At 54.3% G+C, this 241697-nt stretch overlaps 5 protein-coding genes and 2 long non-coding RNA genes across 15 annotated transcripts; 3 read left to right on the forward strand and 4 right to left on the reverse strand.

The window, feature by feature from the left end:
• Window positions 1-14007: 14007 nt before the first annotated feature.
• LOC122468436 (cholesterol side-chain cleavage enzyme, mitochondrial) lies at window positions 14008-42112 on the forward strand. Of its 3 annotated transcripts, XM_043555024.1 has the most exons (11): window positions 14008-14120; window positions 19021-19118; window positions 19254-19805; window positions 31833-31988; window positions 34668-34867; window positions 35721-35924; window positions 36593-36750; window positions 39881-40047; window positions 40548-40626; window positions 41114-41311; window positions 41757-42112. In XM_043555024.1, exons 4-11 carry the CDS (start codon window positions 31849-31851, stop codon window positions 41886-41888), a joined length of 1278 nt encoding a protein of 425 aa, XP_043410959.1. In that variant the 5' UTR covers window positions 14008-14120; window positions 19021-19118; window positions 19254-19805; window positions 31833-31848; the 3' UTR covers window positions 41889-42112. The 3 variants fall into 3 exon arrangements, with proteins under 3 accessions (XP_043410959.1, XP_043410957.1, XP_043410958.1); XM_043555022.1 differs by lacking the exons at window positions 14008-14120; window positions 19021-19118; window positions 19254-19805 and adding an exon at window positions 27920-28217; XM_043555023.1 differs by lacking the exons at window positions 14008-14120; window positions 19021-19118; window positions 19254-19805 and adding an exon at window positions 28536-28698.
• Window positions 42113-43638: 1526 nt separating this feature from the next.
• On the reverse strand, window positions 43639-152251 carry CCDC33 (coiled-coil domain containing 33). Of its 4 annotated transcripts, XM_043555028.1 has the most exons (21): window positions 150072-152251; window positions 148858-149183; window positions 146631-146633; window positions 127620-127774; window positions 113758-113891; window positions 109592-109701; window positions 107909-108025; window positions 104640-104731; window positions 103671-103791; window positions 97545-97674; window positions 96783-96916; window positions 95761-95832; window positions 83766-83954; window positions 48220-48385; window positions 47870-47958; window positions 47572-47703; window positions 47386-47476; window positions 46266-46432; window positions 45154-45240; window positions 44690-44803; window positions 43639-43847 (listed from the first exon to the last, which is right to left on the reverse strand). In XM_043555028.1, exons 1-21 carry the CDS (start codon window positions 150379-150381, stop codon window positions 43740-43742), a joined length of 2847 nt encoding a protein of 948 aa, XP_043410963.1. In that variant the 5' UTR covers window positions 150382-152251; the 3' UTR covers window positions 43639-43739. The 4 variants fall into 4 exon arrangements, with proteins under 4 accessions (XP_043410963.1, XP_043410960.1, XP_043410962.1 ...); XM_043555025.1 differs by lacking the exons at window positions 146631-146633; window positions 148858-149183; window positions 150072-152251 and adding exons at window positions 45806-45907; window positions 132904-133345 and having other exon boundaries at window positions 127620-127783; XM_043555027.1 differs by lacking the exons at window positions 146631-146633; window positions 148858-149183; window positions 150072-152251 and adding an exon at window positions 132904-133345 and having other exon boundaries at window positions 127620-127783.
• A 344-nt stretch (window positions 152252-152595) lies between these two features.
• LOC122468441 lies at window positions 152596-154547 on the reverse strand. The gene is made up of 2 exons (XR_006293243.1): window positions 154125-154547; window positions 152596-152923 (listed from the first exon to the last, which is right to left on the reverse strand). It is a non-coding gene; the product is annotated as an uncharacterized LOC122468441 (long non-coding RNA).
• Window positions 154548-162281, forward strand: LOC122468442. The gene is made up of 2 exons (XR_006293244.1): window positions 154548-154759; window positions 162140-162281. It is a non-coding gene; the product is annotated as an uncharacterized LOC122468442 (long non-coding RNA).
• Window positions 162282-163018: 737 nt separating this feature from the next.
• On the forward strand, window positions 163019-184626 carry STRA6 (signaling receptor and transporter of retinol STRA6). 3 transcript variants are annotated; one of them, XM_043555030.1, is made up of 19 exons: window positions 163019-163193; window positions 164189-164372; window positions 167841-167907; window positions 168222-168307; window positions 169499-169638; window positions 170279-170302; window positions 170509-170675; window positions 172004-172126; window positions 174291-174358; window positions 174529-174605; window positions 174877-174938; window positions 175883-176045; window positions 179169-179244; window positions 180250-180383; window positions 181512-181629; window positions 181713-181814; window positions 182514-182677; window positions 182938-183087; window positions 183722-184626. In XM_043555030.1, exons 2-19 carry the CDS (start codon window positions 164260-164262, stop codon window positions 183868-183870), a joined length of 1983 nt encoding a protein of 660 aa, XP_043410965.1. In that variant the 5' UTR covers window positions 163019-163193; window positions 164189-164259; the 3' UTR covers window positions 183871-184626. The 3 variants fall into 3 exon arrangements, with proteins under 3 accessions (XP_043410965.1, XP_043410964.1, XP_043410966.1); XM_043555029.1 differs by lacking the exon at window positions 163019-163193 and having other exon boundaries at window positions 163834-164372; XM_043555031.1 differs by lacking the exons at window positions 163019-163193; window positions 164189-164372 and adding an exon at window positions 167467-167687.
• A 2435-nt stretch (window positions 184627-187061) lies between these two features.
• On the reverse strand, window positions 187062-190313 carry ISLR (immunoglobulin superfamily containing leucine rich repeat). Of its 2 annotated transcripts, none has more exons than XM_043555032.1 (2): window positions 189862-190313; window positions 187062-189059 (listed from the first exon to the last, which is right to left on the reverse strand). In XM_043555032.1, the coding sequence occupies exon 2, from the start codon at window positions 189049-189051 to the stop codon at window positions 187765-187767; it is 1287 nt and encodes a 428-aa protein (XP_043410967.1). In that variant the 5' UTR covers window positions 189052-189059; window positions 189862-190313; the 3' UTR covers window positions 187062-187764. The 2 variants fall into 2 exon arrangements, with proteins under 2 accessions (XP_043410967.1, XP_043410968.1); XM_043555033.1 differs by lacking the exon at window positions 189862-190313 and adding an exon at window positions 189261-189356.
• A 32560-nt stretch (window positions 190314-222873) lies between these two features.
• ISLR2 (immunoglobulin superfamily containing leucine rich repeat 2) lies at window positions 222874-227974 on the reverse strand. Its single transcript, XM_043555034.1, has 3 exons — window positions 227557-227974; window positions 226844-226950; window positions 222874-225417 (listed from the first exon to the last, which is right to left on the reverse strand). The coding sequence occupies exons 2-3, from the start codon at window positions 226938-226940 to the stop codon at window positions 223163-223165; spliced, it is 2352 nt and encodes a 783-aa protein (XP_043410969.1). The 5' UTR covers window positions 226941-226950; window positions 227557-227974; the 3' UTR covers window positions 222874-223162.
• Between the last annotated feature and the right edge of the window lie 13723 nt (window positions 227975-241697).

Raw genomic sequence — 241697 nt, forward strand, 5'->3', positions numbered from 1 at the left:
GGTGAGAGGCACTCAGGGCCTGAGAGAGGCTCCAATGGGGGTACTCAGCACACGGCCTGCTTCTCAGACAACGCTCAGTCCCCACGCACCCCACTGGAGACTTGGGATTGGCCCCTGAGGGGGCTAGTGACCAGAGCCTGGAGTCCACACATGGTGGCTCGATCTGCCCCCCGCCCCCCCCTCCGCCCATTGTGATACCCAGAGGCCAGCTCTCTGCTGGTCCCTAGCCTCCCACAGATGCCCTAGCCAGAAATGCCTCCCACTCTTCTCTGCCTGCTTAAGAGCAAAGGGTATAGGCTTGAGGCTCAGAGTGAGGCTCTGTGTGACCTCGGGCAAGGTCTGTAAGCAATTGGAAACTTTTCTTTTTCTGCAAGAAAGGAGTGCAAACAATGACAATGCGCCCAGAAGATTCCTGAGGATTAGGGGAGATTCTTCCAGAGCCTGGCTCATAGAAGGTGCTCAGTTAGTACTACTTCCTTTCCCCCAGGACCCCAGGCTCCTGGAATGCTCCCCCACTGTCAGCTGCTAGGTGCTGGGACTGAGTCAGCTCTGGAATGAAATGGAGTAGAGCTTTAGGACTTGGTCCCTGCTTCAGGGAGTTGATGGTCTAGCCTGGGCGTTTGGGGTTCATGTCCCTCCCCGGCATCCTGGAGGAAAGAGACCATGAACTTCAGAGCAAGCATGAGGGACCATGTGGTGGGGGGCCCTGCAGGAAGCGCCTCTGCAAGGCCCACCCCTAACATTTGTGGGGCTCAGAACAGAAGCACAAGGGGAGGCCCATATATGTCTAGATATTTAAAGGTTATACATCAAGCTAACAAATTGCTAAATGGAATACATTCTAGCCTCTTACGTGGATAAATATGCCCGGAGAACAACCTGGAAAGTCAGAGTGCAATTTAGAACTCTTGGACTCCTGGGGTCCAGTGCTGGAATGTGGCAGGGCGGGGAGATCCCCTCCCCCAATTCCTCTCCTGGCTCCAACTTTGGATACTGCCCAAGGCTGCCCCAGGCCATCCAGCCATGTTTCATTCACAGACCAGGCAACAGCTGCCCTTGGCTACCCCTTAGGCCTGGGGTGTGCATACCAGCCGCAGGGCCAGGGGACAGGCCCACGCAGACTGTGGGGCAGGGAGTTCTGGGGTCCTGCATGCGGAGGAAGAGCATGGGCCTTGGGTGGGCATGTCCCCTTGGCTCACGGGCATTTTGCCCCTCGATTGTGGGGGTGAAACCAGAGGAGGATCAGAGTGGATTCCTCTAATGTGCAGGGCCCAGGACAGGAGCCCTTCCTGCCTGGGTCTAAGTTTGAAACTAGGACCTAGCTCCAGAGTCCAGTGCCTGCCCTGTTTGCATCCAGCACTTGAGCCCCACTGGACCAGGGAGGCGCAGGCCACTGTGCCTTGCTGAGCTCACAGTCTAAGGAGCGCCCCCCCCCCCCCGCTCCCCGGACATCAGGGATTCCTTCCTTCCTACCTAGTGAACCTCATTCTCCTCATGTGGGATGGGGGAGGGATGTCTGCTGCCACACGCCCGCCCCCCTCTCTGAGCCCTGATCTCACGCTGCCTCTTCTGACTCTGAGGACCACGCAGTCCCCGACCCCGCGGGCAGTGGGCAGCCCTCCCTAGCTCGTGCCGGGAAAGTGGGGCACTTTAACCCACGTTTCTCGCTCACTCAGCTGAAAAGCTACAGCTGCCCTGAGGCTCCTCCCTGGGTACTGGCCGCTCCTTCCCTGATGCTGTGTGACAGGCCTGACCTCGGGACGCCTGCACCTGTCCTGCCGCCCTGCTGCCGGGTGCCTCCCTCACCGCGGGGAGGGGGCACGACCCCTGCCACAAGGCTGTCGGTGTCTAAACTCCCCTCCCACGTTGCTGCCGCCTGCCTTTGGGCTCAGCATGGCCCCTGCTGGGTCCCCTTAATGTATGTTCCCCCTCCCATCCCAGAGGGGACCAGGGGAATTGGGGGTCCCTGCTACCAGGGTTTGGAGGCAATTCAGAGACCTTTTCCATTAGGATAGAAAGGCCCCTGGCAGGGGGTAACAGGGATTTCCCGGGAAGGCTGAAGTATGTCCTGAGCTGCAGCCGTGAGGCCGAGTCTCTGGTCAGGAACTCTACACTTGGCGGAGAGGCGATCTTATGCTTCCTCCCTCAGACACGCAGCCCGTGATGCCCGCCGCCGCCACCTCAGGAACGGCTCCCGCACAGGCAGCCGCCTTTTCCCCTCTCCCTTTGTTCACTGATAGCTCTGCTCTTGCTGTGTCCGCATCATCGCTGCCCCCTGCCAGGAGAGCCCCTGGGGTGGGGGGCCTCCTGTGGGTGAGGACCAGGTCTGGGACTGGGTGAAGGGGGTGCCCAGGCAATGGAGGGAGGGAGGGGCACCCATCGCCCCTGGGCACCCATGAGCCACCCCGGGAGGCCTCTACTTCTCTTTCACCGGGATGGCCTTTGTCTTCGTCCTGGAAGCAGTCCCTCCCTGCCGGCCCCATAGGGACCGAGAGCCAGAGCCTGACTTATCAGTGAAGAGACTCCAGGGGGCAGCCCCCGGGACAGTTACCACACCTGGGGGCCCACTCGTGTCAAAACTGTGGTGGGCCCGGAGCCCAGGGTCTTCCCCTGCAGGCTAGTCTAGCCAGCTGAGGCCGGCGAGGCCAGGGGCGTTCATCTCAGCAGGGATCCCTGAGCCCATCCTCCCCTCCACGCCTTTGCACCTGCTCTGCCCTGTCTCACTGCCCCACGGTGCCCCCTTTCTGAGAAGTCCTCCTGACCACAGAGCTCCCCAGCCTGAGTCTGGGTGAAGGACCTACCACAGAGGGTCCTTGTCCTGTGAGCTGAGAGTCCTGGAAACCAGCCCAGGTGTCCTCTTGTCTCACCCACCACCCTCCTGGGCCCCTGGGGGCTCAGGGCATGCTGAGTTTATTCATTTTGAGTGTGAGAGAGCAAGAATGAGAGCAAAGGGAAGGCAGAGAGAGAGAGGGAGAGAGAGAGACTCCCAAGCAGGCTGAGCACTGTCAGGAGCCTGACACAGGGCGGGGACTCGGGAACTGTGAGATCAAGAGTCAGGGGCTTAACCGACTGAGCCACCCAGGCACCCTCGGTGCAGGCTCTTACTGGAGGTGAGGGGCATGGCATTCTGGCCTGTGCCTCGGTTGCCCATTTGAGAAACAGGAGCTCTGCCCCAACCCATTTCCCTGACAGAATAGCCCGGCTGCATCCCAGTGGGACGCACCTCTCTCCTCCAGGAAGGTCACAGGAAGCAATCGAGGATCTGACATCATGTTTGAGCCCAGCCCTGTCTGGTGCCACCGGATGTCCCCGGAGCTTCTGCAGGGGAGGAGGCAGCGGGCAGGAGATGGGGCTGTAGGACAAGAGGTTGGACCTGACTTTCTATCCCTTCTTGGGACAAGGCTGTCCTCCATTCTTTTTTAAAAAATGTTTATTTTATTTTTGAGAGAGAGAGAGAGAGCGCTTGAAGGGCAGGGAGAGAGGGACAGAGGATCTGAAGCAGGCTCTGTGCTGACAGAAGAGAGCACAACGTGGGGCTCGAACTCACGAACTGTGAGATCGTGACCTGAGCCGAAGTTGGATGCTTAACCCACTGAACCACCCGGGCACCCCAAAGCCGTCCTTCATCCTAGCTGGGGTCCTGAGATGGGGGGCAGCCCAGGCTATAGAACTAGGCTGCCCATGCCTCTTTTCCCAGAACTATCCTTTACATGTGCTACAGATTCGCAGGGAAAAAAAAACCCTACCCAGTGGATACCAGCCCTCAAAGCCACCTGAAGCCCAGTAGGTATGAGGAGGCAGGTTTGGGACTGAAACCAGCATGGAGTGGGGACTCCCAGGGGCGGGAAGCTGACTTCAGCTGGGTGGGTGGAGTTGGTGGCCCTACAAGGACAGCAGGCCACCTGAGACACTCTGAGTCAGGCCCCGGACAGACAGACAGACAGACGTAGGAGCCTCTGGGACATTGTGGCCTCAGGGAGCATCGCTAAACTGAGCTGGTGGGATAGGCTGAAGGACCAGTCACTTCCTCCTTCCTGACCACACCTTTCTGATGAGATCACCTCCTACTTCACTGCTTGGTCCTTCCGCTGCTGCAGGAGCAAATGAGGTGATGCAGAGACTGAAAAGCATAAAGGTGGTATTATTATTAGCAGGAGTCATATTTGACTTGCTAATTAGCTTCCTAAAAATAGCCACATTTATATAGCGCGGGGAGAACCCTAAGCTGGAGCCGGCGCCCTGGATTCTTGGTATAGCTTTGTGGCGGCCTTGCTGTGTGACCTTGGGCTAGGCCCTGGCTGTCTCTGGGCATCTGGTTCTAGTTCGGGCTCCTCCAGTTGGGGGGCTGGGTTCCGGAGGACTGGCTTCCTCCGAGTCACTAGGTCGTGGCAATTAGTGTCACGGGGCTATCCTTGGTGCCTGTTGGGGAACTTGCAAGGGTCTTCAGTCTGGCCTTGGTCTTGGGGTCTGGGGGCGCTGCCCAGTCTCTACCACAGAGCCCAACCAGTAGGAGGCTCCACGGACTGCAGATGACAAGCGTTACAGGGAGGAGCTGGGGTCTGGCAGGGTGGGAGGTGAGGGGCTGCAGACCCACCACAGGACGTCCATCCATTCAGCGCCTGTTTACCGAGTGCCTGGCCCCGTGCCACATGCTGTGGAGACGACGGAGGGCAAACTAGATCCGGTTTTGACCTAGTGCTAAACCTCATAAGATACACGCAGCTCCCACAAGGGCTAGAGAGGGGTGTGTGGTGCCAGGGGCACACGGCATGGGGGATTTGACTTAGTTGGGGGGGCAGGGAAAGCTTCTAGGAGATGACTTAGCTTGAACCTGAAGAGTAGGTCCAATTAGGCAAAAATGAGTGGGAGGGGGATTCCAGGCAGAGGGAACAGAGGGGGCGTCGGTGGGAGGGGCTGAGGAAGAGCCCGGTGGCTGGGGAGGGGATGGGGGCCTCAGGAGGCCCACCTTTGCCATTTGAGGGATGAAAAAGCCCCCAAAGGGGGCGGAGAGTCATGAGCGGAAAGGTTGGAAGAAGCTCTTACCGTGGTCCAGGACAGAGGTGGTGGTGGCTGACCCGGGGTGCTTGTGGCAGTGGAAGGGGGTGGGGTATTCTGACTGGAATCGAGAGCCCCAGACTCTGACAATAGCATGAGGCAGCAGGGCAGGAGGGTCACAGTGATTCATGGCAGGGCCGACCTGGAAGTGTACCTGGGCGAACAAAGGCTTCAGGATGTGTATTCTTTCCTCCCTGTCTGGTTTCGGCTTTGGGAGGAAATGCCCCTCTGTCGTCCTATCTCGTGAGTCACACACGCCTCTAGGCAGTACAGCCTGCCACCTGCCAGGATGCTGTCCCTCCTGTGTGTCCCCATCTCCGTTGTCCTTGCCTCGCGGTCTCCGGGGTGCCCGCTGGGGCACCCAGCTCCCTGCCCACCTGGTCTGCTTTCTTGGGCAGAGGAGCCCGTCAGCTTGTGAGGACCGCAGGGTTAAGTGTAGGACAACTGGCCTTTACAGGGGGGCTTTCCCGCAGACTTCGCCTGGATGTGGGGATGTGGGGGCATCGGTGGGAATCTCTAGGGCCGTGATGCTGGAAGGGGCCCCTGGAAGACCATATGGTCTGTCCCCGACAAAGCACAGCCAGGCTGGGTGCTGAGGACCAGAGAGGGTACGACTTCCACAGCAAAGCACACAACACCTGGATGGCAGCCTCCAGCCTCCTGGGCATTTTAAGTCTCGGCAGGGGCAGGGCCGGTGGTTCTTTCTGACCCCGGGGATCTCAGTACCCTCAGTGCCTCAGACCCTGCATTGCCTCCTGTCCCAGGACTTTTGTCCCTAGAAGCTGGACATCTGGGATTTGAGAGGAGGCCTCAGGGGATATAGTGAGCTCTCAGTCAGAGCAGGGATTCCTGCTGTGACCAGATTCTAGAAGACTGGGAATAGGAAACCTCACCAGTGGGAAGGGTCTTGGGCTGTTAGCGGCGACGTGGAGCTCTCCCACAATGGGCCAACTGCCCTGTGCTGGGATCTCTTCTGGGGCCCGGAACGGTTCATCACCCCACTCCCCACCCTCGGTGTCCTGGGGAAAATTGTCTCCCTTCACCTAAGGGGGAACTGAGACAGTACAGAGACATCCGACCCTTCTCGCCCCACAGCAGTCTGACCATCTTCCCCGCCCCCCAGAGCAGGCTTTCGGTACTAGGACAATCCTAGAGTCCATCAGGGACACTCTGTGGAGATCTTGGGAAGTTCCTCCTTAAGTCCAGCCTCCTTTGCAAGACAACTTTCTATGTAGGGCTGCAGCCTAGGATGCATTCTCTTTTCCAGGGAGCAGAGGTTGGATGGAGCTGGGTGCATATCCAAAATGTTCTCTAAGCCGTGGGCATGTAAGGAGGGGAAGAAGGGCCGATTTTCTCCAGTGCTCAGTTGGGGAAACCGGACCCTTAGGCAGGAGGAGGGGACTGCATCGGTCCTGATTTTCAGCCCTGCAAGTTCTTCTTGCTCCTGGGAACTCAGTTCCTCCTCTGTTCGCCCCTCCCCTACACCTGCTCTGGGACCTGGGGATGGACGTTGGGGAGGTGGCTGGGCACCTGGGAGCTTTTACTCTGGGTCAGCACCACCCTCTGCTGGTCGTCCAGAAAGGCCAGAGATTTCATCAGTGCCTGCTGGGCAGCCCAGTGCGAGCTGCTGGGGCCTCAAGAGAGCCTGGATCCTCGGTTGTCCCCAAGGCCAAGCTGGGTGTGCCCTGGGACCCCGGCCTCAGCCAGGCCTCCCTCCCCACCAGCATCCCCCCAACCCTGGCCAGTTCAGGATACACCGGGTAGGGGTAGAGCCACAGCCAAGAGACAGGTCCCAGCTCGGCCTCTGGCAGGCTGAGTGACCTTATTATTCAAGTTTCTGTTCCTGCCTAGACCTCAGTTTCTCGATCTGTACAATCATCAGGGTGGCTCAAGGAGGTTTCCCCCAGACCTCAGCTTGAGAGCCCTCTCTCCGCCTACCCCTCTTCTTGGTGTCTGACAGGCCTCAGCCCTGGGCAACCCCTCTGAGTCTCTGTGACCCCTCTCCCACCTGCCGGCCTCCACGCTCTCCTCCAAGCCTCGCTGGCTTCAGGAGCAACCCTCAGCCTCCCTCCTACCCCAGCACCAACTATTCGAGCGGGGCCCTCGACGGGTGTGTAACAGCACCACTGCTCAGTATACCTGTAGTAAAATGGGATAAACACGCCCAACTCCCGGAGCTGCCATGAGAATTAAACAGGCTAACAATATGTTTACAGAAGAGTTTCGTAGGTGGCGGATATGTGTCAGAGGAGGGGCGGTGAGTAACTCTGGGAGGATACTGTCCCCAGACTCCTGCCCCTAGGGCCGTGCCGGCACAAGTGGCACTCGCTGGCTACAGGCACACCCTCCCAGGTTGGGAGTCAGGTCGGACCCCTGGTTGTCTCGTCCCGGCCCCTCGTGGTGAGAGAGGCCTGAAGCCTGGTGACAGGACAGGCCTGTGACCGGCAGAGCTCTAGAGCCGATGTGGGGGCTGCGGCCAGACCCTCCCTGGGGCAGAGCCGACTCTCAGCTCTGCGGGAGAGGAGGTAGGACGTCCCTTGGGCACCAGCTAGGATGCAACATTGGTGGAAGATTTTATCCTGAAGGCTCTCCAATCATCTCAGGAGCAAGTTCACGGGCCTTCGTCGGACACAGAAGTTCTCAGAGCCCTCGCTCCTGCCTCGTTTTATCCCCTTTGCCCCCAGCCCCTATCGGCCGCTCTGAATTCCTTGGGAACCATACCGTTCACAGGCACCCTGGGAGGCAGGTGCTAATACGACAGCAATGTAGCACAGAGATGTTCAGTAGCTCGCTCATGACCTGGAGCCTCGCTATGAGCGGAGGAGCCAAGAATGGAACCCACTGAGCCTTGCACCCGATCTCCAGGCTCCGCTGCCTCGTGGAACTCAGTGGGGAGACCAGCTAGGGGTCTTGCGGTGTTCTAGGTGACAGAGGATGGTGGCCTGAGTGGGGCAGGACCAGGGTTCTTGAAGAGGGATGGAATTGGGATATACTTGGGAGGAGGAAGTGCTGGAGTTTGAGGCTTTGAAGCCCGGAGGTCAAGGGGACAGGGCAGAGGAAGCTCATGGGGTTGGGTTGGGCATGGGGTGGGGGTGGGCCAGGGGGCTGCTCAGGATGGCCGGGTTGTGGGAGGGGGTAAGAGGCGATGGTCAGGGGCTCAGGATGGGACCCCCTCGGGAGTTGTCAGCTGTGGGACTGGCCGTGGGCACCCAGGAGCACGTGTACAAGGGGAGCTCCAGGAAGCCACAAGTCAGGGTCCTCTCAGAAAGTGGTTTGGCTGAGGAGCCAGGCAAGGTCTGGGGGCCAGACACCTGCCTGGGAGAGAACCGAGGGGCAGCAGCAGCCGTTGGGACCGAGGGACGTAGGGAAGAGTAGCTCTAGGGGGCTGAGATGGGACCCCCTGGGTAGGCTTCTCTTTCTCATAAATGGAACCCTCACGGAGAAGACAGACTTGGGGTCCTGGGTTCCCTGTCACAGGAGGCATGTGACGCAGGCTGAGGGGGTTTTGCAGTAGGTGGTGACGGACATGAGACCAGAGAACCTGCATCTAGTCGGGTGGCCACTGCTTCCTAAATGTGAAACGGCCTCTCGCTGGCTCCGGCTCTGACTCGTGCTGCGGTCGGGTCTGTGCACCTGCCGTGTACATGGAGACCTCCTGCGTTGCCAGAGAGAGCCTCTGTCCCTTTCTGGGTCTCAAGCCCCGCGTCTTGGGGGCTGCCTCCCTTCCTCCCACGCCCTTCCCCCCACGCCCCTTCCAGGGCAGACCTCTGAGCCAGTGTTTCCTGCATGGTCGGGCATGAAGGGAGGCATGGAGGGAGGTCTGGCAGCAGCTGCCGGCCCGCCTCCCCAATTCTGGATGGCCTGGGGCTGCAGCTGACAGGCTGGCCGTGGGAAGGGGGCTCCCGAGATGCTTCCTTAGACGTGTAATTGGGATTGCATGGCTTGGTAATTAGAAGGAGCACACTCTTCTGTAAATGACTGTAATTATTGCTACTTTCTGCAGCCAAACCAGGAGTTTCGGGCATCACCTGGGGGAACCGGGGTGAAAGGCAGAGGGGAAGGGAGGGGATGGCTTGGGTGCACAGGGTCTGCTGTGGGCCAGACACCCCCCCACACACACACACACTGCCCAGGCCCCTCCACAGACCCCTGGGGGCTCCAGACAGCCAACAGGCCTGGAGGCCATCTGGTTCAAAGCCCCAGTCTGACAGAAGGGAGAAGCCTGGAGAAGGGAAGGGACTTGCCCCAAGTGACAGGGGTGCCAACAGCAGAACTGGCACAGGACCCCCCCCCCCCCCGGTTTCTGGTCCATGCCAAGCACTCTCTCCTCTCCTAGTCTTTCCCTGGCACTCCCTTCAGCCTGGCACACTTCCCACCCTTCTCTGGGATCCTCTGAACTCTTCCCTCAGGTTTCTGTGTGGCACCACCTCCTCCAGGAAGGCTTCCTTGAACCTCTGGGTAGAGCCAGTGCCTCCTCAGGTTCTCCATGGCCCCACTGTGTTCCTTTGTCCCTCCCTGACAACCCCACCCTGGGTGGGCCTGCCTTCCTTACTCAGCTAGGATGATCTCGGGGTCACAGACCACACTCGATTCCTAGTGGGGGACTGGAGCTGGCTGGCAGTGGCTTTCGAGAGCTCGTTAAATTTTTAGGAATTTTGTGAACGGATTGTTAAGCTCGGCCATTGTTAATAATTACATTTTACAAACTTACAATTAAAACCAGTCTCTTCAAAAGGGAAATACATGCTAAAAACTCACCACTTCCCAATTATCTTCCTGATAAGATATCAGGAACTAAGATATCTAAACTAAGGTTATTTAGGGACGCCCGGGTGACTCGTCGGTTAAGTGTCAGACTTTGGCTCAGGTCATGATCTCACAGTTCTTGTGGGTTCGAGCCCCATGTCAGGCTCTGTGCTGACAGTTCGGAGCCTGGGGCCTGCTTCGGATTCTGTGTCTCCCTCTCTCTCTGCCCCTTCCCCACTTACACTCTGTCTCTCGCTCTCAAAAAATAAATAAAACATTGGAAAAAAAATTTTTTTAACTAAGGTTATTTATGGCTATCGTGTCGAGTGTGGACACGCACGTTACAAAGGTGTGGACCAACTTGGCGTTCAGCGACATCACATTGGTGCCTTGATACCTGCCATGCTAGGAACGAGCAAATGCCACGTATCGGGGCCCTTCACCCCATCCCAGAGAGCTGGCTGTCAGACATTTCTCAGTGCACTGCTGAATTCACCTCTGACCTCCTGGCCCTTCCCGCAGCGCCGAGTGAGACGAGACAAGACGAGACAAAGAACGTACCCTTCGCCTTGGGAAGCAGGATTATAGGCTTCCAACATCTGCCGCCAAGTGCTGGCTCTAGCCCTTGCCCTGTTTTCTTCCTGGGGCTTTCACGGGGACACAGGTCAGGCTTATGGCTGGGGCCTGTATCTGCGGGTACTGGGGTGCAGGGGAGTCAGCTTTCCCAGGCCAGGACCGAGGGGCCCCAGAGAGGCGGTAGGTGTGGGCGGCCTTGGCAGGGTGCACAGAGAGCAGAGCCCAGAGGAGGTCCCGCTGCTTCCCCTCCCAAACGGTCCATGGCAGTGTGCCACCTTCTTGCACCCCTCCCAGCCTGGCCGCGGCAGAAGGGGAGGGCAGAAAGGCCATGTGGCTGGGTGGCTTCGGAGAGGGTGCCTGAAATGCTGCCCTCCCTTAGGACTGTGGGTAAGAACTGGCCTTTTCGGGTTCTTTCTCTTTTCTTTTCTTTTTTTTTTCTTTTCTTTTTTTTAGAGACAACGTGCATGTGCAAGGGGAGGGGAGGGGCAGAGAGAGAAGGGGAGAGAGAATCCCAAGCAGGCTGGGCTTTGTAGTGTCAGCACAGAGCCCCACACAGGGTTCAATCCCATGACCCTGGGATCATGACCTGAGCTGAAATCGAGTCAGCTGCTCAACTGACTGAGCCACCCAGGTGATCCTGAGGGGGTGCCACTTTTAAGAAAGAACATGGGGGAGAAAAAAAAAAAAGAACACGAGGGACGCCTGGGTGGCTCAGTGGGTGGAGCGGCTGACTCTTGGTTTTGCCTCAGGTCGTGATCCCAGGGTCGTGGGATCGAGCCCTGTGTGGGGCTCTGCCCTGGCAGCGTGGACTCTCTCCCTCTTTCTCCGCCCCTCTCCCACTTGCACGTGCGCGCTCTTTCTCTCTCTCTCAAAATAAATAAACATTAAAAAAAAAAAGGCCACCCTTTGGGCAGCAGACCCTTTAACATCCCAGAAAGTCAGGGATGAGGAAGAAGACAGGTGGAGCACTTTCTACCCACTGCCTCATCTAACAGTCCTGCTCTCCCCTCATCATACAGAAGGGGACACCCATGAACTTGCAGCTCACCTAGCCCAGGGGTTTCCTGCAGCTCTTCTACAATGTTTCCGAACCAGGGGCAATGTTGCCCCCCAGGGCACATTTGGCAACACCTGGAGACATGATTTTATTGTCACAACTGGGAGGGGGACGCTACTGGCATCTAGCGTGTAAAGGCCATGGATGTTGTTATTAAACATCCTACAATGCCCAGCCGCCCACCCCCCACCCAAGAAAGGATGGTTCAGGCCAAAACATCAACAGTGTTGAGGCTGAGAAGCCCGGATCTGGAAAGATGTACTCAGACACACCTGTGCAATGTCAGTCCCCAGTAAAGAACCCTGGTCTCCAACCTCTTAATTTGTAGAAGAGGAATGCACAGAGGGCAGAGTGGATACATGGCTGGTTCAAGGTCACCCAGCAAGAACCCCTTGCAGCCTGTGCAGTGAGCACAGCACCTGCACACAGCAGCAGCTCAGTAGGGAAGAAGGCCAGGAAAGGACTGGGTTCTGGCCTAAAACTCCTCAAGGTCTTCCTGGGAGGGACCCTCATCATGTCTTCTTCATCCTTGTTGGACCCCAACCTTCCCACAGCCGGCACAGCCCCTGAGCAGCCCCTTCTTGACTGCAGTGAGGAGGCCTGAGCCAGGCTGGGGGTGGGCGGGGCTGCCAAAGGGACAAGGGAGGGGGTGGCTTGAAGCCAACTTCACACATCTAAGCCAGAGAGGCCACAGAGGTTGACAGGGTATGCCATGGCAGTGGGCACTGGAGGGCTGGGTCCAGTTTCAGGTGGTGATGGGGCGGATATAGCCACCTCCCCACGGCTATGTCCCCAGCAAGTCACGTGGGGTATCTGTGTCGGGAAGGTCAGATTTTCCGACCTTACTTGACAGATGACTCGAGGTCCTCGATTAGCTAAAAGCCCTTGTGTGGTGCCTGCTTCTGGAACTGGACTTGGGGAGCCCACTGGAGTTATGTCTGCGGGGACCCCAGCTGCCTCCTCCATTCTCCATCCTGCCCACCATCTTCACAGGAAGCAGAATTGCATAGTGTGGGCGCACAGGCTCTATAGCTCCACTTCAGGGTTCATATCTGGCATTTATTTACTGGCTGTGTGTCCTTAGGCAAGTTATTCAGCCTCTCTGTTTCCTCATCTGTAGAATGGGGCTAACACCATTGCACCCCCCCTCATTCATAGGGTTGGTGGAAGGATCAAATGAGGTAATTTCTTTATAAAGCCCTTAGGATGCCTTAGAGTAATCACTCAATAAACGTGAACTATTATTGGTATTGTTTTTATTAGGCTACTCAGCGTCCTCTGGAGTGGCTGTGAACTAATCTAATCCGTGGTTCTCTCTAGCATCTCCGTCTCTCTGCTGCCCTCTAGTGGACGCTGGCTGCACTGTCCTGAGGGGCGCTTGGTTGTGTCCACATAGGTAATTTCTTCCTTCAAATTTCAAAGGAAATCTGTCATTGAAGGAAACGTTATGATTGATTCTTGGATAGAGTCAAACAACTAATTACTTCCCCTTCCTCCCAAGTAGAAGTCACTTGGGGTTGGTGTTCGCATATTGGTTTGCTTGAAGCAGCACCCTGTTGTAGTGGAAAAGCTACAAGGGGGGGGGGGGAGGATTTTGCTTTTTGACATTGACGTTAATTGATCATTTTTAGTTTTTGCAGGTGTGATTACCTTTAACCCCAACACATTTCTGCAAACTTCCTCATTCGACTGTTGAAGCCAAACGTGATCACCCACACCCCCAGCGTGAGGATAACTTGTTCATTTCCTCAGATTCTGTCTCTTCCTCTTCCTCCTACAGTTGGGTGTGGAAACTGGGGAGCAGCAGAGACCATGTCTGTTTTGCTCACCGCTCTATCCCTGGTGCCCATGACAGGGTCTGGCACATGGTAGATGTTCAGTTCCTCTCTGTGAAATGGGTAAGGCACTCATGGCAACCACGTGGCCTTGTTGCTCCCTGCCCCGCTCTCCTCCTATTGAAGGGGCCACCACACAAGGGTGGGGGGATCTTCTGAGGCATTACTGGGGGAGGGGAGGCCCTGTGCTGAGCGCTGATGGAATCTGGGAAGAGACTTATTTAAAAGGAAAGATGAAAGTAAGGGGAGGGCTTGGCTGTTGGTGAGAGGGGGCGAGTGGGTTGGAGAAGGTCTGGACACCGACCTGGTTTGGCTGGTGGGAGGTTAGACCACGGGGAGGGGCAGCAAGAGTTCTGGACTCAGGCTGTCCCGTATGCCCCCCAACAGGGGGAGTCTGAGTTATGGAGCTGACAAGGCTACCCGAAGGAGCCTGGAACTTGGTCTCCCGCGGCACACCTGTGCCTGGGGACAACATGGCCAATGCTTGCTTACCCCGGATGCCGGATCAGCTCTGCAGCTCGCGTCCTGGCCTAAAAAAGGAACGCGCAACACCTGCGCCAGGTCTGTTGCCCTTCCCCACGCAGTCTTTATCCAGGTTTTTGTCTCTCAGCTCCGCCCTGGCCCCGCCCCTCACCCCCAGCCAATCGGAGAGCCCCAGCAACCCCCACGTCCAATGCGGAGCCTCTCGGCCCAAGCCCCGCCCCGCCTCCACCTGCAGCCGCGGCAGTGGACACTTTGCGATGCTGGGTCACCTGCGCTTGTTCGCGGAATCCTGGGCCTCTCCTCCGCTCTTGTGGGTGCTGGAAGGGATGGCGACCTGGGTGCCTGACGCGGAGCCAAGCGTGTACCCGGTCAGTGCCCGCTCTCGGGATCGCCCTATCTGGGGGCGGCACCTTCTTCACGTGCGCCCTCCTCCCTGTCCGCTCTGGGACTATTTAGCCTTGACTGCTGAGGCAGACTTTGTAGCCCCAATAAGTCCACCCTGAGCTGGGGCTGGCTGTCCCGTCCCCTCGCTGGCCCCGTTGTGGGGTCCAGACGTAGCCCCTTTCTCTCGGTCCTCTGCCTCCCGAGCCCATCGTCGTCTTAATCCCAGGCAGTTTGGGTGTCCCAGCCCAGCCCAAGGCCCTTGCCATGGGCTTTGGCTCCACCTAGTGGCACAAAGTGTAACTTCAGAGGCACTGACAGGCTGGGGCGAAGGTGGCGGCGGCTGGTATGCAGGGGATACCTGGACACGGCCCGGTGACAGCGGAGTGAGCCCAAAGTGGCCTTTCTCTCCTCAGCCCATCTCCTCCCTCCGCTTCCGAGGGGAGGCCGGGGTGCTGCGGAAGGTTCTTGCCAAGCACAGATGCGCCTTCAGTCCCCTCTGCCCCCAGAAGGCTTTGATGACCTAACAAGCAAGGACTCTCAGAGGAATTGGTGCCCCTGCCCCCCATCTCTGGGCTGGCCCTGACACCTGGCTGCTGCTGCTGCTGCTGTCCCAGAGCTCCCACAATCCTAAGAGATCCTGGTTCCGTTCCCCTGAGTACTGGCACTCAAACCAGCCCTCTTTCCACTTTTCTCCCTGCCTTCATGCCGGCTTCTTCTCAGCCATTTGCTCTCTGCCCTATCTCATCACCCTCTGTCTGTGCCACTGTGTCTACATTTCCCGCCCTCCTGGTGGTGCGCTGCCCTAGTGCATGGAGAAGCTTCTCACAGCCCTCTGGCCCCTGCGTCCACCTGCCTCTGTAGTCCCCAAATACGTTTGCCTCCAGTACCCACACCCTCAGGAGGGACGAAGTGCCTGTGCCACCCTCTGAGGCTGGCTTGTGTCAGCCTCTGTGCCCTCAGCAGCTCCAGCCGCTGGTGGCAGTAAAGAAGTCCTTTCTCACATGACAGGGCACGACGGGACATGACATTGCTTCCTGCCCTGCTCTTAACTGGTTCTGTTGTCTTCCCGATCTGGAACTGGACCCTGCCTCCATAGTCCAGCCAAGGCGATGTTTGTCCTTAGGGTGTGTGTGTGTGTGTGTGTGTGTGTGTGTGTACGTGTGTGTGTACGTGTGAAGGGTCATATGCTTTGGGTGGAAGTTAGGGAAGACCCGCCGGCCCAGGTTGCTTCAATGTTGCCCATCAGAGGAACCCATTGTCCGAGCCTCCAAAGGGACCATTTGAATATTTGACAGGAAAAAAAAAAAAAAAAAAGATTGGCTCTAAAATAAGAACACTGCAAAATTGAAATCAATAAATTCTTAATCAAATGTCCAACTGTAACATTATATCAACCTCATTAATTGTTAAATTTAGTATGCATAAAATTTTTATTACATTTGAAGGAATGTGTGGGCTGGGTTTTACGAGAATTCCCAATTGTAATTTAAATCAGTTACTCCTGGCCAAACGGTTTCAAGAGCAAAATTATAAATATCCTTTCAAAAATATTACAGCAGGTTTTTAATGTTTTAATATGTTTGCACTGATATAGGGCAAAGCTGTCAGAAACAGAAATGCCAGGGCTTGCAGAGGTCCTACAAACAGCTTTTTGTCTTAGGGTGAAGCAGGAGGCAGGCGTCAGTGAGGATGAGGGGGTGGGGGTGGTGATGGGGCACAGGAAAGTCTCAGGGGACAGGATGGGGACAGTGATGGTGACAGGGGGAGGGAGGTGTAATGTCTTCTTTTACTTCCTTTGTTTTTAAATTTTATTTTTTATGTCTTCTTCAGGAAGTGTTACTCAACCCCTTAAGTTGGGGTGCAGGGGCTCCTCTGGACTTGTGGGGTCATGGGGTCTTATAGGAGCAGGGAAGGGCCACACTGTCGCTGAGTGAAGATTAGGGTTCAGGCTTGAGCTCATCCACGGGGAGTCCATGTGCCCAGTCCTCAGCCCAAGAGGAATAAGTTCTTCTAGGAGGGTTGTGATGAGAGGCATCTGGGGCCAGCCCTCAGAGGTGCCTTTTGCAGGGACCCCCAAACTGGGAACACTCCTTTGCTAAGGGCTCTGGGCCCTTGGCTTCTGGGTCCTGTCTTCCTCCCACCCCCACCCTACTTTACTGCCACCTCAAAAGTTCTGTCAAGTCAGTCCCATATTTTCCTTCATTTCATTCTCTCTGGTTAGAAGGACTAGCCCAGGATCCACCAAAAGTCCCCGAAGTGGGATCCCCTTTCCTTCAGGGCACAAACACTCAGTCTTTATAAACCCTGGTTATGTGATGGCCAGCCTGGGTGGGGAGGACAGATGTTGTCATTTCTGCCTGGGAAGATCTCATGACCCACAAATGGCCACATGACCCCTCCCAAGGCCAAAAAAAAAAAAAGGGGGGGGGGGTGGGGAGAAGAAAGAACAGTGAACAGCAAAAGGAATTTAGTGTTAACAATAATAAAGTTTTGAGTTGCATTTTGCTACTTAAAATTAGATAGGTCACAACCTTGTGGCCTGTCACTGGGCTGGTTTCTCTCCAAACTGTCTGGGTCCTGCCTACTCCTCACCGCAGACCCTTTGTTGGAGTGCGGGTCGTGGCATGAGAATGTAGAAGAAACTCCCTCCCTCTGAGAAGGGAGTGGGGAGGGTGCGGCTTGACCTCGGGGTGGCCTGATGCAGCCTGGAGCTGTGCATGAGTAAAGAAACAAGGAAAGAAGCAGAGTGTTCATGTATGGTGTTTATATCCTAACCGAAGCCACAAGACAGTGGGAAGGGGGTATTAAATTCAGCGACGTTAGCTTGGCTACTCCGAGAACCTACACAGTTTCTGAAGGTGCTCTTCCAACACCTAGAAAAAAGCAGAAGTGAATAGGCCATAAAAGCCCAGGAAGAGGCCCACGAGGTGGACCTGCTTCTGAATGTTTCATTATTTTGATCCTTGCAACAATCCCAAAAGCAGATATGATTCCCCATTCTAAAGATAAGAAAGTTAAGGCTCAGGTAGCTTGCTCAAGGCCGCACTTGGATTGGAACCCACATTCATCCGGCTCCAAAGCCTTTGCCCGTTTCACGACGTGCACGTGTATTACTGGGGCGTCTGCGTGGCTCAGTTGGTTCAGCATCCAACTCTTGATTTAGCCTGTGGCCAGGATGCATGAAAGGAGAGGCGAGAGACAGGAAGAGAGTTACAGAGAGAGTGTATGAGCCCTGGAGTACTATGGGATCACCAGCTTTTTACCTTGACTTTTCAAATTTATGTCAATGAATTTTTATTTATTTATGTATTTATTTTTGTTGAAGCCCGTTTGAGCTGGATTTTTGCCACTTGCTACTGCAAGAATTCTAGCTAATACTATTCTACAATTAAATGTGGTACGAACACAGAGCTCTTCCCTCCTGGAAAGGAAAAGGTGACTGGGGTAGTCACAGTTCTTGATGGCAAGTGACAGAAAGCCAGCTGGAGTTAGACGATGCAGACTGGGGGTTTATCAGAAGGCCAGAGGAGTAGCTGGGCCTCTAGGGCCCTGGGAACAGGAGCCAAGTCCTGGCTGTGACTAGTGTTCTCTGTGGTGCTATTCTCTGAGTTGCTGTGGCTCTGGCTTCGTCCTGCCTGTTGGCTTTTCCCCCTCTGGGCGGACAGAACATGGCCTTCTATCTCAGCATTTGGCCACTATGGAAAGACTGATGCTGTTTCCTCACTTGAACTTCAGAATGTTCATGAATGGCTCGGTCTGGGTCAACTGATACTCAAGGAGAACTGTCATTTGTGACCAGAGGGGAGGGTTACTTGGGACTCACCTCTGTTTTGAGGGTCTTTTCCAGAGGAGAGGGGCTTCTCATGAGACGGGGAGCCCCCTTACAAAGTGTCTTCCACAGGAGTGCAAGTACTGGTCAGCTAGTCTGTCTCAGACACCGTGCTGGGGGCCATCTGGGGTTCCAGGAGCATTCTTGCTCCCTGCAGATTTTGCAGAGATTGAACGATAGACCCAGATGTCAGACAGGGTCAGGTTCTTGGCTTCACTCTTGGAGAAAGTGGATAGAAGGACCAGGCTCCCTTCCCGTTCTTTCCTGACTTGGCCTAACTTACTGTCACCAAGACTGCTAGCTGGCCATGTTATCACCAAAGGGAAAAACTGCATTTCCCAGCCTCCCCGTAGCTAGGTGCACTCGTGCGGTCAGGTGCAGCCAATGAGACGTACTTGGACCTGTGTGGTACCTCGAGGCTCCCTTTCTGTGGGAGAGAATAAGCTCCTATCTTGGGTAAGCCTGTACTTTGGATTTGCTGCTTATCCATCTGAATCTGATCCCAGTCAATATAATCGCCATCTTGGTCCCAGACAACATTCTAGATGGATCTAAACGTGTACTGGCTCCACTCTGAGGACTGCAGGGAGGCTACGGAATGCGGGAAGCAGGAGGGGGAGGAGGGGATGTGGGCTTTGTAAGCCCCGGCCAGCCCTCCCGAGAGAGCCAGGAAGGATTCCGGCTCCCGCTCACTGGTCCAACCTCACCCATCAGAGAAGTCGGGGGTGAGATGGGTGCTGATTTTTCCACGAGAAGATGAGGGGCCTGAGCATTTGCCAAGGGCCCCAGAGCTGGTAGGGGGTAGATATGAAATTGACCACGTATTTGGCAGACTCTTAAAATTGTTGACGCTTTTCCTGCTACTTGTGGGTGTTTGTCTGAGACGGAGGTCGAAGGCGTAGGGAGGCGTGTCCAGAGCAACCTGGTGTAGTGCGGAGGGTGTGAGGCCCATGCAAACCTGAATGCACGAACCTGTCTCATTTCTGGGGCCCGATTAGTGTGTCTTCCGGGCTTTGGTTTGAGCTCAAAAATCTGACATTTAAGCATTCTCATAGGGAAGCAAAATGAGAAAATGCCGTCTGTGTGACTGTCTCAGAGTTTCTCCTGAACCGAGTCTCCTCATCAGCCTCCTCCTGGGCTAGTTGTCACTTAGGTAAGAGCCCGCCGGCCCCTCTGCTCAGGGCAGCCTCGTGAGTGGGTGGGCAATATCCTGGGTCCCTTCTAGGCCATGGACGTGCTTGCCCTTGTGGACCCTATGACTCTGTACTGTCTTCTCCGTTTCTACAAGGCCATCAGGAGCCATTCAATTCCAAACAGCAGAAACCCCAACTCAAACCGGCTGGAAGTATAAGAGGACTCATCAGCTTATGTCCTGGAAAGGCTCAAAGTAGGCCTGGCTTCTCGACACCTTTCTATGAAACCCCCTGTTGTAATTCCAGGATGGTTGCCAAACATCTCCGGGGCTGCAGGCTTCCTCCGTGCAGATTAAAATATGCCCACGAGTGCCCTGACACTTCCTTTAAAAGGTGGAGCCAAGTTCCCTTCTCCTTGAGTGCTCTTCCAACACCTAGAAAAAAGCAGAAGTGAGTAGGCCCTAAAAGCCCAAGAAGAGGCCCACGAGGTGGACAACGGAGGCCTCTGACCAACAGCCAGGGAGAACCGCGCCCCCGGCCAGTGGCCACTGAAAGGTCTTGAAGCAGGGCCACTTTAATCCAATGAGCTTGGCAGTTGGTCCTCAGCCCCGGCCGGACCTCAGGTGACAGCAGCCCCTCGTGAGAGACCCTGAGCTGCAGCCACCCAGCAGAAGCTACTCCTGGATCCCCGGCCCATGGAAACTGAGGTAACAAACATTTGTTGTCTTAAGCCACAGTTTTGGAACAATTGGTTAAGCAGCAATAGACAACATATTCAGCTTGTCCAGGGAAGACGATGTGCTTCTAGAAGTTTGTTCAGGAAAGAGAAGAAGCTTCTGTCTCAGAAGCCTCCAGCAAAACCTTCCTCCTAGAGGAATGTGGGGGCCACTCAAAGTACTTGGCTCTAAGTCAGGAATTCGTGAATTTTACCTTGGTTCTGCAATTCTGTGAAGGAAAACAAGTTGATTGCTTTTCTTTTCTGTTCTTTTCTTTTTTTTTTTTTTGTGGAAGCTCATTGCCCCAGTGCTGCCTGTGAGACATGACCTTCCCCGACTGATGTCATTCCAGGCTCAAGGTCATCAGTGAGGCAAAACAGCTCCCTCTAAACTCTCTTTATCAGAAAGTTCATGCCTGGATGGGGCAGTGGTCCCTCCTCTCCTGGGAGAGCAGTAACCACTCTTGATAAGTGCAAATATATATGTATATACACACGTGTGTGTGTGCGCGTGTAGATATATGTATTTTATTTATTTATTTATTTATTTAGCTAAAAAACTGCTCTAAGTTGTTGTTTTTTTTTAATGTTTTTATTTATTTTTGAGACAGAGACAGAGCATGAGCAGGGGAGGGGCAGAGAGAGAGGGAGACACAGAATCTGAAACAGGCTCCAGGCTCTGAGCTGTCAGCACAGAGCCCAACACGGGGCTCGAACTCACAAACCAAACCGTGAGGTCATGACCTGAGTGGAAGTCGGACGCCCAGTCGACTGAGCCACCCAGGCGCCCCTACTGCTCTAAGTTTGTTGAAAATGGTCCAACACTATGTGAATCCTGGGTCAAGTGACTGTATAGGGACAACATTCACTGTCATGGGTGATCTATGGGCTGCCAAACGTAACAGAAGGGGTCAGGAGGACAACAGTTTGCGTGTGTGTGGTAACAGCTTTATTGAGATATAATTCACATACCACACAATTTATCCACTTAAAAGGCACAACCCAGCATTTTTTAGTATATTTGCAGAGTTATACAACCACCACCATAATCAATTCTAGAACATTTTCATGTTCATCACCCCAAAAAGAAACTTCATACCTTGTAGATATCATCCCCTCTACTTTCTGTCTCTTGTTGGTGTGTTTTAAATATATCTTTTGTTTGCCAGCAGATAAGATTCTGAGAAAAATGGAGAGAAGTTACATTGTCCAATGTAAAATATAAGATATAGTGTAGATTGTTGTCAGGAAATGTTCTCCATGGCATGTGTGTGCTTTCTGACATATACATTTTTATCCAATGGGCTGTAGTTTTGTTGAAAGTCTATTATGATTGATCTTTGTCATCTGGGAAGGTGTTGGGTGCAGGGAGGGGATATGTGGGGGGTGCTGGCCTTGGCTGGGATGGACCTTGTGGTGTAGTATAGTGGTAGGGGTTGTCAGGGCAGTCCAGAGAGCTTGTGTGGGGACAGGGAGAAGTTGACATTCCGGGTTGGGTGGTGACCTGATTTGCCAAGATCTTGGAGTGAGTCCAGAGTGGCCTGACCACAGACCTCACTCAAGAGACCCAGGGCTCCTTCTGAGTCAGCCATGTTGAATCTTGGCTCCAGATCAGGGCCAGCTGAGGAGGAATGACGAGGATTGGGGTTCAAGGTGAAATTCTTTTGTTTTGAGTTTCTTCAAGGCCTAGTGCATGAAGGCCTTCTCAAACCTCCTCTTCCTCTCCGGACTTCCCACCTGTCATCAGCCAGGGGCCTACTCTGTGAAAGTCTGCAGTGATCGCTGAGTTAGCCTCACACAGGCTGGGGGTAGGAACTAGCCATGCCTCTCCAAATGGCCACTCTTGATTTGGGTCCCTGTAGCTCTTTGCGGTTGGGTGGGTGGGCTCAAGGCCTGGCTTCAGGCCTGCCGCTGTTTCTGCTTTGTTCTAGTGACTCAGGGCAGGTCTCTGCCCCTCTCTGGATCTCGGTATTCTTCTCTCTATAAGGGGAGACCAAAGAAATGATACCTAAGGGCCTTTCTCACAGGTCTCAGCCTGTGAGACCTAGTTCAGTTTAGGGGCACTGGTCACTGGTCTACAGTCACAGAGTGACACAGAGTCACAGAGTGCTTATCATTTGCCTTCATTTGGTTCCCTTAGGCCTTCTCAGCAGCATGGCAAGGGGACTGAGAGTCCAGGTCTGGGAGAAGGACCCCGTGGGATTTTTTTTAAAGTAGGCTCCACACCCAATGTGGGGCTTGAACTCACAACCTTGAGGTCACGGAGCCAAGGGACCAGTCTCCCTAAGGGAGTCCCTCCCCAAGGACTGAGCTCCCCAAGGGACCACCTGGGTTTTGATCTCAGCTGTGCCTCTGGTTAGTGTTGTAACTTCAGGCAGATACCCATGCTGTCTATGCCTTGGTTTCCTCATCTCTAACACAGGGAAACTATTAGGACCTACCTCGTGGTGAGATAACGAATAAGCGGAATAATGCACGTAGGTACTCTGCACACAGGAAATGTCCAGTATGTTCTAGGACACGCACGTGGAAAGTTATGGGGCTTGCCCAGGGGTAGAAATGGAAAACCAGGATCTTCTCAATGTTCCCAAATCCAGATGCTTGTGAGGCAGGGGGCCTGGGAGCACACCTCTCTACTTCTGTTGGGCACTGGTCTCGTTTATTTCCCCTTGGCAGTGTGTTGACAGGGGCCGTGGGGGATTCTGGAGCCGTGGGCCAGGGTACTGGGATGCGAGGGATGTGGGTAGCCTGGGGAGTGAGCTGTAGGTAGTTGGACAAGGCCATGTCCTGCTCACGGGGGGCCAAGTTCTTCACTCTTATAGGGGTGCAGTGTGGCGAGACACGGTGCCTAGGGCGTCACTTTCCTTCTCGCAACTGTCTCTCCCCACCGTCATCCCGAGCCCTGCTCATCATTGCCAGGCATAGTGTGACCCAGAAAGAACTTTCTGTGGAGCCCATTTCCCTCCTGTCCCCACTGGCCTTGCCCCACTCCCTCAGTCCCCTCCACCCAGGCTCTGGGCCTGCTCCCCGCTCTCCTACCTGGGCTCTCTTCCCTCTGCTGCTCGCCACCTGAGCAGGTTCCCCTTATTTGGCCCAGGCACCCTGAGGTCAGCTGAGGAGGGTGCTGCCCCATCCAGGCCCTGTCCAGGTGCCCTTCTCCCATGGACGCACTCCTCCAGGGGGAGGTCCACGCCCAGGAGTCATGGAGCGCAAGGCCTGTGGACAGGGTTCCGAAGACAGTGTCCCCCGACTTCCAGTTGGACCCTATCGGGGGTCCAACTCATTGGACAGAGGTGGACCCTCAGAGATGCATCCGTGTCTCAGGGTAGCCAGTCGGTAAGAGGTGGCGCCCTAGTCCGGGCCGGTTTCATTCCGAGCTGCGATCTACCTCCCTCTGTTCCATGCGTCATTTGTTCTCTAGAATGATCCTTCGACGGCTGCCTTGGAGAGTGCACGACGGACAAGAGCCCAGCAGGCTGTGGATGGTGCCCTCAGCTGGCCTCAGTAAGGCAGTTCGGGGTACAGGACACAGACGGCACAAAAACTGACAGGAATGAGAAGTGCCAGCTCTGGCTGAGCCTATCCGCTCTCCCCTGGAGATGTGGCCCTCTCCTGCCTCTTGCCAGCCTTCTGTACATGCTCCTTCTTTGTCCTCTTCCTGGGGTTCTCATCTTCTCCCACTCCCACCCTTGGGGGCCCCTGAACTTCATCCTTCTCCTCGGAGGCTGGAAGCCTCCCTGCGGCCTCGATTTCATGCTGCTCCCTTGGACTGTACCCTCCATGAGGACAGCGCCCGTGTGTCCCTCCCCTCTGTGTCATCACCTAGCCCAGTGCCTGGAATAGAGGAGTGGAGCGCTACAGGTGTGGGAACAAATCAATACACCTGTCCCCACTACGGTCTGGTCCCACCCGACCACCCAAGTTGACCTCGAACCTTAGAGTTTTGAACTTAAAAGAGTAAGGCACAGATAAGCCCAATCACAGCGTGTGATGTGGCTTTTCTAAGAGATAGTTCAGGAGCATTGAATAATACATGGAAAGTACGAATGCCAGTTTTGGTGCAAATGCAGTAGGACATGAAACTGTGCAAACCCGATGACCCCGGCTATGTGCACAGACCCCCCTGAAGGGCTTCTGGGTCAATGTGGTGAGGTTTGCTCTCTGGAGACATCAGCCATGGCGAAGCACGTGAGACGTTCCATACCGAAAACGTGGAAGATTGTTCCTCAGGGCAAATGACCAGCCTAAGTGAAGAGTCATGTAGCCGCTGACTTTGGAGATCTGTCAGAGTCCTCCCTAATGAGCCTGCCACAGCGGGACGAGTGCCACTGACGTGCTCCAAACTCACCAGCCTTCTGGGTTCTGCAGGACTTCTAGCAGACTGCCCCAAATTGGTAGGCATTTCAGGAAACTTCTAACATGAAAGACAGGGTCCAAAACAAACAGAAAAAGGAACCCAGAGGAAACAGGGACAATACAGAGAGCAAAAGAAAACAAAAACACCCAAACAAACAAAAATCCCAAACAACTAAACAACAACTGTATGATTAATATCTTTAGAGAGTTTTGAGGAGCCGTTATGTCCATATCGTGTCCATAATCCAGTGGAGGGGTTGGAAGCGAGAGCAGGGAATCTCCCATTAGGTGGGATGAGAAGACATGGAAGAGAAAAGAAAGAATCAGCAGCAGGTAAATCCAGGAAGTTCGTATATGATGAACGGGAGTTCCAGAAATAGAGAAGAGAGGAAATGGAGGGGGAAATTCTGAAATAAACCGTACAAGAACGTGTCCAGAAATTTGAGGACGTGAGTCTCCAGATTAGGACCCGATGAGTTTGACTGTGTTGAGAAGAGAGTTCCATTCCCCTCTGGGACATGGCATCAAGAGTTGCGAGGGCCGGAGCAGAGGACTGCTATTTTCCCCTGTAAGCTTTGTAGTAACATGATGGTCAGCTGCAGATGTTAGCCTAGTGAGGCTGCCATCCTCGGTTATTCAAGCACGAATGTAGGTGCTGCTGTGAAGGCAGTTTGTAGATGTGATTCAAATCCACAATCGGTTGACTTTAAGTAAAGAAGATCACCCTAGACAATCTGGGTGGGCCTGGTTCAACCAGTTGAAGGGCCTTAAGAGCAGAGCTGAGATGCCCCTGAAGGGGAAGAAATTCCACCCGTGGGCTGCAGCTTCCGCTGGTGCAGAGTCCCGCCTGCGCTTCTAGCGGTGCCACCTGTGGATTTCAGACTTGCCCAGCCAGCCCCACATTGCATAAGCCAATCCCTTACGTGCCTTCTGCTAGTTCTGATTCTCTGGTTGAACGTGTGACAGACTTTTAGCAGTATCATTGTATATTATTGTATCATTCAGAGTTGCTAGTTATCAAGAACAGAATTCACTCCGGCTAATATTTCCTAGGGGAGCGTTTATCAAGAGATACTACGTAGTTCACAGACTCTCGGGGAGGGTGGAGAATCGGGTGTCAGGAACGTCACCCGAATCCCATCCCAGAGCTGCCTCGGTGGCCACCCCCTGACCTGCACGGGTCTCCCGTGCTGCAGCTGGCCCTGGCTGAGGGTCTCTGCCATCACATGTGCCATAGCGGGTTTCACGTGGCGCTCCCCTCTTCGTGTCACTACCTGCTCAACCAAAATTTCATGAGAGGACGCCTGACTGGGGAGCCCCAGCTATCTGCCTGCATCCCAGGCAGGGTTCCCTGCATTCCAGGGACACTGGAAAAGTGAGTTTCCGGTTTCTGCCTTGCGTGTGGAGTCCTTAGTTGGAGAATCTCCAAAAAAAACCCAATTTGTGAGCATTTGTGCCTGGCAGCCCCACCCTGGATACCCAGCAGGTTTTGATAAAAGCCAGGACCACATTCAGCAGCCCCGACTACAGTGAGAGTCTGCCGGCTGCCACCAGAGCCAGCCGGACAGATGTTCGGGTGTGGCGATGCTGTCACCACTGCTGGGACCCGCTGAGGGAACTGCGGCCTCTTCCCTGCCAGGTGGCAGTGCCCCGCACAGTTTCTGGAGGCCCAGGCTTCCAGTACTCCTTCCCATTCTCGGTGTGGGGTCAGGGTGGCCCATGCTGTGCCCCAGTGACTATGTGCTGTCCCTTGACCCAGGGACTTCCTTCTCCCTCCACCTTAGGAGCAGGGAGCAGCACCTAGCTTGAGTCAGGTTTAACTCCTACTTAGTGAGGCTGTGTCCTCTTTGTAAAGGCCCGTTGTTTTTTTATAGGAAAAAGAATCTGTTAGAAAAAGACGACTTTTTTTTTTCCTTTACATTTTTATCACGGTAACTTATATTCCCTAAAACGCAAATATCACAAATTCATGGCTCAGGTGAATTTTCACACATGTGAAAACACAGATCAGGACAGAGAACATTTCTAGCACCCCAGAAAGTTCTCTCATGCCTTCTCCCAGTCGTTATTCCACAAGAGAACCACTTCTTTTTTTTTTTTTTTCAACGTTTATTTATTTTTGGGACAGAGAGAGACAGAGCATGAACGGGGGAGGGGCAGAGAGAGGGAGACACAGAATCGGAAACAGGCTCCAGGCTCTGAGCCATCAGCCCAGAGCCTGACGCGGGGCTCGAACTCACGGACCGCGAGATCGTGACCTGGCTGAAGTCGGACGCTTAACCGGCTGCGCCACCCAGGTGCCCCGAGAACCACTTCTAACACCACACGTTCATTTAGCCGATTCTTGCACTTGACTCGAGTGGAGTCCAACAGCATGGACTCTTCTGGGTCCAGCTTTTTTCACTCAACATTAAAGACTCAGGAGATTTTAATTTTTCTTGTTTGTCCTTTTCCTCAGTGTTCTACAAGGAACAAACACAACTGTAATTTAGTTTATTTTTTTATTTTAGAAAAAATTTTAAATGTTTTTATTTATTTTTGAGAGAGAGAGCGTGAGAGACAGACAGAGCACAAGTGGGGGAGGGGCAGAGACAGGGAGACAGAATCAGAAGCAGGCTCCAGGCCCTGAGCTGTCAGCACAGAGCCTGACTCAGGCCTTGAACTCGTGAATTGTGAGATCATGACCTGTACCGAAGTTGGATGCTTAACTGACTGAGCCACCCAGGCGCCCCTAGTTTATTTCTTAAAAAAATTTTTTTTTATATATATGTATTTTTGAGAGAGAGACAGAGTGTGAGCAGGGGAGGAGCAGAGAGAGAGGGAGACACAGAATCCGAAGCAGGCTCCAGGCTCTGAACTGTCAGCACAGAGCCTGACGCTGGGCTTGAACTCACGATCTGTGAGATCGTGACCTGAGCCGAAGTCGGATGCTCAAACAACTGAGTCCCGGGAGCCCCGCTCCTAGTTTGTTTTTTATAGATAGTATCTTTAAAAATAAATGATAAGTCCTGGGGCCCCTGGGTGGCTCAGTTGGTTGAGCGACCCACTCTTGATTTCAGCTCAGGTCATGATCTCACGGTTCGTGGGTTCAAGGCCCGCTCTGTGCTGACAACGCAGAGCCTGCTTGGGTTCTCTCTCCCTCTCTCTCTCTGCCCCTCCCCTGCTTATGCTCTCTTTCTCTCCCAAATAAACATTAAAAAAATAACGATAACAACACCTGCCATTTTCAGAAAATATAGATTTTTTTTTTCCAAGCAGAAAAAGTAGAATTTTAAAAATCAGGGAACTATACAAAAAACAGTTTATAATTACCTCTCTCTCTCTCTCTCTCTCTCTCTCTCTCTCAATCAGCAATGGGGCCGCAACTAAGATGCAGGCTGGCCCAAAGCTGCAGGGTGGCTCTGACCTCCTCCTCCTGGGTCCCAGGTTGTCCGTGTATGCTGAGGGATGTCTGCCAGCGGCTGGGTCCCTACAGCAGGGCTCAGCCGGAGGCCCCAACACCCCAGCAGAGGAAAGGCACAAACCTGTACCATTTCAGGGATCTGCTGGAGCTGTAGTGAGGACAGAGGCAGACGGGTCTTCCTGTGCTTCGGGAAGCCTTTCTGGCTGCAGAAATCCCAGACTGAGTCTCGGCACCCCAAGTCTGGGAGGGGCTGTGTGTGGGCTGGAGCCAACAGGCCAAGGAGGGAGGCTGACAGCTTTGTCAGCTCGTTTAGCCTTGACTTGCTGCTTATAAGCTGGGCCTCAGGGGCCCAGGGCCAGAGTCACCCTGGGACAGCATGCTGGCCAAGGGGTTCCCTCTTCGCTCAGTCCTGGTCAAAGGCTGCCAGCCCCTCCTGAACACTGCACGGGAGGGTCCAGGGCATCCCAGGGCGCCCACTGGGGACGGGGCTGGGATCTCCACTCAGATTCCCCGCCCCTTCAGCGAGATCCCCTCCCCGGGAAACAACGGCTGGCTAAACTTGTACAATTTCTGGAGGGAGATGGGCTCACAGAAAATCCACTATCACCAGCTCCAGAACTTCCAGAAGTATGGCCCCATTTACAGGTAAGCCTGGCAGATTGTGGGGCTCATGGGTTAGGGTAGAGGGCTGCCCATCCTAGATATAACAGGGCTCCATTAGGAAAAACTGTTCAAGAGAGAGGTCTCAAACATAAAGCCATTAACATGAACTTAAAGTCAAGAAATTTAGGATGATAAATCTGCTTATAGGCTCAAAAAAACAGCCAGCAACTCAAGGTTATGTGAAACAGGAAATACCAGACATCGCACTGCTGGTTTAGGCCGGGGGTCCCCTTCCCCAAAAGTCCTGCCCTCCATTCCAGGCTCTGGTCTACTTCTGACTTGTTTGTTCCTTGCCTGGGGCTGGTGGCAGGAGAAGAGAGAAGGCTTCCCAGACAATGGGTTCAGTTCCCAGCCCTGAGGCCTCAGGTCCTACACGCTATGAAATTGACTGGGGGGAGGTGATCAGGGCCGAAGCCCTGTTAACTGCCTCCCTGCCTCAGCCGTCCTTAAGACAGCTTGGAAGGTAAGTTTGTCATCCCACTGTGGGAGGAAACTGAAGCTGGAGAGGTAAGGATTCTTGCCCTGGTCTCCTGCTGGGGTGCCGGCCTCACCCCTCAGCCCTCTGGAGCAGCTCTGGAGCAGCTGATTTTGTCCCTTCCCCTCGGCTGGGCCACAGCTCCTCTTCTCCAGGCATCTGCCTTGATTTCTGCCTCAAGGAAGGGGCCTTTGGTCTTTTAGCCTCTGAATGTACTCCCCCCCCCCCTTCCCCTATTCCGAGGGATGGGGTCTGCGGGCTGCCCTTGGTGGGAGGCCTCACTCGTTCTGATTTAGCTATGCACCTTCCAGGCACACCTGGGCTTTGTTCTGAGCAGATACTTAAGAGACTGGAGGTGGTGGAGGTGCGGGTTGGGGGCAAGGAGGGGACCCAGGGAGGGGCGGTGCATTTTCCTTTAAGTGAAAGGGTCAGGATGGGGAAAGGGCATTGATAGGATATGTTGCCTGTCTTGAAGGGGGGGTCGGGACGGGAGGGCAGGCAGGGCAGGCGTGTTTGTGGAGGGGTGCAGCTGCTCATTGGTCAGGGTTCCTTCCTCCTCCTCTCCCGTCAGGGTTCCTACCTCCTTCTCTCCCAGAGCTGGTTGGAAGCAGGGAGTCCCATCCCGCCCCCCCGCCCCCCCCCCCCCCCCCCCCCCCGCATTGCCCAGCACAGAGAAGATGGATCCTCCCTTCCTGCTCCCTTCGCTCCTCCTCCTTCCCTGCTTCTTCTCCCTCGGGTAGGAACCTAGGAACTCGTATTTTATCAAGCCCCTTCTGTTTTCTGAGTCACTATCATCTGAGGCTCTCGACGCATCCTTGTATTTGATGTTACTATTCACATTTTACAGATGGAGAAAGTGAGCCAGGAAGGAGAAGGTCATTCCTGCGTCTTGCCAAGGTCACACAGCTTGTCAGGGCAAAGCCAGGGCTATCTTTGGAACCCCAATTGTCTGACTTCTAGTTCAGTGTCACTGTTATGTTCTAACTTATAGCCCAGAAATGATACATTTGTGAATAAATGAGAATAAACAATTCAGAAAATATAGACAAGCACAATGGAAAATTGCAATCAGACACAATCTCAATTTTGATAATATGTATATTTTTTATTTGAGAGAGAGACAGTGCACGATGTAGGGGGAGAGAGGCAGAGAGAGTAGAGAGAATCTCAAGCAGGTTCTGCATTCAGAGGGCTCAAAGATGCAGGGCTCGATCCCACAACTCGGATCATGACCCAAGTGGAAGTCAAGAGTTGGACGCTCAACCTACTGAGCCACCCAGGCGCCTCTCAATTTTGATAATATTTATGTAACATTAAGAATGTGAATATATTATGTATGCTGTTTGTTGGGGTCCCACAACGACATATGGAGGACTTCTTTCCTCTTCTCTCTCTTTAATATAATTTTAAAAGGCAGCACGGTAGTCCGTAGTGTGGATAAGCCTTATGATGGTAGCCAGTTCTTTAAAGTGGACACCCAGCCCTCTCTGGGGTTTTTTGCTATTAGACACGAGGCTTATCCATCAGGCATCATTGTCACGCTTCAGATCACTGCCTCGGGCTAGATTCCCAGAGTTGGAATTGATAAGAATGGCAGTTCAAGGATTTTGCTGAGCTGGTGGGGGGAGGGGGGGATGGGGCTAGTGGTGTGAGGTCGCTTGGTAGCTGGAAAAACACGGAGGGGATTTTCTGGGAGGCCACAGACAAAGCCCAAAGGGACCTGGGAAGGTAGGCTGGGGTGCAATGGGTCAGTGGTTAATGAGGGACCGCTCCCTCTCCCCTCTTCCTCTTTCTTCCCCTCCTCCCCCCTCCCCCCCATCTCTTTGAGGAAGGGGGAGGGGAGAGAACTTGGCTTGGACCTGTGTGTTTTTATATGTTGTCTTATAGGGTACCTTGAATTAAGTTTCTTAGGCAAAAGGCAGATGCAAGTAAGAAGTGGACTTTTCTGCTGTTTCCCCACAGTTGTGGTTTATGTTTTTCAATTTTTTACTTAAATGTTAGTTAGCACGCAGTGCAATATTGGTTTCAGGAGTAGACTTGAGGGGTTCATCACGTACGTAGAACACCCAGTGCTCATCCCAAGTGCCCCCCTTAATGCCCATCACCCGTCTAGCCCATGCCCCTCCCCCCATCAACCCTCAGTTCTCTATCTTTAAGAGTCTTTTGTGGTGGTGTTTTATTTATTTATTTTTTCAAATTTTTTTTTAACATGTATTTATTTTTGAGACAGAGACAGAGCATGAATGGGGGGGAGGGTCAGAGAGAGAGGGAGACACAGAATCTGAAACAGGCTCCAGGCTCTGAGCGGTCAGCACAGAGCCCTACACGGGGCTCGAACTCACGGACCGCGAGATCATGACCTGAGCCGAAGTCGGACGCTTAACCGACTGAGCCACCCAGGCGCCCCTGTGGTGGTGTTTTAATAGAGACTGTAAAGTGCTTTGTGACAGGTATCTATGCCCGAGGCCTGATATTTTACCAGGGTTTTGTTTGAATAGAGACAAAGTGCTTTGTTGGAGTCTGAGGAGAGGCAGGGTGGCTACTCCCAGAATTGCAATCCTAGAGCCTAGAAGGGACTGGCTGGCCGGGCCTATGGACTACCTAGAAATCTACACCGAGTCCCTCCAGTAGTGACAGGACCACGCTGTTTCTGAGCTCTGCGGTGGGTGCGAGGCGGGGAGGGTGCTGAGGCTTTGGATGCCCAAGAAGAAGGGCGTGGGAGCGAGGATCTGATGGTCCACGGTAGACCCTGGGTGGGGGCAGGCTCGTCCTGGGGCCAGGCAGCAGCTACCATGATGGCAAGAGGAGCATAAAGCTGTCACTTATCCAATGCCTGACTGGAGTCACTTCCATAGACTGTATCATCTTGTCCGTCAGCAACCCTGTGAGACAGGTACTGTATCTCCATTTTATAAAGAAGGAAATGGACTCAGAAGGGGTGAGCGCCTTGCCTCGGGTCACACAGCAAGGAGTGCTGTGGGATCGGGGTCCACTCCCAGGACTGTTTGCTCTGCAGTCTTGGCCACGAGGCGGTTATATGTGAGCTGGGCCCCGTCCTGATTGCCCCGAGGCTGCATGGCTCTCCGGGAACCCACCCTAGCTCGTCTCCTCTGTTCCCCCAGGGAGAAGCTGGGCAGCATGGAGTCGGTTTATATCATCGACCCTGAAGATGTGGCCCTTCTCTTTAAGTTCGAGGGTCCCACTCCAGAACGATTTTCCATCCCACCGTGGGTGGCCTATCACCAGCATTGCCAGAGACCCCTCGGCGTCCTGTTGAAGTGAGTCCTGGGCCATCTCCGGGGAGCTGGTGGGAGATGATGGGCAGCTGTGGCATGGGGCCTCTGGGCAAATCCCTGGCATCTTCCTGTCACCATAAAGCCGCTGATGGTGAAACGCTCTGCCAGCCTTCAGGGAAGTGCTCAGGCTGAAGATTGTAATGAGTAAATAAAGATTTAGAACAGTTCTCATTTATTGGTTCACGCTTTAAGACCCATCTTTTTTAAAAAAAAATTTTTTTTTAACATTTATTTATTTTTGAGACAGAGAGAGACAGAGCATGAACAGGGGAGGGTCAGAGAGAGAGGGAGACACAGAATCTGAAACAGGCTCCAGGCTCTGAGAGGTCAGCACAGAGCCCGACGCGGGGCTTGAACCCACGGACCGTGAGATCACGACCTGAGCCGAAGTCAGACCCTTAACTGACCAAGCCACCCAGGCGCCCCAAGACCCATCTTTTTGAGCACCTGCTGTGTGCCAGGCTCTGGGGTACAGTGACAAGGAGGGCAGGGCCCCGCCACCGTGAGTCTAAAGGGGCAGTGAGAATCGCGGACAAGTTGGTGTATGTAAGTGTAACAGACACAGTTGTCCACCAAATCGCTCATCAAATGTTGACATGTGACCATGTCAAGTGTTGCTGAGGATACAGAGAGATGAGAGTTCTCGTGGCTTGCTCGCAGGAGTGAAAGCTGGTGCCGCCACTTTGGAAAACGGTTGGGCATCGCCTCCTGTGGCTGAGTGTTCACACACCTACAAGACAGCAGGTCTGCGCTCAGGGATAGACGCCAAAGAACGGGTCCCCAGGGGACGTGAGCTAGAGTGGTTGAGCAGGGCTGTTCATAAGGCAAAGCCCAGGAAACCACCTAAATGCCCGACAGGAGCGAGAATGTGTGAGTGGTGGCACACGCCAGTCAAAGTGAATGGACTCAGTGACCCGCAACCATCCAGATGATACTTAGAAGTGTAAAACTGAGGGAAAAAAGCAAGTCATGACAGTTCTTTAAAAAAGTTAAAAACGGGCACTCGGGTGGCTTAGTCGGTTAAGCACCGACTTTGGCTCAGGTCAAGATCTCGCGGCCCGTGAGTTCGAGCCCCACCTCGGGCTTTGTGCTGACAGCTCAGAGCCTGGAACCCGCTTCAGATGCTGTGTCTCCCTCTCTCTCTGCTCCTCCCCGGCTTGTACTCTGTCTCTCTCTCTCTTAAAAATAAATATTAAAAAAAATTTTTTTTAAAGCTGAAAACAAGTATACATTTATTATTATTATTATAGTTATTAACATTTATTTATTTTTGAGAGACAGAGACAGAGCGTGAGCAGGGGAGGGGCAGAGAAAGGGAGACACAGAATCCAAAGCAGGCTCCAGGCTCTGAGCTGTCAGCAGAGTCCGATGTGGGGCTCGAACCCATGAACTGTGAGATCGTGACCTGAGCTGAAGTCCAATGCTCCACTGACTGAGCCACCCAGGCACCGCCCTTTTTTGAATTTATTTATTTATTTTTTAATTTACATCCAAGTTAGTTAGCATATAGTGCAATAATGGTTTCAGGAGTAGATTCTAGTGATTCATCCCCTATGTATGACACCCAGTGCTCATCCCAGCAAGTGTCTTCCGTAATGCCCCTTACCCATTTTAGCCCACCCCCCTCCCTACAACCCCTTAGCAGCCCTTAGTTTGTTCTCTATATTTAAGAGCCTCTTATGTTTTGTCTCCCTCCTTGTTTTTGTATTATTTTTGCTTCCCTTCCCTTATGTTCATCTATTTTGTACCTTAGATTCCTCATATGAGTGAGGTCATATGATATCTGTCTTTTCTCTGACTAATTTCGCTTAACCTAATACCTGCTAGTTCCATCCACATAGTTGCAAATGGCAAGATTTCATTCTTTTTGATTGCTGAGTAATACTCCATTGTAAATATATACCACATCTTTATCCATTCATCAGGTATACATTTTTAGAATAATTATAGATCAAACTGTATACAAAAACAAGCAGAGGAGTCAGGGTGGTCCCCTTGGTCAGGGAGGCAGGAAGTGGGAGGACCAGGTCGGCCTATGTAAGTTACTGTCAAGTTCCTAGTTTTCGTGTTGCCTGGTGAGTTTGTAATAATATCCTTATAAACAAGCGAAGCCGTCAAACTACAAAGAGGGCTTTGTGTGGATCTCTTTCCAAGTATGGGCCGTAAGCTGAGGTCTATCATTAACCCAATTCAGGGCACCTGAGCTCCCCCACCAATGGTGCTGGTGGGACATAACCGGGGGTGCAGAGGAGAGATTGGCCAGTTGTATCTGTGCAGGGGCCAGAAAAGGTGAAGTCGAGGGGCACTTGAATGGCAGGAGGTGAGCATCAGCCAAGAGGAAGGGCATGTGTGCCGCTGAGGCAAACACTAGAGGATTTGAAAGTTACTTTGAGGTTCTAAGAATAGGAGTTCTTGGCCACAGCAGCAGTGGGGTAGAGGCAGTGGGGGGGAGGTCGGGGTTTTGTTCTCCCTACCCTCTTTCTTCCTGCCTCCATGCCAGGCAAAAGCTGGGAGATGGGAGGCCCAGAGTGATGGGGGTGGAAGTGAGTGCCGGGCTCTGAGCTGTGGCTCGGCCTCCTGGGAAAGTTGAGTCAGCCCCCTCTGTGTCTGCCAGGCCTGGGGTTTGTGACCATCAGGGCCTGAGGGCCTGTGTTTTCTCAGGAAGTCAGGAGCTTGGAAGAAAGACCGACTGGCCCTGAACCAGGAGGTGATGTCTCCAGAGGCCATAAAGAACTTCATCCCCCTGCTGGACCCAGTGTCTCAGGACTTTGTGAAAGTCCTACACAGGCGCATCAAGCTGCAGAGCTCCGGAAAGTTCTCAGGGGACATCAGCGACAACCTGTTTCGCTTTGCCTTTGAGTGTAAGGAGACTGTTTCTGCCTGGCAGTGGTCCTGTGGGTGGGAGAACCCAGCCTCCTACCTTGAGACCCAGCACAGATCCTGAAGAAGCATTGGGATTGGCCTCTGGGATGAACTGCTGGACTCATCCTCTACCTCTCTCTCTCCTGGGACACTGACCTTCGAGGTCTGGGAGAGGAAGGGACAGTTGGGTGGTTAATCTAAATGGGGTAGTTGAGGATATGTAGGAGTTTTATAGATGGAGTAAGGAGTCAGGCAGTATGGGAAGAGGAAATGGTGCGTGCAAAGGCCTGTGGCTTGATGGCGATCATCTGATCACTGCAGGAGATTCGGGGTGTCCAGAGTTTGGTATGAAGTCAACATTCAAATTCCTGACCAAGTAGGCAGGAAACACTTGGGGCGGTTGGCAGTTTTTAGGTCCAGCCAGAGTGGGTCTTGGATGGCCAATCCACTTTCCCATATGGCCTGTTTCGGGAGATAGCCAATTTGGTCACTTCCAGATGAGAAATTGATCTCCCTTCCCAGGAGGAAAGCCCAGAGGCTGCTTGGGGTGCTGTTGGAGGGTGGGAGGTGCAGTTTCAGCCCCGCCTGGGCACTTTCCCTGCTGGAGACTGCTTCCTGCCACCCTTTGCAGGGTCTTCTACTCGCCCCTCTGAAGGACCCGAGTGGCTCCCAGAGGGTAGCTTTCCCTCAGTCCTGCCATTTCCACTGTTTGGGACTCAGGCCTCAGTTTCTTTACTGAAGGAGCCTGAGGTTGGGTGCAGGAGATCCTCTGGGTTGGCGGGGGTGGGGTTCGTGGGGGCTGACGCCCTCAGATGGCCAGGTTGAAAGGGGCTTTTCTGCCTCCCCCTGCAGCCATCACCAACGTCATGTTTGGGGAGCGCCTGGGGATGCTGGAGGAGGTGGTGGACCCTGACGCCCAGCGGTTCATCGACGCTGTCTACCAGATGTTCCACACCAGTGTCCCCATGCTCAACTTCCCCCCAGACCTGTTCCGTCTATTCAAGACCAAGACCTGGAGGGACCACGTGGCTGCGTGGGATGTGATTTTCAATAAAGGTGAAGGCTGGTTAGCCACGTCTGGGGGCCAGGAGAGCCCTGTCTACCCCAGAGGGTGGGAAACCCAGGCCTGGGATGGGGCGGGGGGGGGGGGCGGGGAAAGGTAAGAAATCTCTGCTCTCTGGTGGGCAGGGAGAGGAGGCAGGAAGGCCCCGGAACTCCTGTCCATGGTGGCCTAAAGGCTGGCTGTTGGAGATGGTTAGAAAGAGGATCAAAGACATTCATCATATTCTTCCCAAGAGCCCAGGATCTCCCGAGGGTTAAGGACTGGTGCTCCAGACACAGCTGTGCTTGGTGACAGATTAGGACTTTGGTGAGCGAGATTGGTAAGGTAGGGTGGAGAAGGCAGATGGGGGTGTGGTGTTGACCTCAGACCTAGAACCATATCCCAGCTCTGCCCCCCAACCCCCGACACTCTCGTGACCTTGGGCAAGCCACTCCCCTTTAGGGCTTCTGTTTCCTAATCTGTAAAATGGGGGATGATCTCACCTCCCTCCCTGGAGCTGTGGTCAAGAATTAAATGGATATGAAGGGCTTAGCAGAGAGTGTGTGCTCAGTAAAGTGGCAGCCGAGCCAGCTGGGCTCTTGAACCCGCAGGCCCTTGGTGCCTGCCCTCCCCTGCCCTCCCACCTGCAGAGAGCTCACTCTTCCTTTCTCCTCCTGCACAGCGGAGGCATACACCCAGAACTTCTACTGGGACCTGAGGCACAAGAGAGATTTCAACAATTACCCCTGCATCCTCCAACGCCTCCTAAGAAGTCACAAGCTGCTCTTTGAGGATGTCAAGGCCAACATAACAGAGATGTTGGCAGGGGGTGTGGACACGGTGAGGTGGCCGAAGGCACATCCTGTCCCTTCCTGTGCCCCGTGCCCCTTCCCCACCAGTCCGCCTCGTTGCCTGAAACCCCACCCATGTGGGGTGGGCCTCCCTTTCTCCGGTTGCATTTCTTAAATCCTAATCCTCTAGGATGAGGAAGGGCCAGGTCACATGGTCACCCATGGTGCATAACTTGAGGCTGATCTGCCAGGTTTTCTTGGCCTGTGAGAACGGAGCACCCAGGCATAGGTGGCGGGCCCAGGTTGTGCCCGGAGCCCTTGAGGGAGAGAGGGGTGCTCCAATCAAAGGTGGAGGACACAGCTTGCTCGATTCAGGAAGGCAGGCAGGACCGCAGAAGATCTGGGAGCCAGTAGAACATCCTCCCCCTTCCAGACGTCAGTCCCCCATGGTGCCCCCCTGTGTCTGGAGGCATGCTCTGTGGTGTCTCCCTCAGGCCCTCTCCACAGGCAGTTCAATACCCCAGAAACTTCTTGACTGTCAACATGTCTCTGGCCTGTGTGTGGTCCCTTTTACCACTATCTTGAACCTTCCCAGGCCACTGTGATAGTGAGGGCTCATTATTTAGTGTTTATGGAGTGTTAGTTGTGATTCAGGCATCGAGACCGTAAAGATGGATGCTATAGACCCCAAATGTCCCAAAGGGCCCGGGAAGGAAGGGCATATCAGCGTGCCGGGGCTGTTAGAACAAAGTACCACAGACCGGGTGGCCTAAAACACAGAAATTTATCTTCTCACAGTTGGAGCTAGAAGTCCAAGAGCCAGGTGGCTGGGTTGGTTTCTTCTGCGGCCTCTACTTGGCTTGTAGATAGCTGTCCTCTCCCTGTGTCTTCACAGGGTCTGTGCACGCATGCGCACGTGTGTCTGTGTCCTAACCTCCTCTTCTTAGAAGCACAGCAGTCCTGTTAGATTAGGCCCCACCCACGTGACCTCATTTCACCGTAATTCGCTCTTCAAAGGCCCCACGGCCCTCAGTGTCCCACGGTGAGGTACTGGGGGGTCAGGACTTCAGCCTGTGAACTTGGCGGGGACGCGGGGCAGCCCACGACGAGGAGGCTGCATGGGCGCCGATGACCACCACGCCGTGTTGTAGGGTCGGCCGACCAGGCATGTGCCAGAGTACTGACGGTGCCCAGAGGAGGGAGAGAAAACGGTGGCCTTGTAGGACAGGGACAGCGCCCCATAGAGGAGCCGACATTCAGCTTGTGTCTTGAAGGCTGCTGCTGGGAGGAGGGAGAAACAGAAATTTCAGGACTAGGGAGACACGTGCCAAAGCCCTCGGGTTAGTAACTTTCTTTCCTCGTATCGGATTTCTATTGGGCTCTAACAGCGGATTGTTGGTCTCTGGGACAGGATGCAGCCGAGCCTTCGAGCATATTTTAAACCTAGTTCATCGTCAGTTATGTAGAAGACAAAACCGCTCACCTATTTTTGGGTAACATTTTTTAAGCCTGTCCTAGGGGCGCCTGGGTGGCGCAGTCGGTTGAGCGTCCCACTTCAGCTTAGGTCATGATCTCAGTCAGTGAGTTCGAGCCCCACATAGGACTCCGTGCTGGCAGCTCAGAGCCCGGAGCCTGCTTCGGATTCCGTCTCCCCCTCTCTCTGCCCCTCCGCTCCCCAGCTCATGCTCTGTCTCTTTCTCTCTCTCAAAAATAAAATAAGTATTGGGGCGCCTGGGTGGCGCAGTTGGTTAAGCGTCCGACTTCAGCCAGGTCACAATCTCGCGGTCCGTGAGTTCGAGCCCCGCGTCAGGCTCTGGGCCGATGGCTCAGAGCCTGGAGCCTGTTTCCGATTCTGTGTCTCCCTCTCTCTCTGCCCCTCCCCTGTTCATTCTCTGTCTCTCTCTGTCCCAAAAATAAATAAACGTTGAAAAAATTTAAAATAAAAAATAATAAAATAAAGTAAGTATTAAAAAAAATTTAAAAATTAAGCCTGTCCTAGATGGCAGGCAGGGTCCTAAGCTTTCCACATGTATTAACTCATTTAGTATTCACAAACAACACTATGAGGTATGTTACTATTATCCCTCTATTTTAGATGAGGAAACTGGTGCACAGAGAGGTTAAGTAACTTAAGGTCACACAGTTGGTAACTTAGTTGACTATCGTATTCAATATCTCCCAAGTACCTAGTTTGTGTCAGGCCTTGGAGGTGATAAGACCATTACACACATTTGATCTGAGCCTTAAAGGAGTACATCGTTGCCTCCTAGGTTTGGCAGGGGGCGGTGGGGGTGGGGGCGGTAATTCTAGAATGAGCAAACAGCATGCGGAAGATTTCTGGGCTTCGGGAGCTGTGTGTAGCTAGAACATTAGGGGGCAGGGGGCCTGGGAGCAAAAGCTTCTGGGGCCAGGTAAGGATTTGGAGCTGGGAAGTGGCCTCATGACATTTTTTCCAGAGTGCTCCTGCCGGGAGGAAGGAGGAGACCAAAATATGACCCTTGGTCAGATAGCAGCATGTCCCGGCCCCAGGAGGGAGGGCTGCTTCAGCCTGGGGTCCCCCCCACCCCCGTGAAGAATCTTGGACTGTGGGGCTTGACGAGTGTCACTCACGCTTCAGTGAGGGGCTACTGGTCACTACCTCCGGCTAATACTGAGATGGGCTGGTCCATCCCAGAATAGACCGCATTGCTCATTGAAACACGGATGGAAAACGGGTCTGGTGGCTCTGGTTTCAGTATCTTTGGGCCTCACTTTCTTTTCTGTTCCCACAGGCAAGAGCTAATGTTTGGGGAAGGTCTAACGGGAGAGGGGTGGGATGGCAGTCATTGGGGAGTACAGCCCTTACAGTAGTAGGATTTGGCTTCCAAAGGCCTCTGGAGTCCTCTGGAAGAAGGCACCAGCTGTATGGGTGACTCTGCTGGCTGGGGAAACAGGTGGGCGCTGGTGACATCGGGGACGAGGGCAGGGACAAATGCTGCCCCAAACATTCCTGCCTGGGGGGTGAGGCAGGCTCTTTGGACGTTTGCCTGTCAAACTGTGTTTTGCTTTCGTGGACGGTGGCCTCTGGATGCAGGGATGAGAGTGGGCAAAGATCCTTGGAAGTGAGAATTTAGCATGGGTTTAGATGCCTCAGGAGTGACGGGTCCTCCTTGTCTTCCACACCGCACACTCCCTGCCAGACGTCCATGACACTGCAGTGGCACTTGTACGAGATGGCACGCAGCCTGAAGGTGCAGGAGATGCTGCGGGAGGAGGTCCGGGCTGCCCGGCGCCAGGCCCAGGGAGACATCAGCATGATGTTGCAGCACGTCCCGCTCCTCAAAGCCAGCATCAAGGAGACACTGAGGCAAGCCCAACCCTCCCAGGCCCACCCACTTCATCCCCCACATCCCTGGGCAGGGCCGAAGGGAGGGCGTTGGTACGAAGTGAGAAGTCCGGGGAGACAGCTGGGAATGGCGAGGGAGGAGAGAAGAATACGGTCCATCCCCAGATCCCCCCGGGGCACTGGGGCTGAGATGCCTTGCTGGGTGTACAGGCTCTGTCTAGGCCTCAGGGCATCGGCTTCCTTTTCTGTTGTTTTAAAGTTTATTTATTTATTTTGAGAGAGAGAGAGAGAGAGAGAGAGAGAGAGAGAGAGAATGAGCACAAGCGGGGGAGGGGCAGAGAGCAAGAGGGAGATCCCAAGCAGGCTCCACGCTGACAGCTGACAGCATGGAGCCCGACGTGGGGTTCGAAGTCATGAACCGTGAGATCGTGACCTGAGCCGAAATCAAGAGTTGGACGCTTAACTGACTGAGCCACCCGGGTGCCCTGGGGCATCAGCTTCTGAATGCCTTCCTCCGGCAGACTCCACCCCATCTCCGTGACCCTGCAGAGATACCTTGAAAATGACTTGGTTCTTCGAAATTACATGATTCCTGCCAAGGTGGGTGCAGCAGCGGGGGCTGCCGGCTCTGCCAGTCAGACAGAGGAGGCTGGGGACAGACTGCAGTTGCACACAGCTGGGTGGCGATGAGGGTTTCTGTCCCCTCTTTCTTCTTGGAGCTGGCTGGTGCAGCAGTCCAAGTAGGAATGAAGGGCAGGAGTACTGGGCATAGTGGGTGATGGTCCCTGGAATATTGCTGGAGCCCAGGGTTAGGAGGGAGGCCCCACTGGGTCTCGGGAGTCCTCTGGGGTTGAGGAAAGGGCTGGACAATCCCTTGAGCCATCCCTGGCCTTGAGTCTTCAGTCCTGCCCATCTGATGGGTGAGGCTCAGGGAGGGGTGGGAACTTTTTCAACGTCACACGGTGGGCGGGGTCCCGTGCTGGAACACTGGGCAGCCTGGCTGGGGAGCGGGGGTGGGGAAGCTGAGTTAATGCTCCCGGCTGGGAGTAGATGAAGCCTCTCAGGCCTCTGCCCACCTTGTCCCCAGACATTGGTGCAGGTGTCCACCTATGCCTTGGGCCAAGACCCCACCTTCTTCCTCAATCCGGGCAAGTTTGACCCAACCCGATGGCTGAGTAAAGACAAGGAACTCATCCACTTCCGGAACCTGGGCTTTGGCTGGGGTGTGCGGCAGTGTGTGGGCCGGCGGATCGCTGAGCTCGAGATGACCCTCTTCCTCATCCATGTGAGTCCGGCCGGGGGCATCTGGCCACCCTGGGCTGGCCGTGGCCCTAATGAAGGCAGTGACCCTCCTACTCTCATCCCTGCCCGGAGCCCAGAGAGTACAGGGCTGGGGACATCTGTCTCCCATTATTTGCCTTCCTCCTCCCTGACAGTTTCGGGCTAATCTTCTTATGGCCCATCGGTGTCCCCTGGCCATCTGTTCCCCCCCAAGCGGGATGGGACGGGTAAGGGGGTGGGGGGGACAAGGTTTCGTTGAAGCCATAAGGCTGATCGAGGGGACGAGGCACTAGTCGTGCATTTTCAGGCGCTGTGCAGGGCCAAACAGGAGCTGGCCGTGAGTTCCTCCAGTCACTCACGACAGGTGACACCTACAGGTGAATGAGCCTGGCCCTGAGGGAGACAGCCCCTCCCCACCTCTCCCCTAAGCCCACACCCCTCTTTCTCAGATTCTGGAGAACTTCAGAGTTGAAATGCAACATCTCAGTGATGTGGGCACCATATTCAACCTCATCCTGATGCCCGACAAGCCCATCCTCCTCACCTTCAGGCCCTACAGCCAGGACCCACCCCAGGTGTGATTAGAGAGGGTGGACGCTGCCTCTCCCACCTCTCAGGCCAGCAGGGGTGCTGGAGGAAGGTCGGGGTGGGGCCCATGGCGGTTCTGCTCTTCAGTCCCCAGCCCCCCTCCCCTGCTCCTTTTGGGCCAGCTCTGGGAGGAGAAAGTTGGCCAGGGCACCCCTCTTTCTCCCACCTCTTCCCCTTCTTTTCCTGACCCATGAAGGCAATAAATGACCGAACCGTGTGAAGTGTTCTCATTTCCGTCCGACCCCTGAGTGATCTATCGCTCCTGTGACGATGCTCCCTGACCTGGGTCAGCAACGGGATCTGGGCACGAATGGGGCACCCAGGGCAGCTGCCCTTGAAGCCAATTCTATTGGGACCCACCTGCTCAGGAGCCAGTAGGATTAACCCCCTTGCTGCCTGGGGCTGGGGGCAAGGCAGAGCAGGTGGCGGGCTATTGCCACCGTGTGGGGAGCTCCTGGAGCGGCGGGCAGAGGGACAAAGGACCCGGCTTCTGTTGAGGGAACAGGGTGGTCTGAGAACAGACTTCCGGGCAGGCCCACCTATCAGGAAGGAGGTTCCTGTAGACCTCTGACTGGCTGAACTCAGGGTGGGAGTTCCCTATGGGGTCATGAGGACTTCCTGCCAAAGTCAGCTAGAGTTCTGGGGCATGTCCGGGGCTGAAGCCTGAGTGAGGGTCTGGTGTGAGGTGGCCAATCTAGGGAATAAGAGGCCAGTATGTTTGCTTTGCCCCACCCGGTCTTTCTCTGGGCAGTAGGCAGGAAGACTGTGGCTGGGCCTTTGGTGCATTATTTGGACTGCCTGACACTGGTCCCAGTTTTGGCCCCCTTACCCTCTCTGAGTTCTATAACTCCCGACCAGATGCCTGGTCCCTCCTGGCCCTCTGCTAGCCAAGTCTAAGTTCTGCAGGCAGACAGGGGAGCTAGTCCCGCCCAGGACAGCGGCCCTGCTGCCCTGGTCTCTTCTACCAGCATCTGAAGGTGCTGAGTCCACTTTTGGAGCCTTTCTACTTTTCCCTACCATAGAATCATCTTTCTTGTTGGCTTTCTCTCTCTTTCTTGCTTCCTTTCACTTCTCTGGGCCCCAGTTGTCTTTGACTCAGAAACAGTAGGGCTGGAAAGGGCACTACCGTCGAAGAAGTCAAGCTCTGCATGGGACAGATGGGGAAATGGAAGCCCAGAGAGGTTGCTTGGGTCACTCAAGGTCGCACAGCATGTTTATAACTAGAATCCGGGCCTTCCGACTCTCAGCAGAGGGTTCCTTCCCCTAGCCCCATCTGCTTTCCTGTCCCTGGCTATATATGGACACAACATTGCCCACTCAGCCTGGCCCTGGTTAATGGACTATTTCACGCTAACATGTAACTGATTGCCACAGTCAGGCTTTAAGTCTTTCCCTTCCCAAGAAACTGATCAATCGAACTTGAAAGAAGGGATTTCAGATATGAGATGTTTAGGGGCAAGTGGAAAGTCCCAGCCTCCCTCACATCTTCCAAAAGAGCTGTCCTCAGGTGGCCTCATTTCTTCTGGAGTTCTGGAAGGGGCTTGTCTCCCTGGCTCCTGCTTTGGAAGGGCTCTTCTCCCCCACCCTCCTGGGTCCACTATGGCCTTTGGCTCTCCCAAAATGGTAGCTTCTGGGACAGGCAGGAGGCTATAAGTCTGCAGCAGAGGGACCGGGCCCAGAGTGGGGTCTGGAAGGAGGAAGCTGGGCCCCCTAGGTGCCCTACCCCAGAAAAGAGACGAATGCTCATGGACTTACAGCATTTAATGGAGTCATTTGGGGGGTGGAATGAGACTCCCCAGCACACAGAGAGGGAGGTCTGCTCCGGCACTCAGGTCTGCTGAGACTCAGGTCTTCTGGGAGTTTGAGGGCTTGTTGAGCTTGGTCTCTGAGCTGGGCGTCAAGGGGTCCAGCTTTGAGGGTCGCCTGCTGTCCTTGGAGAGGGCCGAGTAGTGCTGTGGTGTGCAGAGCAAAGTGAGGTGAGCACGCCCCTGCCGCTGGGGGCGGGGGATGACCCATTAAAGTGCATCTTGGCAAGCCATGCCTCAGAGGATCCAAAACCTAGTGGGCCACGACTTCGCAAAGTTTCCCACAGCTGTTTAACCACAGCAAGTCAAACCCGATTTCTCCAAGAGCCCCCAGGTCTCAGCAGGTGACTTTGCCAAGGTAGCCCTGTGTTCTCTGTGTCCCGCCCCCACGCCCCAACCTCCCATCCTCTTCCGGCCTTTCCGGGAGCCTGGAGATGTGCAGAACACTGATGGCTCAAGGGCAGGAGCCTTCAGGGGTGTTGCTCTGGGGGACCTGGGAGCCTGGGGCTGAGCTTGAAGGGCAGTTGTGAACAGACCCATGTGCGCTCAGGACGCCGCCAGTGTTTCTCTCTGGCAACGTTGCTCCCCTCCCTGGCAGAGGTGCGGTACTGCAGTTGCCCGAGAAGGTGAGCTCCTAGGAGGACCTCAGGTGCTAAGGGGCTGGGTGGGGGCCGCAGCTACTCTGCCCATGCTAAAGGACAGCCAGTGCCAGAGCAGTCCAGAAACGCCTGGACAACCCCCACCCACGGCCATCACCCCTGGATTCTCATCACCACCCGTGGGGCATCTCAGCGATGCCTTAGGCAGGTGGGACATCGAGACCAGGCGAGGGCTTCTGGTGGTAACAGAGCAGAAACTGAGACTTCCAGTGGGTAGCTGGTCCCCCTGCGTAGTTCTTCTCAAGGCCGGGTGACTCGGGATTGGGGCGGGGAGTGGCTGCCAGCCCCACTGCCTGACCCCCAAGGAGCTCGTCCAGAGGGCTCACTCACAGGCAGGTCAGTGATGATGGAGTTTGAGGGTTGCGCCAAGCCGTACTCTTGCTCCTGCAGCCTTGTGGCCAAGTCCTGCTTCTCTCGTCCCCAGCGTCGAGCCGAGTCCTCTAACTGTGGACACGGAGAGGGACAGATGGGGAACTGCTGGGCAGCAGGGCCCATCCCTGCGATCCAGGACATCCAGAGCCTGAGCCTCCTCTCCGGGCAGTGAGCAAAACCCTGGGCAATGTGGACCTGCTACCTTCCGGAAACAGGCATGGCAGGGTGGCGGGGGAGGGGTCTAAGACACAGAAGGACCTTCTCTGCGTTCCAACAACATACTGAGCCCTGACCCTCAGTCCACACTGATCCTTGACTCTGCATAGACTGAGCCACAACATTGGTCACACTTTGACCCTGACCCCGGTCATAGGCTGAGAGGTGAACCCGCCCAGCCTGACTGATGCCTGCACCTCACCCACCTGGCTTTCCAGGGATAGGATCCGGCTCTGAGCTCGTTCCAGCTTGGCCAGAAGGTTGAACTTGTCTGAAGCATTGCCAAGGAGATCCTGTGGGCAAAGCAGAAACGCACACATGGCTCCAGCTGGGGATGGCGGCCGTGTGGGCTCAGGAGGCCATGAGATACTGAGGGAGAAACCAGCCAGGTCTGAGTTCCAGACTCAACTCTTCAGAGCCCGAGACCCAGGGCCAAACCCTCGTCTCAAAGTTGACCTGATACGGTGTGTGCTTTTTTTCACAGCTGTTCTCCCCAAAGATTTTGGTTACATGGAGTTTCCGGACATCCATCTCTAAACGTAAAATGCACTAGGTGGCGCCTGTCGGTGCCCAGAAAGGAATCTCGAACGGGGAATCTTGTAAAGTGAAGCATCTGTGAAGCAAGGGTTACCTTAACCCCCTGCACTTCACCTGGATGTCCGTGCATCGGATGCGCTTTCAAACAGAACTCACCTCCCGCAAGTCCTGGGATGAAGAGAAAAACTCTCCTGTGTCCCCTGGCCACCCCTTGCTGGAGTTCCAAATGTCTCGTCTTTGGGTTTGCATGAGGCAGGGGCACCTGCAGCAGCCTTGGAGACGGAATGGGGCTGGGGCATTTCTGGGGCCGGGGGCACCCACCTGTGCGGGCAGGGTCTCTGTGCCCTTGGAGTGGCCTGGGCCATCTGTCTCCTGCAGTCTCTCTGCCAGGTCTCCTCCTGCTCCCAACTCCCCGGGGTCCACCTGGGATGGGGGAAAAGGGCTCTCCAAGGCTGTACCAATCCCAGGAAATGCTCCGGGACGGAGCTCAGAGAGGCTTGTGTGGAGTCCGAGGGCAGGCCAGCAAAAGGGGTCAGGAATCAAAGGTCAAGGGCCATTTGGGGCTGCTAAATGAGGGCAAAAGTGGCGCCTTCAGACCCATGTGTGTCCCTGGGAGCAAAGGGGCAGGCCTGAGAGCTGGCGCTCCAGGAGACGCCAGGAACGTTGGAGACCCTGGGAAGCCCAGTTCCTGGTCTCGGTCTTCAACTTGGATTGCGCTGTGAGTGATCGCCGAGCACCTGTTGGGGCAGGCCCAGGCTAAGCCTGTGCCGGCAGCTCTTACCGGCAGGGCCTGCTGCTGCAGGATGATAGGGGCCGACTGGTGGCGGTTCTTATCCAGCTCTGCCCGCAGCCTGGAGTTTTCTGCCAGCAGCGCGGAGTACAGGTCGACGGGCAGGTTCTCTCTTGCGGGCCCCGGGGGAAGGCCAGAGGCTGAGAGCACAGGGAAGGCTGCAGACGTGGCCACAGATGTTCGTGAGCTGGGCTCTCCTGCCCTCGTGTCCCCTGCCTGATCCGCCCCGGCATTTTGCTCCATTCTGTCCTTCCTCTGTTCCCAAGTGCTCACCGGCTCCCTGCCCGGTAGAATCAGATCCACACGCCTCAGGCCCTCCTTGTGGGCTCTCTATAACCTGACCACAGTGTTCTCCATAACCACTCCCCCGCCATTTGTCCTGGGTCTATTTTAGCTTTTCACCTCTCTCTTTCCTCCCTTCTCTGCTCTTGGCATTGTCACTCCCTGGTCCTCCGCCCTCCCTGGGTTGCCTTCCCTCTTCTCCCACTCTGGGATGACCTCAGGGTTCCTGAAAGGCAGTCTCGTCTTTCATTCTTTTCCAAAGGCCTTCTGGAATGCACCACCCGACCTCCCCATGCAGTGAAGGCTGAGCACAGGGCTGGGCACGCAGGGGTCCCCGGTGAGGCTGTACAGATGGCTCAGGGAACTCCTCTGCCTGGGCCGGGCTGATATGGGGTGAGCTGGCTGTCCCCTGCCCGCCAGAGCCCTGTCAGATTGGCAGTCCTGGGTGGCTTTGGTTAACATCAATGGAGAGAACAAACAAGTATTGTTTGTTTTGTAGGAGCAGACTCTTTGAAGACATGGGGAGAGGAGGAAGTAATCTGGAGGGTTCTGGAAGCCCCTCTTCTTGGGCAGCCCCTGTCTGCTCACCCCAGTCTGCAGTGCCTCCCCTCTGTGGGTCCGAGCACGTCCATGTCTCACTTGGCTCACACACTGCCCTGATGTGTCCTGAGGGGCTCCCTGGCAGGAGAAGGGAGCCCAGTGGACCTTTGGGAGCCCTCCTCTCACTGCCTGCGTCAGTAGGGGGTTAGCATCCTTTGTCCCAGTTCTGCTCCGGAAGCGGATGCTCCAGGAAGGCAGGGCTTCCGGGGGGACGGGAATAAAGACTCACCCACGCCGGGCTTTCCCTGCAGCCTGGTGAGCAGGGGCTCCTTCCTGTCCCGCAGCTTGTCCTCTAGCACCCGCTCCATCTTCTCGATCACCTGGAGGGCAGGGCACAAAGGCTGGGCTCGCCAGGGGGCTCTGCACCTTCTGGTCTGTGGCTGGCGCCCGATGGGCCGGCCCCTCTGACACCTGCCTTCTCCTGGTGCCGCACAGTCTCCTCCAGCAGTTTCGTCTTCCGCAGCTTGTCCTGGTACCGCTTCAGCAGCGCGGCCTGTGGCTGCTGAGCCTGGTGCAGGAGGAGTAGCTCCTTCTCTCGATCATTCTTCTGGTGGTGGGGGAGGGCAGGGAGTGCCTGGGGTTACTGCTGGCCCCTCTGCTGAGTCTCCAACTGCACCACCCCCTTCCTTCCACACCCCTCTCCCTTCTGCTCGCGGGTTCTTCTCTGGACACCCCCCAGCTCCCTTCCCCTCTGTCCCCCAGCCTCAGCTCACTCGAATCAGCTCATTCTGCAAATGCTGCACTTTGTCCCACAGCTTCTTCATGTCCAGCTCACTCAGCAGCAGTTTCTGCTTCATGGACACTGGTGGAGGGGGGGGTGTTGGGGGAGCTGGCTCAGGGAGGGCGCATCTCCTGGCTCAGCACAGCTGGGGATGGGGCAGGGGGGGGGTCTCTCAGTCCTGGGGCTCGAGACAGGGCTGGAGTCTCCCATCCCGGAGAGAGGACCCAGCCAGTGTCCAGGAGCAGGTGCACCTGGGAAAGGCTCCCCGCCACCCTGACCCACAATTTAGAGCCTGGGCTCAGGCGGGCAGCTGGATGCTCTCGGTGGCCCGGACACCCTCACCCAGATTCTGGCTCTTGTTGGTGTCGTTCTGCTCCTCTTCCACCTCCCCCTGGGTTAGCTGGCTCCTCAGCGTGTGGTTCTCTGCCTCCAGGATGCTGATCTGCTTCCGCAGCGACAGGATGTCCTCTGCCATCTTCTGCATGGCCCGCCGGTAGTTGTTCACCTCCTGTGGATTCCAGGGCTCAGAACTGGGTCCCAGCTCACACGTGCACCCACACTTGGAAGTCAGCGGGTCCCCGTCAAGGCCAACAAACAGAGTGAACCCCAAGTAGTGCCCTTGAGCCTGAGCAACTCCTTCTAGGGGTGGTTATGATTTGGTCTCCGCCCTTCCCGGCCATGGGAGAGCAGTCACGCCAACCGTCTCTCCCAGTGACGCCACCGAGGAGGGACCCGGGGCTCGCACACCAGGTGAGGAAGCCCAGTGAGGCAGAGACTCGAAAGCACCCGGGGCTGGGTTTCTAGGGCCTGGCTAAATCCAAGCCACTTCTCTGCCTTCTCCCTTCCCCCTTTCCCCTTTTCTAACCCCTGTCCTTACTCATGTCACTGAGGAGGGACCCAGGGAAGAACCTTCAGAAATCCCATTGAATGCTACTCGGCAGCTGAGCCCAGGCCCCAGCACCCCCACCAGCCCGGGGGGCGGGGGCAGGAAGAGACCTACGGTAGGCCCAGGAGACCCGGATAAAGACTCAGGGTCAGGGTTGGGATCCAGCTACAAAGTCTTAGGTAATGAGGTGGGGCCAGGATGCTGGGCTCCGTTTTTAGGTGAGGAGTAATGATAATCCTAATATCAGGTGCTCGCCGAGAATCGACAGTGTTCCAGGTTAGGCCCCCTCCCCCCCCATTTAGTTCTCACACGGAGCCTCACGTCGAGCCTGTTAGCATTCTCATTTTACTGACGAGGACACCAAGGCCCAGAGAGGTGCAGAACTCGCTCTGTCACAAAAGTGATGAGCGGCAGAGAAAGGCTCTGAAACCCAGGCCAGCTGGCACTTGAGTCCGTGTTCCCAAGAGCTGTTGCAATCCTGCCAGATGCCCCGAGGCATGGACACCACACAGGACATTGAGAAGCAATCAAAGCATCTTCTTAATAAGGATGATGAGTATAATCTCAATTTGGGAAAAGAATTAATGTCTGCCCTTATGTACGCATAGGAGGTTGATGGGCTTTATTCATGGCGTTTGTTTTATACTAAAAAATTCCCTCTTGTTGTTTATAAAAAGTTTGTAAAAGGGGGTTTCTTAAATATAAATATAAAAGGGGGACCCGAAAGGTGAGGCCAGGAAAGCGCATGGAGGGGGAGGAGGTGGGCGGAGGGAGGTGAGGCCAGTGGGGGTTTCTAAGCCCTGGTGGCCCGTGGCCTTCCCGAGGCTGTGGAGGCCTCGATGTGAGAGTTGGGTCTCCTAGGCCCATCCAGGCTCCCAAGTTTCCAGGAAGCAGAGCCCTGCCCTGAACTCGCACCTGGGCCCCGTGCCGACGGGGGATGTGGCCTCGCTCCAAGCCGCTGCCTCCAACCTGCTGCATGTGGGCCACTGGCTCCTTGGAGAAGGGTTCCCAGACAGCAGGGACTCACTGGACACCATTTGTCACCTGCCACCGTCCAGCCTTCTGGCCGGGCTCCCTCTGACTGGTGCCAGCCCTGAGTCCGTCTCCCCAGCACCCGCCCCAGTTGAGTTCCAGGCCTTGGCTCCTCTAGGTCTGCCCATCTGGTGTCCTTGGGCAACGTTGTGAACTAAGAGACTCGGCCTGGAGACCGCACACACGCAGGGCTTTGCGGCCAGGCCTCCGTCAGAAGCCCAGCGTGGCCCCTGACTCACTAGGCGAGCCCAGACAGACCCCTGCACCTCTCTCAGCCGCAGATTCCTCGCACGGTCTAAGCACGGGGTTGCTGCAAAGCTCAGGGCAGCGTGTGCAGCAGGCGGCATATGGCCCTGCCCAGGACAGGTGTCTCATCTCACCCCATTTCTGTTCAGTGGTTGCTTTGATGGACAGGTCAGACCCCTTCCTCTAACTCTTTGCTGCTCTCCCCCTGGGCTCCCTTGCCCGCCCTTCTGCTGTGCCCTACATCTTCCATTTATGGCAGACCCATGACTGACAGGGGTTTGGGAGGCCCAGGAGACTCTCAAGAGGAAGCACATGTTATTTTAGAAAAGGAAATTCATCTCTCTTCTCCTTCCCCTGCCTGGTTCAGGCTCTCGTTACGTCTGCTCTGAGTAATTACAGCAGTATCCAAATGGGTGTCTTTGCTTATCGGGTTAAATCTCCTAGAGGAACACACACACATCCAAGAAAACACGTTCTAAGATGCTCACTGAGTTCAGTCTGTAGTCTTGTACCAGGACATAGTCTCTGGCTGCAGGCGGTACTTATAAAGAATGACCTAGGTTCAATTGTTTTGACACAGAGAGATGTCTACATAATATTGTTAAGTTAAAAAAGCATGTGGCAAATTAATACGATCCCATCCAAAATTGGTACGTATGCGTGCGTGCATAGAGGTACAGAAGCACAGTGCTTATATAAGAAACTGCTGCGTTTGGGAAAGGAAAGAAATACTTGTTTCATCTCTAATTTTATATTTCTTTTTCTGTTTCATTTGAGAGAGACCGTGTGTGAGTGGAGGAGAGGGGCAGAGGGAGAGAGAGAGAGAAAGAGAAAGAGAGAGAGAGAGAGAGAGAGAGAGAGAATCTTAAGCAGGCTCCACCCTCAGTGCAGAGCCAGATGCAAGGCTCTGTCTCATGACCCTGGAATCATGACCTGAGCTGAAATCAGGAGTCGGACGTTAAACCAACTGAGCCACCCAGGTGCCCCTCTAATTTTGTTTCTTTTTAAAAAATGTTTGTTTAGTTTTGAGGGAGAAAGAGAGCATGGAAGAGGGCACAGAGAGAGGGAAATAGAGTTTCTGAAGTGGGCTCTGTCCTATCAGCAGAGAGTCCGATGTGGGGTTTGAACTCACAAACCGTGAGATCATGATTTGAGCTGAAGTTAGATGCTTAACCAGCTGAGCCCCCTAGGCGCCCTAATTTTATATTTCTAATAAAAATGTATCCATATATTATCCATCTAATTAAAAATAATTTAAACATAAACACATCGAGGGTCATACCATGTTCATGGATTGAAAGATGCAGTATTTAAAGAATTAGTTCTTCCCTAAATTGGTTTATAGATTCGGCGCACCCCCAATCAAAATCATAACTGTGTGTGTGTGTGTGTGCAGAAATAGACAAGCTGATTCTATAATGTGCGAGAAATAAAAAGGACAAGTATAGCTAAAATACTTTAATATTTTTGAAGAGGAACAGTAGGGAAGATTTGCTTTATCAGCTATCAAGACTTACGATAAAGCTATAGTAATTAAGACAAGGTAACATTGGTGCAAAGATTGATAAGTAGGCCATAGAGGCAGAATAGAGAGCCCTGAAACAGAACCACATGTATATGGAGTCTTAATTCATAACTAAGATGGCATCAGAGGGCTGCAGGGAAAGGACTGTCATTGTAATAAATGGTCCTGGGTCAATCTGATATCTATACGGAAAAGTAGAAACCTGGCTTCCATCACAAATCATAATTAAAAATAAATTCCAGATAGACTGACATCTAAGTATAAAGATAAAACAGTAAGACTTCTAAAAGACAAAGCTAAGAATCTTTATGAACTTGGGGGAGGGTAAGGTTTTGAAAAACAGGACACAAGCACAAACCAGAATGGAAAGGATTGATGAAATTGGTATATTTAAATTAAGAGCGTCTATTCAAGAAAAGACATCACAACGGGAGGGAGTGGGCAAGACAAGTAGAAGATATATACAACATGCACGACAGACGATGGGCTCATATTCAGATATGAAAATAACTCCTACAAATTAATAAGAAAAAAGACCACCCAAGAGAATGGACAAGAGATTTGACCTGGCACTTGAGAGGATAAGTCAATAAGCACGTGAATTGATACCTACCCTCATTAGTCATTTAAAACCCCACAACGAGGGCGCCTGGGTGGCTCAGTCTTGAGCGTCCAATTCTTAATCTTGGCTCAGGTTATGATCTCATGGTTTGTGGGATCAAGCCCAGAGTCAGGCTCTGTGCTGACAGTGTGGACCCTGCTTAGGATTCTCTCTCTCTCTCTCTCTCTTTCTCTCTCTCTCAAAATAAATGGATGAACTTAAAAATTAAAAAAAAAAAACCACGAGATATTACTATACACCCACTAGAATAACCAAAACCAAAACAAAACAATCCTGACTACGTCAAACGTCGATAAGGGTGTGGAGGAAGCGGAACGTTTATTCAGTGCTGGGGGGGGGGGGATCTGAAGTGTCACCGTCACTTTGGAGAGCTGCCTGCACCCTGGACACTATTCAGATTGAACGTAGGCATAGCCCATGCAGCTATCCTCCTGGGTACGTACCCAACACAAACGCGTGTTTGGATGCATCACCCAGCGGTCGTGAGAACATTCGTAGCAGCGTTATTTGTATGAACGCCGAATGGAAGTCGCACAAATGCCCATCGCAGTAGAATGGGGACATAGTCATACAGTGGAATATAGACGGCGATAAAAATCAGTGGGTGCCACTACATGAAGCCACAGGGAGGAATCTCTCACACATAATCTCAAGCAAAAGGAGCCGGACACAAAGTACCTACCCTGTGATTCCATAGAGATTTGGTTCAAAACCAGGCAAACTTAAGCCCTGGGATTAAAAGTCAGGGTCTGAGATCTGTACGGGGAGATGGGGGAGTTTTGGGGGGTGCTGGCAGTACTATACCTCTTGACCTGTGGGACACGTGGGGCTTACACACGCAAGTCCACTTTGTGACAAACCACTGCAGTCGAACACATTTCTGTCTTGTGCCTTTGTCTGAATGTGTGTGTCTCACACACAGAAGTTAAAAACATTTAATGAATTAAAAAAATAAATGAATCTCGGCTCAAGTTTAAGCACACAAAGCCTCCGCGTCACGGTTCTCCTCTGGGGACCCTCCCAGCCGTCAGCAGTAATGGGTTCTTCTGGGCCCCGAGTTTTGGATGCTCCCGGGGGGGCCCTGCGCCCAGGAGCTCATGGCGGCCTCTTCCTGCTGCGAGGCCCTCTCCAGCCCTACCCTGGAGGGCCGACGGATTCTGCTCTGCCTCTGCAGGGCCCCCTGAGGACGGGCAGGCACAAGCGCTGGTCCTCGCTGAGGGCTTACATGATGCCGCGGAAGCTCCTGTGAGGCTCGGGTTGCTTCAGGGCCGTATCCAACATCATCCGGCTTGCGGATATGGATCTATAGCACTGGAACCCAGGCGTCACTCAAAGAACTGTGCTCTTTGCACCCCCTTGACTGAGGAAGGCTGGGAGCTTCACCCGGAGGGAAGAAGAAAGAAGAGTCCTGGCCTTGATGCGGAGCCGAGTCTGTCTATAGAAACTGAGTGGCACTGGTGGGGGAGGAGCCAGTGTCCATATGAAGTCCCAAGGCCCCATTCTGCCCTTTGTTCCTGAGGCTAAGGCTGCCTCGGGTGGTGGGGGGGGGGGGGGAAGAAGGGGTTCCCCCATCTGCTCCTCAGGGAGCCAGACACACGCCCAGGCCTCCCTGTGTCAGGAGAGGTGGGCTTGTGCCTCATGTCACAGTCCCCACCTACAGCTGGCCAGGTCTGTGAGAAAACAGCAGATTTGAATGAGCCTGCCTGATTCCATCGCTGGCTTCCCAGCTTCTCCTTCTGATGGGCCCTGCCCAAGGTAGGGGTTGGGGGACAGGGGCTGGGGGGCAGGGAAGAGCTCTGCAGGATGCTGGAACCCTGGGCGGGCCAGTCTGTGTGTGTGTGGATGGAGGGCCGAGATCGTCATGGCCGGCGGTGGTCCCGAGTAAGCTCCTGAGGTTTGGACCAGCTTCCTCCCAGCTCCGTGTCAACTCAGATGGCAAGTCTGAGGCCCTTTACAGGCGCGCTGAGCCACCCTTCCCTCCAGCACATGCTCTATGTCTCTCTCACACCTGCATTCACGCTGAACCTCCATTCCCACACTTGACCTTTTTACAGGCCACTGGGCGGTTTTGAATTGCATGCACGTGAGTGTGTGGGTGTGTCCATGTACGCACATGTGGTGGGGGGAGTCCCAGGGGGAGGGGGAGGGTCGCCCGTGGGTACAGTCGCCCCTGTTCTCATTCAGGGCCTCACTCATTCTAAGACCCCACTGTCCTCCAATTCAACAGTCCTGGGGGTGAGCGAAGCTCTCTTTCTAACACTCCCTCCCCTTGACAGAGGAAGAAAGCTGAGGCTCAGAACAAGGGGAAAAGAGGCAGAGGGACAGCATGGCTCCTGATGAAAGGTGTCCTTGCCTCAGTCAGATGGCCCCTTCCGGAGGGAGGGCAATGAGTCCTTTGGGACTTGTTCCCTTGGAGAATAGTCCTATAGACCTTCCACAGGCCCCATGCCTCGCCTCCCAGCCTGGCTGCTCTCTGAGAATGAGGCCTCCCCAGGGGAATGGAGAGGAACCCTGGCTTACCCCCCTCAGCCTCTGCCCTGGCCAGTGCCCTCCATCCATGGGACCCGGAGGGGTAGCTCCCTGGCGGCCTGCCCTCCCTCCTCAGCTTCAGCCACCTCCACAGCTGAGCAGTGACCTTGGGCAGTAAAGCTGGGCTGGGAAGCCGCAGCCTGCAGGCGGGCAGCTCTGACCTCTCCCCACAGCCTGGGCTAGGCTGTCCGCTCAGGGTCATGCTCTGCGTCACAGCCCGGCCTTGAGAACACTTGGGACACCGTGCCCCAGATTCCCGTTGTGGTTCTGCCTCTCTGTCTGCTCCCTCCTTCCTCCCCAGTTCCCAGCCTGCTCTGGGGGTGGTGGACAGGATGGCAGCCTCTTCCCTGTCTCCTGTCTGGGCTAGCACATCTTCTGGGGACACTGAGCCTATCTGTGCCTGACCCTGAGTGCACCCTGTCCACCCGCCGGTCCCCCACAGGACCCTGGCTCTCAGAGTCTGTTGAGGTGCAAGGCACTAGGTAGCCCCAGATTCAAACAATCCCTCTGCTGCTCAGTAAGGAGGCCAGCCGTGCTCTGAGCCTCAGTGTCCTCATCTGTGGAATGGGAAAATAGTCCTAACTCAAGGGATGGCTGTGCGGTGAGTGGGTGCGAGGAGGGCCGGCTCGGACCCTGGCACACAGGATGATGCTAACTCCTGTCTCAGTACCACCTTCTAATTTTTTTAATGCTTATTTATTTTTGGGAGCAAGAGAGCGAGAGAGTGAGAGTGAGCAGGGAAGGGGCAGAGAAAGAGAGAGAGAGAGAGAGAAGGAGACACAGAATCCGAAGCAGGCTCCAGGCTCTGAGCTGTCAGCACAGAGCCTGAACTGAGAGGTCATGACCTGAGCCGCAGCCGGTGCTTAACCAGCTGAGCCACCCAGGCGCCCCTCACCTTCCGGGTGCTTTTAAAAAACTATTCTTGGGCCGCAAGAGTGGCTCAGTCGGTTAAGCGTCTGACTCTTGATTTCGGCTCAGGTCATGATCTCACGGTTTTGTGAGTTCGAGCCCCGCATCAGGCTCCTGTGCTGGTGGTGCAGAGCTGGCTTGGGATTCTCTCTCTCCCCTCTCCCTCTCTGCCCCTACCCTGCTTGCTCTCTCTCTCTCAAAATAAATAAAGAAATTTAATTAAAAAAATAAAAAAATTATTCTTCTAATAGCCCTGGGTATCTGGCAGGGAAGGTATGATTATCTGACTACTCCCATTTTATAGAAACTGAGGCCCAGCCCCTTCTGCACGCTCCTTATTGTTAATTAAAAAGAAAAGGTGGTGGTTATATCTCACAAAAGCCTGAAGAGGGCAATGTTTACCACTCAGCCCCCTTAAGAAGTTCTTATGGTGGAATCTGAGGTATCTCATCCACGCGGGAGTGTTCAAATATACCAACTATGTTGATCAGAAATGCCCTTCGACCTTCACTGTACAGATGGGGAAATGCCCAAGGTCACAGAGACTCAGTTATAAAGTCTAGGCTGGAAGCCGCTCAATAAACTAGCGGTCGGCCAGCACTTGCTGAGCACCACTGTGTGCCAGGTCTGTCCCTTGCTGGGGCCAGGGAGCACAGAGGACCCCCGAGTGTCCCTCCCTGCCTGCAGTGGTCTCCTGTCTACACAGAGAGGAGAGGGCAGGAAGTGCCTGTGACAGAGGGGAGCTCAGAGGAGGCTCTGAACCCTGGCTGGGGAGCTGGGAAGGCTTCCTGGAGGAGCTGATAACCTGAGTTGACTCTTGAGGATGAGGAGGTGTTACCTGGGGGTGGGGAGGGCTCTCTGGGCAGAGGAGACACTGTGGCAAAGGCAGGGAGGTGAGCGTGCGATGAGGAACAAAGCCGGGGAATTTCTGGAAGGCAGAGTGCAGGGAGGAGAGTGTAGGGGTATGGCTGGAGAGGCAGGGCAGACAGAGAGGATCTTGAAGGATCGGCTCAGGGGCTTGGAATTGTCTTACAGGGCCACTGAAGGGCCTACGCTGCAGGACAGGTGTGTGTGTGCGCGTATGTGTGTGCTGCCCAGCCCAGAGGGAATGCAGGCCAGGTGCAGTGAGCCAGGCAACAAGGGATGGGACCCATGCCAGCGGAGGCAGTAGGCGTGGATGAGGGCTGGGGCTGCAGGAGAGAGGAGGAGGAGGAGGAAGAGAGGAAGGAGGAGGAGGAGGTGGAGTCTGGGGTCTTGGGGGACAGGGCAGAGGTATATGCACCCAGTGGGGAGAAGGAGGTGCTGGCCTGGAGAGGGGTGAGGCATGTTGGGTGTGAGGTGGTCGCAGGCAGTTGATGGTGGTCAAGCTTGGGGAGCATCTTGGCTGCAGACAGGGTGGGGAGGGCGGCCCACGGAGGTCTAAGTGAAGCCTTGGAAGGAAGGGGATTTTCCAGGGGTAAGGAAAGTATAGAATGAGGAGGGGGGCTCTGGGACAATTGCCTCTGGGAGGAGGCAGCGGCGAGTGCCAGGGCGAGTGCCAGAAAGGTGGGAGAAAAACTGGCCGAGCCAAAGCCACGGAGCTTCAGAAAAGTGGGTCTTCGTTGGGTAATGATGCACTGGGCAAGACAGACTCTCCCCCTGCCCCCCTGCAGAGAACCTAAACACCTGGATACTAAGAAAAAACTACCTTCTTCAAAGCATGAAAGGGTGGGCAAGACACTGAGGACTCATGGGACAGAGATAAGGGACCCAGGAAGACTGCACAGTGAAAAAGAGGAGCCATAGTGACAAGCAACCTCACTCATGAATCTTGCACACAAAGCTGGGCAAAAACCGGACAAAAACTGACGTGCACAGTGTGATGCCCTTTAGAGAAAGTTAAAAACTTGGACTATTAGGACATAGGGACTGGGGAGGCACACTTGGGTGGTGACAGGATAAAGCAGCAAAGCCAGACAGTAAGTTGGCACAGTGGTCATGTCTAGGGAAGGAGGGGTACCAGGGGCTTCTGGGCACTGGAAGTGTTCTATTTCTTGACCTGGGTGGTGGTTTCAGGGGCATTTGCTTTAAAAGAAGTTGGTTGTGTTTTCTTTTTATTAAAAAAATGCTTATTTATCTATCTTGGTCGGGGGGTGGGGGGAGAGGGGCAGAGAGGAGGGAGAGAGAGGATCCCAAGCAGGCTCTGCCACTGTCAGCGCAAAGCCGGATGTGGGGCTCGAACCCACAGACTGTGAGATCATGTCCTGAACCTAACTCAGATGCTCAACCGACTGAGCCACCCAGGCGCCCCTGGTTGTATTTTATTTTGATGTTCCATGCGACCCATGTGGGTTACATTTCATAATTTAAAAGGTTTTGGAAAAAAGCGTGAGAAGGCCCAATAGTTTCCAAATCTGCAGAGGGAGCCCCTGGGTGTGTGGCCCCTGGTGACCTTGGCCAGTGCTCTGAATGCCAGAGTGCAGGGGGTGGGGGGAGGGGGATAGTGAGGTTGAGAAGGGAGGGGGGTGGGGGACACTGGGTGGAGGGGCACGGGGGGTGGAGAGAGAGATGAGATAGACAGGGAGGGGTGGATGGGGAGCAGGGGCTGGAGCAGGGGGTTGGAGCAGGGAGGGGCTTCACTCTCCAAGGGGAAGGAAGAAGCCTGAGGCCACCGCAGGCAGGTGTGGACAGGTGTCTGGATCAGAGGCAGTGTGGGTGGGAGGGCTCTGCAGCGGGTGGCGTGGGTGCAGAGGGTGGGTGGTGAGCCTGAACCAGTGCGATGGGTTTGCTGGGCCCAGCTCACACCCTTCCCTCCTTTGCTCTTCCCTGGGGGGCCATCTAACCTCTGGGTTGCCAGGCCCCGAGAACCCACCGCTGGCAGGCCCAGGCTACCTGCCATGTGGTTTGCCTTTACCGCCGGTAGAGGGCAGCCGCCTCCCACAGATGCTCTGCCTTCGGGCTGCGGCGGGAATGAGGCTGGCCTGAGCAGGCCCCACAGCTCAAGGGGGAAGGAGGGAGATGCATACTGGGCTGTCTTGTCCAGCCCCACACATGTCCCTCCTCCAAGAGGTCCTGCCCAGGAACTCCCATCTCGGAAGTTCTGATGAATGTCCTCTGCCAAAAATCACCCATAGAGGCCAGAGAGGGGCAGTGACTTGCCCAAGGTAACACAACAAATCCCAAACCTCACCTGGGGCCTCTGTCTTGAGCCAGCCCCCGGGCAAATAATGGGGCTAAGTGGGGAGTGGAGCAGCTTGGGACAAGAGCCACCTCCAAGCAGAAGGGACCACATTGAAGTGACCCCATCTGAATAACCCCCATCCAAAGTAACACCTGCACCGTGTTGGACACTTGAAGCTGAGCCTTGTGCAGAAGGAACCCGGTTGTGAGGGACCCGGATGCGCTTTAGAAAGTGTACCAAACACGTGCACACATGCACACACCAACTAAACCTTCACAGACGAGACAGGATTCTTCTCCCCACCTAGGAAGCCACACTATGGACACCAGGCCCGGACAGGACCTACAGGGGTCACGGGGCTCGATAACTGAAGTTCCCCCCTTGAATGCCTACCACTGGCCAGTCGTCCAATTTGAACAAGGAGCCTCCAGGGGAGGTATTTGCATTCCCAGGTCCCTGAGGAGGAAGCTGGGGCCCAGGGTGGGGGGGTGGGAGGGCTGTGGGTCTTGTTCAAAGTTGCCCCACTGATAGGAGTAGAGCCGCAGTCGACCTGGGTCCCCTGCGCGTTGCTGAAGGACTGTTCCGCAGGCCCAGGGAGCCTGGGATGGCAAATCGGGGCTACGGTCTCCACTCTGCCCTTGACTTTCTCCCTTCCCCAGGGACTGGGGCTATTTGTCCTAGGCCAGGTGTCTTCTGGGGAAAGGGAGGTGTGCACATCACCCAGGCCTGTCTGATTCCCTTCAAGCTTGTGAGGTGCTCTGAGGGCCCACCCGGGCTGCTTTTCTGAGTCAGAGATAGAAAGATTCCCACCCTCTCGCCCCCTGCCTCCTCGACCCCCTCCTCCCTGCCCCAGGCCACCAGGCCTATTTCCTGCTGTCCCTGTACCCCGCTACACAAGGCTGAGGCGGGCCAGTTGTATTCACTCAGGACAGCCCTCTGCCAATAATGAAATCAGCCAATAATGTAGTTTTTCTATCCCCCAATCCTGGGATTTCCTCTGCTCAGAGGGCATCTCCTGGTGGCACCCCCCTCCTACTGTCCTGGCACACTGGTCTGATCTCCGTAGCCTCCTCCTACAGGCAGGCCTCCCACTTCTCCGCTTCTTTGGGCCTCAAAACGCAACCTTCCTCTCTGGTAGAGGAAAGACGGCTGAACTACTGCTCTCGGTGAGAGGTGGCGGCTAACCACCCTCCCCTGGAAACTGGACCAGTCTTAGAGAATTGCAGAGGCACACCGTGAGCTTCTGGAACTTCCTCGCAGCTGCTGCCTCCCTCCTGGAACGTTTGCTGTGCCTGAGAAGCCCTGTCACCCTGAGACTGCCATGCTGTGAGGAAGCTCCAGATAATGGTGTGGGAGGGACCGTGTCCATCCACCCCCCGAGGCTCCAGTCCCCTGCCCTAGAGGCCACCGCAGCTGAGGACCCACACGCCAGGGAATGGAGACCAGCCCTCCATGCTATATGCCTTGGCCTAGCTCCTGATGCCAAGAACAGAGATAGAAAAGTATGAGAAAAGTGATCACTTCAAGTCACAATATTTGGGGATGGTTCGTTATGCAGCAATAGATAAATGGAACATCCTCCCTGGCCTCTGGAACCCTTCAATGGCTCCCACATGCCCTCATGATAAACTTCCAGCTTTGGATTTCAAGGCCATCTGAACCAGCAAAGCTAGACTCCCTTCAGAAATTGGTCACTGTCACTCTGATCATGGGCCAGCCTTCCTGGGCCCCTCTCTATCTCTGATGCCTTGTTGCCTCCGTCAAGAAGCCATCCTGATCCCCTACCCTCCAGACTGGCACTCCCCACCGGGGACCACCTATACACTCTCCCTCTAGCTCCTGGGACACCCTGGCAGCATAGAAGCGTCTTCTCTCCAATAGACTCCGGTGGCCATTCTGAGATGGGGAAGGAGGGCCAGGCAGGCCCTCCAGGACTGGTGGCCAGGGACACTGCTTCTGCCAGATTTGCCATCATGCGATGGAGCTCCTGCAGGTCCCCTCAGGATGTCTGACAGGCCACCCTTGGCCACTCTAAATCATCCAATACCTTTAATGGGAATTAGCCTCATTTCTTTAAAATCAAATGGATACATTCAGCCTGTGCAAATCGGTGCCAGCCTCCCCTAGTTCCAAGATCAGAGCTCTGAGCAAGGGCCCAGTTCTAGGGGGCTGTCTCAAGGAAGCAGGAGTGAGGTGGGGGTGGGGGGCAGATTATGCTAAATATCTCCTGAAAGGGGATGGAACTCCAGGGCTCATGCTGGCCAAGTAGCCCCTCACTCACAGGTACTCCCAGGGTCATGCTTCTAAATCCATGACCCCTCTGCCCTTGGCCATTGCCCAGCCAGGGAAGCTCCCTTCTGTCCCCTTTCCTTCATTCTCTCTTGAACTTCTTCACCACCAGAGGGAGGGCCAGGGAGGCCTGAGAGTCCCACTGGCTGGAGAGGACAGGAGGCCTGGGAAGACCCACCAGACGCCAGGCAGCAAGGGTGTGGTCAAGTGGGAGGGGCTGCTCTTGGCGAGGGGGTGGTGTCAAAGGGTGCCCTGGAGGGGGTGTGACTCTGGAGGATCACTTCACGGGCCACCATTCTTGAGGCAGCCAGGGGCTCTGCTTCTGAATTGGGCACAGTCAAGAGCTATAGAAGGTCCTGGAGCCAGGGCCCTGCTCACACACCAGATCCCTGCTCCCGTTACCCCTTGAATGTCAGCTGAGCTACAAGGAAATCTGTGCAAATTGCTGTTTTAAGACAGGTTCCCCGAGGGGGAGGCAGTTGCTTCTTTGTTCAGCCCAAGGTTACAGCAAAGAAACAAAAGGAGTGAATTTTCCCTTCCTTCTGTTCTTTATTTTCCTTTCTGCTGCATCGGAGATGGCGCCTTTTGTGCTTAGCACAGTGAAGCTCAGAGGGGTGGTGAGGCCTTGGCCAGTGCTGACCTGAGCCCCAGCCTAACTGGCCCTGCAGGATCCAGGGGGGCTAACTGGGCTGGGTAGAGACAAAGGGGCTGGGGGTGGGGCTGGCTTGGGGGAGGGGCTTCCTGGAGGACGCTCTTTCTTTCCATTCCCCTTTCCCCTCCCAGGCCTCCCAGAATCCTGCCCCACCTTCAAGGCGGTACCCTGGGCCTTTACCTCTTCTCCTCCAGGAATACCCACTGGACCACCCCAAGCCCAGCTATCAGCCACTCCTCCTCAGGTCTGTGGCTCAGAGTCCTTCCTCTCTGGACTCTGATTGGGGCTGGCCCTTGCCTGCAGCCCATGGAAGTACAGGGCCAGGCACTCAGGGGGCTGGTGAAGGGAGAGACCCCAGCTCTGGCCTCCCAGGCCCTGCTTATTCTTCCATAAAGAACCCCTACTCCGCTGGTCACCTCCCGTCACAATCCTGTCTGGTCAGAGCTTTGCTGCCTCTGAATGCCCCGTGTGGGGTGCGGGGAGAGCCCTGGCTGGAGTCTAGAACCCTGGGTTCTAATCCAGCCTCTGCTCACATCTGTTGTGCATCCTTAAGCAAGGTCCTTGCCCACTCTGTGCCTCATCATCTGCAAGCTGGGGCGATGATCCCGGCTGGGGATATGCTACACGGTTCTTGCCCCAGTAGAAGAGGAAATGCTTTCGGAACTGGGGTCCAAATGAGGTGTTGTGACTAACCCAGGCAGCTCAGAGCCCCTGGCCGGGGGCTGACCACTTCCTCTGAAATGCCCCCAATCTGTGTCACCCCCTTCCTCTCACAGCCCTTGTGAGCTGTGCCCTACCTGCAAGCCTTCTCTGCCTTCCTGCCCCAGGCTAGCCCAGGCCCAGCCACTTTCTAGGATGTAAGGCTGGCCCTCCAAGAGTCCAGAACCAGGGCCTGGATTAGCAGGAGACAACGGTCACTTTAAGGCATTTTCCCAGAAACCCTTCTCTCTTCTCTTTCTGGGTTCCTGTGTGTGGGCTCCAGATGGGGACCCTGCAGAAGGTTCCTGTGAACACAGGCCTATGGGGGCCAATGCCTGCAGGCCTGATCTTCCAGTCCTCCCTGCACCTTGCTCTGGGAACACTGCTACTCGTTGCCAGGCAACACACCCCAACACACCTGCCTGCTGGTTGAACCAACCCCTCCTCCCAGAAGCAGTGGGTATGGAGGTAGACTTACACAGCTATCCGGGAGGCCTAGGGCAGCTTTGGGGGCTGGAGTGGATGGGGACTCTGGCTCCCCCATCTTTCTGGCTGGCCGTCTTGTTCCCCAGGATGGGTCCCCAGGGACCGTTGCTACAACAAGTGCCTGCCTGGTGACTGAGCCCAGCCCTGAACTGGAGCAGGCAGACTCGAGGGGCCACTTCCCCTTTGTTCCAGGGTGGGGAGCATCTGGGTGGGGAGCCTTCGTCAAGCTAGGCTCATTCCTTGGCCAGGGAACAGCAAGGAGGTGGCAGGGCCTGGGAGGGCTGTGGGGCCAGGAGCCCAGGAAAGGGCAAGAGCCTGAGGGCTCTGGCTTCTTCCTCCCCCAGCAACCCTCTGCCCCTGCCTGCCCTCTAGCTATACCTCAGTCTCCTTCTTTTTCTCCCCCCTCAGTCTCCCCTCTCTCTCTCCTCTACCCCCATGCCCCACCCCCACCCTCCCAGCAATCTCCCTACCGCAGCTGGGTGGGCTGGGCTCTTCATGCAGCTGGACGGCAGGGCTTAGGGCCCCACGCCTGCCCCCCGGGCCTTCCCATCTCTGCTTTCCTGATGGTCTGGACAAATTCCTTTCCCTTTAGTTCAGTGGAGACATGGGTGGATGTTTTTAAAAGGAACTCACTGGGAAGCAAAGGGAAAACAAACCCAAACAAAGCAGCCCGCCATCTAGAAACGGCCTTGGTCACTAAGGCAGCCATCTGTTTTAACCACCCTCGGCCTGGGCTGTAGAGACCCCCTCCCAGGGCATGGAGGGGTCTGTCTGTCTTTTTCCCAACTGTGTTGTGTCCAGACTGTCTGTCTCAGGCCAGCTTGGCCTCAAAGCCTCTCCTGATAGGCACCCCCTCTACACCCAGCTAAGTGCCTGCACAGAGCTGGGACTCCATAAATACTTGTTCAGCTATTTAATGAACAGATGAGTGAATGTCAGAGGTCTCTGGGGCCTCAATGGTGGCACAATAATAATATCTGACCGGATGGTCTAAGACAGACAACCCACCTGTCTCAAAGTCTCCCCCCGCCCCGTCTAAGGAGGCCCCTACCCCTGGCTGCTGGGTGCTGGCCAGGATTCTGCATGCGTGGGGGCCTCTGGCCTCAGTTAGTGTTGCAGGCGGGCCCTTACTCTGCTCATGTGCAAGCCTCATTTTTCACTTAATTCACTCTGAGATCCTGGAGAGATCCTTTTCCTAACTGGGGTTTTTTCTTCTATACACGAGGGACAGGGCAGGAGAGCTGGACAGGACAACCCCCCAAGCTGCTTTGTGGCTCAGATCTGAGTTGGCCCAGAGCAGTAGAGAGACAGGGGGCTGCAAGTTTGCTCAGTGCTGGGTTCCAGTGCCCGTTCTGCTTCTAATTATCCGTGTGATGTTGTTCAGCGCGGTCCTGAACCTCTGTGAGCCAGTTTCCTCCTCTGTAAGATGGAGAGCATGACCTCCCCCATCTCCTTGAGCTGTGGGAGATTTAATGAGCTTGTGGATGTAAAGCCCAGAGCAGGGGACCTGGCAAATGGACGGCTCTGGGAATGTTACTCGCACCTCTGTGTGACTCATGGGGGCTCCGGAGGGTCAAATACTCCTCCACAATGAAAAAATGAGGCTCCTGATGGAGATGGCCATCCTCTCTGGACAGCGCCAGCCACCCAGATGGCATCCCAGATGTCGGCCTAGACCTTCCTGATCCCGCCCCCCAGGGAAATGGGCTGCTGTATTCTGCTGTGTGCCCCTCCCATCCCATGACCTGGGGCCAGAAGCCTGGAATAAAGGCGAAGCCAGACTGGTGCCCACTCCCAGCCCAGCCTTCAGCCACCCCCTCACTGAGTGGGGCCCGGTGCTCCTGTACCCGCTGTGCTACCAATCGATTGAATCTGCTCCCATCCTCGGGCGTGCCATGAATTTTTCATCAAAGGTCTGTAGACTTTGGGAAACGCACAATTAGAAGCCCCATCAATAATGTACCACGTGGAGGCATCGGCCACGCTCAGCCAGACCCCAGACGTGGCTGTCTTCCAGCCCTGCTCTGGAGGGAGGCAGAGGGGCACCAAGACCCCTCAGGGGGTCAATCCCTGGACACAGAGCAAGCGTGGGATGCTGAGAGGGAGGGGAAGTCATTCCTGAAGAGTTGAGCCTGTCCCCTTGAAATCCCACCGGGACCTGCGTGATCTCAGACACTTCATCTATAAAATAGGTGCTAAGGAGCCCCCCACCCCCACCCCTGAAAGCATGGTGAGACACAGCAGACAGTTGCTATGTCAAGGTTAGGGTTCTTTGCGGGGAGGGGGACAATCTTCTGTGGGGTTCGGGAAGCAGGAAGGCATCAGGCTGGGTGGGGAGGAGGGAGAAGGGAGCACAGAGACGCTGGGTGGTACTGGGGGCACTTTATTCACCCGGCTTGGTGGTCAAGGTCCACCGTGATCCTGCCCCCTCTCCTCCAGCCTCACAGCTCACGGGGAAGAGCGGAGGAGGGTCTGTTCTGCCCTCTCTGTGCCTTTGTAGTTCCTCTACCGACAGAACGGAGGCGACTTCACCCTGTCTCTGCAGATCCATTCTTCAGAGTGGCCTCCAGACAAAAGCTTTCCTCATTCATTCTCCTTGGCTAGAAGGGATGGCGGCTTCCTTTTCTGACTTTCTAGAGCCTGAACCAGTCAGGTAATAACAAGGGCTCATCGTGGGCAGGCGCCGTTCTAAATACTTTATACAGCTCACTCTAATTATGCCTCCAATTAACCCAACAAGGCAGCTGCCACTATACCCATTCTACAGAGGAGGGGAGTGAGGCAGGAAGGGGTCAGGGAAGTGGTCTCGGTGGGAGAGCTTTTCCTGAGTCCACACTCTTTTTTTTATTTAAAAAAAAAATTTTTTTAATGTTTATTTTTGAGAGAGAGAGAGAAAAACAGAGTGTGAGTGGGGGAGGGGCAGAGAGAGACAGAGAGTCACAGAATCCGAAGCAGGAAGCAGACTCTAGGCTCCGAGCTGGCAGCACAGAGCCAGACGCGGGGCTCGAACCCACAAACTGTGAGATCGTGACCTGAGCCAAAGTCAGATGCTTACTGACTGAGCCACCCAGGAGCCCCTTAAGTCCACACTCTTAGCCACCTGCTCAGACCCTGGGGCTGGCCCTCCTGTCCCCAACAGGCCTTCCAGTCTGTGAGGGCAGGGTTCATGCTCCCTGCTTCCTCACTGGACCTATAGCTCAGTGGAACTCAGGGCAGGGAGCATAGGCCATCAGTCCCCACTGGCTGCTGTGCTCCCCAACCCCACAGGTTCCAGGCCTGGCTCCTACATTTTGAGGCTGTCCTGACCACAGTTCCTTCCTGCAATAGAGCCACTGAATTGACACAGGGGAGGGGAGAAGAGACTAGAACTGAGATGGTGCACAGCGTGGCTTCCGGCATGCTGTCAGATTTCTCCGGGCCCCGCCTAGCCGTGGGCCTCCACTCTAGCCTAGGACGGGGCTTGGGGGCACCCAGGGTTCTGTGTCCCTGCATGCGAGCTGTGTGGGGCCTGAGACACCAGTACCTGCGTGTGCCAAGCAAACACGAATCCCTATTCCTAAGACCCTCTCCTGGCAGAAATGCCATCAGTGGGCCTGAAACACTTTGGGAGGTCTGAACACCACCCCCCAACCCCACCCCCTCCACCACCACTACCACCAACATCCAGCTAAATCCCAGACCCAGGTGCTTGGGCAGGATACGTAGAGCTGTCTGTGGCAGAGGACTCATGGGTTCCTGGGAGACAACTGGGGGGGGGGGGGTGGGTGGGCAGGGAGCGGGGTAAAGCCCTCTCTCTTTGTGTGCCTCCCCACTAGTGTGCTGCATTTGGCCCTAATGAGTCTGCTGCCCACCTGAGACTTCCATGACTCTATTAGTGGGCAGTCAGAGCAAGAGGGATGTGTGACCTTCCATCTATGGGGGACCATAAGTACTGCCCTTCCCCCAACCCAGGCTAAGGAAGCTGGGGGTCCTCCGGTTCAACACACCCTCTCCAGTAGCCCCATTTGGCTTGGCCCTGTACCAGGCACCTGGTATCCAGATGTGACCAAGGTTTGGGGCTTATATTGTCTTCGAGGAGCCTGTATGGAAGTGGATATGGCAGCAGGCACAGTGTGATATGATACATCAGTATGGTAAGGACAGTATTTGGGGAGCCCCTCAACCAGGCCCCTTCTCACCCTGGGATGCAGGCAAAGGTATAAAGAAGGCCATCACACAATGAGTTTTGGAATGGGTTTTGAAGGATGAGGAGTTTGCCAGGTGATAAAGGAGTGAGGAAGGGGTACACTCCTGGCAAAGGGACCAGCAGGGACAAAGGTGTTTGTGGGGGAAGTATAGACAGATGGGACATATGGTGAGGAGGGGTGGTGAGAAAGGAGGCTGGTGTGGCTGCAGGGCCTAGTCATGGGGCATTGAATGCCAGGCCAAGGCCCAACTGTGGAGGCTGTTATAGTCAGGTGAGGTGGGCTGGGCTGGAGCTACATACTGAAGATGAATTTCCAAAGATAACTTCCAGGATAAGGCTTGGTTTCCTTGTTTTTTTTTGTTTTTTAAGTTTTTATTTATTTTGAGAGACGGAGAGAGATCGAGTGGGAGAGGGTCAGAGAGAGGGACAGACAGAATCCTAAACAGGTTCTGTGCTGTCAGCACAGTGCCCCTTGTGGGGCTCGAACTCACAAACTGTGAGATCATGGCCTGAGTCAAGATCAAGAGTCGGACACTTAACTGACTGAGCAGCCCAGGCGCCCGGGCCTGGTTTCCTTGTAAACATGCCCAGCACGCCTCACAGGTCACCACAGAGAGGGCAAGAGAATTCCCAGCACTGGCCTGGCAGGGTCGGCTCAGCACTGTAATCCCCCAGGGTCAGGAAAGCCGTCTCGAGATCTGTGCCGAGGGCTGGAAGCACAGTCTAGCAGAGCTGCTAGGGGCTGAGACCCTTCTGGAAGAAAGAGCAGCCCTGAGAGGAGTCGGGTTGGGATGCCGGCTGCCCAGAGCCTTGGGATGAGGAGATGGCCAAGGGCAGGCATTGTGAGGATGCTGCCATTTCTCAGTCGTCTGGGTGGGCCATCTGCCTGGCATCTTGGGGCCACCAGGCCATGCCCACTCTGCTCTGGGGGCTGCCCAAGTCTAGGCCCCTGCACCACCCTTGACCCATGCTACTCAAGAGAAAGAGAGACTTGGCAGGGGCTTCTCAGCCCCCTCCAGCCCCGTGACTCACTGATGTCACTGTTCTTGGAGCAGGCACCTTCCAAACCTCAGGCTGTGGGAGCCAAAGCTGGGACCAGAACCAGAACCCTGCCTTTCAGCCCCCAGGGGCAGCCAGCCTTTCAGGGGACGGCTTGACTGGCATCTGGGGGCTTCCTCTAGAGGGCAAGGCCTGGCCAAGTCAGGCTCAGAGGGATTCTGCAAGGGCCTCAGACCAAGCATAGCTCCCCAGGGCGGGGGGCTAGGTGCGGGGATCCAGATGGAGGAAGGGGAAGTCTTGGCCGTACTTCAGGGGTCCTAGACGGAGGGAGGAGACAGTGCCCCACCCTGAGGAGCCCCAGTCTGATGGGGGTGTCATGTGCCCGCTCTGGAGCACATCTGAGGTGGAGGCAGGACCCATACACGCCTGATAAGGACACATGAAAAGAACAGATGGTGCCAACAAGTGCAAATTAATTGAGCGAAGCCTGTGTACATAGGCGCTGTGAACAGGCGGCGTGACAGGCCCGGGAGAGGTGGCGGGGGGTGGGGGGGGGCAGGGCAGGGAGTGGGCAGAAGCTGTAACGAGCACTTATCGATGTCTCTCTGGATCTGCAGCCAGAGCACGGTTATTGACAAAGCCTGTCTATAAATCTCCCGGCCATGTCTCCAGGAACCTTAATTATGGGGCCTCATTACCCCTCACACCTCTAGGCACGGGGGACCGGCATGGCGTCTGCTGACACTGCGGCTGGCCCGTGACGGCCCGGCTGAACCCCTGCAGCAAGAGATGCCCAGCTGGGGTGCTTGGGGCAGGGGGTCACAATTTAGAGTCCTGTGCCCTGTGGAGCTGATGGAGCTCAGCTCCAGGCCAAGGGCACAGGGGTGAAGACTTTGGAGCCAGAGAGCTCAGGGTTTCCAGGCCGGTTTTCCTATTTAGTGTTGACTCTCCTGAGCAATTTGCCCCGCCCCGCCCCGCTCACCCTAGCCTCAGTTTCATCATCTGTATAGTGGGGAGAGGGCCGTGATGAAGATTAAGTGGACAAAGTCTGTCCAGGGTCGAGCACGGAGCCTGGCACCGGTGCGTGTATAACACGTGCCCCCCCCCACCCCGTCACCCTGCCTAAAGCTACTGAGAGAGAGCAAAGCAGCCCCAGGGGCCAGGAGCTGGCCCAGCCGCACCGCTACACCTGGGTGTTCTGTGGGCCTACACAGCATCACATGAAGCCACTTTCTGACCGTGATGGAGCAAGACAAAAACAAAGCCCCTCGGAAATCATGTCTGAACACAGCTAAAACACGAATATTGTTCAAACCACAAAAATGAGGGGCGCCTGGGTGACTCAGTCAGTTAAGCGTCCGGCTTCGGCTCAGGTCACGATCTCGCGGTTTGTGAGTTCGAGCCCTGCGTCTGGCCTGTGCTGATAGCTCGGAGTCTGGAGCCTGCTTCTGATTCTGTATCTCCCTATCTCTCTGCTCCTCCCCTGTTCACACACTCTCTCTCTCTCTCTCTCTCTCTCTCTCTCAAAAATAAATAAACATTAAAAAAATTAAAAAAAAACACACACAAAAATGACCAGTCGACTTCTCTGGCCAAATTGAGTGCCTGCTCCTTTATCAAGGACAGCTTTGTTCCTCCTGCCTTCTGGATGAGAATTCAGAATTATTCCGCCTCCTGTAGAGCATGCAACCAGAGCAAAGGCCCGTGTCCTCAAACACTGTCTCAAATCACCTAACTAGAGCTGAATCCTTTCTGTCCTTTCCAACACATCCTTCCAGATGCCCCCACCCCTTGGCTGCAGTGAATCAATAAACTCAGTTCTATTACAGGTGTGCACTTGGCTGTCTTTGGCTGGAGGGGATTGGGAGTACAGAGTACAGAGCACTGTCTCTTTAGATTCTTGTGTTCTCCAAGGTGGAATTCTAGGCTATTTTCACCCACCCACGCCCCTTTCATCATTTCTGTGAAGGTGTGCGTGCCCCCTGCTTTCAATTCATTGTCTCCTCCTCAAGCCACAAGAGGAAAGCCTCAGAGCCGGGTTGCAAGGAAGGGGGAGAGGTCCTGAGGGCCACCTGCCAGGTCTCTGGTGTGGGGAGGAGGAGCCGCAGGCAGGACATCTGGGCATCTGGAGGGATCCAAGGAGGCTGAGATAATCTTGAGCCAAGGGGACAGTGGATGGAGAGACTGGAGCTCCCTGTTTCCTAGCGCTCACCTTAGCCCCTGGAAAGCCAGCACGAGGACAGTCGATGAGCTTCTAGTGAGCTAGAAGGAGCAGATTCCCAAGGGCTTTCTGGAGGGGAGGTTGGCATGACTGGGCAATCTCTTAGGGTACTTGAGGTTGGGACATCTGTAGGGCCCCATCCCTGGGAGCTCACCTACTTTGCCTCTGCCCCTCCAACCTCATCTAGATTCTTTCTTAGGGGCCCTTATGTCCTCTATTCACCCCCATCCTCATTGGCTGGACCCTTTCTGGCTGGTTTGCCTCTCCTGCCTCCAGCTCATGCCAGCACATCCTTCGCAGCCTTGAGTTGCTAGAAATGGTACTCCCTCTCTGCCAGGCTCCGGGCTCACCCCACAGCTTCACAACGTGGCTCTGCTTTCAGACTCCTGTGCAATGCTTCTGGTAATCCATGTGTCACACACTTCGCCTCTGGGAACTCGAGCCTCGCGGCAGTTGGCACCTTCAGAAACCCTTCTCATCTGGCTTGTCACCCGGCCTCTTTTGGCTACGTCCCCCCTCATGACTCACCTCCCCCCATGAATCCTCCTGGGCCCAGACCTTCACGATGCAGGCAGCAGTGAGGGGAGGGGCTTCCTGAGGGGCACTCCCACCTGGGGGCACCCTCTCCTACTCAGTCTCCTGGGATGCCTGTGCCCCTGCCCACCTCGGGCCCAGGGTTCTGTCTCAGAATCCTGAGCTAGACTTCTGCTTCAAGAAGAAGAATCTTCTTCTAGAATCTCAGCGAGACTTCTGCTTCAAGTCCATCTCCAGTTGTGCCTCAGGACCACCCTCCCAGAGTTTTTAAGCTCCCTGCCCAATTTTGAGGTCCAGATCTCAGGCCCTGCCTGCTGAGATGGAAGTAAAATCCTCAGTAGGGCAGAGGACTTGGAGAGGTCTGGGATAGGCAGGGCTGATAGTTGGCAACAGATTCCCTTAGGGAGGGGCTGATGGTTGTCTGTTGTCTGATAGGAAGGTTTTGGAGGGGCTGAGAGAGATAGGCTCTCTACCCCTTCCCCCCACTTCCCTACACTGTCCCTTATATCTTTCTGTGAATGAAGGTGCCAGAGGCCCCTCACGGCTCACAGAGCCCTCTGCAGGCACCATGGGATTTTTGCAGCCAGCCTACAGGGTAAGGGTTATCATTATCCCATTTCACAGCTGGAAAGACTCAGCTTCTTGTAGGCGCTGGCTGGGAGCTGAGCGGAAAGCAAACTTCCAGTGTCTGATCCAGACCTATCATCTCCCCGGGCTACGTGGCTGCCTAGGAAGCGGCCTTTTTATGTATTAATGGCCACATTTACTGAGTACCTACTGTGTACCAGGCACCTGGGGTGGGGTTGGGGAAGGGGACATAAGACAGAATGTAGAAGAGCCAAGGATCGGACCTGTGAGTGAATACCATTATGGTTAGGCGTGGGTAGAATATTCTGGGTTGGAGCACAGGTTTCAGAGGTCACGGGGGCCACCAAGGCTGAGGGACTCATGCTGCAGGTGAGGGAGCCATGGCAGGTTTACAGTAAGGGCAACACGCCTGGATTTGCACTTAGGATAGGTCACCTGGTAGCTATGTCCTAGAACGGAGGGGGCCAAGTGAGCAGGAGGGCCCCATTAGTGGACTGTCAGCTCCTGGTCTCTGAGTTAGCCTGCTGAGGGAGCCCCCCACCCACATAGAGGAGAAGAAGGGGTCTTCCTCTTGGCCCCCATGAGGCTCTCCCCCACTGTGAAGCAGGGTTCCCCACGCAGCCAGAGGAGGAAGGATGAGATGCCTCCAGTCTCCCCAACCAGTCCTCTGAAGGGGTCTGGCCGCCAGGCCCTTGCCCTTGCTGGCCCTTCTAAATCCCCAGACCACTGTTCAGCTGTCCCCAGGGTCCACTGCGAGGAGGTGGATTTGCATATCTGAGAGTAAAAAAAAATTCTGTCGGCAGAAGCTTAGCGCCATCAGGGCTGCTGAAGCCCCCCTTTTGTCTGTTTGAGTAAGAGCTGGCTAAAGGCTGAAGGATAATTAGTCCCCCGTGGGCAATGCTGTCCCCCCTCCTTGAAGATTTAAAGGCACAGCCCACCTACTCAACCCGTTTCTCCTCCCCACAGTTCCCCGTGGGCTCCAGCCCTTCTCCGGCAGCCTCTCCCGCCCCCTCTTCTCAGTCCTGGAGGCTGAGGAGGGGATGGCTGCCGCTGGCAGGAGCCGATGAATGGGCATTTTATCTGATTAAACTGGGAGTGAACTGGCTCTTCTCTATTATCTTTGGACCTGATTGGATATTTAACACCAAATGTATTGTGTGTGTGTGTGTGTGTGTGTGTGCGCGCGCGCGCGCACAGGGACCGGGCTTTTCTAGTCCATGTCAGGGGGAAATTGGATTGCACTGAAAAGCATTTAATCGGAGCTCAGGAGTACAGCCTAATAGAGTCACAGAGATGGGGGAGGGGCTGTTTGGCCCTTAGCCTTGGACAAGCAGGGCCCCTGCCTTGGGCCCTGTGTGTTTGAGGGTCCTGTTCTGGGCCTCCTAGGGCCACAACCTTCCCCATGGGCTGAGGAGTTGGTAGGGCCAAGGAGACATGTCCACCCAGAGCCTAAGCACCTTCCAGACCACAGCCCGGTACCTGGGACCCCGTAATTCCCTCTGACTTCCAGGGCCCATCCTCCTGAAGGCAATGTGTCATTGGGCCATTAAGGTGTGGGACTGAAACTGAGCCAGGTTAACAGGAAAGGGGCCATCTTCTAGGATCTGGGGGTCTGGGGACTGGGGGCTGGGCGCCGCTCTCCCCATGTAGCCAGGGTCCAACGTAGATAGAATCTGGGAATTCTCTGAGGTGGTTAATAAGGTGTATTTGTTGAGGCAGATAGAGCTTAATTCATAGTTTTCAGTTATTTGGGGTTCAGACAGAGGGTGTGTAGGTCTCCACCTGTGCTCTCAAAGGTTTGGGGTGGGCCTGGGGAGGGGACCTGCAGCCACAGAGCTCTGTTTTGCTCTTGACTAGGAAACTGAGGCAGCCCTCCCACCCAGACAGATGGGCTGGGAACACGATGAGTCAAGCTCACCAGGCTCTTGACTTCTGAGTCACGAGGCTTGGCCAAGGCAGCTGCAGGAGCAGGCTCTGGGCTGGAGACCCCATGCCTGTGCTGGACCAGTGACTGCTCTCCCTCTGTCTTGCCCCATGGTCCCGGGAGGGCTAACTGAGCTTCCGGTTGTTTGCTCACCTCTAAAGTGGGGATGATAACTGTGCGTCCTTCATCAGGTTGGTGCAAGGATGCAATGAGATTATGGCTAAAGTTCGGGGAGCAGAGTACGAGCTCAATAAGGATTGATGGATGTAATTAGCATTGTTAAAAGGAGGGCTAAGCTGGCAGTTTGTAGAAGGAATGGGTCCCAGTTCCCAGGTGTCACCCCTGGTTCTGTAGTCCCTCCCACCCTCACCAATCAATGATTCAAGCCTTCAGCAATTTATGGCCTCGTCATCTTGGCTTTATTTACCGGGAGAGCTGCACTTCTGCCCCACCCACCCACTGTTCCATCAGGAGCGGAGATGGGCAATGACACAGGGATGCATCAGCGGTCTTGCTAAGGAGCAGAGCCAGAGGCCATCCCATCTCCATCTGCCTTGTTTGCTAGGACAAAAAGGGCAAATCACCAAGACCAGGTCTCTGACTCCACAGAGGGGAAGCTGGGGCCCAGAGAGGGGAGGCGTGCAGCCAGGGTGACCACTCTGGTCGGCGGACCCAGGTCTCTCGGTGCCCCTCCTACCCCACGCTCCATCAGCTGTTAATTTTCTCTCTGCACTGGGCAGGGGGGCAGGGTGGTGGGGGAGGCTCTGCCCCAGTGGGTCTCTCATCCACATCTCCTCTCAGCCCGATGTTTGGGTGCTGGGGGCAGGTCCTGGTTTGGCCAACTCACTGTCCCATCTGTTCCCTCCATTCTAACCTCCATGCCCTAAGACTTCCTCATCTCTCACTGCATGGATGGGTTCTCCCCATTTTGCAGATGAAGAAACAGAGGTCCAGAGAGGGAAGGGACTAGCATGAAGGCCCCACAGTGCCTCTTGGTGAGACCCCAGGCTAGGACCCCACCTGGGAGAGAGACACAGAGACAGACAGACAGACAGACAGACATAGGTAATCTTGACTCAACACGTTCCTCTGGCAGGAACAAGTTCACCAACCTATATTCCTACTAGCAAATCAAAGATCTATCATGCTTTCATACTAACAACTACTGATGACTGACATCTGGGGCGGGATGGTGCTCTCACAGTCTCCTGAGCCGACTGCACCCCAGTCCTGGCCACCCTCCCACACTGATTCCCCATGTGTCTTTTGTAGGACAAGGACTTTTGTAGGGAGTTATCTTTTTTTTTTTAAGTGGGTTTAAAAAAATTTTTTTTTAACATTTATTCATTTTTGAGAGACACAGTGCAAGTGGGAGTGGGGCAGAGAGAGAGGGAGACACAGAATCTGAAGCAGGCTCCAGGCTCTGAGCTTTCATCATACGGCCTGATGCGGGGCTCAAACTCACAAACTGTGAGATCATGACCTGAGCCCAAGTCGGAAGTTCAACCAACTGAGCCACCCAGACGCCCCTGTAGGGAGTTATCTTTATGTTACTATCACTGAGCTTAGGGATGTGCTTCCAGAGAAGGGTCAGAGGGGAGGCCTGGGTGAGTCATGTTGCTACCCCCTCCCCCCTTCCCCCAGCTCGAAGGGTCCACGAACACAGTGGCCTTTAATAAGCCTCCTGCAAAGTGGACAGCCCTTCAGTTTCCTGTGCACTGCCATCCGCTCTCTTGTCAATCTCTCCATTCTCTCCAAAGCCTCAACAGTCAGGTACAGGGAGAGTATTCCCTCCACTTAACAGATGCCACAGGCCCAGAGGGGTGGAACGATTTATCCAAGGTCACACAGCTCTTGAGTGGTAGAGACCGGACTCAAATGTCCGACAGCTGCACAGATTAGAGGGCTCTGCAGGGCAGGGTAACAGGGCACATGTGAAAAAAGCTGGCCGAATGAATGAATGAATACATGTGTCAGACTACAAAGTCAACAGGGGAGGAGAGAGGAAGCTCAGGGTCCATGGGGGTGCAGGCATACTTGACATTGGTTCGCTGTGTCCCCTTCGTGGCTCCTCAAGCACTCTTATCCTTGGGGTCCCCGTGGGGCTGGTGCCCCTTTCTTAGCAGCCTCCCCATGCTGTCTCACTCTCCGTGGTCCCTGCAGACTCCTCCCCAGCTGGGCTGGGAGGCTTTCTCATTGGACGTGTACCTCCCACTGTCCAGATCCAGTCCCTAATGTCTGTGGGTCCTGAGACAGGCTCTCAGCATGTGCCACCCTCCTTCCCCAAGGGGCCATCCCCTGGGCCTAGTGGTGCTTCTCCCTGAAAGTACCGGGCTCTGGGGAGGGTGGGCTTTGGGAAGAGGCTGGCATGGCTCTCAAGGGCAGGCTCAGGTCCATCTGAGCAGGGAATTCTCAGGTCTTGGCTACCTAGAAAGTGATCTAGAATTGTGGGCCTTGGGCTCTGGGGTGCATTTAACCAGCCCCTTGGACCCCTGCCCCCTGGGGAGAGATGGGTATGGAGAAAGCCCAGGAAGGACCCTCTGAATCATCTAAGGAGGGTACCTCCATCTTGTCCAATAACCCTGTTCCATGGGCCTGGACGCCCTTTCCTGGGGCCAAGGTCACTTGCTCCTTTGGTCAATCAAGTTGATCAGGAAGACAAGCCCACTCCAGAGGCCAGTGGCTTTCCCGTGCTGGGCTGCACCAGGCTCCCCACCTGCTCTAGGGACCAGGCAGGGGGTGGTGCACCCATAAGTGCTGTGAGTATGTGGAGTGGGGGAGGGCAGCTGGCCTGCAGGGGGGCCTTGCTCAGCGCTCACACACACCGAGAGACAATAAATCGACAAACACTTAATCTCTCTGCAAATTGAAACGGAGCCGTAAATATCTGCTGCATCCCGGCAGCTGAGTTATGAGTCTTGTTTATTAATCTCTTTAGTCCCAGGTGATGGATGGGGGAGGAGAATGGCCCACCAGAGACTCAGAGGGCGGGGGCAAGGAGGGGAGAGGAGTGGGCCGGGGGTCTGGGAACGTCCCTTCTGGAGAAAGGGTCAGGGGGCGGAGGCCTGCAGGATTTGCAGGATTTGCAGGCCTCCCCCCCCCTCCCCCACACCCCCCCTGCAAGGACTTATGAACACAGTGACTCATCATAAGCCTCCTGCACAGTGGACAGCCCTTCACTTTCCAACACACTGCCATCCGCTATTATCAGTCCTCCTCACAGCCTCAAGAGCGGGACAGGGGAGAGCATTCCCTCCACTTAACCATGAGGAGACAGGCCCAGAGAGATGGACTGATTTATCCAAGGTCACACAGATCTTGAGTGGTGGGGACAGACCAAAGCCTTCCAGAGCTGCATGGAGAGGAGGGGAGGAGGGGCCGCAGGGGGAGACAACAGGGTACATATAGGACAGGCTCCTTATTTCTTCCTTTCCACTTTTCTCACCTCCCTCCCTTCCTCAAATGCTTGTGAACCTGCCCTCTCTCTGTCTCTCTTTCTGTGTCTCTCTGCTTTTCTGTATGTGTAGGAACTGGTAGAGGCGGAGAAGAAGAGTCAGGAGAGGTAGAGTCAGGAGCTGATGAGGGCTTCAGCTGAGCCCGGGAGCTGTGACTATGGCACACTCACAAGATCTGTTTTCAGGAATCCACTCCCAATGTCAGCACTCAGGGCTCACAACTTAGGGGTCGCAGGAGTGCAGGGGCAGAACCGTGGAGGGCTGGATCCCTGAGAGGACTTCCTGCCTGCGGGAGCTGGGCCTGGAGGGGTGGGTGGGGTGGGCGTGATGTGGTGCTTGTGCGTGATGAACACATGCCCTTACCTGGGCCTCTGGCCATGGGGACAGATGGGACAGGGGTACTTGTGGAGGTGACGGGACAGAAGACTGACCTGGCAAACTGGGGCCATGAGCACTGGGCAGTGGAGTTGGCGAGCTAGAGGGATAAGGTGGTGTTTGGGAGATGTGTCTGGTGGTTTCTGTGGCGTGGCCTGGGAGTTGGGGGCATCTGATTGGAGGCTGCTGGCTGTACTTTCTTTGTCTGTCTCTGATTCCAAAGTATTGGGGTCCCCTGGTGGGCTTAGACACAGGACCTGGGTGATCTGCCTCCCAGTGTCACTCCAGCTCATGGGGGCCAACGCCAGGCTCCTGGGCTTTGTGATACCACCATCCCAGGCAGACATTCCTGCAAGTGACCAACGTGGGCAGTGTCATCAGGTTAACCACTGCCTGTGGCTGCAGGAGGCTCCTGCTCAGGACCCATCACCTGCCACCAGGTGGTGCCTGAGGAGCAGGGCCTGGTCTGAGCCTCTCAGCCTCACCAGCCTGCAGACCTCATCCTGGAGGGGGGCCAAAGGCAAGACCATGGCCCCAGTCACAGCGCAGGGGCCCCAAGGGACCCCGGAACATCTGCTCCAACCTCTTCTGTCAATGGAGGAAAGGAACTGGGACTCAGGGAGGGGAAGAGAGCTCAAGGTCACTTCAAAGAGGTGCAGAGAGCTCTGTGAGAGCAGGGGACCATGTGGAGCAGAGCTGGGTGGGCAGAGGGTGTGTGCCCTGTCACTATGGGGCTCAAAGGGCAAGGGCGTGGCAACCGTGAGTGGAGCAGGCCCAGGTCAGGGGAGCGCCCACGCCATGCAGGGTGAGACTGTCTCTGGTTTAGCACCACAAGTCCTACGGCTCGGGGATGCCTCAGATCTGGGCAGCGGTGTTGGGCACCCTGGGGCCATGCCAGGCAAGCATGCAGAACCATGCTCCCAGGTATCTCTGCTGCACGGCCAGCCCCCCTTTATGAAGGCCCCTCACCTGCCCCATCTGGCCCTAAGGGGCACTTAGAGCATGGTAAGCAGCTCTCCTGTGCTGTCAAAGCTCAGGGACACAAAGTGCTCACAGCCACTATAGGAAGGTGTGGGAGGGCCGGCACCTCTCCACCTGGCTGGGGGGGGGTCTCCTGGACTTGGGAGGCCTGCCTACCTGCGGTCCAGACCCCACCCCTGCTGCTGTGTGGCCTGGGAGAGGTCACCAATCCTCAGGTCTTCCTCCCCGTCCTTGCCCATGAAATGGGGCCCCCTCCCTTGGGGCAATGGTGTCCAGAGGAGCAGAAGTCAACTTACCACCCTTAGCAGAGGTTAAATGGGGTGGCGCAGCCAGTAAGTGAAGTTAAAGAAATGAGGACCAAGGGATCATTCTGGGGTCCAGCAGATTTAAGAAAGGAGAAGAGACAGAAGCTGTGCGAAAGCGGGGTGGGGCACATGGGGGCCAGGAAGGGGAGAGATGGAGGGAGGAGGAAAGGCTTTCAAAGACAGAATGAAAGAGATGAGTTATTCCAGTGTGGTGAGGTTGAGAAAACTCCACTGAATCTTTAAACAACCCTTGTCAATTATTCATCTGCTGGTATGAGGGCCCTCTGGTCTGCCACAAATCTCCTCTGAGCACAGGAGGAAAAGGCGGGGGGGATAGGGGGAGTCAGAGAGAGAGAGAAATCCAGAGAATCAAAAAGAAATAGAAATAACTGAAAAAAGGCAGAAGCAGGGAGAGGCAGAAATAAGGGCGGGGGAGAGGGAGAAAAGAAGGGGTGTGGGGGGGGGGAATGGAGGGAGAGGGCCAGAGAGAGGAGGGTAATGTCCCTGTGCTGGAAACACTAGAAACAGCACTGATCACACATTTCTTGAATAGCAACTGAGTACTTCTGCCTCCGTTCCTCTCTCTGTACTGAGGGCTTACTAGGTGTGCCCAGCAATGCTGGGTAAGTGTGGCACTTAAGAAGATAAACTGTCTCAGCCATGCCCCTTTGCCATTTATCCCTCGCCAAATATTTCCTGTGTGCCTACCCTGGGTTACTCTGTTGTTTCCCGAAGTGTGGCTTGCTCCTACCTGCTGGGAACTTCCAGACTCAGGGCCTTGGCCTCTTCCTCCACCACCCTGTCCCCCACACAGCTGGACATAGCAACTAGGAACCTGGAAGGGGTAGGGAGTTCTGGTTTTCTGGAAGGTTGGAGGAAGTGCTTGATGATAGAGATGCCGGGGGAATGGGTAATCCTGGCACACGACAGGTGCTTTATAAGCCCTTTGTGAATGGAACCAGGCCTGTCTGGAGACTGCACGGAGCCCCTCATCTTATCTGCTCTTGACATTGCCTGGCTCAGCATGAGGTGGGCTCAGGAGGGATGGGGGTGAAGGGGACCGCTTGCAAGTTGTTTAATATTTGGGAATTGCCATGTTCAAGACAAGTCTTAACATCACACTCTTCACACTCAGAAGCCTAGCTCTTCCAAAAAAGACTTCCTGGGTTGCTCAAAAGGGAGGTGAAGACTTCCTTTAGCTCTGCCTGGGCCCTTACACTTGACCTGAGATCACACCTGCAGAACCCTGGCTCTGGTGGGTCCACTCAGGACAGGAGCTTTGCCCCACAATGGACAAAGTGGTGCCTGAAAGGCCTGTGTTAAAACCAGCCCCAGATTAGAAAACATAAATAGACACTTCTCTAAAGAAGACATCCGGATGGCCAACAGGCACATGAAAAGATGCTCAACGTCGCTCCTTATCAGGGAAATACAAATCAAAACCACACTCAGATATCACCTCACGCCAGTCAGAGTGGCCAAAATGAACAAATCAGGAGACTATAGATGCTGGAGAGGATGTGGAGAAACGGGAACCCTCTTGCACTGTTGGTGGGAATGCAAATTGGTGCAGCCGCTCTGGAAAGCAGTGTGGAGGTTCCTCAGAAAATTAAAAATAGACCTACCCTATGACCCAGCAATAGCACTGCTAGGAATTTACTCAAGGGATACAGGAGTGCTGATGCATAGGGGCACATGTACCCCAATGTTTATAGCAGCACTTTCAACAATAGCCGAATTATGGAAAGAGCCTAAATGTCCATCAACTGATGAATGGATAAAGAAATTGTGGTTTATATACACAATGGAGTACTACGTGGCAATGAGAAAGAATGAAATATGGCCCTTTGTAGCAACGTGGATGGAACTGGAGAGTGTGATGCTAAGTGAAATAAGCCATACAGAGAAACACAGATACCATATGGTTTCACTCTTGTGTGGATCCTGAGAAACTTAACAGAAACCCATGGGGGAGGGGAAGGAAAAAAAAAAGAGGTTAGAGCGGAAGAGAGCCAAAGCATAAGAGACTCTTAAAAACTGAGAACAAACTGAGGGCTGATGGGGGGTGGGAGGGAGGGGAGGGTGGGTGATGGGTATTGAGGAGGGCACCTTTAGGGATGAGCACTGGGTGTTGTATGGAAACCAATTTGACAATAAACTTCATATATTGGAAAAAAAATAAAAAAAATAAATAAAATAAAACCAGCCCCAGATGGAAGAGTTGGCAGCTGAGAATGAAGAATGAAGGCGGACCCATGGGTGCACTTGGGAATGGGTGCCAAGTGGGCTTGTTGGGGCCATAGAGGTGAGACTGGCAGGCCCTGGGGCAGCGGGAAACATCTGTGGCTCCCGGCAGAGAGGGCAACAGACCATGTGTCCCCTCCACTTCCTTCTCCCTTCCCAAGGTGCTCCTTTCTCCAGAAAATGTTCCATTTCTTATTAAGCCAGAGTAGCCTCTGGAGAGACTCAGAAGCAAAATTGTTTCTTGGGCTCTGGAAATGTGCTACAAGACTAAACTCAGACAAACCACGCTCCAGGAATCTGGTGCCACCGAGAGGCTCACAGCCTGAACACAGAGTCAGAGAGCTGAGGGAGGTAGGTTGTCACCTGCCATGTCACTGGGTCCCACTGCCACCCCCCAGGCTCTGCTGCTGACCTCACGTCCAGGCGTCATACACTGTGATGGCACCATCGCCACCCAGATGTGTTCCAGTGTTAGTCGAGTGTCTCCTCCTGCTCTGTGACTCTGTCCGCAGCTTACACGCTGTGTTCTATGCTCGTTACTATGTTCTACGACTGCATCTCCTATAATACAGTGCTGTTTAATATCACTGTGTGGCTTGGGTCTACCACTATGCAACTATACTCCATTGCTCCCTCACTGTGTTCTATTGCTTATCGCTTTGTCTCTTGGTTGCGTGAATGAGCTTGTCTATTGCTATGTAATTTTGCTTGGTTGCTATGAAACAGTGACCCATTGCTACATGGCTACCTGTGATTTCACGGAGCTACAGATTGTTGTTACCCACCCACGTTCAATTGCTTGTGATGGGGCTCTGCTGGGCATGTGAATGTCTGGGTCCTGCCCTGGTCCTGGCAGGCTCTGGTGAGTGGGTAGGAGCTGGAGCTGGGGGCTGGGTCTCCAGGACCCAACTAGGGCAGAGAGTCAGCGGTGGGAATAGCCAGATGGTAAATCCGAGCCGAGAGAGGGAGAGAGAGAGAGACAGAGAGAGGAAGGAAGGAAGGGACGAATAATGGGTTGGAGGACAAAGGCAAGGGAGGGAGGGAAAATGGAATGGAACCAAGAGTCAGGATCAAGGAGGGAACAGGCTGGGCCTGATGAAGGCTGTGATGGGCAAGGGAAAAGAGCAGGCCCACTGTACTGAATACTATATGTGTCTGAGGGACCCAGTGGTGTGAGGTTGGCCAAATGGTATAGGGCTGGGTATGTAGGCTTCTGCCATGTATTCACCTGGTTATAAGCAAGACAGCATGGGATAGTGGGGTCAGGAAGCCTTGGGCAGGGTCATCCCACCTCAGAGCCTCCTCATGGCCATCCTTCATAAAATTAGGAGATTGGACTAGATGCTCTCTAAGGTTCTTTCGGATGCCCTTGCTGTCTAGCCAGGGGTTCTATCACAAGGCCCAGTAAGTATTTACCAACATCTTGCCAGGTGCCCAGCAAGGGGGAGGGTGGAGGGACCAGCCCACCAACAGGAGTACTGGGGAGATCTCCAGAATCACAACATCTCTGATAGTCCGTGGGTATAGGGGAGCCCTAAGCCCCCCTGCATGCACTCAGAGCCTTCTAGAATCTTGTCTTAGTGCTCTTGGGCCACTTATTTCTCCCCCTCCCTTTGTTGCTCAGTTTCTTGCTCAGTTACTCGGTCTCTTGCTCAAAAGTTACTCAGCTTGATTTCTCAGGCTGCAGTCTAGTGCCATCTCTTAGGGTTTCATCCTTAAGGGAAGATGAAGACGGACTGCAGGCCAGTCACACTGCCAGAGTCTCCAAATGCAAGGTCTGAATGTTTATTCAAACAAGGTGAGGGCTGAGCTGGCAGGTCAGGCCTGAGAGCTGCTTTCCCAAGGGGCAGAGGTGAGAGAAAGGGGTACAGAAGGTGGCCCACGAGTGCTCTGGCACCTGCCAGTGGGGGCCTGCTCTGGGGTGGGCAGCGACACTCATGTGGGAGCATCCTGGGCACAACCAGCAGATAGCAACCCTTCCTATTCATCTGATGGGACATGTTCCAGAAAGGTGCAGAAGTGCCAGGGGAAGATGCGGAGGCTGTCGGTGGAGAGGGGCAGGTCCTGAGAAGAGGAGGCCAAGGGCTTCCCTATGGACTGGTGGCCTTGCTTTTGGGCCTTTTCTCAGGATCTTTCTGAGCAGCGTTTCCCATGGGATCCGCTGTGGAAGAGGGAAGGAAGCCACATGTGAATTCACCCATGGTCATTGGGGTGGAACCCCAAGTAGGGACTTCAACTGGACTGTCTTTTGGTAGCCTGTTCTTAAGCTCTCTGCATCAAGGGGCCAAGATTCAGCACCAACCCCTCACCAAATTAAGATAGTGCCTTGGCCATCTTCACCAACCCTTTCCCAGCATCTGGTCAACTGGCAATAGGAAGCCACTGCAGCTCCCACGACCAAGGACACAGACTTTGTAATCAAAGATGGTGTCCTCTTTTCTTTAAGTCCCAATTTCTTCTTTTAGAAATTAAAACTAATGGGGTACCTGGGTGGCTCAATCAGTTGAGCATCCGTCTGACTCTTGATTTTGGCTCAGGTCATGATCTTGTGGTTCACAGGTTTGAGCCCTGTGTCGGGCTCTGCAGTAACAGCATGTATGTAGCCTGCTTGGGATTCTCTCCCTCTCCCCCCTCTCTGTTCTCCCTTGCTCATTCTTTCTCTCTCTCTCTCTTTCTCTCAAAATAAATAAACTTAAAAAGGAAGCCAATGACTCAAAGGGGCTTCCCATTACCCAGTGGACCCGCTCCTGAGAAAGTTCTGGGTTGATCACTACGTGAGTCAATGGATCCCTGCCTTACAAGTGTTGCAAGGGTGTGCTTTGAAGGAAATTGTGTGAGAGTTCCATTCAAAAGGTGAAGAAACTGTAAGATAAAGAATCCATACCTTCTACCAGTTTAGCTTTGGGGTGAGTCACTTACAGAGTATATCTGAAGGGAAGTCTTACTTGCCACCTATGGAATGAATCAGGTGGCAGTCAAACCTCTTCTCTGTGGCCCTTATCACCGCTCTGGTCCTCCTAGCGCTAGGTGGAGACACTCACCATTTCGTGGGACATCTTGGGCACCAGAGGTTCTTCCTCTGCTTCCTGAGAGGCGGATGTGCTACAGTCCATTGTAGAGCTCACCAGGGTGTTGGACGCATGGATGGTACCCAGCTTCTCATCTAAGATCTTGGGGTCTAGGATGGGCAGAACCTTGCTGTTGTTTGGTGTCAAGAAGTTTTCTGGCTTCTGGGGAGAGAAGGTGCAAAGAAATTTCTGTCTTTCTACCACAAGTGTGCTTACGAGACCCCCAAGCCTCTCCTCCTCCTGGCTCAGGAGGCCCGGCATGCTTGGCCCCTGTCTACCTCTTAGCACCTGCCCCCTTGCTCCGTGGGGTCTTACCACACTGTCCTTGGCATTCCTCCAACATGCCAAGCTCTTTCCTGCCTCGGGGCCTTTCCATCTGTTTTTCTGTCCGCCCAGAAGTCTCATGAGTCTTTACATGGCTGTCCCCTTCTCATCATTCAGGTCTCAGCCCAGATGTGATCTTTCTAGAGAGGCCCTGGCCTTCAAGATAGAGGCTTATCCTCTCTAAAGTCAGCCCTGCTCCAATATACTCTCTGTTCACATTATCCCATTTTACTGTCCAGAGTACTTAACTCTACCAGAAAATTAACTTTCAAAAAATGCTGTCTGTCTCCCTCCTCTAGTACCCACACTAGGAACGGAAGTGACATGTGAGCAGATACTTTGTTTATCCCTAGTGTCTGCCTCATTGTAAGTGCTCAGTAAATATTTGTCACAAGAATAAATAAACCATGCCATCTAGGACTCTCATACTTGGTGCAGTAACAATAGCCTCTAAAATCTCCAAGCTCCTTTGACACCCTTTGCTGGGTAGATTTCTTTTCCATTCCATCTCTGCTGTTACCTTCCCCATATTATAACCCATTAGTCTCCTCTCTCTGTACTCCACTGGGCCTCCTCTTTGGCCTTCCCTGTTCTTTTTCCTCTTCTCTTCTTCCCTTGGCATGACTATTTCTCTCATCTCTGCCTGTCTACAACTCAGCCTCTCCATGAAATGTTGATGGCCTCCACCCATACTTGCACAAAGCTTTCCTGGGATCTTCCAGCCCAGCAGCTGGCTCTCTCTGCTCTTACACTGTTCTCTAATTCCAGGCTTATTTGCCATTTTTATTTTTTTGTTCAAATTTTAAGTTCCCTGGGCTTAGGGACATGTGTTAGGCTCCCTTTGGGGAGAGGTTACTTTAAAGCTCTTTTGGAAATCCATGGTTAGCCCTAACACATTCCCATTGTTCAAAGGCTGTAGGGACCTCAAAGGTCTTTCCTATATCAATTGTTGGAATTCTGTCATGGCCACATAGCAGATAAATATGCCATCGTCTGCACCAGAAGCTGAGAGAACAATGGGCACAGTGCCAACCAGGACAGATGTTCTCAGCATTACAGGTGCCTGAATGCCTGACCCTGAACAAACAGAGAGAATGAGTACAGGTGGGCCTCTCTTTAAGTGTAAACTCTATATGAAAACCCACACATATGAGACAGATGAATCAGGACAAGGATGCTTAACGTTACCACTCAGATCCTTTAAATAATGATTCCTTTATGCCCTTATAAAATACAATTTAGGGGGGCACCTGGGTGGCCCAGTTGGTTGGGTATCCAACTCCTGATTTCGGCTCAGGTCATGATCCCAGGGTCATGGGATCGAGCCCCGAGTCGGGCTCTGCCCTGAGCGTGGAGCCTACTTGGGATTCTCCCTCTCCCTCTATCTCTTCCCCTCCTCCCTTCTCAAAATAAATAAACTTAAAAAAAGTAAAATACGGTATACAGGAATGCATTAACATGAAGTCTTTTCAGGCTTATGTCAGTAGAGTAAGGGATGGATAGTGGTACAAGGACAGAGGCATCCAGTCCAGTATGGGTCTCATCTCCCACTCCTGTCAGATGGGTACAAGGACAGATAATTCCAAAGAGAAAGCAGCTATATGAGGACTCTTGGAATGAGAAGTGTGGAGCATTGGGTGACCTTGAGGCTGATTTTGGTACCTATTGTGGTTAAAAAAATTTTTTTAATGTTTATTTATTATTGAGAGAGACACACAGAGCGTGAGCAGGGGAGGGGTAGAGAGAGGGGGAGACACAGAATCTGAAGTAGGCTCCAGGCTCTGAGCTGTCAGCACAGAGCCTGACACGGGGCTCGAACTCACAGACTGTGAGATCACGACCTCAGCCGAAGTCAACTTTGCCTAACCAACTGAGCCACCCAGGCACCCCACCTATTGTGTTTCATAACCCAAACTGCTGGGCCTGTTTTGTCTCTGAGCTTTAGGCCTGCTATCTCTCTCCCCTGCCTCTCCCAGTGGCTATAGTTTAGGGAGGGCAAGATTCCTTTAAAAAAAATTTTTTTAACGTTTATTTAGTCTTGAGAGAGAGAGCGAGAGAGCAAAGGAAGGGCAGAGAGAGTGAGACACAGAATCTGAAGCAGGCTCCAGGCTCTGAGCTGTCAGCACAGAGCCCGACGCAGGGCTTGAACTCAGGAACTGCGAGATCATGACCTAAGCTGAAGCTCAACTGCTCAACCGACTGAGCCACCCAGGCGCCCCACCGGAGGGCAAGATTCCTTTAGAGGCTCCCCACTGAGCACACCCAGTGCCTCTGTGTAGCATCTGAGTCAGGTGATTTGGGGTTGCCTTATCTCTGTGTTTTAGATAGGAAAAGGCACCACATGTGTCTCCTGTTCTGAAGAGCTAAGCACCAAATTGGCTATAGCAGGAGAACTATGGAATACACAACAGATGCATGCATAGGTAGATGGATGCAGGAGAGAATGAAGGGAAGAACAACTAGCCAGGGCAAAGACTAAGTCCCCATTGACCAGGTGGCCGCTGGGGCTGAGGCGAGATGCTGATTCAGGACCTATAATGACATTTCTCCTCATTTCCAGGCAGAAAGCCAATCTCAATGCCCTGGATTTCATAGACTGCCATCTAATCCAGTTAGGGGAGGAAGTGGAAGTAATGAAATCAAGGGAGAGGTCTCCAGAGGAGCCCCATCAGTTCTAAAGCAGGGACACATTGCAGAGGGTGTCCCCTCCCCCAAACCTGTCTCCCTGACATCCACCCTGTGTGGGTTCAGCACCAGTTGGGTAAACTCAGTGGCCCAGACCTGACATTTACTGGGCCCCTGATCAGAGCTGGGTACTTATTAGGTACTTAAATTTTTTTTTTCAAAAGAAAGGCAGATTGCCACTTACAGTGCCCCATTTAGATGTGTCTGGGGTCTTGGAAGCTTGACTGCCCTACATTCTCCTACAAATAGACCTTGAGAACTTGTTTGGAAGTTCTAGCAGGGGAGTGCAGCTACTCATATGCTCATATGCCCTTGACCAAGAATGTTCTTCCTCTATCTACTAAGCTGAGTCAGCTTCTGAAGAGATGTACATGTAGTGGTGAGGGAGGAAGGGGACACCTGCCCACAATTCTAGTCCCCTGCTCTAATCAACTTCACCAGGATCCATTCTGGCCTGGGGGCAAGTCAGTGGGTGACCTTTACAGAAAAATCTTTATATTTCCATACAGTACAAGCCCTAAAGGAGGTAGTCTGGTCATATAAGGGGTGCCAGGAGGACCACAATGTCCCACACAGTGCCTGAATTCTCCCTAATCATTCCTTTTTCCCAATATTGCCTATTTAGACTCCTCAGTCTCAATCTGCCCACGTTTTGGGGAGGTGATTTTGCCCTCCTTTCTTTGCTTCTCATGAGAGGGGAGCTTGTCTGGGGCTAAAGGAAGGGGCCAGGCTGCTGGAAATGGTGGGTGGTCAAGGTGGAGGATGGAGGAAGAGGATAATGCTTAAATGGGGATGAGGAGGGGGTAGAGCCTTGGGGACTAAATCCTCCCTATGTAAGCCCAGCCTTTCCTAGCTCTCCTCCTTTCTTACAGGTGGGGATGGAGTCTGCTAGCCCTATAAGCCTGCTTGTTTGCTTTTCTATTTGGCAGACCTTGCCCTGCTGGCTGAGGCAGCGTTGGGCTGACAAGTGGCCTCTCCCTCTGTGGTTCCGTGGCTGCAGCATGTCCTGCTTCATTAGAAATGTAATTGGAGACCTACTTTGAAAGCTCAAAGCAATGCACAGCCATGCACTGGCTCAGACTCGATGCGCATCCCACGACTGCTTGTGCTCCGCAGCTGCCCCACACCACGTGAGTGTCGTGGTGGAGAGAAGACACCCCTTCCTTATGCCTCTCAGCCCTCACTGTTGCCTGCCTGCAGAGGAGGGTCTTTTGAGACAGACCAGGCCAATAGCATCACAGGCTCCAGGCTTCTTGGGTCACCTGTTTCGTCCTCCTCTCCTAACATCTTCTGCCTCCCTCCTACCGACTCCATCCCCTAAATCCCTGATCATGCAAAATGCAACAGTTCCAGCCGGCCCTGGCAATTACAGACTAGCCAGGATGCAGCTGCTGTCCTTGGTGCTGAAAGCGCCCGCCTTCCGGCCTGCCCGCCTCTTGCCCCGCCCTGAGCCTTCTCGCTGGAGCGCACTTGCTCTTAATTCAATTAGCTGGCCCTGAACCCTCCCCAGGGAGCCTGGAGCGGAAACTGACAAATTCTGTTTAACAAAGACATTTGTCCCCCGCCCCGCCGGCCTTGGGCTCTGCCTGCCTGTATCCCGCTCATTAGGTATCTAACAAAGTGCGTCCCAAGAAATCTGCTTCCAATCGCTAGTAATTCAGGAGGCCTGATGCAATTTACTCCCTGATAAGGGTGTCTCGCCCGCTGGCAAGCACCATAATGAGCCCTGTGCAGCAGCTCCCCGATCAGTCACTGCTTTGTCATTTCCTGTGGCCCCAGTTGTAGGTTCTTATCTCTTCAGCTGAAGGCGAGGCTCAGAAAACGGGCCCCTCCAAGAGGGCTTGCTGCCTCCCATGCATATCACAAGCCTCATTACGGCATCCCGGCATCCCGCATGGTCTTGCAGCTGCGGTGGGGTTTGAAGCTCTGAGTCTGTCTGCCAGCAAAGAAGGGCCTGAGTGTTAATCCTCATTGGGGCCATAATTTATTCTCCAGAAAATGGTATCAGAAGGTTAATCTAAAAGCAAGTTGGGGGTCAGGGGAGGGGAGCCAATGATAAGGATATTTAAAAATTCTGGCAAGGATTTTAGTATTAAATAGAGCCCTAGCTATAGCTGACTGAAGAGTCTGTGGGCTCGCTCTTGTTAGCTTGAAACCTGGTCTTTTTGCATTTAATCTTTTCCCTTGGTCTCTCATTTACATCTAGAGAGACTTTGTGCAACATATAGGTCAGATCACATCCTACTGCTGGCCAAAGACCTTCCTTAGCTTTGAACCACTTTATGGCAAAGTCTAAACTCTATATCCTGGCATCGAGGCCCTCCACAATGTAAGCCCCATCTAACTCTCCAGTCTCGCTTCCCACAACAGCCTCCATATGTCCCATGTGCTTCAGATACTGTCATGCCTCCATGGCTTTGCACTTGTGATTCTCTGCCTGAAACACCCTTGCTTTGCCAATTTCCAAGCCACTCTTTGAGGCAGAGTTCAAACCATTCTTCTCTGTGACTCTTCCTCTGACCTTTGTATGCAATGCACTTCAACCAGAACCCTTAGCAACATGGGTGATAATGATCTGTCAGGGTCCTTTACTCCTTGGCACAGATTAGGGATCTAAAAAATGGCTAAGGGGGGAGCCTGGGTGGCTCAGTCAGTTAAGTGTCTCACTTTGACTCAGGTCATGATCTCACGGTTCATCAGATCAAGCCCTGTGTTAGGCTCTCTGAAGTCAGTGCTCTCTGGACCCAGTGTTTTAGGTCCTCTGTCTCCTTCTCTCTCTGCCACTATCCCCTCTCTCAAAAATAAACACTAAGAGGCAAAAATAAAAATACAAATAAAAAATGGTTAATGAATTCATGCCTGAATGGCCTTGGGTGGACTGGGGTGCATCTGGTTTGGCCGAAGAGAGGTCTAGGCTATGGTAGTCTGGCTTTGAGATGGGGAGAGACCCAAGAGCAGCCCCCACTCTCTGAGTGGTTTGGTCCGGAAGTTTTGCTCTCTCTCTCTCTCTATTCTCCCCTCCCCCCTTTTCAATACACCAATTGTGCACTGGGCTCATGGGAGAGCAGAGCAGGCCAGAGGAGGGCCCAAATGTCCATCTTCCTTAGCCATCCCTATATCCAGACTCAACACATTCCATCTCTGGCTGAGGGTCAAAGGCTCACATTCTCAAAGCTACAGAGTCCTGTGGTTGGTGAGGCATTTGGTATGAGCCTGCAGTATGGCTCTTGGTCCAGCCCTGCCCACTCACAGGCCAGGAAGCAGGTCCTCACTTTCTCCACCTCCTCCACAGCCCCAGCTCAAGGCAGGATGTAGTGGGGACTTCAGCAAATCTGGCCTCTAGAGAGATGATTGTCTGTCTCTTCTCCATTTCTTCATTCCCTGAAAAATTGCTGTGAAACCAAATGTGGGGCTGGTGATGTTTATCTTCAGCACTTGACAAGGCCTCCTGATGTCCTTATGTATGTGAATCTGGTGGAGCAGCTGTCATGAAGGGCGGGCGCCGAGTGATGAATTAGCAAGGCTCCATTGTTCCCCTCCCCCAGGAGCCCTGTCCTCATCTCTGATGAGTTCAGCATGTTTGTCAGCAACTACACTGGGCTGGGCACTTACACAGGCTCCTTCATTCAATTGTCACTATATTCCTGGCTGGTAGGGATCATGACTCCCTTCTATGGATGAGGAAGGTGGAACTCAGGGTGAAAGGTCAAGTGAAAGATCCAGGATTCAAACCCAGATCTAAGGATGTACACTCTTTGGGTAGGGGAACTGGGATAGGAGGAAAGACAGGCAGGGGTGTTGGGAAGTTGTGGGAGGGGAAAGGGTCTTTTTCTCTGGATCCATCATCATCCATGTGGTAGCATTTTCAGAGCTGAGGACTTAGGGGTGGGGACAGAACCAACCCTCCAGAGGATGGAACCAGCTGAGGAGGCTCCTGTGTCATCCTAAACACTGGGCCTTCCAGGCAGCTGCGTTTGGTGAGGAAATGGAGGTAGGTTTGTATTGGGGCTTCTCAGAGGACCAGATCAGGGCTTTCATATGTGGCCTTCAAAGAAATTTATAAAAATTCATCAAAAGCCAGTGTGATTTTGCCTGTCCTCTGGGCTCCCCTCCACATTTGTCAAACAGCCCTTTGTCCCCACGTTGGTCTGGCCTCCAGAGAGCTTTGTAACTGATTCGAATGAAAACACCAGGGCAGTCCATGCATGGCATTGAAGACCTGCCCACCTCTCCCTGTGAGAACAGCAAAGGGGGAGGGTCAGACAGGACTGTGGGAGCCGCCTCTTCCCTCAGTGGGTGGCAGCAGGCGCCACCTCCTTCTCTCCACAAAGGCACTCACCCTGTGCTAACATCCAAGGAAACCTGTGGGTTTCAAGTCCTCCCAGCATCTCTCAGGGCTGTGGGCTAAGAAGGAGGCAGCCACCCATGTGAGGGGCCCCATTTTTGCCTGGTGCCCTGGTGCTCTGCCTGGGTAAGACTCTGGATTCTATATTCCAGCTCAAGAGGGCACACGGTTGCCAAACACTCAAACCTTGCAGGAGGCACATTTCCATGCAAGGAGGCAGGGACTGACACAATGAGCACCTATTGTGTGCATGCTGGACTCCAATCCGCACGGGTCAACCTAGGAGACCTGGTCAGGTGTGGGCCTCACTTCAAAGAGGTTGCCTGCAAGCTGGAGGGCACCAAAACTGCTGTGGGATCTTGAAACCAGTTCATTAAAAGAGGCAGACTGTTTAGCCTGGAGAAGCACAGATTCCTGAGGGACCAGATCACACTCTTCAAAGAGAAGAGGCCAACATCAGAGGGGGAATGGAGGAGAGCAAAGGGTTATTCATATATGTGTATGTGGAGTAGCCACAGGCTCCTGGATTCTCAGAGCCGAATGGACCTCCAAAGCTAACCCCCACTGAATGTGCAATAAAGGGAAGTCTGCTGTGTATATGCAGGTGTACATTCTTTTTTAGTTTTTGTGAACCTATGTGTAGTTATTCATGTACTATACACACAACTCCAGCTTAAAGCAGATCACTGTAAGCAGCAGGTGCCTGTAGAGAAGTCCCATCAGAGGGAAAAAGCTTAACCCATCACCAACAGAACCACTTCAAACACAATAATATCCCAAACCAGGAGACCACTCCATCTTGCCATTTACAGAAACTGCAGGGTTTTTGTCAGCTGGTCTGCCAGCCGGCATGCTGAATGGCTGACCATGCGCCAGTGTCCCCAGAATCGGTACAGGAGGCTGGCCAGGGCTTCACTGCAGCTCCAAGTGGTGGAGCCAGGAGCCTGGGCAAAGAGAGAGGGCAGGCTCAATGTGGGGCGATCAGTTCTATCTGTTGTGGCCACTGAGCCATGGGGCAGGGTGCTTCTGGTGGTAGTGAGCTTCCTGTCATGGCAGAGCAAGAGTAAGACCACCTGTGGTGGATGTTGTCAAGGAGAATCCTGTCCAGGGGGTGCGACTGAGAGACACCTCTGTGGTCTCTGCCTGTTTGGAAATTCCACAATGTTCTTGTTCCCCAGAACGCCGAGAAGCGGTGATGTGGAAGCAGTGGGTATGGGGAGATGTTGTTCACCAAAACCTCAATTAACCCGGATGACCGGTCTCATGAGAAAGAGGCTTGTAAGAGAGAGGATGTATCCTCAGGAGGGAGGTACCCAGATAAGGCATGCATATTCACTTCTCCTGAAGCATCGCTTTTCAGTAGCACATCTGATCATGTGCCCCTCAGATGGAATTATTAGCCACAAGGATGAGGGGCCCCAAGAGGCCCATTATCCCAAGCCCCCCTGCATCTGAGTGTCCACAGGACTCTAAGATCCCAGGCTTCAGGCAGTGGCTTGTGGAGCTTTGAGCTATGTTTGATTTCAATGGGGGAAGAAGCAATGTTTCTGGTCCCACAGGCTAGAATGCAAATGTGAAGGCCAGGTACCTCCCACCGTGGATTTGCAGACACCATCTCAGGTGGAACAATAAGACAGAAGGAATTCAGAACCCGTCAAGTGTTTGCTATTACATCACCTCGCTGGGTTTCATCAGGCCCCTTACGAGGAGGTGATGTCTGCTCATGAACTGATTGGCTCATTGTCTGGTCCACACTCCCTGTCCTCTAAAAATGCAAGCTTTATGAGGACAGGGCCTTTTTCTCATTGTCCTCTGTGTAAGATTGCTAAAACCAGGACAGTATCTACTACATAGCAGGTGTCCAATAAACATTTGCAGTTGCATGGAGGACAATGGGGCAAGAAGCGTGAAGGTGATGGTGAGTGATGGAGTTGGGGATGGGCCCTCTGGACTCGGCTGCAATGCCATCCACCTGTTCATCAATTCTCAACATCCTCCCATTACCCCTTAGGGAGAAGGATGCCAAAAGGGCTCATGGCTCCCTAGCAGAGAGCCAAGTTCAAGCCTGCTGAGGGAGAATTCAAGGCAGATGGGCTCCATGGCTGCCGGCCTCTCCCTCTCCGCATTGCAATCCACAAGGGCAGCCCAAATTCTAGGCTTCGTCAAATACATGCTGAATAAAAGTATGAATGGATGGTTGCAAGAACCTTATGCCGGGTCCACTACATGAGCAGTCAACCCCCAAATTTGGAGTTCAAGATTCTAGAATCAAAGTGAGTCAGTTATTGGCCAATTCACAGATAGTTTCACCAAGAAACAGTTTAGCCACAAAGAGATTTAGCTTCTTTGTATGCCAATGTGGGTGTGAAAAACGTCTGTGTGTCAAGTTGCATGTGTGTGTGAGCATGTATATATGCATTAAATGTGTGCACCTTTGCAAAGCAGTGTGTGTGTATGTTTGTGCATATGTGTTCTCTGCATGCGGGTATTTGAATGTGATGGTGGGAGAGAGTGTGCACGTGTGCAACTGTGTGTGTGAACACTTGGCCGCAGAATCTGAATTTCCTCTCGTACTGTTTTCCTGGTACACACCCAATCTCGATCCCTTTCTTTTCCTTTCTTCTCGGAAATCCATTACTGAAAGGTTTTCTACCCGCCTCCAGGGGGAGGGGGGCTGGGGGAAGGGGAAGCTAAAATCACAAGGCCCAGATCAAAACACTCAGCAGCTAAATGAATTCGGCAGCGTTTTCCCGCATGACTTGGAGGGATAATTTAGTGAGGCCGCCAGCTGGAAGGAAAGGGATTAATTCTGCACTTAGCACAGCTCCAGTGAATAATTCATTACTGAGACCTTTGTGCCTAGCCCCTGGGCAACTGGGGAAGTGTCCCGTCCACCTGCCTGTTGCCTGCCTGGGTCCCCCAGTGGCCTGACCAGGGGCACTTGATGCTCCTTTCGGTCCTCTGGACACAGGTGCCCAGTAAAGGGACAGGAGGCAGGGCGAGGTGAGGAGGGGACAGGCAGTGGCCACTGACAGACTCTAGACCCCGAGAAGAGGCCGTGGAGTGTTGAGCTCCAATCTGGGAAATCCGTGACATTTTCTTTAAGGACCCTTCTTCTTTCCTGGGGTCTTTCACTGCTTCTGTGTCTTCCCCTCTCAGTACCTTCCTGGTCCTACATGTGGTTTGGTGTTTGGTGTTGGTGAGGGCTGTCTGGCTGTATCTAACAAACTCTCTTTCACCAGGAATTAGAGGAATTAGAAGACAATGCAGAACACTCCAGAAGGGGAAGTGCTAATGGGAGGTCCCAGGTACTCACCAGAGGTCTTGCAGGGACACAATTGCAGGTGGCTGCATTCCCAGACTATACCTCTTACCCCTCACCATGGAATTCCTGTGTTCTCCATGCATAAGGCACAGGGCCAAGTATTACCCCAGTGCTTCTGGCTATTTTTCCTGGTATGGGACGCTGGAAGGAGTGGGCTGACCCAGACATCAGCTCCTGCCAGTATTTCCTGGGTTCATGATCCTGAACTGCCCATATCCTGGCTTCGTGCCTGTCCGAGCACTACCGACTAAAGAGTGGAAGAATTCCAGGAGGTGCCTTGCCGGTGCACTGGGCCAGATGACCAGGGTCCAACCTGGACTCTGAGTCCAGGGAGAGCTGACTAGAGGAAGAGATCCCATCCATCAGGCAGGGCTCAGCCAGTGGTATCTTTCCACTTGGATCAACCCAGCTGTGGCAGGCAGGATTCCAAAAACGGGCCCTCAAGATTCCACACCTTAATCCCCAGGACCCATGTCTATGATGAGCTATGACCCCTGTGATTATGTTACATGGCACAGTTGACCTTAAGATGGGGACATTATCAGAGTGGGCCTGCCCTAATCACATGAGCCCCTTTAAAAGCAGAGGGTTTTCTCTGGCTGCTGACAAAGGAGAAAGCCAGAGAGTTTAGAAGTGTAAGGGGGATTTGACATGCCTGCTGGCTTAAAGATGGAGGGGCCCATTGTGAGAAGGAATGCAGGTGGCCTTCAGCAGCCGAGAGGCCCCTTGGGATATAGCCAGCAAGGAAACAGGGACTTTGGTCCTACAACGGCAGGGAACTGGATTCCGATGACCACCTAAATGAGCTCGGAAGCACATTCTTCCCCAGAGCTTCCAGAACGGAATGTGACCTCGCCAACGTCTTGATTTCAGCCATGCTGTATCAGATTGCCTACCCACAGAAATGTGAGCTCATAAATGGGTGCTGTTTTAAGGTGCTAGTTTGTTCCGCAGCAAGAGCAGCCGAAATCCAACTTCACCCTGGTAGAACCTTGATCCCAATGAGCGCAGCTTGGCTTGGGCTGGGTTAGAGACTGACTCCCAGGTCTGGGTGGCCCTCTGCCTTCAATTCTTTTCTTCCTAATCTCAGCTTTCTATCTTGTTTTCCAGAGCCTCAAATCCCCCTCAGATATTTCTATCCAAAGCAGCTGTCTCCTCCTCCCAGAAGCCCCTGGCCCCAGCCCCTGAACAAGGCCAGCAATTGCGAAGGAGGTTGGAACCCACTGTGGGGCTCCAGGAGCTGGCATACGGCTGCCAGCCCCTGACCTTCCCATGCGCTGCAGCCTTACCTCAGAGGAAAGCAGCTGGAAGGAGATATCCACTGTGGGGGCCTCACCATTTATGGTTTTCAGCTTGGTGTCCTAGGGGAGGAGAGGGGAGCAGTCAGCCCATGCTGGCCAAGACAGCTTCTGCCTCTGCTCTGCCCAGTGCTCTGGACTGCCCAAGAAGGTGCCTGCTAGGGGCTCTGCCCGGGGCCTGAGAGGGAGGTGGGAGCCGGTCCCTGCCTCCGCTCACCCTCACTGCCTCAAACCTCGCTTCCCAACTCCACTGTAGACCCGACTGGCACTTCCAGACCTGTTTCCTGGCAGAGTAGGGAAACTCCCATTTATTGGGGTCTATTATGTCAGAATGGCCAGAAGTATTTCAGGGGAAAAGGTGGCATAGAAATAAACAATGATGTAATCGTGTATTAATTCTTAATGAGAATTTATTCTGTTCTAAATACTCTACTTTCTAAATACTTTTGCTTCAAAAAATCTCACAGCCCCCCTAGGAGAAAAATTCTATTACTATGAACCCATTTTACAGATAAGGAAACTGAGGCACCGGAACTTTAATTTTCCCATGGTGATGTAATCTGTTAAGGGGTGGTATTGGAATTTGGATCCAGACAGTCAGGCTCTAGAGCCTGGGCCCTTGGCTCTTTTGTCATACAGAGAGATCCTATATGGGCATGTTGTTCCCATTTTAGAGATGGGCACTTTGAGGTTCAGAAAGGCGAAGAAACTTGCCCCAGGTTGCACAGTGAGAACTAGGGCCAGTCAGTATTTAAACCCAGGTCTGGCTGGTTAAAGGATTGAGCTCTTGCCACCATCCCATGGGGGCTCCCTGTACTTCTGCTCGTGTTGCTGGGGCAGGAGCTCAGGGGAACTCCTTACACATGACAGTGGTTGGCTTCCCTGGTAGGGGCCCTGGTGGAAGCTGCTGGAGAAGCCAGATTCACTTGTGCTAGTGTGGCAAGGTGAAGCAGGGGGCAGAGGGGTGGGAGCAGGCCACCCATCACGAGCTCCATCCAGGGTTGGGGACTCACAGTGATGGGGAGCCTCTCCACGTGCAGCCCATTCAGATCTTTCCCTGTCAGCATCTTGCGGTACAAACGTTTCTTTAGCGGCAACACGGAGATGCCCAGGGGCTTGGTGAGGGTCCATGGCTCACTGCCTTTCACTGTAGAGGGAGGACCAGCTGGGACTCCCACCAGAGCCCCCACCCCAGACTCCTCGGATCCCAGCATCTGAGGCCCCACCAGGCGCCCGATCCGTTGGTACCCGACATCTAGTTCTCCCATCCCCCACTGCCAGTCTCTTTCCTGTCTCCTGGCCTTGCCCTGCACAAGGATCCTCCTCCTCTGCTCTTTAGGGCTTCCTGAGTTCCAGGCCAAACTCCAAATGTATTCTGGGTTTTGGGGTGTGTACATGGATCTCCCTTGTCTCTGCCCTTGGGGGCTTTACTCTCTGAAGGTGGAACTCAGGCTTGGATCATCTGGTCTCTGAATTGTTTCTCCTGTAGTTTGTGAGCCCTGGGGGATCCCTCCCTCCTCGTGACAGGTACATGGGGAGGGGACAGGGGTTCAATAAAAATGCATGGATCTAATACAGGAATAGGACTCATGTATCCTGGCCCGTGCCATGGAACAAGGACAAGGAAGGCTGCCAGGTGCTCCTCTACCTGTCTGCATGCACTAGGAACTGGGTCCCCTTAATCCATCCCTGCAGGGGGCAGAGGCAGGTGGTCTGAGCACCCCTTCATCACATGTCCTGATGCACGGCTGCCCTGGCCTGGCAAGCGCACTCACTGGAAGTCGAGGGGTAGAACTCCAGCACCAGGGCTGTGTCTTCCGAGAAGTTGGTGGCTCCGTCTCGGCCTTGGAAGAGGAAGGACTGATTCCATGAGGGCAGCTCCGGGGGTCCCCCAGGCTTGGACAGCTGAAAGGAGGCAGTGGGAGTGGGTGGTGAGCCCACAGCTTCTCCCAAATGAAGGATGTCCAGATATATCCATCTATGTGTGTCTATATATGTCACAAACGTTTGTCCCAATTACCAAAGCAGCATACGTGTAAGGCATGAATTTTGGAAAATACAGAAGAATAAAAAGATTAAAAAGAAAAACGCTAAATTCCTACACACTAAAGACAACTATCCTAAGCCTGTGCATTTCTTTCTAGTTTTTTTTCTGAAGCCTATTTTGTATATAATTGTCATCCTAACATCTTATGTTTTTCATTCACCATGAAAACCTGAGCATATCCAGAGTCACAGGTAACCCTGCTATCGACGATTTTCATAGCTGCAGGACATTTTCTCATGTCCAAGCACCCTGGCTTCTCCCTTCCCATGTTTTCCTAGACTCTCACTGCATTGAATATTCTTTGACATGTATCTCTGTATCTCAAATTATCTCCTGAGTACCCAAAATGGAGACCCTGAGTTAAAGGATGTGCCGTTTAAGGCATTTGACTGATCGCTGGTAAACTAGTTTCCTGAAAAGTCGCACTAGTATTCACAGCCAGGGCTGTGGTGGTATCAGAGATGCCAAATTAGACATGGCCTCTACCCTTGTCACCAGTCCCTCTCTGCCCCACACAGGTTCCCCAGGCCTTTGCAGATGCTACGGCAGCTCTGCAGATGCCTGAGCCTTGGTGTGTCTGCAGGGCATGCCAACGGGCATCTGGGGGACTTGATAGCATACTAAGTCCACAGCTGAAGCACACACGAGTACTATTTAAACAATGAGACAAGACAGCATTGACTATGGCTGCAGAATAAGGGGCTAGATGAGACATTCCTGAAGATGGTCAGCAGAGTTGTCTTGCAGGACGAAGGACCAGAGGAAGGCTCTGAAGTAAAATATGGCAGGGTGAAGGGAAGGAGGGGCTTCTGGCTGGGAAAACAGCCCAAGAAAAAGGTCCTTGTGGCAGCAAGTGTGGCAAGGGTGGAGGACACCTGGAATGAGGAGGGACTCCAGGTAGAGGAGTCCTGGCATCTGCAAAGGCTAGAAAATGGGGAGCGGGGAATGGAACACAGGGGCATCAGCCTGGAACACCCAGCAGGCAGCCCTGCATGGTCCCAACACAGGGAGGGGCTGGGGTCATTGGTGCGGACCCCCGGCAGGCTGCCTTGCCTCTGTCCCCAGCCAGGGGCTGTCAGCAACAGTGGCGGCCGCTCCCACCTCCTGCTCCCCTGCGGGAATCAGTCAGTGCTCAGAAAGGTCAGCACAAATGCACTGCTGGCTCCGGGAGTTATTGATGCAGGATCTCGAAATATCAGTGTGGGTCCACTCCCCCCGTGGTGGCAGGGCCCTGATGCCTGTCACACTAATGTGCCTGCTCTGGTTCTTTGAGGCCCGGCCTGAGGCTCAGCTGTGTCTGCCTTGGCCCCTGCCCCTGGAGACATGAGCCGCAGTCACTTTGGGGCTAGGGGTCCTGAACACAGGGGCAGTGACTGGGGCGATGGGAGTGTTCCTGAGAACAGGCTCTGGAGGGAGCTTGGGGACAGCCACTTGGCCCTGGGGCCAGGCTAGAGAAGCTGCTTTCAGGCTCTGTGGGGCTTGGGAGTGGTCTTTCAGGATTGATCCCCAAACCATGCCCATCCCAGAGCCACCCTGTTCTCTTGAGTGCCAAGGGCCTTCCCCATAGCCTGGATCATCTGCCAGGCCCTGGTACACTCAAGAAGGACCTGTGACTCAGTCCCCTGCTGCCTCCATCCCTTGCTTCCCACCCGGCGGTGGGGGGTGGGGAAGAGGGGTATTTAATGGATGCTAGCTGTCCTCTCTGGGGCCTACTAATGTGTCTAAATGGAACCTACTAAGCAAGAAATAGTGTCTGACTGCTCAGTAAGGACAGTTCTTTCCCTGAATGGTTTCCCAGGATGAGTCCTCCAGGAAAGATCCCTTCAGACCCACAACTGGGGAGACAGGGTCCAGCTTCTCCTGTGTATGAATGGAGTGAGGGGGAGGGGCAAGGAATCAAGGATTAATCACATTCACCGTCTGATGCCAAGGCCCTGGTGAAGGTGTCAGTGGCATGCGTGTGTGTGTGCATGCACATGCACGTATGGAGTGGGCAGGGCATGGGGTGGGGAAGCCATTGACCACAGATGCTAATGGGAAAGGCCATGGCAGGCTGTGGAATTAAGGGATGTGATTAACCCTCGGCTGTAATCTTCAGCAAAGCCATTAACCCCTTGCCACTGAGGCAGACCTGCCTTCCCTAGGGACAGAGCCTTCATTACATGGGCCCATGGGCCCTCCTTCCGTTCCCCCTGGGCCCACCACATCCACACCCACACCTGCCACTGTCTGCTCTGCCCATTCCAGAAAGAGTAGCTGACAGTGGCTGATGCTGGAGGGCCTCAAGGGAGCCAGGACGCCTTAGCTCTGGGCGCAGGTCTGCCTCAACCTTGCTGCAAGACCTCTGGAAGTCCCTTCCCCTCACTGGAACCGAGCTGTCACTGTCCACTGGGAACTGTCTTATGCTCGATGCCTTAGAAGACTGTTGTGAAGGCTGAAGGAGATAATGGATACTTTGATATCGGGGTGAAAGTTCAGTTGAACTCAGCAAATGCTGACTGGGGGCTCCTGCATGCTCTATACCTCAGGGGTGCTCAGGGCCTACAGGCGACCTAGAGTCAGACCCTGTCCGCTCTGGAGTTCACTGTCTTCCTAGGTGATAGGACACACACACACACACACACACACACACACCCTCCTATGATCTATGCAGAGGCCTAAGCAAGTTGTGAGTTCTGGAAGCTGGGATGTCAGAGGAGAAAGTGATGACTTCTGAACGGGGTAAAGGAGGATCTGAGGGAGGAAGACCATTCTAGGCTGAGCGCAGCAGAGTTGGGAGGCCAGAAAGGACAGCACGAACGTGGAGAAGAGCTGGGCATCCAGAGTGACTACAGAAAGCCTGTGCAGGTTGGAACAGTGAAACAGGAGGCTGTAGGGGACGAGGCCTTGTGTACCTGGTGGCCAGCGAGGGCTTTGTCCTGTCAGTGAAGGAGTCAGGGATCCAGGGGAAGAGCCTCGATCTGGGGGAGGCATTGCCCTGGCTGCTTCTCACACGCTGAATGAGATGGGCCCAAGTGGAGGCTGCTGCAGTGAGTCACGCCAAGAGAAGACGCAGCCAGCACTAGGGCAAGGTCTGCGGGTTGGAAAGGGGCCCCATGAGAGCTTGGGTACTGACTGGCCATGGGAGCTGAGACAGGAGGAGATGACAGGAGCAGCCTGCTGGCCAATGGCCCTACCCCAAAGGTGCGGGGTGCAGGGGAGGAGTAATTCCTAAGTCCCACCCTATTTCGTGTCCCTCCGGTAGAGTCAGATCAGCCCTACGGGCCCACCTATCTCTTCACTCACCAGTTTTGCCGTCATCACCAGGCTCCGAGAGGGGTGAAGCAGACTCTAAGAGCCGCCTACCCCTCAACCATTCCCCTTCCTCCCTCCTAGCCAACAGAAACTGCTTTGGTCCAGGCGGCCACCCTGCACCTCACCTGTGCACTTCTGCTACAGCAAGGCGATGATGCCACACCCCTCCTCAGTGATTGGCTGTGAGAGAAGTGCATGTGACCCAATTCTGGCCAATGAGACGAGAAAGGAGGTCTGCGGAGGGGCTGCGGGTGGGAGGTTTCCAACGCTACTTAAAAGCCACAGGTGAGGAGGAGAGGAGGCTCCTTCTTTCTCCGGTCTTGGTCATGTCTGGGGTACCCCGAATATTTTGCCTCCATGAGCTGTTAGCCGCCTGAAGATGGCAATCCAGGGATGGTGGAAAGCTCCTGAGTCCTGAGGACATTGCTAAGATGGTGCATCAACCAATTCTGGCAGCATCCTACATGGGGACCCCTTGACAATTGTAACAATAAATATCCTTAGAGCTTAAGTCCATGAGGTTTCTGTTACTTGTAGCCAAATGTAACAAGGGCAATGGACAGGCTGGCCTCCGGAGGCACTGGACACTAGGAGGGGCAGCTCTGAAAGGGTTGGGGTCCACTGAGCTTCCTTCCACCCTGGGCTTGGGCGCCGTGCACAGGTTACTCCTTTAATCTCTCCTAACAGCTCAGTAAAGGCAGGAATCTGGAATTGGAGAAATTGAGCTCATGCAGCTGGTAAGTCACAGAGTGGGGTGGGGGTGGGGGTCGAACTCAGGTGTGCCAGGCTCTCAAATCTCTGCCCACGGTGCTTTGGCTTGGTGGGCAGCTGGTGGGAAGTCACAGCAACTGAAGATGTCAGAGAGGCAGGTCCTAGAAATTACGTGGTCCAACCACCACCTCTCAACTCAGAAAGGGGCTGCGGCAGGGGTGTGTATAAGCTGCTGACTGGTGCCCCTTTGAGGTAGGGCTCTGCCCACCCCCAACTTGTACAACAGAGGCCTGTCCCTGTCCTCTCACTGCTGGTACGTGGGCACCTCTGTGAGTTCTCAACCTGACCCAACTACCATGTTGCCTAGTGAACAAGTGTCCTGCCATTACTGGAACCCTGGCCTTGAGTCCCACACATGCATGGGGCACAGGAGGCAAGTCTTTGGAGCTAGGGGCACCTCCCCCCCACACAAAGATTCATTAGCAAAGGCAGCCAGAGAGGGTCCAGGGATGGGAGGGGGCTCCCTCATTAAAGCAGCCAGTGCTTCCTGCCCCTTGGGACCGCCTGCTGATTGGTTCATAATTTTCTGGGCAAATGCAGGGCCATGTGTGAGATGACTCTGGGGAAATCAGGCCAAGGATTGGTTTGGGTTTGAAGCCTCTGTCCCCAGGGTCCCCCTTCATCCCACCCCTCCCTGACACCATCACTCTTGCCTGTGTCTGAGCCTTCAAATGTCCTTGCCTTTAAATGAAGGCTGGGGCTCCAAAGGGGTGCCTCATTCTGTATTTGCCCTGCCAGACATGAACTGTGGTGGACAGACAACAGGAAGGACTTCCCAGGTCTATGGCCATACCACCCTGAACGTGCCTGATCTCGTCTGATCTCGGAAGCTAAGCAGGGTCGGGCCTGGTTAGTACTTGGGTGGGAGGAAGGACTTCCCAGGCACCCCGGTCTTCTTCAAGGCCCAGGAATGTGGGGATCACCATGTGGGGCAAGCTCCCCCTGAAGTAGAGACTATGGGAAGAGACTGAACTGGCCACTGCCTGGAGCCCAGCCACAGTCTGCACATCCCTCCCCAACATATTCAAATACACTACCCTCCTCTCCAGACATGATGTGCTTCATGCCCTGTGTGTCCCATCCCTATTCTCTCACTCTTATTCTCTATTGCCCTGCACCAACCCTCCCCTATTGAAAACTCAAGAGCCTTGTGTCTGGATACCCACTCGAATCACCCAGGCTTCATATCCCTATGGCCTCCAATTAAAAAAAAAAATTTATTGTGGTGAAATATACACAAATAAACCGTCCCATTTGAACCATTTTTAGGTGTACAGTTCAGTGGCATTAAGTAAATTCACAGTGTTGCATAACCACCACTACTATCTATTTCCAGAACTTTCTCATCATCCCAAATAGAAACTCTGTACCTATTGAACAATAATACTCTATTGTTCCCCCTGGCAATCACCATTCTACTTTCTGTTTCTATGAATTTGCCTACTCTAGGAACCTCATATAAGTGGCATCAGATGATATTTGTCCGTTTGTGTCTTCTCTGATTTTTACAGCTCTGACAGTCCCTCCTGGTTTGCTATTAGATTACATATTATCTTGTGTTGATGTTTGACCTTTTCCTACATGTGATGCCTATGTTCTGCAGACCAAGAGTGCCCCGAGGGCAGCTCCTCCCCAGCACAGACAGGCATGGCTCTGGGTACATGGCTGGGTTCAGTAAACTCCTTAATAGTCAAGGGAATCGCTGACTGAAGGAATGAATGAATGGACACGTGGGTGAGACACTAGAGGTCTGAGCCAGTGACAGGGTGGGTGGGGGAAGGAGCCATACCTGAGGACACCCGTTCTGGCTGACCCGAGGAACATCCAAGTGCAGAAGAGACGGGATTGGGAAGGGGAGTGGGGTGATGGGCAGCCCCACGAAGGCTGGGTCCTGCTTCATTTGATTGACCCTGGGGAGGCAAGGAGACAGGGGTCAGCCCATGAGTGCTACAGATACCCAGTACTCTTGACTATCTGCCCAAGCCTGGAAGCCATGGGGTCCCGCTTGGACGGACTCTGGACTGATGTGAGAGAGGAGGAGGCTGCAGTGGCTTGGACACCAGGACAGGGGATGGATGGTCCTCCTGATTGCTGGCCCAAGCCTTGGGAAAACTCATCTTGGTCAGGAGATAGGCTGCAACTCCCAGGTTCCTTTCCCCATGGCTCACTGTGGCCTTGGCCACATCTCAATGCCTCAGCTGGCCCATCTTTAAAATGCCTCACCTTTGGAAGTCCTTGCCAGAGTGACCCACCCCCATGGTTTAGACTTAAGGTGGGGAGCACGGAGGCTGTAAGGGCAGGATTCAGGGTGTGTGCATGTGCTGAGCTCTTTAGGAGGGCTGGGAATGAGTGAATCAGTCATCTTCATTTCTCCAACAAGCAAGGGGTGTTCACAGGTCATCAGAACTCAACAGATGGTTTGGCTGAGTCTTGTTGGGCCACCAGAGGCAGTGACAGAGGCAGACAGCTCTGCCTCCCCATCCCATACCCACCGCATCAGGTTGGGAGGGGCTGAGGACCTCCTCTCCTCCTCCACATGTTGGCCTGCCCTGCAGCCTGCTCTCCAGAGAGTTCTGAGCCACCCCTCTCCAGGGGCTGAGAGCACCTTCCTGGGACCTCAGACCCAGTGGGAAGGTTTAAAGGGCCTTGGGGAGGGTAGGTTTCTAGGCCTCCTGGAATCATGTGGCAATGACAGCCTTTCCCCTCCTCTGTCCTCTGCCCTCCCCACCCTCCTTAAGTGAGTGTGGGCCCCACTCACTTAAAATCACTGTAGTTGGGAACCACCCTGGCAATGACCACCATGGGGTCAGAGTTGTTGACCAGGGGCTCGTTGATTCCCCGGAGAAAGACCTGGGGAAGAGAGGAGGCAAGTGAGCCTTGGGTGGCCTTGGGCCCTCTCAGAAACAAGGCCAACCCATCTACCATCTTTCTCCCCAGTAATGAGATCATCTTTGCCTCCATCTGCCTCATTTGGTTCTCTGCTCAAGGCTACTCTCCTTCAGACTCTGGGCTAGGCATTGGGAAGGCAGGGGGAGAAGACACAGATTCTGTCCCCCCATACCTCTATTGCCAACCCAAGCAATTCCTGATCTGGCTACTGGCCCTCACCCCTTACCCACCAAATGGGTTCCCACTAGCCCCTCAGTCCTCACCCCAACTCCCCCCAGCTGTGATTCCTGTGGCTTCTTCTACTTCTCTGACCCCCATCAGTGGCCTCTGCTTCTATTCTGGCCCCCAATCCATCCCCTTTCTCAGGCAATTTGATACATGATGGCAAAGACCACTTTTGTAAAAATAAATGGGATCATGTTATTTCTCCTGCTTGAGACCCAGAGATGACCCTCCTCCCACTGCCCTTAGAATGAATTCTATAATTCTAACCATCATGGTCAAGGCCTGCATGTGTGGCCTGTCTGCCCTCAGCCCATATTTCCACCAATCCCTCAGTCCTTGGCTCTAGCCTCTTTTGTCTCACACCTCCAGCATACTCACTTGTTTCTGCCTCGGAGTCTTTGCATACGCTGATCCCTCTGCCTAGATTCCCCACCCCCACCCCCAGTGACTCAGTGGCTGACTCCTTCTCTTCCTTTAGAGCTTAAATGTCACCACCTTCTGGAGGCCTTCTGTGACCTTACTAAAGTAGCCCACCCCATTCTCTTAGCCCCTGGATTGTCTCTTCTCTAGCACTCATCATAGCCTGTGTTTGTTCTAATTCTTTCTTGCTCACATTGTGTCCATTTGACTAGAACCTAGTCTCCACAGAGGCAGGGATCATGTCTACCTCATTCACTGCTGTATAGCCAGCTGTTAGCAAATGCATGTGATACAGAGTAGGAGCCCAGTATGTGTTTGGGGAATAAATGAGCACCATTTAGGAAGGAGAAAAGTAGAGGATGGGGAGGGAGAGGCTGATTGTGTTTCTGAGCACGAGAGAAACAGAATCACTGAGACCTGGAAGGGCAGGGCAGGAGCCAGGAAGTGACCTCAGCAGGGTGGGAGGGCTGGGCTTGAGCTGGTCTTGGAAGGTGGATGGGGGCCCTAATTACATGGGAAGAAGAGCAGGAAAAAGAAGGGGCTGTGAACACAGCTGAGGGCCCACTCACAACAGCTGGGTCACTATGTCACCATGGCGAGTCCCTGCTCCATGCCGGACCTTAGTATCCCAGCTCATACCCTGAGGGGTTGGACCAGACTGTCTCTGGTCCTCCCAGTTCTGACCTTCAATGGGAGGAGAGTGCCTGGGAGTAAGGGCTTGTTCTGGATCCTCTTTCCTCCTCCCTGGGCACTCTCTCCTAGGACCCTGTGCCAGGACCCATCTTAGCAGGTGGCTAGCAACTCCACACAGCTGTGAGCTGATAAGGCCTTAAGATAGTGCTCAGGGCCTTTCAATGCTCACTGGGGCCCCTGGAGACTGAATCCCTTCCCCACATTCACAGGACTGAATCTGATGCGGGCATTTCAAACTTCAGGTGGGGGTGGGAGTCTGGGCTGAGCGAGTCCACTGCAGAGGTGTCAGGCCCTGGTGCACACAGGGACTCTAACAGGTGTAGCGGCCGAGAGCAGGCCTCTGAGAGGTAGGGGGTGCTGGCTAATTTACACCTGTTCAGTGCTATATGCTCAGGTGTGAATGAGAGAGCTTCCCAGGTGCACATGCTCATGACAGCCGGTGAGTAAAAGAAGCAATTTCTCTTCCCACTGTGCTCTCCAGTCTGCTATCAGGACTGGAAGGGGGGCATCTATCTGTGCTGGGGCCGCGGAGCAGGTGGGGTGCTTGAGACTCTCCCAGGTAAGTCTGGAGGCTGGGGTGGGAGTGGGGCAGATCCTCAGTGGGAACCCCCCCACTCCCACAGGCAAGGGTTCTGCCAGGTCTTTAAAGGTACGGTCTTCTCCCTGTGGGGTGGGGCCTGGGAACAGCAAGGCCAAGCTGTTACCACTCTTCCTTATTCTGTGTGTGTGTGTGTGTGTGTGTGTGGACTGCTGGCAGATCCCAGGAAAGAACATGATGGAAAAGGGAGGGAGATTAGAACAGGGGGAGCCTACAGGTCTGATATACACTGGCATGCAAGGTGGCTGTGGGGAAGCAGAGATGTGAGTCAGGAGCTCTGGACTTCCATACCAGACTCTCCAAGTCTCGGTGTCCCCAGCTGTGAAATGGGACTAAAGAACACTTTTGTCCTGCCAGGCTTATAGTGTCGTGGGGTGGGTCAGATCAGCCACGTTGGGGCAGGGGAAGCCCAGAGCTTGGGCCTTCTCGGATCCCCCTCTCATACTCAGGCCAACACTACTTAAGTCTGTCATCTCTGGGAAGTTTGAAGGCTGTAGGGGAAAGGGAGGGGGGATAGGTCCCTGGACATCTTTCCAGAGCATTGCCCATCTTTCTGAAGCTGCTGAAAAGCTAAGAAATAGAAGGTTGGGGCATCATGTGTGCCAGCTCGGTCTAAGCTGAGCCAAGCCTGGAGGAGGCTCCGTAAGCAGTTATTGAATGAATGAATGAATGAATGAATGCCTAATTGGAAGGTCAGCCAAACCTCTTTAGAAATAGGACTCAAAGAAGAGGGGGAGGCCCTAAAATTTTGGGGGTTGTAGGTCAGAGGTCCCTACTCCAAGTGGGACAGAAAAGGAGAGAAACAGGAAGGGAATGTGGGCCAAGGTGGGGGGCCTTTTCCTCCCCACCCCCCATGAGATTCAAACAGACATAAGGCTTTGGGAGCCTCCCTTTCTCCATCCTCCCTGCTTGGTATGTGTGGAGCAGAGCAGGACTGTATGCCTGGGAAGTGCTGGAAGAGGTTAGGCATCATTTTCATCTCCATCCCTAACCCATCATCCCCGTCATCCCAGGGTGGGTTCTTCACAAAGTACTTTGGCTATTCTTGGAAGGCCTTGTTGCATTCTTCCTTCTTAATTTCTTCCCCAGACACCCCTCCATGCCCCACAAAGTCAGGCTAACCAGAGGTGGCCAAGGGGAGGGCCTGGGGTCTGCTCCAAGCTTGCCCCTTCACCCCCCACCCCCTGCTCCAGTCCTGGCACCTCCAGAGCTGTGTGGTTGCTGCCGATGTCACGGTGGAAGAAACTGCCTTTCCGAACGATGGTCACATACAGTTGGGTCTTGGCAGTGGCTTCCTCAGCTTTCCCAGACTGGGTGGGCTGGGTACAGGGCAAGGGAAGAAGACACACAAGAAGGAGAGTGACTAAGGGGCAGACCCTGGCCATAAATCCAGCCCTCTGCACACAATCACTTGGCATTGCTCCACCGGGGCTCCGAGCTGATAATTAAAGCTCATGGTCCCTGCGAGCCCTTCCAAGATCAATATAATAAATCTTCCCTTTTCTATTTGAATATTTCATCGCCCTCACAAGGACCACTGCCTGCCTGCTCTCTCTGTAAAGATGTGATAACAAGGCCTGGGTTGTAAGTGGACAGAGAGCCAGGAGGCCTGGGTGATGATCACAGAATCACAGCTAAAGCACTGTCTTCCAGGTGAGTCACGAATCTCTCTGGGCCTTCCTGGCCCTGCCTGCCCCAGGTATCTCATCCAGGCTTAGGGAAGGGGCACAAGGAAGGTAAATACCCTAGGCCATGGTTGAGGTGGTGCTTGGAAAGAGGACCGACGCAGGACCTGGTGGGAAGCAGGGAGGGAGGAAAGGAGGGGAACTGACCTGAACTGAGCACCCACAATGTGCCAGGTACCTCACTAGAGGCTTTATGCTCATTGTTGCATTCAATTGTCCAAATGGCCATGCTCAGTGTCTCTATTTTGCCAATGAGAAGTAGAGGCCTAGGGGGTTAAGCGGCTGCTATGGATTTATTGTTAGCAAGAGGCAGACCTGGGATAGAAACCCAGACAATCTTGCGTCACATTGTTCTTTCCGCCAAACCATAATAGGGTCTGGAGTGCACACTGAGGGGAAAGTATGCTTCTGTTCATCTCTGGCCCAGTGCCTAGCATGCAATCAAAGAGTGAGTTCTTCCTTCCACCAATTGGCATGGGGGAGAGGGAGCGGGCAGGGGAGCTAGTCTGGGAAGTTCAGACCATGGACTGAGGTCCCTGAGGCTCCCCTCTCCAGGCTCATGTCAAGTTCCCTACAAGAGGGGTGCACTCCAGGGAGCACTTTCTTTCCCACACACCCCAACTCTCCTGGGCCTTCTTCCTGCTAAAGCAGTGTGTGGAGGCCGCACAGAAAGAATGGACTTGGGAGACAGCGTGACCTGGGCTCACCCTCCACTCTGCTACTCACTTGCTCTCTCACCCAGGTTGAGAGGATTCCTCTCTCTGGGTCCCAGTCCTATGTGTGCAAAACAGAATTCACCTTGATGATTAAAGATGGTGTCTAGCCCAGGACCTGAAACACAGTAGGTACTATGAAAATACCATATTTCTTTGATTTTTAGATATATTCCCACTTTTAACATACATGAAATCAGAATATATCTTTAATTGGTGTATTCATTTCATGTAGTAGATGTTCCATGCTATTGGGCTGTTTTACAGAGATGAGTTTGGAGAATTCCAAATTTCTCATGGAAATCATTCATGTCTACCTGTCAGGAGCTGTGCTTCCTGAGTCTCATATGACCCAAGACTTATCTTACTGTACGGTGAGCATGGGAGGCTCTGAGAGAATAGCTGGGCACATGAGGGTGGTTACCATCTGTTCTTCCTCTACCTGTTCCAGGCCCACATGGGCCCAGCACCCAGGGCCCTGACTTACCTTCACCAGCTCAAAGTGGTAGGGGTGGAAGAGACTCAGGTATTTGATGGGGATTTGGTAGGACAATAGCTCCTCTTTATTTTTATTGTCCATCACCTTGAGGACCATATCTGAAGAGAGAAAAAAATGAGCTCAAGGTCAAAACAGGGCTTAGTGGACCAGTGTCACCCCTGGTGAGGTGAGCCAGTGGGAGGTGAGACATTGCTGAGAGCAGGGAGCAGGGGCCATGCTGAGGAACCAACACATGTGTGGGAGACACACGTACACAACTTTAAAAGCACTGTTTGAGCTCCGGCGCTGGGCAAGTGTCCGTGCTAGGTGCTGTTGGGATCCAAAGATGCAATTCTGTCCAGTGGTCCAGAAACTCCCAGCCCAGAGATGGACACACACAGTATGGAGCTCCCATCACAACAGACACACATGAGCTGGCACAGAGATATGCACGCAAGCAGGAATAGTACCTCTTCCTAGGAATAAGGCCACTTCCCTTAGTCAAAGACGTTCTCACCAGCAGCTCAGGCAGGAAGGGGAGGGCTTATCTCCCACATGTTGTGAATGGGGAAACTGAGTCTCAGTAAGGAAAAGTGATTTGCTCAAGAAATCTTCCAATATCAATAAAATATCTTCAAGGAAATGAAAATTAGTCTAACACTAAGAATAATGCACCACTTAGAAAACTCCCTCTAAAGAGACTACATTTTGTCAAAAAATGCATGAACTTCAGGATGAACTCTGAGAACATCAATGACTTAGAAATAATCATGGGAATGCTCCTTAGTGAGCACCTGCTGTGTGCAAGACATGGGGATGGGTGCTCCTGAGTCATTATTCCAACAAATCGCCACCACAACCCCTCAAGTAGGCATCACCATCTGTTTTTAAACTGTGGACAGTGGAGCTAAGAGAGGTTTATATTACTTGATCGCCATCACACAGCTAGTAAATGGCTGATGGGAGAGGCTAGGCTTGTAACCCTGGAGGCATCTTTTCATTCTGGAAGTCTATGGTGTGAGAGAGAAGAGGAGATGAGGAGGGAGGAAAAAACGAGTAGGGAGGAGAGGGAGGAGAATAAGAGAGATGGAGGAGGGAAGGATCTAAAAGATCTAGAGAAGAATGGAAAAGGGAGGATGGGAAGGACGAGAGTACCTGATGGAGACTGGGGTAGCCCCTTGCTCTTTGCCTCTTTCTTGAGACAAGGACACATCAGCACCATGGACAGCTGCTGGAGGGGCGGGTTCAGCAGTCTGGGAGCCCTGTGTGGCTGGGTCACTTGGAGCTGGGTGGGTCATTTGGATGAGCATATGGAGGGTCGCCTGGGTGGGTCAGTCAGTTAAGTGTCCAGCTTTGGCTCAGGTCATGACCTCATAGTTTGTGAGTTCAAGCCCCGCGTCAGGCTCTGTGTTGACAGCTCAGATCCTGGAGCCTGCTTCGAATTCTGTGTCTCCCTCTCTCTCTGCACCTCCCCTGCTTGCACTCTGTCTCTCTGTCTCTCTGTCTCTCAAAAATAAACAAACATTAAAGAATTTTAAAAATGACTGTTGGAGGAGCATATGGAGGAGGATGAGGAGGAGGAAGAGGAGGAGGCAGAGGAGGAGAAGAGTTTTGTTAATTACTCTTCCTTTCTTCTTTTTTCTCACTGCTACCCTGGAAACAGAGAGGGAAATACATTTGCCAGAGTCCCTCAAGAGCTGGCCAAGTGGGATCTGTGCTCGAAAGAAAGAAGGGGAAATGCGGAAATGGGCATCCAAAAGACCTGAAGTTGCCTTGAAGGAAGTAGAATAAGACAAGAGGTTGGGAGTGAGAAGACCTGGCTTCTAATACAAACACGCCAACTTGCTCTGTGACCTTTGTCAGTCACTTAACTTCTCTGAGCTTCATTTTCCTGCTCTGCAAAATGTTAATATTTTAGAAAGGAAAATCGTTGTCTCTCTCCTAATATTGTTGCGGGAAGGGAAATGTGTTTTTCAAGCTATGAAAGTCTAAGCAAATGCTCCTTGTAGCTGTCACTATTTTCCTCTTCATTAACCATCTGTAGTGCTCTGTATACTCACCGAGCCCTGGGCAGAACTGAAAAAAATTCAGCTAGGGGATTCCAGTGCTCCCAGCCAAAACTTCATCAGTAGCTATGGCGGCTGCAGCCCCTCATGGCCACTACGCATGGGCCCTGAGTCCCTAAATCTGGTTGGAATTTGCTGAAGCTGAAGAAGGGGTGAGTGTCCTGCATTTCCTCCTCCTACCCCAGTCTTTGGAGCCCTGTGTGGGAAGCCAGCAGATGAGCTGTGACTGGGGGGAATGGACAGCCATCCCTCCCTGTTCCTGTCTCCATGCTACAAACACGCCTCATCAGCTTCTTCTCTGGGCATTGTGCCTCTCCAGCCTCCCACCGCTCCCTTTGTGTGGCCAACAAGCCATTTCTGCCACCTGCCTGCTTTGGCCCTGACACGGGTCTGCAACTCCCCTTTGCTTTCATTAACACCTCCTTGAGCTCCCTCCCCCTTCCCTCCACCTCTTGGCTTGGCCCCCACCTCCCCACCCCCACCACAGACATCACCACAGCAACCAGTTCCAACCAGGTTCCAATGAGCATCCAGCTACTTCAATCTGCAAAGAGGCACCTGCCAATATTCCCTGCCTGCCCATGAGGCCTCGCTACCCTCTTGTTCCTGCAGTGAGTCCTGTCCCCTCTCTGCTGCACAGATGGGCCCCAAGGCCACTGACTCATCATGTCCTTTCCTATAGTTACATGAATGTGCAGAGCTCAAGGTGGGGTCCCGGACCACGTCTACTCACCACAAACCCTAACTTCCTGTCAGCCACATAGATACATGCACACACACACACATGCATACACACATACATGACACACAAACATGCATGCCTCTGGGTACAGACACAAGCATGTGCTCACACACACCACGTTCACACATACATACGAGCCAGTGGGCAGGCATTCACAGAGACATGCACATTCAGGCGCACACAGGCACATGCGTGAAATCCTAGGTCAATTTTTTGTCCTCTTCCACACTTTCTCAATTCACCCCAACAGCCCACCTATCCCTTTAGAGGCAGAAAAATATCTGGTGTGACCCAGAATTGGCTCTGTCCCCCTTTATTGATGGGCCTCCTCACCCTCTGTCTCTCATCTTCTTGCATCTTTAGCAGCTGGCTTTCTGCTCTTTATGAGGCAGACGGGAGTTCTAAGTCCCTGGTGAGATTTCAAGGGGGGGAAGTAAAGCCGGTCCTCTGAGGGAAGGGCCACCTGCAAGATAGGAACTTGAGGTTCTTCTGACCGGATAAGAGCACAGACGCTGTGCACACCTGTGGGTCTGTGCTGACTATGCCTGGTGCCAGTGCCCCTAGCTGTCCTGGCATCTGCCAGTCAATACTCCTGGGTGCCCAGCCCCAGGTCTCACCCAAGAGTGGAAACCACGAAGTGCACACACATACTCATGTACACCTGTACCTGGAGATTTCGGTGTAAGCCCTGCCTTGAAAGACTTAAATCACCTCCAGTGTTAGAATTTGCTGAAAGACAGGAGCTGGAAAGGCTTCCGGGGGTGGAGGCAGAGGAACTAGTAGGCGGTTTCTATGACAGTGGCCCGGGGCCCTCAGGAAGCACAGGGACACCGCTGTCTCACAATGGGCAGTGCCCAGGAGACAAAGCAGGATAAGGAACCATTCTAGGGAAAAAGCTAGAACACTGGAGCCTCAGCGAGAGTGTGTATGGCTGATCCTAGGTCCTCCACTTATTGATTACCTGAGCTTGGGCCAGTTCCCTGAAACTCAGTGTTCCCATCTAAGCAATGGGAACAGCACTGCTCCTCCCAGGAGGAGCTCCCAGTGAGCGATGTGTGGGGATGTGCCAGGAAGCTGTAATGTGCCGTTTCAGTGGGAGATGGTAGTAATAACAACCATGAAAATAATAACAGCGGCCGTAAAAAGATAAGCTTTCATTGTCTGGGAAATTCATTTATGTGGAACAACTCATTTTTCGAGCAGACTGAGGAGATGAGGCGTGACAGTATTATGATTTTTTTTCTTTAAAGTGCTTTTAACTGAGCCCAAAGAGGTGTTCAGGTGGCTTCCAGCTGACTCAAGAGGGAGCCTGCCTCTGCCTCACACCCCTCCCGTGCACGCCAAGCCACGTTTCGCCCCCGCCTCACCTTCTTGTCCCGCATCCTCAGTTTGGAGCTCCACTTTGACCGTGTCCCCCCAGATGGGGGCTATGGTGGGCTCTGTGGTCACAGACGTGACTGCCTTGGCGTTCTGGTCCTTCACATCCTCAGATGTGGTTTCCCTGGGGAGGGGAGGAGCAGGCTGAGTCAGAGGAAGGGTGTCCTGCCTGCTGCTTACCCCTTCTAGACATATTGTCCATAAATCTGAGCAAAGGGTGGACAGAGAATGGAGAGCTCCCCCCCAGGCAGACACACTCTTGTCATCCCAGGCCCAGGGGACACCAGGTCTCTCTCCTTGGCTGCCCTGACCGCCTGGGAGACCACCCTGTCTCTCCGGCCACCACTGAGGTCTTCACGTGGACTCAGGCACCCGAGGCCAAGGGTGGGGATGGGAATGGGGGTAGACTCCTTGCCTGTCTGACTTCCTGCCCTCTGCCTTGGCAGGGTTCCCCAGCAGGCACCTGTGTGCATAGACTCCCCATCCTCTCTTCTCTAGGTTCTGTTCAGTGGGAGGAAGTCTCTGGGCAGGGCGGCTGTGTGGTGCCCGCCTGGCTGGCTTCTCCTTTGACCTTCGTTTCCCTAAGCTGCTGGCCCAACTCCCAAGGCTCGGCCCAGCTTCCTGGGCTCTGAACCTTTTCAATGGAGCACATGCACACTACTGTCTTTTGCAGCACCCACTTCGTGCAGGGCCCTGGGCTGGACACTTAGAGCTGGGCACGGGGCAAGGCAGGGGGGCAGTGAGGGGTTGTGCAGGGCCAGCCTGTCCAAGGAGAGGTGGGATCTTGGGTCCTCTGCTTCCCAGTGCATCCCACGGGTATCTGACACTTATGTCCCTGAGCTCCCGAGCCATCAAACAGTTCAGCAAGAGAGTTAATACTTCTTCTGTTGAGGAGGTTATTATGTTGGGGCTGTAAATAGCGCTGTTACATTAACTGCAGCAATCATGGGTGAGGAACCATCCCAGAGAGCCTGGAGCAGGGGGAGCCACGCCATGTACTCAGGAGGGGGAGGTGCTGTGCACCAATGGTTCCCCAGGCGGAAGCACAGATGGTGTCCTCACCAGCCTTGGCCCTACCCCGGAGGCCCCCAAAGGGAGTGTGACGCAGGCGAGCTGGCCCAGAAACTCAGAGCCAAAGTGCCCCATATGGTAGCTAAATCAGCCTGTGGCCTTCCCAGCCCACCCTGTTCTTCCCCTCCAGGAAGCCTTCAGAGCCCCCTGGTCCTCACTACTCCCTCTGGCCTCTGGACTTGAGTGACACAGCAGCCTGGATCTTTGCTCCCCAATTGTCTACAGGACTCCTGCGGACAACCATTCTTGTAAGAGTCCTGTCTCCAAGCTCCAGGGCTCAGCTGGAGATTCCTCTCTGCTTCAGCTGAGAGACAGTGTGGCCTGGTGATGACAACAGGGTCCCTGGAGTTCCTAATCGCAGCTCTGCCCCTTATTAGCTGTGTGACTTTGTCAAGGTACGTGCTCTTGTGGTACGTAACTTCCTTCACCTGTGAAATGGGGTTGATAATGCAGGGCGGTTGTGGGCATGAGATGAATTCATGTGTGTAAAGTAGTTGACGTGTTGTTAAGTATCATGATGGTGCTAATCATCATAATCGTTTTAATTGCCCTTTTAATCATCATAATTGTTTTAATTGGCTTGGTGTCCCCCCATCTTGACCCCAACTCTGGGTCTACCTCTGAGGATCTCGGGCTGCCGTGGCCAAGGTATGGAGTCCTGGGGAGAGGACAGTGATGACAACTGGGTCTGAGGCCGCAGTTACCTCTTGACCAGGCCACCCGCCCTCTCTCAGCCTCAGTTTCCTCCTCTGTAGGTGGGATCTCCCTCCCAGGGTGGTTATAAGGACTGGGAAGAAAGCATGTTAAGCTCTTGGCACACAGAAGGCCCCAGTTCATGTTATTCCCTCATTTATGACACAAGCTGGGTGTTTCTCAAAAGTCGCTGACCCAGGGCAACCTGGCAGGGGCAGGGGAGCACCGAGAGAGGGCTGGGATGATGAGGGGCGTGCCTCCCAGACTCAGCCCTGGTCCAGACACTTCGTCTCTGCACGCCTGCGAAGAAGGCCCCTCTGGCCTGGGGCTGTGAAGGAGGCTGCCAGGCTGGAGAGGAGAAGGCATCAAGGCTGGCAGGGGTTGGAGCTCCCTGCCTCCTGACTTGCTAACCTCCGCTAACTCAGGGGTGCCGTCTGAGCCCCTCCTCCTGCCCCTCTTTGCCTTACACTCTATGTAAGGATGAGGTCAGTCCTCTACACCCCAAACACCTGACCTGCTCCTGCACGGACACCCAGTATTTTGTGTCCCTGGGGGCTACCCAGTGCTCAGAGCAGACAGACTGAGGGTGAGCAAGGGACCCGAACCACAAGCAGTGCAGTGACAGAATGCAGGTCGGAACCCATGACCTGTACTTGCCAGCCTGTCTCCCTCTTGCCGGCAGGAGGGATTCCAGGTGGAAAGAGATGGGGAAGGACAATGGACAAGGCCAAGGGAGCCTGCTGGCGCTGACGCTGCTCAGGCATAGAAGGGGTTAAGCAAGCATCCCTTTCCTCCCTTCTCTCACCAGGAGAGGTTTGTCAGAGCTAGGTGAGTGGAGATGAAATAACTCAGGAGGGGTGAGGCCCCAGGGGAAGGAGGGAGGCTTTTAGCAGGTAGAGGGAGGCTGTCAGGGTAATGGCTTTTCCTGGCACAGCTGACTCCTTCAGGCCTTGATGCTATTCTAGAAACTAGAGATCTAGAGGGGCGAAGAGGGCCAGTTCACTCCTTGCTCCTAGTTCCCATTCTGCACCTCTCAGCTGGGCACATGGAAGGCTAGGTTGTAGGACCCCTGGCCCCTGATGGGGCTCAGGTCTCCTAAGGAAGCTTCCGAGCCCAAGGGACCTCTCCAGGACCTGCCTCCATATAGCTTACTATAAGAGCAGGATCCTCCCTCCGATCCTTAGAGCCCTGGCCTGGCTCTCGCAGGCAGGCCCTGGGGGAGCTGCTGGGTGCTTGGAGCCTGCTGTCAGGGGCTTAGACTTAATCCAGTCATGGGAGGAGCAGTCATACCAGGATGGAACTGGGGTTGGGTTCAGGGGTACAGTTTAGCAATCCTGGGTCCCAAGCTGCCAAGAAACAGAAACCCCTCCCTACCAGGCCCACCCCCCAGCGCACTGGAGGGGTATGTGTGTGTTTGACAAAGCTGCCAGGAGGCCCTGGGGCTCCCACCCAAGCAGGGGGTGGGGGCCAGGCCCAAGCACATCTGTGAGTGGGAGGGAAGAAGCCAGATTTTTTGCTTTCCTTCTACACTGTCACCAAGGGAGACCGTTGTCTGGCCCCAGAGGCCGTCGGTGAGGTGAGCAGTGGGAAAGTACAGGGCACTGATGGGGTGGTGAGTACAGGCTCCTGAGCCATTCCCCCACCCTCCACCCATCCTCTGAAATGCCCTCTAGAGCATGTATACCTCTAGGGGTGGGGGTGTGTGCCATTGTCCCTGCCTCCAGGAAGGCTCCCCTGGCCAGCCCCTCCACCAGCCCATGCACGTGCGTGTGTGCACGGACACACAGGCTTCCCCAGGGAGGTCTGTGTGCCACACTTTACCCCATCTCCATACCCTCCTCCACGTATCAGCCCTCAAGCTGCCTCCCAGTTCTCTAAGCCCACCCCCTGCACTTGCCCTGCCTGTCTGCTTGGTCTCCCACACTCCTCGAGGTGTCAGAGCATGAACAAATGTCAAAGTCTGGCCTTGACAGGGTCCAGGGCTTTGGAAGCTCAGGATGCAGACCACCTGCCTGTCCTGAGTGTCGATCCCAGGGCAGCCCCTAGGGTATCAGGGGGAAAGGGAGGACCCTAATTTGGACCTGTTCTGGCTGCAGGGGTCCTGGCTAGGCAGGACCCGGAATCCTGGAAGACCAGAAGGATGTTCCCAGAAGCCCCAAGGAAGGAGATGCTTGGGCAGAATGAAGATGGACGAAGGGCAGAACCTTTACATAGATGGATGGCAGAACAAGAGGCCTTGTAATCTTTTGACCGGGTCCTCCACAACCCTATCACTTGCTCACCTGGGAAACTTAGAGGCAGGTGAGGAAACAGGTTCAGACTAAGATTCCTTAAGGCCAGATGTCCAGTGTGTCATGACTGGACCCCATTCTGTCCTGAGAAGGCAGCGCAGTTCCCCTCTACTTGCACTCTCCATGTCAGCCTCTGGGCCAGGAAGGCCAGCCTCCCCATCCCCCAGAAGTCTGAGGCAGCCTGACTCCCAGGCATGGACCTCCTTCCATCCCTGGAGGGCACACAAAAAAACCAATGACCTGTCCCCTGCCCAGGTCTCCAGCCTTAAGCAACAGGGGTAGAATGGGAGAGTTGGCCCCTGCAGAGGTAGTCACCTGAATGGGGTGGTCAAAGGCTGGATTCTTGGGTTTGTGACCCTGCCTGGGCTGGACTGGGGAGGCAAGGTTTCCTGGAGGATGCAGGGCTTGAACAGAGAGGAGAACTTTTCCAATCGGAGGATAGAGCCTGAGGTTTTGAGGAGCCGTGAACAGGTCTGGGGAGGGCATGGCTGGCTGACCCAGTGTGTTGGGACATGGGTTGGGGTAGTCAGAGACAACAGGGAGGCTTGTGGTCCTCCCTGACCTCGTGCCTTTTCCAGCCCTCTTCTCTCCACACCCATGTGCATTGTCCTCTGAGGCCAGACAGGAAGGAGGAGAAAGCCCTGCCTTCTTACCTCTGGCCTTGGCCAGGCTCCCCTGGGATTGCTGGGCAAGAAGGCTTCCTCAAAAGAGGAGCTAAGACCCCAGGCAGGAATGTCTGGTCTGAAGCTCCTTTCTCTCCCCCTCCCACCGTACCAGACAATAGCCCATCACCATCAACATCCCCCTTCCATGTGTGCCCCCCATCCAGCCCCCAATACAGCTGGTTCTTGTGGATTGTGAGCTCTTGGGAGGCTGCCACTTGAGGCATAAGAAGGGCTGTTATTCTCAGCAAAGCAATGGCTCTCATCCTGGGTTTCATTTATTAATTGGACTCTAATGAACCATCACTAATTGCTGATGGTGCTACACCACTACAGGTGGGCCTCGATTTAAGGAACCACCGACTCTGGAGCACTGGAGGCCAGCCAACTCCCCGTCCACATGGGCATGGCTGCTCCCCCCCACCCCGTACCTTCCCACAAGGGGCGGGTGCTGCCCTGGAAATCAGAAACGAGCACTCCGGTAGAGGGAAAATTCTTTCTACAAAACAAGAATTCTGCTCCTCACTTTCCTACCCATACTTCATCTGAAATAATCCCATTGTTCTCAGGGGAGCCCCTCAGGGTCAACCATGCACCCCTCTCCATGCTCAGGGAGGCAGCAGGGCAGGGGGATTCGGTCCATACGACCCAGGGCAAAACCTCACCCCACAGAATTTTGTGATGGGTGCAAAGCCAGACTCAAGCTCCAGTCTGTTGGGCATGGTCATACCCTGCATCCTCTCCCAGGGAGGATTTCCTGGTTTTCTAGGGAAAACTTTTCTCTTCATGGAAGCAGAAGGTGGTGCATGGGCAAGTGTTATCTGCCAGCCTCTGGAGTGTCCAGCTGTGGTCAACCCTGTGGCCTAGCTTGGCGAGGGGCCCAGAGAAACATCTTCTTAGGAAGGGAGAGGGTACAGCTGGCTAGGAAATACCATGGCCCTACGGGATGAAATGATAGTCCCTTGGCAAGGTATAGGCCTGGGTGAAACAGCCCTGGGAGGTCTCTCCATGACTTGAGATGCTTCTTGATCACTCTGGACACCCCCTCTCTGAGTATCAACTTCTCGTGGATGTAGCCTTAGCGCAAGAGGAATGTGGACAGACATATAGGTGAACTTCCCAACCTCAGGAGAATGACCTGAATCACTCTCATTCTTGTCTCTGGCCTAACTTGCATGGTGTATGGTCCACATTCTGAGTCTGGCATCTCAGACATAGAGCCCTGCCTCCTGCCCCCTTCCCAAGAGACCAGCCTTCCCGAGGGGCCCAAATACCCAAGTGCTGGCTGGGGTCTGGAGCCTGCTCAGTCGCCCTCTGCCTTGGGAGACTGTGGGCAAAGGACAAGTGGGTATTATCTGTTTAGTACCCCCACCACACACACACACACACACACACACACACACACACATACACATGCTAGGTGAGCCCCTCAAGGGCTTGTCTTGTCACTGCTGAAGCTGTTTCCAGTTCCCACCTAGGCACAGTGGGACCCAGCAAGTGTTTACTGAATGGGGGAAGGTGTGGCAGAACCTTCCTTTCCTCTCCAGCTCTGCTAGGCCAGGCCCCTGGCCCAGACTGCTGGGAACCTGCTCTGATCTGGGGCAGCTTCTCAGTACTGCCTCAGAAGCAGCTGTTGGGCTGGGAGGAGGGTTCAGATCTCAAGTTCTAAGCACAAGTACATTCTCAAAGGGAGGGAAGCGGAGCCCAGCTGCGGGAACTGGGCTCCCTGAAGGCCCTGGGGCCCCAGGGCCGGATCCTGGGTCTGGTTTTCCTGCCACACTGACATCCTAAGGGCCCCCAGTCATAGTCACAGGCTGGCCCCAGGCCCTGCTTCTCCAACACCCCCTAGGGCACCCTAGCATGTACACGGCACTTTCCACAGGCCCCAGAGCTGCCCGAAAGTCAGGCAACGGGTGACAGGGAGGGAGATACAGGACAATCAACCTCTCTCCCCACTCAGGGCCAGCAAATCTGCCCCTACCTTTGTTTGGGGGCAGCCACCGCCTGCCCTCCCCAGGGATAAAACCCCACAGCCTCCTGAGCATTTCTGGGCCAGTCATGCTGAAGGCCGGAGAGAGTGGATTAGTGTTCAGGCTCACAGGCTGTGGGTTTGAGTCTCAGCCCTACCGACTGCGTGGGCTCATACTTTAAACATCTCTGAGCTCAAGACAGTGTTCCATATCTCACAGGCTTCTGGATGGATGGTGAGCCCCAGGGGGGCAGGGGGGAAGGGGACGAGAAGGCCAGTTTGGGAAGGCTGAGTCTGTGGTGGAGTATACATCGGCTGGTGGGTCCATGGGGCTGCAGGGCAGGAGAGAGGACTGGGCTGGAGCTAGACATTCCTGGACCTTCAGGATGGGGCTTGGGGGTAGCCTGGGATGAGGGAGATCTTCAGGGAGTTGGGGGGAATGAGAGATCCAGGGAGATGCCAAGGACTAAACAGGGAGCACCAACATTGACCGGGTATGGGGTGAAAGGATCCCACAGAGGAGTGGCCAGAAAGAAGAGGGAATCAAAGGGGGCTCATCCTGGAAGCGAAGAAAGAGGGGGCTTCAGGAAGGGGGGGGTGTGCCTCTGAGACACATATAGAGAGTGGGTCCCCACGGGGAGGCCCCTGGGAGAAGAGGACAGCTGGCCAAGTTGGAGGCTGAGTCTGAATGGGTGGAGGGATCAGGAGGAGAAGACATGACGCGAGGCCCAGAGATTCGGCTGCGCAGAGGTGTTTGGTCTGTGTGTAGAAACTGGCTAATTTCACACAACAGTGTGGATTTCTGACTTCTCATGAAAAACAGAGACAGCCCACAACCCAAGCCTACAGTCCTCCACGGCAGGAACCCGAGGGGCTGACTGGGGGCTGCTTCCCCGAAGGAGCCCTGCGCTCTTGACTTGGTCTCACACACCCGGCCGCTTTCAGCATCTGTGGAGCCGGCTCCTCAGGCCTGAAGGCACTGACTTTGCTGCCCCCGGTGCCCCTCCCTCTGATGGAAGCTCACTGCGTGTAGGGAGACAGCACAAGGGCAGGAGGAGCTGAACTGGACCCCAAGCCCCAGTTCCCTGCCCAGTAGCCTGCCTCCCTCTTTGATGGATGCCAGACCATGCAGCATCTGACCTGGAAGCCTGAGGTGGCAAGCAAGGGGCACAGAAGCCAGTCAAAGCCCCGAGGGGGGACCTCACTTCCTGGCCATCTGTGATGCCCCGGAGGCAGGGGTGGGGGAAGGAGGGGCCCTGTCAGCAGCTTTGCCCGTGCTTAGAAATAAGCAGTTGAGACAGCCTGTGTGTTATACAATGAGGACACTAGGAAAGCTCCCCACTGGCCTGCCTCATTGCCTGAAATCTCCCCATTAAAACTTGCTTCTCTTTGTAAGCATTGGCCTCTTGGGCTGCCCTCCAGGATTCCAGTGCCTCTGCAGAAGAGCTCATGCTTTTCGGGTCTGAATAAGTGTTTCGGGCATGAGAAGGACCTCAGGGGCCCTGCATGGCGGTGATAGGGGAACATCTGGAAAGATCCTTATGGCTTCAGTCTGGCTTGTGGAGGGGGGGGCGGGGGACGGTCTCAGGCAACCCTCCCCTTTTAACCACTGACACCAGCTGTGTTTACAGCTCTGGGATACAAGGCCGTTCTCACTGAAGAAAAATTCTGAGGCTCTGAGCCTCAAGGGACTGACATCATTTGGAGAAGGTGTGGAGAGGTCTGGCCACACCATAGGCTGGGGACTCTGCAGGGGAGATAAGACCCGAGATTCTCAGGCCTCTCCAGGGCCTTCTCCCCCATGCTGTGCCTTTTCCCACAAGCATCCTGCTGGAAGGGAAGGAACCTTGGCCTCTACCAGAGGGAGTCACTAGTGGCCAAACAGGGACACTTATCTTTATCTGCTCCATTCTTACTGGCCAACCAGACAAGTCCCTTCACTTCCCTGGGTCTTGACCTCTTTGGCCATCACATGGGGCTAATGCAACCTGCCTGCCAGGGCTGCTGTATTAGAGCCAGGGTGCAGAAGAACCGAGCTCTGCGTGAGCTCAGCATGGGCCACCATCAGCAAATGGGGGCTGCTTTTTTCCTGGCACTGTCCCATGCTCACTGTCACTGTGTGTATTTTTGTTATTTTTGCTGAGCCCAGCCCTCTGGCTGCTGAGACAAGCTCACGGGTCACCTATGAGTCATGCCAGGCCTCCACCCACTCTGCCCAAATCCCTGCCCTCTGGAGCCTTTGGCCAAGGCTCACAGCCAGGCGGGGGGAAGGTGTGGGCAATCCAGATCCCAGGAAGGGTCTTCAGACTGCTCACTGGATCTTCTCTGGAAGTCTGGGTTAGGACCCTGAGGCCAACACCCCTTCTAAGAGGGGCAACCACCGCATGAGGATCAAGTCAGGGAGTGAGGTTGAAAAAGCTTTTAGATTTTGGAATCCTGGATCCTGGCTTGGGTATGCACTATAGTTCTGTGACTCTGGCCACCTCACAGAAATATGCTGAGCCCTTAGTGACCTCATCTGCATGGGGATAATATTTTACCTAGCTCAAAGGACTAAGTGATGATTAAATTATGGGAAGCACATACATACCACACACACACGTACACACACATGGACAAACATACACATTCCTAGCATATTTGCCAAGTACATGGTAGGCACTTGGTAAATATGACCTTTAACCTTGTCCTACGAGGACCTTACACAATTGTCCTACTTTCAGTACTTTCTCCAATTAGTCACTAGGGTCAGAGCTCCGTCTGTGGCCAGGGTAGGGGCCCAGTGTGTGATTAGGGCTCAGTCTATGACCGGAGTCAGGGCTCAGCGTATGACCAAGGTCAGTCTCAGTCTGGGACCAGGGTCAGGGCTCTCAGGCTCACCCAAGAAAACCAAAGATCCTCCAAATATGACTCACTGGCTCTGACCTGTGCTCTGCCCCGCCCACTGTGGCTCCGGCCAAGCCTTCCCCCACGTGCACAGAGGAAGCAGCCCTTCCCCTCCCGGTCCTGGCTCCAGCCCTGTTCCTTAGCTCTGGGCAGCAGGCGGTCAGAGCAGCCACTGCCAACTGGCAACCCAGCCACCAATCCTTTGGCCGAGGGTTAGAACCCCACAGGATGTCTCCTGGCTGGCCCCTTCCCCAGACCCTGCCTGTGAGGGCACCCCCCCACCTGTCAGGGCCACTGCCTTCCTGGTCCCTGCTGGGCTCTGACTGGCAGGTCTCTCTGTGCCAGGCCAGGAGGCAGGTGTTGGGCACTGCTCAGGCTCAGATCGGTCAGGGGAGACCTGGGGCCCCGGGCACTGGCCCAGCAGACCTGGACTTGGAATCTGTCTTGCATGTACAGCTGGGGCTCTTGTTGTCTCTTAAGAACGGACACTATTTCCCAGGCCAGAGCACGAATCAGCTTGGCAAGCCTTGAAACAGCACAGAGACCAGAATAGACATCCTGGCCACGGGAAGACTAAGACTCAGAGAGGGACAGGGACTACCCTGTCAGGGGCAGTGAGCCAGATTCTGGGGTTTCCTGATCCCATTCTCGCTTTTCTCCACTGCCCCACCGCTTTCTTCTGACAGATCTTCCATGCCCACCGTGGGCACTGGGGGTAACCTTTACTCTGTGTCATACTTCACACCTGTCAGCATCTCCTACTGGCTCCCCATCCCTACAGCCCTCTGAGGCAGCTTCCTGGGAGAGGCATTTGAGCAATGAGAGGACAAGGAACCTTCCCAAAGTCACAGAGCAAGCTAGAAATGGGGCCGGATTCATTCAACAGTTATTGACAGCCTCCTATGCTCCGGGTGCTGTGTTAAATAGTAGGGATAGAATGGGGAGCAATACAGACCTGGTGGTCACTTGTTGAACTAGAGGGCCACTATGGGGGTAGGTTCGAGGAAGAGTAAGCCAGGAATCCCATGAAAGCACATCAAACTTGTAAGGCCAGCTGTGACACTGCAGAAGTACAAAGTCCCAGGGAGGCGTGGAATGTAGGAAACTTTGGCCTGGTCTGGGAGGTCAGGGGGGACCTCCTGGAGGAGGTGATTTACCTGGGATCCAAAGAGGGAAGGGGAAGGGAGAATGTTCTGGGGGAGGGATCCTGAAAGGCCTAGGGAGGGAGGAAACAGGGTCTACTCAGAGAACTGAGAGATAGACACGTGGTACAGCTGGAGCGAAGAAAGGGAGACGGGAGTCATGCTGCTGGGGATCTGGAGGGGGCCGCAAGGACCCAACCTTGCTGGGTCTAGAATCCTCTTTACCGTGGGAGCAGTGAGAACCCTTGGGGTTTGAAGATGGGTAAGATCAGATGTGCTAAGAAGAGAAAAGTGCAGAAGCTTAAGGTGGGGCGAGCCGGCAGAGAGAAGCAGCCAGATTTCAGATACAGGAGACACATTTACAGGACTTGGGGATGGAGGGGGGGGGGGATGTTGGGGTGGGGGGAGGAATATGACTACTGGCAGCAGGATGAGGATGTTATGCAGACAGTACAGAGGAAGAGGAGCGACCAAGGGTTGAAACCTGGGACAGGCCAGCATCTGGAAAGATGAGATGCCCAGCGGACGTAATGGGGTCAAGCACAGCCGTCATTTTAGAGAAAGCTATTTCAGAGGAGTAGAGGGGTCAGACTGGAAGCAGGTCAATGGCTCAGATGGAAAGAGTTGGAACCACAAGATGAGCCATGTGGACTTCTTGGTCTGGGTCAATCACGGCGAGAGGTGTGCTCTATTATACTAGATCGGCTTAAGGCTGGAGCCTGCACAGGAGTGAAGTGACCAAGCCCCCAGCTAGGGAGTCCCCATCATTAGACCTGAGTTCTCTTCAGCTCCCCACTAATGGGCTGAATGAGTAAATGACTCCGGGGTACTCTTAGGCCTGTGCTTTAACTCCTACTCCATCATTGTCCCCGCAGGTCGGCCTGCTGGGGATGCAACAGACCCAGAGAGAGGGCGGAACTAGGCAGGGACAGGAAGCCCCAGAGGTGAGACCCCTAGGGATGGCAGAGAGCAGGAGGCTCAGCCAGGAGACCAAGCTGAGGGCACCAGAAACACAGGCATGAGAATGATGAGAAGTGTTTTGAAAGACTATGGAAGATCAATATTATTAATATATATTAAATATATACCCTATATACTTTAAGCATTGCAATATTCATCGTGAGAGGAAGGAACGCTTCGGGGGACTGGCTTCTCATGCCTGTGGTCTGCTTTGTTAATGGCGTACGTGGAATCAGACATCCAGGGCACATCAGATTCTTCCCAGGGCTTCTGGCTTCTGAGGGTCTGGGTCGTCCCTTTGGGGTTCCTGCCTGGGGCTGGGGGCTCGCTGCGAAAGCCTCTTTCAGGTTCCTGACAGCTGGGCCTTCCTTCTCAGAAGCCCTCCCTTCTGCTGTCATTTGCATCTCATTAGCACCCCCGGGGCTGGTGGCGGCTCAGCCGCCAGGAGCCCTGGAACGCCCCGGAACGCGGGGCCGCAGGCTCGGCCGGGCTCTGCTCCCTGCCCCCTCCCTGGGTGGAGATGGGTGCAGCCATGCGCTCTCCCCGCCGCCCCCACACCCCTCACCCAGGCTCCGGCCGGCTGGGCTCCCGCCGCGCGTTCCCATGGCAACCGGGTGAAGGCGAGGGTCGCGGTGCCCGCCGCAGAGCAACGCGGCGCCCCGCTCCCCGCCCCACCGCCCAGGCTGGCTTGGTGATAGGCAGGGCCTCAATCTCCCGAGATGATCGGCGATAATTGGTTTATGGAAATAGCTGAGGGGAGAAGGCGAGCTCCCTGCCAAGCCCACTCTCTGCCACCTGTCCCTCCTCACGGCGGAAATGGAGTTGGGGGAGGGGAGGGCCGAGGAGCTGGGTGGGTGGGTGGAAATGGGCCTTTTGAGACAAGCAAGTGTCCCACCTGTTGGTCTCGAGCACACCATCTACCCTCCTTTCAACTGTGTGGAGGTGCGGGGGTTGTTGTCATAGCTACTGGCTGGCTGTCTCCGTGGCTCCTTGATCCCTAAGTCGGCGCTCAGGCCCAGGCTGGGCGCATTGTGGGGAAATGGAAGACCTGGGATGTGTCCTCTGGAGCCCCAGTTTGGGGAACAGAAGAACAGCCCATAACTGTATTTATGTGAAGTGTGTCAGATCAGAGTTGCCATTACTGTGCAGCTCCAGAAAGGAGAGCTCAACTCTGGTGGCTGCCTGGAGGAGGAGGCAGTCAAGAATAAGGCTTTGAAGGTGGGATTTCAGCAGGTGTTGGGTGAGGGCTGGGGCAGGCACTCCCCCAAAGGACATGTGGGCAAAAGCCTGAGGCAGGCACTGAACTGGAATTAGTAGAGGAGGGGAGATGTAGAGTAGCTTGTGGGGAGGCCCTGGTGGCTCCCACTGTTTACAGAGGGGCTCAGGGATGACAAGCTTGGCGGAGGGGTTACTGTGCAGTGCTTCACAACCAAGATTGAACGGATGTCCGACCTCCGTACGGAAGGTTGGCCGGATGGACACCCTGTCACCCCCTGATGCCCTCCTGGGAGAAGTGAGGCCCACAGCGTGGGCAGCAGATGGCGTGGCGGGCCTCACTCGGCCACCAGGCTGGGAGAAGCGTGCAGCCTGATTGCAGCTGGCTGACAGGGGACGTGGGGTGCATTAAAGGACCAGAACTAGGGAAGTCCCTAAGATAGAAATGACCTGAGAAGTGGGGGGGGGGGGCAAGGAGGAAGATGGCTGTGAGGACCTATCCCAGAATAGGGCGTGGGGGGATGGGGCACCCAGAGTCCCGGAGAGGCAGGCTCAGGCCTTCTTCCTTTGATCACCACCCCACTCCGAGCTCAGCCCAGCCCAGGCTTCTGTATCCAGGGGCCCTGCCTCCCTGAGGTCAAACTGTGGCCAAGCCCTGCCCAGCTGGCTGTGGGATCAAGGAGTGGCTCTTCCTTCCTTCCCCAGTCCTGGTGAACAGCTTCCCACGCAGCAGGGAAGATGTCAGGCCTCACGCGTACAGAGCCTCCAGCCCCTGTGTGATTCACACTTGGCTTTCCCCTCTGGGTATCACAGTCCCCTCCCCCAACCTTTGGTTGCTCGCATTCCAAATATCCATCCACTGGTTTCTGCTCACATTTGGTTGCTCGCATTCCAAATATCCATCCACTGGTTTCTGCTCACAGCCGCGCACCAGCCCCTGCCCCTACTCCCGGCACCACTTACACTACCACGTATGGCCACGGCTCAGAGCCATCCTTGCAGGTGGGTAGGTTGGTGGCCCCGTGGAGAGTGACCATGATGGTCTCCTTATTAGGGGGAGACAGGTGGCTGGTGACAGATTCCACACTCTGTGAGGTGTTCAGGGGCTCCTCTGGGCTCTCGGTGACCTGTGGAGAGAGCCAGGGCTGAGTGGCCTCTTCCCGGTGGTCCCCTGCCCTTACTGCCTCCTTAGAACTCCAGTCCCTCACCGATCCCCTCCCCACCAAGTGCCTTTCCCTTTGTCATCCACCCACCCCCACCCAGTTTGGAACTATAGGGCACTTGCCTTTGACCCCATCTTCTCCCTACCTCTGTCCCACACCCCACGTCTGCCCCAGTCCGTGATCACTTCCTGCGGAGGGAGACAGGGCTTCATCTCTCAAGTCCAGTCTCACTGCTAAAACCTTTGCTTTTGTGGGTGCCCTTGCCTCTAATTCCTAAATCCCACCTGCAGCTGGCCTTCTCCCTCGGTCTCTCCTGTAACCTCAGCCCAGTCCATCTGTCACCTTAGGTCCTTCCTGTGCACAGCCCCTTACAGTTTACAAAGTTCATCCACATCCATGGAGTCACCCAAGGCATTAATGAAAAGGGACGAACGTGTCTGTCCCAGATGCCCCTCTCTCTTCTCCCCAGAGAACCCTGCAGACCAGGAAGGAGTGGCACCTGCCTGCACATGGCGCCCCCTAGGCTGGCTGCCCCAAGCGGACACACATGTGGGAGCTCACCACCTCACCAGCTTGTGACTCAGGGCCTGAAGGACCATGGTATTCAGTGAGAGCTGCTGAGAGGAGACAGAAGCAGCGGCCGGGCAATCAGGAAAGGCTGCTTGGAAGAGGAGGACCTGAAGGGTTGGGACCTTTTATCTAGAAAGTTTGCATGAGGCACCTGGGTGGCTCAGTCGGTTGGGTGTCCGACTTCGGCTCAGGTGATGATCTCACAGTGGTGAGTTCGAGCCCCGCGTCGGGCTCTGTGCTGACAGCTCAGAGCCTGGAGCCTGCTTCAGATTCTGTGTCGCTCCCTCTCTGCCCCTCCTCTGCTTGTGCTCTCTCTCTCTCTCTCAAAAATAAACATTAAAAAAAAAATAGCAAGTTCAGTCTGTCAGACCCTGACAGGGGGCAGGCCCTGGTAGGGGGGATCCCCTGGCTCAGTCCTGATGAGCACCGAGCGTCAGCAGAGCTGGGTTTAAACCAGCTCTGCTCCTCAACACCATGGACCCGAAGCCCCGTCATGCTGAGAGTCAGTTTCCCCAATGGGACAATGTGGGCTTGGACCAGCCTGTTTGGAAGCTGCCCTGCTTCCTGTGTGAGGGCCCCAGTTCCCCACACATTGTCTGCTCCCACCTTGAGCCTGGGGGTTCTGGGCGCAGTGACTCCTGGCTCTCAGAAGCCTCTGGGCAGAGGGAAAGGGAAGGGCCTGAGGACTTTGACGCCTCTTAACGTCATTCCGTTCTGATGATAGTGGCGGGGTGAACATTACATGAGCCCTGACAGCATGGCCTACCAGCCCTGCCTTCAAACCATGTCTAGGGGGCCCCTGGGTGGCTCAGTCCGCTAAGTGTCCAACTTCGGCTCAGGTCATGATCTCAGGGTTCATGAGTTCGAGCCCCACATCTGGCTCTGCGCTGACAGCTTGGAGCCTGCTTAGGATCCTCGCCTCCCTCTCTCTCTGCCCCTCCTCCACTCGCGTGCACTCTCTCTCTCAAAAATAAACATTAAAAAAAAAAAAACCTCATGAAACCATGTCCAGAATCTGACCCCTTCTGCATGCCTGACTGTTTCCTTTCTGGCACTCCCTCCACCCTGCCCATCTCACAGAGCAGCCAGAGTGATCCTTTACAGATTTCAATCAGACCAGATCTGTCACTGCTCAAAACAGTGGCTCCCTGTTTCCTTCAGAGCTTCGCTGGCCCGTCAGGACCTACACACTCTGGCCCAGGAAACCGACCTCGCCTCATGCCCCTGGGCGTCTTGCCCACTGGCTCCAGCCCCGCTGGCCTCTGGGTGGTTTCTTGCACATCCCAAGCTGGCTCCCACCTTCAAGCCTTTGTCTGGGTGGGTCCCTCTTCCCCTGTATGTCCATCCCTGTGGCTTGTTCCCTCACTTCCTACAGATCTGATGTTAACACAAAGGCCTTCTTGGTACAATCTGTGGTCCTTGACTAACAAGATGACTAATTAGGAGGTGAGAAACCCCCAGCCCAAGAAGTGCCAGCTCTACAGAGAGACCCCTCCTTCTGCCTGAGGAAGGCCCCCTCCGCAAGACCCAGGGGGCGCCTATCACCATCTGCAGAGGTGTTGAGAGTTATCCTTCCCCCTCTCCCCTGCCAGGCCATGATGGGAGGAGGGGAGGGAGGTCAATGTGCAGAAAGAACCCCTACCAGAAGGAAGGGGACGGGGAGGGGGGAAACAGGCTCAGTGTCACCTCTCGCCTCATAGGTCAGAGATACTGCCTTCCCAATGTCCCACCCTCACTGTGTGCCCCCCGTAACCCACTCCACTCTCCATCAGGCTTAGTCTTCTGGTTTAGTGCCAGGGGAGCAAGACCAGCAACCTGGAGTGTCCAGAAATGTAGGTTTCAGTCCAGGTCTGCCCCAGCTCCCAGTGGGGTCTTACTTTTCCCACCTGGTCAGTGGGGATATCTGGAATGGTTTTGTAATCTTCCCTGTGGAAGGCCTAAGGTTCTGCAGTGAGGTCAGGAGGGGTGACTAACGTGTCTCTCCGTCACCCTGATGCCCAGGAGAAGCCCAAGATGGTGGCCCCCTCCCCCTTGTTTCTGTGGGGGTACAGGGCCTGTCCCCAGCCTCCTATGGCCCCCAGAAGTGAGGACCCAGCATCACGGTAGCCCCACAGCCCAACCAGTGATTCTGCAGACCAGGCCCATGAGTTGTGTCCTCTCTCTGTCCCCTACTGCCTCTATGCCTCCCTTTGTGGGACAGCCTTCTGGGAAATACAGCTTCCAGGAGGCTGGACAAAAACTGCTCGTGCTTCACTTCTGGGCATGAGGCCAGATGCCAGGCTGGCGCCTCCTGGTGAGGGCCGCAGGCATGTGCCGCTGGGCAGGCTGGGCCCAGGGCCAGGGAGGCCTGGAGCAGGGACTGTGGGCCAACCTCTCAGCCTTCCCCTTCCTTCCTTCCTACCTCTGGAAGGACAATCTGCAGGCTTCCCTCGGAGCTATGTCTGCATCAGGACCAAAGTCCCCCCTCACCAGGATTCGGGTTCCCCAGCTGTATCTTAAGGGCTTTGAGTTAAAAAATGGCCTTTCATGTTCCTTCTAGTTTCAGCATCTAAACTTGCTTGGGAGTCACAAAGGCCACTGGAGGGCCCTCTCCTAGGTGGGGAATCAGGCTCAGGGAGACCAAAGCCCTTGGGTCTGGGCCCTCGGCTCTGCTAGCGGGCAGAGTGGGCAGTGGGATGGGGTCTGTGTCTCCACCTTGTGAGGTCTCTGCTCTGCCCCGTTAGTGTTTTCTGGACATGCCGAGCTTTCTCTGGGCCACAACGTATACGCCCTCGGGCTCATGACCCAAGTAGCCAGTACTTGTGAGTAAGTACTACCCATGGGAGTTGTGGCGTTTGGACAAGGAAAGACTCTTTCGAAGATGCCGCAAAAATCAGAAATCATAAAGAAAAGACTGATCGCTCGGATTACATTAACAATCCACACCAACTTCTATGATAGCCTCCAATTCACCACAGTCCAGAGAAAAAACAAATAGGAGAAAATATCTGCAATATATATAAAGGGATGAATATCCCCAATACACAGAGATCTGGAAGCATCACCACAATAAAAAAGACATGAATAGAAGCTTCACAAAAGAGGAAATAGGAATATGTAATACTATATGTACACAATATGAACCTTCTTATAGGAGATTCTACCCAGTCATTAAAAATGTTCCACAAAATTACGAATTAAACAAAACAAATCCGGGGCACCTGGGTGGCTCAGTTGGTTAAGCGTCTCGCTTTGGTTTCAGTTCAGGTCATGATCTCATGGTTCGTGAGCTCAAATCCCAAGTCGGGCTCTGCGCTGACAGTGCAGAGACTGCTCGGGATTCTCTCTCCCTCTCTCACTGCCCCTCCCCCGCTTGCACACACACTCTCTCTCACACACTCTCTTTTTAAATAAGCATTAAAAAAAATAAATCAAACAAATCCATTTCCTTCTCAGGGCTCCTACGAATGCTCCTTGGATCCCCAAACCCAGCTTGGGTGGGTGGGTGGGAATGAGCTTCAGGACCAGCTGGCAGCTTAAGGCCTCTAGGTCAGGCCAGCCTGGTGCCTGGTCCTGAGTGTGTGACATTCAAGAAAGTAGCTTAAAGGGTAGAGTCAAGGGGAGGAGCCAGCTGTGGGTAGAGAACACCAGGAACCCCAGACACCCAAGTCGAGGGTAATAAAGTAGAAACCACAGTGGGGCACCTGTAGCCATTTGGTTTGAGTCTAACAGCAAGAGAGGGTGTTCCCAACTTAGCAAGTACCTGGTGCCTTTGGTCTTAGCTCATTCTGCCACCCCAGTCGGTACTTGGCACAGTCGAGGCCATAGGCTCAGCCTTGCCAGTTAGCAGGAGACAAGGGAGGCCTCATATTGAACAGTCTGCATTTCACCACTCAGAGATTTTAGTCCCCTCCTGGCAAGGTCTTGCTGTTCTGTCACAGATATTTATTAAGCACCTACTATGTGCCAGGCACTGTTCTGAATTCTGGGGATACAGTAGTGATCAAAACCAACAAGAAGCCCTTCTTTCTAGGAGTTGGAGCATCTGCGGCCTGGGGCAAGGGTCTGGGCCAGGGCTGGAAGGGTGGAGCATTGGCAGTCCCGGGGCAGCAGTGTGGGAATCTCCCAGAAGATCCTGGAGGGGGATGGTTGAGCCATCGTAGTAGGGTTTCTGTGCCTTTGTGACAACACAGCAAAAACTCCTTTCCAGGCTATGCAGGGGGAGGGGTACTACACCCATTCAAGCCACATTTTTCTCTGGGTCATGGGGATACAAGACAGAAACAACCAGGTAAGGGTACCAGGAGCTGATAACACCTGCAAACACACCGAATTCAGATCCCACGTGGCCCCAGAGTACAGCATGCCTACCTTGGAAGAACACCGAGAGACCACCTCACTCTCCATTTCACGGCTGTGAAAACTGGGACCCGGATAAGGGAAGCTTTTGTCATGATTTAGGAGCAAATAAAACAAGGGACTTTGAAGGAGAGATGAGCTCATACAGATGAATGACCCCTGCCCCTAGCCCTCACCTTTTTCTTTTTCCGTCCCATCCTCTTGGGGGCAGGAGTGTTTGGCCTTGTTTAACAATCTTGGGGACCAGTACCTGATATTGGTGGCTGACCAGGCACTGGCCCTGCCCAGCTGGCCTGGGCACCGTGGAGTCTTGGGGCTTGGCAAACAGTATAGAGCGTCAGTGTTGTCTCGGGTTGGGGGGGCATATGCTGGCTCTGGGAGCTAGATCGGGGGGAAACAGTGGGGGGTTGGAGATGGCAAGGTGGGGGGCAGCCTGGAACTTTCTCAGAAGTGAGACATTCTTGGAGTGGAGGTGTCCTCAGGGCTCTGGGCTGTGACCAGCTGGGTAGGGGTCAGCAACGGAAACAATCGGCTCTTTGTACCCCCAGGAAGGTAAAGACAGGGGTGGGTGGCCCTTTCTCTGCCAAGACCTGGAAAAGCTGTGAGCTTGTCCACCCAGCTGGGTCACCTGGGCAACACTGTGTGACGTCATAGGGCAGAGCAGAAGCCACATGGGTATAATCCAGGTATAGTGGGGCAGGGGAGCAGAAGCCCTTCTCCCTATTTTTGGAGGTGGGTCCTGCCTGCTCTCTGGCATCCAGTCCTCACCCTCCCTGCTTTTGAGACCCCAAACAGTCTATCAACCCGATTCACCAATGGCTCTGTATGCCCAGCCCCACTGTGGAGACCCAGATGCTACCCGCAGGAAGTTGCAACTTGATTGGTAAAAACAGTTATTTCTGTTAATGAATCTACAGCCATCCTGCCTCTTTGGGTGCCTGTAGTCTTTCGTTTGTTTAATAATAATAAACATGGGGCGCCTGGGTGGCTCAGTCGGTTGAGCGTCCGACTTCGGCTCAGGTCATGATCTCGCGTTTCCTGAGTTCGAGCCCCGCATCGGGCTCTGTGCTGACAGCTCAGAGCCTGGAGCCTGTTTCAGATTCTGTGTCTCCCTCTCTCTCTGCCCCTCCCCTGCTTGTGCTCTGTCTCTGTCTCTCAAAAAATGAATAAATGTTAAAAAAAAATTTTTTTTAATAAAAAAATAAAAAATAATAATAAACACAAAGTTCAAGAAAATGGTTCCTTCTTGGCGGCTGGGCCGGAAGGTGACAGAGAGAATGGGGAATAAGTAGGTATGTTATTGTAACGTCTCTTCGATTGGGCGGTCGGCTAATGGGTGTTCATTATACTGTTGAAAATAAACTATAAATAGCTAACGACGGCCGACAAATCCAATTCTGAGCTCCACAAGAAATTATTACAAAGGTAACAATTCTTTTTATTGAGCACTTACCCTGTGCCAGACGCGGTTCGAAGTCCTTCTCCGGGCAGTGAGATGGCAGAATGAGGACTGACTGGCCCTTGGCCTGGGGTGAGGTCTGCTCCCCGGGGAGGCTAGATGGGAACCGGGCCCCGAAACATGGTCAGAACCCTGGTCCGGCAAAGGTGAGATCTGGGGTACTGGGTGGGGTTGAGAGGTGTCTGGAAAACTCCTGCGGCCTGCCTCTTTCTTCTGCCAGCTGTTTCAGAGCCCATATTGAGGGTTCTTCCCATTTTCCTGGGTCTGGGGACCAAAGCAGGCCCATCCTGGCAACAAGAGGCAGAAGCTGATGGCTTTCTGGAGGCCTCCTCCTTACCCCTCCACCCCTAGTCTAGAGAGAGGCAGGAAGGATGCAGCTGTCCCCAGTTTAGAGACAAAAACTGAGGCCTCAAAAACTGAGGCCTCACCTACAGTCAGAATTGGAAAGACCAGCCAAGGTCACCCAGATGGCCGGAGATGGAAGCTGGGAGTCCCACAGCCAGTTTTCTCCCTCCCAGGTCTGCTGAAGGTGGGGCCCCTGCCTCCTGGGCCCATCTCATCCCCACCAGGCAGGCGCACGGGTGGAAAGGGTCTCAGGGATGGTTCCCCAGCCACCTTACTGTGCCTCCTCCTTCCTGTTAGTCTCCGAGGCTGCAGCAGCAGACAGGGGAGGGGGGACCAGTGCTGCCTCGGTGCCTACGTGAGCCATTCATGGCCCAGTTCAGCCTTCTGCAGCGGGGCTTGAGAGAGGCCAGCAGGACACTTTGGGAGCAAAGTTTAAGGAAACCAGTGAGCACTGGTTCTCAGGGCTTGAGAGTGTTCCTGCCATCACATCTCCTCAAATTTTTACCCCAGTCCCTTCCCTGCTTCACTGTGGCCCCTCACCCCCCTGCATGTGGGCTCTGGACTCTCACTCAGCTGCCCTACCAGCCATCTGAGCTTTGTACCCCTGGAGCCCTAGCCTTTGGCCTTCCTGCCTGGGAAGAAGATAAATGCACTGGTTCCAGGCGGTCTGGCTCCGGAGTGCTAGCGAGCCCTGCACACTCAGCAGCCACCAGAAGGGCCTTCCTACCACCTCATTTGTGGGCTGGCCGGCTCCCTGGGCCAAGGACCCCTGTGACACTCTTGTGCCACGCTAGCCCTACCCCCAGAACTGCTTCCTCCTGGCCAATGAGAATGCCATCAGCCTGGGACTGCATGTGGCTTTCCTACTTAACAACACCATGAACCTCACCTTTCCCTCTGCCTCCCCAGCTCCTCCTCTTGCCTCATTGCCCATCCCTGGTAAGGGGTACTCTGCCTCCCCCAGCCAAGGGAAATGAGCCTGCTCCCCAAATGCCTAGAGGCCAGCCCCAAGCTTTGATGACTCAGATTCCAGTGTGAGCAGAAGCAGGTAATGAGTGATCTCACAGCTAATAGGTAACCCTCCCCACCTCCCTCCAGGAGAGAGTACTTGGACCTGCCCTGAAGCTGGGCCAGGGGTTAAACACAGCCATTTAGGGAGCCTCCAGCTATGGAGGGCAAGCCACTGGACTGGATCTGAGGCTGGCTCTTGGGGAAGGAAAGGTCCTGTTTCCTCCTATGGCTTTGCACTGGGCTTACTGTGCAGCAGGAAGAGTCTGTGCAGACACGTGATTCACAGCTGTCCATACTCCCTCATGCTGTGTCCCAGGGCCCAACTCCAATTGTCCCTTTAGGCCTAGATATCCCTGCAGCCAGTCCAGGGAAGGATGTCTCCTAGGGCCCGCAAACTTGGCCTTCCTTTCCCCTTAGTCCTGTCCCACACCCCTTGACATCCTCCATATTCCTCCCACCCTCCACTCTCCACCCCCATCACTTTCTCTGTATTTCGTCTGGTCCACTGCACTGGGCTTCTGGGAAAGGCAAAGGATGGAGGGTGTGGGAAACTTAGCGAAGCTTATAGCTGTGTGATCTTGGTTCAGGATAGTGACCCTCTCTGAGCTTTGGTGTCCCTCCTTTTTTAATTTTTTTTTTTTTACATTTATTCATTTTTGAGAGACAGAGAGAGACAGAGCACAAGCAGGGGAGGGGCAGAGAGAGAGGGAGACACAGAATCTGAAGTAGGCTCCCGGCTCCGAGCTTTCAGCACAGAGCCCGACGCGGGGCTCGAACTCACAAAACCGCAAGATCATGACCTGAGCCAAAGTCGGACGCTTAACTGACTGAGCCACCCAGGTGCCCCTGGTGTCCCTTTTTATACAGAGGGGAAATCAGGGCTGCTCTGAGGATTGAATGAGGCAATGGAGGTACTGCTCTTAGCACTGATACTCAGTTGAGTGCTCCAAAAATGCTTGTTCTTTTCCTTGCTGAACAAACTGGGACCTGGCAGGTTCTCCCCAGAAGAAATGGGCCAGAGAAGCAAAAAATGTCTGTAGGGTGAAACGCAGACACCTCCACCCAGTGCTCAAACCTTCACATGCCCTCCCCCGCCACCAGATATTCTAGCCCCGGTCTCCCTTTTCCCCAGATCCACTCTGTGCCCAGCTTCCGGACCCCTCCGCACAGCCACACCTTTCTGGCAGACCCCTTGCCAGAAAAGTCTCCTGCTTTCCTACCTAAGTTCAGTTTGTCCTTACGGTCTGGCTCAAGACAGTTCATCGAGGAAGCATTCCTGACTCCCTTCATCCCCTGCTCTGAACAGTCCTCTTTGTCCATGGTGACACCTGCCTGTGTCTGTGCTGCTGAATTCACCCCCAACAGGTGATAAACCAGAGGCAGGGGTGTGGCACCTGGCCAAGTCCCTGCCCCTCCCCCAGAATTTGACAGGTGTCAACTGAGGCAGTTCTCTTACAGAGTCTCTGTTCTCCAAACACCACGTCACATCCCCGCAGCCGGAGTGGAATACACAGCAGGTGTTCATCTGTTGGCTATTGAGTGGCCGACTTCAGGAGGGTCACCTCCTATAATTATGGTGGTGAGTCCTCAGCCTGCCTGGCCTTAACCTTGGCTCGGCCAGGCCCCGAAGCAAGCATCTGGGCAAGTCCTCTGGCCTGTCAGGGCGGCAATTTCTCCTCTGTAAAGCAGCGAGGATAGCCTACCTGGCAGGGGCCTGGTGAGGAGCAGGTGAGAGAACAGAGGCCCGGCACATGGCGGGCGGCACTGAACCGCACTTCCTCCACGTGCACACCAGCGTGTGCCCACCTGAACCCCCGTGGCCCCCGCTTTGCAACAGGGGACTTGGGGTGATTGTAACAGGCGCGCTGTTCTCGTTGGCTCAGCAGGCACATTTATTGACCGCCTTGTTGAAGGAGCCTTCTCAGCATTCGGTAACCAGAGTTCTCACTGGGGGCGGCCCAGGGCCTATCTTCACGTCGTGAATCACTTTGCTAAAGATGCAACGTGGCTTTGGGGCATTTTTCTTTTGAAAAATCAATAACTCATTAACAAAGAACTAAATAAAGGGGTAAGCAATGGAAGCCACCTGCCATTCCCTTTCCTCAGGTGGGGGCGCAGAAGCCAGACCCACCGAAGTGGAGGAGGGGGTCCACTCGGGGTCCACTCGGGCTGGGGGTGCCATAGGCTGAACCCTCGCCCTGACTCTTCCAACCCCACAAATGTGACCAGGTCCCTCCTCTGTTTCAGTAAACACTTCAGGAGGGCCCCACTGCTCTCAGGAGAGATTGGAGTTTTCTCAGGAGACCCCGGAAGGCCTCCCAGTCTACTCGCCCCAGTCTCTCCAGCCTCGTGGAAACCAATCCCTGCCTCACACCCACGCTCCAGCCACACTACACGCCTGTGGCCCCCTGAAACGGGCTCTGATCTCTCCAGCTTCCCGACCTTCACATTCACTGCTCCATCTGCCTGGACTGTTGTCGTCCCTCTGCCAGCCTGAATAATTCATGATGCGTCCTCAAGACACAAATGGAACAACCTCTAGCAAATCTCTGCCCTGAAACCTTCTCCCACTGCCCCCATCCCCACCCAGGGGTATCAGATCCACAGCCCCCAGGCCTCTCTGCGCCCAGTTACATGACCCACTATTACTTTCTGGGAGAGGGACTGTCTCCTCTGAGGACAGGGACTGTGCCTGGCGGTCCCATCCTCAGGGGCCAGGCTATTGCCTGGCACAAAGTTGGTGCCAGGTGGGTGCTCACTGAATGAGTGAGGGATGACATTAACATCAGATGTCTTCCTCCTCCCTGTAGTTCCCCAGAAGCCCCCACTTCAGCCTAGGATAATGGTGACTGCCCCCCAGATAATCCTCCTTCCTCCGGGGTCCAAGCCCTCAGTGGCCTTCTCTCCCCTTCTAGGGCACAAATAGCTGGTGGGTGAACCTCATAGTAAAATCAAACACTCAACAAGCACTTGCTATGTGGCAGGCCCTATCTATACGTTTTACAGACACGAACTCAGTTGTCACAAATAGGCGTGAGATAGGTACTATTCTAGTCCCCATTTCACAGATGAGAAAACAGAGGCAGAGCCTGGAGCAGAAGGGCCAAGCTTCAGACCCAGGCCACATGGCTGCAGAGACTGTACTTGGAATCACAGCCCTTGCCTTTACTGAGGGGCTTGTGGGGAGTCTGGGGTGGGGGAGACAGCCCAGAGTACCCCAGCCGCCACCCACCACCCGCCACGCCACCAGACAGGGCCTCAGGGCCTGCTCTGCAGCTGGGATGAGCCAGCAGGTCGGGGGAGCTCCAGTTACAGGAAACTGCTTATTCAGGGCCAGCGGGCTTGGGATCCCTGATTCCCTCCCTCTCAGATTCCCTACTCAGCTCGGGTCCCTCGCCCACACCGCCCACCATCTCCACCAGAGAGCACAGCCTCTGGCCCTAATCTCATTTGAGGCCATGAAATCGCATTTGCGGAGTATTAATGCAGCACGGAGCTGGCCCAGCCCTGCCTGGCTCCTGGCGGACAGGAGCCTGCAAAGCAATCTCTCGGGGAGGCGGCTCCCGGAACACCCGCCGACAAAAAGCAATTATGCTTTAAGAGGAAGATTAAAATAATATTTCCCCACCCCCCCTCCCCCATGCCCACCCGAGGGCCTCAGCTCCACGTGGCCCCCACCGCCTCCCAGCCCAGCAGTGACTCAAGGGCAGGCTTCCTGCTGGGTGAGAGGTGGGGGCAGACTCCGCCCTCTCTCTCCTGGGTGTGCCCCCATGGCCGGCCCCTCACCTGACCCCACGCTCCCCACCTTTTATTCCCCCAAGTTCCCAAAAGAAACTGTGCTCTCTCAAGCTTCTGGGCCTTTGCCTAAACGTTCCCTCCCCCTGGAGTGTAGCCCTCCAACCTGTCTATCCGGCAAGCTGCCATTCACCCAGCACAAGGATCATAATAGCTAATGTTCTGTGAGTATTTACTATCTTCTTTAAATTCATTGCACATTCAAGTCAACAATCTTGTGTGTGTTGGGGGGCACTGTCATCCCCCATTTTACAAAGGAAGAAAGGAGGCACAGAGGGATTAAGTCCCAGCGCAGGACGATGGCAGAGCAGGGATTTAAGGTAGAAGTCTTTCCCCCTTCCCCCAGAGTAGACCCAGTGGCTTCCCCTCTGACATCCAAGGACCACAGTGGCCTCGCTGTGGTCTCTTATCTCCCCAAGAGCTCTGAGAGGCCAGGCCTGGAACAGAAGCAGGATTTAACACACATTACTTGTGCGGAAGAATCAGGCACCTCCCCGCAGCAGCAGCAGCAGAAGGCCTGCGGATGTGTGTCCCGCCCCTGCCTCCAAGCCTGGATCCCTGGTGCCTTCCAGTCTGTCTCCGTTCTGGAAGTCTTTGGAATCTCCTCTCCTCCAGGAAGGGCTCCCGAATTGTAGTCAGGCTAGCATATGATTTAATCCTCACAATCATGCTGCAAAGTAACCATCACTCCCCCCCCCCCCCCGCCCTTTCCCCCGCCCCCAGCCATTTCACAGAAGAGAAAACAAAGAGTCAGAGAAGTGACCTGATCAGGAACACCCGGTATGGGGCAGAGCAGGGATCCGAGTCCAAGGTCCATGTTTATCCACTGCACCTTCTTGGCTGTAACTTTCTCTCACCCCTCAGGTTGGGAAAGGGCTGGATTCTGTCCTGAGATTATTTATGCAACACTGTTTTCTGTGTCATCCACCAACTCCAGTGGGCTAGGGGGGTTGCCTGGAGCCTCTGAGCCATTGACAGCCCCAGCCCCATTCCTAGTCCCTCTCCCCAATCACCCAGCACAGTGAGCACTCGTTGTTGGGGTCACCTTAAGCCTCAGTGATCTGGCTTGCCGGGAAGAAAACTGTTCCCCCAAACTGCTGCCCCTTGATCCCGCCACACCATGTAGAAAGCTCACCAAAATACGGGTCTCCCTGCGACAGAGTGCCATAAGTCACTCCCACCTCTGTGCTGGTTGCTATACCTGAAACGACAAAAGACTTGGGGGACCCCTGGGTTCCAGCCTGGCTTTGCTACTGACTCCATGGGAAGACTCAGGCAAGCCATCCACCTCCACTAGGGGCTCAGTTTCCTGCTCCAGAAAATGGACATTATGAACGCTACCTTCCCACCTCCCAAGACCCATTTGATGCTTCAGTGGGCTTCGCAGGTTCCAGCTTTGCAAGCCTGGCTCAGAGAGGCCTGGGAAAACAGGTGATGGCAGAGGGTTTGGGGCGCATGGAGCCAGTACCTGCCCTCCATTCCCTTGGCACCCCTGCAACTCCCCATCCCATGAACATGCTCTCCCCACTTCATCCCTTCTCCCCTCTTGCTGTTCCCATGCACACACCTCCACACTCCTGCTTCCACACCTTTGCTCACACTGTCCTCTCCACTTGAAAACCACGATCCTCAATCTCTCCCGGAATCCCACCCCTTCTTTGAGGCAGGGATCAGATGTTCCCCTGACATCTGTGAGGTGGGTTTTAATGAACCAAGCAATTTCCCACCCCCCTCCTCACCTGACCTCACAACCTTGCCATCAGTAGGCACTGCTCTGCCCATTGTACAGATGAGAAACTTGAGGCCCAGTTAAGTCAAGTGTTTTGCTCCAAGCTACACACACACAGCTCTCGTGCAACTGAGAAATAGGGTCTTCTGCCTCCCGCCAGAACTGGTTTTCCTATGGCAGACCGAATCCTCGATGACCACCCACAGTCATGCCCATCACTTCCTCCCCAGGTCCCAGCAGCCCTCGCAGACAGCTTGGAGAGTCACTGTCCTCCAACTCCTCCTACTGCCTCTCCCCACCCAGCCTGACAGCTCCCCAAAGGTTGGGGGATACAGCGACCTTGTTTACTGCTGGGGGAATGGATGGCCAGACAGATGGATGGATGGACCCGATGAACACCCTGGGCTCAGGGAGGTTGGGCCATTGGCCTCCAGGGCAGGCTATCAGATCCAGATGGAGGAGGGATATCCTCACTCATTCTCCATCTCTTGGGGGAGGGGGGGTGGGGCCCTGTTAGCCTCCGCTGCTCCTGAGCCCAGGACCTCTGCAGAACCAGCCCAAGCCCAGGCTGGGATGTCTCAGTTGACTCCCGACAGGCCCAGGTCAGGGCTGGATGCCCATCAGTGTTCCTTCCCTGCCGCCCTCCTCCATCCACTGTTTTATTAAAGATCAGTTCTTACAGATTGGCTTCACATGGGGTTTTAATTTCACCTCATACATCACACATGCCATGTCCCCAAGTCTCTTTCTCCTCTGGTAGAGGCTGCACTGGGGCAGGGGTGGGGGGTGTTCTGTACAGAGAGATAAAGCCAGGAGGGTCCCAAGGAGGTACAGATCTGCGTGTGGGAGGGTGTGTGACCCACGTGTGTCTATCAGTGAGTTGGTGTGAATCTCTCTTTGTGATGGGGAGGGTCCCTGCCTGTCCAGGATGAGATGTGGTGGCTCTGTGCATACCCGCACACCCAGGAGGGTGGCTGTGCTCAGGAGTGTCTGCTGGGGGCACATCCACCTTCCAGTGGTATAAGTGAAGGAGAAGAAAGGAAGACAACCGTAAAACGCCACATGACTGGATCCTCCTGCTCCTCCCCCCTCCTTCTTTCACTGTGAAGGTAACTTCTGGAGATGAGAAGGCCACCATGGTTCCCTCCCCTAGGCTGGCTGGAAGGACATCAGAAGCAGGCACCCCCCTTCCGCTCCATATCCCCTTCACCAGACACATCTCTCCCTCCCTCCCTCTCTCTCTCTCTCTCTCTCTCACACACACACACACACACACACACACACACTCACACTCACTCACACAGACTCCAGAAGGTGTGAGTCAGCAGTAGCCCCTGGCTGGAGTGGGGGAAGGTGGAGATGGGGGGGAAGGGCAGCAGGACCATCTGGCACGCTCAGTGACAACAATCTGCTAATGGAGCTTCTTCCTCGACTAGCACCCAGGCTGGGCCAGCCTTCTCCACTCCAAAACCTGGGGGTCCCAGAGGGTGGGACTCACAAGTTCCCATCACCCCTCCCCTGGGAGGCCGGCTAGGCAAAAGGAAGCAACCCTATTTTCTAGATGCAGAAACTGAGGCCCAGACCTATCAGTTTTGCCCAATACAGACATCTTAACTCATTACTAGAACAGCAAGCATTTATTCAACGCCTCCTGCAGGGCAGAGGCAACCGTAAGCTAGTTCATGTGTCTTTCCAGCAGTCGAGGACACAAGGATTGCTCTCCTCCATTTCACAGATGTGGAAATGGAGGCTGCGGGAAGTTATGTAATCTGCACAAGGCCACATAGCTACTAAATAAATGCTAGATACTGATCTGAACCCAGGTCCATCTGACCCCAGTATACCTGCCTCTCATTGTAAGCTGCCTGAATCCCAAACCTATGGTATACCCCATCCTGCCGAGCTCCAGACACTGATCCTGATAGCACCTCAAAGGCATATAGAGGTGACCTGGAAATCAGGCAGGGCAGGACTGAGGGACAGGCTTGGCAAGGACATAAATATGAGACCCCCCCCCCCAACTTATGCATGTTCAGGTTCTTATCTGCTATGTCCAGGGACCTCTGAGGTCTCTTTCAGAGGTCCCTGAGAGAGAAAATCTTTCAGTGCTACTGAAGAGGAAGAGGGGACATCAGGTGGCCTGCAGGGCAATTTGGTACATTTAGTTGACGGCCTTTCTCTTCCTGAGGGGGCTGGTCATGTCCTTGTCTCTGGGCCAGCACGGGCCAGCCCTGACTCTCCTGCCAACCTCAGCTCTCCATCACCGTGATGGGTCTGCATCCCTCCCTGTGGGTGACAGCGCTCTCCTGGAACGCCTTGACAGTGCCTTTGTTCCTCTGAAATAAAAGAAAATCGAGCTACAAAGGGAAACCTCAGGTAGCTTTTAACGGGGGCTCAGCTGCCTGAGGCAGAGTGTGTTTAAGCTGGAGGCTGTTGTCACAGGAGCAGAAGGGGGAGCTGCCTGCAGTCTCCCTCCCACCCCCCACCCCCACTATCCCCATGATCAAGTTTACTTGAGGAAAAGGCTCTTCCAAATAGCGGCCAAGGAGGAAATCAATGAAAATTGATAGAGAAATGTAAAGCAGCTGTCCGCTGTGCGCGCGCGCGCGTGTGTGTGTGTGTGTGTGCACGCGCGCGCACAGGCAGCAAAAGTGTGCTGCCTGGACCCAGGCTGACCTGCTTAGGGCCAAGAAGGCCAGGGGCTGGGAGTCACTCCAGCCGTGCTGCCAGAGGGGTGCTGGTGGCTGGGGGAGGGGCAGCCGCCAAGTCTCACTCGAGTTAAGAGAGAGATTAATATATTCAATCTGCTCAGGGTAATTGAGGGAACAATCGGAGTGTTTTTCTAAAGCCCATAAAACTGCCTCATTTGCAAGGAGGCGCTGACCTGCTCCAATCATCTGTATTTGCTGGAGCTCAGGAAGGGAGGAGGAGGGGCGACAGTATAGTCCCTATTCTGAAGGACTAGGGGACAGTAGCCTGGGAGGGGGCCAGCAGGCAGGGTCTAACCTGTTCTCACCTTTCCCACCTCCCACCTCTTAGTAGCATCCCAAGCACTGCCTTCTGGAGCCTCTGTTTCCCCACCTGTGAAATGGGCCATGGACATCCTCCTCCAACAGGAGAGTGGGAGGGAGTGGCAGAAGGGGAGGCTTCTCTAGATGAGGCAAGCTGGCAGGGACACCAAAAGTGTGGCACCGCGGTGAAGGCGTGTGAGCATAGAGGTGCCCAGCTCCCCCAGCCGGGCCAGCTCCCCACCCCCACCCTAAGATGAAACAGGCAGTGAAGTTAATGAAATCCACATTGTGTGCCTTTCTCCGCTTGAACCATTCCAGTCTCCAGGGCAATAGAAACAGCGTATGCAATAGCGAGCAATAAAAGGCACAATGAATTTAAAAGAGTGAAAGGGGAGGAGAGGGAAGACGTGGAGTGCACCGGGCCGGAGGCAGTAAGCGGAAGGCCCGGTGCCCCGGGCCAGAGCTCCGGCTGGCCGGAATGCGACCGGAGGGGATGGGGGTGGGGAACAAGGGAAAGGTATGGGGGAGAGGGACCGGGAGGCAGGGAACAAAGGGAGAGAGACGGAGCCAGAAGTTTAGGGACAGAGGGCAGAGGGGATGCCCCGGACCAGCCACCGCCAGCTCCGTTCCTCTCCACTTCTTGTTAATGAAAGCCCCCAGCCTGTCGGTGCCAAAGCCACAATCAGAAGCCACAGGCTTAGAGCCAGGTGCTCAGCATTTGGTGATTGCTTTATTAGCTTTTTCTTCTTTTTTTTTCTCCCTCCGGGGCAAAAAGAAAAAAAAAAGGTGTTTTAAATGGAAAGAATAAGAAAAAAAGACCCTTGAAAGCGTCATTTAAAAGGCTCCTGGGGAACGGAATCGTTTCCATGAAACAAAACTGCGATTGTTTGGAAGAGGTAAATGCCGGGCTGGAGTGGGGGAGGGAGCCCCGACACCCTCCCCTCCCCCAGCTCCCGCTCCAGTGGGAGGATGCTCGCTTAATCGCTCGCTCAGAGAGTGAGGGAGCCCCCACGATGGCTCCCACAGCTACAAGCAAGGAATTTTCAAGTTCATGTTTCCAGAAATTTTATCACTGGGAATTCCCAGCCCAAGGTTTTGCTCTTAAACAGCTCTGCCTGTGGGAATTCGTCCTGAAACCTTCAGGATCTCTCAGAGAGGTCCAGTGAGGTGCCAGAAGGAATGTGGCCCCTGAGAACTTTGTGACTCCAGGCTCCAGGCTGTGTTGTCCTCCCCTTGCTCTCCAACCCCCCAGGGAAGAATGGAGCCAGAGTCACCCCAGCCAGCGCAGCAGCCAGACTGTGGCCTGCACCTTGCTGCTCCCCTCACCCCAGGGATGTTTTCTGCCCAGCACTGGACGGGCCACCCTCATTCTAGTCAGATAAACTCCCTCTTACTCTGGGGGAAGGAGAGCTGGGGGGTGTTGGGGTAGCACAGCCATGTGGCCTTAAACCTGCCAAGAAGATAAGGAGGTAACGTCAGGGGACAGGATGGGTCTGGTGGAGCCCTGCCCAGAAAGGAAGCCACTAAACACCCATGCAGCTGGTGGCAGGAAACCTGGAGCTGGCTCCCTCCCACGCACGGGAAACTTCCCTCTGTAGCCTCTGCCTGTGCACCCCAGTCCCCCATCCGTGGGTCAGGGGCTGACGGAGTGATCTCCATCCTGGAGTCTGACTGTACCTGCTGGAAACATCCATGGGGGATCTGCCCTTCATCACCATCAACCTCCACCCCCCAGCACACACACACAGGAGGAAACCTGAAACTTGGAGAAGGGAAGGTGTTAGTTGTCAGCGTAATGTTACTGCGGGGGATTGATTGTTCCCGTGGAGTCTCTGGGATTCGGGACATGCTGTGACCAGCACTGGTGTGTCATTTTAGGGCTATGTATCCTGTGGGCCATGGCTGTGGAACACAATGGGTCAGAGTTAAAGTCAGTCACTGAAGCTCACTCAGACGCCTGTCTCCTGCTGCCTAGTCATTATCATTGCATTCCTAACCCCCTTGCCCTCTGCCCACGACGCCACACTTGAGTCCCACGAACATGATCAGTTCTGGTCTAAAAACTGACACACAGGGCGCCTGGGTGGCTCAGTTGGTTAAGCACCGACTCTTGATTTCGGCTCAAGTCATGCATGAGTTCGAGTCTGGCATCAGGCTCTGCACTGGCAGTGCGGAGCCTGCTTGGGATATTCTCTCTTTCTCTCTCTCTCTCTCTCTCTCTCTCTCTCTGTCCCTCCCCTGCTTGCACTCTCCGTCTCTCAAAACAATAAATAAACATTAAAAAGAGAAAAACCCTGACACACAAATTGAACAACTTACGAGCTCACAATACAGTTGTAAATGGAATAGATTCATTGGTTCACATGCCTGAGGCATACAGGACTGAACATAGTCTGGAAGGAACAAAACCCATGCAGAACAGGCCTCCTGGAGGAGGTGACCTTGAGTCTACCCCTTTGCGTCCGAAGCCCAGAAATCCATTCCTGGCCCTGAACTGCATGCAATGAATGCAGTCTCCTTTCTCCAACCTTCTGGATCATGGTCTCTTCTCACCATCTCACCCTACCCCCACTTTCAGATGTCTTTCTCCTCCTCCTCAGTTGACAGCCAAGGAGAGCTGGGTGAAGTCCTTCCCTCTAGGGCTCCATTTTCTCCATCTGCACAGAGGGAGGGAGGATGGTTTCGAGGGTCCCTGTGGCTCTAGGCCACATGCACTTCCCCAGGGAGCTGGCCACAGGCATGCAGCCCCAGCCCCAGTGTGGAGCCTCTAAGTCCCGGTTCCAGAAAGGTGCTCGCTGCATTATCTGTTCCCTACCAGTTTCCTGACCCTGTCGTCAGGGTTGTGATTGCTGACCCCCCAGGAGGGAAGCTATTTTCCTCTCCCTTGAAAGCCATTTTCTTGTCTTGGTAGAAGCAGACATCTGACACTTTAAGAGGGAGAATGGCAGGGAGATGATGGCATTAAATAACAGAAATTAGAGCTGCCGAGGATGGCTCAGCCACCCCCAGGCCCCCCTTCCCTGCAGCAGCCGCCCCATCACATGCATTCAGGGCTGCAGCCTGCGAGCTGTCTGCAAGGCCCGGCCTCTCAGCGGTCACAGAGAGCAGGGGACTGCTTCTCCCTGAGTTCTGAGGCTCTTGTGTGTGTATGCAGTCCTGTGACAAACTAGGACAGAGGGGCCAGGGCCCTAAAGTCAGGGAGTTGCTTGCAGCCTGAGAGAGTGGAATGTCACCGAGAAACCGGGGGAGCTCCAACTCCCTCACAAGCACCCAGGGCATCCTCAGCCTCCCCGGCACACAGCCCTGGGCATACAATAGGCGGTCAAAAGTATTTGTTAATAGACTGGTGAATGAATGGCTGAACAGGGGCCAAAGTGGTCCACATAACGGGCTGAGACCTGGCAAGAGAAACTGGCCCCTGGGTTCCTTTCAATCTTCCTGGCACATGCCAGCAGGTCACATTGTATCTTTCTCCTGCACCAACGGTCTCCCCCTTTGCCTCCCGAATTGAATAGCTACCTAGCTCTTCTGCCATCGTACCCTGATTCCCTCCACTTTCTCTGGCCCATCAGCCCTCCCCGAGCCTGATCAGCCCACCACCTGGGCTCTGCTAAAGCCCCAGGCCGATGCACTGCCCGGGAGAGGGGCTGGAGGAAAAGCCAGCCACCTTCAGCTCCAGGCTTAGCTCAGTCTCCTGTTGCCACTGAAACCCTGTCCTTCTCCTCAGGCAGCTTATTCTAGTCTCTCTGCCTGGAATACCTTCCCCAAAGCCCAGAATTGACATCCTGAAATCTCACCCACCTAGCGCAGGGTCTGACAGGGTCAGCGCCTAACCAACGTTTGATGGCTGAATGGATGGGTAAATGAGTGATGAACAAATAAACGAGAGACTCATCTCCAATAACATCTCTTCTGAGGAGCCTTTGTGAGGCTCCAAAATCTGACCTGCACACTCCCTCACCAGAGTGCCCCTTCCAGCACATGACTTCCAGGACTGTATGATGCCCACACTGTGCCCACCGTCTTTAAGCTGGGTGGCACCATGAGCTCTGGGACTGACCTAGCTTTGGATTCCGTGCACGACTGTGCACTAAGTTCCCCCGGAAATGTTGTTGGTATTAAATGGACTCAAGCATCCTCGGGGATGATCCTCAGTTTCTCCACCCATGATATGGGCTGCCAGCTTCCACCTACACTGGCTTTGAGGCCCACCAGACACTCTGCCCGGCTGCCAAACATGACCATACTGGGAAACCCTCCTTCAGCTTGTACAAGGACCAGCAGACTCTCTAACTTGGGTCTGAGGCTGCCAGAATCCTGGTTCAGGGCTGAGTCCCTCCTGGCCGTGGTGGGAGCTGGAGGGGCTTGAAGGGGGACACACACAGACTTCTGTCTCCTGGTCACTTCGGGCATCTCTCAAAACCTGGTGACAACGCGTGAGATTGAGTTTGCGGAATGAAGGGTCTCGGGGACACTTACCCACTGGGCAAAAGACATCCCACCCTGTGGTGTCCCTGCTCTGTGTGGGCTTTGCTCTATTTTTCTGTCATCCCCTTCAGACTGGGGGTGACCTGCCTCCATTCTCAGACTGCACGTTCCCCAGAACTGAATGAGGCCACCCTGGGAAGTTCTGTTGCTCAGTTCAGGATTTGGGGACATCCACGCTTATCAGAGGCTCTGGGTCTTCTCACTGGGGAAGCAGTGATGCCAGAAGCTGAGCGGGGTCCCAGGGAACACCCACCTGCAGCCTGGGCAGCTGGGGCTCTGGGCGTGATGACACGGGTCCTGGCTGGTCGGCCCCCGGAGGGCAGTTTGGGGCTGGAGGCTGAGGGGCCCGGTGCTCGCGGAAGGCCACGCTGTAGGTCAGGCCCCCGCAGTGGCGGGCCGTGGGGTCCGCGCTGGCGCGCAGCAGGGCCAGGCTGCCGCAGTAGCGGTACAGGTCCTCGTGCTCCCGCGCCCACAGGTTCATGCGGGGCTGGTCCGGGCGCGGGAAGACCGGGAAGATGGCCTCGCCCACTCGCTGGGCGGGGTGTCCCGAGGCCCCGCCCAGTCGCAGCGCCTCGACGCGCAGCTGCGCGTCGTGCTGCCAGTCATTCTTGCAGAACCCTGGCGGGCGGGGTAAAGTGGGGGGTGTGGGGTGGGGGACACATGGGCTCAGGGACGGTATCTGGGGTCTCCCTGCCTCCCCCGGGGGGTGGAGATGACTGGCAGGGCCCTCAGGAAACCTGGGGGGACTGCCCTTTGGCTGGAAGCTAAGAGGCTTGGCTAAGATTTCCCTGCGGTTGACACCTCTAGGGCCCCTCACTTTACCGATGTGGGGATGGGACGGCTCTTACTCGGGTACATGGTCCTGTATAAGGCCACGTGGAGGGAACAGTGCAACCTGTCCTTGATCTTTGGCCACCTGAAGGCCTCGGACTTGGTTTCCCCATTCCCTTACATCTCTCCTCCTCTAGGTAGCCTGCCTAGATGGCCTCAGAGTCTAGGTGTGGATCTTCTCCTTCCAGATCACTTAACTATTCTCTGCTTGAGATTCCTGCCTCTCTACCTAGTCTGGAAGCTTCCTGAAGGCCAGACTGGGTCTCCACCTCCCTGTCCACCCCCATGCCCACAGTCCAGTGGTGCTCAGCCTGGGGACTCAGGGCACTGGGATTTAACGTTACTCAGTATGACATCCGGCAGGATTGTGCCCAAACCTGCTGTGCACTCAGCTCTTGTAAATTTACAAAGCCACTCCTCATGTGTCCTTTCATTTCTTCCTCACCCAAAACCCTGTGTTCAACATCCGTGTCCCCATGTCACACGGAAGGAGTCAAGGGCTCACTGAGGGCCAGCATTTGCCCAAGATCACACAGGCTGAGCTTTGGGATCCAGTCTAGAGTTCTGACCCTGCCCCTCCCAGTTTTCCTGAGGCTCCCTGGGGTCCCTGATAGGGGCTGAGGCAGGAGTTACAGGGTCCTTCTCTCCCCCCCAGCCACTACCCTTACTTCATACCTTTGGGCAAAGTAAAGACAAACTTGTTCCCGGTAAGGGCGAGGTTCTGGCCAGGATCCTGCTGCTCAATGACATCGGTGACAGCAGAGCAGGTAGGGAGGGGGTCCCCATCATTTACCTGCAACAGTACCCCAGCCCCAGAGCCGGCCTGCAGGGGGTTCTCAGCTGTAAGCCGCAGGGCATATCTGCCCTCCTCATTAAACCCCACACTCAAGACTTCGAACTCCAGATCCAGCTCCTTCTCCTCGGCCTTCAGCCTCTGGTATTGCAGGGATGCAGGAACCCAGGGTTCAGGCCCCCTGAAGGCCATGGTCTTGCCAGGGACTAACCCCCAAGCTGAGCACTGCCCCCTCACTCCCACAGCCCCAGCCTGGGCCCCGTATGAAAGCCTGTACGCCGGGCTCGCTGGGCTATACCTCACCCCTCTCTGTTTGTTTGAGGAGAAACCAGGTAACAAGCCAGGAAGCTGGGCCTGTCCTGGGGAACAAAGGCTGCCATTGATCCCACCCTTTTAGCATTTGGTCATTCAACAAATATTTGTTGAGCATCTAATGTGTGCCAGGCATTATTTTAGACGTTTGGAATACAGCAGTGAACCAAATGAAGGTTCCTACCCTCCTGAAGCTTCTCTTCTAGTGGGGGAGGGAGGCTGGGACCCCACTGGGAGGCTGGTATAAAAATAGACACTAAATATGGAAAATCAGTAAATTATAACATAAGCTAGAAGGTAAGTTCTATGGAAAAATTAGCGCAGGGTCAGGGATGAGGAGTCCTGGCGTGGGTAGGGGGTAATCAGGACTTCCCATTGTCCAGAGAACCTGTCTCCACATGCCTATTCATTCCCAGGAGTTGTTGAGTTGGGTGGGTGAGAGGGTCTCAAAGGAAAAGGGACAGCATTTGTTCTCTGGGAGCATGGCCTTAGCACCTGCTTCCGGAAGCAATTTACCTTCACAATCAAAACTCACGATATGGGGCACAGCTTCACTTTACAGACACCCCAAAGCTTCTCACACCAAAGAGTTGTCAAGCTGGAACCCATCCTTCCCGATGCCGATACCCGAGAAGAAAAGGGAAATTCTGAACACTCCTCGGTAAGAACCGTCTCTCTACCGTCCCCACCACCACCATGACCATCTCTGCTGTCATCACCATCCCCACCATCCCTCCATCTTCGCCTCCAGTATCATCATCATCATCATCATCATCATCATCCATGCTACTCTTCATTGAGCAGCAGGCACTCTACGTGGCTCCATGACGTAGATATAATCATTCCCATTTTACAAATGAAGAGTCTGAGGCTGAGAGAATCTCAGATTACACAGCTAGTAAGAAGCTGAGCTGAGATCTGTGTCTATACCTACACTCTCCCCTACTAACATGTCCGGGGACTGGCTCAAAGATTGAAATTCATACTATCAGGGGCTGCTGTATCCCAACACCGGAGAAGTACAGTTCTACAGTTCTGAGTCCAAAAAGCACATTTACGGGTAGCATAGATTTCATTTAAGAGTTCATTTGAATTCACCTTGATTGGAACGCATTATTTTCATAAAGTAGGAGATAACCAGTCTAAAGATGGTATTGGCCAGCCCCACTAAAGATCCCAATGTATGTGGTATGCTTCCTCTGCAATGATTAAAAATCAGTTTCTTCAGGTCCCCCAAGGAGAAACTGAGTCAAAGAGGGTCTAGAAGACCAGAGTTCCAGTCACCTGATTTGCACATGAACTTGAGCAGTTCCCTTTCCCTCTCTGGGTGTCGGTGGCCCCGTCCGTACCATAAGTGTGAGTTGGGTGGTAAGTCTTCCCACAGCTGTGGTGGCCTGAGACTCTGTAAGTTGTATCGGGAAAGGCCATTTAGGGAAGAGGGTGGGTGGCCTCGGCCACCCGGGAACCTTTGCCTGCATAGCTGGGCCTGACCCACCAGCCTGGGTCCAGAGGCCATGACTTGCCCCTGCTCAGTCTAAGGTCTTGGAGATTCAGTGATTCAATTGAAGCAGCTCTCTTCCCTTACATGTTTGAAGTGACCCCAAGAGACATTACAAGATGGGAGTCACTCCCTTCTGCCCTGGGGGCAACCTCTGTGCACGCCCATGCAAGCAGGCCCCATGCATACTCCTAGTCCAGTTGGCCATATTGGTCTCAGCATGGTTTGAGGGCCCTTGACCTCTCCCCTTTCTGGCCTCCCCTCCCCAACTCAGTCCCTGGGGAAGGCTGTGTGTGTGTGTGTGTGTGTGTGTGTGTGTGCATGTGTATAGTTACCTTTTAAAATTGTGGTCAAATATACATAAAGTTTACCATCTTAACCATTTCTAAGTGTGTTTAGTAGTGTTAAGTACATTCACATTATCGTGCAGCCAAACTCCAGAATTCTTCTCATCTTATAAAACTGAAACTCTACACCCATGAAACAACTCCCCATTCCTCCCTCCCTCCAGCTCCTGGCAACCACCATTCTACTTTCTGTGTCTATGAATGTGGCTACTCCAGGCACCTCACAGAAGGGGAATCACACAGTGTTTGTCCTTTTGTGCCTGGTTTATTTCACTCAGCAGAAGGTCTTGGGAAGGCTCACTTTTGCCCCAGGCCAGGCCTGCCCTGACTCCCCTGCCTGCCTTTGCTGGTGCTGTTTCCTCCGCCCCAATAGCCCAGCCACACCTGGTGTCACCCTGGGTGTCCTGCGGACCAGCTAAAAGCCTCTTCCTCTGGAGCCGGGTCAGTGATTCCCTCCTCTGCCCCACTCTGCACCTTCCTCTTCTGGCTCAAGTGGTGACTTTGCCATACTCGACTGAGTATTTCTTCAGGGATCATGTCTGTGTGTCCAGGCCAGGGCTGAGCAAGGGATAGGTACCTGGGGGACCATTAAAGCATGAATGAATGAATGAATGAACGAATGCATGAACAAATGAGTGAAAGGATAAATGAATCGATGGACAAGCCCGACCCAGCTTTTGCTTGTACAGAAAATCATACGAAGTGGTTCTTTTGGCTTCTTCATCTGGATCCCATTTGTGAGAAGTGAAGACCATTTTGGGCTTTCGACTCACACTTGGACTCAGAGATGCATTCTGGTGCCTCACTGCAGGCTGGTGCCCAGGAGGGAGGGCAGGGGGGTAAGTGGAAGGGCAGGACACAGTGGGTCCTAATGGTCAGGCTTCTCTGGACCTGGCCTCAGTTCCACAAAGTCTGGAAACCTCTGAATTTTAGCAGGTCAGGGCTGGATAGCACTCCCATTTTATGGATAGAAAAATTGAGCCCAGGGTAGCAGACTATGACCAGATCCCTGCTCCCTTCCCAGGATTCTCTCCACTCCCCAGCTGCCTCCCTGATTCAGCCTTCTGTGGTTTTCAAAAGATTTAAACAGCAGGCAGAGGCCTGGCTCCCACAGGAGTCAGGAAGGGGCAGGATGTGGGTGAGGAGGAGAGAGGCAGCAGTGCTGACTTCCAAACTGCCCTCCTCGGCCCAGCATGAGAGGCCTTAATGGAACCCTCCAGTCTTCTTTCTTCCCCGGAAGAATGGCCACTCAGAGGCCATTGGCTTTGTCTGGAAGAGCTGGGCCTGTAATTAGCCCACCTCAGAGGGCCCCTTCCTGCTTCCCACAATGGCTCCTTTCATCCTCCCTTGTTGACACCCCCCATGGCTCCTGTGGGCCCTCAGACCCCCACCTCTATCCCCAAGGAGCCACCTCCAACCCCCTGCCCCCCCCCCCCGACTCCTGGTCTCTGCTCAGAGCCGAATCCTCCCAGTGGGAACATCTGTGAGTTCCCGGATCTTCCCAATAGTGTTGGCACAGTTATCCCCTTCTACAGATGGGGAAACAGAGGCTCAGAGAGGCCAGGTAAGGGAGTGGAGGGGTGGAGCTGCACCTCAGGCCTCCTGATTCCCAGGCCAGTATGGTCACATGGTCATCACTGCTCCACCCCGGGACTTCAGCACCCAGCCTCCCTCCCGCGGCCTCTCCCCCAAACCCTCTGAGTGGAACAGTCTCCACACCCCACTCCTTTCAAGCCCACAGCGCCAGAAGCCGCGGCGTGACAGAATCATAGACTCACGCTGGTAAAGTGAAGCATGGCAGCCAGCCTCCCTCCCTGGCACAGATAGGAAAACAGGCCCAGAGCGGGATAGAGCTTCTCTTGTGGCCACTCAGTAGCTGGTAGAGGCAAAATTAGAAGTCTGGTCTCTTCCCTCCACCGATTGTGGGGGGTCAGGGCTGGGGCCTGGCTACCGTGACACTCTCCCCTCTGAGTGGTGCGTCTGATCCAGTCCCCACACCTCCATCAGGCTGTGTGTGTCCTTCCCCTCCTGGCCTCCCACTCCAGCTCTGGTGCGGAGCGCTGGCAGGAGAATCTTGGGTCATCCCTACAGCCCTCTAGCTCTGGCCTTCTGCTGAGCGGGAGCTGGGGCTGTGCCCGTGACCCCTGGGCTCACGTGACAGCTCCTCTCTGCCAGCCTTGGCTCAGAAAGGATAAACCTCCTGAGGTAGCAGGAAGGAGAGGGTTCTAGTCTCTCTTGCTGCCTCAGGGACAGCACCGACGACCTTTGCCCTTCCATGCGCCTAGTCGCTCGGCTGTTCTGCTGGCTCTGAGGACTCAAACTCCTGAGCCGGCCTCCTTGGGGGTCCTACCGACTCTGGGGGTTCGGAGACCAGCGCGAGTCCTCCCCCCGGCCCTGGAGGCAGATAGGGCAGGTAAGCGGGGAGGGAGAGACAGGAGCTGGCAGGGGCAGTGCCAGGCTAGCTCACGACAAGGCCAAGGGAGGGTGCCGCCTAAAACCTTCAGGAGGAGAGACAAACTTCACAATCAGATGTAGAGACAGGGAGGCAGAGAGGGAAAGGAAACAAAGAGCAGGAAAGGGGAATAGAAAAGGGAAAGAGAGAGGAGAGAGAGACACAGAGACTGACAGAGAGTGAGGCAGAGACAGAGAGTGAGAAGGAGAGAGAAAGATGGGGGACAGAGAGACTGAGTCAGACACCGTGAAGGTGGGAGAGAGAGAGAGAGAGAGAGAGAGAGAGAGAGAGAGAGAGAGAGACAATAACAGGGGTGGAAAGAGAGACTGATGGGCAGGGACAGACAGGCAACAGAAGGACGAGGAGACAGACAGAAGGAGAGAAAAAGAGAAAGGAGATACTGACAGACAGACCCACCGGTAGGCACCAGTGGGTAGAGGTTCTTCTGTGTTCTCACCGGACATAATGCTGAGAGCTGTGTCTCGAGCCAGCCACTTAACCGACTCTGAGGGCCTTTGCCCAACCTCAGGGACTGGGTTCCAGATGGGGTCCCCCAGTCACAGCAGGGAGCAGAGTCCAAGCTCTGGAAAGGGAGGTTTCTGGGCAAAGAGCTGTGAGCTCTGTATTTGCGTGGGGGTGTCGGGGGAGAGAGGATTTCTGGCAAAACTTCTCCTCACTCAGCCACTGCCCCTGACATCATGTGGCCTCTCTGGGCCTCAGTTTCCTCTGGATGTGATGGTGAATCTGGGTAAAGCAGGAGTCTCTGAGATCTCCTCCAGCCCTAAGATCTGGCCTTAGCTCAGGCTCTTTCTTTGCAGCTAATTTACTGCTCTATCCTAGTCAACTCATGACCTCCACCTCATAGTCCAAGATGGCGGCTTGAGATCTAGCCATCACAACTGCATTTCCACCAGCTGGAAGGAGGAGGAAGTAAAGAAAACATCTCTCTTTTCAAGAACACCTCCTTTGGGAAGTTGTGGCCAACACTTCTTTTTCTATCTCATTGGCCCATATTTAGTTTCAGGTCTGCATCTAAACTTCAGGACAGGCTGGGGAATGTGCCATACTAGGCTGGGGACAGAATCCATTTCACAGAGCTCAATGATGCCTTCACAGCTTCTCTCTCACAGCAGGCTTCAATACAGCCTTACAATGTTTTCCTTTTGCTTACTAGATAGATAGATGATAGATAGATAGATTGATTTCAAGCAAGTGAAAATCCCCCTTCATTTCCCCAAACTCTTCCCTCACCCAAGTGTGACCACTGTGAACAGCTTACTGCATGTCTGCTAGATTCATTTTTTAAGGTATTTACAGACACACACACACACACACACACACACACACACACGTGCACACACCCGGCTTAAAGGAGCATAGAATGGGATCGTGATTTAGGTATTGCTCAGCAACTTGCATTCATGATTATTATACCCGTCCCTATGTCTTGGAGGTCCCACCATGCCAGTCCAGGAAGAAGCACCTCACTCTTTGTGACCGACGATAGTACCTTACTGTACCGACTTAGCAAAGCTCGTCGATGGATGTTGAGCTCGTTGCCAAGTTGTGCAGTATGACCCGCCTTGGGCATCTTCCCTGCATATGTGCACCAATGTTCTTTGAGGATAGATTCCCGAAAATGGGCCAGAAGTTAATTCTCTCTGTGTTGTAGTTTACCCCTTTCTATGTAAAATCTCTTCTCACTGCTGTGCCCCCTCTGTCCGGGGTCGTCACCGTCATGGAAGCCAATCTCACGTCCTAAAGCCTGTGTTCCTTAGGCTGCCCCACACTTTTATTGACTGGACCCCCTTCTCCTTCAGGGAGGTGGAAGGTGTCTCCCCAGGGATCCTTCTCCTGGGAATTTAGGGCTCTGCTTCCGGTCCCCATCTTTATCCCTTGCCTCCCCTCCCTGCCTGCCACAGCACCGCATGTTAGCATCTTCTGAGCCTCCTTCCTCTTTTCCGGTGCTGTTTGCAAAGTCCCCCTTCCCATGGTCAGGGCCCTCAGCCCAGCTGGCCAGCAGCGGGAGGCCGATCTGGTTATTAAAAGCTTAGCTGGTGGTTCCCCTCTGGCGTGGAGCAATTCATCAGGCAGTGGCCCCCCGGGAGTGATGGATGGTGACAAATGAGAGTAGGTAGGGGGTTCCTGAGCCCTTCCAGGGCCACAGCTGGGGAAACTCAGCCATCAAAGCCCTGTGCAGGCTTCTCCACCAGAGGTGACTCTGAGGGCCAGGGAGATCAAGTTTCGGGCAAATGGTTTGGAGGTGGGGGTGGAGAGGCTCCTCCTGAGACAAGCCGTCCTGTGTGCTGTGTGGGGCCCAGCCTGGCTGTGGGCCTGAACTGGAGAGATGGGGGCGGGGTGGGCTTCTCTGATCCTGGAATCACAGGCGGGAGGCCTGGGGGGGGGGGGGCAGGAGGCCTGAGGGGTGGGAGGAGGGGCAGGGCCAGAGCCGCAGAAGGAGGGATCTGCCTTTCTGGGAGGAGGAGATCAAACACCTTCTAAAGCAGGTGCTGGGGACCCTGCTTAGGGCCATCTGCTGAGACTGCACAACCAGCCAGCCTTCCGGGATCCCAGCCAGAGCTGGTGCTGGCTCTCAGAGGAGGAGACCTCAGTTGTTGGGGAGCACCCTGGGGCTGGAGCCAAGCCTTGCGGGCCGGGTAAGACCAGAAGAGGTGGGGGAACAGGGAGAAGGTACTTCAGTCGGGGGTGGGGGGGGTCAGAGCCCCAACAAAGGCTTGGAGGCAGGAAGGTGGCCGGAATGGTAGGGTAGAACAGTTCTGAGGGATGAAGTTGGAGACCTGGAGATGGCTGTACTGGGGAGCTGGCTCTAAAGACAGGGAGACATCAGTAGAGTCGTGTCTGAGTGCAGTTTGCTGTGAGAGATTGATGGAGAACCCTGTCCTGTGGCCAGCAGGGAACAAGGAGAGAGAGCTCAGAGAGAGAGAGAGGGAGAGAACTCAGGGGACCTGCCCAGAGTCAGTTCCTCAGTGAAGAAGGCAGGCAGCACGAAGTCTATGTGTCAAGGCCCGAGCACGGTGGCACCACTCCAGGGAGCACGTGCTTGGAAGGGAGAATCGGGGCTCTTAGAGCCGAGGGATCTTCACAGCCCTGTGGCCAGTCCTCCTTTGAAGGCAGAAAACCATCTGTAGCATCTTGATGTGACCAGCCTCTTCTTGTTTGCCTCCCCTGATAGGGGACTCACTACTCTGTGATGGTAAGAAAGCTACCTTTGTCCTGAGCTGAAAGCTGCCCCTCTAGCTTCCCTTCTCTGAGTCATTTCTAGCCTAGCGCTCCGGGAGGGGAAGAACACGTCTCTCCCTGCAACAGCCGGCTACCTTCCTCCTACTTCTCACCCGGGTTTACACTCATACCAGAGCAGGCTGGCCGAAGTCCCTCATGTATGATGATGTTGTTGGCGAGGGGGAGGGGAGGATTCCAGAAAGGGCATGTCAGGTGATGCTTCTGATGCTCCCACGTAGCAAGGGAGGTAGGAGGTTGAGAGGTAGGATGTAGAGAGCCATCCACACTCTCCCCCCAAGAGCTTAGTAGCTGATAACATGCCCTCCAGCCACTGAAAGGGGTCAGGCTCCGTCTGGGGCCAGGTTATGAACCTGTGTGTGTCAAGGGCAATTCGATACACAGGCACTGTGAGAACAGACCCAGAGCTCACGGGCCTGCATAATGTTGAACCTGCACCGGCTGCCTATCCACGGGGGACCCCGGGGGCGGGGCCCAGCTGCACAGGCAGGCACATTCCCACTCCCTACTCCCCGGCCAAACACCCCTTGGGCATTCTCTGCTGTGCTGCTGGGGACTGGGGGTGTTGCTGAGGCTCTGACTTGTCACTGAGGTTTGGGTGTTGTGGAACTTTTGTGGGGTGCAGCTGAACTTGGAGAGCCCAGAGCAAGGATGGGAGGGTCGTGGGCACTGGGGTCTCTGGACCTTCTGCAACTGCTCACCATGGTTCTGACCAACCTGTGCTTGATTTGCCAGTGTCTCAGGGTCCTTGGATTGTGGCCAAGGTTCTGGGATCCGGTGTGATACTGAAGTTCTGGGCGTTCATGGGGGTGATTCTGTGGTTACTAGAATTCTGAGGATGTTACTGAGATTCTGGAGGTGCTCTGGAGGACCTGGGAATCCTTGGGGGTATTTCTGTGATTTGGGGGATGCTGCTGGCCCTCCTTATTCCCTCTGGCCCACTGTCAACTCCCTCTAAGCCTAGCACTTTGCCCTTTGAGGATTTTGATAGCCACAGGCTGCTGAAGGCACACATGTGGGCCTCTGTTCCTGGATGCACACATTCCTGAGATTTAATCAACTTGAACAAAAACATGGGGAGGAAGGAAGCCCTGTCGTCCCAAGGTCCCAAGGCCTTCGTGGGCCAGCTCCAGCCCTCGGGGCAGTGCAGGGCAGCCCTGTGCCAGGCCCAGGGAGCAGATGGCCCTTATCTTCCCAGAGCGCAGAAGCTTTTCGTGACCCTCCTACAGTGAACAGGGCTTAGCCACCCCCCAATCTGTGCCCAGCTGGGAGCTCTGGCCTGGGCTGCCCCTTAGGTATTTGCATCAGCCTTATCTGATTGTGCCCACATGGGCTTATGCAGGTCACAGCTAGGTGGCCCTGACTCCTGCCCTGTCTTCTTGCCTTCCAGACTCCCCTTCTCAGCTCTACTAAGACACTTCATTCTTACTCTCATTGCTGACCCTGTCTGACCTCGGGACCCTGCTCCAAGCCCCCTCCCACGGGAAGCCTCCAAGACTGCCCAAGACATAGCCTTACTCCCCCTCCCTACCTCTCTTCTCTGAGCTTCTGCAGTCTGTCTCTGAAGTGCCTCCACTCTCCAGCCCCTTCTCTCCTGATGGCAAGTGCCCGTCTCTGACTCTTCTGGGTATGAGTCACCCTATAAAGCCAACTCTAGGGGCACCTGAGTGGCTCAGTTGGTTAAGCATCTGACTTCGGCTCACGTCGTGATCTCACAGTTCATGAATTCAAGCCCCACATCGGGCTCTGCACTGACATCTCAGGGCCTACTCTGTCCCTCTCTCTTTCTCTCTCTGCCCCTCTCCCACTTGTGCTCTCTCTCTCAAAAATAAATAAATAAATAAACATTTTTTTTTTTTTTTTAAAAAGCCAATTCCGGTGGGTAGGCTGTGGACTCTGCCACCAGGACTTCGGAGAAATTCTTCAGGAGCACATCATTACCATCCTTCCCTTCTCATTACATTTCCTGGCAAGCTTGCAGTCTGGTCAGGTGACATCTTTCCTAACATCTTGGAGCCAACCCTCCCATTTTACAGATGCAAGTGACAAGCTCTTCCGGCTCCAAGCCGAGGAGGTACTTTGGGCTCAAGGAGTGGGGTCCCTCTCCCAGCCTGAGCCATGTGGCCACCCAGTAACCATGGATCTTCGACCCGGTCTGCCTCCCTCTCTACCCCCACCAGAGTGCATGGAGAGGCTGGGGACCAGGAGGGTGGCTAGAAGACAACAGGGGACACTTGGGTAGTCACAGCCTCTGTGGCTTTGACCTTCTTGTTACAGCCAGTGCCTCGTGTGCTAGCTGCACATTCTTGGGCCATGAAGTCATTGAGAGCAGTGAATAGTGGCCTTGGGGAGAGGAGAGCCCACAGTCAAAGAATCTCCAGGCTGGTAGCCCCACCCCTCCTGGGGCAGAGGCAGGGTTGAGACCCAGAGAGGCCAAGAGAACACTCAGGATCACACAGCCAGCCCCAGGGCTCAGGTAGGCTGCTTCCCCAACCAGGGCATTTCTCTTTGCTATATAGAAACTGTGTTCTTTCCTCCTGGGCCTGCTCCTGCCTGTTTCCAGCACGGCCCTGATCAAGGTACTGGGCACCAGGCTGCCTTCTGTCAGCTGTGCCCACACCCAAGGAGAGGGACAAAGCTCGCAACTTCTTCACCTCTGGTTAGGTCTTCCCTGAAGACGGCCTCTGCATCTCCCTGGTGAGGAGGGAGGTGATACCATGGGCACTGGAGTAGCCCTGGTGGGGAGAGGCCACTGGAAGGCATTAACTGGAAGTCCCTTTTGGGGAGGGGGCAGGGTTTGGTTAGGGGAGAGGTACTGTGGGGGAGGGACCAGGCCTGGGCTCTGCAGGGCCCCTCCCTGCCAGCGTGGCTGCAGCCCCCGAGGTTGAGAGACACTCCTTCAGGCAGCCTGGATGTCTTTCCATCCAGGTGCCCAGCTGGGTACCCCTCTCTTCCTCCAGGTCTCTGCTCCAATGTCACCTCCTCACCAGGGCTTTCCTGACCATCCAGCCTAACGCAGCCAACTCCTGTCTGTGTCTCTTCTCTTGTCCCAGTTTATTTTCCCTCTCAGCACTCATGACACGGCCGTCTCTCCACTGCCCCGGTACACGTTGGCTTCCCTGTCTCGCTCATTGCTACATCCTCAGTCTGTAGAACCTTCCCCGGTACATAATCGGCATGCAATCCACCTTTGTTGGCTAAATGAATGGATGAACAAAGCAGACTGGGGAGGCTCCCTCCAGGGAAGGAAACAGTCTCTGACAGGCAAGATGGTCCAGTTATGAACATAGAGGGAATGAGCTCCCCATCACAGACTGGACTCCAATTGTTGGAGGTATCATGATGGGGATTTAAGATCAGATGGGACTTAGTTGATCTCTAAGCTGGGGGTCCAAAACTCCTCAGCAGTGAAGGGAGTGCGGGGCTCTGGTGTTGGAGTAGAGAGTTCTGCAAAGCCTGGCTGGAGAAATAGTGGCCCGCACCGGACAGGCCCCTGGGGGAGTGACGGTCACTAGAGCAAGCCATGGCTTTGCAAACCCAGTTTATAAAGGCATTGTCACCGGAGAGCCCCATACTGTGCATCAGCAGAATGAGGGAGCAGGAAGCAACTGAGGCAGAGCTCTGCCCCCAGGACGTCACAGTCAGGCCTGGGAGGCTGGATTCACCCCAGGTTCCTGGGATCAGACAGGAAGTGTGGGCTCCCTCATCCTATCACACAAAGTGCCGACTCTGTTCTGCGTCAGCTGACACTGACAACTCTGTGGGGTGGGGCGGGAGTTCTGAGCCGTCTTCCTGGAAGAGGGGCCATTGGGGAAGGAGGGGGAGCAACCGAAGCTGACAGAGAACTCGGGCCCTAATCCTGAAAAGCCTTGTGGGCCTGGCTATTAAATTTACATGGGGGAGCTTTTAGGATTTCAAGCTCTGTGTCCTCTGAGCCTCCCCCAGGGCTGTTCACTCTATCAGGAACACACTTCCTTCTACCCCCACTCCCACCCTCAAGACCCCCACCCTTCGCTCACTGATTTTTCCTTGCCCTCAGATCTCCACAGAAAGGTTTTTTTTTTTTTTTTTTTTTTTTTTCAGGAATCCTCCACTTTTCCGGACCAAATTCAGTTTCCTCTGGTACGCATCAGAGCATTCTGTACCTTCCCTTTGTAGACAGGAAGACTCAGACTCCATACCCACTTGTCCCCCCTACACTGTAAACTCTCACATCCCAGGGCCCAGAATAGTGCCTCCACTTAGTCATTGTTCAGTGAATTTTTGTTAAAAGAATAAATGAGGGGTGCCTGAGTGGCTCGGTTGGTTAAGCCACCGACTTTGGCTCAGGCCACGATCTCTCGGCTTGTGAGTTCGAGCACCGCGTTGGGCTCTGTGCTGAAAGCTCAGAGCCTGGAGCTGCTTCGGATTCTGCGTCTCCCTCTCTCTCTGCCCCTCCCCTGCTCATGTTCTGTCTCTCTCTGTCTCTCAATAACAAAATGAAAATGTTAAAAAAAAAAAAAAGAGTAAATGGATGGGGGCACCCGGGTGGTTCAGTTGGTTAAGCGTCCAACTCTTGATTTTGGTTCAGGCCATAATCACAAAGTTCGTGAGTTTGAGCCCTGCATCGGGCTCTGTGATGACAGTGCAGAGCCTGCTTGGGATTCAGTCTGTCTCTGCCCGCCCCCCCCCCCCATCTGCCCCTTCCCGCTCCCCGTCTCAAAATAAATAAACTTACAAAAAATAAAAAGAATAAATGGATGAATGCCTTAAAAAAAAAAATCCTGTTGAATGAATACCTTAGCTGGGGAGGGCCATGTCCCAGGGCCCCTCTGGGGTATTGGAAAGACAGGGACCTTCAAAGGTTCAGAGGGCCTGACCCCCACCCTGGGACAGGGGCCTGAGAACTGTTCTCTGTCTTTATCTACATCTTGTCTCCCTTCTGAGCTGGGGCCAGGAGGGGGAGGGGAGCTGACCAGGGGTGCAGCCTCTCAGGGGAGGGAGGATGCAGAGGAAGCCCCAGCCTCTGCCAGGCCCTGCCTCCCTTACCCTCACCCCACAGCCTGGGAGGAGCAGGAGACCGGAGGGACCCTTCTCGCATACTCGCATACTCGCGGGTCTGGTTTGTGTTTAAAGGACTAATCTCCGCCTTGTGGGGGTGAGTTATCTCCTTGTGAAATCAAGTTGGAGAAACTAGAAGGGTTTACCAGTGAGACACATATTGCTTCCTTCATGGAACACCAGGAGAAGGAATGGCTAGACTCCCCCTCCCCGCCTCCGCCCCTGGCCCAGCTCCAGCTGTCTCCTTGGGTTGCAGGACGCTGGACTTGTGTGTAACTGGCGCGCTGCAGTTACAGTGGGCAAAGGTGTGGGCGCTTCGGGGCAGGCGCTGGGGGCAGGTATGTGTGTGTAGCCAGGTGCCCGCCCGACCCTCCTGGCCGCACCCCTGCAGGGTGGAGCTGGGGCCTCCTGCCCCGGGAGGGGGACTTTGTCAGGACCATGATGGGATCCCATCAGGAGGGCCAAGGGAGCCAGAGACGGGCAAGCTAAGGCTGGGCGGGGGTGGGGTGGGGGGGGGTGGGGTGGTATCTCGAGGGAGCCCAAACAAAGAGGGGGATTAGGTTCAACCCCCGAGGGCAGAAAGGACCTGGAGCTCGGCTGGGAGGGTCCAGGCTGTTTAGGCCTGCCTGCTGCCCGCCCACCCTTTCATCTCTGCAGCTCCTTCCTCCCTGCCCTTCCTTGAGTGTGTGTCTGTGGGTCAGTCTGGGTGGCTTTGGGGAGGGGGAAGGAAAGGGGGGGTCTCCGTGGGCAGCTTGGATTGGACAAACTTTCTTTGAAAATGGTCCTTTGCACAAAGGCTGGGGGTCAGACCGACAGGTGCTCCAGCAAGAACCTAAGGACCCTGAGGGGCGCATTCTTCCCAAGGGGATAACTATCTCCAGCAGGAACGGGCAAGACGGGGCGGGAAGGGACGGGAAGGGACGCAAAAAGCCCTTCCCCTTTTCCCGTGCCAGCCTGCCCTGGCCTTCTCTCCCAGACAGACTTTTCCAGAGAGCTAAAAGCAAGAAACTAACCTTTAGGATTAAAGAGAAACGTTTTTTGTTTGGGTTTCTTTCTTTCTTTCTTTCTTCCCTTTTTTTCCCCCCTCCTAAGCCTCTTTTCATATCGGTGGTGACTTTTTCCCTGACTTGTCTGGGGGCGGGGGCAAGGAGAAAGGCCAGAGAATGTCGTCCCAGGCGGTGGGGAACCAGACCTCCTCTCAAGCCACGGATGACTACTCCTATGGCAACTGGTACATCGACGAGCCCCAGGGTGGCCAGGAGCTCCAGCCAGAGGGGTAAGTTGGAAGCCCTGGCTCTGTCCCCCAGGAGAGTGGGGTGTGGCCGAGGTCACCGGTGGGGGGATGGGGAAGCCCCTGGGCCAGGACTGCTAAGATGAACCATGTCGCTCATTTGCTGTGTGACCCTTGGCAAGTTACAGCCTCTCTGGGCTCCAGACCCTTGTTACGTGGGAATAACAGCCCTTGCCCTGATGTTGGTACTTGAGGGGGACCTGGGCTGGACGGTCACTTACAAAGCACCCGTGTGGTTTGTTAAAAATACAACCTCCTGGGCCCCATCCCTGCAAATTCAGATCCTGCCAGTCTGGGGCGGCTCCCTGGGTGACTCCAGCTGGGCTGGAGAGTGAGTGCTGGGTGAGTGGTTGAGGGAAGTTGGGCCTGCCTTCAAGGGGTTACTGGTTCCTGTGGTGACCATCCGGGGCGTGGTGTTCGCAAGTGTCAGGTTCTCTGGGCAGGCGAGGGCAGGGGGAGACCTGAGGAAAGAAAGTCTTTGAGGAAACATACCACCCTGTTGCCTTTGGCTGGCTCTGAGTCTCCATGAAGATGAGGGGGTCCTTTCGTTTTTGCAGGAGTGCTCAGGCGAGACCAGGGGCAGGGGGCAACCACAGCGCGGTCAAGTGCGGCCAGAGGACTTGCCAGCCCCTATCTTTGTTGAGTCTGGGCACCCCGGCAGAGGGGCCGGGGCTCCCTGGGCCCCACAGGCCGCAGAGGACTCCTCGCCTGTGTGGGCCCCAGAGCCCTGTTCTCCCCTTCCTGTTCCTGGCCCTGGCCCCAACCCCCCCCCCCCCCCCCCGCCTCTGTCTGAGGGCTTACAGTACTGGAAAGGTGAGGCTGGGGGGGTGGGGTGCGGAGCCAGATGTATACACATCTGCTCTCCATCAACAGTGGAAACTGGAGAAGGAGACATGCCTGTGTGCCTCCCCAGGGGCTGGGGCTGGGGCTGGGGCTGCGGCTGGGCCAGGCTTGGGTCACCCAGCAGGGACAGAGGCCCCACCCAGGCCTGGGGGAGGCTGCTGTTGTTTGGAGCACTCAGGATGCTGGCCACCTGGTCAGCAGTTCCGCCGTCAGCAAGGGGTTTCCCACCCCCTTCCCGAGCTGATCTGGACAGCCTGAGGGCTCCCCTGGTCCCTGCTGCATATTTTGGGGGGCGGGAGAAGTAGCAGAACGGGGAGGGGCCCAGGAACCCATGAGGGCACAGATCCTGACTTGGGTTAAGACCTTAATCTGCAGCTGAGTCCTTGGGAGCCTCAGGGCCCGGGGGGATTGGTTGGGGCCGGGCTCTTCAGATATGGCTCAGAATGAAGTTGGGTACATAGCAGGGCCTGCGTGATGGGGAGCACTGCCTGTCATGTGCGTGGCATCTGGGATTTGCAGCTCCCTCCTCCCGCCCCAGGGAAGAATGAGGAGGAGGTTTGCTTGAGTCGACTTACTTGGCCAATCCAAGTCTAGTTGCTTGTCCCCCAAACCCCACCCCCGAAGGTGGAAGCTCAGGGGAATCCCAAGGAGATGAACTTGGGCTCACTTCTCCTTGAGTGAGTCAGACACCCCAGGGAGACGGCGCGCAAAGCTTTGAGGAGTTCCTGATGGTAGTCCCCCTTGGCACGTCAGTGTGCCCCAACAGGCTGGGGTTGGGGCTGGTGGGCACTGGTGACAGTGGCTGGCTGGACTGTCTCCTGGTCACACTTAGCCAGGGGCCCTCATGGTAGAAAAGCTTGGGGGGTGGGCAGTGAGTCTGATGGGGTGAGCTGTGTCATCTGGGGTCTTCTGTGGGCATAGGACTGCTCCAAGTAAGCCGAGCTGACCCTTTCCTACCCCTCGGAGCCCCTCTGACCAGGTTGTGTGCCCAGCCCGACATCTGCCCATGTGTTATCCCCTCCTCACCAATACTGACCTTCTCAGCCAGAGCCTGGGGACACAGATGCCTGTGGCAGCCGTCCAGGATGACACTCGCCTCCCCCGCCCCCTCACTTCAAAGGGGAATTGGAGGCTTCCCTCCTGGCCTGCCTCCCAGCAAGAGGCCAACACCAGGCCCTTCTGCTGTGGCGGTGGGGGGGAGGGTATCAGGCCCCCCCACATCAGATAGCCAGCCTTTCCCTCCCAACCCAGAGAGATGTGCTTGCCTTTCCCTCTGAGTGGGGCCCTTTGTAGGCTCAGAGCCTAACGTCTAGGAACAGCGGTCTTGCCCCTCTGCTTCGGTGTCCGCACCACTGCTGTCTGACCTCTGTCCCTGAGTGTCTGAGACCGAGCCCGGGCTTCCTTGGCTATGTGATTCTGGTCCTCACCTCTCATCTTGGAATAAGGCCTAGAACTCAGCGGTCATTCTGGAAACTGCCCTTCCTTCTACTCTCCTGTCTCCAGGCATGTACATTCTTGCTCCTACACACCTCTGAGACGCACCCTGCCACCCCCCTTCCCCAGCCACGGCCTGTGCTCAACTGTTTGAAAATGCCGATTCTCAAAGATTTTTGATGAACGGAAATGACCATTTCATACGGTTCAACTTCAAACTGCCTTTCACGCCCCTTACCTCTCCCGCCTGGTCAGACGTGGGCGTTGGAGCCAGGTGACCTCAGTTCGAATCCTTGCTCTGCTGCTTTCCTAACTGCGTGATTTGGGCAAGATACTTAGCCTCTCTGAGCTTTGGTCTCCTTGTCTGAACAAGGGGGATAATGATAGCACCCACCTCTTAGGTAATGCCTGAGTTAAGACAGGGAACAGACAGCATCGGGCACTTAGTCAAATTCTTTGTAAGTATTACTTGCTGCTGTTGTGATTCAAATTGAATCACAGAAATCTCCCCAAATCCAGAACAACCACCCTGTTCAAACACCCTCAGTGGCTCCCTAGTGCCTCTCAGGCCTGCTGCGACCTGCTTCTGGCCTGCCCTCCCCGCTGTAGACTGTAAACTGAAAGTGCCTGGCCCCGGCCACACGGTCGGCTGCCTCATGTTCCTTCCTCTACACGGAGCTACTTTTCCCCTTCTTTGCCTCAGCAGGTGCTAACCATCTTGTAAACTCAAATCAAAGGGCCAAACCATAGGGCCAAACACTTGATTGCTTGACCCAGGCAATGGTCTATGAGGGCTGGAGCAGTCAGGGAGGCTTCCTGGAGGAGGGAGGAATGAAGTGGGCCTTGAAGGATAGGAAGAATGTGGGTGAGAAAGAAGAGGGGTCCAGGTCCAGCTGGCCCACTCTGTTTCTCCCATGTTTTCCCCTGGGAGCCCCCTGTCTCCTTCAGCGCTGTAACCTCAGAGCTTGGCACGGGGCTGGCACACCACGAGGGGCGTGAAAACCCTGGAGTGACCCTGAGAAGGTGGAACTGGGCACGCTTGTGTAGGAGAGACCGGAGGGTTGAGGGGGGTGGTGGGTGGAGCCCCAGGGTAGACCGCCTGGGACCCCGAACCTGGCTGCACACCCAAGGGAGTCCCTACACGGCCCTGACCCAGACTTCCCTCCCGCTCTGCAGGGAAGTCCCCTCCTGCCACCCCAGCGTGCTGTCCGGCCTCCTCCACGCCTGCCTGGCTGTGCTGTCGGTGAGTCCAACCTGAGTCCGGACTGGCTTGCAACCGACTGCCAGGCTGGGCAGGGGCTCTTGCGTTCCCTGCTGAGGCTGGTGAGGGGGGACCCCGGGAGCTCTCCCAGGGTGAGGACCCCAACCAGGATGCAGCCAAGTCCAACCTCGCAGACTTTGGCCACCTCTCTCTGGCCAGTCCCCAGTATGCCTCATGCTTGTGCCCTGGGGGAAGGGGAGGGAGGGGGCGTCCCGGGCATTGAGGCCAAGCCCTCAGACTCAGCCCCTCAGGGAAAGGTCTGGGCACCCACGTCCTGCTCTGTGCTCTCCTTTCAGATCCTTGTGCTGCTGATGCTGGCTGTGCTTGTGAGGCGCCGCCAGCTCTGGCCCCGCTGCGGGCACGGCAGGCCTGGACTGCCCAGGTTGGTGCCAAGGCCTGGGCACTCCCACTCAGGTGGCCCGGCTGACAGGAGCCACTCTGGGAGCGTGGTGGTTTGTTAGGTACCTAGACGTCAGCTCAGGTCTCGGTGACGTCCCCATCCTTTCAGCCTGGGGGCTCTCCCTACACCTACCTGGTTCTCAGTTTAGTCAGGAGCCCCAGAGGGAAGAGGGGGGGACCCGCTCAGGCCCACCTGCTCCTGTTCCAGGCCCAGGGAGACACAAACCCAACAGGGCCCGGCTCCAGGATAGATTTCCTCAGATGGCCCATGGTCTGGACAGGGGATGCCCATGAGGGTTCGTTTCTCTTGAGGGTATCACCAGACCCCGATGTTTAAAGGCAGATCATGAGAGGCTGATCTCCAGTCCCTGTGGCTAGAACTTTCTTCCCCTATCTCCTTTAGTCCTGTGACCCCAGAGCCTGGGACAAGGATGGCCCTGAGGAGATGGGCCTGGGCAGGCTTATACGGGAGAGAACAAAGTGTTGGGGGAGGTGGTGATGGGAGCCCCAGTGTAGACAGCCTCGTTCCCAGGCCCAGACCACACACCCAGGTGGGTCCTGCCATGATGGTCTTGGGGAGGACTAGCCTGGGGTTTCTGTCACTGGTGGACCCAGGAAAGAGCTTGTGGGCTTGGAGGGAAGAAGGAATCAGGACGGAGCTCTCGAGGCATGAGGTGAAGCTGGATGACAGAAGCGGAAGGTCTGAGAGGCCTGCCCTGAACCCAGAGGGCCAGGGCCTGGGACGGCTGTGCCCGCTGTCTGCCCTCTGCCCCGGGCCACACCCAGGCCGGGGCGGTGGCTATTGCACAAGGATGTTGTGACTCTCCGAGCTCTCTGAAGGTTTGCCAGCCCAGACAGACTGATTTGTGTGGAGGCAGCTGTTTCCCGGAGCTTCCAGGGTGGGCGGAGGGAGGTGCTCTGGCTTGTTCCTACTGTGTTCGGGGTCCAGGTGTGGCAGGATGTCCTGGAGTCCCTTTGCCACAAGGCCCAGAACTTGGTACACAGTGGGCACCCCACAAATACGTGTGGGATGAATGGGTGATGGGGCCTCAGTTTCCATCGGGAAAGTTTCCACCTCTACCTCCCCGGTTTATGGAACGTGGCACAAGGGAATGGGGGTGGGGGTACAGGGCCTGAGTGACTCCCTCCTGTCCTGTCCCTGTCTCTGTGCCAGCCCTGTGGATTTCTTGGCTGGGGACAGGACCTGGATGGTGCCTGCCGCTGTCTTCACGGTCCTCTTCAGCTCCTTGTGTTTGCTGTTCCCCGCCGAGGACCCGCTGCCCTTCCTGACTTTGGCCTCACCCACTAGCCGAGGTACCCAGTGCAGCTGAGGCCCTGGGGCTAGATCGGTGGGATGCACCGGGTGGGAATTCGGAGCATGGGGCAGGGCCCTTCTGTAGCGAGTCAGGTAGCCCCCATCCGAGTCGTAAGTCGTAAGCTGCCGGGAAGATGCTGACCCGCTAAGCTCCCAGCTGCTCCCACAGTGCATGAAACCTGCCCTTTGTGGGTCCCAGCTGTTGGGTCACTACCGCCCTGTCCGCCTCTTCTGTTCTTGTGCAAACCGCACCCCCAGAACAGCGCAGGCTGAATCCCCCAGGCAGCCTGGCCCTCCGAGAACAGAGGAGAGCGGGGAGAAAGCCGGAGGGGTTCTGGAGAATTGAGAGCTGGGCTCAAGGAAGCGAGGGTGCAAAGGGCAGCTGCCAGCAAGAGGGGCCACTGTCCTCCACCTGATCTCTTCAGATCAACCAGTCCTCACAATGACCCTGCAAAGGGTGGGTGGTAGCCCCATCTCACACCGGAGGACCCTGAGGAGGGTCCGGGAAGGGAAAGGGAAAGGTAATAAAGTAGCAACTTTAAGTTTATTGACAGCTGACCAGGCACCTGGGCTAAGCGCCGTCCTTGTGTCTTCTCATGATGTCTTTGCTAATATACTACCACCATTTCCATTTTACAGATGGAGAAAGTGAGGCTCCCAGAGGTAACTTGCCCGAGATCACAACGCCGGTACTAGTCAGAACGTGAATTTGAATGTGGGCCTCTGGCTCACCGAACCAGCTGAGGGGCTCAGAAGGCGGAGGCAGGAGAGCGGCCTGGCGGGGCGGGGGGGGGGAGGGGGGGGGCTGGACCCAGGCCCCACATCTGCCTTTCCAGCACGTGTCTCCCTCTGCCCCTCTTGCCTTCCAGGGCCCTGGAAGATACTCGCCCTGCTCTATTACCCTGCCCTCTACTACCCTCTGGCCGCCTGTGCCACGGTCAGGCACGGAGCCGCACACCTGCTGGGCAGCACACTGTCCTGGGCTCACTTCGGGGTCCAGGTGTGGCAGAGGGTAGAGTGCCCCCAGGCACCCAAGGTAACCGCGGACTCATGGCAGCCTGAGGCAGAGGGGCATGGAGGGCTGCATGAGCCAGCATGGCTCCGCTCCTCTTATCTATGCGCTGGGCTTCTCTGCTGCCTTCCACTGTGCACAGAACTCCACTCCTGTAAACACAGGCCCTTCCACACTGGGCCGTCTGTGGGAAGAACAGGGGACGAGGCTGGGCCTGTCCTCAGCACCGTCTAGGAGGGGACAGAGAGGGGAAAGGGAGAGCCTGAAATCCCTCCATTATGGACTCCCCAGCCTTCCTTTGGTCAGGCTGGAGTGGGGGCGAGGAGTGATGGAGGAAGACAAGCCCCGAGTAGGGGGATGGTCTTGGAGGGTAAAAAGAGAATTCTAGAACCTCAGAACCTGGTTCACTGGCTGCTGGCTGGGGGTGTGACGCTGCCCCATCTAGAGCCCCAAGGGTGGAGCCAGACAACCTGAGCTTGAACCCAGCTTCTTCTCTCCCTCCTCCCTCCTTTCCTTCCACAAACATATTTGAAACACATACTCCGTGCCAGGGATGTTTCCAAGCACTGGAACACAGCTGTGAACGGGACAGACGAAGTCCCTGGCATCCCAACAGTTGTCATTCCGGAAGGGAAGACACAATAAGTAAATATACAAAATGATGCCAGGTGATGCTAAGTGTTTTGAGGAAACCACATCACCAGTCTGAGGCTCGGTTTCCCCCCTGTAAACGGAGTTGATAACACCAATCCTTCAGGGCAGAGATGCAGATTGGTTGCTTTCTTTGAGAGCTGGGACTTGACTGGTCTTTTTCACCACTCAGAGCCTGGCACCTACTGAGCTCCCGGTAAAAACGTATTGAACTAACAAATAAGTGAGTGAATACAGAAGGAGCCCAACCCGGGGAAGGTCTCGGTGCCGGGAGGTAGGGCATGTACTTCCCCGATGCCCAGGTCGCAATGGTACACAGACAAAATTAGGCCCTCTTCTAATTTTCAGGGGCCTGTGCCCAAAGCCCAGGAACGAAGGAACGTAGAAAGCGGGTGTCCCCGGTTTCAGACCCCATTGCAAGGAGGAGGGGATTACATAGCTTCTTCTCTTGGCTCCTCCTAGGGCTGTGGGAGTCCGGGAACCCGGGGGAGGGTGAGCATCTCCACAGGGCCTCACAAGGGGAAGCGAGAGGTTGGTGCTGAGTGGCCCAGGTAGGGGGTGGGCATGAGAGACCCAGAGGCCTCAGGCCACCCTCATGGCAGGTGGGAGTGAAATGGGAAGGGAAATTGATCCTGGCCTTCTGTTGGGGGAGGAAGGCAGGAGGTTAGTGTGTCTGGAAATCTGTCTGTCTGTCTGCCTAGATCTACAAGTACTACTCCCTGCTGGCTTCCCTGCCTCTGCTTCTGGGCCTCGGATTCCTGAGCATTTGGTACCCGGTGCAGCTGGTGAGAAGCTTCAGCCACAGGACAGGAGCGGGCTCTGAGGTAAAGGGACAGGGCTGGGCTGGGCTTCTGGTCACGCCCGACACCCTGAGCTCCTGTATGTCTTTTGGTACCCTGTGGGCAATCGCGCCTCGTGTAGGGCATAGCACATAGCAGGTGCTCAGAAAATATTTGTTGAGTCACCAAGTGACTGGGTAGTCCCCCCTCCCAGGGCAAAGGTTAGGCCAGGCCCTCAGCTGGCACCCAGGATGCCTGGGGCACCCCGCCGGACGCACAATGGGGACCCAACAAAGGGAAGTGGACCAGAAGGCAGAAGTCAGAGCTCTGCTTCTGAGACACGGAGGCTCCAGGTGGAGAAATGAGACAGGCCAGAGGCCGTGTGCCCACTAGGAGCCCCGCAGATGCCGACATGATTCAGGAAACACCCAGGGCAGAGTCGCTTCGTGAATCAGTTCTAGGTTGGATATGGTTGGATAAAGGCAGATGAAGGGGTGGGCTGGAAGAACTGAGGCCGGGGTGGGGTTGGGGGGGGGGGGCGGTGAGGAGCCTCCTGGAGGAGGTAGGCTTCAGTAGAGGCCCTGAAGGACAGGAAGGATTTGGAGTAGGGAGAGAATAAGGAGAAGGTGTGCAGGTATAGGAAAAGAGGAGTAAAGGGGCAGAGATGGCTTGTGTCTGCTTCGTTCACACACAATTTGGAGCACTGGCCAGGTCTCAGCACACGATAGATACTCCACACATATTTGTGAAGTTTTTAGATCGATGGGTGGGTACATCATAACGAGAGAGAATTCTTACAAAACAAGGCAATCTTATTAGGAAGCTTTCTAAGCACCTACCAAGTGTCAGGCCCCAGGCGAGGTACCCTGGACTCAGAGCCACTGACTTGTGTCTGACCTCCAGGAGCTCCCAGTGCCCTGGGGGGGATTCAGGCAGCAACGAAGATCCACAGGGCAATGTGGGAAGCACGGGGCCCATCCCCCAGCCGTGGGCTAGCTTGGAACTGGGGGGGTCAAGGACTCTTCCTGGTGGGGGAGGAGAGGAAGAAAACCATCCCACAGAGGCCCTCAGGGGGAGGGGGACAGACTCAGGAAAGGTTGGGGACTCAGATGCCGAAAGGGCTTGGTTACACCCTTTAGTTGGGGAAGGTGAAGGCCAGGCTTGAGGCGGCGCGTGGGAGAGACAGTAGGGAGGTGGCTGCTATACGGACCGTGGGTGTGCGCGTGTGTGCAGGGGATGGGGCGCGGTCAAGGGGGTGTGGCAGGCAGCTGGCCCACGGGCCTGGAGCTCTGGAGAGGGGCTGGGACTGAAGCTAGACAGGGAGCCAAGGTCCCCAAGGAAGAAGGGGAGTGAGGCGGGAGAGGCTGGGTGGGCTCAGGTTCTCTAGTGGCCGCCCTGGGTCCTCCGTGGGCCCACCCGACTCTGGGTTTGGCTCTTACGTGGTAACACTGGGCACGTCTCTACCCTGCCTAGTCCCTTTCCTTCCCCCTCCAGGGATCTTCTCTGCCTCACCTCTCCCTCCATGCATGCCTTTCCTCTTGAGAAGTCCTGGGAGAAGTAAAATTCTCTTTGGCCCTGGGTCAGGGAGGTTTAAGCCTCAAAGGACCCAGTCAAGCTTCCAGCTGACCCACGCTTCCCCTGGGTTTCAGGGTTGCCATGGCAACCTGTGACAGGCTTGCAGTCTCATGATCAGGGGCAGGGGCTAACCCCATCTTACCGTGGGCCTCTGCCACTTGGCAGGCCGCTTAAGGCCTGGGATGGGGCTTAGACAAATCCCGTGACCCTTGTGATCTCCTTGGAGTCGGAGGAGAGGCCTGGGGGATGTGACCTGGAATGGCCCCCTCCTGTGTCCTGGTCAGGGATGTGCCCGTGGGACATAGGTTCCCTTCTGCCCCAGTCTCAGCCGGCAGAGACCTGTGGGCCAGGAGGGAAGCAGTGAGCAGTGGCTAAAGCAGGAGAGAGCTGGAGACAGACCTCAAGAACTGCTCACACTGAGTATTTTTAGGAGACTGATAGTCTCATATTTGGGGAGGAGAAAGGGCAACTTAAGGGGGCACGGACCTCGCCCCCCCCCAGGTCAGTCCTCTGCACCCTACTACAGGCAAGAAGCTTTCGTGGAGCCCACTGTGGTTCCCTGAGCCAGGGACCCAGGGATGGCTCCAGGCCATCTCCAGGTCTCATCTGCTCGTCCATTTGTCTGTCTCCACAGGGGCTGCAGAGCAGTTACTCTGAGGAATATCTGAGGACCCTCCTTTGCCGAAAGAAGCTGGAAAGAAGGTGAGGTCCTAGGCATTGCCTGTGGGCCAGTGGGCAGAGCTGGTAGGCAGGCTAGAGGCTGTCCCTGGGCAGCATGGTGGGGCAGAGTGAGGAATAAGCCAAACTCTGGGGCTGAGGCTCAGGGCAGGGGTTTCACCTGAGGGCACCTGCTTGCCTTGGTCTTTCCGCAGCTCCCACACCTCCAAGCACGGCTTCCTGTCCCGGGTCTGGATCTGCTACGGAAACTACATCTACACTCCACAGCGAGGTATGGAGTGGGGAGCTGAGGTCAAGAGTGGCAGGTGACCTCACCCATTCCTTGCACGAAACAGCTGCAGTGGGAGGCCAGCTCCCGTCCCCCAGAACCCCTGTCAGGAGGAACAGCCCCAGCTGGGGACAAGGGGAAAGCCCCTGGCCTGGCTTTGGTGGTCTAGGGTCCTGTAAGTCCTGGCCCTTTTTCTGGGCTCTTTGGGAGGGGTGGGGGCTCCCAGGCCTGAGTGGTGCTGGGCTTCCCACATCCCTCCTTTTGGCGACTGCAGGATTCCGACTCCCTCTGAAGCTGGTGCTTTCGGCCACCTTGACGGGGACAGCCATCTACCAGGTATGTCCTGTCCCCGCAGTGCCATTTGCCTCTGGACCCCTGCTCCCAACCCCCAAGCCTGGGATGGCGCAGGCCCAGCTCAGCTCCCCCAAAGCCCAAACTACAATCCTGTCTAGCTGTTTCTGGACATCTTGGGAATGCTGGCTGACCCAGAAGAGAGGGGGTGTCAACTCCTACTGGGCTCAGATAGAGTCAGAGCATGAGTTCTGGAGTCATACAAACATGGATTTAAACCCTGACTCCATCATTTGCCTCCTGTGTGACCTTGGGCAAGTTATTCAACATCTCTGAACCCATTAGCTCAGCTGTAAAATAGAGGAAATAGAATTACTTTCCTCTTTGAGCATTTGGGAAGTTTTAGGCAGATTTGGGCAGTTAGGAAGGAATATGTGTTTAAGAAATACTCCCCTCCCCCCCCCCCCAGCACACCCCCAGAAAACCAAAAAGCCCAAATCCTGGGAGGTAGGCAGGATTTTTTTCTCCATTTGACAGATGGGGGAAATTGAGGCTCAGAGAGGTGGATTTGACTTGGCCAAGTTCCTATTGCTAATACCTCACGATAGCCAAAACGTGAACCCCGGTGAGCCTGGGCTCATCCGTATGAGACGCGGCTTTCGCCAACACGGGAAATTGGAAATTTCATGTTCTGAGGTTTAGACAGTTGTCCGAGAGACAGATGTGCACAGCTGTGCCGCTTGGAAATATGGCTGCCACCTGTTAGGCCAAAGTCAGATCTGCTCGTGGCGTGAGGGGTAGGGGCAGGAGGACGCCGCTCTCGGGGCAGACAAGAATTCTGGCGGGTGCTGGCCCTGTGGATGCAGCCGTGTGCCGCGGCAGTTTCTCCCCCGAAGTCTCCCTGCTGGCTCAGAAAACGCTTCTCCTGGGATGGCCGCCTGGTGTGAGCACGGCCAGGTCCTGGCACCTTCATTCTGGGGCTCTTCCAGGTGGCCCTGCTGCTGCTGGTGGGCGTGGTACCCACCATCCAGAAGGTGAGGGCGGGGATCACCACGGACGCCTCCTACCTACTGGCCGGCTTTGGGATCGTGCTCTCAGAGGACAGGCAGGAAGTGGTGGGGCTGGTGAAGCATCAGCTGTGGGCTCTGGAAGGTGAGGCCTCCCCGGAGTCCCTGAGGGCCCGTTGGGGGGACCTGAGCCGGACACCCAAGCTCAGTCCCAGCTTGCCAGGGACATGCGGGGTGCTCATGGGTATGTCTCTTCCTCTGTGTGGGTCTCAACTGCCTCCCCTCCGAACTGGGCTGGTTGCAGCGTCCAGTTCCAAGTCTCTGAGACCTGAAGGAGTCATCTCAAGCCCCTTGTCAGCTTGTGTGGTGTCTCCCACCCCGGCTCCAGGGTGCAGCTCTCTGGGCCTGGAGATGGGCAAGGCCTTGGATGTGTGGGCTGAAGGGACAGCCCGTTGAGCCTTGCTGAGGGTAGGGAAGGAGGAAAGGAGGCAGTGACGTGGGACACTGGGCCGGTGGGGTTGGGCAGGATGATGCTTTCTCTTCCTCAATCCCTATCCTCCTGGGCCATCTCCTTTCTCCTTCCCTCCCTTGACAATGAGCCTGTGGGCCGGGGAACCATACCAGCCTCCCCTTCTGGGGTCTGATGCCTCCTTTAGCCCTTAGTCCTGTCATCCACCTATACTACCTCCCAGGCCCTCCCAATAGCCCTGCGGAGGAGACTGAGAAGTGTCCCCCCTTGACGCATGGGAAAGGATTCACTTGGGGTCGCACAGCCAGGCAGAGTGGAGCTAAGAGAGTAATACAGTCTCCACCACCTTGAGCCAAGGCCTGGTGGTCAGGAGTCCTGGGCCTGCACCCTCTGATGACTTGGGGGTCCTGGGCTGGTACGAGTGCCCTGGCTTCCGAGGAGGAACATGGGATGGTCGGAACTTAGGCTGCCAGCCTTGCAGGTGGAGGTGTGACTGCTCAGCAGCTGTTCCTGACTGTTAACATCATCCTCTCCCCGCAGACCAGGCATGCCGAGCACGGAAAGGGGCAGGACGTGGGGGTGGGCAGAGATGTGTGCAGTCACCACTTCCTTCCCTGACCACCACTCCCACCGCCTTCCTGAGCGTCTCTGCTCCCATTCGAGAGGCTACCCTGGACATGTGGCCCTACAAGTTGGACGGGTGACAAGTTCTAGGTGGGCTGAAAATGACACCTCCAGGAAGGTTTTCTAAGTTGGCTGTCAGCTGGGCCACAGGCAGGAGCAGACGTGGCCCACATCGGCCCACATCCAAGGTCACAGCAGCCCTGTTAGCTCAGCCTCATCAATCCGCAGGAACAGGAAATGGAGGCTCAGAGGCAGGAGGCGACATGTCCAGGATGGTGGACTTTTTCTACTCACCACACTGGCATTTACAATCACCTGCTGCAGCTTCCAAGCCTAAATGCTTCCACTTTGGATCTTGTTGGATTCAGGGGCCAAACAGAGCAGTGTTTGCTCTCCTAGTCCGCAGATGAGGAAAACTGAGGTCCAGGAGGGTCCAGAGCTATGTCCAAAGCCACTCAGTAAGCCAGGGGTGGGACTGAGATTATATCCGGGCTCAGGGGCCCTTTGGTCTGTGCTTAGCTTGAGGAGCTAATGTCTGCTGAACCCCAAGACCCTATTTTCCGGCTGCCCACTGGGCACCTGGACCATAAGCCTAGCATCGCTCACAGAGGGCCCTGCCTCTGAGTCACATGGACTAGATCAGACAGCTCAGATGGAACTCCTGCTTCATCGCTTAAAAGCTGTGTGACCCTGGGCAAGCCACTTCACTTCTCTGGACTTGACTTTCCCTACTGCAAAACAGGTGTTAAAGCTACAGAGGCAGCCTTGTCGCTGAGGCCCTCAACCCAGTGGGGGGGAAGACCGATCTATCTGGGGGGAGGAAGCAGAGAGCAGGAGGATTTTGTGGGTACCAAGATTTGGAGAGACCCAGGTTTGGAACCAACTGAGGGAGAAAGGAGCGGAGGTAGATGAACAAAGATCAAAGGCCAGGCCTGGGGCCAAGGGGGCTGCCCCCCACCCCCCCCCCGCCGCGTTAACCCATCCACTCACCTGCACAGGCTCACAGACAGGCCCCTCACCTGGCAGAAGGTGGTCCAGAGCGCCCTCTTGTTGGTGCTGAGCTGGCTCCTGAAGGGCAAGAGGAGCAGGACAGAGCTGCATGTGCCCAGTGCTTTCTTAGGTAGCAGTTGTTCTCAAGCCTGGCTGTGCCTGACAATCACCTGGTAACTTTTTTTAAAATCCCAAGGCTCAAGCCGCTTGCCAGACTCCAGAAACTCTGAGGGTGGGGCTCAGCCTCTATGACTGAACAAGCCCTCCTGGTGATTCCACCACCAGCCTAACTTCAAGAAGTTAGCAGGCCCTCAATACCTGTCTGATGGCCTGGTTGATTTCAGTCAATGGCCGATTGAAATGGATCATTAAGGCTCTATCTTTGCGCAGCCCCCAGTGCTGTGGCTCTCAAGCCGGGCTGCATTCAAAAGCCAAGGACTGGGTCCCACACCCAGAAATTCTGATTTCATTGGCTTGGGGTGCAGCCGGGGCCACGAGGGGTTTTAACAGCTCCGGGAGGTCGTGCTGTGCTGTCAGTGCAGAGACCCACCTCTCCGACACCTGAGGCTACAGGGAACTAGTGCCTGCCTCTCCTTGTGTGTTTGCTCCTGCTCCCCAGTCTCTGGATGGAACACAGGCACCAGGAACGCTTCCCTAGGGTGACTGATGCGATCAGGGGGCAGGCACGCCAGGCTGATTCTGGGTCTGCTTGGAAACAATTGCAGGTCTCGAGCCATCACTTCCCAGCAGCGCAACTGGTGGGTCAGGCCCTCTCGCTGAGCCTCAGGCCCCTGGTCAGCCCAGCACCCCTTCCGTGGAGTTGTTGTGAGGGTGCAGACTGAGGCTGGGTGTTGATGGAGGGCAGGAGGCTTGCGGCCCCCAATCCTTGCTAGGCCTGAATCCAACACGCCGCAATGGAAGCAGCAAGACAGATGTGAAGACCAGGTCTGCAGCCTCAGAGCTGGCTTCTCCCTGTCCTGGCCGCCAAGTCGCTGGGCAGGAGACCGCTGAGAATGTTGACTTGCACTGCGTCTGAGAACAGGGGGTGGGGTGGTGGCAAGGTTGTCTCCACTCAAGGCGGAGCGTGGGTGGGGAGCAGGGGTGACTCCTACCTGGGCACCGCCCCGGCAGCAGTTTGGGGGCCCCGGGGAGGCCGTCCACTTTGCTCTCTCTCCCCCCCTTCAGTTTGCTACATCTCGGCCTTGGTCCTGTCGTGCTCACTCACCTTCCTCATGCTGATCCGCTCACTGGTGACACACAGGTCAGTGGCAGGCTCTGACTCCCCAGTGCAGCTGTGGGGAAGAGGTGCAGGAGCCCTGAGCCAGGAGGCCTGTGGGGAAAGCCCTGGGTCTGGGAAGAGGGGAGAGCCACTGCAGGCCCAGGTGGTCACTGTGTCCGCCTGCCCAGCTGCCCTGTGGTGGGTGGAGAAGGCGGGGCCTCGCCGTGCCCACCCTCCCGGGCTTCCTGTCTGGTGGGAGTGATCCAAGGCTGGAAGACCCCAAGCTGGGGTGTGGACTTTGCCCTCTGAGAAGGGACCACCTGGGTGGGCTGGAAGGCAGCCTGGGAAAGCCGGGGGTTGGAAGAGGCAAGAGATGGGGGAGGAAGGGTGGCCAGAGGCAGGAGGAACAGTGTCAGAAACAGGGACTGGAGTGAACCTGCCACATGCCAGCGTGGCTGTGGAGGTGGCCCGGCTGGTGCTGGGGCGCTGAAGAGATTGTGATGGGCCATTGAATCCCAGACTGCCTCGCTTGCCCGCACACTGTGAGCTGTGAGCAGAGTGGGGAAGAAGGTTCTGGTTAGGAGCAGCGTGGGTGGGAAGGGGAGCAACGGCAGAGTGTGCATTTGCCAGGCCCCAGGGTGTTTACCCAGGGATCTTTTCCCACAGGGTTGGCCCTACTTAGGCCGGCGTTCAAGGCCCTCAAGCCTCTGCCTGCCTGGAACCTTGCTTCCTGCGAGTCACTCTCCGTTCCTACAATCGTTTCCTCGCCTTTCTGACTTGGCTCAGGTTGAGCCTTCCACCTGAACTCATCTCCCTCGATCTCTGCCTTGCACTAAAACTTACACTCATTCATCCTTTAAGACTCTACTCAGATACCACCTCCTCCAGGAAGCCCTGTCTGGCTCCCACAGCCCTTGGCCTTCCTGCCTGTGGCCATAGGTTGTAAGGAGACAGGGAATTCTGCCAGAGACTGGCCCAGAGGAGGAATTTAGGGAGTGTGTGTGTTCCCTGAGATCTCTGCTTTCCTCACCCCCTTCCCCCAACCAGGGTCAACCTGCAAGCTCTGTACCGAGGGGCTGCCCTGGACCTGGGCCCCCTGCCCCGGAGTCCCCACCCCTCCCGCCAGGCCATATTCTGTTGGATGAGCTTCAGTGCCTACCAGACTGCTTTTACCTGCCTTGGTGAGCACCCCCTTGCCCCCTCCCCCGCCCCAGCTGGGGAGGGGAGAGCACTCAGCAGGTCTTGGCTGCCCCTGGGTGTCTACCCGTGCTGGGGCAAACTGGGGCGAGATCAACAAGAGGGACCCACCTTGCCTTCTCTGCCTTCTGGAGGCTCGCTCAGGTTGAGGGAGAGGGGCAGGCGCAGAAGCCCTTGGGGAAAGGATACCCCTCACATGAGGATGGCCCCTCACTGCCACCAGGTGTTTCCACAGAGGGTGAACCCAGGGCTGGAAGGTGGGAAGTTCACGGAGGCACATTCCTGCTTACATAAGGGTGGGTTATGCCACAGTGGGCTGCCTTGTGGAGATAATGAGATCCCTATCACTGGGGGTATGCAAGCAGGGTTCTGTGGTCATTGTTGGGGCTGCAAAGGGGGCTCTGCCCTGAGAGGGTTAGGTTAGGTTAATTTCTAGCACGTTTCTGATTCTCCCCACGGGCAGCGCAGTGAATGAAGCCCTCTGAAATGGGAGGGGGCTGGGGCCAGTGTGGCAAAAGCCAGGGCCTGATTTCCCTGCCTGCTGGTTCCTTCGGTCCTCACCTCCCCGGGGGAGGGGGAGAAGAATGACAAAGGAGAAGAGAAATTACTAGTGCAGAAAGTTGTAATTCCTCCTCTTGGTAGACTTTATACCTCCCAAGCTCTTTTAGACACATGACCTCGTGTAAACAAGTAGCCAGTTGTTTCCATAGTCGAGTTTCTGGCATCAACTGTGTGCCAGGACTCTGGCCAATAGGAATGCAACACTAATTTAAAATGCAATCTTGTCCCCAAGGGCTTGGGGACAACTGGGGGGAAATAACGTTTGCAAAGCACTTGGTGGTTTTCAAAGAGTTGCCACAGACATTATATCATTGGATCCTCCCAGCAAGCCTGCTGAGGTAGGGGCCATGACCTCATTTGACCGAGGAAGAACCCGAAGTTCAGAGAGGTACAGTAACGTGTTCTAGTTGGCACAGCTAAGGCAGCGGCAGAGCAGGGATCTGGAACCAGGTTTGCCCCATTCCTAAGCCCTTGGGTTCCTGGGAGTGCCAGGGTGGGCTGGGGTCCCACAGAGCCTGATGTCTGTCCCCCTGCACCTCCCTGTCCTGCAGGGCTCCTGGTGCAACAGATCATCTTCTTCTTGGGGATCATGGTCCTTGCCTTCCTGGTGTTCATGCCCGTGCTCCACGGCAGGAACCTCCTGCTCCTCCGATCCTTGGAGTCCTCATGGTGAGAGAGGCAAGGAGCTGAGGGCTCTAGGCCCACCGCCCAGAGGGCCACTAACAGTGACATCCTCCCCACCCCACCTGCAGGCCCTTCTGGCTGACCTTGGTCCTGGCCGTGGTCCTGCAGAACATGGCAGCCCACTGGATCTTCCTAGAGACTCGCCATGGACACCCAGAGCTAACCAACCGGTGAGGCAGCTCCTGGGCTTGTGGTCTCCTCAGGACCTCAGCCTCTTCTTCTTCGGGGTCTTTCCTATTGTGTCCTTCTTCCTCCGCTGCCATCTCTCCCTTTTTTCTCGGGAAGCCCAGCGGAGGGTAGGAGAGCTTGACTTTCCCAAAGAGAAAGGGAACAGTGGCCCAGCCGACTCCAGAATACCTCTCTGCTCACCTGTCACAGTGCCAGAAATACTCCATGAGGCTTTCTTGCTTTGGGGATCAGCACCGCTCTCCCCTGGACCCTCTGTGTTCCCCAAAACCATGTGTCTCCCTCTTTGCAGGTTAACAGAAACGTTTCCATGTTAGATGGAAAGGCTGTGGGAGGACCTCAGCCCCAGGAGAGACTCGGAGTCAGTGGACAAGGGACGCAGAGGAGGGAGATGGGACACTGGGGTCACAGAAAGTTCCAGGACATAAGCCCCAGCTCTGCCACTGATAGCCTTAGCTAAGCCATCCAGTCTCTCTGGGCCTCAGTACCACCACCTGTCTCCCAGCGTGGTGGGGGGAAGAGAGCAGGCCCAGCACAGAGCAGGGTGCTTAGAAGGTATACTCGATAAATGATAGGCAGTGAACAACAGTGGCTGTGCTTAGTACCTAGGTCTGACCCTGACCCCGAGGAACGGGCTTGGTGGGGGAGGGCCAGCCTCAGCCTTTTCTCTCCCCCCACCCCAGGCGAGCGCTCTCCGCAGTCACGTTCTTTCTCTTCCCCATCAACGTGCTGGTGGGCGCCGTGGTGGCTGCCTGGCGAGTGCTCCTCTCTGCCCTCTACAATGCTGTCCACCTTGGCCAGATGGACTTCAGCCTGCTGCCACCTCGAGCCGCCAATCTCGACCCCGGTAGGGCCGCTGGGCAGGGGCCAGGAGCAGGGGTTGCTTAGGCTGTGCAAGCAGCGAGGGAGGCTCTGCCCCGAGCTAGTCCACGAGGGACTGTGGCAGGTGTGGGCGGGGGACCCACGGGCAGCGCAGGCTCCGTGCTCTCAGGGGGCCGGGGGCGCGCCGGCAGGCTGCTCAGGACACTTCCGGTACGTGTGTTAGGGGTGGCGGCGGAGCGGGGGGGGGCTTCCTCCCCCAGCGCTGCCGTCCTCCACCCACCGCAGGCTACCACACATACTGCAGCTTCTTGAAGATCGAGGCCAGCCAGTTGCATCCAGCCACGACAGCATTCTGTGACCTGCTTCTGCGAACACAGCGGCCCCAGCCTCTCCGGGGCCCCCAGGATGGCCTCAGACACGGGGAGGAAGAAGAAGGTGGGCCTTCCCCCTGGGGATGGCGGGAATTGAGCCCACCTTCTCGGAGGGACGAGGCATGCCCCCGCCCCCTGCCACACATAGGACGTATGTACGACGTACAATGGAGTGAACCGCAGGAAAACGCTCACTTCCTCTCTCCCTCCGCTGCCTGCGGGAGAAGGGAAGTGAGCATTTTCCTGGTGCCTCTCGAGGTAATTTTTTTCCTTGATCCCACCGCACACTGTCTCCCTCTGCGCGTTCCGTAAGAATGCACACACACACACACACACACACACACACACCCTTCTCACGCAGAGAATGAGAGGTCTTCCCCTTCCTTACTGCCCGGGAAGTTCGCAGTAGGGAGGTGGGTACCGAGCTGGCTGTCCCAGCCCTTCCTCCAGTCCCCTCCATAGAGCTGGCCCCTCTCTCTTCTGCCTGCCCCCTGCAGGACAACACCCTGAGCCTTTACAAACACCCCTCTGCGGCCCACACTTCTCCCAACCTCCCACCCTATGAGCGGGCCCCTGGAGCCCCGGGGTCACCAGCCTCCCCAACAACGCACATGAGGCTTTCAGACTGCTCAGGTTTGGCGCCAGAGGGGTTGGCTGGGTGTTTGCTGAGTGACTCACAGGAAGTCTCTCCCTCTCAGGGATACAGCTGCTGCAGACCAAGGACCCCGTGGCCAGAGGAGCAGGGCCCAGGGCCCGCCAAGGCAGGGCCCGCTGGGGTCTGGCCTACACGCTGCTGCACAACCCGGCCCTGCAGGCCTTCCGGAAGACGGCCCTGTCGGGGGCCTAGGTCAACAGAGCCCAGCCCCGAGGGTGTGGGAAGCCACCGTGTCCTTGTTTGTGCTGGGGTCCTCCCTTCCTCCCAGCCCACTCCCTCCCCAGCGTCCCCAGCGTCCCCCCCCCAGCCAGGGCAGCCTCTCTGCCAGCAAGTTCCCCGGATCAGCGACCAGCACCAGAAGCCAGGGGTCGCTGTGGTTGGATGGAGGTCTGCCCACACCAGGAGCTTCCAGAGGGCTCTGGTCTGCACCCTTCGTCTTGGGAAGCCAGCAAGGGCTCCAGAGGAAGTAATTGGTGGTGTAGGCTCTTGGTCTGGGAGCCAGCGGAACCGGGGAGGCCACATCCAGGCCCCTCCCCATGCTGGCTCTGCCACCAGCCTCAGCCTCACTGCGGTCTTCTCCTGCCTGGCCTTGGTGAGGTTCAGCCCAGAACAGCTTCACGTTCCAGCTCAGCCCCACCTCAGCCTTGGATCTCACCACCACGGAACCAGACACAGGGCTTCCTCTCTCCTCCAGCTTCCCCCTCTCCTCTTGGGGGGGCCTCGTGCCTTCCTGCGAGGCAGCCCAGGAGGAAGCCATGGGCTCCTACTGGGCAGCAAAGTCGTGGCTCAAAGCAGGCCCCACACCGAGCTGGCCACACTTGAGAGCCTGATATTTTTGCAATTGGTATGCCTTTAGATATTATGAAAGGGGTTAGTGTGCTCCTTGTAATAAACTTGTCCCTGAGAAACAGTCCTCCGTAGGAGGAGGGTACATGGGGGAAAACTGCCCGTACTGCCAGTAAATCATGTATGGGGCTTGGGTGGGGTCGGGGTATCCTGGTCACATGTGGGGCTGGGTACTCCGTGCGGGGCAGAGGAGAACCCATAGCCATATCCTTTTGGGTGGTAGAGGGACTGGGGACCCTATGATGCCACCTCTGAACTATGTGGACATTGGCTTTGGAGGTAGGACTTCTCCTGGGTCCTTGAGAATGGGCATGACTTAGGGAAGAGAGATTTCAGGAAGACGGAAGCAATATGAATAAAGAAGCGGAAGAGGGGGGATGGGGCACAGGGTGGAGCTGTCCTAAAAGGAGTAGACCCTGTGTGCAGCCGGGAAGGGCAGCTGAGGTTGGGGGGGGGCGGTCCCTTCCCTTGCTGGGGACTGGTGGAGGTGGGGGATGGATGACTGAGGGTGTAGGGCCCACTGTGGGCTTGGTGAGGGTGGGGGAAAGGTGGCCACTCCACAGATCTGGGTCAGCGGGGCCTTGAGAGATGTCTGCACAACCTCTCTCCTCGCCCACATTCCCACACTCCACTATGGCCTCAAATACACTTGAAGCTAGGGGTGGGGCCAGGGAGCTCAAACCTGCCTTTGAGGCTGCCCCAAAGGGGCGGGGGAGGGTGGGTAAGAGGGTGGGCTCTGATCCCACTGTAGCCCATTGAAAAATGTCTTTCTGACCCAGTGTTGGTGACCGACAGCGTCACAGGGATGAGAAGGCAGACTGGGTCTCTTCCCTTAACAAGGAAACAGTCACAATAGAGTGTGATCAGACTGGCACACTGGACACCCAGGGCTGTGTGAGCCAGAGGAAGGGACCCCATCCTTGTGGGGGCCAGGGGGTAGGGCACCCAGGAAGGCTTCCTTGAGCCAACTTAGCCAAGGGAGGAAGAGGGGAAGGGTGTCCAGACCAAAGGAACAGCATATGTAAAGATGTAGAAGATAACACATCACAGACTATTACGGGAACAATTAATTAGCAGGTCCAAGAGAGTCACGTGGAGGGAGGGTGACATCAGAGAGTCAGGCAGAGGGACAATGAATGGCTGGCTGGGGAATTTGGGCGTCACTCTGAGGGTACAGGGAGCCACACATGACTTTGAAGCAGGAGAGTGACTGTTTCATTCAGAGCACAGCTGTTCCCCAGCTGCCCCTGACTCAGGTCTTAGGCCCAGGTCCCATTTCCAAAAGCCAAGCTTGCTCAGCTGTGAATGGGAGCCAGAGACATCAGGGATCCAAGATGAGTTAGGATATCAAGCCTTCGATAATCAGAGTCCATTGGACCCTTAAGCATCCTACTCGTCCTTTGTTTTCTGAGGAAACTGAAGCCCAGAGATGGGCAGTGATTTACCCAAAGTGGCACAGCACGGGGGACTTGGCTCCACCCTGCTGCTTCCCACCAGATGTGCAGACATCCCTGACATGTGCTGCTGGTGACATCAGCTCAGCAGGAGCTGCAAGCTGCTGAGGGGGGCGGGGAGGTGCTGCGTGTGGACCAGGAGGAGGGGGAAGGGAAGCTGGCCAGACTCCTCGGCCTCCCTGCCTCCACTTTGCTGGGCTCAACAGTCCTGAGTGCAGAACCTGGGAGGCCGCAGAGCCTCTCCCACAGGGTCGTGTCCCTATGTGTAGCCCCCTTCGTTCTGGAAACGGGTGGGGAGGGAGACACATCGCTGACTCGGCACGGATGTGGGGATTAGTCTCCAGGTTCTGATTCCATCTACATGCTTCCCACTCTAAGAGACCCTCAGGCTGCTGCCAGGCCCTCGCCACCCCCCAGGTCAGTCGCCGACCCACCTGCTGTGTGGGGAAGACGCCCAGGGCCGACTTCTCCTCCAGGAACACCATTTCCTCTTCCTGGAAAGCACCGTTGGTGTCCTGGGCTCCCCCCTCAAAGATGCTCTCTTGTTCTCACTCTCTGGGTGTTTTTTCCTCTCCCCCCTTCTCGCCCCTACCCTGCGTCCCATCTCCCCCTTTCTCTTTCCTCCCCATCTTGCCTTGTCTGTCCCCATTTCCTCTCCATTCCTTAACATCCCTTCCAGGAATAGGACCGGGAAGGGGGGGCCACAATCCGGGTGCTTCCGTTCCCTGCCCTCCCCCGCAATGCCTCCTTAGGCCACTGCTGGCATGAAGCACTGTGCAGGGCCATGGACCCAAGGGAAGCCTCTGGGATGCTCATCAGGCCCACACCCCCGTTTGTCCTGTGGGCTCATTTGAGGACAGGGATGATCTGCCCTTCAGCTCAGCTTGAGGCCCGGCGCTGAGCCCACCGGCCCAACCCCTTGTGCTACCTGCTACACAGTCTGTGCGGGCCTCACAGGCCCCGTCACGCGTGGACAAGCAGGCTGGTTGTCCTGACCCTCCGACTCCCTATCCTGTCCCCAACCGGGATGGGGGCGGCGGGGGAGGACCCTAGATTCAGACAAAATGCCAGGCAGACGCAAGGGAGCATCAGAAATGCTGTTTATTTCTCGGCCGCCCCCTGGGACGGCTAGCCTCTTTGGAGGGGCAGGCTACAGATGCATACTTGGAGAGAAAGGCAGGATAGGTGTCCGGGGTGGAGGGGCACAGGGCGGGAGGAGATGAAGGCCATCCCGGATCCTCCGATCCTGTCTGAGATCAGGGCACAGACTCCCGAGCCCCCCGATCATCAGGGAATGCCAGGAGGCAGCGGGAACTCAAGCGGGTCACCAAGAGCCCAAAGCTATGCCAGCCACCGCCCGAGACCCTATTCCCTGTCTGCTTCAGGTCACTTCCCTGCCAAGCCCCCGGCCCCAACCCTGTGCCCCCAGCCTTTGCCAGCTGGTCGGACCCAGTGCCTGCAATTCCATCGGTGGGGCTTCCCCCGGGGGGTTAGGGCATCGCCCTGTTAGCGAGCTGCCCTGATGGGGGAGCACGGGCCATGTGGTTAGCAGCAATCAGCACCGCACACGGTGAGTATGGGATCAAATTCTGGTCTAGTCACTAGCTTTGAGCAAGTTTAGAAGTCGGGGGTGGTGAGGGTTCCAGAAGAGGTGAGAAGGGAGGTAGGAAGATGTGAAGTCCCCCCCACCGGCCTTGGGAGTTGCCACCCTCAGACCCAGGTGTTGCTTATTATAAGGGACACCCACAGAGTCAGGGGAGGGAGGGGGGGTGGGGACGGGGGAAGGCTAGAAGGAAGTGAGGAAGAGAAGGAGGAGGCTCTGGCCTAGTAGGAACAGGCCGGGGGGCTGCTTCCCAGGGGCCCCTCCTCCCACTGCTGCAGCCTCAGGGCCCCCCGCGCGGCTGAGGTAGATGATGACGACGTTGTCCTCCGGCCCTGAGGGCTGTACCTCGTTGTCAACCGTGTAGCAGCCCTTACCCTCAGCCGCTTTGCCGTGGAACCTGCGCCCCAGCGCATCCTCCCCACCCTCGCCCGGTGTGGCCAGTGCCACGTTTACTGAGCTCTCGGCACTGCCTAGCTCGTTGGTGGCCAGGCAGCTGTAGGTGCCCTCCTCCAGCTTGCCGAAGTCTGGGATGAGCAGGCTGCCGTTGGCAAAGGCCTGGAAGCGAGGCCGGCCGGCGGCGGCCAGGGCCCCGGGCAGGGCACGCCCGTCGGCACCCACGTTGGGGCTGGCGATCTCCACGGTGCCACCGGGCGTCTGGATGTGCCAGTGGAGCTGGGGGGCCGGTTGCCCCTCCACGTCGCAGTGGAGGGCCAGCACGAAGCCCGGCCGCAGCTCGGCACCGTCCTGGCTGGGCTGGTAGGTGAGCTGCACCGAGGGCGCCGAGCAAGGCAGCGGCAGCAGGCGGTTCAGCGGCGTGCCCTTGAGCACGTGGGGCGACGTGCAGGTGATGTTGTCTTGCTCCGGGATGGACACGGCCGTGGTCAGGGCCCACGTCTTGAACCACACGATGCCGCAGGTGCAGTCGAAGGGGTTATCGTTGATCTGCAGGTGGGACAGAGCGGTGAGAGGCGCGAAGGTGCCTTCGGCCAGCGCGTGCAGGCGGTTGTGGTTGAGCTGCAGCGAGCGCAGGGCACGAAGGCTGCGGAAGGCGTCCCGGGGGATGAAGGTCAGCTCGTTGCTGTCCATCTTGAGCAGCTGGAGGGCACTGAGGTTGTGCAGGTCGCTCCAGGCAAAGTCGGAGATGAGGTTGTGGCTGAGGTCCAGGCTCCTGAGTTGGCCCAGAGGGGCGAGGGCACCGGCGGCCACCACACGGATCTCGTTGTGCGCCAGCCACAGCGACTGCAGCAGGGGCACCTCCCGGAAGGCGCCCTCTGGCAAGCTTGGCAGCCGGTTGGCCGACAGGCTCAGCGTGGTCACGTTGGCAGGGAAGCCGGGTGGCACGGCCTCCAGGTCGCGGTAGGCGCAGTCGGCGATCTGGAAGCCGTACTTCTCGCCGCAGTCGCAGGGCTCAGGACAGGCCTGCGCTAGGCCCAGGAGGACCGCCCAGCAGAGCAAACGCAGCTCCTGCATCCTACCTCCTGCAGAGAGGGACACGCCACCAAGGTGACCCCAAGGGCCCGTGCAAGGCACTCGTCCCTCTCGGGACCCCAGCCAGACAGAGCTCTTCCCCCTCACAAGGCCCTGCCCCCACAGAATCCGGCTAAGACCCAACACCACCTAGCCCCCCTGCCCATTCTACAGAAGGGGAAACTGAGGCCCAAAGAAGGGCCAGGACTTGCCCGAGGTCACGCAGCCAGAAGGGGCGAAGACGGGACGGAAGAGGACCCCAGCTCCTCCTCCAAGCAGAGAGCTCTCCCTGCCTCGGCCAGCTCCGAGCTGATTTTATGACTTGAAATCCGTTTTCAGCCGCCCCCTCCCCCAGCGCTCCACGGAACCTCCCTCCTGCCCTCCCACATCCTGGCCACAGTCCCTCCCACCGGAGCCCCCCATAGGTATGCTTTGCCCCGGCCCAGACAAGGCCCCTTGTGCAGTGCACACCGCCCCCATCCACCCCATCCGCCCCCCTCCCGCTCCTACAGGCTATGACCACAGCAGACACCAAACCCTTTCTACGGAATCACACCCGTGGCCTGTTCCTTTCAGACTACGCCAGGCAGCTGCCTAAATAAACCCCCGCCAGGACCTCTCAGCTGGCCTGGGGGAGGCCAGTGGTTCAACCCAAATGCTGCCGGGATTTCCGGGGATGCGGTTGCTAGAGGGGCAGACGCCCCCTGGACACATCCAAATAAGGGATTGTCCCAAGCACCCCGAACCAACGGGAAAGTGCCAGGCAGTCGAGCCTCTGTGCCCGGCAGGCCTCCCCCTTTCCCGCTGGCTTACCTTCAAACTACTCTTTCTTAGCCAAGCGGATCCACTTCTAAGATGGAACCAAAGACCAACAAAGGACAGAGTTGGCCCAGGGCAGGCTGCGGGGCCACCGGGCGTGCAGGGAGGATGCGGAGGCTGGAGGAAGGGGCACCCTGGTTCCTGCCCCACCTTCGAACCGCTCGCCCGTGCCCGCCCTTCCCCAGACAGGGTGCCTGGGGCCTCGCTGAGAGCAGGCTGCAGGAAGGGAGCCCAGACAGCCCGGACACTCCCTCCTTCTAGCAAAACAACTGCTTCTCTGCAGCAACAAGGACCCGTGTTTCATAAGTGACACCAGAAACTCGAGGGGGAAGAGATGCCAAATTTTTTTTCTTTTTTTCCCTCTCTCTCACTCACTTTTAGCAGCTTCAACTTCCTTAAAGACACAGCACTAGCTGGACAGCACCCAATAAAAGATGGGGCTAGGAGGATTTTTATGGAGCGAAGAGTGAGAATTGAGTCTCCCGGAAGGTGGGAAACTTCTAACCTCGCTTCAAACAAGAGGAAAGATGGGGGGGGGGGGTCTTCTCCAAGCTGGGGCCGTATGAGTGATTGTGTGTGCACATGCGTGCGACATTTCTAGGCGTGGATGAGTGTGTATGTGTGTTTGTGTGGATGTGGGTGTGGGACTGTGTGTGACTGTGTGTGTTTGGGAATGTTTGAGCGTGTGTTCGTGTAGGTGTGAGACTGCGTCGTTTTGTGTCGTCTCTGTGTTTGTCTGGTGTATACAAGCGAGTGTGTGTATTTGGGAGGGGGTGTGTGTGTGTGTAGAAGTGTGTGTCTTTGTGTCCATGTGTCTGTGTGGGTGATGCTGTGTTTCTTTCTTTTTTTTTTTTTAATTTTTTTTTTCAACGTTTTTTATTTATTTTGGGGACAGAGAGAGACAGAGCATGAACGGGGGAGGGGCAGAGAGAGAGGGAGACACAGAATCGGAAACAGGCTCCAGGCTCCAAGCCATCAGCCCAGAGCCCGACGCAGGGCTCGAACTCACGGACCGCGAGATCGTGACCTGGCTGAAGTCGGACGCCTAACCGAGTGCGCCACCCAGGCGCCCCAGTGATGCTGTGTTTCAATGAAAAGCGGAGAAGGCCCAAGTGTATGAAAACCCCACCAGGCTCCAACACCCCAGCGAGAAGCCAAAATGTTAGTCCTGGTTTTGTAAGAAAACACATCTTCCTCGTCTGTGTCAGGCCTGCCTGCTGGCTCTGAGGCTAGGCTGCTCTAAGCACGTGTGGTCCAGGGAGGTCCCCAGGCGCCAAGGCGCCAGACCTGGCTCCCCACTTGCCCGGGAGGGGAGAGATCAGGGAGGCGGGCAGAGGTATGTATGACAAGGCTCCGAACCCCGTAGCAGAGAGCCTTGGACACGAATCAGTTGGACTTCAGTTTCCCTGACTGGGATTCTGAGAGACCCAGGCTCACACAGATAGTTCCATCACCCAGGACTGCCCACCCGGCAGGCAGAGGTGAGGCTGAGGGTCTCGCTCCTTCCGGAATATTCTCTGTGTCCTCCCACACTGCTTGAAATCCCACCACTGGAGCTGCCTGTCTGTGGAGGCTGCACTGCTCTCTGGGCCCCGCTCTCCCAGCACTAACTGTGTGGGAAGGACATATGCCTCCAGGGTGAGGGTATATCTGAGCTTTTCCCCCCAAACAGGAGGGCCCGGAGGAGTCAGAATGGGGAGGAGAAAGAGGCCCCAAACAAGAGAGCCGGAAGAGCAACCAAAAGATGAGAGAACCCCTCGAAAACACTTTGTGCACTGGATACTTTTGCCCTCCACAGCACAAGCCTACTCATATCCCCTCAGCCCCCTGCCCCAGCCTTCCTCTTCCTCCTGTCCATATACCTGGCTGAATTCTGCTCAGCACTCTCCTGACCCTCCTGGCAGGGCCAAGGACAAACAGGTATCCTCTTTGGATGAAAGCATCCCCGGGGAGCCCTCCATCCCAGCACGCACCATGTCGCCATCCCCCTGTCACCAAGCGGGGCTGCAAGCACCGCGTGCCCCCTGCAAAGCCCCTCAGTCTGATACTGAGAACATTCTCGCAGTCCGAGTTCCGACCCACTGCAGGTGAAGCCTTGTCTGGCGCCGTCGTTGCTGTGCTGGGGAATTGGGAGCAAAAGTCCTGAATTCGGTAGGCCCACTAGAGGCTGGAAGCACATACATCGGGAGTTCAGGTAACCAGAGGGGCGACTCAGCGACCTCAGTGCCAGTCACAGAGGGTTTCCTGGGGGAGGGGGCGTCGCTGTGCTGCTGCACCCGCCTACACCGCCTCACCCACGCCAGGGGGCTGCCTCTGAGGCGCTCTCAGGAGCCCACACTCTCCCCCGGGCTCCCCCTTCCAAAGCACACAGGCCCAGAGTGTGAAGATCCCTCCCCCCACCAGCCCTCAGACCCTCCTGCTGTGGCTGGAACCTGGCATTTCAGGCTTCCATTAAACATCACCTCATCAGAGCAGCTCTTCGGAGACCACCGAAGCTAAAACAGGCTCCCCCCTTAATTGTCCTCATAGACCTCCCTGGCCTTTCTTCAGAGTTCTTACCGTCATCTTTCTCGAGGACGCTTGTTTTCCCTGGAGTTGTCTTCATCTGGGTGTGGGGAAGCGGGGCTTGTTGTTTTGGGTTTTTTAGTGCTTCTCACTAATTCAATTCCCCACTCTCCCCCAGCTGGGTGAATCTCCTTTCAACGTAAATAAACCCATAATGTACTCTATCCATTTTATCTTGGAGAAATCTCTCCCTGAGCCTTCTGACCTGCTCCAATTCGTTTAAGTTTATTTATTTTTGAGAGAGAGAGAGAGAGAGAGAGTGCAAGAGCAAGTAGGGGAGGGGCAGGGAGAGGGGGAGAGAGACAGAATCCCAAGCAGGCTCTGGCGCTCTCAGCACACAGCCTGACACCGGTCTCAAACCCACGAACTGTGAGATCATGACTTGAGCCGAAACCAAGAGCTGGGCACTTAACCAACTGAGCCACTTCCAGTTCAGTTTATTTGGACCCTGGCTGTGCTATAGTCACACAGAGATGGCCCACCTCCCTTGCTCAGGGGTCCATTGCTCAGCTCTCTGGGCTTGGGCCTCTTGCTTCCTGGATACCACATCTTCCCCTTCTCAGTTTACACTCTCACTTTGTCGGAACCCGCCCTCCAGTACCTTCTGGAAAAGGTTTGTAGGAGAGGTGTTGTGGGACCTGCCTGTCTGAAGACTCTTTGTCACTCTGAGTGATAGTTTAGCTGGGTAGAGAACTCCAGATGGAGATCTCTTCCCCAGAACTTTACAGGGGCCCTCCCTTGAAAGCCGTTGCTCTGTTGTTGCTTATAGGGCTGGTGTGGGGGGCTCCGCCACTGTGTTGGCATCAATTGTGTGTGTGCCGCCTGGGATTTGTCTTTCTGGAAGCTTGGAGGTGATGATTCACTATGCTGCGCCTTGCTGAGGGCCTGCCCTTCCAAATCAGAAATTCATGTTCTTCAGCCCTGGAAAAGTTTTTGATTTACCGCTTTATGATTTCCTGACCTCCATTTTCTCTGTTCTCTCCTTCTGGAACCCTAATCAACCAGATGTTGTGCTTCGTGGAGGAACCCCTAACGTCCTCATTTTTCCCCTCCTTTGTCTCACTTCTGTATCTTCCCGTCGCTGTTTCTAGGAAGTCTCGTCTATGTTACCATTCTGCCCTTCTAATGGAGTGTTTGATTTGTAAGCTTTACATTTCAAAGATTCCTTTTAATTTGCTGACTGTTCTCTTTAATGTATGTCGTACCCAGTTCTTGTTTCATGGATACTGTAGGTTATTTCTGTGAAGATGATGATAGCTGTCTCTCTTTTCTGTTTAGGCTTCCTTCTGTCTGCACTGCCTGTCTCCTTGTTTGCTTGCTTGTTTGGACTCTGTCTTTCCTATTCGCGGTTTCCTCAGGTAATTCACTTGGCAGAAATGTATTCCTATGTGTTTAATGTGAGATCCCTCCACTAGAGAGGAAGTGCACTGAAGGCAGACATCTCATCTCCCCAGTTGCTGTTAATTTCTGGCACAGAAAAGATGTTCAATAAATATTCCTTGACTCGATGAACGGGCCAACTAGGTGGTCATCAAATGCCAGAGATGAAAATACCATAGAGGCCATCTCCTCTACCTCCGCATTTTACAGATAGGCACTCAGGGTCCAGACGGGGACAGGGATGTGCCCAAGGTTACATGTCCCCAAAGGGGCCTTTGGATAGGACATCTGAGGAACATTTCACACAATGTGGGAGAGCCGCACTCTTGTCAGGTGGTTGAGTACGTTACTAGCCTTCCTGAAGGAGGGGAGCCCTTGCACCCCCGTTCCCCACCCTCGAAGGCCTTGATGACAGCTGAACACTAGTCGGCCCTCAGAACCTCACTGTGGAGGAGCCATTGGGGGCTGAGGGCAGAAAAAGTAACAGGGACTCGCCTATCTGGGCAGAACTGACTCTACCCGCGTTGGTCACTGACGACTCTTGGCCACTGTCCGGGTCCCACCCCTGCCTGAGGGTGCAGCCGTGCCCCGTCTCCTCCAGAAAGGATGAGAAGACAAAGGCTACCATGGCCAAGTGGGCCCCAACCCAAACCCATCTGAGCCTCCAGGGTACTTGACCACCCCTGTATACCTGAGGGAGGGTCGCACACAGCCCCCAGCTATTCACATACCTCCAAGGATGGGGGCTTATTACCTCCTAGGCAGCCCCCTCTAATCTCTTCGTAGCTATCATAGGCTGAAAATTCCTCCCCCAAAGCCCATCCCACAAGAGATAATGGGATCAGGCGGGAGGCGAGCCTGAGGTTGGCCCTCCTACCTCCTCGTAGCCCAGGAGCTCCCTGTCGGCAGCCTGGGCCACCATCTTCCCAGTCCTGGCCTCCTCTGAGCTGGGCTCAGTCCCCAGGACTGGAGAGCCCTTCTCAGGCCCTCAAACCCCTCCACCATCCCTTGATCCTCAAGAGCCCCACCGCAGTGGAAGGAAGAATTGCGGAGTGGGGAGGGGGAGAACAGGGGCCAGGTTTGGGAGCCCTTCCTGCCTACCCCAGCCTTGGCTCCTATGGGCCTCAGTAGTTCATAGAATGACCAACTGTTCCAGTTTGCCGAGGACCGAGGGGGTGTTCCAAGATGCCGGACTTTTGGTGCTAAAATCCTGACAGTCCCAGGCATGCTGGTTACCGGGGCAGGGGACGTGCCCGCTTCTTCCCACAGAGGTTTTCTTTCCTGCTCCCTGTTCTGCACCCCCTGCCCTTGGCAGAGGCCAGAATTTCTCTTCCCTTTCCTCCGCACCCCCTCCCACGGAGCTGCTACCCCTCCCCAGCTGTGGCTGCTCAGCTGGTGACTCCTGCACCCCAAAGGGGCCTCACTCCCGCTGACCAGGGGGCTGCTGGTGCGGCCACGTCAGCTTTTCCTGGAAGGCCAAAAAAGATCCCAGAGAGAGAGAGAAAGAAAATAGAGCGAAAGGGACAGAGCGCGGCAGAGAAAGGACTGGGGAGGAACTGAGACAGACACGGGAGTGAGAGAAAGCAGGTGCTCACTGACAGCCAGGGCTGGATCCGAGGTAGAGACAGGATTCAAGATCCAGAAAGAGTGACGGAGAAAGAGGGTCCGATGGGCCCTGAAGCGGGCTCCATGAGGGAGGAGACAGTGGGGGGGGGGGGGGGTTTCAGTCCCACCCTGCCTTCCCTCCACGGCTCATCGGGATCATTGGGAGGAAGCTCAGCAGCTCATGGGGGGACTGGTTGAAGTTTCCCGGGGGTTTCCTGGGAGGGAGAGGCCAGCCTGGGCCCTTGAGAAGGTGCGGTTACGGAAGGAACGTTGTGCAGGTGCGTGTGCGTGCGCCTGCGGAGGACTGAGATCCGCCCACACCATCAGATTATGGGATTTGAGACAGTCCCTCCCTTTCCTGGGTCTCAGTTCCTCTGTCTTGCGTGGGAGATGGAGGAAAGGGCTTAAGGTCCTTCAGCCCTGCCGTTCTGCATTTACGTCTACGTGAGGAGTCTGCACGTATGCGTGTGTTCGTGCGCAGTCAGTTCTGCTGTGTGCGCGTGAGCCTTGCTGGGTCTGCGTATGTGATGGTGGGTGCGTGCACACGTGTGGGCCCGTGCGGCCATGTGTTCATAAGCTCACTGCGTGCCCCTGAGGCTGTGCGTGCAGCGGCAGGGCGGGCCTCATCTTTCCCCCCCCAAATCAGCTGCAGCCAAGAGGCCCAGCCCGGGCAGAGGTGGCCTGGCCCCGGGCTGATCTACAGCGGGTGCCTCCCTCCCATGCCTCCCCTCCCCACCCCCCCCCCCCACCCCCCCCCCCCCCCCCCCCCCCCCCCCCCCCCCCGCTCTCCACCTTCCTCTCCACACACCCTTCCCATCACTCAGACGTGAGGGTCTCAATCCCTCCCACCTTGGAAACCAGGATGTGCCTCTGACTCTACCTCCGGCCTCATCTCCAGCCGAGCTCGGCTCACCGAATCCGGTCCACACTTCAGCTGCTCCCATCTCGGGGCCACCCCTGTTGCTCTTTTCTCAAACTGGAGTCTGTCCCCCTTGGATTTGCGGGGCCTGCTCCCTCTTGTCTTTGGACACTTTGTTCAAATGCCTGCTCCCTGGAAGGGCCTTCCCAGCCCAGCCTATGTAAAAAGGATTTGTGGGGCGCCTGGGGTGGCTCAGTCCGTTAAGCGTCCGACTTCGGCTCAGGTCATGATCTCACAGTTCATGGGTTCGAGCCCGGCGTCCGGCTCTGTGCTGACAGCTCAGAGCCTGGAGCCTGCTTCGGATTCTGTGTCTCCCTCTCTCTGCGCCTCCCCTGTTCACGCTCTGTCTCTGCCCCAAGAATAAGTAAACATTAACACAAAATTTTTTAAATAAAAATAAAAAGGCTTTGCCCCTCTCAGTGTCCACACACAGTTTAGTTGTCCCTCTTCCCAAGACCCACCCCTGCCATCTGTGAGTGTATGTCTCATCCATTTCATCCATCTTTCCAATCCGAACGTGAGCTCCATACGGGTGGGCACTTGGCTCTGAGCAGGTGCTCAGTAAATCCTTGTTGAACGAATGGATGAAAAAGTGGCCTCTGGGTTTCCACCAGGAAGCCTCTGCCCCCCACCCTCCTAGCTGCCCAGGGACTCACCAGCCCCTCCCTTCTACGTGGCTATGCCCTCCCTCTCAGCGGCCCCTCACCAGCCAGGATTTCTGATTCCTTCCCTGGCACCAACCTTGCTGCCCTCTCCTGAACTTCCCCTTAGTCTGCAGGGCCATTTTTAGCAGCAGCACTAACCGGGGCATATTTCATGGGAATTATTTTTGTTCTTCCCCCAGGCCGATCCCACAGTTTCCAGGAATCCAGACCCTGGCCACAACCCAGGGCGTGTAGCAGATTCCAGTTTTCCACCCCAGCCCCTCCCAAAGGCGAGAGGTAGGATCGGGAGTGTTAGGAATGAGGGTGTTTGAATTAAGGTTCTTTCTAGACTGGGACCAGAGTTACAGGGTCAGGATCCCAGTCCCCGTGTTAGCTGTGGGGCATGGGCCAAGGGCCCATGTTAGCTGGAAAGACCAGGACTAGATGTGGTGCAGGTGTAGCGGGTGGGGGCGAGGGTAATGTAACCCGTCAGTGAAGCAGGGTCTGAGGTGTGAATGGGAGGGTGACAATCACCCCTGTGGCCGCGGCGGCGTGGAAATGAGGCGGTGGGCAGAGGGCTAGAGAGGGATGCGGAGAGACGAAAGGAGAAGCAGGGAGGCGGGGTGGAGAGAGAGAGGAGCAGGCAGAGACAGACACATGAAGAGAACGGGGATCGGAGAGGCCGGGGACAGCCAGGAGCAGGGCTGAGCATTTCGCTGATGGCAGAGTCGTGTGGTCCCTGCTTTTCATCCACAGGTCAGGCTGTGGCGCGGTTTCCACGCAACCACGCTGCATGCCACCAACTGGAAAGGACCAGCCCGCAGGTCCCCAAACTTCTCTCAGTCCTGAAGGGGCTTGTTCAGCCATGGCTGCTGAGCATGGGGAAGGCAGGCGACAGGCCGTTCGGACCTTGGCCCGAGGCCCCCTCTCGGGGGACACAAGAAGAGGAGACGGGCGGCCAGTCTGCCTGGGGAGGTGACTTCGGCTGCAGAGGCCTCTGGGAGAGCAGTCCGGGCCGGACAGAAAGCTGCACAGCCCGTGAAGGTTCCAGAAGTTCCTAGAAGGGAGGTGAGAGAGAGGTGGGGTCAGGAAGACTTGAGAGAGGGGTTGGAAACTTGACTAATTTTCAAAACAAAGTAAAGAATGCAAACGTTAACACAGGAAATCAAATTCCCCCTCTGTCCCTCCCCCCACCCCCACCCCTCGCCCCCTGCGCCGTCCACTCCCCAGGGGCAACAGTTTGGGATGGTTTCTGTTTTTAGTACCGCTGCGGTTACACATATCAGGCCCGCCCAGAACATTTGCAGAGCCTGGGGTAAAGGACATTTGGAGGCACACATCCCATACGTCCAAATATTTAAAAGTTATAAATCCTACAAACTGTGTAATATGTTTCATTCTCCTATCTTGACAAATGTGCTTCATAACCACTTGAAGGCCAAGTTCAAATTTAGAGTTCTTGGACTCCTCAGAGGCCCCTGCCAGAAACAGACAGGCAGCCCCCAGTCCCCAGCCCCCCACCCACAGCTGTCCTATTTCTCTCCCCACCCCACCCCACCCCATTCTGTCCCGCACCGCGCGGGGGGCCTGTGCGTAAGTAGGGAGACACCCCAAGCTCTGTCCACATCCCCAACCTCCCTCAAACTGACTCAGACCCAGGGGAGCACACAACTTGGTACAGTCCTCCCTCGGGAGGTCTGGTCAGGGTAAAAGGTTTTCAGAGGCCCTGGAAGCAGGCTCAGGCCATTTCATTTAGGCAGAGAATTCCAGGGTCCCAGATCCTCAAAGCTTGCTCCAGAGGAAGGATATAGGCTCTAAGTAGAAAGGTCCCCTTGGAAAGGCATGGTCAGGGTAGGATTGCCAGATGAAATACAGGACACCCGTTAAATTTGAATTTCAGAGAAAGAACCATACATTTTAGTATATCTCAACTATTACATGGGGTATATTCATGCTAAAAACAAACAAATACACAAAACAAACAACAACAACAAACCCTTATTCATTGTTTATCTGAAATTCTACTAAATCTGGCAACTCTAGGCCAAAGGGAAGGTCAGAGCAGAGCCCTCTAAACTCGGGGCTCCGAGGGGCGCCTGGGGGGCTCGGTCGGTTAAGCATCCCACTTCGGCTCAGGTCATGATCTCACGGTCCGTGAGTTCGAGCCCCGCGTCGGGCTCTGTGCTGACAGCTCAGAGCCTGGAGCCCGTTTCAGATTCTGTGTCACCCTCTCTCTCTGCCCCTCCCCTGTTCATGCTCTGACTCTCCCTGTCTCAAAAAAAAAAAAAAAAAAAAAGTTACAAAAAAAAAAAATTTTAACTCGGGGCTCCGGGAAGGGACCCCCCCCCCTCACCTGGAGTAAAGTGATTTGACCTGAATAAGTCTCAATTATATGCATAGACTACCATGTCTTAGTGGAAACTTTAGACAGTATCTACTCACCCCCTGCTATGGGTTGAATTGCATTCCCTTCAAAAAAATATGCTGAAGTCCTGAAGCCCACTACCTCAGAATGTGACCTTATTCGGAAAAAGGGTCTTTAGAGAGGAATTAGTTTCTGTTAAGTCACCCAGATTTTGGTACTTTGCTATGGCACACCCAGGAAACTAATACACCTTTCTACAAAATAAGATTTTAGCTCACTTAACGTGTTTCTATTCTTCCCTCCCTTCCTCCTTCTGGTTTTTGGTAGTTAAAATGTTCTCGGTTCTTCTATTGGTTACATTTGTGCTTTAAATGCCCCTTACTTACTGATCCCTAGAGTGGAGATGCTATCTAATGACTTCCCACTCACTGTATAACATGAGACATGTACCCTTCCCATCTTTCCTCTCCCCCAACTCTTCTACCTCTCAGCCTGTCTGTAAATCTTGCCTTTATATTTTAAAAGATGATAATGTTGGGGCACCGGGGTGGCTCAGTCAGTTAAGCGTCCGACTTGGGCTCAGGTCATGATCTCACAGGTCGTGAGTTCCAGCCCCGCGTCGGGCTCTCTGCTGTCAGCACAGAGTCCGCTTCACATCCTCTCTCTCCCTCTCTCTCTGCCCTTCCCCTGCTCTCTCTCTCCCTCTCTCTCTCTCTCTCTCTCTCTCTCTTTCTCAGAAATAAACCAGCATTAACAAAATTCTTCAGAAGATGATAATGTTTAAGTACTGTTTTGAAGTCATGGTTATGACAGTTGCATTTTGTCCATATATAGATTTTAAAAGTAAAAAAAAAAGCAATAAACCAATATTACATTCTCCTGCCTGTATGAATATGGAGCCAAGGAGTATGTACCTAAGAATTACATTTCCTGTTTTTCTGATCCAGTGTCACAATGCCCAGGCTACTTGGAAGGGTGACTTAAGAACACGTCAAGGTCAAATGTATTCAATTTTCTCACGCTCCATCGAAGCCTTGCTCAAAGGCATGTCATGTTTCTTTTGCAGGCATGGCTTTTTGTACAGCTTTGTATTTTCTTGGAGTTTCTAATTGCTTTCTTTATTATTGTTGTCAAAAGAATAATATTCCTTCACCAAATACTAAAAATGACCCAGCTTTGTACACATCTTCTTATACTGACGTTGTCTGGTGTTTATAGCCCCTACTTTCCTTAATTGCTTGCAGTGTTGATGTTTGAGCATCTTCTGTTTATTTGTGCTTTTCGAGCAGCTGAAAGCCTTTGGAAATCCCAAAGACTTCTCAGTTGCAGGACCCAGAACGAGGCTGGGCTTGCTAGGGCATCTCATCAAAGAGCCCATTTGAAGCATCATGCTCCTTCTTCCCTAGCACACGATCATAATGTTCCTACTATCAGTGCTGGGGAACTTCTGCTCCAAGGAGGCCCATGGCTTTAGAGAAGTTTTGAGGGTCCCCTTCCTGACAGAACTCCAACCAACATTTGTCTTTTCTGGTCCCCCCTCTGGCGGTTCCTGGCTCAGTGACTGCCCTCAGGGAGCGCCTAATCAGGACCACATTCTGTTGGTTTCTTTGTCTTCCTCCTTTATAAGGCTCCCACATAAGACGACCCCAGTTGCCCATGCTGGAGAACGAGAGTTCTCCTTCACTGACTGGTCTCCCTGTTCTTCCCATCATGCACTGGGCCTTTTATCTCATCTCTCTCCCAAGGAGGAAGGCTGGGCAGCGGGTAGGAAGGGGGTAGAGGGGAGTAGTGGGGAGCAGCTTGATTGACCAGCTTCTGGGGTACAGAAGCTATTAGGCTGGGTGAGGGGACCCCAAATGCCAGGGTGAGGACACTTTTCTCAAAGGTATCAGCAGCCACACACGAAGCCCTATTTCTTCCAGGTGATGTTTTTAGGAAAGTCTCCCCCAGTGTTTTGGCTGAGAGGGGATTAGGGGAAAAAAATTAATTATCCCTATTTTTAGCCTCTTTTTCTTTCTTACTAGAGGCAGAAATTACCCAAAATATTATCTGCCATTCTTTAAATGTCTGTGCCAGACCCTTTATACACTCCCATCTCCTTCCAACCACATAAAAGGTAGATATTTTTATCACCCATTCTGGAGGATGGAACACTGAGGCTCAGGTTAAGGAATCTGTCAATGTCCCCTTGGTTAGGAGACGAGGGGACTGGAGTTCAAACCGATGTCTGATTGTCAAGCCTTAGTTCTTCCATTCCATTGAGGGGCCTCACAGGCTGCATAGGATGTGGCGTCAGCAGAAAAAAGGCAGGACAGGAGACATAAAGGTGGAGTCTGAGCAAAATCCCAAGCCCTGCAGAGGGCCAGTAAGAGCTGGGATGTAGGAAGCGAGCAGGGCCAGACTGCCCACTGGCTTTTCTCCTGTGGGCACTGGGGAGCCAGTGCAGATGCGAGGAGGAGTGGGGTAGACAGCTGTGAGAGGTATGAGGAAGTGACCAGATGGGCCACAAATTGGGTCTAGGGTGAGCAGAGGGGGCTTTCCCGGCTGGCGGAAAGTAGTCACTGCTCCATGGTCACGTCCACCAACGGGCAACGCTTGCAGGGTAGCAACACTCCTTCATTCATTCGGCTCTCTTGGGCTCCCGTCACAAAGCAGGCAGCGAGCCAGGTTCTGGGGACAGAGCAGGGGACAAGATTGACAGCAGACGATCATGGAGCTCACATGGATGCCACCCTCTGAGAATGAACTTTTGAGCAAGCGTCTCCCCTCCCCTCTTCCATTCCTCCTTTCCTCTTGAGAACTTTCAGGGCTCTGGTGTGAGCTTCCGGAGGAGGGGAGAGTCTGGGTGATCCCCCTACCCCTACACTAGCTCAGCCAAAAACAGATTCTTTACCCAGAATATGCTCAGTGTCACACATTCCCAGGACCCTCGCCACACCTGTTCCACTCTCCGGTTTCACCGGAGGAATTTTCTTTCTTTCTGTTTTCTTTTTGTCTCAGTTCCACTTGAGACAGTTGGGAATGTCCATCAAGATAGCTGCTGTGAAATTTGTAAATAACAAAATATCACTAAGCATCTGCTAGAATGGCCGAAAAAGGGGGAAAAAATTGGACTCCAATTATCAAATGCTATCTAGGACGTAGAGTAACTCATGCATTGCTGGTGGGGGAATGCAAAATGGCACCGCAACCTTGGGAAACAATTTGGGAGTTTCTCATGATGTGAAACATACATTTATCATACAGCATATCAATTCCACTCCCAGGTAGTTACTCAAGAAAAATACAAACATACGTTCATACAAATCCCTACATGCACATAATCGCCGAAAGCTGAACACAGCGGTTAGTGAATGGATTAAAAATAACAACAATGGAAGGGGCGCTTGGGTGGCTCGGTCAGTTAAGCATCTGACTTCGGCTCAGGTCATGATCTCCAAGGTTATGAGTTCGAACCCCGTGTCGGGCTCTGTGCTGACAGCTGAGAGCCTGGAACCTATGTCTCCCTCTCTCTCTCTGTCCCTCCCCGGCTTGCACTCTCTCTCTCTCTCTCTCAAAAATAAATAAAACACTTTTTAAAAACTAAAAAAAAACAACAACAGTGGTACATCCATCCTATTAACTATACTCCTTAGTAATAAAAAGAGTAGATCTATTGATACACACAACATGGACAGCTCTCAGAAGCGTTATGCTGAGTGACAAACAGGATGAACAACTTAAAAATTTTTTTTTAGTGTTTATTTATTTTTGAGACAGAGACAGAGATAGAGCGTGAGCAAGGGAGGGGCAGAGAGACGGGGAGACACAGAATCTGAAACAGGCTCCAGGCTCTGAGCTGTCAGCACAGACTCCGACTCGGGGCTCGAACCCACAAACCGTGGGATCATGACCTGAGCGGAAGTCAGACGCTCAACTGACTGAGCCACCCAGGCGCCCCCAGGATGAACAACTTTTAGAAAGACAATCCAAGACACAGCCACACCAGGCCAGACCACAAAAATCCACAATACAACATATAATAAATAATTATACACATATGTGCTATTACTTTAATAAAAATATACCATACAAATATGAAAATAGGTGTTTATCTGAAGTTACATTTATTCTGTATTGTTTACTTTGTTACATAAATGCTATTATTGAAACAAAACAACAATTAACACTGGCAATTAATACTATTTAATAGTAGAACTAATGAATATGTAATATGTATGAGAGAAATATATTATTTTTATATACTCTTTAGATCCCCCAATACTGTAACTTATTTAAATTTTTAAAATTCTATTGGATATTTCCTTTTGCTTTTTTTTTTTTTTTTAGAGACAGAAAGAGCACAAGTGGGGGAGAGGGGCAGAGGGAGACAGAGAGAGAGAATCCACCCAGGTGCCCAGATTTTTACATTTTATAGACAATAATGTATATTCTTTTTTTAAACTTTTAAATGTTTATTTTTGAGAAAGAGAGAGAATGCAAGTGGGGGAGGGGTAGAGAGAGAGAGGGAGACAGAAAATCCGAAGCAGGCAGAGAAGACTGTTAACGCAAAGCCCAACATGGTGCTCGAACCCACGAACTGTGAGATCGTGACCTGAGCCAAAGTTGGATGCTAAACCGACTGAGCCACTCAGGGAACCCCTTATAATGTATATTCTTTTTTTTTTTTAATGTTTATTTATTTTTGAGAGAGAGGGAGACAGAGTGTGAGTGGGGGAGGGGCAGAGAGCGAGGGAGACACAGAATCTGAAGCAGGCTCCGGGCTCCGAGCCGTCAGCACAGAGCCCCACACGGGACTCGAACCCACAAACTGCAAGATCATGACCTGAGCCAAAGTCGGACGCTTAACCGACTGAGCCACCCAGGTGCCCCGAATTCTTAGGATACACACATGTAAGGCTTGTAAAAAGGAAAATGTAAACATAGTATTATCAACTGAACAGAGATTATCTATATTTAATAAAAATGGCGATGACGTGTTTCCTATGCTGCAGGTGGATATTTTTACTCTTTTGGCTTCCTTGTTTGATAATACCTCTCTGAATTGCCTGCAGCTTTTAGAATATCCTTTTCTTTCATGTCGTGGTAAATGCAGACAGAGACAAATGTAAAATTAACTCTGCTTTTCTCAAGCCCTCATTTCACATGCTCCTAGAGTCAGTTCAATGCGATGACGTCATGCTAAATATCCTCTCAAGCAAAGTGTTTGAGCGTGGAATACTTAAGATTTTACTTAGGTTGGGGCGCCTGGGTGGCACAGTCGGTTAAGTGTCCGACTTCAGCCAGGTCACGATCTCGCGGTCCGTGAGTTTGAGCCCCGCGTCGGGCTCTGGGCTGATGGCTCAGAGCCTGGAGCCTGTTTCCGAGTCTGTGTCTCCCTCTCTCTCTGCCCCTCCCCCGTTCATGCTCTGTCTCTCTCTGTCCCCAAAATAAATACACATTGAAAAAAAAAATTTAAAAAAAAAAAAAAAAAAAAAAAAAAGATTTTACTTAGGTAATCGCAGCTTTTTAGACCTGTAGGAATTAATTTCCACCTCTCCAGAAAGGCCCATTCTCTTGTGCTGCCAGGCTTGGTAGACCCACTGTGTGTCAATCGGGTCCCCTGCATTCATAAATCCTTCGTAGAAGCTATCGTGTCTAACATGGCCCTCATTTTATTTTATTTTTTTAATTTTTTTTTTTACATTTATTTATTTTTGAGAGACAGAGCACAAGTGGGGAGGGGCAGAGAGAGGAGACAGAATCTGAAGCAGGCTCCAGGCTCTGAGCTGTCAGCACAGAGCCCGACGCGGGGCCCGAACTCACAAACCGTGAGATCAGGACCTGAGCGGAAGTCGGACGCCCAATCGACTGAGCCACCCAGGCGCCCCTAACCTGGCCCTCATTTTAAATTTGAAGCACATCAAATGTCTTCACAGGCTAACCTTCTTTTCTCTGGAAAAAAATCATTTTAAAACACAGAGGTAATCTGGACTTGTGAACCTCAAGTGGCTTTCAGAACAGTTATAGTTTTTTGTTGTTGTTAATGTTTATTTATTTTTGAGAGAGACAGAGTACTAGTGGGGGAGGGGCAGAGAGAGGGAGAAGCAGAATCCGAATCTGAAGCAGGTTCCAGGCTCCGAACCGTCAGCACAGAGCTCGATGCGGGGCTGGAACCCACAATCAGTAAGATTATGACCTGAGCCGAAGCCAGACGCTCAACCGACTGAACCACCCAGGCGCCCCGATAAGTTACAGTTTTACTAAAGAAACTCAGAAAGTCCTGTTAAGTTGGCTGTCCTTTACTGGTGATAATTTTTTGCGTTCTGAAGCAGTCTTATTTCCAAGAAATGAGTCATTTTTTTCCCCACTGGGTGGTGTTTTGTCACACCTAAACCAAAATGGAATTAGTCAGGTGCACTTGGTTCATCGTTTCCATGGCCTCTCCAAAGGTCATCAAACAGCTTTGGAGAAACAGCATGTAAATTTCCATTTAACAGCAGCCCCCTTCTCCATTCTCATCTGCAATGTATTTCCAAATTAGAGAAGTTTCCACACTTTGAAAATACCATGTTATAGCAGGCCAACATTTTCACGTCTTTTCTACAAGACATCTTGTAGGCATATGTCTAAGGAGGCTATCTCCTTCCGCTTCTATAAATAAAAAATCTCATTAAGTGCTTCTGCAAGCTTTGAGAAAACTGAAAAGTGACCAAAAATTTTGTTATGAAAGTCTCAATATCACAGGTAAGCAAATCACACCTCTTTGTATTGTTATGGAAAAGGTAAGCAGGACATTCAGCTGGTAAGATTCGTAAAAAAGAAATTTTGGTGAGAAGTTCATAGACTGAATAGAATATTCCAAATTTTTCTTTTGCCCCGTTTGCCAAAAATGCAGACAGATGAGCAAAGTCTCATTTACATTTGGAAAAGATATCAACAATCTTTGATTTCATAGATTCTGTGATTTCCTTAAGATCTTCTTAAAAGTCAGGAAAACAATTTGAAGCTCCTTTTTTCAAATCAAAATACCCAAGCCTAGGGAGACATGTTTTTATTGCCATGTTCCACACATTGCTTGAAATACTATGGCGTGTATGCTTGCTGGAGTAGCTCACAGAATCAGTTCTGCGCTCTGAAATGCTGGCACATCGGTTAGCAAAACTGCCCCTTCTGTTTCCCTACAGGATATTTTAGTTGCAACCTCTGAATCAGGAAACATTACTTGGTTTCATAAAGCAATCGAGGACACAACGCGGTAATGAGTTTGTGTGATGTACCTGGGCGAATTCAGTAGCTGCCATGGTTTGACTGAGCATTAGCATCTTTGAGGGAGATTTAAAAAAAAAATTTTTTTTGATGGGGCACCTGGGTGGCTCAATTGGTTAAGCATCCGACTTCGGCTCAGGTCATGATCTCACAGTCAGTAAGTTCGAGCCCCGTGTCGAGCTCTGTGCTGATAGCTCAGAGCCTGGAGCCTGCTTCGGATTCTGTGTCTCCCTCTCTCTCTGCCCCTCCCCCGCTCAGGGCTCAGGTGGTGATCTCACCATTCGTGGGTTCGAGTCCCGCATCGGGCTCCGTGCTGACAGCTCAGAGTCTGAAGCCTGCTTCGGATTCTGTGTCTCCCTCTGTCTCTGCCCCTCCCCTGCTCGTGCTCTGTTTCTCTCTGTCTCAAAAATAAATAAAACATTAAAAAAATTTAAAGAAAAATCTTGATTGATTTAGAAATACCTGTCTCATCTGGATTTGTGAGAGATTCGGCCTCCCTATGAGGTGACCAGGTCCCTCCCCGCTCAGCCTGGCTGTGGCACCCAGCCCAGGAGTCTCCCCCTGGTTCAAAGATGGCAGAAGAACGTCTCTCGGAACAAAACAAGAGTGTGTCACCACCCCTTACTAGCTCTGGTTTTCAGGGTGACTTTTCTAGACCAGTGCACAGCTCTTCAACTGTGTAGCTGAAAGGCAGGAGCTGATGCTGTAATCATCATGACTGTTTCGTGGCCTTCTAGTGACTGAGCGATGTGGGGGAGGGGGCAAGTGTTAGGCAACCGGGAGCAAGGGGAGGATAGCCTCACTTCTCTGCGTTGGGGAGGGGTGAGGAGAGCGAGCAGATGCAGCTCCTGGGATGCCGCCTAATTCGTGGAAGAGGGAGCACGCTGGGTGCACAGATCAGACAGACCGTTGTCATCGGTTATCTGTGGGCAGGACCCGCTCCATTCAGCCCCCCTCCCCGGGAACAAGCAGGTGCTGTGTCACATTGGGGTGGACCAGGCAGAGGTCAGCTGGTTGGAAAGGATTCCTGGGGAAGGCTGAGAGCTAGACCATCAGACTACGGGTGAGCCACAAAGGAGGCCAGGAGGGAGGAGGTAAGTTAAGATTTGGCTGAGCACCAGAGAGCACACACCAGGTGGAGGGGAATATCTCTTACTGTTGGGTAGTTACATTGTTTCTGAGCTTGTGGCTCAGAGAAGGAGTAATCAGCTAAAAATGGGCTTATGTGATTTTTTCAAGAAAAGGGAAGAAAGAGGGGCCCCTGGGTGGCTGAGTTGGTTAAGCATCCGACATCAGCGCAGGTCATGATCTCGCGTTCCTTGAGTTCGAGCCCCGCATCGGGCTCTGTGCTGACAGCTCGGTGCTGGCTCCTGCCTCAGATTCTGTGTCTCCCTCTCTATCTACCCCTCCTCCACTCACACTCTGTCTCTCAAAAATGAATAAATGTTTAAAACAATTTTTTTTAAACAAAAGGGTGGGAGAGAAATCCATCAAAATAAAAATCAGACCACAAAAATGCTTAAAGGTGGACTTCTCCATGGGGAAAATCAGGGCTGTTCAGGGACTGGGGACATTCATGTGTGCCCAAATTGCTTTTGACGAGTCTATTTTTGCCACAGTGGGATGCTGGTTCTGTTGGACAATGTCGTTTTTCCATGCCTCTCAGAGTTATAGACACCAGGAAGCTGGCAGAGATGTGGGATTTGTCAGAGGACAGATATAGGATCCGGAAATAATCCAGAGCCGGTCAAATGTGATGAAAAGCTATACAAGGCTGACAAAGCCACCAGGGGATGGGGATGGGCCCTAAAAGCAGCTTCAGGGGAAGGGTGAACAGATTTTAGTCGACCTGGCTTTATCGAGAGCAACTGAGCGGAACAGATCAACTTCCTGCCTCAGTCATGCTGGGGGCGAGGCTGCTGCTGAGACTCGTGTATACATCCAGTTGCAAGAAGCTGGAGAAGGTAAACCCAGGGAAAGCAAGGCGAGGGTTGTCAGGGAACTCAAGTAACTGGCAAAATGTGTTCTATTTCCAACCAGTTGTTACAGCTTTGTACAAGACCGCCACAGTTAACAGTGTGAACTCCATTATTGTCACCCAGTCACTGACTCCTGCAAGAGCAAGGACTTCTGGAGATCAGGTTCTAAATGATGTAGCTCTTCGAGAAAAGTAACTTAAAGCTTCCTGCTCTGCGGCTCACATACTCCCAAGGCAGGATGATGTGTTTCCAGAATCTCTTGTAGCTGGAGCTATAAACGGGGAGCACCTTGCTTCTAGGGCAAAGAGGGGCAAAGCACCAGGGCCCCCAGCTTCCTTCTCCGTCTCCTGAGTTAAGCAACTGTCCATTCATTCATTCATTCAGGAAACACATAGTACCTATTATGCTTCAAGCGCAGCCTTCAAGTTCTAGGAAAAAGGTAAGGCACTCCTTCCCTTAAAGGAGGCTACCCTCCTGGTTTCTGAGGTTATCTAAGGTTTCAGTCCCCAAAATAAGGATTATATCTTGTCAAACAAACGCAAATCCAGCCTTAGACAGGGAGAGACTTTCATTAGAAAGAAACAGTATTGCGATAGGGAGAAAGAACGCTCCCATCTCAGAAATGTGCAAGTGTCTTAAAATCAAACAGAAAATGTTTTTTCTTTTATAGGGTAGCGGGAGACGAACAAAGATGAACAGAATCTTCGGAGGGGACACTGAAGGAGCAAGGGGAAATGCCAGTGAGGTCTGACCAAAAACGTGTCTCACTGTGATCAGCCAGTTTCCATGAGAGGCTGATGAAGAGGGGCGCATTCCCTGTATTTTGTGCTTGCTCAGGCTGGGAAGAAAGCAGAATTCAGGGCCTGTAGGAAAGAGGGAAGCCTGCCTGAACTGTTCTTGAGGCAAAGCAGGGAGTAAGCAACGGGCAATTGTGGGCACTTGGTCAATCTCTAGAAACCGATGCTTTTGATGAGTGTCAGACGGGTGAACATGAGGCCACCGCTGGGGCCCCGCATCCCTCAGCTATTTCCCGGTAACCAGCCACGCCCACGCCCACACACAGACGGACCACAGGGGTCCTATCCTGTGGTGATTCTGATTGCTTTACTCTATATTTTATATTTTTTTCCAGGCCATGAAGAGTAGCTGCCCTTCTGGTGGGTAAAAGCCAACTTAATTACACCCACAGCACACCCTATGGCCAAAGAAAAATGAAAAGACAGGTTCAGATACATTCCTTTGTTACCTAAACAGAAAAGCCAGAAGAATGAAAACAGAATTTGTAACTTCCAGACCTTGAGAGAGAGAAATACAGTAAGTAAAACTTGACTTACCTCACAAAAGGCAAGAGAGGGGAGGAGAAAAAGAAACCAAAAAGCAAGAGGAAACTCAAAATAAGGTGTTAGAAAGAGATCCAAACATATCCTTCAGTACAATAAATTGTGCATACATTGTTACCAATGAAAAGAAAGGCGTTCAGACTGGCCAGTTATGTGTGATTTGCAAGTGTTTACTTATCTATTGAGCCATGACAATTCACTCCAAAGTGTCATGGTTAAAGACACAAATCAGGGGTGCCCGGGTGGCTCAGTCAGTTAAATGTCCAACTTTGGCTCAGGTCACCATGTCATAGTTCGTGATTTCGAGCCCCACGTTGGGCTCTCGGCTGTCAGCACAGAGTCTGCTCCGGATCTTCTGTCTCCCTCTCTCTCTGCCCCTCCCCTGCTCTCTCTCTCTCTCTCTCTCTCTCTCTCTCTCTCTCTCAGAAATAAATAAACATTAAAAAAAATGAAAACAAAAATGATTTCTCCTATTTCATGATCTTGTGGGTTGGCGATCGGAGCAGTTCTTCTGCTGGTTTTCCCTGGAATCACTCGCGTGGCTGCTGTCAGCTGATGGCTTGACTGGGGCTGGAGAGTCCAGAATGTCCTCAATACGTGTATGGCAGCTGGTATTGGCTGTTGGCTGGGGCTCCTTTGTTCTTTTCCATGTGGTGGCTCATCCTGCAGGAGTTTAGACGGGGCTTCCTCACGGCATGGTAATCAGGGGTTCCAAGAGGGTGAAACAGGGAGCTACAGGCCTCCAAAGACCTAATCTCCAAGGTCACATGTTACTTCTGCCACATTCTATTGGTTAAAGCAGTCACAATAATCCATGCAGCGCGGTATTGGTGAAGGAATCAATGGAAGAGAATAGAGGACCCTGAGATAGATACGAGTGTGCCCAACTAGTTTTCAACAAAGGTGCAACAGCAGTTCCATAGAGGGAGAATAGCCTTTTCAGCAAAAGGTGTTGGACCAATTGGACATCCATAGGCAATGCTCTCTCCACCTAAACCTCACGCTTCCACAGACATTAACTCAAAATGGACCATAGATGTACATGTGAAACCTATAACTATAAAACTTCTAGGAAAAAATAGGAGAAAATCTTCAGAATCTAGGGCTAGGCAACGAGTTCTTTGACTTGATGCCAAAAGCATGATCCATATAAGGAAAAGTTGAAAACTGGATTTCATCAAAATTAAAACCTTCTGCTCTGTGAAAGACCTGGTGAGAGGTGAAAAGACAAGTGAAAGAGAGGGAGAAAATACTCGAGCACGTGAGTGCGGGAGGGGCAGAGGGAGAGGGAGGGAGAGGGAGGGAGAGGATTCTAAGCAAGCTCCACACCCAGCACAGAATCCCACATGGGGATCGATCCCATGACCCTGAGCCACCCAGGAGCCCCAAGAACAGCTTTTTATTAAAAAACAAACAGGGATGCCTGGGTGGTTCAGTCGGTTAAGGGTCCGACTTCAGCTAGGGTCATGGTCTCACGGTTTGTGGGTGCAAACCTCACGTCAGGCTCTGTGCTGACAGCTCAGAGCCTGGAGCCTGCAGTCTGCTTCGGATTCCGTCTCTCTCTGTCTCTCTCTTTCTGACCTGTCCCTGCTCATGCTCTGTGTGTGTGTGTGTGTCTCTCTCAAAAATAAATAAACATTAAAAATTTTTAAAACAAACAAACCATTCAAAGAAAAGAAAAGAGAAGGAAGCTATAGTGAGAGGAAAGACATTCTAAATACAAAGGACTCATATTCCAGAAAATATAAAGAATGCCTATGAATCAATAAGAAAAGGATTCTTATTCCAAATAGATGAATGAGTAAAAGACACTGTGTAAGAGGTGATCCAGATGGACAGTAAACAACGGTGTTCAATTTGTTAATCACCAGCAAAATGTCAATTATAGCCACAGTGCAAATGCTGTTCCACACCCAACAGAATGCCTACAACCCAAAGCAGACAATGCTGAGTGTTGATGAGGACTCTCACTGCTGGCACGAGGGTCAGTTGGTACATATTGCAAAACTGTTAGGCAGTATCTGCCAAAGCTAACCATATGTATACTGTACTGCCTTGTTATTCCATTCCCCCCAAAATGTATAAATTCTACAAAAGACAAACACAGAAATGTTTACAACAGCATTATTTCTAATAGCCCCAAACTAGAAATGGCATAAATGTCTAAAAACAGTAGGAGTACATGAGATTGGTATATTCACACAATGGAACATTATACAATAAATGAGAATGAACAACATGTGGGACAACACAGATGCAATATGTTATATGCAATAACAGGGGTGCAATGTGCTATATGCAATAACAAGGATGCAATGTGCTGTGTACAATAACACAGATGCAATATGCTACATGCAATAACAAAGATGCAATGTGCTATATGCAATAACAGGGATGCAATGTGCTCCATGCAATAACAAGGATGCAATGTGCTATGTACAATAACAGATGCAATGTGCTATATGGAATAACAAGGATGGAATGTACTATGTACAATAACAAGGACGCAATGTGTTCTATGCAATAACATGGATGCAATATGCTACATGCAATAAAAAGGTTGCAATATGCTCTATGTAATAACAAGGATGCAATGTGCTACATGCAATAACAAGGACGCAATGTGCTATATGCAATAACAAGGATGCAATGTGTTCTATGCAATAACATGGATTCAATATGCTACATGCAATAACAAGGTTGCAATATGCTCTATAACAAGGATGCAGTGTGCTATATGCAATAACAAGGATGCAATGTGCTATATGCAATAACAAGGATGCAGTGTGCTATGTACAATAACAGATGCAAGGTGCTCTATGCAATAACATGGATGCAATATGCTACATGCAATATCAAGGATGCAATGTGCTACATGCAATAACAAGGATACAATGTGTTCTATGCTATAATAAGGATGCAATGAGCTATATTCTATAACAAGGATGCAATGTGCTATGTACAATAACATGGATGCAATATGCTATATTCTATAACAAAGATGCAATATGCTACATGCAATAACAAGGATGCAATGTGCTATGTACAATAGCAAGGATGCAATGTGCTCTATGCAAAACAAGAATGCAATGTGCTATATGCTATAAAAAGGTGCAATATGCTATATGCAAAACAAGGATGTAATGTGATATATGCAATAAAACAGATGAGTCTCACAAACAGAATGTAAGAACAGGCAAAACTAATCCATGATGTTAGAAGGCAAGAGAGTGGAGGCAGGAGAGTGAGGGAAGGGAACACGAATGATGATGGTACTCATCATTTTTTTGGTGCTCTGAGTGCTGGTTGTACATGTTTTCTCTTTGTGAAAATACTTTTCCATATGTATGTTATACTTCAATAAAAATAGACCTGAAGGGGTACCTGGGCAGCTCAGTCGGTTAAGCGTCTGATTTTGGCTCAGGTCATGATCTCGTAGTTTGTGAGTTTGACCCTGTGGCGGGCTCTCTGCTGTCAGCACAAAGCCTGCTTTGGATCCTCTGTCCCCCTCTCTGCCTCTCCCCTGCTTGCACATGCTCTCTCTCTCTCTCTCTCTCTCTCTTTCAAAAATGAATAAGCATTAAAAAATTTTTTAAATATATATACAGTGCAAAACGAGCAAAATGACAAGGAAAAAATAGACAAATCCACAATCATGGAAGGAGATTTGAAACACTTTCCTCAGAAATTATTAGAGAGAGCAGAACAAAAAATTGAAGATATAAACAATAAAATTAGCAAACTTGATCTACTGAACATATAATCAAGAACCCAATTCAGGAGCAAACATTCTTTTCAAACATACATAAACATTCACAAAAATTAACTACATGCTATTCCCCAGAGCAAGATTTAATAACCAATAACCAATAACATCCAGTCCATATTCTCTGACAATACAACTGAATTAGTTTCAAAAACAAAAGTGGCAGGGGAAAAAAAGCACATACATTTGGAAATTTAAAAGCATGTGTCTAAATAATTCATGAATCAAAGAACAAATCTCATGAAATAAAATATTTAAAACTAAATGACAATGCAAACACTACGTACCAAAACTTGGGGCATGCTGCTAAAATGGCACTTAAGGGGACATTAATAGCTATAAAGGCATACATTAAAATGAATAAAGTTTAAAAATTAATGAATTAAGGACTGAACTCAAAAAGTAAACATGGGGAGTTGTATCGGTCTGAGTCAGAGGGAGCCCGTGCCATCAGTCCCTGCAGTGCTACTCAGAGAGAAAATTATTATGTTGGTACCAGCAGGATTCTGGGTAACCTCACAAAAGAGTTATATGTGTTCCACTGTGGCGTGAAAGAGCCAAAGACCTTTGTGTGAGTTTCTAGGGGGAGCTGAGTCATGCCCACACACCTCCCAGACTTCACCCTAAGCAAGCATCACCATTGGGCTGGCCCTGGGCCACAGGTTAGCTCTCCATACGGTCAGTATGGGGTAAACCACTTAATTTACAGTCAGCACCGTGCTCCAGGAGCACCCAACAGGAATAGCACCTGTCAGCCTTGCACGGAGACTGTGCCTCGTCCCCTGTCTGTCTTGTCCCCGGTGACATCAGTTCTTGCAATATCCCAGGACCACATTGGGCCAGATGAAGGGGAGTAGAGTCCTAGGCCCCCGGTGGGGTGCGGATGGCAGAGATAACACCCTTCACATTCACTTGGGGAGGCTAAACTGAACCAGATGGAAGCTGCCTAGACTGGGGCGGTGTTAATGACACCGCTTCTATTTCCATACAGATACGTGCATATTTATAAATGCGGGCAAAATTGGTCTGAAAAGATACATGCTACCCTGGTAAGAGTGATTACCACTGGGGAGAGCTCTGGGATTGCAGGTTGGTGGTCAAGGAAGTTTCCGTTAATCAGTATTTGATTATCTTAGGATAAGAATATGCTACTCGTGTAATTCAGTAAAACTTCTGAAGAAAGAGACTGAGAGGAATATAAAATGTTAACTCTGGTTTTCATTGGATGGGGTTTATCTAAGTAACAGATCATTTTTTCTACACACTTTTGTGTTTTTTATTTTTCTATACCAATACCACCAGTAGAACTTCCTGTGGTGACAAAAATGTTCTGTATCTCTGATGCTCAATATATAGTAGCCACTAGCCGTGTGTGGCTACTGAGCACCTGAAATGTGGCTAGCGTGATTGAGGAACTACATTTTCAATCTTATCCCATTTTGGTTAATTAAAATTTAAATTTAAATAACCACACTGGCTAGTGGCTACTGTATTGGACAGTACACTTCTTTTTTTTTTTTTTTAAGTTTATTTATTTATTTTGAGAGAGAGAGAGAGAGAAAGAGAGAGAGTGCAAGCAAGGCAGGGGCTGAAAAAGAACCCCAAGCAGGCTCCACGCTGTCAGCGCGGAGCCCTATGTGGGGCTTGATCTCACCACTGTGAGATTGTGACCTGAGCTGAAAACAAGAGTCGGACGCTTAAACGACTGAGCCACCCAGGAGCCCTTGGACAGTACAGTTCTATACTGAGTACATATTACTTGGTTGCTTTATTTCCTGGGGTTATTTTTCCATTAAAAATTTCTTTTAATGTTTATCTTTGAGAGAGACAGAGACAGAGTGTGAGCGAGGGAGGGGCAAAGAGACACATACACACACACACACAAAATCCCAAACAGGCTCCAGGCTCTGAGCTGTCAGCACAGAGCCCGACAGGGGCTCGAACCCACAAACCGTGAGATCATGACCTGAGCTGAAGTTGGACGCTCAACCGACTGAGCCACCCAGGCGCCCTATGTTATTTTTCCATTTTTATTTTATTTTTTTTTCAACGTTTTTTAATTTATTTTGGGACAGAGAGAGACAGAGCATGAACGGGGGAGGGGCAGAGAAAGAGGGAGACACAGAATTGGAAACAGGCTCCAGGCTCCGAACCATCAGCCCAGAGCCTGACGCGGGGCTCGAACTCACGGACCGCAAGATCGTGACCTGGCTGAAGTCGGACGCTTAACCGACTGCGCCACCCAGGCGCCCCTATTTTTCCATTTTTAACAATTGAAGTATAACAAGTACAATAAAGTGCACAAATCTTAAATATATGGTTTGAATAATTTTTACATATGTATACACCCATGAAACCGCCACCCAGAGCAAGGCAGAGAACATTTCCAGCGCCTCAGAACACTCTTTTGAGCACCCTCTCTAATCCTGGTCAGTACCGTCCAACGCTATTCTGACTTCTTTCACCAAAAATTAATTTTGCCTGCCTTGAAATCACACATTACACATTCTTTTGTGCCTGGCTTCTTCACTCAACATTAAGACATCCATGTGGTCGTATGTAGTTGTCATTTGGTTTTTTTCATTGCTGTCTGGTGTCGTATTATATGAATATACCACAGTTTTTTCCCCATTCTGCTCTCGGCAGATACGTGGGTTACTCTCAATTTGGGGTATTACAAATAAAGCCATTACCAACATTCTTGCCCTTGTGTCCACCGAAAGAGTCATTTGTCTTTTGCTGGGCATAAGCGCTCACTTCTATTGGGTACCAGCCCAAGAGCAAAATCGCTGAGCCATGAGAGATAATGTATCCTTCACCTTAGTATAGTGGCAAATGTTTTTCCAGAGTGGCCATACCCATTTACATTTAATCACGCATAACTTTTAGGGGCGCCTGGGTGGCTCCGTTGGTCGCGCATCCATCTGACTATTGATTTCCGCTCACGTCATGATCTCATGGTTCGTGAGTTCAAGCCCCTCTTTGGGTTCTGTGCTGATGACGCAGAGCCTGCTTGGGAATCTCATGCTCTCCCTCTCCCTGCCTCAAAATAAATAAATAAACTTAAAAAAAATCACGCATAAAACTTTTATAAGTGGGGAAAATTTTGCTATTCTGAGATATAAGAGAGGGCAAGAGAAACTCTTTCTAGACGAACTTCATAATCGGCAGCAAATTTAACAATATATGAAATATATTATCCTTCACTTAAATTGATGCATACAGGTATCAGAAGAAGGTTTGGCTTTGTGGCGAAGAGCTCTGTTGGAGTCAGACAATCAAAATACAAACCTCAGCCCTGCAAACCAACAGCTATGTGACCTTCAGCAAATTACTAACCCTCTCTGTTCTTTGTTTTCTTTGCCTAAATTGGAATAATAATATTATTACGGCACAGGATCATTGTAAGGATTAATAAAAGAATGCTTATAAATTCCATAGTATGTGCCTGAAATACGGCAAGCTTTTAATAAATGTTAGTTGTTGGTGGTATTATTAATATTAATTTAATATAATTTCAATTAATTTTAACTAAATATTTATTTGGTGACCATTAGCATGTTTAGCCTGTCTAAATACATAATAAGCCACTTCTATTAAAAGAAAAATTGATAATCTCCATTCCCGTTCTTTCCCTATTTCAACACTGATCAATTCTTATGAAGTTCCTTTCTGATGTGTATGATTGTGGCAGTTTTTCTCTCAGATGGCTGGACGCCTTGAATGGCTTTTAGACTCAATTTAAGAACCAGTTTGCTAGAATGTTGCTAAGAGAAAGTACATCTAATTTGCCAAAACCAAATTAACTCCTAATCCACAAGGGGACATGTTTAAGCAGTAAACAGTTGATAAAAATGTAAACATTTATTCTCCTTATTCCATGCGGGCTGAAACTTAATTATTAAACTCACATTCACATGTCCAGACAAAGCACGTGCAATTAGCACAATTTAAAAAATCATATCATCTTCAAATTACCTAAATTACTTATTCAACCAAGGGATGATACAAAGTCTTTCCAACTAATTTAACCCAACGAGTTGGTTTTATTTTCTGCCCATCATGGGGTCTTGGGATGGCTTTTTTAAAAAACCCATATCAAGTCTCATTAGGAACACTGGCCATATTTTGAATTAAATGCTAATACTGTAAGACATTTTCTAATTCAATCTCTTTTATATGCCAGTCACAGCAGATCTCCCGTTTTCAGTGTGTTATTCTCTATTGAGTCCTAAGGCAAAATCTTGTCATCAAACACACATGTGTGGGTGGGTGCGTTGCAAATGCAATCAATTAATTGACACATTACAGCTGAAATGGCTCTCCTTGCTCCATCCCCAATTGTCCAACAGAATTGCTCTTGTCAATATCTTTATGTCGGCGATTTACAAGGTAAAGGTATTTGGTAGGTCCGACTTCACAGTTTATGGCCTCTGCATGGGACCTTTCCTACATCCTAGTCCCTGAGTTGGGCTTATTCGGCAGAGAACGTACTTCATCCCTGAAAGGTAAAGGTCCCAGAGTTTCTCCTGCTCAGTGGCTCAACCATCATGGTTCTTTCTCTGCAGATGATGCCTCCTGTTATGCAGAAGAGCCCTCTTTCCCTGCGGAGTATATCGTAACTGGGGCTCTCATACTAAGGAATCTGGGGCAAGAAGACAGCCATAACAAGATGCCACCCCCTTTCCTTTACCTACCAAAGTGCTTTGCCCTGAGATGGAGGAGGGAAAATCAAGTTCAGCCTCCCCACCAGGGAGTCACTGTCCAAACATTTACTGACTCAACTAATCTTTAGAAATGTTAGCTTTAGTTGTGGTTGTTATTCCAATGTCGTGGGTAGAGGACTGCATTCCAAACACAATATCAGGAAACACTGAACCCCTACCCCCACCCCACTCCCACCCCTGCCCTGCACTGCCTGCTTCTTCCTCAAAGCAGCCCTGCCTCCCTTTGTCTTTTTGTATTAATGGACTTTCTCTAACCATCTTCAAGAGGGTTCTCATTCCAGCTGATCTTTAGGAGACACTTGGGGAGGAGGGCCCTCCCTTCAAATCACCTTTCTGCAGACAGGTTTCCAATCTGCTTCAAGGCCACATCCTGGGCATCTGGTTTCTGTAGCTCAAAGAATTACTGTTCCTGATAAATTGCTCTGAGTTCCAAGGCTACTGCTGTCATATTGCATTTTCTGAGCATTTTCCAGGTCCCCCCAGTACACGCTTACACACGCTCACACACACACACTCCCCAACTTATTGGACCCCATTCCCACATCCCATCCAGGTAAGTTTTATTACAAAACACACAGGAGAGAGGACTAAGCTAGCACAGTAGCTGGAGACACTCAAAAAAAAAATCTGGGGGCGCCTGGGTGGCTCAGTCGGTTGAGAGTCCGACTTCGGCTCAGGTCATGATCTCATGGTTGTGAGTTCGAGCCCCGAACTTCCATACATGGTCCTACCTCCTCATCTTCCCTCTTTTTTTTTTAAATTTTTTTCTAACGTTTATTCATTTTTGAGAGACAGAGAGAGAGGGAAACACAGAATCCGAAGCAGGCTCCAGGCTCCGAGCTGTCAGCACAGAGCCCGACGCAGGGCTCGGACTCACGAACCGCGAGATCATGACCTGAGCTGAAGTCGGACGCTCAAGCGACTGAGCCACCCAGGCACCCCCTCATCTTCCCTCTTTAAAAACAGCCACACCCACTGCCTCCTTGCAGCCTCTCTTCTGCGGTCCTGTTCACAGCTCCCTTGCAGTGTGTTCAATAAACTTCTATCTCCTCTGTTCTGCCTCAGGTGGATTCTTTTCACCTCCCGCACCACTGGGTGCCACCCGATCATCATCCCACATTCAGGGACCCTCATCTGATCGGCGCAGACATGCCATTTAGACACCACACTCATTTCTGGATAAGCACGAGTGGAGGTCCTGCAACCACCCGACGAGGGCTCTGTAGAAAAGAATTGAGCCTCAAATAGGCAAGTCTTCAGGGTCCCTTCCAACCCTGGGATTTTATGAGACTCTCTGAGGAAGACATCAGGGAGAAGAAGGAAAAAAAAAGAGAACAGAGAAGAGAGATGAGGAGGAAATGGAAATAAAATTTGAAAGAGACGGGAAAGAAGGCCAGAGGCTGGAAACCATTCTGCTCCCGTGCCGAGTTAGTACAGAGAGAAGCTGGTAAGAGCCTAAGGGCGCTGGTATCCTGACGGGCAGTCAACAGAGTCACAGCACCCTTCCTGGTCCTCCACCTCCAGCACCCACCTATTTCTGTCCTGAGAGCCGAGACTTCGGGCCTGGCCTGGCCCTGAGAGCACAAGGCCCAGCTGAGCAGCATATGTTCATCCAGTAGGAAGCCTGGCCCAGGACAAAGGAGGGGCAGAACTCTCAGCCACTCGGCACATCCTCTGGGGCACTAAGGATCCTAGGGGATCTGCAGGAAAACCCCCAATCCTCAGGCAGAGAGGGCAGGAAGGATCCCTTCTTTTCCCTCTCCCTCCATACCCATGACCAAAGGATCGGGTTAGACCAAAACTGCTAAGCACTCATCCGCCCAGTCAGGCCTCTGCCAAATGCAATCATGTGGGTGGATTCCTGAACCAGTTATAGAAATTGGGCCAGTCCCTGCCCCCTGCTCAAAGGCAGCATTTTCAAGTAGAACAAAGCTTTTACAATAAAAGATTGTGTTTCTGAGGGGCGTCTCTGACACAGTGGGGTGAGGTGCAGGGGCAGGGCTCTCGAGCTGTCACTCTTCAGAGAGGAATTTTTCTTGGACACAGGTTTGCCAGTCTGAGCGGGCAATCAGGGCTCTGGCCCTGGGAAGTATCTCAGCCACAGCCTCTGCCAGGAGACAGGCTAGGATGGGATGTCTGGACCTGGGCCCAGTCCCCAGCCTAGACTGGTCCAATTAGGAAGACTTAATACTCACAGAGAGGGTGACGGAGGAAAAGAGATCGGAAGCTGAAAGAACAGAGAAGCTGAAAGAACTCTTCTTTCCTCTTACACCTCCCTTCCTGGCCACTCCCTGTTTGGGGTGGGCGGGGGGGGGGTTGAGATTCAGCTGAAACACAGTCAGCCCAACCCCAGGACTGTAGGCTGGTCAGGAGCACAACACGCACTCTTGATCCCTCCGTTTCTTCCCCTGTTCTCCACACAAGAAGCCTCATTTCTAGGACTATTAAATCAGTGTGCTTTCAACCCTGATTCTACATGTGCACCCACCTCAACCCACCCCGAGAGACTCGCGGACCTTGCCAGTTGTCCATCGTTCACTGAGTACCCCCTCCCCAAACACATGCACACCCACAGGCACCCCCTCCCCAAACGCATGCACACCCACGGCGTGCACTTGGCAATGCACACACGGCTCCTCCACTAAAGGTGCCAACTTGTCCTGTGCAACCAATCCTGCCTGGTTTCCCCTTTTCTGCTCTCCACCGTCTGCCTGCTCTGTAGTTTGCGTTATTTGTGACTTCTTTTGTGCCAGCCACAGCAGTCTGGCCCCTAGGAATGCCCCCACTGGCTTCTCAGAGAACTGAGGGACTGGAGTTGAGACAGAAATGAGACAGTCCTCTCTCTCTCTCAATCTCTCTCTCTCACACAAGCACAACCACACCCCATCCTAGTAAAAGTGTCAACCCATGGAGGATTTTGCACCTGCACAACACCCTCATGCACACACCCCGGGGCTCCCTCCTGTTCAGTCTGCAGAGACCCACCCCACCCTCCCCGCAAGCCCTCTCCACTCATTTCCAGCCTCCCCCATCCCACGTGGTTTCTCCCCCTCCATCCCGGAGTTGGAGGCACCAAGAAAGAGCAGGCGCCGGGTGTAGACACCTGGCAAAATCAACAGGGCAGTCAAACCGACAGGCAATCACACAAAGGATCCCAGTGAGAGGATCCAGGGGCTCCTTCCTTCTGCGGTTTCCTCCAGCAACCCCCCCCCCCCCCAGGTTTCCTTCCACTGTCCCGCGACAAAGAGTCACCAAGCCCAGTTCAAATCGATTGCTTTATTGACTGTTTACATACAGACGCCTTTAGAAAAGGGCGCGGGCTCCAGGGGGGCTACTCCGCCCCGGGCCGCACTTGTGCTGCGCTTCGTGGACAGGGGCGGTCTCGACGCCCGAACCCCCCAAACCCAATCCCGACGCGTTCCTTCAAGAACGAAAAAAGTACCCCCCCCCCCCCCGCCCCAGTCGCCGCGCCGCGTCCACCCTCCCATCCCCTCCCTCTCCGCCCACCTGCCTGCCCGCCCGCCCCCCTACACTACACGGTCACACTTTACAGAACACAGACTTCTCCTACAGAGCACGCTCGTCTAGGACTATACGCCAGGCAAAAACTGTTCCTGTGGAAGGAGGGGCGGGGCGGGGAGACTGGAGGACCTAGGGGCTTTTCTCCATCCGGATCCCGCTGCGCTGTCACACGCCAGCTTTGTGCGAAACAGGGTGCAAGCGCTTAAGACAGACCGCGTCCAGGAGGCCGCAGTGGGCTTCCTTTGTCACACTCCCCCACCCCCGCCCCGTCGAACCGAGGTCTGGGCCACGTGCAGCAGCGGAAGCGGAGCTGTCGAGTGCTTGGATCTCCGAAACCCCCAACTCACCCACAACGAAATTCACCCGGGACCAAGCCCACACGCTCCTCATTAAAAGGGAGGGCGGTTCCGCGGCCCTTAAGTTAGCAGAGAGGGAGAGAGAAAACGGATTTCCCGCTCCCCCTCCTCTCACACACACCCAATTTTCCCAGAGGCTGGGAAGGGAGTGTTAGCACCAGACCCGGAGTGTCGTTGTCCTTTGGAAAAAAAACAAAAAACGAAAATATGAAAATCAGAGTGCGCAGCTGAAAGGCGCCCCAGGCACCGGGCTTGGCTCCAGCTGATCAGAAGCGGATTGGGGGGGGGGGGGGGGACAGACGGGTTTGTTTCCGAGTCGGAAGGGGGCTTTGAAACTAAAACTAGGGAGTTGCTAAGGAGTCCTGACTTCTGGGACGTGCACCCCGGAAAGGGCGGAATAGGGGTCCAGGCAGGACCCTACAGCCGTCCACGAAAGGGACATCTGCTGAGGGTCCCAGAATGACTCCCTGCCACAGCGTTACCACCGGATGTTTCCAACGTCTTCTCCCCTTTCCTCTGGTTCCAGAGCCCACGGTGGGGCAGGCTGCAGAGCAGATTTCGCAGATAACAATTGCGGTGGGAATGGAGAGGTGTGGATTTCGGTTCACAGTCCGTGGGTAGAGCTAGTAACCGTGCTTGCGGTGGTAATGGAACTGAACCCACAAGGACAATGACAGTAGTGGGTGGCCTGGGACTGCTGAAGCCGCCCCACTCCCCACTAGAAGTCCCCAGTAGTGAAGGTTGGGTCTGGTAAAGGGGCGGAGTAAGTGAAGGTTGCGGGTGGGGGGTGGGGAGGCTTACGTCCTGCCAGCCCTAGGCTTCAGCTCCCAGGTACCCAAGGTGGGGGATGGGAATGGGCGGGCCAGTCAGGCTGGGGGTTCAGCCTGCCGTCTGCCTGTAGTTGCCATTAATCTCCTGGGCGATGTTGACCGCCTCCGCGCCCAGGGGCAGCCGATCACTGTATTCAGAGCCCGCCTCGAACTCCTCTTGGTTGGCCTTGGACTGGGACTCCACCAGCGAGCAGGCCGCCAGGCTCTCCTCCCTCTGCAGGTCCCCACCTGGGTCTCCCTGCTCCGCGTCTTCATCAAGGCCCTCCCCGGGAGTCTCCTCGGGCTCCACGACGTCTGCCTCACCGCCTGCCGGATAGCTTTTCTCGGACTCGAGGTAGGACGCACGGGGGTCAAAGTCTGCGGCTATGCGTTTCTCCATGGGGTCAGGGGCCTGGGGCCGCAGTATAAGACGATAGGGCTTACCCGGGTGTTTGGCCAGCAGATGGCAGCAGGCGGCGCCCAGCAGGGGCACGGTGGCCAGCACCAGGAGGAACACGCTCACCGCCACGATAACCAGCAGCGAGGGCAACTCCTTCTTGGTGGCAAACACCACTTGCACGTGGCAGGCCTCGCCTGCCAGCGCCAGGCACACTGAGTAGTTGGTGCCAGGCCGCAGGCCGCGGAACCAATAGGCGTTGACGCCCTCCTCCACTCGCGACCACTGTACAGCTGCGCCGCCCCCCGCTGGGCACAAGTAGAGCAGGCGCAGCGGCCGCCGCCCGGGCCGCCCGGCTCCCCCAGCCCCGCTGGGCCCAGACCCCCAGCGCGCCGCCAGCGGCGTCAGCTGCACCCGAGCCTCACGCTCCGCCACGTCCAGCGCGATGACGCCCAGCTCAAAGACGTGCTGCTTGAGCTCTGCGCTCTGATTGAATGCGTGGTTGGACACGTACCGCGAGGGGTCCCCGTGGCCACAGCGTTGCTCCTCCACCGGATCTGCAGAGACCTGGTCTTCTGACTCCTCTCCCTCACCTGCCTCCTCCTCCTCCTCCTCCGGCCCCGCCTCCGTCTCGCCCAGGATGCTAACACGGACCAGGCCTGGGCCTTTGATTTTGCCCTCGGGTTTGGAGGGTAGGACGCTGTTGCCCCGGCCTTTGGCTGTGGACTTGCGCTCAGAAGTAGGGGCCTGCCCATCAGAGTCTCCCCCAGAGCCAGGAGCGTGTTTTGGGGGCCCAGAAGCCGCCACTGCCACGCGTAGTGACGTGGAGTTGGCACCCAGCTCGTTGTAGGCACGGCAGGTGTAGACACCTGCTTCCTTGGCACTCAGGAGCGGAACCAATAGGGAACCGTTTGTGAGGGCCAGGAAGCGTGGGTTGGCTGGGGGTGCGGGCCAAGCGGGTGCTGGAGTCGGGATTGGGGCCTCCGTCTGCGTTGGCCCGTCCCCATCTCCTTCCTCCTCCCTGTCTTCCGCCCCATCCGCATAGTCCTCCCCGCTCTGGACCGGAGGCTCTAAGACCACGGTGCCACCCGGGATCTGAAGTTGCCATTGCAGGCGGGGCGTGGGATGTCCTTCCGCGAAGCAGTGTAGCAGGAGCGCTAGGCCCGCGGGCCAGGGGCTGTCCGGTGCCTCAGGCGGTGGTTCAGCACTTAGACGCACGCTGGGTGGTGCACAGGACAGGGCGGGCAGGCGGTGCACCGGCACCCCCTGCAGCGCGGGAGGCGAGGCGCACGCGATGGAGTCGGGCTCGGGTAACGAAACCCTGGTGCTTGCGGCCCAGGCCTGCAGCCACACAAGGCTGCAACCGCAGTGGAAGGGGTTGTGATAGAGTTGCAGATGTGACAGCGCGCTTAGCGCGTCGAAGGTGCCAGGGGCCAGTGTACGAAGGCGGTTGTTGTTGATGCGCAGGGAGCGCAGGTCGGGCAGCGCACCCAGTGCGTCCCGGGGCAGCGAGCCCAAGCGGTTGTGGTTCATTTTGAGCAGCTGCAGCGCGCTCAGGTTACGGAGGTCGCTCCACGGGAAGCTGGATATGAGGTTGTGGCTTAGGTCGAGGTTCTTGAGCTGGCTCAGCACCGCCAGCGCGCCCGGCTCCACCGTGCGCACCTCATTGTGCGCCAGCCACAGCGACGTGACCTGCGTGACGTCGGCGAAGGCCCCACGCCGCAGCACGGTGATCTTGTTGGCCGACAGACTAAGCGTGGTCACGTTGGCCGGCAGTCCTTCTGGCACCTCGCGCAGCTCCTTGTAGGCGCAGTCGGCGAACTGGTGTGCATACTTGTCCACGCAGGCGCACGGCTCCGGGCAAGCTGCGGCCCCTCCTAGCAGAGCCCAGGCCAGCCACAGAGCCCGCAGGCGCACCATCGCGGATCCTGCAGATGGAAGCCGGGGGGAAGAGGGGAGAAGGTGACTTAAGAGCCCCAGCTTTCCTCCCCTTTTAAGCGCTGCCTCCGCAAACCCATCTAGGGCAGGCCTTGGGGTTCCGGTAATCTCCTCTGTGCTCAGGAGTCTCTCTCCCACACGAATGGGGCTCAATGGAAATCTCAGGATTCAATGCATGCTCTCTCAGGGCCCTGATTTCCGTTTCCAGCCGATTTATGCCTCGCTTTCCACCCCCCTACTTGCTCGTTCAGTCTAGCAGTGGTCCTTCCAGAGGCTCTGCAGCTCACCTGTCTGCTCTGGGCTCTACCCTGGCCCCGTGTGTTTCTGAGCCTTCGTTTAACCCCGTGAGGAGGATACACAGAGAAGGTATTTTTGTCCATGACCTGTCATCCTTCCTCCAACTCTTTGTCCCACGCACAGCACTCTCGCGCACACACCCAGACAGCACACAGCAATACAAACACACGCTGGGGCACTGCCATCCAACCGCAAACTTTTACAGGGTTCACAATACATTTCCTAGCACAAAAACACAAAGACATGGACACACTATACTCTGGAGACCTCATTGTTCTTTCAGCTGAACTTTAACATCAGGACAGCGTTTTCCCTTGCGTGCTTTCCTGTTCATTGTGGGAGCTGACAGACACAAGGACACATGTCCTCACACGAACTGACCCACACTCAGGGACACAGGTGCGCACTTGCGCACAAAAGCCCTCCACTGAGACTGAAATCCCAGCGGATGGGCAATGCCCACAACTTGCGGTGGGTGGCAGGAGATGGGACCCCTGGCAGCAGACTCACAGGCCCCCCCTCCATCAGACACCAAAGCAGCCTGCCCTGGGCTGCGACTCCCTGGAGGGGCCAGCCGAGGTTGCTATGTCAACTTCCGACTGAGGAAGGAGATCCTCCCCCAGGCAGGGACCTTGAGCATTGAGAGGGATGTCACTAAAGATTCCCTTTCCCATCCCCGAAGAACGCAGGCGAGGCGGCTCCCAGAGGGCATTGGGGTCCCGAACCGACAGGTCATGGGGGCTGCCACTAGCTAAGGAAGTAGGAGACGGTCTAGGATTCCGCCCCTTTTCTGCAGCTCCACGATGCCTGAGCAACCCCTCCCCGCCCAACAAAAACCTTCTTATCCCCAGCCACACAAACCCACTTAACGCAGACCACCCCACCCCCCGCTGCCCCCCCCACCCCAGCTCCCCTCTAGGGCTCCTGGCAGGTTGGGCAGAGCCCCTCCCACCCTCCCGTCCTTAGGAACCCAGGTTCCCCACGCCGCCTTTGGTCCGGGGAGAGGGCTCCTCCCCACCCCTCCTTGGACTCCCCCTGACAGCACCAGCGGGGTATGGCACCCTAGGCAGGATCTGCCCACACCGGGGTCGAGCTTGTGGGGCGGTCCCCGCGGCTTACCCGCTGCTGACTCTCTGCGCGCTGCCCTCGGGCTGCAACCCCTTCTCCAGACTGATGTCTCCGCGCCCAGACGATTGCCCAAGGGCGCTTTCCACATCTGTTGCTGGCTGTGGAAGACAGGGGAGGGGCAGAGAAAGGGACAGGTAATTGTGGGGACTGCCCGGGCCCTGAGGTCCTGCTTCAGTTTCCCTTTCGCGTCTGTCTCCCCCCCCCCACCCCCCACCAGGTCTGTCTGGCCGCAGACTGAACAGAGTCCTCGCGCGCTCCCGGCGCAGCAGGGACGCGCACAGCCTCTCCCGCCTCCAGCATCGCCCACATTTGTTAAAACCTTAGAGGCTCTCCCCGAGGCTGAGACGCGTTGGTCTCAAGGGGCGCCCCCACACCCACCACCCTCGTCTGGGCTCTTCCCAGTTCACCGCACACGCATAACCCGCGTCCCTCCGCACTTACACATCTTGCAGGCATTGTCCCTGTGCCTAATCACACCGCCCCCCCCTCCCAGGTTCAAACACATTTCGTACAGACACACGCAGACCTTCACACCCTCCGCCCAGTCGACCTTCACATGTTGGAATTGTCCCTCATCCTGTAATAATAACCGAGTCAATGTGTTGAGCCGTCCTTGCGTTCACACTCATTTTCAAAGGCACGCCTTCACGCGGGACACTCACCCTCTCCCCCTCCCGCGCGCACACACATTCACGTTCACTCACCCTCACTCGCGGGTCCCGCCAGGGCCGGTGAGCTTCGCTGCTAATTGAACGCGAGCCGCTTTTACGCCCCGCAACACGTGAGACAAACCATCTTTGAGGAATTTGGGGGAAGGCAAGAAGCACGACTGAGGGGGGGGGCGTGTCTTTGCCTTTAAACTCTTTTTGCAAATGCGGGCTGTGGCACAGACAGACCAGGAGTGAGTAGGGACCCGCTGAGCTGCGCGCAGCCGGGCTCGCGCGGACCCTTCCTTCCCGCACTCCCCTCCCCACTAGCAGCCTCCTCCCCGAAGCCACGTTCAACACGATGCATAATTGATAGTGTTAGCAGAGCGCCTCACCCTCCCTGCTATTTTTGCCAGGATCTGGGTGGATGCAAGCCCTGGTCTCCCCCGCCCCCCACCAGTCCAACCCGAAGACTGGAACGCACGACCCCGCGGGGCGCGCGGGGAAGCGACGCCTCCTCCCCAGCCCACCGCCACCCTGCCCAGCCTCTTAAGCCCTACTCTTTAAGTCTCAGCTTTTGTAGCAAAACCAGCGCTTGAAGCCCACAGCCCCACACGCCTGCCTGTGCGCCCTGCGGGGTGCGGCGGGTGTGCGGTATCAGCCTCTGCCTCCGCAGAAGGCTGGCCTGGACGCACCCACGCGCCTCGCCCTCAGGTCTTGCCAGCCACAGGCGAATGGGGCACCGGGGCTGCGGCAGACCGAGGCACCACCGAAAGGGATGGTTACAAAACGTCCGCTCCTCCCGAGCAGTGTGGGCTGGGTACTTAAGGCCCGAGGCTCTCTCTCTCCCCGTCCCTCCCTCGCCAACATCTTCACAGCCTCACCACCAAACGCGCCGTCAACCCCACACACTATCCCCCGATGCCTCCGCGGCCCGCCACCGCCAGCATGTCTCACACCCTCACACAACAGCCGGCCTCGGCAGATTCGAATACTCGCTGTTCCCGACTCTCGCTCCCTGTCTCTGGCGAAACCCCGACATTTCTTTTAGCGACGAGGAGGCGGAGGCGCAGGAATGTCGAGGCATTTGGCTGAAACTCGATGTGTGTCTCCCGCACTGCCCATAGCAGCCCTGGAGACAGAGTTGCTGGCCAGAATCGAGTACAGGGGAAGGGAAACAGGCTCCCGGAGACACGCAAACGCCCCCCACCCCACCCCCGCCTCTTTCCCCGGTCCTTTCTGTAGACATTGAGCTCTCAGGGTACACGCGGCCCCCAAGCCCGCACCTCGGGCCATAGGGTTCTCTGGCGGTGGGTCGATGGCGCGGGTTTGGGGCCTCTGAGGAGATCAATCTCCTGATTTGAGTGTTGAGCATTTTAATGAGCTAGGGAAGTGGGGAAGAGAGACGCAAGAGGAGCGCTGCAGCTAAAGAGACCACCCGACCGGGCGTTCCGAGGATCCTTTGTAAATTAAATATGAACGGACTGGCGCACGCCTACTCCGCATCCCTCCCCCTCTCTTACTCTTGCGGCCGCTGCTGGCGGCGTAGCGGGCTGGGACCAACACAGCTCGTACGGATCAGAATTTAGAACCCAGAACTTCACTCCACTTCCTTGGGTCTGTGGTCCCCACGGACGACCTAGGGGGAGGACACAGGGGAGCTCTGAGAGGGGAGGTGTCTTCAAGGAGGGTGGGAGGGTGAGGGCACCTTGACCCTGCGGTGGACACTGCGACGGCCCCCTAGTCTGGGGATGAGTCCCTGCGGTTGGGCCAGGGAGTGGCGCGGCTGGCTGGCCAGGCACAACCTCTTTGTCTGCAGAGCAAGGGGGGGGGGGGGGCGGATTGGGAACGCTGAGGGGGCGGTTCTGGGAGCCTCGGTCCTAGAAGAGGGGTCTGGGAGGCGAGGGACCAGTAGCGAGGAGGGAGAGGCAGGCCCGGGATGGCGGGTCCTGGAGACTTCCTCGGGCGGGGGCGGGGGCGGGGGCGGGGGGGAGGGGCGCCTGCCCTAGAGGCGGGGACCGAGGCTGCGACTCGGAGGCGCAGAGCTTGTGGACCCCCGACCCAGTTTTCACCTCTTTTTCTGGTTCTTTATGCCTTCGTCGAGGAGGCGGACAGGTAGGCAGGTGGGCAAGGGACAATTTGGAAGCGCTGATGGACTGGAAGACAAGAGACTGGAGAGTAGAAGGGAGAATGGGCTCGCTTATTCTCTGCGGAGAGCTTCCCAGGACCGCAGGGACCCGCCCCTCCAGCGTCCCAGGAACCTACGGGGCCCACGGGCCAAATAAGACCCCTTTTCCTTGGCTCACTTGCCAGGGATGCAGAAGCCCGGAGAATTTGGCAGAGAGACAGGGCTCCAGGGGCCAGGAGGGCGCCTAAGGATGTGGTGGCCACCCAGGCGAGGGCGCAGACTCCCGCGGGCCCCTGCGACTCCCGCCCACTCTCCAGCAAGCGCTTTTGTTCCCCGAGCCTACCCGGGGGGAAAGACAACCCTTACCCCCGCCTTCGACCCCGGAGCGCCCAGGGCCTGCCCTGGCAAAGTCCGCCGAGGCCTGGGGTTGGAGCCACGACTCCAGGATCAGCCTCCGGGCTCAGCTAGGAGAGGACAGCGCGTTTCGCCCGGCGCCGCCCGGGCGCGCAGGAGCAGGTCTGATGTCTATACTGTTAATAATGGTACAGTTACTGAGGGGCTGGGGAACCGGGAGCGAACACACCACCCCCGCCGCCGCCGCCCACGTCTTTGATCGTTAAAGAAACAGGCACCTAATCAGGTGCGTGGAAGTAGGTGTGGGTGAAGGAGGGATTTCAAGGTTCTAAGCCGCCAGAGGGGAGGGCCCAGAATCGGAATCTGTAGAATCCAGGCTCAAGGTTTTTGACCAGGTTGGGGTCCAGACCCTAGACAGACGCAGGGGCCAAGAGCTGTGGCTCTGGACAAATTTTTGCGAACCGACTTCTAACTTTGACTTTGCGGACCCGGACGGTCCGGAGGGTGGGGTGGGTTGAAACCCAGTGGATCCCCGCAGTCGCTCTCCAGGCTCTGTCCCCTCTTGGTTTCTGTCCCAGGCCTGGTTCGTGAGCGCCCCCTGCTGCACACCGCTGGCCGGTGCAGAGGCTGGGGCAAGGGCGGCCGGAGGCCTGCGCCGGGAGCGCGGAGGCTGGAGCCCTGCGCTAAGACGTGCTCTGTCCCGGGTTCGGTGGTCCCGAGGCGCAGTGTACCGGAGTGGGGCAACGCTTACCGAAGGCACCGAAGCTTTCCTTCTCACGCCCACCCAGTCTACGTCCCCGGAATCTGCAACCTCCTCTCCCCTGCCCGACACGGACACAGCCCCCGCTTTGCACCCCATTGTGTTTCCGGCACCCAGGGCACAATAGGCACCCTTTGAATAATCGTGTAAGGAGTAGGCCCTGGCACGAACCGATGCTCTTAGTTCTGGGAGGAAACCGTCCTGTACGCCTCCCTCGAGGACAGCGCCCCCAACCCCACCCCCAGCACACACACCCTGGGCAGGGTGAGCGCTTTCTCTCTGAGAAAGCCTCTCGTAGGAGGGCTCTAGAGCACAGTCCTTAAGTCTTATGACTTTATCTGGGCCTAAAATGTCCGAGATCTGAAAAAGAAAATCTATTGGCTCTAAGAGGAGAAAGAAAACTACGAAGTAGGAAGTAATAGATGTTTAATGAAATGTTCAGGACAGGTAACATTGTGCAAACGCTTCCATTCCAACTGCATTGAGAGTTGTACATGCCCCTGTATTTAGGGAGGCATGTGGGTGATTTAAGGGATGTGGGAAGGTCTCGGAAAGTCAGAAAACCAGGGCCCAGAAGGGCATCACCTACCCGCAGCATAGCGGCCTCAGGGGATCCCTCCCACAGCTGCACTCCAGCCAGAATCTCCAGAACACTCCCCACTCCCATCTTTCAGCTACTAGTCTGTCCCCTTGCCTGCCAATACGTTCTTACCTCTCTTCCCAAGAAGCTGCTTTCTCTTTCTAATTTCCAGCAGAGAGCTCACCTTTCTGGGAAGCCAGTCCCTGTTTATAATGCCCCCTCCCACCTTCTCTCTCTCCTTCCCTTCTTGCACACTCTGTGTGGTGGTTAGGAGGAAAGGTATTAGCATCAGACTCCACCACGTACTAGCTGTGTGACCTTGGCCAAGTTACTTAACCTCTCTGTGCCTCAGGAGGAAAAGGGGCTATAAATAAGAATATCTACATTATTGGGTTGCCCTGAGGATTAAAGGAGTCAAGGCATGCAGCTCACTGAGTACCTGGCACTTAGATAACACTCAGAAATGAGCTATTATTTTTTACAACATTAGCCATCATTATTGCCTTCCAGAGTTGGGTACAAGTATAAAGAGATGTCTGCTCCACACGCCCCTACGTGCTTGTGTCCTTCCTGCCTCCCCCACAGGGAGAAGCAGCCTCCAAATGTCTCTCTACTCCCTGCCCCCCCTACATACCATGGCATAGGTGGCGATCAGAATTACTGCTGCCATTTGTAAAGATGTCTAGTCTCATCTCAGATACTTAAAACTCGGATTCTGATGCCTGTAGCTGTCACCAGTGTGCCTGTTTGGAAAGAGAGACCAGCAGCTGCAGCCCTGGTGGAAGGTTTTTAATTAAAACCACAATCTGTTTAAGTATTTATTGGGCTCTGTGACTTTAATTATTTTCTAGGGAAAAAAAAAAAAAACAAAAACCTACATTTGCATATGGGAAGACTGTTGATTTCAGAGGAAAGTAGCAACCTGTGGCAGTTTGCTGGAGGCAACTGGGAGGAACTCCCTGAATGGTTCAGATGCGGCTCGGCTCGACATTATTAATAATCTGGGATCCGGTCTACGACCTTCCTCCTAGTGCTTTCATGAAATTAGCCTAACGTGCTGGCCAGGCCCTTCCAGTGGCGTCTCCTGTAATTAGCTGGGCCTGTGCTTGTCTCTGTAAAGATGGGGATCTCCTGCCTGGAGGAGGCAGCATGCTTAGCTATTCTACCGCCCAGGCAGGACTGGTTCTCCCCAGCGTGGGGGGTCTTGGGCCTCCGCAATAGGGTGAAGCAGGGAAAGGCAGGACTTCCATCTGCGGATAATGAACGTCTCATCTCAAAGTGTTTTAAAAACTGTATGTGTATCATCTCACAAGGAGGGAGGGCTGGCTTTAGGGCTGGTTGATTCGGTGGCCCAGACCCAGTCCCTCTCCTCTGCCAGCCTTAACAGGGCTTCTGCTTGAGACTTGTGTTCCTTGGTGCCCTTGGAGGGCTTCCGCAGCAGCTGGGGTAACATGCTTAGTGGTAACAGACTAGTGGAATAGAGAAACTGGGTTCTCCTTCTAGAAGCCACAGCCTCTCCTTAGGCCTTATGGACAGCTGTTGGCTCAGGCCTTCCCAACTGATAAAATGATCACTGGTAAAGGGAATTGAATTGATTGGCTCAGAGTAATCACCTAGCCCGGAAATAGATGTTGAGGAGTCAACCCCAAGATTATCCACAGGCGAGCAATCCCCTTTAAGTAAAAGTGCTGGGGAGTTGCGTGATCAGAGTAATCTACTATTGTGTCAAAAGGAATTGAGCTGAAATGGACCATACTTGTAATAAACCATATTAGACATTAAACCATATTCGACACCTTATCTGGAGGTTAGACCAGTCTATGTCTACCATCCGTGACCACGATCAGGGCCCAGTGTGTGACCAGGATGAGGGAGGTCTCTTGGGTGGGTATACATACAAACTAGAGAATTCTGTGCTTTCACAGAATTCTTGAAAGGATAAAAATTTGTTCTTGGAAATGCCTGTGCTGGGATCCAAAGCTATTTTAGGAGCAGTAGAAGCTTGAGTCTTCAGTTGGATATTTATGAGCAGGAGATGTTTATGAACTCAAAGATGTTCCTACATGACTTCACATGACTGAACATGTCACCCGGTCCCATGGCGGAGAAGAGTGGCACTTTACTGTCGCGGTGGAAAACAGGAGGACGAATTGTACCCTGGCCTTAGGAAGAAAGTGGAAGCGGTGCAAAGCTTCCAGCTTCACAAACTCGATTGTGCGACCTTAAGCAACTCCTGTCCTCTCTTCTTCAGGTCTCTGTGCTTGCGAAGGTAGGAGAGTGGGCTGGACGTACACGGGGGGCCCTTCAACTGCTGCTGCCCTCTGAGATGCTGGCTCTTGGATGCTGTGGCTTTAGAAGAAGCCAATTCGCAGGTTGAGTTGGAGCATCTAGGGAGCCTCTGCTGGGGCTTCCTTTGGAAAGTCTGGGGACCAATGCTTGCCCTCTTCCTCATGACCCTGGGTGGCTTCTTTTCCCTCCCACCACGCTGCAGCTGACTCATCAACATGGTCATCAGCACACTTGGGCCCAGGAGCAAACCCTTTCCCCCAAACTGTTGTGCATTGCTCTGAGGGCAGGGGGAGTCCTCTCACTACAAAACGTATCTTGAAGGCCCTGCACATAGTCAGATTCAGGGGATGTGTGTGCGTGCGCGTGTGTGTGCAACATCATTAGAGATGAAATCTGATCACTGAATATTTCGGGAGCCTGGTGCATAGGCCCAGGAAGAAATGGCCAAGGCTGCCAGGGGCTCCCTGACTGGTGGGGTCATGTGGAAGGAAGACACAACTCTTCTTGCGGTTCTGGCTACTTGTCTCTGCTCTGCAGCCCCGAGTTCTCCATTGCCTGGTGCCATCAGTGGAGAGAGGTCACGGTGAGCACGTATTCTGAGACCCACCTGAGCTGCGCATTGGAGACCCCAAGGGGCAGGGCTGGGATGGGGGTTGGGGCTCCTCCTCCTTTATCCTCCAGGCTGAAAACTCCTGGGGGGGGGGTCTCCCAGAGCCTTCTCATCTACCGTCCCCATCAAAGCCGGAACAGCGCACGATAGTGCACATGGCAGCATAGAATAAACGGAATTTCCTGCTATCATCAGTCTCACTGTCAACAGGCTCTTCGTTTGTTTTTGGAGATGGCTTCCGAAAGCAGAGCTGAGACCAAGATTCACGCACAGGCCGTGGATTGTGGAAATTTCTTCACAGAAACTGGCAGGGGAGAAGGGAAGCAGGAGAGGAAGGGGAGGAAGCCAAGCCAGGGTGCGATTTCAGGAAGTCGCAGCCTCAGCCTGATCCCAAGGAGCTCTAGGCAGAAGTCACACATCAGAGTTTGTACGTGTACTGATTTAGGCAGGGAAGCTCCATCTTCCGTCTCTGGTCTCCATAGATGCACAGCAGTCAGACATTGACTAGGGGCTGCCCCTAGGGGGGGCTGTCCCCAGGCACTTAGCTCTCTCTCTCTCTCTCTCTCTCTCTCTCTCTCTCTCTCTCGCCTGCGGGAAGTCAGCTCCAGTAGCCCAAGGGCAGGCCTAATGTGAGCTCTCAGAAGACACAGAAGCCAAGGGATGGGCACACAGAAATGGATCTGCTATAGCATTCATTCTACAAATAGGAACGAAGCCTCCTCGATGTTGCCAGGTGCTGTGCTTGGCATCGGTGCAGCTGTGAACCAGGCAGACGCCGTCTCCGCCCTCCACCACCCAGCATGTTCAGGACTCCTTAGGTGTGTGAACTTTAGGGCTTCTGGCATCCCAGGACAGGCTCCGTCTGCTCCAGCAGGTCACCTGGGGCCAAGGCTAGAAGGTCTGTGATCCCGCACCTGTCTTAGAGGAAGGATAGACAGGGAGCTGTCCAGAGTCACGGATCATCAGAGCTTGGGGCCTGTAGGTCCCCTACCCCAGCCCCTTCATTTTATTGGAGGGAACACAGGCCAAGAAGGAGGTCACAGCAGGTGGGACTGGGAAATGCTCCCAGCATGCGACTTCTCTGAGATGCTCTCCCAGGGCAGTCTGGTCAAGGGCAGGCCGAGCTTGGTGGCCAGTGCTGACCTTGCTGGTTCGCAGGAGGCCCTTGGGACTCTCAGGCAGATGTGGCCTACCTGATGGCTGTTTCTGGGTGGGAAACGTGCCCGCACTCAGGTCTCCTGTATTGGCCCCCTGTACCCCCCTCCAATGCTCGTGGGCCCCAGTAGCAGAACCCTACCCATGTCTGGAAGAGACGGAGGCTGTGCCCTGCCAGGCAGCTGGCTGGGGCAGAGATTTGGAGGAAGGAGAGCCCACCCTCCGGTGGGTCTTGGCGTGTCCATTTCTGCACCCAGGTAAGGCCAGTTCTAACGGCCATGCCTTGGGAACAGCCAGGCACAATTCAGTGTAAGGGGGTGCAGAGCGGGAGACCAGGGAGTAGGGGGCTGACCCTGCTTTTCCACTGACTTTCTGGGGGACTTTGGGAAAGTCTCCCTCCCTTCTCCATTTCAGTTTCTCTCTCCATCTGCCTGTCTCAGCTGAGACAGGAGCTTAGATCTGTCACATTCTTGCTCTCAGCCTGTCCCTGCCAAATCTGAAAGGGAGAAGCATGCTCAGTGGCCTCCCAGGAGAGACAGCCCCTCCTGCACAGTGTCCTCTTTGAAGTGCCCCCAAATAGGTTTTCCCTGCGAAGCCAGGGACCGCCTCAGCCTCATCTCCCTGAGCCCTTATCTCCAACCCCAGCTGGAAACTTGATGTATTTATTTGCTTCTCCCAGGACCTCTTCTGTCCAACCCACATCTCTGCTGGTGCTGCAATGTGACCTTCTTGCAGATGGCTGTGTCTGGTAGCCAGGTGCAGGCCGAGGAAGGAAGGGACAGCAGTAAATCCCTCCATCTTTTCATCTGCAGGGTGACCCCACCGTTGGGGTAGAGGAGACAGTTGTGGAGGCTTGGAGAGGTAGAGACAGAATTCTTGGGAGAAGTAGTGGGGACAGGGTCTCTCAGATCTTAAATGGACTAGAAATCACCCGGAGAAGGAGAGGGAGAGGGAGAAAAGGGAGGGAAAGAAGGCAAGGAGGGGGAGGGGCCTGAAAGGGGAAGGGAGGAGGGGAGGAGGAGGGGAAGGCAGTGAAGGGAAGAAGCCCACAGGGCTTTGTGGGGTCAGCAACAGTGCCTTCTCTAGGGCGTTGGAGATACAGAGTTATTTTTTGTTGAGCATTGCCCATTCACAGTTTAGTCTTTATGTACATCATCTCATTGAATCCTTATCATTTTCGAAGTCTGTATTATCACCCCCAATTTGCATATGAGGCCACAGAGGCTAAGTAGCTTGCCCAAGGTCACACAGCAGAGCTAGGATTATGAATCAGGTTCCTCCAAAGACTGTGTCCTAACCACCACCCTGCACCCTTCCCCACTCCCAAGCAGACTCACTGACTGCCCCATCATGGGCCCAGCCTCACCCAGCCTCTGCCTCCTCCTCGGTTGGTCTAATTGGCTGTGGAATCGGTCCATCCTGGTGTCAGCCAGGGCTTGGTGGCTCTAGAACTCCAAAAGAGGGTCTGCGAGGGTAAATTCTATCCCCAGGCCCTCTGCGCTCAGTCTGGTCAACAGTTTCAGGCGATCAGACAGGTGGACTGGGTTTCACAATATCTCCTCTCACACTTGTTTGGCTGGCTAGCTTTGTGGAAAATTTCTGTGGTTAGCTAGCTAGCTTTTGTAATCCGCTTGGCTATCAAGTTTGGGATATTTATATTTATAAACTGACTTTAGCATCGTCCAGGCAGCTGGCCTTTAAAGAATTCCTCAGGGCTGAGTTTAAGGAAGTTCCTTGAGCCAAGAATGAAGGAATTTTCCCTTCGCTTGTCAGCAAATGCATTTCGTAAGGGTGGGCAGAGACCTTTTAAACTTTCTGTTTTGTTTTTTTGAGAAGGGGAGTCAGTCGAAATTCTAGACCCTTCTCTCAATAGATCACCATAGGCATCTGCTTAATTCAAATCCAAAGGGTCTGGAGCAGACACCTGGATTCGAACATAAAAATAAATGATGGTGCTGCCCCCATTTTTCCCCTAGCCCCAGACTCAGCCACTAGACCTTTGCTCAAGTTTGTTTCCATCTCCCTGCAGCCCTTTCCCACCTCATTCCCACCTGTGAACTGAGCCACAAGGAGGGGTTAATACCACCCCCCTCCCCAAGCCTTCTTATCTGCATTGTAACCGGGGCTGGCGCCTTACCCTGAATCATGCATTCTCAACAGGAGAAATATCAACCCGCAGAGGATGAAAATTGGCTCAAGAGGGGCACATTAACCACTTTAGATATTTCAGTGGTTTCTGACCTCCAAAGGACCACAGTACATAAACAGATATACCATACCTGTGCATAAGGAAGAAGTAACATTGTTGCTATTTGCAGATGATGTGATTTCTTTTTTTTTTTTTAAATTTTTTTAACCTTTATTTATTTTTGAGACAGAGAGAGACAGAGCAGGAACGGGGGAGGGTCAGAGAGAGGGAGACACAGAATCGGAAACAGGCTCCAGGCTCTGAGCCGTCAGCACAGAGCCCGACGCGGGGCTCGAACTCACAGACTGAGAGATTATGACCTGAGCCGAAGTCGGACGCTTAACTGACTGAGCCACCCAGGCGCCCCTGATGTGATTTCTTAATGTAGAGAATCCTGAGGAAACTACAGGGTATCTATGGTATTAAAATTTCATTGGGGGGCAGTCATGACTGGGAAAAAATATGTTTAAAGAAGCCCTGTATGGGAAAAATAAAAAAAAGAGAGAGAGAGAGAGAAAGGTTTGAGAAGCACTGGCCTTAAAGAAAAAATTAGGATAAATTCAAGCACTGGGAGCAGAAGGTTGGGATATTAGCCTTCTGAAGCTTGAATTTTTCATCTTGTGAGACCAACAGAACAGGAGGGTACAGGAAGGAGAGGGCGGAGAGCTGCTCACCACCCCCAGCGGCAGGGCAGTGCACCCGGCAGGCAGCCTCATGGGCACGGGTCACAGATGGTGCCAGTCTAGACACAGGTGCCCTGCTGGGCAAACCCCAACTCTGCCACATACAAATTTAATGACTTTGAGCCTGGTGCATGACCTTCCTGCCCCCCCCCCCCTCCCCGCCCTGTGTTCATCTGTAGAAAGACGGTGATGATGTCACGGCAGAGGGCCACTGGGAAGGCTCCATGAGGTTACCTGTGCTAAGTGAGAAGATACTGTTTAGCACGTAGTTACCTTCCGGTTGTGTCAACTGGGGGCAGTATTCACCTGCTCGTGCTGGAGGCTCTCAGTCCTGGATTGGACCATCACTGTGCCTCCCCTATCCCTGGGGTTCGGTGAGCTCAGGTGGAACCCCTGTGGGGTGCTTCTAGAAGAGGATGCTGGGGAGGGAAGCAGACCACACTTAGGGTGCTGTATGAAGGGGTTCTCAGAAGCTCCTGCCCATCTGTCCACGGTCTCATGGACTCTTCAGCTGCTAAAGTGACAAATCCCTGTAGCCTCAAGAGTGACTCTAATTCCTTTGCTATTGATTCTTAACTCCATTGCTAACCTTCATCACCAAATGTGCCCCTAAATTTGATATTAGCCCCAAATCCTAACCTTAGGCCTCACCCAACTTCTAACTCCACCCCATCCCTACCCCAATTCAAACCTGGGCCCTAACCTTAGCTCTAACCCTCATCCATAACCTTCACCCTGATTCCACCAGTATTTCCCGAAATTAAGTTCCTCCCTTCCACACAAGTTTTGCTAAATCTGTGTTCCTTCTGAGATTGTAGTTACCTAATATATGTTCTTAAATTAGACCTTTAAATAATCCCAGTTTAGCGTTATTCTGAGCATCTATATTCCAGAAATCACGGTTTTGATATGCTGGTCATATTTTTTTCTAAAAGCTGTTAACAGAAGCACAACATGGTTAACGTTTTTGAAATGTTTTTCCACGCACCATCCACCTAAAGCTACCTCCCATACCACCGGAAGTGCAGGGGTGGGGGGCGCTCAGGAAAAGACTGAGCTGCTCGGAGCCCAAGCCCCACGCACCTTCACTCCCCACCCACGCGGAGCCCAGCCTGACTGCGAGGCCCGGCGGGGCTGCAGCGCCCCCTGCCGGCCGAATCTGGGAGCAGCTCTAGCTCGGCTCCCTTCCCTCTGGGCGGGGTTCACGACGTGCTACTTTCTCTGACTTGCCTTTTGGTGTCATTAACTGTCGAGTTCCCCTGCGAGGAGTGAAGAAAGGTGAGAGAAGACCCCTCTACTCTAGACTCAGGGGCTGGGGACACCTAGGGTGTGGGGTGCAGACAAGCCTGAAGTCAGAGGATGCAGGAACCTTGCAGGGGCTGGGCCTGCGGGGAGGTGTAGGGTGAAGGGTAAACTCTGAGATAGGGAGAATTGTCAGGGTTGGGACTAGGGGTCAGAGTGAGTGTGGGGGAGGAATAAGGATGAAGTGTGGCAGCCGGGACTGGAGGAGGAGGGAAGGGGGAGGGCGACAGCAGGGCCAGGCACCAGCCGGGTGTTGTGCAGGTAGAAGGAAGGGCAGGCTTGGAGTTAAAGCGGATTTCTGAGGGGCTCCTGGGTGGCTCAGTCGGTTGAGCAACTTACTCTTGGTTTCGGCTCAGGTCATGATCTCACGGTTTGTGAGTGCGAGCCCCTTGTGGGGCTTTGTGCTGATAGTGTGGAGCCTGCCTGGGATTCTCTGTCTCCCTCTCTTTCTGTCTCTTCCTCGTGTGTGTGTGCGATCTCTCTCTCTCTCAAAAATAAATAAACTTAAATATATATATAATATATTATATATTATTATTAAATATATATTATTAAATATATACATATTATATAATTAAATATATACATAATATATAATATATTATATATACATTATACACATATATTATATAATTACATATATAATACATATATTATATAATACATAATACATGTATATTATATAATATATAATACATGTATATTATATAATATATATAATACATATATAATATATGTATGTGTGTGTATATATATGTATATATATACATATATATAATATGTGTGTGTGTGTATGTGTATATATATATATATATACATACACACAAGCAGATTTCTGAGTGATGATGTTCCTGGGAGTGTGAGCCCTTGGATCTCAGAAGGAGGCCCTGGAGCAGGCAGGACTGGCCATGGCTGAACTGGTTTCTCTGCTTCAGGTGTGTGTGGTTGAAATCCCCCATTTGGCTGTGTTGGGGACACAGAGCCACCCACTTGTCAGCCACTGCAAGGTGGACTCCCCTGACTACCTTGGACCCTAGGACCCCCCACAATTGTCTGCTCTGTCCCAGATCTTGTTCTGTATTGCCTGAAGCCAAGCCCATGCATATTTTTTTGCTAAGATCTAATATCTGTTCATTTTTATAACTCAGGAAGCAGTAAAGCTGTCATCTTGGTTGTCTGTAAAATAAGATCTTATATTTGTGTGGTTCTTCACATATTACATTGTTTTTGAGGTTTATTTCTTCTCAACGTTTATTTATTTTTGGGACAGAGAGAGACAGAGCATGAATGGGAGAGGGGCAGAGAGAGAGGGAGACACAGAATCAGAAACAGGCTCCAGGCTCTGAGCCATCAGCCCAGAGCCTGATGCGGGGCTCGAACTCACGGACCTCGAGATCGTGACTTGGCTGAAGTCGGACGCTTAACCGACTGTGCCACCCAGGCGCCCCAGAGGTTTATTTCTTCTTGAGGTGGGGAGGGGCAGAGAGAGACGGAGATGCAGAATCCGAAGCAAGCTCCAGGCTCTGAGCTGTCAGCACAGAGCCCGACCCGGGGCGTGAGCCCATGAACTGTGAGATCATGACCTGAGCTGAAGTCGGACGCTCAACCGACTGAGCCACCCAGGTGTCCCTGTGTGGTTCTTCACATATTAAAAAGCTATTTGCACATTCTCTCATTGGTTCATGCAAGCGCCTGTGAGGTAAAAATGATCTGTATTGTCCCATTGGATACAGTTGGAGCCCAACCCTCAGTGAGTTTGACATACCAGACCAGTCAGAGGTTATGGAGTGAGAATTAAAAACTCAGTGCCCTGACTTGCAGCCCAGCAAGTTCATGGTTATTTGACATGGATGAATCTGAGATAGCATTCAAAGATGAAGCACAGGGGACACATGTGGACCTGCTCTTAGAAGCTAAAACTCCAGAGCTGGAATCTGGTCATCTGGGCCAGGTAGGTGGGGTTACGGGTGGTGGCCTGTGCCGTGGGAACCCCTGCAGGTACTAACGTGGATTCCATTTGGGACATCCCAGACAAGACAGCCCGGACAGCGACACATTAATTACACATTGCTAACATCCTGGGCTTCCCTCCCTCTTGTTAAGGGTTTTACCACCTGTGACTCTGGGGACACAAACAGGGGTGTGAGAT

This window comes from Prionailurus bengalensis, chromosome B3 (genome assembly GCF_016509475.1).
Source record: "Prionailurus bengalensis isolate Pbe53 chromosome B3, Fcat_Pben_1.1_paternal_pri, whole genome shotgun sequence".
Taxonomy (NCBI): Eukaryota; Metazoa; Chordata; class Mammalia; order Carnivora; family Felidae; genus Prionailurus; species Prionailurus bengalensis.

Excerpts from the sequence above, each read along its gene's own strand:
- LOC122468436 (XM_043555022.1), top strand. The coding sequence starts at position 27,949 with ATGCTGGCCAAGGGGTTCCCTCTTCGCTCAGTCCTGGTCAAAGGCTGC. Across the intron at positions 40,048-40,547 it reads AGCATCAAGGAGACACTGAG|ACTCCACCCCATCTCCGTGA; the intron begins GCAAGCCCAACC and ends TTCCTCCGGCAG. Across the intron at positions 40,627-41,113 it reads ATTACATGATTCCTGCCAAG|ACATTGGTGCAGGTGTCCAC; the intron begins GTGGGTGCAGCA and ends CCTTGTCCCCAG.
- CCDC33 (XM_043555028.1), bottom strand. The coding sequence starts at position 150,381 with ATGGCCTTCAGGGGGCCTGAACCCTGGGTTCCTGCATCCCTGCAATAC. Across the intron at positions 83,955-95,760 it reads TCCAGCTGCTTTCCTCTGAG|AAGCCAGAAAACTTCTTGAC; the intron begins GTAAGGCTGCAG and ends TTCTCTCCCCAG. Across the intron at positions 46,433-47,385 it reads GCAGGGAAAGCCCGGCGTGG|CCTTCCCTGTGCTCTCAGCC; the intron begins GTGAGTCTTTAT and ends CCACGTCTGCAG.
- ISLR (XM_043555032.1), bottom strand. The coding sequence starts at position 189,051 with ATGCAGGAGCTGCGTTTGCTCTGCTGGGCGGTCCTCCTGGGCCTAGCG.
- STRA6 (XM_043555031.1), top strand. The coding sequence starts at position 167,524 with ATGTGGGTGAGAAAGAAGAGGGGTCCAGGTCCAGCTGGCCCACTCTGT. Across the intron at positions 174,359-174,528 it reads CGAAAGAAGCTGGAAAGAAG|CTCCCACACCTCCAAGCACG; the intron begins GTGAGGTCCTAG and ends GTCTTTCCGCAG. Across the intron at positions 181,630-181,712 it reads CGATCCTTGGAGTCCTCATG|GCCCTTCTGGCTGACCTTGG; the intron begins GTGAGAGAGGCA and ends CCCCACCTGCAG.
- ISLR2 (XM_043555034.1), bottom strand. The coding sequence starts at position 226,940 with ATGTGGAAAGCGCCCTTGGGCAATCGTCTGGGCGCGGAGACATCAGTC. Across the intron at positions 225,418-226,843 it reads GCGCAGAGAGTCAGCAGCGG|GATCCGCGATGGTGCGCCTG; the intron begins GTAAGCCGCGGG and ends TTCCATCTGCAG.